Here is a 288,358-nt window from a genome sequence, read left to right as displayed (position 1 = left end):
TGACTATGGTAAATGACGTCATTTTTTTTTTTTAGAAATGAGTCTAGGCGAATTGTGAATAACTTCTCAAGAATTTTGGAAAACTGTGGTAATAGTGAAATTGGTCTATAGTTATTATAACTTGATTTGTCGGCTGATTTGAATATCGGTATTACTTTTGCTATTTTCATTGCATCTGGAAATATTCCTTGTTCAAATGATTTATTGCATATTGTCAGAAAATTATTTTTGATGGTAGGCATAATTTGTTTTACGAGGTTCATATTGATTCCTGTGCAATCGAATGATTTCTTGTTCTGCATTGATTTTACTGTGTTCATAAGTTCGTTTTCCGTGACGGGTTTTAAAAACATAGTGTTATTTATTCGGTGTTTCAAAAAGGTCTCATAAGTTTGGTGTGTTGTCTTTATTTGTTTCGCGAGGTTAGGTCCTACACGGGAGAAAAATTCATTAAATTCGTTTGCCACTTCTTTTTTAGTTTTTCCGTTTTTAATAATGTCTATAAATTCATCGGTGTTATTATTTTTGGGTCTAGTTAAGTTGTTTATTACTTCCCATGTCTTTTTTGATTTACCTTTATAATTTTCAAGCAGTGTGTCATAGTATTTTTTTTTCGCAGTTGCGTAAAATTGTTGTCAGTTTGTTTTTGTACACTTTGTATTTGTTTTCGTCTGTCAAGGACTTAATAGATTTATTGTAAAGTTGGTTTTTCTTTCGACACGCGTTCTTAAGACAGTTTGTAAACCATGGTTTTGAGTTTACGTTACATGGTTTTATTTCTACTTCTCTCTCTGGGCAGCATTTGTTTACATTACTCATGATAATGTTTACAAATTCGTTATATGATAGATTGGCATTTTCTGACTCGTAAACCTGATCCCAATTTTCTTCTTTTAAGCATTGATTCAATTTTGCAATACTTTTTTCGTCTATTTTACGTTTTAGTACAATTCTGGGTTTTGTTATGCAGTGGATTTCTTTTGGATTGATAGTGAATACCGGTAGATGGTCACTTATATCACTTATTAAGATACCACTATGAATCTCGGAGTTTACAATATTGGTGAAAATGTTATCTATCATTGTTTCACTTGTATTTGTTATTCGGGTCGGTTTATTTATCAAAGGATATATACCTAAAGAGAAAATCATATCTGTAAAGTGTCTTGTTTGTTCGTGAGTCTCATACTTAAGTAAATCTATGTTGAAGTTACCACAGAGATATAAGTTTTTATTTCTAAATGGAGTTATGATTTCTTCAATCATATTTGTGAACTCATTGATGTTTGTGCCTGGCTTTCTGTAAATACTTGTTATGACGGTATTTTCTTTTCTTTTCTTTTTTTACTGAAAATCTCAACAGCTACGCAATCAAATAGGTTTTCATGCGAATTAGTGGACTGATTTATTAGTTTGCATGAAATTTATTTTTCTATGAAGATAGAGACTCCGCCGCCTTTTTGGATCTGTCTATTAACACTGTAGGGAGTATAGTCTTGTAGGAAGTTTACTAGACATCCTGGGTCAATCCATGTTTCGCTTATCACTATAACGTCAAAGCTTTTATTGAGTAAATTGAGATAACAGTCAATTTTCTGATAATTAGCGTTTAGGCTCCTTGCATTAATGTGAATTAGTGTGAAACCATCGATATCACGAAATACTGTGTCAAATTGTGTATCACTACAGTATAGTAATCGCTGTCTTTTGTTAGTTTTGTGTAGAAATTTAATTCGGGGTCAATTTGGGTATTATTGTGATTAAATATCGAAAATTCCTTTTCTGATATTTTGTCTATTTTTTATACTTCTTAATGGCGGTATATACATCTGTGTTTTTTTATGCGAGATTTGGCGCGGAAAACAAAAAATTAATTTCTGTGTTTGAGATGGCATGATAGGGAAATGTTTTTGAGCAGTCTGTGCAGAACCAGTTTTTGAAAATATTGGGGTTATTATTGGCAGTATTTACGGGTATATTTGCACACATGAAATGATGTAAATGTTTGCATAATGTACATTTGAGGTGATTGGTAGGGACAAGGGTATGGCATGAAGAACAGGGTTTTTTTGTGTTTGTTTTAGTTTTTGAGTTAGTTGTAGTGTTCATGGTTATGTTTGTGTTAGAAGATTAAGGAATGTGAACTATTGAAATTCAGCTAATTGTTCAAGATTGCTTACTTGATGTACTTTTTCATCCTTGCACTTGATATACACCTTGCAGTCTCTTGTCCATGTCGAGATAATCTTCCCTTGTTTCCTCATGTCGCGTGCTGTTTTGGCAATCTCTCCGGTTCGTTTTGCCAGGTGTTCATTCACGTAGATGCCCGTCCCCTTCAATTTCTGGCGTTTTTCAGCACGTTCACCTTCGACTTTCTTGATACGAATCTCACAATCACATTTTGGGTACCGTCCTGTTTTCTTTTTCCCAGTGTATGGCAAGCTGATATCTCTGTGTCTCTGATCTGTATTCCCTTGTTACTTGATTTTCTACAATGTTCTGTCCACTGTTATCCACACTATAGTCGGAATCACCTTTCACAGCTTCCGAATACGTTTTCGCAATCTTTAAACCACTGATGATGATATCTTCTCTCCTCGTGTACTGCTCTAGGTCTTCCACTCTAGCTTGGAGATTAACTACAGTCGATTTGAGATCTTGTATCTCCTGCCTTTGTTGTTTAACTATCGCTTTTAGCTCGCTTAGGAACTGCTGGTCTTCTTTCCTTGCTTACAACAGGAACTGTTTGTCCTCTTCTCTTGCTTTCACAAGACTCTCCACCATATCTTCAAGTTTCTTGGAGCTGTTGCTGTTTCTGGTATGTGCCATGTTGTATTACTTTCTCGTAGGGAGCGCTGAGCGGAGGGTGTGAACAGCACGAGAGTCAGAGTCACTGAGAGTCACTTATATATATATATATATATATATATATATATATATATATATATATATATATATATATATATATATATATAAGAAATTTAAAATTTCGGATTATACCTCCCCCCCCCAAAAAAAAAAAAAAAAAAAATCCTTACTGCAATGTGATCAGTAGTCAGGCAAGCTGTGGGTCACATATACGCAGTATATATGTTAATGAACAGCAAAATTTTCTTTAGAAACTAATTGGCCGAAACGTCCACCCTTGCCAAAATATTTGGCCGAAACGTTCGTTCACCAATTTCAATATTATCCTAAAATAAAGTCTATTATGAGTGCATAACCCTTATTAGATTTCAGATACATTTTCACTTCTAAGAAAACATGGCTTACTTTGCAAGGGAATTTCAGTCTGTCAGGTATATAATGTGTTAAGATAAACACATTTTTACCTTCTATTTTATGTGAAAGGAAATGATAAATGCTATTCCAGAGTTTGCTACTCTTGACCTGAGGTCAACCGATCATCCTTGTACTTGGAAGACCACCTCCAATAGGGAGACCTGACCTCAAGATATTCATTTTCACATTCCTCACTGATATACTGAACGGATAACTTGTCTTCGGACAACTGGTCCTCAAGACTGCAAACTTGGACTAGTCCACAAAAATGTGGACAACTCGTTCACGCAATTGATTCACCATCACACATACACCTCATTTTAACAGCACATCAATCAACTTGGTATACGTCATACCAGGCGTGTAATACAATGTACCCTAGAGTCTCTAATCCTCCTATTCTTATCTTATTTATCATTTATATATGGTTATATTAAATCACTAATTGATAATAAAATAATAATAACTGAAGTTTTAAGCTGATCATCCTATTTTAACTTGAAAACAAGTTCTTGGGAAGACTAATCGCCAGAAGACAAATTAGTGGAGGATTAATTGTCCAGAAGACTAAATGTCCGATGGGGGGATATCACGCGAATGTAGGACAAAAGGTCCCCGGACAAAATGTCCTGAAATCTGCACCCCCGGGACAAAATGTCCCCAATATTTAGGACAAAATGTCCCCATTTTTTTTTCAACAAATATTGTTTTTTATCAACTGTTTATACATTTTGGGTCATAGTTAATTGTGGTTTTATAACAACCCTTAAATTCAGGAGAATCTCTATATATAAACACAAAGTACAATAACATTTGATATTTTATTAAATATCTTATACACGACCCAACCCATCAATCTATGAGCCAATTGTGTAAGCAAGCGTTTCAGAAATGTCAATTGTATTTAGCTAGATACAATGTCAATTGTATTTAACCTAGACGTTGGGCTGGCCACCACGCAGGAACTCTGGGATGGTCTTCCTGCCCTCCTTGTAGTCGGTCACCAGATTATAGAGGCGAACCTTGAGCTCGATGTAGCACCGCTTCGACCGCTTGTTCTGACGGACACCACGGTCATCCTGGAGGAGGACTGCATCAACGGCGGCTGCCTCCGCCTGGAGGCACTCAATGAGCTTCCAGACGGTTGGATTCGCGTGACCAACTAGGCTGGAGAACTTGTTATTCCAGCCCTCGCAGATGTTGTTGGTGCGTGGCTCGTTGGCTAGCGTAGCGTGATGCTGGTTCCACCGGTCAGCAGGGAACATGGGTGGACTGCGGCGAAGGCGGATAGGCTTGATGACTCCAGGGGTGGTGGTGTCTCTGCGCTGGTGACGGAGCTGCCCGGAGACGTAAGTGGCGTCAAAGTACTCCACTAAGTCAGCAGCATCGTCGGGCATGGTGGACCGGAGAAGAGCCATGCCAGCCTTGACGTCCTCGGGGGGTAGGAACGCCAGGGCATCCAGCTGGCCACAGAAGAGGCGGAACTCGGGGTCCTCTTCATACAGGTTCTTGAGGCCCAGGCCCTGGATCTGCCTCCAGATGGTTTGGCTCAGGTGGTAAAAGCAGAACCGGACCTGGATCTGCTCTCCGAACACCACCCGAAGGGCCAGCTCCACAGGCCTCTCGAAGTCCACCACGACGCTGGCGGGGTCGCAGCCGTGCTTCTCCAAGACACGAAAAACCTGCTCGTAGCTGATCTGTGTCTTGCGCTGGAGCAAGGCAAAGGCCAGTGGAAGGTAGCCCTCACCGACGCGACCCTGGATGACGTAGAGCTGGGTGAAGAGTCTAGGAGCGACGGAGAAGGTGCCATCCATGCACCACTCATCAGAGGCGATGAGCTTTATTGAACTTATATTGTATGCCTAAAAAACAAAAACAAAAAACAAAAAATCAAGTTAAAAACCAAAAATTCACCAAAAACATATAAAGGAATAAAGTAAAACACATCTGACAAATTTTTAGAAAAAAAAAAAATGAGGACATTTTGACCACCCACCTAGGCCGTTGGGGACATTTTGTCCCAGGGGTACAGATTTCAGGACATTTTGTCCGGGGACCTTTTGTCCGGGCGCCATATCACGCAGCTTTCTGTGCAGTTACATTACATTTTATTTAAAGTGGTTTGATTTGTGTGTCACCAAGGTACGTTGAGTTTTGCAATCATTTTGTTATTATGTGGTCCCACGATTGATCATTGATAAGTGTCTCTTGCCCTGGTTGTTCATGCACCTAAAACAGTTACTTTGATGTGCAGAAATGTATTTGATTTATGTCACATTAATCGATATATTTTTCTTTGAAAACTCTTCCTCCCAATTTTACTAGTTTCCTTGTCCATCTGTAATTGATTAAATATTTTCCACACCTCCGATCCCACATCTTCACGTATCAATGACTAGTATATATAACAGAATTACCACCTATCAAGACGGGTATCAGGATTATAAACTCAAACAGTATTACTTACTATGAGGAAGCACCTAAGAATATTTATCGAATATATTCGCCCAGTTTATCATACCGTCTACCCAGTAGTGGGATTCAAATTTTTCGTCAGCCGGTTCTAATTTGCAACCACTAATTTGCAACCACTTCTTAGCCACATTTTCTTTATATTATTGTTATCAATTAAATATTCTAACTAGAAATATGGAAAACTAACAATATTATATTTAAAATGCATCTCTGGCTGCCAAACGTAAAAAATATTCAAATATTTACATACGAAAAACCTGAAAAATTGTCAGGTGGAAAAAAAAATGGGGTATAGACCTGGGTGCCAACCTATAGTTAGTCTCATGATCAAAAAATTCGATTTGGGCAACCTAGTGCAGGTGTATTTATTTTTTTACGGACGCATGTTTGTGTGGGGGTAGTGTGTGCATGTGTAGGCTATGTATGTGCTTACACGTGTGCATATGTGTACATGTACATGAGTATGTGTGTGCATGTGTGCAATGCATTTGTGTTATTTATAAACAAACATGTTTGTGTGGGTAGGCCTAAGGAGTGTGTATGAGAGTGCGTGTATGTATGTATGTCCATAATTATAATAAAATGTAGTTTAATAACACAAATATGCAGAGAAACCAAGCACTATATACATGAAAAAAACTGGTAACCACTTGTGTAAATAAACTATGCAATAAATCACTAACGAAAGTTACGAAACATACCGTCCCGGTACTTATCGGATGAGATGCAGAAGACCACTGACCAGCTGAGCAACTAGTCGGTTCGCCAGTTAGCCGGTTCGCCGAACTGACAAATTTGCGTGAGCTGGTTCTAGCGAATAGGTAAGAACCGGCTGAATCCCACTACTGCGTCTACCACATGTTTAAAAGTGTATCAGGTGTGGCTAAGGTTTTTTTTTTTTTTTTTTTTTTTTTTTTTTTTAAATTGTTTTTATTGTATTGAGTTCCAGCGGCCTTCGCCGATTAAGGGACTGCCTTTTAATTAAAATGTGTCTTGTAGCTTGCCTGGGTTAATGATTAGGGCATGATGATGTAGGTGGGTGTAGCATGGATTCTATTGAGACGGGTTTCTTAGAGGCAGGGGTGTTTTGTGGAAGAGTTACAACAGGGACCCTACTGGGGAGGAACAGGTGAGTTTTGCTGCAAGGGCCAGGTGTCCCTGTCCGACTTCCGTATTGCTACCTGCCCGGAGACGGTACAGGGCTGTAGTTGGATCTCCCAGGAGGTCCCTGAGGTGCTGGAAGTGGTGCCCCAGGGTGGGGCAGATGAAGAGGCAGTGGTTGAAAGAGACTAGCTCCTTGCCGCATGTGCATGCTGTATCCGTGTGTTGGGTTCGCCAGTGGTTTACCCAGATTCTGGATGCCATGTCCAAGGTATGTGGAGGCAGTGCAGGTATAATTTTGTGGGTGGGTTCAGTGCCGGTTGTGGTGGGTCATCCTCGGCTAGCTGCAATATTCACATACTCCTCTCTCCATAGTTTCCATGCAGCGGCGTCGATTTTCTTATAGGCATCACCAGTCGAGGGTGGGACGAGCATGGCGCTATCCTCATGACCTAATGCACCCCATTTAGCCGCGTTGTCGGCTTTCTCGTTTCCCTCGAGTCCTACGTGGATGGGTACCCATTGGAAAAGGAGGCTAGTGCCGAGTTTCACTATTTCGGTCGAGAGTCGAAGGATTTCTTCACTAAGCTCTGGTCTGGAGGCGAAGTAGCCACCCAGAAGCACTTCTAGGCTCAAGCGAGAGTCCGTCAGGATTGTGACCCTTGGAGGTGGGTGGGGGAGGTTGAAGATTTCCCGGAGGGCTTCTCGTATGGCGAGTTGCTGGGCTGTAAGGATGGTGGTGGGCGTTATTTTCCTGGCGATGGTCTTTCCTGTGGGTTCCAGGTAGACACCTGCACCTGTACGGCCGTCTTCCATAACCGATCCATCGGTGTATATCCGGAAATCTTCTGCGAATTCCTTCGCTAGGAGTCCCTTGGTGTGAGCGATCAGCAGGTGTGGGTTTTTTTTTTCCCTAGTCCTCGTATGTCCGTCTTTACCTCTGGCTGGAGGAGGTCCCAGAGGGAAAGGGGTCTACTTGGCACTGGGCGATGAAGCGACGATCGCTAGGTTGAAGTCCAGCTCGGAGACACAGGTCTTTAACAGAACCTGGCAGGCCCTGGGTGGGCTCGCCGTGCGGTGCCGAGATCCATCCTTCACAGAGTTCCTCGTCCGTGGAATTGGGTACCCTTGCTGAACCGAAGAGGTACCGGCAGGCATCCCTCCTGATCCGGGCCCAGAGAGGTAGCATGCCAGCTTCGTTGTATACTTGTTCGTGTGGTGCTGACTTCGGAAGCCCGAGTGCCACACGTAGGGCTTGACATTCTACCCTTACCATGCAGAGCAGCTTCTGTCTGGGTAGGTCGTGTAGTACTGGGGCCGAGAAGAGGAGCCTTGTGCGAACGAGGCTTTGGACGATGGGAATAAGAGTTTCCCGGTGTTGCCCCCAGGGTTCCTTTCAGATCGCTCGAACTAGGCTTAAAGCTCCATGAGTATTGAGGGTGGCTTGCTGGATGTGGAGAGTCCATTGGCCGTTTCTCTGGAACGTTACTCCTAAGTAGCGGACGGATTTCTCTGGTTCAACTGACCTACCGCATATATTTATCCGGTTCCAGCCCGGATATGTGCCGCTGTTGTAACCTGCCAGGTGCACTGGCATGTAGAGTCTTCTTTGCCGAGAGTGTGAACCCTAGGCTGTCGAATTGGGCCACCACGATGTCTACTTGATTTTGAAACCTTCGGAGTTCCGCCTTGTGCCGAGCCGAGTTCCTGGACTTCCCCCAGAGGGCTATATCGTCTGCGTGTGCGGTGGCGACCGTATCATCCCGTACTCCTTTGCCCACGTCCGCTAGGAGGAGTGTGAATAGAAGGGGGGACACGACTGAGCCTTGGGGGACACCTATGTCGATCTGCGTCCTTCTACTGAAGACACCCTCTCTCCTCACCTCGATAGACCGGATGAAGGTGTACATAGCTGGAGACACGCCTATGGCCTTCATTTTGAAGGGGAGCTTCGCGTGCCAGACCGTGTCGAAAGCCTTGGCTATAAAAAAAAAAAAAAAAAAAAAGTGTGTAGGATCCTCTTTTGTCTCTGGGCTCTTCTGATATGCTCAGAGAGTCGCACGACGTGATACACAACGCTTCTTCCTTTCCTAAATCCCGCCTGGAGTTTGGGGAGGGCTCCCTTGGAATCCACGTGGTTTTTTAGTCTGGTAAGGAGGATCCTCTCGTAGACCTTACCTATATGTGAGGTAAGGGCTACTGGCCTGTGGTTTTCGATCTTGGTGCTGGCTTTGTCTCTTTTGGGGATAAGGATTACGACAGCGTGCCTCCATGCCGTGGGGGCAGTACCTTCTTTCCAGCACTTCTTGAAGAGGGCGAGGAGGGCTTCTTGCATGCAGGGAGGGAGGTTCCTCAGGAGTGGATATGTAACCTGGTCGGCGCCTGGGGACTTCATGTTTCCGCTAAATGCCCTCAGGGTCCACCGTAGTTCGTGTAGGGTGAAATCGGTGTCCTTGCCCTTAGGGGTGGAGAGGTCTATGTGGGCTTCCTTTTCCATGCGGTCCCTTCTCTGGTTTTTGGGGAGACTTCTTGTTGAGCTGGCTCTGGCGAAGTGTTTTAAGAAACCCTCCGCCTTTTCTTCTGGTGTGCGTAATATCCCTGCGTCAGGATCAGTGAGGTTCCTGCTGGGGGGGTTGTAACGCATTTTAAGTGTTTTAAGTTTATTCCAAGCAGCCGTAAGGTCCATCCTGTCCTCCTCACTCTTTCTCCAGATGTCCAGCTTTGCTCCGGCAATGGTCCTCTTGCACTCTGCGTTGGCTTTCTTCATGGAGACGAAGGCATCTTTTGTCCTTTCTTTCAGGTACCGATGGTAGGTCCTTCTCTTTTCTTGCACGGCTTTTAGGCATGCATCCGTCCACCATGGGTGGCCCATTCTTCCGTTTCCTGGTTTGACCAGGGGGATGGAGTGTCGTGCTGCTGCGAGGATCGTGGTGGTGAAAGCTTAATTTATCCCGTCGATGGAGTTATCCTCGTCGTGGTGGTAGGACGTGCTGTTTAGGAAGGCCTGGTATGCGTTCCAATCCGCTCTTTTGAGGTCGAGCTTGCCCTGCGTCTGGGGAAGGTGAAGGATGGGGGAGAGGTGGAGGGTGATGGCTATGGGGAGGTGGTCTGAGGACATGGGGTCATCGAGGGTAGACCAGTCTGCTGTACCAGCGATGTTGGAAGAGACGAAGGAGAGGTCAGTGGCTGACTTGCTGTGTCCTGCAATGTCCGGTATTCTGGTGTGGCTACCGTCGTTTAGTAGGACCACGTCGGCATCAGCGATTTGGGAGGTTATGTTGGGAGGAGGTGTGGGCGTAATTTTCGTCCCAGAGGGCGTCCCAAGCCATGCGAAAAGGCCGGGTCTTCACGGGGTTGTAAATGTTGAGGACGTGCAAGGTCCTGTCTCCTTCAACAGAAATGGAGGTGACCGTCCTATATCCTTCGTCGAGGTCGAAGCCCGGCAGGTGTCCCTCTTGAGCAGCTGAACCTCGGGAGATGTATGTGGCCACACGCGCCATACCTGCTTCATTCGTCGTGTAGAAGAGGGGGTAGTGGTACCCAGGCAGGGGCGGAAGTTTTCCTGGCTTCTTGAGGAGGGATTGAAGTGCAACTACTTCGTAGCGGTACTCGCTGAGATGCTGCACGAGGAGGTCCCAGACGGTGCCAATGGCCCTGCAGTTCCATTGCATTAGTCTAAGCACTGCCATGATGGGTGAATTCGGCAATGGAATGCAGGATCACGAAGATTCCTTCAAGTAGGCGTGCTGCTTGGGGATTCGAGCGAGACAAGTCCTTTTGTAGAGCCTTAACTGTCGTGGATATGCACCCGATGGAGTTTTGAAGGGTCTGCCGGGTTGTTGGTGGTGGGGTTGGTGATCTCCAGGTTGGGGGGGGGGGGCTGCTAGGTGCTGCTACTTCTTCCTCATTTGACTGTTCCATGCCTGGGGTCGTTTCCATGGTTTCAGTGGTGGGGGTGATCTTACGGCCTTTCTTCTTCTTTCTTCGTTTTTCTTGAGTTCTTCTTCGTTGGTTGTGGGGGGGGGGGGTGAGGCGCTGGTAGAGGGCATTCCTTTGGCATTGTGGTTTGGTAGGATCGTGAGTAGGCGGGGAGTTTGGTGCGGTCTCGCTGGGGGGCACTTCGTCTGGGCGTGACGTCTTTTTCCCTGGGGTCTTCCGAATCCTTGAGAGGGTGTCGAAGTCTCTGTCCCTGGACTTTTCCCCTTTGAGGTTGCTGTTCCATCGTTTCCTGGCAATAGACAGGGCTTCTGAGAACGGGATGAAGTTTTCGTTCTTCACCTCGTGCGCTACTCTTCTTATGAAGAATTCCGGACAGTCGGGGTATGCGGCGGAGTGGTTTCCGCAGCAGTTGATGCAGAAAAGCCTCTGCTCCTGGCAGCCCAAGGTAGGGTGATATTTCCCGCATCGGGCACATCTGGGGGTCTTGCGCCGGCATTCTCCTTTTGAATGTCCCAGTAGTTGGCACTTGGTGCGCCTTATGACTGGGGCGATGTATGCGACCACTTGGTGGAGTGTACATCCCAACTTGACGGCTGAAGGGAGGGAGGCCATAAGGAAGGCCACGCGTACAGACCCGGTCGGGGTGCCGTCTCGGGTTGTCAATCTTTTGATTGAGTCAACCCGGAGGTCTTGGGCCTCCAGGTCTATTTTGAGGAGCCGCTCGGCGTGTTCTTCGAGGGGAACACCCTTGATAACTCCTACCACAACTGTCTTCGGGATCCTTGTCAGGATCCGTAGAGGTTTGTTGCGGTCGGCCGGAGGGCGTTTGTCGGATGGCTTCAACTGGTCCCATTGCGTTCTTGATCATTTGTGCCTGTCTCCAGGAGCCCGGTTTTGCAAAGCGGGTGGGGTCATCGGCTGGTTTGACGATGACTGGGAAGCGAGAGGGGCCAATCTCTGGGCGTGGCCTCGTTTGGCGTTTCCTCCTATTGAAAACTACCATCCCTGTTGGCTCGGGAGGGGAGGCTGCTGCTGCAGCGTATGATTTTCGTGGTGGCGGTGTTTTCTCCTCTACGGCGGCGCTGGTAGCATCCGCGGCTGATGGGGAGGTGGCGGGCTGGTTGGCTATCGGGCCTTCTTGTTGCGGGCAGGGTTCCGTCGGCGAAGAGGGGTCTTCGTTCATCTCCTGCGGGAAATCCCACAGGGTTTGGGCGCATAAGACAGGGGCAGCGCCCCAAAGGCGCTTATGGCGATGGAGAGTCTTAGGAATGTCGTCTTCATCTTCGCTGGAAGAGAAGATGCTCCTTGAGCCGGTGGGTTCTTCCATGGCGTACTGGTCAAGTTCACCAGGAGAGCGACCTTGACTTGTCAGTAGTCGAGGTCGGAATGTTGATTGTTTAGAAGCGGCCCGAAGTCGTAAATATATTGCGTGGGCAATCCCCCCGTGGTGCACAATTATCCCTAATTGCACTGGGTTAGGTCAGGCCAATAATTCAACGTCAGGTCACGCTGACAATTACGTAAAAGTTGAGTCTACAAGGTTATCTTACATAGAGCATAATCAGAAAGGAATAATCAGATGTTCTACGGGGTGAAGACGGTAAATATTCTGGACAACGTATCGTTATTCCTCCAACATACGTTGGGGGCCCAAGATACATGAAACAGCGTCAACTGAACGCACTCGCGTTCGTCACTAACTATGGTTCTCCTGACTTTTTCATAACTTTTACCATGAATCCTGCCTGGGAAGAACTGAGCGAAGCCGCACAACAGACGGGTTCCCATACTACTTCGAAAAATAGGGGCGATAGATCTGATTTAGTCAGCAGAATCTTCAAGTTGAAAGTCGACGAACTCATGGATGATTTGACCAACAAGAACATTTTTGGACGCGTAAAAGCTCACCTTTACAGCACCGAATGGCAGAAAAGAGGTCTCCCTCACGTTCACATTCTTTTGTGGATGGAACATCGTGTTGACGCAGAATTAGTGGGAAGAATCATCTCAGCCGAAATACAAGACAAAGAAAAAGAGCCAAGGTTATTCGAAACTGTTACAACATGCATGATCCATGGTCCTTGCAAGGGTTTCGACGAGTCCAAGCATGTTGTCAAGGAAAATCAGTAAACGGAAAGGATTTGTGTGGAAAAGGCTTCCCTAAACCTTGCAGGGACAATCTTCTCTTTGGAAACAACGGGTACCCTCTTTACAAAAGAAGAGCCGTAGGGGAAGGCGGACATTCTTTTACCAAGAAAATTAAAGGAGAGGAAGTAACAATAGATAATTCGTGGGTTGTCCCTTATAATCCGTATCTGTGCCTTAAATACAACGCTCACATCAACGTTGAATGTTCAAATTCCATCAAAACTATCGCATACGTTACCAAGTACGTTAACAAAGGTTGCGACCGTATTCTGTTCACGAAATCAGGAGAAAACGATCAAATCGTCAACGAGGTAAAAAACTACCAAGAGGCGCGTTACGTTAACGCGAATGAAGCTACTTGGAAGATATTCAAGTTCCCTATTCACAAAAGTCACCCTCCTGTCGTTTCACTAGATTTACACCTTGAAGGGGAAAATGAAGTGTTCTACAACAAAGATGCATCAAAGGAAACCATCAATAATAAGGTCTCTAAAGACACCCAACTAACGTCCTTTTTCAAATTATGTTCCCAAAACGAATTCGTTGCCAGTCTCTTTTACCATGAAGTACCAAACTTTTTCTTCTACGAAAAGAATAAGGGAAAATGAACGGAACGAAAGACCAGAACTTCTTTAGGAAGGATCCGGGCTGTAACAAGTAAAACTGTTGAACTCTTCTATATGCGTCTACTTCTAACACATAAAAGAGGTCATACATCTTTTACAGACCTTAGAACAGGTCAAGGGGTAACACATCCAACCTTTCGGGAAGCCGTAAAAGCTATGGGTCTCTTAAACGATGAAGAAACGTGGAAACAGACAATCATGGAGATTATTAATCACACAAACGACAGAAAACAGCTAAGATCAACGTATGCAAGTATGCTGGTGTTTTCTGACCTAGAGGATCAGTCAAATATCTGGGAAGAAACTAAATATCTGTTTGGGAGTGATTTCCTCTATTTCAGAGGATTAACAGAGTACAATGACGAAATTTATCTGGACGCCATAGACGATATACAAGAAAACGTTTTGAACTGTGGAGGTGGGAGAATAGTTCAATACGGTTTACCGCCTTCAAGAGACGGAGAAAAGACAACAAATGTCATCCGTAGAGAGAAATCGTACAACAAAGTTAGGCTAGCAGAAGTTGAAGGTAAAAAGGTTCTCCTAAACGAGAAACAGCGGTTCTGATACGAAACCGTGATGGCACGCGTAGAAGGGGCCAGAAAAGACTGTAACAATGGCTTTTTCCTAGACGCTCCTGGGGGTACAGGAAAATCTTTCGTGCTAAACATTATACTGGACACAGTTCGTTCAACGGGAAAGATAGCCTTGGCAGTCGCGTCCTCGGGTATCGCTGCAACAGTTTTACATGGAGGTAGAACGGTTCACAACATGTTCAAGATTCCACTAATGGAATACAATGAAGTACGTTCATGTGGTATCAAGAACTCTGAGATGGCACGGTTATTAAGGATGACATCAGTTATAGTGTGGGATGAAGCTGTAATGGTCAACAGGAATACGATTGCAGCCTTAGATATTACGTTGAGAGATATACTGGAAGTCAACAGATTCATGGGAGGAATAGTTTTCGTTTGTGCTGGAGACTTTAGACAGATTATCCCCGTTATCAGAGGAGGTGGTAAAAATGACGAACTCGAATACTGTATAAAGTCCAGTTACTTTTGGGATGATTTGATTAAGTTGGAACTAACAGAAAACGTGAGACTCAAAGCTAACGACCATGAAAACAGGAAATTCGCTAAAAAAAAAAAATGTTAGATTTGGGGGCCGGAGAAAGCGGGGACATTAAATTTCCTCCTAGATTCGGTGTGATTGTCAAGAATCGGGAAGAGTTGGTGGAGAAGGTTTACGACAACTTAAAGGATAACTTTTTGAACGTTTCTTATTTCGAGGAAAGAGCTATTATTTCACCTACCAATGATGACGTTGACTGTATTAATTCGATGGTATACGATAAGTCGGACAAACCAGAGAAGGTTTATAGGAGTGAAGATACTTCAGTTGATAACGAAATGGACGTTCAGACATCCGTCTACAATTCTATGACGAGTCCTTCCCTTCCTCTTCACGAGTTAAGGTTAAAGATAGGTAGTATCATTATGGTTATCCGAAACATTTGTCCACCCAAGTTATGTAACGGGACCCGGGTTATGGTGACTAATTTACAGAAGAACATTATTGTAGGCAAGATTCTGGGAGGAACTTATAGGGGAGAACAAGTTTTGCTTCCAAGAGTAACGTTAGAGTCAACAGATACTGCCGTGCTTTTCAAAAGGAAACAATTTCCCGTCCAACTGTGTTACGCTATGACAATAAACAAGTCTCAGGGACAAACTTTTAACCGTTGTGGTCTTCTACTTGATTCAGCACAGTGCTTCGCGCACGACCAACTTTACGTGGCGTGCTCCCGGGTTACCAGTTCGAACTCTTTATTCGTGTTTACAGGATTGAGAAAAGAGGGAGGCGAGTATGTAAATAAACCTGCGCGTAACTGTGTGTATAAAGAACTTTTCGTTGGGAAAAACTTTCAGAGTTCGATCAACGTACCAGAACTGTTAACTGTTTCCGATAACGAGGACCTAAAAATAGCTGAAGAGGAACCACAGAAAGGAATCTCTGTTATTCCAAAGACTGCCTATTCGATCACCGAAAAAGAAGCGGTAGCCATGATTATGCCTTTCGATTCTGAAGATGAGAACAGTGGAGACGAATCAGAAATTTTGTCCCTCAAGGAAGAAGTAAGGGAAATACGAGCTGAGCTTGAAAGGATCAGGTCAGGAAAAAGATACAGTGATGACGACGATGACGAAGTTGAAAGTACTCCTCCACGGAAAAACCTATAAAAAACATAAAATGTAATGATAATGTTAAGGATGAATAAGAATTAACATTATTTTCTCTTTTATTTGATACCAAAACATACCATTGAATAAACACTGGGCGGAGCCCAAAGGGGGGGGGGCGAGCAGCGCCGCAGGCCAAGCACCCACGGCGTAGCCGTGGACGGCGAAGCCGGGTGCTTGTCTAAGTCTAAATAAAAATATTCTTCTAAAAAAAAAAACGCTGTGGAAGTCGGGGACAGGTGGTATTACGGTGACACTTTGTCCTAAAAATATTCTTGAAAAAGCGCTTGGGTAAGTCGGGGTCAAGTGGTATTCTTCTTCTTCTTCGCGTTCTTCTTCTTCATCTTCTTCGCGTTCTTCTTCTTCATCTTCTTCGCGTTCTTCTTCTTCGCGTTCTTCTTCTTGTTCTTCGCATTATTCTTCGCGTTCTTCTTCTTCGCGTTCTTCTTCTTGTTCTTCGCATTATTCTTCGCGTTCTTCTTCTTCGCGTTCTTCTTCTCATTCTACTTCGTGTTCTTCTTCCTCGCGTTCTTCTTCGTGCTGGGAATCCCGTGATGGGGTTCAGCCCCGAGGCCGAGGCCGAAGGGAAAAACGAGGGATTAGGGCGCGGAAAGCTGCGGCCGTAGGCCGCTGTTTGCGCAGCCAAGCACCCTCGGGGAGGGCGAAGCCCGCGGCTTGTATTCTTCTTTAAAAAAAAAAAAAAAAAAAAAAAACGCTGTGGAAGTCGGGGACAGGTGGTATTACGGTGACACTTTGTCCTAAAAATATTCTTGAAAAAGCGCTTGGGTAAGTCGGGGTCAGGTGGTATTCTTCTTCATCCTCGCGTTCTTCTTCGCGTTCTTCTTCGCATTATTCTTCGCGTTCTTCTTCGCATTCTACTTCGTGTTCTTCTTCGCGTTCTTCTTCCTCGCGGTTTTTTGCGTTCTTCTTCGTGCTGGGGATCCCGTGTTGGGGTTCCGCCCCGAGGCCGAGGCCGAAGGGGAAAACGAGGGATTAGGGCGCGGAAAGCTGCGGCCGTAGGCCGCTGTTTGCGCAGCCAAGCACCCGGGGAATTCGGGGAGGGCGAAGCCCGCGGCTTGTATTCTTCTTAAAAAAAAAAAAAAAAAAAAAATAAACTGTGGAAGTCGGGGACAGGTGGTATTACGGTGACACTTTGTCCTAAAAATATTCTTGAAAAAGCGCTTGGGTAAGTCGGGGTCAGGTGGTATTCTTCTTCTTCCTCGCGTTTTTCTTCGCGTTCTTCTTCGCATTCTTCTTCGCGTTCTTCTTCGCATTCTTCTTCGCATTCTACTTCGAGTTCTTCCTCGCGTTCTTCTTCGTGCTAGGAATCCCGTGTTGGGTTCCGCCCCGAGGCTGAGGCCGAAGGGGAAAACGAGGGATTAGAGCGCGGAAAGCTGCGGCCGTAGGCCGCTGTTTGCGCAGCCAAGCCTCCGGCGAACCCGGGGAGGGCGAAGCCCGCGCCTTGTAGTCTATATAAAATATACATTTTTTCACTGTAGTGTGCATTTATAGGTATCCGGATGTTGGACGGAACTGTGACGGACCGGATCGAAGGCTCCTCCCTAATCTACGCCAAAAATCTGGTGGACGTAGTGAGCTGTTCATGGGGACCCTCCGACAATGGCATGAGGGTCGAAGGTCCAGGCACGCTAGCTACTCAGGCCATCTTTAAAGGAATCAAAGAAGTATGTACAAACAACCCCTGTATTTTTTTCATGAAAGTAGCATTTGCCGACAAAACTGACGAGTTAAACGCCATGTGAGGACGGAGCCTTTATTTGTACGACGTTTCGCTTATTACAGCTTTTTCAAGTATATATATATATATATATACATACATACATGCAAAGAAATCACAAAACACCCGTGATGAACTATTTTTGCAGAAACCACCAGGAAATTGAAAAAAAAAAAAAAACAGATACTAAACGTTTTCGTCTATTAAGACATTTCAATACAGAAAGAAACAATATCTACATAAGAAGACAGGATATTCGGAAAGGTCCCATGTTACAAATTATCACACACAATCTTGTCAATGATAAAATTGTTCAATTTGAATAAACCCAAACTCAAGTTCATATTATTTCCAAAATTTCTTTTTATGAAACTAAATTCAATAATTCTTCTTTCTACAATATTATTACAATAAGTAATTACTTTAGAATTTCCCCAGTCATTATTATGACCATGATCCCTTTGGTGGACAAATAATCCACTTGACAATTGCCCCGTTCTAATACTATATTCATGTCGGCCTATGTAAATAGAATCACAGTTTTTACATGGTATGCTATAAATACAACCTTCTTTACTTCTTGAAGAATTTTTAATTAACAGGCTCTTAATGTTATTATTGTTTTTAAATACTACCTGAATACCAAATTTGGTATCCAGGTATCCCTCAGGGAGAGAGAGAGAGAGAGAGAGAGAGAGAGAGAGAGAGAGAGAGAGAGAGAGAGAGAGAGAGTGAGTGACAGAGAGAGAGTGTGAGTGGGTGAGTGACAGAGAGAGTGATAGAGAGAGAGAGTGACAGAAGAGAGAGAGAGTGACAGAAGAGAGAGAGAGAGAGAGAGAGAGAGAGTGAGTGACAGAGAGAGAGAGAGAGAGAGAGAGAGAGAGAGAGAGAGAGAGAGAGAGAGAGAGAGAGAGAGAGAGATAAAGTACATTTAGGGTTGGAGGCTTGATGATGTAGGCTCTTTGAGAGAATGATATGGAGAGGGGAAAATTAGTTTACTGCTCCTTCTCACATCCTATTTCTCTTCCCTTACCATACTACTCCATCCTGGCTATGCTGCTGGTCAGGGTCGCAACGGCAAGGGCATAATCTATGTGTGGGCGTCTGGAAATGGAGGAGAAAATGATGATTGCAGCTGCGACGGCTACGCCTCTTCCATATACACATTGAGCATAGGAAGTGCGTCTGAGTCCCGCGCCGTGCCCTGGTACGGCGAGAGCTGCCCCTCAACCTTTGCCACGGCCTATTCCTCCGGCGCCTACACCGACCAGAAAATCGTAAGTCCTTCTCACAGTGATCTACTCTTAACCCACCGATAGTTCCCACCGTTGTGTCCGGACATAATCCCTCCTGGACACAATCCCCCCCCGGACAATATCCCTCCTGGACAGAATTCCCCAAAGACAGTATCCCCCCTGGACAGAATCCCTCCTAGAGTATATTGTTACGGGCTGCTGGTATTTGAAGAGACGTTACGTATAACGTCTAAGTGCTTAAGAACCAGCGCACTTCTAGAAGCCACTGTAGGACTGAACTATCTGGTCAGGGCCTAGATAATTCGTAAGACTAGAAGTAAAGGTAACAAAGAAGATTCCAGGAAAGGAATATTAAACTAGCGATAAAACTAGTAAACGAAATTATTAATGGAAAATATTTACAGGCAATCAACACAAAAGAGAATGGGCAGTAGGGTCAATGGGACCGTTACACGATTATGGAAATTATCGTTCAAATAAGAAACACAAGATAAGTATGCAATATGGTACTATCTAAGTACAAAGAGATCAGGAACATGCATCATAATAAGTAATAAGTACAAATATAAGTAAAGTAATGCAATGTATATCAGACACGTAATGTAGGCAAAAAGGGTGATCACTTCACACCAATCGTCTCATGAATCTAAACCTTCTAGTTTTTATCAAGAGATCAATATGTGGGAATATGACAAGGAGACAGCGAGTTCCACCGCTTATATACCATTGGACCGGAAGCCGGATACTTCCGGTTAAGGGTGCGGGTGAGTGAAGGGGGGGGAGGAGGGTAAGTTAACACGTCAACATGGGTAGTTTTAGGACCCTCGACTCGCTTGAACAATCTATTTATTTAGTAACTGTCAAATCTGTGCGCTCCGAACTATTCAGGATTTCGCTTGTCTGTTTGTTCTACAAGAGTGCGCACCTCTCTCCGCACGTAGACAAGATTACATATAGTGGACGGGCGTTACTGCTTAACATTGTTACAATACATACATAGACAAGAAATATGAACATAGTTATGTAATACAAAGGAACACAATTCTATAACATAATTACACATATGACGTAATATCTAATATTACGTTACACCTCCACCGTTTGGGAAAGCTTTTCACTTTCTGTTGAAAAGCTATGTTCTAGAAAGGACGTCGGCTAAAACATTAAAGACGCCTTTTATATGATGAATTGTTAGATTAAAGGGTTGGAGAAATAAACTCCAACGTGTAAGTCTCGGATTCTTGTTTTTCATAGTCTGTAGGAACTTCAAGGGGTTGTGATCCGAATATACTTGAATGGTAGTTGAGGAACCCAGGTAGACTTCGAAGTGGATAAGGGCCTGGACCAAAGCGAGCGTCTCCTTCTCAATTGTTGAGTAGTTCTTCTGCGCAGGGGACAGCTTCTTGCTGTAGTAGGCGATAGCGTGAAGAACTTCATTGTGTTCTTGCAAGAGGGCGGCACCGATACCGGTGTCGCTGGCTTCGACTTGCAGAAGAAAGGGTCGTTGGAAGTCGGGTGCCCTTAGAACTGGTGCGTTAGTGAGAAGGGACTTCAGGTTTTTGAAGGCCGTCTCACAGGTAGGCGTCCACACGAAGTCGTGGTCTTTTCTCAACAGGTCAGTCAATGGTTCTGCTACATCTTGTTTCTCAGATAAATGAAGATTTTGTAGTATCTGGGAGTTTTCCAAGGGAATCTCAGGAGGATTAGGCAGGTTATCAGGAGGCTCTTCCGATTTTATTGTGGTAGAGCTGCAAATTGGAATTGGATCTCTGGAATGATAAGGTTTTAAGGTATTTATGTGACAGAGACGGGAACTCTTTCTTCTGTCTGGAGTTTTGATTATGTAGTTGAGATCACTGGCTCTGGACAAGACTTCATAGGGTCCTTTGTATTTAGCCTGCAATGGATCTCCTGGTATGGGAAGATAAAGTAACACTTGATCTCCTGGAGAGAAAGTTCTAAGTTTAGAATTTTTATCATACCGACCTTTCATTACTTGTTGAGCATTCGTCAAGTTCTCTCTTGCCAACTTCCAAGCTTCTAACAACTTCTCGGTGACCTGGGACACGTATTTCAAAGAAGGAACTGGCGGTTCTTCTTTCATCCATTGTTCATGAAGTATCTTTAGGGGACCACGGACTTCATGACCGAAGACTAATTCTGACGGGCTGAATCCAAGGCTTTCTTGAATTGTTGTTCGGGTGGCGAACAACAAAAAGGGGAGTCCGTCTTCCCAATTTCGAGTGTTCTCAGCACAGAAGATTCTTAACATTGTCTTGAGCGTTTGGTGAAAGCGCTCTAGAGCACCTTGTGATTGAGGATGATAGGCGGAGGAAGTTACATGATTTATACCTAGTGTTACAAGAGTTTCTCTAAACTTGTTGGAAAGAAAATTACTTCCTTGATCACTTTGAATGTTCTTAGGAAATCCTACCATAGTGAAATATTTCAACATTTCTCTGATTATATTTTGAGCTTTAACATTTTTCAAAGGAATGGCTTCTGGAAAACGAGTGCTCATACACATGATTGTGAGAATGTACTGATTTCCTTTACTTGAAGGAGGTAAAGGTCCTACACAGTCAATAAGAACTTTTTTAAATGGCTCTTCCATTACAGGAATGGGATGGAGTGGAGCTTCTACAATTTTCTGGTTGGGCTTACCTACAAGTTGACATGTATGACATGTTTTACAATATTGGGCAACATCTTTGACAACCGTGGGCCAATGGAAATGTTGGGTTATGTTGAACAAGGTCTTTCTTACCCCTAAGTGACCTGCTAAGGGAGTATCATGAGCCAATCGTAGAACATTATTCCTGAAACCAAGAGGGAGGACTATTTGATTCCTTACTTGCCATGGCTGGTCAGCGGTTGCGGTGGATGCTCTCCATTTTCGCATTAGGACTCCGTTTTCTATATAGAAACCTCGTGACATATTTTCAACTTCTTCTGGAGATGAAACAATCTCGTACAAATTTTTAAGAGAATGATCTGACTTCTGTTCTTTGATTAATTCTGCTCTAGATAGAGAAACTGGTGAAGAAGAAGATGGGTCAGTTTGGGAGAATAGGGATTCTAAATTATAAGTCTCCTCTTCAGATTTCTTGTACTGAGATCTGGTTACAGCACAAGCGGGAAACAACTGTAAGTTATCTGAAGGTTCTACTGAGGTCTTAGGGTTATTTGTTATTAAGGGAGAAATGACTTTGCTTCCAGCGATGTCATTGGCCAACAATAAGGATATTCCTACTATGGGAAGAGAGTCTACTACTGCTACTTTAACCATTCCGGTTGTTAAATCAGACCGCAAGAAAACATTATGTAATGGACATTTTATAATTCCTCCAACTCCTTCTATCAATATATCATAACCTGTATATGACTCACCCAGATTCTGCAAGACAGAATTTAAAATCAGACTTTGCTTTGCTCCTGTGTCTCGGAGTATGGAAATAGGATATTGTTGTGAACTACTACTATGAGATATAGTTCCTGAAGATACAAATGGTTTGAAACAAGGATCATGATCTGATGAGGGGGGTTCTACATTACTTGACAATACCGGCTTCTTTGGTAGTGTATCCTGAATAGAGGATTTTGAATCATCTGATTTTATATTACTTACAAGAGTTGGTGTCTTATTGGAGAATGAGGGTGTCAGTCTCTTTCTGCAATTAGAAATGTGATGGCCAACCTGTTTACAATATGAACAAGTTACAGGGGGATTAGTCTTAAACCTTTCCATTCTTTGCCAAGGTTGGTTTGGAGGATATTGATTGAAATCAGACCTGTAACTGAAATGTGATGGGCTAGACTGATTTTCAAAGCGTTTCTTTGGGGACCAAGGATCAGAGTATTTTGTTGAATCTGGAATATGTGACTTTGACTTTTGGGATTCCATTTGTCTTGACTTAGGTTTATGATTTAGTGTGAACTCATCAGCCAATACAGCAGCTTTAGTTAAAGTTTCGGGAACATGATCATCTATAAAAATCCTAAGATCTGTCTCTAAGGTATTCTTAAACTGCTCCAATAAAATCAACTGTTTAAGTCTATCTAAGGTGTCCGTTTCACTAGCCAAACACCACCTATTGAATAACCTCTCTTGTTGAGCCGCATATTCTACGTATGTTAACTGAGGTGTCTTCCTATAATTACGGAATTTCTGTCTATAGGCCTCTGGTATTAGTTCATAAGCTTTTAAAATACAAGCTTTCATATTATCATACTCGCTTTCTGCTTCTGAAAGAGAAGTATAAATTTGCTGAGCCTTACCCTTAAATTGCGTTTGAATGATTAATGGCCAATTTTCTTTAGGGATTTGTAACTGTTGCGCCAATTTTTCCCACTGAAGAAAAAATTTCTGGCTCTCCTTCTGAAAATTTGGGTAAAAGTTTTACATACTTGGAAATATCTATATGACCTTCCTGAACTACGGGTTGTCTATCAACAATCCTAGCTTCTACTTCTGTCTTCTTTAATTCTAACTCTACTTGTTTCACTTTAGCTTCCTCTTCTCTAGCTTTAAATTCTGCCAATTTGATTTTAGTTTCCTCTTCTCTAGCTTTAAATTCTGCCTCAATTTGCATTTGTTTCAGTTTTGTTTCCTCCTCTTTAGCTACTTGTTTCACCTTAGCTTCCTCTTCTCTAGCTCTAAATTCTGCCTCAATTTGCATTTGTTTCAGTTTAGTTTCCTCCTCTTTAGCTACTTGTTTCACCTTAGCTTCCTCTTCTCTAGCTCTAAATTCTGCCTCAATTTGCATTTGTTTCAGTTTAGTTTCCTCCTCTTTAGCTTTAAGTTCTGCCTCAATTTTCATTTGTTTCAGTTTAGCTTCCTCCTCAATTTCTACTCTCCTGACCTTTAATTCAATCTCCTTAATCTTAAGTTCGGTTAGTCGTGCCTCTATTTCTAACCTATTTGAAGGAATTTGTATAGCTGTAATCTCTTCTGGAGATAAGATCTCATCTTCGATCAGATTTTCAACGAGTTCCTGAAGTATTTTTTTCTTTCGCAAACTTGTATCAATGTCTACTCCAAAGTGCTTGCCTATTTCTATCAAAGTGTCTTTAGTTTGTTTCTTTAAGAAACTTACCTTGGGATTTTGAACGAATTCTTGAACTATATCATCCATCTCTATAAGAATGTGTTAAATACCTGATCCAATATCCTGGCAGGGTCGCCACTTTGTTACGGGCTGCTGGTATTTGAAGAGACGTTACGTATAACGTCTAAGTGCTTAAGAACCAGCGCACTTCTAGAAGCCACTGTAGGACTGAACTATCTGGTCAGGGCCTAGATAATTCGTAAGACTAGAAGTAAAGGTAACAAAGAAGATTCCAGGAAAGGAATATTAAACTAGCGATAAAACTAGTAAACGAAATTATTAATGGAAAATATTTACAGGCAATCAACACAAAAGAGAATGGGCAGTAGGGTCAATGGGACCGTTACACGATTATGGAAATTATCGTTCAAATAAGAAACACAAGATAAGTATGCAATATGGTACTATCTAAGTACAAAGAGATCAGGAACATGCATCAGAATAAGTAATAAGTACAAATATAAGTAAAGTAATGCAATGTATATCAGACACGTAATGTAGGCAAAAAGGGTGATCACTTCACACCAATCGTCTCATGAATCTAAACCTTCTAGTTTTTATCAAGAGATCAATATGTGGGAATATGACAAGGAGTCAGCGAGTTCCACCGCTTATATACCATTGGACCGGAAGCCGGATACTTCCGGTTAAGGGTGCGGGTGAGTGAAGGGGGGGGAGGAGGGTAAGTTAACACGTCAACATGGGTAGTTTTAGGACCCTCGACTCGCTTGAACAATCTATTTATTTAGTAACTGTCAAGTCTGAGCGCTCCGAACTATTCAGGATTTCGCTTGTCTGTTTGTTCTACAAGAGTGCGCACCTCTCTCCGCACGTAGACAAGATTACATATAGTGGACGGGCGTTACTGCTTAACATTGTTACAATACATACATAGACAAGAAATATGAACATAGTTATGTAATACAAAGGAACACAATTCTATAACATAATTACACATATTTTGATATATTAATGTATTTATATATTGTTGATATATCAATGTATTTTAATATATATTCTCATATAATATTTGACTGTATATGTTTATTTATGTATTTTAATATATATAATATTTTCATATATGTAAGGTGTAGTAGTGAGGCAAAAAAAGATTCATAAATGATTTATTCAAACAAGTATATAAATTAGCACATAGCATACAACTCAGAAGCGAATGCTGTGTCCTATGGCACGGAGGAAATCTGGGATGGTCTTTTTTCTATCGTTGTAATCTTGGCAAAGCTTACGCAGTCTTTCCTGACTCTGCTTAGCTCCACGGCGGATGCGTTTCTTGGGAGGCTGGCCACGGTCTGCCTTGTATAGTGCTGTTTCAACATCTGCAGCCACTTTCTGAATATTGTCTATAAAGCGGAAGATGGTTGGATGCTTATGGCCTACAAGGTGGGTGAAGCCATTGTTCCATGCTTCAGAGGTGTTGTTGGTCCTGGATCCATCAGCAAGGGTGATAGCATGAACATTCCACATTGATGCAGGGTACATAGGTGGAATTGGGCGGAGGCGGAATGGTGGAACAGAGCCATCAGCAGCAGCAACAGGAGGTTGAGTCTTGCGGAAGGTGCCAGTGACGTAGGTAGCATCAAAGTAGTCCACAAGTGGCTCCAGGCCATCAGGAGTGTTGTCTTTGATATATTCCATGCCAAGGGGGGCATCATCTTCAGGCAGGTAGGCGAGGCCATCCAACATCCCAGCAAACAACTTGATTTCTTCTGAAAAACGATAGAGCTAATCGAGGCCAAGATCTTGAACCTTACGCCAGGTGCACTGTGTCAGATGGTAGAAACACAGATGGGTTGTTATGTGATGACCAAAGACAGCTCTGGTAGCATTGATGGCAGCAAGCTCAAAGTCAGTGATGGTAGTTGTTGGAGCAGGCTGGTATCCAAGGACTGTGCAGCGGTCGATGACAACTGTGAGGACATCTATGTAGGTCCATTCACACTTGTCTGACAGGAGGGCATAGATGCAGCTGACAGCAGAGTCACCAAGCTGGTCATGGATAACATAGAGTTGCTTGAAACCAGGTGGTGAGGTGTTGAAGGTACCATCCATGTACCAGACATCTGCTGCAGAGAGATGGCGGAGGGCTGAGTCAGATGCAAATACTATGATGCGGTTGGGGAAGGAGTTGTTGTCATGGATCAGAAACTGCTGAGGGTTGGGGCCAATGGTGCGGGCAAAGTCACCATCCACAACCAGGTCCTTCACTGATCCAGGGGCAGGGGGAAACATCTTGGAACGCTGTCATTATCACCAAGTGCCGCACGTACCCCCACAGGAAGGATGGAAGTGGTGTCAGCAAGGATCTGTGATGGGGTGACTCTGGAGTTGGAGGCCTGAACTTTTAAGTTGGAGCGGATCTTGGTAGCAACTGTGAGCTCTGATGATGCTGGATGGCTGTGAGGAGTGTAGAGATATTCAAATCTGTGACAATTGCACCTTTGCATGTTTAAGCAATACGCTGAGAACATTACCAGCGAAAAGTAGACTTAGTACTCTTTTTATTAGTGTACATTTGACCTTCAAACAATAGTTGTTTTACCACCTTTGTCACTAGTAATAACTTCCATGGTTGCAGATAACTGTATGACTACAGATTAGCAGCACTCCGCTTATATACCATCACGTGCAAAGCAATTAACATCTTAGCTTACCTTACCGAGGTGCCATGTCTCTAAGGTCGGCGACCATGGAACTCCTTCTTTCCCGATCTTGAGCCAATATCGTTAGGTCTTGAACTTTCAAGAATAGCCAATAAACACCATAAAGTCTTTAATGACTAATCTTGACTTCAGGATTACAACAGGTAACAAATAATTGAATTTTATGACCAATCAATTACATATTCATTTATAGTTTCCAAATAATTTTGATACAATAATGTGGGGGATTTTGTCCAGCCTGCTCACTTTTGTGAAGGGATTCTGTCCAGGAGAGATATTGTCCGGAGGTATTTTGTCCGGGGGGATTGTGTCCGGGAGGGATTATGTCCCGGATCCGTATGTATATATGCAATAAAAACACTAGGAACGTGTGTTCACAAATGCGTAAGTAACCACTAGGAAGAGTAAACTAACGAAGCAGAGCGCTTTCGTATAATTACATCTTCAGTGCAGATACAAAGAAGGAATTATAAAATGAAGAAACAAGGTATAGAATATATGACTGAGTGAGACATGGTGAAGAGGACATTCGGAGAGATAGTGGAAGAAATACACGTGACGTTTGAACCGTCCTGGTAACCAACAAGTATGGGACGGAAGGCGCCCAAAATACCTCCACCCAAAATACCTCCGGCCCAAATCCCACACCCAAAATACCTTCACCCAGAATACCTCCAAAAATGACCAAAATACCTCCATGCATATTGTGCTGTTTGTACTGCTTAGAAGGTTATAATCTGAAATTATCAAGTTTATGGGAATAATTATAATTTGCGGAATGAAGATTTAGATAAATTATAGCAATGGTCTGAAATTGGCTAATGAAATTTAACACAAGTAAATGCAAGGTAATGCACATAGGTAACAATAACAGTAAGTACGATTACAAGATATTTGGAAATTCGTTAACAAAAGTTAGTGGAAAAGATCTCTGCGTAATTATCAGTAACGATCTCAAATCATCCATGCAAATGATAAGTGTTATGATGAGGACATTTGGGAATGATATTGTAAACAATATGTAGAGTATAGAATCCTATAGAAAGTATCATTAGAGGACTTTTTCATTCAGGATTATGGTAGTATGGTAGATCAAAGAAATAATCAATTCTATATAGAAATTGTTAATCAAAGGAATCAGACAAAACAATTGATCAAAGGAATTATTAATTCTCTATAGAAAATTTTAATGAAAGGAATCAGACAAAACAATACAACGACTTCAGTTCACATGTTCACCCATAGGCAATTGTTTAATAAATTGGATACAATGGTCCTTAAAATCAGAAGGTAAATCAAATAATGTATTTTACCCAATATCAGTACCTGGTCGCCATCTGTAATGGCATATAGTAATTGGCAAATAGTAATTGGAGTCAGAGGTATCTTATTTCATTTTATTTATTTGTTTATTCTATTTTATTTTTGAAAATCGGCTTAATTACTATATGCCATTACAGATGGCGACCAGGTACTGATATAGGGTAAAATACATTATATAGGGTAAAATACAATATTTTATTTGAACATGTGAACTGAATATCGTTTCATTGTTTTGTCTGATTCCTTTGATTAAAATTTTCTATATAGAATTAATTATTCCTTTGATCAATTGTTTTGTCTGCTTCCTTTGATTAACAATTTCTATACAGAATTGATTATTCCTTTGATCTACCATACTACCATAATCCTGAATGAAAAAGTCCTCTAATGATACTTTCTAAAGGATTCTATACTCTACGTATTGTTTACAATATCATTCCCAAATGTCCTTATAACACTTATCATTTGCATGGAGGTATTATGGGTAGTTTCGGAGGTATTTTGGGTGTGGGATTTTGGCTGGAGGTATTTTGGGCGGAGGTATTATGTCATGGATCCGTATGGGACAACTGCTCATAATTTATATTACAATTTAAATAAAAAAAATTAAATTGTAATATAAATTATGAGCTGTTGTCCCATATTTGTTGGTTACCAGGACGGTTCAAACGTCACGTGTATTTCTTCCACTACCTCTCCGAATCCCTCTTGACCATGTCTCTCATATATTCTGTACCTTGTTTCTTCATTTTATAATTCCTTCTTTGTATCTGCACTGAAGATGTAATTATACAAAAGCGCTCTGCTTCGTTAATTTACTTTTCCTAGTGGTTACTTACTCATATGTATGTATTCACACACACACACACACACACACACACGCTCATGGCGCTGTGGTTAGAGCTCTGGCCTGCCACTACGGAGGTCCGGGTTCGATCCTTGCCCGGGGCTGAAATAATATCAGTATCGCAGCGCTGAGGGGTGTTACTCCAACTCTCGTGGGCGGGGAGTTGGGTGTGTGTGTGTGTGCAAGGTCATAGCATTACCCATAGATCGGACCTACGAGCTCTGAGCTCTCTTCCAGGAGGGAAATAGCTGTCGATCACGAGTCCAACACGTGATCCAAATACCAAGTGAATACCAAGTGAATACACACACACACACACACACACACATATATATATATATATTTATATATATATATATGTATATATATATATGTATATATATATATATATATATGTATATGTATATATATACATATATATATACATATGTATATATAATGAATACATTCATGTATATATGTATATATATGTATATATATATATATATATATGAATACATTCATGTATGTACGTATATATATATATATATATATATATATATATATATATATATATATATATATATATGAGAGAAATGCGTTAATGGCAGCGACATCAAACCGATAATTTTTATGACAGTTGCATGCAGGGTTCGAACCCGCTATACTCGGCTCTCCGTAAATTACCTGTATGGCGCCCTAGACCCCTATTATAGTCTCTGTGGTGTAGTGGTCTAGGGCGCCCGAGACCCCTATTATAGTCTCTGTGGTGTAGTGGTCTAGGGCGCCATATAGTTAATTTACGGAGAGCCGAGTATAGTGGGTTCGAACCCTGCATGCAACTGTCATAAAATTATATATATATATATATATATATATATGTGTGTGTGTGTGTGTGTGTGTGTGTATGAATATATATGTATGTGTATATATATATATACATATATATATATGTATATATATGTGTATATATATATATATATATACTGTATATGTAAGACATAATATTGAAACTCAAAATGTGTCAAAAAGAAATAATCACGAGTTTCTTAAAACCATGTACTTTAATGCTCGTAGTATTAGGAAAAAAATTCAAGAAATACAGGCGTATGTCAAAAGCGAAAATCTCGATATGATAGGAATAACTGAGACATGGTTAAATGGTACAGAGTTCGAAGCTGAATTTAATATTGTGGGATTTAAACACTTTCATCAGGATAGAAACCACAAGAAAGGTGGGGGTGTTCTGTTGTACGTTAAAAACAATGTTCATGCTTGTGTTTTAGAGAAAGTGAAACAGGATGCATATGATAGTTTGTGGGTTGAGTTAACCCAAACAAATGGACAAAAAATGAATATAGGTGTAATATATAGGCCAAAGACATTATCATTAGCAGACGACAAACTGTTATTTCAAGAACTGTCTAGTTTCTGCAACCGGGATTTATTGATAATGGGTGATTTCAATTTTACTGACATTGATTGGATGACCCTTGAACATGGCCATATAGGTAGTCGCTTGATTGATTTTCTTGGTGACAATTACTTAGTTCAGCATGTAAAAGAGCCCACAAGATATGGAAACTTACTCGATCTATTGATCACTAGCCGCGAAAGCATGGTAACTGATGTAGAAGTCGGTGAATCTGTTGCAAATAGCGATCACAACTTAGTTAGGTTCAAACTCCTAAACAATTTTAGAATAGATACTTGTGTTTCTAAAATACCCGATTTCAGTAAAGCTCAGTTCATAGGACTACGTCAGGAGCTTCAGCTTACAGACTGGGAGGCAAAATTAAATGAAAGACCTGTAGATCATATGTGGGAAATATTTCAAAATACGCTCACTAAGATGATTCAAACTTACATTCCTTTTAAGGACAGACGTCTCAAATCAGGCTCGCCCAAAGTGGCTCGACAAAGAAACTGAAAAAAGTATTGCTAAAAAGAGACAGGCTTATAAGAAATATAAGTACTCGGGTGCATCTAATGACTATGAAAGTTATGTATCAATACAGAGAGATTTAAAAAAGACAATAAGAAAAAGAAAACGACAATACGAAATGAATATCGCTGATAAATCCAAAGAGAATCCCAAAGAATTCTATAGTTTACATTAGAGATAAAAAGGTTGTTACGAATCACATTGGTCCACTATTATCTGCTGACGGTCAACTTCAATATTCAAATGAAGGAATGTGTAATATCTTAAACAATTTTAGCTCGGTATTCGTAAACGAAACACCTCAAGGTGAATTCCAAACTGATACCTGTGAAAAGTCTAGGGTAAACTTACTCACTACGGTAAATATAACAAAATAAAAAAATAAAAGGTGTATAGATAAACTCAAAGTTAATAAAACACCAGGGCCTGACGGTTGGCATCCAAGAATCTTAAAGGAAATTAAAAATGAGATTGTTGTTCCATTAGAAATTATTTTCAAGAAATCCATTATATCCGGAGATGTCCCATTTGAATGGAAGCTAGCTAACGTTACTCCGATATTCAAAAAAGGTGACAAAAAGAAGCCAAATAACTATAGGCCTATAAGTTTGACTTCAATCGTAGGAAAAATAATGGAAACTATCATCAGAGATGCTATCGAACATCATTTAGAAAGTAACCGTTTGATAAATGATAGCCAGCATGGTTTCAGAAGGAAACGTTCTTGCGTGACTAACTTACTCGAATTCTACAACACAGTTATATCGAATTATGACAAAAGAAACAATATAGATTTAATATATCTAGACTTTGCAAAAGCTTTTGATACCGTCCCACACGAAAGACTACTTACTAAATTAGCTTTACACGGAATAAGTGGTAGCCTATTAAGTTGGACTAGTAATTGGTTGAATGGTCGGAAACAAAGAGTTGTTTTAAATGGAAAAACTTCTAGATGGGAAAATGTTACAAATGGAGTTTCTCAGGGTTCCGTTCTTGGGCCACTTCTATTCATAGTATATATAAATGATATAGACCATGGACTAAGATCTACTGTTTCCAAATTTGCTGATGATACAAAATTGTGCGGAATAGCAAATGATCACTTAAACCAATTAGATATTCAAGAAGATTTAGATAAGTTACAGCAATGGTCTGAAAAGTGGCTAATGAAATTTAACACAAGTAAATGCAAGGTAATGCACATAGGTAAAAACAACAATAAGTACGATTACAAGTTATTTGGAAATTAGTTAACAAAAGTGGATAGTGAAAAAGATCTCAGCGTAATTATCAGTAACAACCTCAAATCATCCAAGCAGTGTATTTCAGCCTCTGAGAAAGCAAATAAGATTCTAGGACTGATTGCGCGATCTTTTGATTTCAAAAGTCCATCACTCATTAACAAGCTATATAAATCGTTAGTTCGTCCACATTTGGAATATGCTGTTTCTGTATGGTCACCGAATCTCAATAAAGACATTGACAGACTGGAAAAAGTACAACGGCGAGCCACAAAACTGATTCCAAATATCAAAAAGTAAATCATACGAAAATTGACTTGAACATATGAATCTGTTTTCCCTAAAAAAGCGTAGACTCAGAGGTGACTTGATACAGGTCTTTAAGATTCTAAAGGGAATTGATAACATCAAAAGTGACAAAATTTTCACATTGAATGAGAATCAGACAAGAAACAATGGTCTCAAACTGTCCGGAAATAGATTCAATTTGGAAGTAGGTAGAAACAACTTTGCCAACCGTGTAGTTAATGAATGGAATAAGCTTCCTGCACAGATAGTGCAATGTAGTTCAGTTCGAAGCTTTAAGAATCATTTAGATAAACACCTAAGCAAGATGCTGTAATGATTATAATTTATTTGATATTATATGTTTTTGTTTTGTTATCATGTGTCTGTCTGATTTTGATTTATTATTAGTTATATGTCAATTTATTATTATTTAATATTTACCTGTTTGTTTATTATTTAACTATACCTATGCATTTATTTATGTATTTTATTTTTTATTTACATTATTATAGTTTTTATTTATTGTTTTATTGTTATGATTTTTTTTCGCATCCGACCTAGATATGGACCAAAGGGTCTCCTGTCGGCATGCTCCGCCTTTGTAATCCTTTGTAATATATATATACATATATATATACATTATATATATAATATATATATATATATATATATATGTACATATATATATATGTATGTATATACAAATATATATATATACATATATATGTATATCTATATATGTATATATGTATATATGTATATATATACACATATATACATATATATACATATATATATATATATATATATATGTATTTATGTATATATATATATATATGCAATAAAAACACTAGGAGCGTGTGTTCACAAATGCGTAAGTAACCACTAGGAAAAGTAAACTAACGAAGCAGAGCGCTTTCGTATTATTACATATTCAGTGCAGTGTAGTTTTTAACAATAAGAACACTGTAAGACAATTGCTCATCAATAATTCTGTCAATAGTGATAAAGGGTGTGTGTACAAAATACCTTGTAAATCATGTAATCAGTTTTATGTTGGTCAGACTGCTAAAACACTCATAACACGAATCAATCAACATAAGAAATACGTTAGAGAGGGAAACCAATCTAGCGGTATATTCACCCAACATAAACCATTTTAACCACCCAGTTGACTGGGATAACGCTAAAGTCATCACATACAACAACAACATAACAGAAAGAAATTTGAATGAATGCAGTTTGATCAAATCTAGTAAGGGGATAAATGTTAATCTTCATCAATGTTTGTACAAATTAGATAGTTATATTTCTCATGAAATTTCAAAATTATTTAAATTATAATATAAATTATGAGCAGTTGTCCCATACTTGTTGGTTACCAGGACGGTTCAAACGTCCGTCACGTGTACTCTTCCACTACCTCTCCGAATGCCCTCTTCACTATGTCATATATTCTGTACCCTGTTTCTTCATTTTATAATTCCTTCTTTGTAGCTGCACTGAAGATGTAATTATACGAAAGCGCTCTGCTTCGTTAATTTACTTTTCCTAGTGATTACTTACGCATATATATATATATATATATATATGTATATATGTATATATGTATATATATATATATATATGAGAGAGTGATAGGTGGGGAAGGGTAAACGAAGATGGGTTAAGAATACATTTATTGTTCTTACGTTTCGGTTATTATAACCTTCCTCAGAGAACTTGTTACAGAAATATATATATATATATATATATATATATATATATATATATACATACATACATACACACACACGAGCGTAGCTCCCCTTGTCGTAAGATACAACTAGGTAAAAATACACGAACACACGACTCGCATGGCGCAGTGATAGCGTCCGCGACCGCCACTACGGTGGTCCGAGTTCGAATCCCGCCCAGGGCTGAAGTAATTTCAGTATCGCTGCTGTGCGAGTCACTGCTAGTGAACTAGTGGACTTGCTAGGACAGACCACTCGCTCGCGCGGGATCGGTAGTTGAAGGAGGGGAAGCGATGTCTGTATGAAAATGAAAAGATAGTAGTTATGTATAAAAGAGGGCTTCTGCCACCGGGCGATTAGGGGTATTTATTTCGTGGGGTCGTGGCTTTGGAGGTGTGGGCAAGAGACTTGGGTTTGGGGGGCTGGGCCAACAAACATCGACTGTACTTAGCCCTTGTCAGACCTATTCTGTGCCAGTCCCCCGGATTGAGCCAGCTGACTTGACCCACTAACAACTATGACCATCAGAAGGTTCAGAATGCTGCAGTCATGTTCATCACGGGATCACGATGGAGCGACTTCAAAACCACTGAATCCTTACACCGAGTTTCCAACATCCGTCCACCCAACCAATACAAACACAAAGTTCACATGAGACACCTAGAAAGACTGCGCGCCAAACACAAACACCTGATACAACACATCACACCTAAACCACACTGCACAGACTATCTGTCAGCTGCGCCTCTCTCTCGGGCGGTGTACACGAAAAATCGTGTACAGCAGCGCATTTTTACATTGTATCCTCTTGGCAGCTTTGAGTGGTCGTGACCAGACGTGCCGCGATGTACTGGGTTCTGTCTGACTAAGTACTACGGACGTGAGCCCGTCTGTATCCAGCGGCAAGCTGTAAAGGTAGTAGATTCTCAGTAGACGTGCTATGGCTGGCCGGGTTTAGTCCTCGCTGGTTATAATTTAGTTTTATTTATTTGTACACATGTTCATATGCATTTTTAATGTATATGCACACCTCAGCTGAATATATATACTAATACCTGTTCTCCTCCTGCCGTCAAAATGGCTCCTCTACTTCAGGAAGTTTGTTTCGTCGGCAGGAATCAGGATATGCCTTGCCCAGTATTTATCCAGTTGAATGTGTACCCATGTAGAGGAAACAACCCTCTATGCGTAGCATACACACACAATCATATTGCAAACAAAATCACGACTAAACGCACAAACATCTACGTAAGCTTTTTCTCCTACTAAAATTAATTCCATTTCTAACTTTCTCTCCTACTGCATCTTCTCATTTTAGTTTACCCACCACTAAAAGTCTTTCCAATTTTTCTGTCTGTCCCTACGACTAAGCCTCCTACTCCATTTCCAACTTTGTTGGTTGAAGTTATTGTTGAATAAATATACCTAAAACAACATCACAGTTACAGATATTGATTTCAGCCTCCAATTCCAAGCCCATCCCTCCTGAACCATGACTTTACGCAATAAATATCCCTAAGAATAGCCCAGTGGCAATAACCCTCTTTCATACACAACTATCTTTTCATTTTCATAGTTACATCTCTTCCCCTCCTACAATTATCGATCCCGCGCGAGTGGTAGTTTTTTCTCGGCAGTCCATAGTCCATAATACTGAAGAGGACTGTAGCTTACAGGCCTGCAACCAAAAAATTGTTTCCCATTTGATAGGTGAATTTTATATTTTAATACACGCTGATTTCAAAATTACGACTAAAATTACTGTATCACATCAATTCTTTTCACTACTTAATGTTATATTTGCATATTTCAGCCTGTTATTTTTGCTAGAAATTCTTTTTTCGTTTTCAGTATGTAAAATGGCTTCTAGAGGTTGCTTTATAAGTCCGAATAGCTACTGTTATATCTGTGGATAATTTGTTGTAAAGAAGCAACAGAGAAATATTACGGATTTCATCAAGGAAGCATACTATGCAAACTTTAGAGTGAAGCTGGGTGACCAAGATACGGACTGGGCTCCTCATATAGTTTGTTCAATGTGTGTGGAAGAACTGAAGCAGTGGACAAAGGGTGAGAAGAAGGCCATGCGCTTAGGTGTTCCAATGATATGGCGGGAGCAGAAAAACCAGTAATGATTGCTATTTCTGCACATACAAAGTCCAAGGGTATAGCTCGAAGACAAGGAAAAATATTACCTATCCGAATCTTCTATCAGCATTGCGACCTATTCCTTATGGTCCAGGTGTGCCAGTCCCATCACCTCCAAATAGTCTAGAGTCTAGACTATTTGGAGGTGATGTACAACTAAGTTCAAGCTCCGAAACTCACAGCGATAATGCATGAAATTTCTGCCTTGGAGATGAGAGCAATGAACCTCAATTGTTTGGTCTGAGTGAACTAAATGATCTGGTGAGGGATCTAGGACTGGCAAAGGAATCAGCAGAGCTTTTAGGCTCAAGACATCTAAGAAACTGTTAGCTCATGGTACATCATCGTGAGAAAGCGTTTGCCCCTTATTTTGACCAGGAAAATGACTTAGTGTAATGCATTGATCCGAAAGGACTCGTAGAAAAGCTCGGTATATGTTATAACCATGAAGGATGGAGAATCGTTACTGATTCACCGAAAAGAAATCTTAAAGCAATTCTTGCAGGACACTCGGTGATCATGAAAGAGTCCCATGAAAATTTGGTGGTTCTTTTAGACAGGATCAATTACAAAGATCACAATTGGATGATCTGTGGTGATTTGAAGATTGTATGTATGTTGCTGGGGCAGCAAGCAGGGTACACGAAATTCCCATGCTTTTTTGTGTGAGTGGGACAGTAGAGAGAGGAATCTGCATTGAACTCAGGAACGTTGGCCTAGTAGGGATTCACTCACACCAGGGACAAAGAATATCTTGCGAGAGAGTTTAGTGGACCCTAAAAATGTTCTACTGCCACCACTGCATATTAAACTGGGACTTATGAAACAAGAGCCCAGACTACAAGGATATCGTAGGAAGAATCCTGGGAAAGTTCAAGGCTTTGGGATGCAACACGAGTCTCAAAGTTCATTTTCTACATGCGCATCTTGACCATTTCCCAGAAAATTTAGGAGATGTGAGTGAAGAACAGGGGCAAAGGTTCCACCAGGACATAAAGGAGATGGAAAGAAGGTAGCAAGAAAGATGGAATGTTAGTATGTTAGAGGACAACTGCTGGATGTTGCACCAGGAGACTTCACAAAATGCCTACAAATGTAAAGGTTACAGACGTAGTTTTCATAATTGTAAACAACAGTTAAGAGTGCATTTTAATCAGTTAGATTTATACCTCTTTCATTCAATCTTCTCTAAACAAAGGATCAGGCAAACTCTGTTATTTCATTTAGTCCTTTAATATATAATAAGCTCTACAAATTTGTGCCTAAACCTTGCGTAGTAGGTAAAACTGTGATGATATTTCGATTCAGCACCTAGTTGTATTTACCTAGTTGTATTTTGTGGGAAGAGAGCCATGCTCGTAGTGACCCGCTGTTGTATCTTTCCGCATCCACTTTTTTCTTAAAGTGTTCATAGTGACGCTGCGTATTTTGGTCTCATCAGTGTAACTAGCATTTTCTTTTCCATTTCTTCATCCATGTGTGTATGTGTGTGTGTGTGTGTGTGTGTGTGTGTGTGTGTGTGTGTGTGTGTGTGTGTGTGTGTGTGTGTGTGTGTGTGTGTGTGTATTCACCTTGGTCGCCTTGGTCCTTGGATCACGTGTTGGACTCGTGATCGACAGCTATTTCCTTCCCAAAAGAGAGCTCAGAGCTCGTATTACTGATCTATGGGTCATGCTATGACCTTACACGCACACACACACACACCCAACTCCCCGCCCACGAGAGTTGGAGTAACGACTCGAAGCGCAGTGATACTGAAATTATTTCAGCCCTGGGCAGGATTCAAACCCGGACCGCCGTAGTGACAGTCGGGAACTCTACCAACCGCGCCACCTAGTGTGTGTGTGTATTTACCTAGTTGTATCTTACTGGAAGGGGAGCTATGCTTGTGGTGTCCCGTCTTCTTATCTCGTTTTATCTAGACTGTTTTTAAATTCGTGTATCATTTTTACACACACCACATTTTTATCTAACGCGTTCCAAACATCTTTTGCCCTGTCGGGAAAGCTGTTCTTCTTAAGGTCTCTTCTATAACTGTCTTTCTTGATTTTCTTTCCGTGTCCTCTTGTATCTCTACTATCCCATTTTAATCCTCTCCATTAATAGTTTCTATGCCTTTCATGATTCTATGAATATTTATCAAGTCTCCTCTCTTCTTTGCTCTAATGTCTGTAGCTCAAATTTTGTTAGTCTCTCCTCATATGATAGTTCTGAGAGTGTTGGTGCCAATTTCGTAATTGCTCTTTGTATTCTTTCAAGTTTTATACTAAATAAAAACAATAATTCTCCGGTTTGCGAGTTTTTCTCGAGACCCGGCAAAACGGTCGCACCGGACCCTGGGTAGGTGTAAGGGTTTATTCAGTTCGTTTCACGTTTTCAACTGGAACTGATCTGATTCACGTTGTTCATTTATCAATATTATGAGTTTTTTCGGATATTGTTATCGTACAAGTACAGTGACGAAGCTTTTGAAAAACTCGAGTTGTTTGACGGAGAAATTTTGCGAGAGAGTACGTGTGAGTTCGAAAAACATCACTTTGCGGGTTATAAGAATTTTACAAAACATGGGGGGAAATCGGATCATGGGGATTACCAAAGGTATCATTTGGAATAAGAAGAAGAACTCGAAGAAGAATTCGAAGAAGAAGAAAAACTCGAAGAAGAACTCGAAGAAGAACTCGAAGAAGAAGAAGAACTCGAAGAAGAGCTCGAAGAAGAAGAAGAACTCGAAGAAGAACTCGAAAAAGAAGAACTCGAAGAAAAAATCAAAGAAGAAGAACTCGAAGAAGAAGAAGAACTCGAAGAAGAAGAAGAAGAACTCGAAGAAGAAGAAGAAGAACTCGAAGAAGAAGAAGAACTCGAAGAAGAAGAAGAAGAACTCGAAAAACTCGAAGAAGAAGAAGAAGAAGAAGAAGAACTCGAAGAAGAAGAAGAACTCGAAGAAGAAGAAGAACTCGAAGAAGAAGAACTCGAAGAAGAACTCGAGGAAGAACTCGAAGAAGAAGAAGAAGAAGAAGAAGAAGAACTCGAAGAAGAAGAAGAAGAACTCGAAAAAGAAGAAGAAGAAGAACTCGAAAAAGAAGAAGAAGAAGAAGAAGTAGAAGAAGAAGAAGAAGAAGAAGAAGAAGAGCGAGCAGCGCCGCAGGCCAAGTCCCCCGGCGTAGCCGGACCGGCGCAGCCGGGGGCTTGTTGTTAAAAAAAAAATAAAAAAATTACATGGTGACCACGTCGTCGCTGCATACTCCGATCTTGGTCTTATCAAAGTGACTAGTATATTTTTCACCATTTCTTCGTCCAGGAATGTAAATGCCACTTTGATTGTTCTTATTAGATTATAAGTTTCTCCAAAAATCTTGTTTGTATGTTTCTCAGGGGACATATTATTCATAATAATGACTCCCAGTTCTCATTTTCTACTTTTTTAATTTCCTCCTTTCCCAATTTATATGATCCCACTATTCTTGTTTTGCTTCTTCCAAATTACATTATACTACACTTCTTAATATTGAATTCCATCTCCCACTTCCTACTCCATTCTCATACTTTATTGAGATCACTTTGCAGCGACTCACAATCTTCTACAGTGTTCACTTTTTTCAACAATTTTGCATCGTCCGCAAAAAAGCTCATATAACTTTCAATTCCTTTATCCATATCATTAATATATATAGCAAACGTTATTGGGGCCAGAACTGTTCCTTGTGGAACCCCACTAATCACTTCATCCTAATTAGAGTGTTTGTCTCTTATCACCACTCTTATTTTTCTTTCATGCCAAAAGTCTTCCATCCACTTCAGCAGTTTGCCCTGTATTCCTCCTTTAGTTTCTAATTTCTTAAGCAACTTCTTATGTGGCACCTTATCAAAAGCTTTTTTTCAGGTCTAGAAATGAACAATCAGCCCATCCATCTCTTTTGTGTATTGCATCTATTAGCTTTGAATAGAAACACATTAAGTTTGTGACGTATGATCGTCCTTGTCTAAATCCAAATTGCCTTGGATTTAGTACGGTTTTTTGTTTTTTTCCAAATGCTTTACCCCATCTAAATTTGAAAATTCTTTCACAAATTTTAGCTATCGTACTTGTAAGAGAGACCGGTCTATAGTTGGTAGGGTCTTCCTTGTTTCCCCCTTTATATATTGGTACTATATTTGCTCTTTTCCATCTGGTCCATGCGATTTTCTGACATCGAGATTACTCAAGTGATTCATTATTTCTTTCCTTGTTACTTCTATCTCTTTCATAGGGGGGACTTTCTCCTCCCACTCGACATCTCTAAATTGTATGTTCTCCCTCGTAAACACCTATTTAAAATGCTTGTTCATAATTTCTGCCATTACTATTTACTCCGTGTATTCAACTCCTTGTCGTAGTTTCTCTAATTCTTGTTGTTTACAAATATGTAAAATAGTTTTTGGTAGATCTTTACATTTTTCTATGACATCTTTTTCGTATTTTCTCTTTTCTTCTCTGCACACTTGTACATATTCATTTCTACAACTAGTATGTATTTTCCATTTCTCAGGTCTTTTGTCTTTTTCCATTTATTCAAGCTTTATCCCTTTTGTCTTTTAACTCCCTACATCTTTTGTTGTACCAGCACTTTACATATCCTTTTTCTTGTTTTTGTCTTGGAACATACTTTTCCACTCCTTCTTTATAAATTTTTGTCAAAATATTCCATTTCTCTTCTACTGTTGTTTCCTCCTTGTGTATCCTTTCCCAGTCTGCTTTTTGAAAGAATTCTCTTATTTTATCAAAATTTGTTTTTCCATACATCAATCTTCCCTTTCTATATTGTTCGTTTTTTTCTATGTATTTTCCTAATTTAGTTCCAGTTCAACCAATATGTGGTCACTTTTACTTATTGGTGTCTTATATTCAATCTTGTCCACTATTCCAGGTACTGATGTGATGATTAGGTCCAGTCTCGATGGGTCTTCCTCATTTCTATACCTAGTATTCTCTTGTATCCATTGGGCCATTGTATGTTCTACAATCATATCAAGTAGTACATTTCTTTTTCATGAAAGTAGCACTACATTTCCCCATAGGTCGTCTCCACCCTTCACTATCATCTCTTCCCAGCATATTTCTCTACAAATAAAGTCACCCATTATAACTATTCTTCCTCCATCTTCCATTATCTTATTTAGTGTTATCCTTGTTTCTTCTAACATATTTTTGTGTTCTCTCTCTTCCCATGAAGCCGTTTTAGGAGGCATATAATTTACTACAAACTTCCTGCTCTTCCCATCCCTGTCCTCCATTTCCATCATAATCATCTCTACTGTATTCTTTCCATATGTGACATTCCTCACATTTATATCTTTCTTGGTCAGGAACACAACTGTACCCCCTTGTTTTAACTCTTTTTTTCTAATCCAATAATTATATGCACCATGTCCTACACTGTTGGGTGGCAGTGGACCTTTCAATTTTGCCTCTACAATTCAATTATGTCCAGTTATTTTTCCTTCAGATAATCATTCGATTCGTTAAGCCTGTTATTAAGACATCTACTGTATATTTGTGTAAGACACTTTTAATTTTCTGTTACTTCCATCGTGTTTTCTGCTTCCCTTCCGTTTTTCTTTGCTATAAACCATTTCCTCATTTTCATATTCATTACTCTCAAATAGAATTTCTCTTTTTCTGACTGTTCTGTTCTCGTTTTTTTTTCCTTAGCTTCTAGTTTTTTGTTTTCTCATCCTCTCTTTCCTCTTTATTAATTTCTCTTTTTATCCATACCTGTTTATACTGATCACTTTTTGCTAGTTTCCCTGTTTTTGCTAAGATATTCTCTGCTGTCATTTGTGACCTGAATTTAACCTTAATTGGTCTGGTCTTATCTGTATTGTATTTCCCTATTCTATATACTTCTTCAATTTCTTTCCATGTTTCTTGTTCATCCTCTTGAACTACTTCTAATATCTTGTTTACCTTTTCCTTCTCTTTTACTCGTGTAGTCCTATTTGGATTATGCTTCTCTTCCATCCCTAATATAATTATACATTTCTTTTTATCCGCTAAGTCTCTATATTCTCCTTCTCCCACATCACTTTAATAACTGTGTCTTTAGTTTGTTCTTTCATCTGTTGGTTTACTATTCCTCTAAATTCAATTTTGTTGTTCTCTTGGACTTTCCTCCAACCTTGTACCTCTTTTGCTATGGACTTTTTATTCTCTTTATTATTATTCTTTAATTCCTCATTCTCATCTTTTACTTCTTTTAACTGTCTTTTTAATTCTTCTATTTCTTTATTTAGGTTTTGATTCTCCTTCTTTAGATCTTCCAATTTATCAACTCTTTGTGTAATCCGTGTAAATTGGCTGAACCTAACCTCCCACTGTTCGTTTATTTTCTCTAATTTTTCCTCTAGACTTGCTAATCGGGGGAGGTTGTCACCCCCTCCCTCATTAAATCCATGGAAATAACTATTTCCACTTTATATTGTGTTGTTCTTATCTATACTTCTAATTTTAACGCCTTTACAGATATTTTCGAATTCACCTGCACGTCTGCAACCCTTTTGTTGACATTCCTTCTGACTTCCGGGGCCCGTTCGTGCCCTTCCTCATTTCCTTCCATTTTCCACAGTAATCCCTCCATTTCTCCTTTTCTTCACCTTCCCACTACACCACGAGCTTTCCCCTTCCCTACTAATTCGAAGTTTTCCTGAAGTTCCAAAACTCGCTGTCACTTCGACTCGTGTGTGTGTGTGTGTATATATATATATATATATATATATATATATATATATATATATATATATATATATATATGTATGTATGTATGTATAGTGAGGTGGCAATTGAAACGTTAAGCCATCAAAAATATGGAAAGGAACACAACGCCTGCAGATAACACCAACAATGACAGAATATTCATTTCAGTTCCTAACACTAAATTTGCACAAATAGTAATTTCCTAAAAAAAAAAAAAAAAAAAAAAAAAAAAAAAAAAAAACAACAACAGCTACATCACCGGGAAAGAAAATTGGCGAGCTTACCAAGAAAACAGAAAACTTACAAGAAAATAAAAGCGTTGTATATAAAAAAATTTGTGCAGGTTGTGAGAAGGCTTACATCGGTGAGACAGGACGCGGCCTGGACAAAAGATTACACAAGAGGATTTAGGGTAGAGCCAATAGGGCTGCGGCATAGGGCCCCGCGCCAACTCCATCACAATAGTATTTTTTTTTTATTTTTTATTTTTTTTTTTGTATCGTTATAAAAAAAAAAAAAAAAAAAAAAAAAAGTAATCAACTGACTGACTAGGCGCCGAGTGACACTGTGACTGACAGCACGTTTCATGAAAATTGGGACGATATTTTAATGGAGGATGAACCTGACAGGGCCCCGCAACATGTAAATCCGGCCCAGGATGGGAGAGACGACAGAACATCAACTGCGCTTGTGGCTCACATCAATGAAGATCATCTGCCGATCTAGAGGGAAGCACACATATTACATAGGAAACCTGAAAAAAGGAAGGAAAGCTTTGGAGGCTCCATACATTGCCACCGAAAACACTACAAATTCTCGCGGGCACAAACGTCCATACAGTTGGTGGTTGGCGAGTGTGGAAAAATGAGCCTGGGGTGAGGTCACACAGGGTTGTCAGATCACAATGAAAGCTGTTGATGGATTTTGATTCTTCTCCTATTTTCAGTCCACTGAGGAAGGCCCAAGAGGTCGAACCGTCTGGTTTTGAATAAAACTCTATATTGTAGCTTCGTTTTATTTTGCCACCTCACCTCCGTATTTGTCAGTATATATATATATATATATATATATATATATATATATATATATTGTTACGGGCTGGCTGGTTTGTGAAGATACGTTACGTATAACGGATAAGTTCTTAAGAACCAGCTCACTTCTAGAAGCCACTGTAGGACTGAACTATCTGGTCAGGGCCTAGATAATTCGTAAGACTAGAAGTAAAGGTAACAAAGAAGATTCCAGGAAAGGAATATTAAACTAGCGATAAAACTAGTAAACGAAATTATTAATATGGAAAATATTTACAGGCAATCAACACAAAAGAGAATGGGCAGTAGGGTCAATGGGACCGTTACATGATTATAAGAATATGGAAATTATCGTTCAAATAAGAAACATAAGATAAGTATACAATATGGTACTATCTAAGTACAAAGAGATCAGGAACATGCATCAGAATAAGTAATAAGTACAAATATAAGTAAAGTAATGCAATGTATATCAGACACGTAATGTAGGCAAAAAGGGTGATCACTTCACACCAATCGTCTCATGAATCTAAACCTTCTAGTTTTTATCAAGAGATCAATATGTGGGAAAATGACGACGAGTGAGCGATTTCCACCGCTTATATACCATTGGACCGGAAGCGGGATACTTCCGGGTGAGTGTGCGAGTGAGTGAAAGGGGGGGAGGAGGGTAAGTTAACACACATCAACATGGGTAGTTTTAGGACCCTCGACTCGCTTGAACAATCTATTTATTTAGTAACTGTCAAATCTGTGCGCTCCGAACTATTCAGGATTTCGCTTGTCTGTTTGTTCTACAAGAGTGCGCACCTTTCTCCGCACGTAGGCAAGATTACATATAGTGGACGGGCGTTACTGCTTAACATTGTTACAATACATACATAGACAAGAAATATGAACATAGTTATGTAATACAAAGGAACACAATTCTATAACATAATTACACATATGACGTAATATCTAATATTACGTTACAATATATATATATATATATATATATATATATATATACACGTACATTGTATTGCAGGTGAGCACAGACATCGGAGGAACATGCACCACCGACTTCACGGGCACCTCCGCTGCTGCCCCGCTTGCGGCAGGAATCGTTGCTCTTTCCCTCGAGGCCAAGTAGGTAGTCCAAGTCCTCGTATGATGTTTGATTATGAGTATGTGTTCATTACATATTTCTCTTGAGAATGAACTGTTTACAGCTCACCCACCCATTTATTTATGTCAGTAACTCACATAGGAACTCAGAAATAGATATACAGCATTTGAGAACGGGATCTAAACTAATAAAAAAAAAAGTGTGTTCCATTCGTTCCCTCTTTCATTTTTGTTTAATCTCACTGCTTTGCATTTTTTTTTTTTTTTTTTTTTTTTTTTTTTTTTTACGGTAATATTGAATGATATTTACCTTCCTCCATTTGCATGGATAGTAGTTCCCACGACTGTGAAAATCTCTTAAGTCAATCAAAGAATTACAAAGGAGGAGCATGCCGACAGGAGACCTTTTGGTCCATAACTAGGTCGAATGCGGAAAAGATATAATAATGATAAATAGATAAAAGAAAAATAAATGAAATTATAATAATATAAATGATAAATAAAAAATAAATGCATAGGTAGTTAAATAATAAACAAACAGGTAGATAGTAATAATAAATTGACAGATAATTAATAATAAATGAAAACCAAGCAAATGATAATAAACAAACAAAAAATAACAAACAAATAATCAAATAATATAAAACATATGGCAGTCATAAAAACATAAGAACGGAGGAGACTAAAAGAGACCATAAGGCCTACACTAGGCAGCTCTATATCTATTACCACCTACCATTCCCATCCATAAATTTATCTTCTCTTCTCTTAAAACAACCAATAGTTTCAGAGCTCACTACTACATGGTTTCTAATTCTATTCCTTTGATTAATCACTCTATTGGTAAACCAGTTCTTGCCTATTTCCTTCTTAAATCTAAATTTGTCAAATTCAAATCGATTACAACGAGTTCTGTCTTGATATGATGATTTTGTTTGCATCATCCTTGTTGAAGCCCTTGACCCATTTGAATACTTCTATTAGATCACCCCACACACTTCGTCTTTCCAGAGAGTGTAAGTTAAGGTACCTAAGCCTGACTTCGTAAAGTACAATTCTGACTCTACTGGGTCCATGTCCTCTCCCATGAATAGGATTCCTTCATTTCATATACTTGTCCAGATATTTCCTCGTGGATGTTCACGTTTAATTTTCTTTTCTGTACAGAACTCACATGTTGAATGTTTATGCATGACACGTTTTATGATGTTGGCCATCAATGATCATAATGCCTGAATTATTGGTAGACTTTGCCGATGATGAGACTTATGGATGCTCTAGTAAAGGGGTGGCTAACCCTTGGCTCGCGTGCAAATCCTGGCACGCTAACGATTATTTTCCGGCACGCGAAAGATGCAGGTATGAATAAACCTCTCCAGAACAGGACATAAGAATGGAGGAGACTGCAAGAGATCATAAGGACTACACCAGGCAGTTCCGTGCCTCTTACAGCCTGTTATCCCTATCCAAAATACTATCTGATCTCTGAAAACAATCAATTGTTTCAGAGCTGGCTACATGGCTACTAAGTCTATTCCATTCGTTAAACACTATGTTGGTAAACCAGTTCTTTCCCGTTTCCTTCTTAAACCCAAATATGTCTTCATGGCCTCTGTGATCCCCGTCTTCCTATTGTATGGATGTGAAATGTAGACTCCTTCAGCACAGCCTCAGAGAAGGGTCGTGTTTCAAATCAGGACGTACTCAATGATGCAGACATGAAACAAACAAACCTATCACTGAGCGTCAGCTGAGACACTGTGGTCACGTTTCGTCTCCTAGACGTTCACCCTGCCCACGGGGCCATCCCTGAATTTGCCCAGGGTGGGCGAGGCCCAGAGGGCATCCATATAGGTCGTGGTAGTGTCAAAGAGATTGTATCTACCCGGATATTGATAAGATGGATTGGTAATCTGCCTGGGAGCTTGGTAGGAATAATTCTTAAAGCTTGTGAGAGCCCCCATCACACATTCAAAATTCTTGTCAAATGTTGTGAATTTGAAAAGCCAGAAGACGACTTCGCTTACAGCATTCTAGACTTCCCTAAGGGCAATTCACCATTATGTATAATATTCATATAGGTTTAAATTCTTTTAGTTTGACATTTAGCTTCTCAGTACAAGACACAAAGGTGATTTGACATTTGGAAATTCAAAAAATAAAATATTGTAACCTAAGTCGTTTCTACTCAAACAACTCACTTGCCCAAAAATTCTTTTGAGTGCAGCAGCAATGTGACCTGGCGGGACGTTCAACATGCAGTGGTGTGGACGAGCCTGGCAGGTCCTCTTCTCCACAACTCCGGCTGGACCAAAAACGGTCGCGGGCTTCTCGTGAATCCTCACTTCGGGTTTGGACTGCTGAGCGCCAAAAATCTCGTCAGTGCTCTCAAGGATTGGGTCAATGTGCCCGACCAACATATCTGTCGCCTCAAACCAATAAACAGGTAAACTGCATAAACGGTTACGAAAATAGCTGTTATCTAGCATTTTTGCTCCGATTATCATTATTGTTGCTGTCCTGTTGATTATTACCTTGTAATGTCTAGCTCTTGATATGTGGCACTGTAATCGTGGTTTGTATACCACAATACATCTCTGTTGAACAATGTTGTATTGAAACATTATGAAAATAAAGCAAGTAGAACATGGTACAAGTAGAATATGGTAGAATATTAGTCAAAGTTTGAAATTCAACTGTGCACAAACATGTGGAGCTTTCAACAGTTATTTAAAGGTCAATTGAGAGGGTTTTGGATTTCTTTATATTTTGTTATTTCATGTATGAAAATATAACTTAGAAAAAGCTAGAACACTAAAAAGCACATTTCTAGTCTTGATTTTTATTCAAAAAGCATGATCTTAAAAGTGACTCATAGTAGATAAGCTCTTCAGTGTCGTAGTTACATTTTCCACCGCTAGGGCACTGATGACGTAACAGCCATTGTTTACATTCTTTGGGATAATATATTGCTCACTGCACCTCTCCATATTTGTCAATTTTCTGCTTTTTACATGAATGTTAATTGAAATGAAGGGCAACAAGTAGTAGTCTGAAAGTGGAAAATTTATAATGATAATTTTCAATCACCATGCATGCATTTTACCATTCTCAATATGAATTCAGCCCCCTTGTGCCTGAATTACCGTAGTGAAATTACATAAAGAGATGTTTGAAGTTACATATGTATTTGCCTTCCTTTCATTACTTCATAAAAAAGTGCTGGGACTTCAGAGTGTAGAATGGGTGTTCTCTACATTTGAATTGGTGGTGAAGAGAAACTCAGGCCGAGTTCTTGGTTTTAATCAGTTCTGTTCTGTTCTTGGTCTAACTACTACATGCATGGCAAGCCCTCAGGAAAGCTCGGAGGGTTGTCAAAAACATATACATATACAAAATATTTACAAGGGTTGCCAATAAGGAATATTGAGAAGTTGGGTCGCTTCGGTCGGTAGCGTCGTCGACCGATGCAGGTGGCTGATCCCAGAGACACAGCTGGGATAGAGGTTTGACTTGAGACGCCAAGAATCTCTTGTTGCCAAAAGGGTGTAGTCAATAAACGTCAGTTAGCTTGGTCCAGAAGTCCCTGGGAAGATTCGCAGCTTCCGTCGAAACCACATCTTGTAGCATATTGTGCGTGCGCGCACGTGCACGCCAGTATCGAAGGGAGACCCAGCTACGAAGATGCGCAAGTCATCGGAGTGTTGCAAATATTGACTATAACATGGCTTGGTTCGATACTATCACTGACCCCAGTGATATTGGTGCTACAGAGATAGAAGAGAGAATAACACAAGGCAAACCAGGCCTGATTGCAGGATCTGGGCATGAAGACATATTCACAAAATGGTGTAACAATGGTGGTAACTAAAATATTCATGAATATAAGGAAATGTGAACAATAGTATGAACATGCAGAAAGTAGATACTGTTTTTCCATTCCCCTAGGCAAGAATATACATTCTATGAACCTGTTGCTCGATTCCTAAGATTATAGTGGGGAAGGGGATTTGGAGGTTTTGGTTGAGAGGATTGTTGATGGTACTCTATTGCAGGAATACTATGGTTCTGTGATTGCAAGACGGTCTTCGCAAAATTGTGCAAACTGAGTTCTTTGACTTTGTTCTTTGACTGATGTCCAAAGATACGATAGGTTCCAGAGAGTTTGGGGGAGAGCGTCGAAGTGGGGGTGTGGTTAGAAATGTAAACAATGTAAACATTTATGTTATTTGCAGGGCGTCTTGTCCTGAGTTTTGCCGATTTTGACATGCGGGAGGAGTTAGTGCATTTTTTTTTTCGCTTGGAAGGCATGTCTACAGCTGGTAGTGAAGTGGAAGAGTTAGAGTCGTGGGAATGTGTGTGTGTGTGTCGGTGCCATCTAAGTTAAGCGCTGGTGCATCCTCGTGTGACGAAGCAGAATTAGTTTGAGCAGTTGTGCTAGAATTAATTGGTGTAAATCAGATTTTGCCTGCTTGTCCACGTTGATGTGATTGATTTTAGGGGAATTTGCTGATGGCAATGCAGGGAAGAAGTGATTAGCATAAATGATGCCATGTTGAACGGGGTAAATGATGGTATTATATTGCTTCATCAATGTTAAGCCTATTAGGATATCAGCAGGAAAATGGACGTCAGCTACGTAGGTGGTAACTGGAATGGCTAGGCACTCATCTTTGAAACTAATGTCTAGAGAAAATTTACCAATGATTGGGAAAGGTACACCATCTACATGGCAAAGGTTGACATCGGGGGGGGGGTCCAAAATGGTGAAACATTTTGTTTCAGTGCGGAATCTGTGGAAACTGTGTAGTGTCATGATGTTAACTGGGGAAATACTTTCACTTTGGTATTACTAGACTTAGCACTGAAAGTTAAGGAATCTGAAGACATGTCTGGGATATCCAGGGTGTGTGCCGGTAAGGTTGCAAGTGGAATATCTTTGTATGGAGTGACTGTCCTAGGCGTGCACCGAGTCTTTGTATCCTGTGGTCACAAGGGAGATGTGTTGTGTGAATGCCTTGCAGGAGATGTGTTACGTGACTCTCTAGCAGGAAATGTGGTACGTGAATGTCTAGTAGGAAGGTTATCTGGGGATTCTTGTCTATGGTGTTTTTGTGCAAATAAGACACAGCAATGATCAGTCGTGTGAAAGCAAATGCCATGATGCTCGCAGTATCGGTTCGGTTGTGACGAGTATCTGTGATAACACGTGTTAACGGGATGTCCTGGTTTGTGACAGTGCATATAAAAAAAACAGTCTTGTTCTTGAAGGAGAGCGTTGTCGAGAGTGATGTCGCGTTCATGATGTATGTCGTGCTCTCGTGTGATGTGAGGGGATCGTGTGACCTGTGCTATCGTATGTGTTGGTGCTATGGGTACTGACTAACTTTGTATCTGCATGATAGCTTGTTCTGTGTCAGAGAATTTCCGTGAGAATTCACCTCATGTGATTCCTGGTGTGAATGTAATGGTGCTGGCTTTTTGGAGTGTGTCTGGGTGTAGTTGTGAGAGCAGTCGAAATAATGCAATGAGGGAGACTATGTTATCTAATGAAATTGTGTTGTTTGAGACCCAGTCTGAGTTTTTGAGACTCTGAGTTTGCTCTTAAATGCTGAATCTATTTTGACTGCCTTTTCTTTAGTGGTGTGTGGGCCATGATCATACGTTTTTGCAAGAGATTATAGGGGGGAAAGTGTTCCAAGTGGCTCAAAAGCCACAAATGACCTTTTAAAATGTTCTACAAATGTATCAAATGAATGAGTTTCCTCAAACAAGTCAGACTGAATGACGTCACCAGCTAATGTGTTATTCTTGTCAATTTTGGATGTTAGAATGGATATCTTTGTTTTGTCGTCTGTGACATTCCTACGTAGTATTTCTGAGTTAACTTCAGTGAGGAAGGTGTGTACAGGAATGTTCCTACCGTTAAAAAGTGGTAAACTTCTCTCGTCCTGAATTACTGTAATGAGATTTTGAGTTGTCATGGTGTTGTGAGTAGTTGAATTGTCTGAAGAGTTGGAAGTAGAAGGGGAGGCATGGTTGGTGGAGACGTAGCTTGGCTTCGTGTATAGGGTCGGTATGTCGAGTCAGAGAGGGCTTTGGACACATTATATTGAGAAAAATATGTGTGGAGACTGTGTTGGAGTATGGTGGTGACGGGGCTACAGTGGGGGAAGGGTGAGAAGAGATGGAAGGATTCATTGCTGTAAACAGGGGAATCAATTAGTAGGTGGTTGTTGGAAAGGGAAGTTAAAATATATGCAATCAAGATGGTACTGGATTATACGAGGACGAGATAAAGGTGAGAGATTCTTGCACGGTTTAGATGCGGTGAATGGTGGAGCGTTAGTTCGGAGATGTCGCAATGATCTCTGGCTTCGTAATGATGATTGGGCGAAGCTTGATGCGATGTCAGGAAGAGAAGATGGTCCGACTCGTGCAGTCCAACGTCTTTGTGTTGTCGTGGTGGAGGCGGCGGGCGTTCCTCTGGTGAAGATTTTCCTTTAGGGCTGAAGAATGCGTCTGTATGTTGACGTGGTGAAGCGGCGGGCGTGGTGGAGAATGTCTCTGGTGGAGATTTTCCGTCGGGGCTGAAGAATACGTCTGTATGTTGACGTGGTGGAGCGGCGGGCGTGGATGTGGTGGTGAAGAAATCAGCTGAGAGGTATCAGCGTAGAACTAGGGCTTCGTTTCTTGGTTGCAGGCAGTGCAGCTACGAGGGATTACCTCATATGTAAGATGCTTCAGCGAAGATTGAAGCTGTCGCTGAATTGTTTGCTTTGTAGTGCCGTGGGTTGTGGGCGATGGAGCTAAGAGCGTCAGTGCTTTTGGCTCGTAAGTGGAATGCTGGAAAATGCTTCGAAGTAATTAGTGTTGCAGAGCTACTTTGATGTCCACGGCTGTAGAGTTAGTGTCACTTTGCAATCCCAACACTGCCACCACAATGTAGAATGGGCGTTCTCTACATTTGAATTGGTGGTGAAGAGAAACATAGGCCGAGTTCTTGGTTTTAATCGGTTCTGTTCTGTTCTGTTCTTGGTCTAACTACTACATACATGGCAAGCCCTCAGGAAAGCTCGGAAGGTTGTCAAAAATATATACATATGCAAAATATTTACAAGGGTTGCCAATGAGGAATGTTGAGAAGTTGGGTTGCTTCGGTCAGTAGTGCCGTCAACCGATGCAGATGGCTGATCCCAGAGACACAGCTCAAGATAGAGGTTTGACCTGAGATGCCAAGAATCCTTTATTGTCAAAAGGGTGTAGTCAAGAAACGTCGGTTAGCTTCCGTCGAAACCACATCTTGTAGCATATTATGCGTGCGCGCACGTGCACGCCAGTATCGAAGGGAGACTCAACTACGAAGATGATCAGCTACGAAGATGCACAAGTCATCGGAGTGTTACAAATGTTGACTATAACAGGAGCAAAGAAGCACACAACCTTGTGATACGATTCCAGTGCTGATGTTTGTGGACAAGGCGAAAGGTGACCGATATCCTTGAGAAGTGCTTTCTGTGTTATAATGAGCTTAAGCCCTTTGTGTGCTTTTGAACCTGAAAGCAAGATAATAAGCCTATTGTTGTGTGGTGCACGATTGCAAAGCAGATTATATCATGAAACAAGTGAAAAAATATATATATATGCTCTCTTGGTAGTAGCTACTATTCCTCATTATTTTCATAATTTTCTTTTTTCGTTTTTATTTATGGTTTCCATTACCTTTAGTGCGATAGGGAGGGTTTACTTGTCAGTCACGGACGAGGGCCCGTAGAGGATAGGTCCGGAGGGAGGACCTCTTCAAATGTCGTGGGCTGAGAGCGAAGAGCCACAGGAGGGAAGGTCCAGGGTGAGGGCCTTCAAGTGCCGTGGGCTGAGTGCGAAGGGCCACTTGAAGCTTGGAGATGTAGTCCCCGAGGCGACTTGTTGGAGAGAACTGCTTGTGTCCGAGGCGACTTGCTGGAGAGAACTACTTGGCTGTGCCCGAGGCGACTTGCTGGAGAGAACTACTTGGTTGTGCCCGAGGCGACTTGCTGGAGAGAACTGGATTTGGATCTAGACTAGTTAGGACAGACCACCCGTTCGCGCGGGATCGGTTTTTGTGGGAGGGGAAGAGTGTCTGTAAAAAAATGAAAATATAGTAGTGTATAGAAGACGGCTATTGCCAATAAGCGCTTTTTCGTGGACGATTAAGGCGCGGTTGATGGTGGTGGCTCGGGAGAAACGGGCAGGGAACTTGGACGCCTGGGATTAAAATCACCAAAAGTTGAGAAAATGGTAGGAGGCGTAGTAGTAAAGGTTAAAAAACGGAAAAATCTTTAGTGGGAGGTAAACTGAAATGAGATGTAGTATAAGAGAAAATTAGAAAGGAAGCGAATTTTAGTAGAAGAAAGTACGTGTAGATGTTTGTGCGTGGGGCATGGTTATGTTCGTTAGAGGTGTGTGTATATATCTTATGAGAAGTGACTAGAATTCACTCTCCACGTGTGGCGTTGCTGATTAAACCCAGCTAGGTAGCGCGTTCCCGATTAACCCCAGGTGAGGCTTGAGCGTTCCTGATTGACCCCAGGTGAGGCTTGAGCGTTAAATGGGTGGTGTCTACGACAGAACGTCGAAAGACAGAATGTCGAATGGTCAAAATGTCGACACGACGTATGGTCGAATGCGACATAATGTCGAAATATGCATTTCACTGATTATTCGGTCATGTGTGCCTTTTATATTAGTGGCACTTGATTAATCATGACTAAAAGAGGTTGTTTGAAGTTGGATATTGTTTTAAAGAAAATCTTACTCGCCAATAAAGACCGATATTTCCCAAATTACTCGACCCATCTTGGAAGGCTCTTGAGATGTCGGAAGAGGGGACAAAAGCCAAAGCAGTGAGCTGTTTAAGTCTCTGCAAAACCACTGTCGTTCACGTACATTTCACGCAAACCCATATCCACACTACCTTTCTCCAGTGCGCTTGAGCAAAGTGAAAGAAGAAACAGGCTTCGACCTTCTGCAGAAACAGGATATCCTTTGCAGCTTCCATCGCAGCACGTTCAAAGTCACTTCTGTAAACATTGACCCTGAGATACAGACCGCGTTGTGATGCAGCTTCTTGGATCGCTGAGAAGATACGACAATAAGCGTCTTTGGTTTTCTTTGTTGTCAACACGAAAAGGAGATGCAGGATTTGCCCCATCACTGGTGCATGCAGGGTGTAGAGTTGATAAAACAATCCCGGGGAGACGTCAAAAGTGCCATCACCGTACCATACCGAAGAATTCGATAAATTTCTCAGGTTGTTGTTTGAACAAAGCACTATGGTCCGATCACTGTTGCCAAAACTGATATCAGCCATAATCCAAGGGTTCCTCCCTTGTTTTGTCTTGATGTGAGGATCAGGTAGGGTAAGGTCTGGAAAGCCCGGCTGGCTTTTACGACGCTGCCTCTGAATTAGCCTTTTGATGCTCGACTCCTCCGGAAGATATCCACGAACCTCTTCTGGAAGATGGCGGCTGGAGAGTTCTTGGCATATCATTTGCGACGTCCCTTCCAAAGTTTCTTTGGCGATGCGCCTAATCCTGGACATCGATTGCTGGACCTTAACCCTTGCAGGATTCAGTCCATGTATATTGTGAGCTTTTGTGGTTACTATCACATCATCAACAGTTACAGCTTTTCCTGAACAGACATGGTCCTCGCAGCGCCAGTATATTTTTTCCTTAACACATTTGTTTTTGGTGTAAAGAAAACCTTCGTATGAAAGATTTTTTCCTCCTTTATAGCAACGAAGAATTCTGCCATGTTTTCTTTGTTTTGTATTCGAATGAATATAGTTAAAGAAATTATTTTGAAATTAGAATATTCACTTTATGGACAGACAAGAAAGTTTTTTCCTCCTTTTTGCATTCGAATGAATGTAGTTCAAGAAATTATTTTGAAATTAGAATATTTCCTTTATGGACAGACAAGATTTTTTTTTTTTCCTACTTTTTGTATTCGAATGAATGTACTTCAAGAATTGATTTTGAAATTAGAATATTCACTTTATGTACAGTCAAGAAAGTTAATTAGGGATAGCACCAAGTTTTTGGTGGATATTTCAGTTATTACTGTTGAGCGTGAACACAGGCTTGCATTTTTCGGTACATAATCACGTCGATATCTGAAATTTCGACATTTTGTCGCAGTTGAGCGTGAACACAGGCTTGCATTTTTCGGTGATTTTATGTACACAATCACGTCGATATCTGAAATTTCGACATTTTGTCGCAGTCGATATTATGTCGTTTCGGCATTCTGTCGTTTCGACGTTCTGTCTTTCGACATTGTGTTGTACACCGAAATGGGCGATATCTGAAGCGTAGTCAAACGAGTGGATCCGATGGCAGTGCGAAGAGGGGGCAGTCGGGCGAGTGTTGTTTTATCTTTATCCTTCCAAGCACAATTCTGAAAGCAGAGAATTACGTGACTTCGGAATTATGTGTAATTGTCAGAAATATAAACCCGCTCGCCAGCGTCAGCGAAGAGGGCAGGCGTGTACTGGCCGGTCGACAGGAGAGGCCCGGCACATTCTCCTCCATAAGACTATAAGATGCTAGGAACGTGCATTTTAGTGTTCTAACTTATTCTAAGTTATATTTTCAGGGATCCCCCCATTTACTCTTTGGACATTTAGTCTCTGGACAATTAGTCCTCCACTACTTAGTCTTCTGACAATTAGTCTTCCTTTGAAAAATAAATGTGGACATTTAGTCTTCCCAGTAACTTGTCTTCAAATTGATAGAGGATATTCAGCTTAAAACTTCAGTTACTATTATCTTATTATCAATTAGTGATTTAATATAACCATATATAAATGATAAATAAGATAAGAATAGGAGAATTAGAGGCTCCAGGGTACCTTATATTTCACGCCTGGTATGACGTATAAGTTGATTGATGTGCTGCTAAAATGAGGTGTATGTGTGATGGTGAATCAGTTGCGTGAACGAGTTGTCCTAATTTCTGTGGACGAGTTTGCCAAGTTGGCAGTTTTGCGGCCCAGTTGTCCGAAGACGAGTTATCCGTTCAGTATATCAGTGAGGAATGTGAAAATAAATAGCTTAAGGTCAGGTCTCCCTATTGGAGGTGGTCTTCCAAGTACAAGGATGATCGGTTGACCTCAGGTCAAGAGTAACAAACTCTGGAATAACATTAATCATTTCCTTCTACATAGAATACAAGGTAAAAAAAAATGTGTATATCTTAACACATTATATATCTGGCGGACTGAAATTCCCTTGCAAAGCAAAACCATCTTTTCTTAGAAGTGAAAATGTATCTCAAATCCAATAAGGGTTATGCGCTCATAATAGATTTTATTTTAAGACAATTTTGAAATTACCTTGTGAAGTCACAATATCTTGAAATAAGACAGAAAATTCTCTTTTGTAACCAAAGACGTTGAAACAAGACATCACTTAAAAGGGGGTACATATGCATGGAACCGAAACGTCCGTGTTCGACAATTTTATGAGGCCTAAACATCCGCATACCTTGGGCAACTTCTTTGGGCCACGGAGGTGACCCGACCCTGGACGTTTCGGCCTCATGAAATTGTCAACACCGGACGTTTCGGCCCCATTCATATACCGCTCATAAGTCATGTCTTATATCAACTTATTTGGCACCAAAAGGAAATTTTTATGACATTTATTCATAAATGAATAAATAAATAAATAAATAAAAGTAAAGAAAAGTGTAAATGATATATTAACCAAAGTAGTTATGTTGATACTTCAAAAATAAATAAATAAAGAATAATTATTGGCATTTTGGTATTCTAAATTTAAAGTAGACGTGGAATAATTTCTAACTTATGTGATTTTAAAGAACATCAGAAGACTAAATGTCCAATTTTAGAAGACTAGTTATCAGAAGACTAACTAGTGGAAGACTATTTGTCAGAAGACTAAATGTCCTACATCCATATTTTCATACATGAAATAACAAAATACAAAACAAATCCGAAACCTTCTTAGTTGACCTTTAAATTCACTTCGGTGTTCTTATTCATCCTTAACTGCATATTTTACTTTTATGAAGCATTTGTTAAAAAAACATAAGATGGTACAAAAATGTTTTTATATTTTTGTTTATAGCGTGTCTTTATCGGCTGAAAGAAACCTGCACAGCGAAGCTATAGCGATAATCCCATACCACACTCCTGGTCATATGGCCACTTCCCGAAGATTGAGTGTGGTTGGAATTTTCCACCAGAATCATCAGAAATTTAAAATTCCCGGCTATGTGCAGGCATGCGCATTGTCGACCCCACCTCCCCCTCCCTACCCCTCCCTTCTTAGCCGGCTCGCCTGAGTCGTCATTTCTAGCGCGGAAACGGACTGAGCGGTATACCCGCTGCCGGCCTTTGGTTTTTTGCCGGTGAGTCTGTTTCCTGCTTTTAATCAACTGATAGTTTCAGCGCTTTCTGCATGGTTGCCGGTTTGTCCCATTCTTCGACCACCCTATTAGTGAACCAGTTGTTGCCTTTTTAAATCTATTTGGTCCGGTTTGTGCCCATTGCTGCGAGTCTGGTGGTGCGGAGGGGGGCTCGTCTGGCCTCTCGGCGGCCCCATACCTCCTACGATCAATGGCCCTCTAACGCCTCACGGCTTGCATCGTCAGGCCCTAGGCGTAGACTTTGACCTTATACGCTCGCAATTCGTCCTGTCTCCGAGTCGTCCCTGGTAAACAACCCTGGTCCTCTCGGAGGACAGGGGGACGTGTCTTATGGTACGGAGGGTGGCGCCCCCGAGGGTCATCAGGCCTCTCGGCAGCCCCATACCTCCGACCATCAATGGTCCTCTAATGCCTCACGGCTTGCATCGTCAGGCCCTAGGCGTAGACTTTGACCTTATACGCTCGCAATCCGTCCCCGTCTCCGAGTCGTCCCTGGTAAACAACCCGGGTCCTCTCGGAGGACATGGGGACGTGTCTTATGGTACGGAGGGTGGTGCCCCCGAGGGTCATCAGGCCTCTCGGCAGCCCCAGGTCCAGACCCAGGCCGAGACCCAGGCCGAGGCCAAGGACAAGGCCAGGGCACAGGCCGAAGCCGAGGCCCCAGACCCAGGCCGAAGCCGAGGCCCCAGACCCAGGCCGAGGCCCAGGCCCAGGCCCAGGCCCGGGCCCAGACCGAAGCCCAGGATCAAGCACAGGCCCATGCTCAGGCCCAGGCCGAAGCCCAGGCCGAAGCCGGAGCCCAGGCCGAGGCTGAAGCCCAGGCTCAGGCCCAGGCCCAGGCCCAGGCCAATGCCCAGTCCCAGGCCAAAGCCAAGACTCAGGGCGTGGCCCTCTAACACCTTTCGGCTTGCCTTTTCGGGCGGGCCCGTGAGCCCACCTTCCTCCCAGAGCCGCTCACGTAGACCCAACAGGAAGTCCCGCTCGAGAAAGAGTTCTATCTCTCCCAAGAGGCCTAGGACGCTCAGCTCGTCCACACCCTCCACATCCCGGTCACGGCACCACCCTCCTTCCGTCCCTGATAGGCCCCGTCTTCGACTCTGCCCTATCTCGCTATCCGGCCTTTCAGGCCGCGCAGACCAGAGCATCCCACCCACCCTCAAGAGCAGCCTTCTAACGAGCCTCCGACTCCGGCCCCCCCTCCCACACTCCCTCCTGGTCCTTCCCTCCGCCCCTCCGCGCCGGCGGTGAGTATAGGACTGAAAGGCCCCTCTCATGATGAACCCCCCCACCCCCAATCAGACGACAGTCGGGTTGGGGGACGGGGTGGAGGACCACCTCTGTTCATCTTTACCTTATCCTCCTACCACGACGGACTCTTACGAGATCCGCCCCTTCTCATGGTATGACCTTACATACATCCCCCTTGTGTAGCGGCGAGGGATTTTATTCAGCAAAGAGGGGGTCTCGCCTGGTGGAAACGCTCAGTACGGGGTCCTCTCATCACCTGAATTACATCATTTGACGTCTCGATCTGGACTCCGCCCTACTAGGCTGTCCAGGCACACAGGAAATGACACCTCGATATATCACAATGTGATCCTGTGACGTCAGTGATCCTTTGAAGTCACTATATGATTCTTGGATGTCAAAATGTGTTTCTGTGACATCACGATGTGATCCTATGACGCCGTGATGTGATCCTGTGACGTCCCGTGATGCTGTGACATCACAATGTGATCCTGTGACGTCGTGATGTAACCCTGTGGCATCACGATGTGACCATGTGACATCACTAATTCTGTATCATTACTGTATGGTCCAGTGGAATTACAATGAAAACATATGACGTCACGATAGGGATCCTGTGACGTCATTTTGTTGGTGTTGTCACGATATGATTACATGATGCCACGATGTGATAATAGTTCACGATGTGATCAGGTAACGTCAATATGCGATAAAGTGATGTCACGGTGTGATAAGATGATGTCATTATGTGATAAAATGACTTCACGATGTAGTCCTATGACGTCAGTTTGTGTCCCTGTGACGTCACGAGGCGATCCTATGACGCCATGATTAAATCCGGTGACGTCACAGTATAATCACATGATGTCACTAGGTATTAAACATATGGAAGTCAGCTTGTGGGTGATGAGACGTCACAAACTGCCATAGCACACTATTGGATGAGGACGCTCGCCACGGGCTTCGAGGACTTCCCGCGGGAAGACTTGGTGTGAGTTGGATACATACCGAGGGTCCAGGCCCGTCTTAGCGGGAGACGCTCAGGGAACGTCTTCACCCAGGACGAAGCCTCTTGACTAACGCCCACGGACGAGGTCGCTCGGAAACGACCTCGGTCTCGCATGTATGTTGTTATACGTTCTACAATCGATTTTGTGACTTCACTACACCCTCCGGGGATCAGGATCCACCTTGCCCTACTAATTTGATTCTCTTTACCATACCAAAAAAGGCCCAGGAAAAACGAGACTGGCTATGAACCTGAGCACACTGAACAAATTCTTGAAAGCCCTGCGATTCAATATGGTGTCGGTGGCTCAGGTCCGGTCAGCATTCGGGGGGGGGGGGGTGCCTCAACTTCGCGACCCCGGCCCTTCCACTGAGCCGCTTGGGGCCCCGACGGCTGGTACGGGAGGTCGACAGGAGCATACTGCTCCTCCCGCGCGACCTTCCCGGGCCGGTACCCTCAGCACTCCACAGCTTGTTGCGTCCCTGGCTTCGGTCGGGGGCCCTACGCCGGTCAGTCCCATAGTCCCCGCCCCCACCTCGAATGGCAGGAGCGGCGGACGCCTCGGACATGGGGTGGGGCTTCCAGTCGAGCTGGAGACATCAAGCTTGCCGGGGATGGTCGAAAGGTACAAGGTCACTACACATCAACCTTCGGGAGCTGATAGTGGTGAAAGAATGACTCGAGCGACACCCCGAATTCTCCTGCATGAGTGTTCGCTTGGACATAGACAATGTGACGGCAGTATAGTGCGTGCAGAGGCAAGGTACGGCCCGACCAGGTCCACTCCTAGCCCTGTCGGAAGACATCTTCGCCGAGGCATCACGCAGGGCCATATCACTCTCGGCGAAGTATGTTCCGGGCCGGGAGACCTCCGTGGTGTGGCAACTACGCCCACAAGTGTTCGAGTCGCTCTCCCTCCGCTACGGCACCCCAGAGGTGGACCTGTTTGCCGCCCCAAACACGACCCAGCTCCCCCTCTACCTCACCTGCATCCAAAGGACACGCACAGGAGGCCCAGACGCCTTCACGGAGGACTGGAACAGCTGGAAGTACGTATTCATTTTCCTCCTCCAGCGACACCGGTCCTCCTGAAGGTGATGCAAACCCTCAGGTCCTTCAAGGGTCAGGTCCTCCTGATAGCTCCCTACTGGCCAACCCAGCCGTGGTTCGGGGAGCTAATGAGATGGGGCCCTTCTCCCCTTCTACTGGGGTCAGCCTGCCTAGCCAACAGCCTTACCGCACCTCTCCAAGCGTCACTCCAACTTGATACTTGGAGTTTCTACGGGGAGCTCTCAGCCAACTCTTCTCTACAGAGGCAGCAGACAAGATGCTCAGAGCTCACCTTCCGTCCTCAGTGCGGCAGTGTGGGTCCTGCGGACGGAGATTTCGGAACTGCCTTCGGAGACACACGATGGGGACCATCTCCGCCAGCACGGTTCTGGACTTCCTGACTTGGCTGGCTGACTCCACCAACAGGGCACCGGCGACTATCTTGCCTCACTATACAGCCCTTACTGATCCGCTACGCTTTGGCATGAACATCCGAGTGCCACAGAGGGCGCGAACCCTCCTAATGAAGGGGATCAGCGCCTCGAGAGAGCCGAGACATCAACCGGTCCTGGCCTGGTCCTTGCATCGTCTTCTGCAGTACCTGGCGTTCGAAAAGGCCATTATGGAGGAAGAACAATTCCCTCAACGTGTCGTCTTTCTGCTCGCCTTGACTACGGACTACAGGGCTTCACAGCTGGCGGCAATCACCCGCCACCCGTCCTTCTCCAAACTGGAGGAGGACAGCTCGGCCCTAACCCTCTCTCCATCACCAACATTCCTGGCCAGGAACGGCCGAGCGGACGACATGATTGGCCCTCTCAGAATATAATCCTTCCGGGAGGGAGGACGCCCACAACCGCTGCGCCCGGTCCGTGCGTTCGAAGACTACGTGGAGCACACGGAAGAGATTTCTGAGGATCATCTCTTCTACAACTCGAAATTTAGGATTCCCCTAACCCCGAGGTCCCGGGCGCACCTGCTTTGCCGCATTTTGGAGAGAGCCGACCCGGGCCATGCCCCGCACGCCCACAGCATCAGGGACTTCGTGGCATCGCTGGCGTTTCTCCGCACCCACTCTGGAGCGGGTGCGGGACCTAGGGGCAGGACATCGACGACTCCCGTGGGGACAAGGTGTCTCTACCACTCGGTCGCCCCTGTCCCATGTGTCGCCATGGGAATGGCTCCAACCCTCTCATCTTAAAAAAAGAAATAAAGAAAAAAAAAGGGGGTAGAGGGGACAAAGGGCGACCGAGGAGTGGGGAGGGGCCCAGGAACCGCTGAACAGGATACGATTTTCGTATAATTTACGCATTGTGTGAACAGTGCAATGTTGTGCATGTCACATTCTTCGGTGTGGGTACTTGACGTTTCTTTTCTCCCCTCTACTGAGTGATAAAATGAATAAGTCTCCCATAGGAAAGACACATGTAATAACGGTTTGAATCAGGCTTCACCTCTCCTCCCACCTGTCCTCGTCTCATGCATAGCTTCGCTGTGCAGGTTTGTTTCAGCCGATAATATTTCTTTGTCGCGGCTCGTGCCGTTTAAATTGTTTTTATCGGCTTAAGAAACCTGCACAGATTTAGGGTCCCTCCCTCCTCCCACAGGGGAAGCCTTCATTTCTCATTGAAGTGACGACTCAGGCGAGCCGGCTAAGAAGGGAGGGGGAGGGGGGTCGACAATGAGTATGCCTGCACAGAGCCGGGAATTTTAAATTTCTGATGATTCTGGCGGAAAATTCCAACCACACTCAACCTTCGGGAAGTGGCTATATGACCAGGAGTGTGGTATGGGATTATCGCTATAGCTTCGCTGTGTAGGTTTCTTAAGCCGATAAAAAGAATTTAAGCGGCACGAGCTGCGACAAAGAAATATTGGTGTCGATTTGCTTGAACAGTGAAGTCAGGCGTTCTTATAATAAATATACAAAATAAATCTAAATTTTACACTGATATCCAAGCTTTGTTCATTACCATTTAGAGGAGCAGTTTAATACACCGTAGGAGTCTGGCAAAACTTCGTAATTCAGGAACAAGTATGTGTTTATGTGAATGAAAAAAGGGCACGTTTTTGAAAGGATTGAATTGAATGCAGTCTAGGATAAAAAGATCGTGCGATTATACTATTGTAAACTTTCTGTCTCATGTGTTAAGACATCATTTAGTTCAGAGTAGCGGTTATAACTAATGGGAGAAAAGATCTGAATGGGATTTCATTGCATCATAACCCTCTTCAAATTGGGGTTTGTAATTGAATAAAAGTGACCGGTGTTAAAAAATGAATAAGAAAATGTAAATAGATAAATAAATAAATAAATAAATGTATAGATAAATGAATTAAAAAGATAGATACATGCATAAATGAATAGATAAATAAATAAGTAAATGAATAACATTTGAAATGAATGAATAAATGAATTGATAAATTGATAATACATTAATATACAAATAAGTAAATAAATAAATGAAATTGATTAAGTCCGACACCCTGTCGAAAAGTTCGAATACATTATTTTCTTTTCCAGTTAAGTGACGGGATACTTTTTATGACAATTTGCAGTTCTGCCACGGTGACACGGTGGGACAAATTCAGACTATGATGTGGTTTTACTTTTTATTTTTTCGTGTCTTCCTCCGTAACAGTCCTGAGATGAGTCTTCAATCGAACCAGATGGTGGAATTACACTTTGATGGCAAATCCTGCACAGGCAAAGAAGAAGTGCGGTTTCTGGAGCACGTCCAGGTGGTCGCCACCCTCAACTACACGCACAGAGGAGCCTTGAGTCTTCAGTTACTAAGTCCACAAGGTGCGCAAGTATCCTACTTGTGAAAATATATATCTATACTTGTGCAGCAGCACTAGAATCTACATGTGCACATTGCTAAGTCTCATGCAAACAAAGACAATGAAGTAGCAATGTTGTTCTGTCGTCTCGAATGGAACAGAGCCCGGATACATACAATACTCGTACAAAACACTTAAACCGTATGATATCTTTCCCTGAAATTTCTCTTTAGTACTTTATTACTGCATAGTATATATTTATTGATAGAAAACTGCATAATACAATATCCAGGGTAGAAACTGAAGGTACTCTGGCTGTAGTGCTGAAGTACTGAAGAGGAATTAAATATATGATCATTCTGCAACTGCGAGAGTAAATTTTTACAAAGGCGGAGCATGCCGACAGGAGACCTTTTGGTCCATATCTAGGTCGAATGCGAAAAAATCATAATAATAATAGAATAATAAATAAAAACTATAATAATGTAAATAACAAATAAAATAAATAAATAAATGCATAGGTATAGTTAAATAATAAACAAACAGGTAAATATTAAATAATAATAAATTGACATATAACTAATAATAAATCAAAATCAGACAGACAAATGATAAAACAAAAACAAATGATATAAAATAAATTATAATCATTACAGCATCTTGCTTAGGTGTTTATCTAAATGATTCTTAAAGCTTCGAACTGAACTACATTGCACTACCTGTGCAGGAAGTTTATTCCATTCATTAACTACACGGTTGGCAAAGTTGTTTCTACCTACTTCCAAATTGAATCTATTTCCGGACAGTTTGAGACCATTGTTTCTTGTCTGATTCTCATTCAATGTGAAAATGTTGTCACTTTTGATGTTGTCAATTCCCTTTAAAACCTTAAAGACCTGTATTAAGTCACCTCTGAGTCTACGCTTTTTTAGGGAAAACAGATTCATATGTTTTAGTCGATTTTCGTATGATTTATTTTTGATATTTGGAATCAGTTTTGTGGCTCGCTGTTGTACTTTTTCCAGTCTGTCAATGTCTTTAATGAGATTCGGTGACCATACGGAAACAGCATATTCCAAATGTGGACGAACTAACGATTGATATAGCTTGTTAATGAGTGATGGACTTTTGAAATCAAAAGATCGCGCAATCAGTCCTAGAATCTTATTTGCTTTCTCAGAGGCTGAAATACACTGCTTGGATGATTTGAGGTTGTTACTGATAATTACGCTGAGATCTTTTTCACTATCCACTTTTGTTAACGAATTTCCAAATAACTTGTAATCGTACTTACTGTTATTTTTACCTATGTGCATTACCTTGTATTTACTTGTGTTAAATTTCATTAGCCACTTTTCAGACCATTGCTGTAATTTATCTAAATCTTCTTGAATATCTAATTGGTTTGAGTGATCATTTGTCACTCCGCACAGTTTTGTATCATCAGCAAATTTGGAAACAGTAGAACTTAGTCCATGGTCTATATCATTTATATATACTATTGAATAGAAGTGGCCCAAGAACGGAACCCTGAGGAACTCCACTAATAAAAAAATTCCATCTAGAAGTTTTTCCATTTAAAACAACTCTCTGTTTTCGACCATTCAACCAATTACTAGTCCAACCTAATAGGCTACCACTTATTCCGTGTAAAGCTAATTTAGTAAGTAGTCTTTCGTGTGTGCCGGTATCAAAAGCTTTTGCAAAGTCTAGATATATTAAATCTATATTGTTTCTTTTGTCATAATTCGAGATAACTGTGTTGTAGAATTCGAGTAAGTTAGTCACGCAAGAACGTTTCCTTCTGAAACCATGCTGGCTATCATTTATCAAACGGTTACTTTCTAAATGATGTTCGATAGCATCTCTGATGATAGTTTCCATTATTTTTCCTACGATTGAAGTCAAACTTATAGGCCTATAGTTATTTGGTTTCTTTTTGTCACCTTTTTTGAATATGGGAGTAACGTTAGCTAGCTTCCATTCTCTTGGGACATCTCCGGATATAATGGATTTCTTGAAAATAATTTCTAATGGAACAACAATCTCATTTTTCATTTCCTTTAAGATTCTTGGATGGCAACCGTCAGGCCCTGATGTTTTATTAACTTTGAGTTTCTCTATACACCTTTTAATTTTTTCTTTTGTTATATTTACCGTAGTGAGTAAGTTTACCCTAGACTTTTCACAGGTTTCAGTTTGGAGTTCACTTTGAGGTGTTTCGTTTACGAATACCGAGCTAAAATAATTGTTTAAGATATTACACATTCCTTCATTTGAATATTCAAGTTGACCGTCAGCAGATAATAGTGGACCAATGTGATTTCTAACAACCTTTTTATCTCTAATGTAACTATAGAATTCTTTGGGATTCTCTTTGGATTTATCAGCGTTGTTCATTTCGTATTGTCGTTTTCTTTTTCTTATTGTCTTTTTTAAATCTCTCTGTATTGATACATAACTTTCATAGTCATTAGATGCACCCGAGCACTTATATTTCTTATAAGCCTGTCTCTTCTTAGCAATACTTTTCTCAGTTTCTTTGTCGAGCCACTTTGGGCGAGCCTGATATGGGGGACGTCTGTCCTTAAAAGGAATGTAAGTTTGAATTATCTTAGTGAATGTATTTTGAAATATTTCCCACATCTGATCTACAGGTCTTTCATTTAATTTTGCCTCCCAATCTGTAAGCTGAAGCTCCTGACGTAGTCCTATGAACTGAGCTTTACTGAAATCGGGTATTTTAGAAACACAAGTATCTATTCTAAAATTGTTTAGGAGTTTGAACCTAACTAAGTTGTGATCGCTATTTGCAACAGATTCACCGACTTCTACATCAGTTACCATGCTTTCGCGGCTAGTGATCAATAGATCGAGTAAGTTTCCATATCTTGTGGGCTCTTTTACATGCTGAACTAAGTAATTGTCACCAAGAAAATCAATCAAGCGACTACCTATATGGCCATGTTCAAGGGTCATCCAATCAATGTCAGTAAAATTGAAATCACCCATTATCAATAAATCCCGGTTGCAGAAACTAGACAGTTCTTGAAATAACAGTTTGTCGTCTGCTAATGATAATGTCTTTGGCCTATATATTACACCTATATTCATTTTTTGTGTATCCTGACCCAAAATGACAATCAACAACAACGATGACGACCACACACTGTTCAAAATAACTTGATGGAGACTTTCTAATCCTTAATTCATGTGTAATTGGGAATGAGGGATTCAATTTTTCGACCCTTGCATCTCTCTTCTTCAGTGACTCGAAATACAAAATCTCCGTATGTAATTTCCCAGGGGAAAAAAAATCAGATGTCTTGGCTGACGCCAGATGATTTTGTTCAGCTTGGGAAAACCTGTGGTTCTCAGTGGAATATATCGGTTGAATTGCATGGAACTAAGGCGATCACCAGATATAAGGGACTGGGATTATAACATGTGTACACGAAAACCCTCAACTGTATTTATACCTTCTTTCAGCACTTAACGTCCTCTTTCTTCAAGGTAGATGACCCAACTAACTCCCTGTATACGTATAATACCACACACCTCCAATGCGCCATACATTACAATCATATACTCGAACTTAACGCAGTCTTGTCCATGCATGCCGTTCCCCGCTGCTGCAGGCACGACGACACAGCTACTTCGGGAGCGACTTTTTGACAACTCTAATGAAGGCTTCAACTCGTGGCCCTTCACTAGCGTCCATACGTGGGGAGAGGACCCCCGTGGCAACTGGAAACTAACCGTCAACGTCAAGGTTGGTCGAGCTCAGGAAGGACAACATCTGACATAAAGTTTATCAATAATATTGATTCATTCCTCATCACATATAAAAATGTTAGCTCTCTTAGGATGAAGACACCTCGATCAAGTAAGTGTGGGGCGAAGTCAGTTTTACGAACCAAAAGTCATACCGCACAGTGATTGTTAGTAATATCATTCCTGTTCTGCAACTTAGAAGGTAGGGAGGTACTTAGAGTGCACCGTTTAAATGAGAACGAAAAGGAGAAGGAGTATAAGAAGAAGCTGAGAGAGGAGTGGGAGGGAGTGAAGGATAGAGTAAAACTAGGAGTGGAGGAGGAATGGGGATGGTTCAAAGAGGGAGACATAAGGTGTGCAAAGATGGTGTGTGGAACAAGGAGGATGGGAGGAAATAGAAGGAAAGGAAGTGAATGGTGGGATGAGGAAGCAAAGAAGGGTGTAGAAGAGAAGCAAGTTTTCATAGATTGGTTACAAATTAGGACGAGGGAGTCATATGAGAGGTACAAATTAAAGAGAAGAGAAGTAAAGCATAAGATAAAGGAGGCAGAGCAGATGTGAAATGGGGTAAGAGTATGATATTAGATTTTGAAAGTAATAGAAATTTTTTTGAAGGAAATTAAGAAAGGAAGAGGAGGCGAATCAAATAGAAAAGAAAAAGTAAAAGGTGCAGATGGAGAAATGATAATGGAAGAGAAGGGTAAATTTCTAGAACTGCACATCTACGCGATATAGCAATAGAAAATTAAATAATAATCTTGCAACTTATAATGCATCAATATAATATACGTTATTCTCCGCGGAAATCAAGAAAAGAAAAATTTGTTAAAAGCTGTAAACTAACAAACGTAGCCGCTTCGGTTGCTTGAGACGCCATCTTTGTTATCTTTGTTTTGGTAGAGGCTGAGACAAAAGAAATTAAAATATGATCATTTCGCCTATTCTAACCTAACCTGCACTTAGTAATGCAGTACCTATAATTCTAGAGGTCATCAGGGTTGTCGACGTCGTCTCCGTGTTGTGTTTATCGACAACCAAGGAAGAAAGAACTTGAAGATAAATGTGGGTAATCTAATCTCTTTTAATCACCGAATAAGATGAGTATATGGCGAGCCTGAAATCTGGAGCTCGAGGTCCCCTATCGATGCAAGGAGAGAGAAGGTCTTGGAGCTGAAGGAGAGTTTTTGCTGCGATGGTTGGTGAGGCTGTTTTCCCTTCGTTTTTTTTTCGGTAGATAAGGTTTATTTACACACGGGGCTTTCTCCATTCGAAGGTCCGTAAGTGTTGAGCCGCTCTGTGATCAGCTACTCCGACCAGGATATGGGCGAGCCGTTCTATGTTTTCGGTGATGTTGTAAACTATCTCGGCTCCAGTCTTCCAAGTTTCGGGGGCCATGGAGTTGAAATGTCTGCCTCTTCTCAGGGCGATGGTGTGAGCGCACTCTAGTAGGTAGTGAAGGAGAGGTTCTGAAGTGTTTATCCCGCAGTGGTCGCATTCCCTGTCCTCTCGCTCGATGATTTCCCAGCAGCACTTGTACCCCAACCTGAGCCTGTGGATGATCACGATGAGTCTTCTGTCGGCGATCTTGGTGGCGGGATGAGGGCACAGTTTGGTGGCCCTCTCGTACCACTTTGCGCTTGCTGATGCTGAGTTTATCGATCTTCTGTGGTTGGCTACCTTCGCTCGTTGTAGGTGGTCCCTGGCCCAGCATTTGATTAATGTGGTTGATGGTTGGACTTGGATGTCTATGTGAGGACGGTAGCGTGTTGTCTTGGCCAGCTCATCTGCTCGTTCGTTGCCGTGGACCCCTATGTGGCTGGGTATCCAGTTGATGATGGCTGGACGATTTTGTCTGTTGTGTAGCTGCAGGAGGTAGAGTATTGTTGTGATAATGTTTACGTTGGTGGGTATGTCCTTCTTCTGGAGTACTTGTGTAAAGTTGGCTTTTGTACTCCAGTGCTTTTTGTATTGCTTCTAGCTCAGTCTGTAGAGTCGAGCAGTGGCCTGATGTACGCCAGGTGGCGGTGTATGTTGCGGAGTATACCCCTGCTCTTGTTATGCCGTTCTCCGGGTCCACAGTGCCGTCAGTGTAGCAGACAAAAACAACCCTGGGCCTCCGTTGCCTCGATCGCTGTTCGTGCGGCATCTCTCAGTTTCCCTGGTAGGCAGTGGTCCTTTGCGTGTGGTAGTTGTGTGTGGTTGAAGGTGGTTGATGGGGATATCCACGGGGCTGGAGTTCGGTACTTCAGGCATGCCCTGTCTGGCTTCAGAGCCCGTAGGTGCCCTTCCATGCCTGTCGTGAGGATTTGGTCTCCCAGGTGTCCGATGTACGTATTTGGTCGTGGTAGGTCCGGGTGCGTGTCCAGGTGAGCCTTGAATTTGGTCTTGAGATGGGAGTCCCTGTCGCCTAGCAGGGCCTTGGCTACCGCGGTGCAGTTCCGGGTCTGAATCCTGGCCATCAGTGGTGGTATGCCGGATTCTATCTGCAGGTTGCTTCTTCTGGTCCACATGGGAGTACCTAGGATGAGGCGAAGGGCGTTATTCTGTGCTACTTCAAGTGATTCTTCCTGCTGTGCTGTTAGATGTGAGAGGACAGGTGCTCTATATTCAATTATGGGTCGGATGCAATACTTGTAGTAGTGTTCCAGTACCAGGCGGCTGGCACCCGCATCAAGTGATTACATATATTTCATCGGAGCTGTCTTCATTTTTGTCATTTGCTTCAGCTTCTGGATTTGAAGAGAGGATGACAAGGTTTTCTGCACAGTGACTCCAAGATAGGCGAAGTCGTCCACCCACTCTAGATCTTTCAAGTGTATGGAGATTGGCCTTGGGTTTACCATTTTAATAGCCATGGCTTTTGTCTTCGTTACGTTTATCTTGAAGCCTAGGCGTGTGCAGCTCTCTTGTATAGTGTTGATGGCCTTTTGGTCATTGGTGCGGTAGTTGGGTCCCTTGCTAACGATGGCGATATCGTCAGCATATAGAAGATCACAACGTTCCGTGGTCGTGGGAGGGAGGCTATGTTTTCCATGTGAACGTTAAACAGGTAGGGACTCAAGATGCCTCCTTGAGGGGTGCCGTATTCCAGGTCTTTGTAGCTAGACACGGAGCCCTGGAAACGGACTCTAGCCCGTCTGTTTTGGCAGTATGCCTGTACCCATGCCAGAAGGTTGCCTGCGATTCCCTTCTCGACGAGAGAGGTTCAGCATCGCTGAGAGGTTGACCAATTCGAAGGCTTTTTCTAAGTCCAGGAAGACGATGATTGCCTTTTTCCTGTTGATGAAGCTGAGGAAGTTCATTATGCACTCCGTGGTTCCCACCATACCTCGATAGGCATACAACTGAGGATGGAGTGGCCCTACTTTCCATTTCAGCCTGTTGAACACCATTTTCTCGACGGTCTTCTCTATACAGCTAAGTAGGGAGATGGGTCTGTAGCTGTTGGCCTCCTTGGACTTGGGGATAGAAGCTATATCTTGGGAATTCCAGTTCCTAGATCTCGCGTGTTCCACTAGGGTGCGGTTTGCCAAGAGTAGAATGGCCCTCCATCCGGTGTCGCCAGCGCTCTTGATCATCGAGTAGTTTATTTCGTCTGCCCCCGGTGAGGTGTCTTTCCCTCGGTGTCTTGCTGCTCGGAGCTCTTGTAAAGTGAAAGGTTCGTCCATGTCTGCAGGTGTGTTTATTGCTGTGGAGATTTGTTCTTGTCGCTGTTGTTCCAGTTCTTCTTGCTTCGTCCTGGTTGCGCACGGAAGTTGCGTAGGAGATGTCCTTTGGGCAAAGCCGATTGCCAGGCGGTCCACTTCCTGTTTCGGATCCGGGTGGATGATCCTGCTGGTCCTGTTTTTTCCCGAGACTCTGTGTAGCCATCTCCATAGCTCCCTGGTGGTTGTATGACTGTTGAGCTGGGAACACCATTCTAGCCATTTTCTCTGTCTTATTTCTTGCAATTCCTCGTGCATGTGTCGTAAGACTTCTTGGAGTTGCCTCCTGTTGTCTGTGTTGGGCCTCCTCTTGTGAATTTTCCTGAGGCGGTTGACTCTGTGTTTTAGGGTCTTGACTCTGGGACAGTAGTACCACGTATCCTTGCACTCCCTGCTGGGCTTCTTCTTCCGTGGCATTGCAGCGTCTGCCGCGGCGTGAAAGGTAGTCACAAGGTCCCTTTCTTGGTCGTCGATGTCCAGTGGGGGGGGGGGTGTAGTCTTCAAACCACTCTGTCAGGCTTTGTGCAAATTTACCCCAATATGCGAAGGCAGAGTTCCAGCCTTTTGGTGGGCTAGGGAGCAGCTGAAGTCGGGGAACTTTGATCTTCGTTACTGTGGCGTAATGGTCACTGGTCAGGACTGGGTGGACCATCCACTGTGCAAGGCCTCGAAGTTTCGCGGGAAGGAAGGTGAGATCAAGCCGCCCTCCCCTTATGTGGGTTGGTGCTCCGCTGTTGAGGAGGCAGACGTCCTGAAACTCGCTGAGAAGGTGCGCGACGTGGTGACCGTTGGCGTTGGTTGTTGAAGGAGAGGAGAGTATGGGGTGGTGAGCGTTTATATCTCCCCCAAATACGATGTTACGGCTGTCGCAATTTCCAAACAGTTGTGAGAGATCGATGTTCTCCGTAGGCCGGGAGTACAGATTGTAACATTGGAGGGTGACCCCGGCAAGTCGTATTTGGTCCGCAAGCACCTCTGTGGCTTCCCCACACTCTAGGTAGTCCTTGATTTGAACATTAGGAGTATTATTTTTCACCAGAGTGGCAAGTCCCCTCCCTGTGCTCCCGATATTTTTCCTGTAGCATGTGTATCCTGGGACTCGGAAGGTGTGATGGTCTTGTAGTAGGGTTTCCTGCAGTAGGACTACGTCTATCTGGTCTTCTTGGTTCGTGACAAGAAGAGATGCCTTTTTCGGCCGGATGCCCCCTGCATTCCACTGGAGTATGCTCAGTATTCCATCAATGGGTCTGGGAGGGTTGATCTCGGGCCTCGATGATCTTGTTGAGGTGTTAGTTGGCTGTGTTGCTGCTGCGCCGTGAGTTCTGCCTGAGGGTTCCGTGTCGCTGCTGGATGTTGGTGCAGAGGTGGAAATTCGTCCAAGTCCTGGTCTGTCTTCTTGGATTCCTTCATTGCTGCTCGGTGTGTGGTATGGTCTCTGTCTGTTGCTGGTGAAGTTTCGCGTGGCGGCAGATTGTTCTTCATGACCTGGGTGACAATGGTTTCCGTCACATGTTTGTCCAGGGAAGCATTTAGTGCTGCAGCTAGTTGTGTTGCCAGGTCCTTCAGAAGATTCTTGAGAGTTGATACTTCCAGGGCAAATGTGTGTTTTTCTTGTGTCTGTGGATTTTGGTTTCTCTGAGGTACTCCTTTCGGATCTTTGTGGGAGCTGGACCGGTTCCGGATCTGTCGCTGTCGTGTATCCTTCTGGTTGGTGCGCTCTTCCTTCTTCAATGATTCCGTGGGTAGTCGGTGCTGTGGTTCTCTGGTCTGCTGTGATGGAGTTTGTGGTTCCCTGGTCTGCTGTGATGGAGGGTGTGGTTTTCTGGTCTGCTGAAAATGAGGCTGTTGGTCCCTGTTTGGAGTCCGTGTGGTCTGTATCTGGGAGTAGTAGATTTGTTCTTTGTTGGTCTCCCATCTTCTGTTTCTTCTTGAGGCTGGTGGTGGGGGTAGTGTTTGGGTAGTTGGGGTCTTCTCCGACTGCTTTGCTTGCGGTCGGGCATGTATCTTCTCTAGCCTTGCAGGGCATCTTGGGTTCCATGCGTGGTGGATTTGTTTGCAATTTGGGCAACATGGTTTTACCGGCTGGTTTTGTTTCAACTTGGAAATACATTGTTCCGTTTCGTGTTGCTTGCTGCAAACGGCGCATGTCTTCTTGAATCTGCAGCGTGCCGGATGATGGCCAAACCTCTGGCACACATAACAGCGTAGGGGCTCTGGGTACCATGTCCTGACGGTGTAGGATCCCCATGTTCCCAGTGTCACTCTGTTCGGGTTGGGTCCTAGAAAGGTGATAAGTATGGAGGTGGTGGGCTTCTTCTGTCTGTCCAAGGCCCTCTCTGCAGCTTAGACGTTCGATAGTTCTAGTATCGGTTCTAGGCAGAGTTCGAGGGGATATCCCCTTATGATCCCCTTGTTTGGTTTCTGGGCAGGATCTAGCTCCTGAAGGGCAGGAGACCGCCGAAGTGTGTCCAATGCTACGTCGTCCAGAGGCATGATTGTCCATTGGCCTTCCAAGTTTGGCCAGGCTTTCATGGCCAGGTTCGGGTGTCTCTTCTCCAATGTTCTGATTATTTGATATGGGGTTTCCTTTTGTGACATTAATTTGAACTTGGGCCTGACCTTGGGGCTGTGCTTGTTCCGGGTCCGATCGTCGCTGATGTCGAAGCTTCCATTACGTTGGTGGGGTCCGCATTTAAAGGGGTTTTTACTTTGGATTTCTTCGCTTTGCCAGCTTCTGTCCATCCTGAGTCTGATGAAGGGATTTTCTGGGGAGGTTTCTGGTCGTATACGTTTCCCTTCTTGTGGCTCCTCCTGGTCTTCTTCATCCGAGTTGTCAAAGATGCTTCTCTTCTTAAAGGTGTCCGAAGCCATAGCCTGAAGTGCTCAGTGTACGGAGACAAAAGAGAGCTGTCGGCTACGGAGACAAGAGAGAGACTGTCCATATACTTACCTGGCGCAGGAGATACCATGATCACTTTGGTTGGCAAGAAGCTGTCCTTTCAAACCCTGTGGTGAGATCACGGACGGGTCCCATTGCAACATCTATCCTTCTGATTAGCCGCCATCCCTTTGCCTGTGATCTGTGCAAAAGACATGTGAGCCTTGGCGAGTGGATACGCCTCCGCTCGCGTTGGTGACGTCATCAGTCTGGGTTGGACCGACCAGGGAAGCAGACATCTTCGGTGTGTCTGGCGTCGGCGGTTGAGACAACGTCACCAGATCCGACCTCCGAATCCATCTAAACAAAGATGGTATCTAAAGGAGTTGAGGCGACTTCGTTTGTTTCTGTATAGGTTTTAGCAACGTATTCTGATATTTATTTCAGCAAAGATTTTTTTTTTTACATTGGTGTATTATAATTTACAAAATTCATATTTAATTTTCTAATGCTATACCACGTCGGTGTGCACTTCTAAAAAATCAGCTTTTGAATATAAACATCATTATCAAGGACTAGCAATGATATGTTGCTTAATGTTTTTCACATATATATTTATTTTTGCCCTACATTGGCTTTGCTTGGTGTTTCGTCCCAGTTGGGTAGGTGGTCATGATCGTCATGTACCAATAATGAATTGGAGGTTCGGTGTTACTGTACTATTTTCTTTTTTCTAAAGGCTATAAAACACATACTGAAAACATATTTTACTTATCCATCACTTAAATGTTTTCGACACGTTCACAGAAAACCAAACTGAGTGAGACAATGGGACGAATAGGAGATGTTTTCCTGGTGCTCTATGGAACCAAGGAGGCTCCTGCCCACATGCTTAATAGCAGGTAATACATCATATACCAATCTATTTCTCCTTCCTTTCCTTTCTCACTTTCTTTCATATTATCTTGTATGTGTGCGTATTTACTTAATTTACCTAGTTGCAGTATACTGTACAGAAAAGGAGCAACACTCATAGAGCCCTGTTTCTTACTTTCCATTTTATCATACTTAGCTTAAAGTCCATGTATGGTTCCAACTTTATATCTCTTTCCATATATATATATATATATATATATATGTGTGTGTGTGTGTGTGTGTGTGTGTGTGTGTGTGTGTGTGTGTGTGTGTGTGTGTGTGTGTGTGTGCGTGTGTGTGTGTGTGTGTGTGTGTGTGTGTGTGTGTGTGTGTGCGTGTGTGTGTGTGTGCGTGTGTGTGTGTGTGTGTGTGCGTGTGTATACATATATATATATATATATATATATATATATATATATATATATATATATATATATATATATCAGGGGGATTTTTTTTTTTTCAGAGCCATTTTTCATTTTTTTCTTTTTCTTTTTTCACCAGAGCCATTTTTTTAATTACCAGAGCCATTTTTGATACTTCCAAAGCCATGTTTTTGCAGGTTCGATTTCCTTCAAACTATTGGAAGGCTAACTCATTACTCATGTCAGAGCGAGTTTGCATATGTACAGTGTACGTATGCATGCGGTGATGTGGTATTGGGTATGGTGCATTGTACATGTAGTCAGCGCGTTGATTGGGCAGCTAGCTGCATGCAACCAATGAACTTCCCTGCATACAGGTACCATGCAATTCAAAACTAGCGACATTATGTAGCACGATAGTCGTGTAGAGTCTAATCAACATGTACTAGTATACGCGCGCATGCAGCTGATACGAAGCTAGGCTAGGTAAGCCATTGAACTCTAGCAGCGATACAACGTACTCATATGTACGTACATCAACAAATTAAAGTTGATTGATGCGTTGCGTTTATGATATCGATTGATAATGCAATGATTGATCACGGGTAAGTTGTGTTTGCTCTGATCCTTTCATCAATGGTGATGACATTCAGGGATTGCCAAATGATGGATAATGCATGAAAAACGTTGAATCTTGCCGCGGGAGCGATTTTTTTGTGGGGGATCGCTCCCGCTATTGGATTTGTGAGAGCGACATTGGAACTTTCCCGAGCGAAATCGGTCGTCGCACCCATGTATTTTTTCGCTGACATATATATATATATATATATATATATATATATATATATATATATATATATATATATATATGTATATGTATATATATATCTATATATATACACATATATACAGTGATACCTTGAGATACGATCGCCCTAACATACGAAAATTTTGAGATACGATGTGGTGATGCACGATAATTTGAAATGCCAACGGTAGGTGGGAGACTGTTCGCTCAGCTCCCGACGATTCCTGATGTTTCAGTTGGTGTGTTGTCTTTTCGTTTATATCTTCGCTGTTTGTTCGTCGTGTTTATGCCTGTTTTGTGTATTATCATTTTTATTTTTGTGTATAACCATGGGTCCCAAAGGTAATGACAAGGATAGTGAAAAGAAAATCTCGATGGAGGTAAAATATTAAATAATTGCAAAACATGAGCGTGGTGTGTGGGTGAGTAACATAGCTAAAGAATATGGGCGCAGTGCATTAACAATATCCACGATCATTAAGCAGAAATATGCAATAAAGAAGGTGCAGCCTTCTAAAGGCGTCACCATTATTTCGAAGCTTAGAACAGGCCTACATAATGAGATGGAGCTTACTTACTTACTCCGCTGGATCTTGAACCTCAGGTAGATTCTGGTCCACCAACAGTAATCCTCTCCATGCCCTTCAGTCCTGTGCTGCTTCCATCTAGGTTTGCTTTATTTAGAGATGGAGCGCCTACTTTTAATATGGATTAAGGAGAAGGAATTGGCTGGTGACGCTGTTACGGAAACAATAATTTCAGAAAAGGCTATTACTATCTTCCAAGACCATGATGTAGCTAGGAAGGAGGGAGAACCATCGGAAGGTACTGTTGGTGAGGAATTTAGAGGCAGTTGTGGATGGTTTGAAAAAAAAAAAACAACGAACTGGCATTCACTCTGTAATTAGGCATGTAGAAGCATCCAGTGCAGATGGTAAGGTAGCTGAAGACTTCATAAAGATTTTGAATCTATTGAAGCTCAAGGATACATACGGCAGCAAGTTTTCAACTGCGATGAAACCGGGCTGTTTTGGAAAAAAAAAATTCCTAGGCGCACATTTATTACCGCAGAACAAAGCCTACCCGGCCACAAGCCTATGAAAGATGGGCTTACTCTTGCCCTTTACGCTAACGCTAGCGGCGACTGTAAAGTTAAGCCGTTAATTGTGTACCACTCTGAAAACCTCAGGGCCTAAGCTCATAAAGTTTTGAAAGACAAATTACAAGTTATATGGCGAGCAAATACTCGTAGTAAGGCATAGGTGACCCGTCAGTTTTTTATAGAGTGGATGAACTTAGTTTTTGGCCCGGCTGTCAAGAAATAATTAACGGAGAATGGTCTCCCACTTAAGTGTCTCCTCTTGGATAATGCTCCTGGTCATCTTCCAGGCCTTAAGGATGACATCTTAGATGAATTAAAATTCATAAACCTTGTGTATCTGCCCGCAAATACAACGTCTATCCTCCAGCCCATGTACAAAAAGTCACCTCTAATCTTAAGAAATTTTTCACAAATCAGCTCTCCAAACGTTGCTTCGAAGTTAGCGAAAACAACAACCTAACATTACATGAATTTTGGAAAGACCATTACAACATCATAGATCTTTCCTGGCAAAGGGGTTACCAGAAGAACCTTGAACTCGACCTGGTAACCTATGGCCTGGTGTTGGGGCAGAGCAAGACTTTGAGAGATTTGAACAACCACAAGAACCACCTGTTGAGGAGGAGATCGTGTCCATTGGTCGTTCCATGGGGCTGGAGGTAGACGAGGCAGACATTGCTGGTCTTGTTGAGGAGCATACTGAAGAGCTCACGACGGAGGAGCTGAAGGAGTTACAGGAGATGACCCACTCAGAGGTGATGCTGGAACTCAGCAATGAGGAGGAGGTCGAGCAGGAGGAGGTGCTAACTTCACGCAAATTTCGTGATATCCTTGCCAAGTGGCAAGAAGTGTCTGATTTTGTAGAGAAAAAGCACCCTGAGAAATTGTCTACAGGGAGAGCAAGTGCCTTATATAATAATACATGCCTTTCACACTTTTGCAACATATTAAAAAATGGCAGAAACATACCACACTTGATTGTTTTCTCTTAAAGTGACCACGCAGTAAAGGTAATGAAGGTGAGGCCAAAAGGTCCAGATGTGAAAGTGAAAGCGATGATAAAAAAATAAATTGGAAAAAAGAGTAACCAAAAAAATTAATTGAAAAATAAAAATAGTTTAGCATTGTTTTTAATCATATAAAAAAGGAAAATCTTAGTTATTTTCATTTAATTTGTATTAATATGTGTGCGTTTATAATGTTTAATTGTGTGTTCACCATTACCCACTGTACGTGTGTGTGCATCGTGCGCTAGCTCTCGTTGCCCTCTCTCCTTCCCTCCTCCTCCTGGCTCACACCTCCATTCGCCACTATCACCTGTCTCTGTGGTATGATATGATAAATAACATTTATCATTGTTATTTATTATTTTATCATTGTGTGTGTTATTATTCATGTATTTGTCTGTAAAATGTGCTTGCTTTGTGTGATTTAAGTTTGTTTTGGGGTAATTTCGTATCGTTGGAATGGATTAATTCTATTTCCATTAATTTATTGTTTTGAGATACGATTTTTTGGCATACGACGGCGGTCACAGAACGAATTAATTTCTATCTCAAGGTATCACTGTATATATATATATATATATATAATATATATATATATATATATATATATATATATTTACCTATTGATCTTAGCAAGTTGTAGTGTGTGTGTGTGTGTGTGTGTGTGTGTGTGTGTGTGTGTGTGTGTGTGTGTGTGTGTGTGTGTGTGTGTGTGTGTGTGTGTGTGTGTGTGTTTGTGTGTAATAAAACCAATTGGAAAATAAAATGAAAGGTGACCGAACGTTTTCGTCTATTTCAAACGTTCGGTCACCTTTCATATTATTTCCGAATGGTTTTATTACACATTTTGTGAGTCACGTGTTTTTGTGGTTTATTTGCATATATACACACACACACACACATATATATATATATATATATATATATATATATATATATATATATATATATATATATATATATATATTATATTTCGGGCGCAGATTCTCACTAATACACACTGTGTTAAACACGACAGCATTTTGACACTGATTAATTTTCTTACTGAGATTTTCAATTTTTCTCACAGTAGATCTCATTTCAGGGGGGTAGGCAAATACAAGCCTTCCATAGTCTTCCATATTTAATTGATATTTCGACTTCAGGGAGTCATCTTCAGTATATACATACACTGTATGTTTGTGTGTATCTATATATAAGACTGAAGCAATTCTAAACAGTGAGTTTTACATGATTTTTCAACAGTCTAACGGCAATATGCTTAAAAACATGAACATTTCGGTCATTGACATTTTAGATTCCAATGAAAGTGGGAAGTGGCGTTCCATAGGTGTCAGTATTTGAACTATTATTGTTTCATATTCATATGAATGACCTGGATATAAATTTGCACTCATGTATCTCTAGATTTGCTGGTGACACGAAGATATATAAAGAAGTAACTAATTACAAGGATGCAATTTCTATGCAGAAAGAGATGAACTATGTACTTAGAGTGAATAGTGGCAGATGAAGTTCAATAATGAGAAATGCACAGAAGTACATATGGGTTATAAGATACCTACTTTTCAATTACAGTATAAAAAGTAACTGGTAAATTGAATTAGACTGAAAAAAATTTAGGGGTAATAGTTGATAAAAAAAATAAAACAATCTAAGCAATGCAATGATGCAGTAAGAAAATAAGATATTAGGATTTATATACTATAGTAGTGATTAAAAAACTAAAAGAGTGATACTAAAATGTTATACAGCATCGATCAAATACTGTGTCCAAGCAAACACAGACTTACTGGAACGTGTGCAAAGAAGAGCAACTAAAATAATTCCTAGTATTGCTCATTTACTCTAAGACATGTAATAATATTCTTATTTAACCTCTAAAACTCCATTGCTCTGAGGATCTTCTGGATCTTAAATAACTTACATAATTCTTCCAAGATTTTGTTATTAAATTCAGTTCCATTATCTGAAACTAAGATTTTAGGTGTCGTGAAATTACAGATTATCTTATCATAGATTACTGAAGCAATTGTTTCAGCTTTCTTATTTGGAATGGGTTGTTAGATATAAAATCTTGAAAAATAATCAATGGCAACAAATACATATTTATGTCCATTCTTAGACATAGGTAACTCCAATGTATCTATGTGAACTCTTTCCCAAGGTTTCTGCTGAATGGGATATGACAATATAGGAGCAGATTTTGGTGTATTTCCTTTCACATTAGCACATTCAAAAAAAAAATTCTATGTAATCATATTTCTTCATACCTGGCCAAAAGTATTTAAGTTGTGCTTGTCTATAAGTTTTATCCTTTCCTGGATATGAACTACAATCATTATTGTGAAGTAACTTCAATACTTCTTTTACAAGAGTTTGTGGTATTACCAACTGATTCACTGGGCCTCTAGAAATATCTTTTCCACTTACAACTGATTTTGTATACAAAAGTCCATTAGTCAAATGAAATTTCTCTATCTTATACCCTTTGGTAGTTTTGGAGGATTTCCTCTTGGGTTCATCAAATACTGGGCTAATGAGTCACATGTCTTATCCCTCTGTTTTCTTATTAGCTCACCTATACCACAAACATAATTTATCAACCCCGTCGTTGGTTGGCTAATGTTTCTAGAAGGTGCATCTGCTGCAACATTCATTCTACCCGGAATATATTCAAACTTAACCTCATAGCACTGAAGTATAGCAAACAATTTTGCTAGTCTGCCCCTAAGATTCTTATACTTAGATAAGTTTTGAATAGCTGTATGATCAGTCCAGACTGTGATTGGATATCCCAGCATCATATCTCTAAAACTTTCTAATAAATATATCACTACTAAAGTTTCTCTTTCTGTTATAGAGTAGTTTCTCTCTGCACAATTACAAAGTCCAGATGTGTAAGCTATTGGTTTCAAAGTTCCATTTCTCTCTTGCATCAGTATGCCTCCTAACCCTATGTCAGATGCATCAGTACAAAGAATGAACTCTTTATCATAGTCTGGAAATATGAGAACTGAAGAACTCGTAAGTTTATCTTTCAATTTGTCAAAAGCTTGCTGTTGTGCAGGTCCCCACATGAACTTTGAGGCTTTCCTCAACAAAGAACTTGATGGATTAGCTATGTCTGCATATCCTTGGATAAATTTTCTATAATATCCTGTCAATCCCAAGATACTTCTAACTTTATCTATATTGTTTGGAACTGGAAAATTCTTTACTCCTTCAACCTTTGAATTTACTGTACTAGGTCTATGCCTGTCTATCTTATGTTTCAAATGAATAACACTGCAAAAACTTACAATTTTCAAGTTTCACTTTCAATCCTTCTTCAACTAGTTTTGAGAATATCAAATCTAATTTCTTAAAATGCTCAGCCGCCGTTTGGAAAAATATTAAAATATCATCTAGAAATGTACTGGCATTGTTTTCTAACAACCCATCTAGAACTGTATTCATTAATCTTATGTAAGTTAATGGACTATTACATAACCCAAATGGTATTCCTTTGAACTCATAGTGTCCCGTTGGGGTAGAAAATGCTGTGAATTCTCGTGAGTCTTCATGCAACTCTATTAAAAAAAAAAAAAAAAAAAAAAACAGAGTTGTTATCTGTAGTGCTAAAATATCTATTCTCAGTTCCCAAACTTCTAAGAATGTCCCCTATCACTGGTAATGATAATCGGTCACTTATGGTATCCTTATTCAATTCCCTATAATCAATAACTGGACGAATGTTACCATCTGATTTTGGCACCAGAATCAAAAGGAAGCTCCACTCACTTTTACTATGTTCAGTAATATCCTGCGTTAACATTTCAGTGATCAGTTTATCTATAATGGCTAGTTTAGAATGTGGTACTCTGTAGGGTAGTATATAGATAGGTTGAGTCCCTGGTTTTAATTTAATCTGATATTTTAAAACAATCGTTTTGCCTAAGGCGTCCCCCGGCAAAACAATTGCTTTATTATGCTTCACAAGCAAAGCAACTAAGTTTTCGTCCAAATCATGGCAACTAGTAGGTTCTAGATTATTCTTACATTTCTTCCCCAACTCTGTTTCTTCCTGAACTGAACAGATTGATGAAATTGGTAATTTCACCTCCTCAGTACTCTCATTTAAAATCTTAATGGGTTTTGTAAACACCTAAAGACATCCTATTTGTGTACTTTTTCTTAAGACCATGTCTTTATTCAAAGTATTAATCACTAATATTTCTACCATGTTCTTATTTGACTTATAGATCCCTGAGTCCAATTTCAAACCTTTTAATCCAATTGATTCTGGGATGGTTAAATTTCAGAGTCTACAGAACTCCCTTCAACTGCACTTCCACCCTGTTAATTGCTCTGAAGTGTAATAATGTCGATTTTATCACGCCACCATCCACAATTTGCAAGGCTTCATTTGTAGTTGTTGAATTAGTAATTTCTGGGATTTCTTGAACATCTGTGTTGGGTTCACTGCATGTGACTTTACTTTCTGTTGGTCTGGACCGCTCTCCCTCGTTATCTAAAATATAATTGTTATCTTTCCTATCTATTTCTAGGGATTCTTTGATTCCTGTCACTTTCTGTTGGTCTGGACCGCTCTCCCTCGTCATCTAAAATATAATTGTTATCTTTCCTATCTATTTCTAGGGATTCTTTGATTCCTGTCACTGGCTTTAAGTCTGGTTGATTTAAAAATGGGATTAACTGTGATTTCACTAAGATCCCTAACTCAGCAGGACATATGACCATGTTCTCTTTTCTCATAGTTGCAAATCCTATCAGTAAATCTCCTGGGAAAACAGATTCTTCTACAACTATCACTGGAATGTGCAAATGTTCATTTTTATATAAGATGACTTCTAATTCAACCTTACCTAATGTTTTTAACTGATTTCCAGTTACTCCTTGCAATGAGTAATGGATTGGTTCCAAGATTTTCACTCCTGGTTTCAATTGGTTTAAAACTCTACTAGTTATAACATTAACTACAGATCCTGTATCAATAAATATTTGAATAGGTTTATTGAACACTCTACCAGCAATGAGAGGTCCTACAGAAGTCCTTCCAATTGTTATAGTCAGTTTACAACTATCTATGATGTTGGAGTTTTCTTCCGCCCTTCTATTACTCATATCCCTACACAATACTGTCTAGGTGTATATATATGAGGATTTCTATAATATTGTTTTATTCTGTGTCTGAGGGTTTACCTCTTGTTTCGGGATGCATACGAAAATTTCTACATTCATGTGTTCTATGTCCTATCCCTTTATGATACATGCAGAAAGGTTGGTTTCTACAATGATATTCATCATAACCCTCATGTTTGCAATTTCTACAAATAGTTCCATAATAACAGTCTTGTGCTTTATGCCCTCAAGTATTACAATTGTAACATTCTATTCTAGCATCCCTTGAAGTGCTTCTAACTCTGAGTTCAGATCCTCTGTTTCTATAATCACTTCTAGAGTTCCTAGTTTCTTTCTGTTGTTCAACTGTCATCACCTATGGCCTAATTGCTTTAGATTCACTATACCCTTGAAAAAGATAATCTACCTCCCCTAAATTCATAGTTCCCTTGAGAGTCTTTATACAGCTTTTCTGCCATTAATTCGTCAAAACTTTTTATTAGCTATGCAAATGTGATTAATTTGATACCCTGAGAAATTTTCATTTTATTACTAGATCTTTCTATCCGATCTGAATCTTTTAATATAGAATTCATGTCCTTAGACCATCTGTCTAGTTTTGCTAAATATTCTATGTCTGGTTCATTTGTTTTTACTTTCTTTATCATTCTAACCAAAGACCTGATAGGATCTTGATTACACTTTGACATAAAATGTTTGAATGCCTTTTTATAAGCTTCATTTTGGTTTACATCTTCCATTTGCTGGAAATTTATTATAAGCATAGCTCTACCCTTCTCAGTATCTACATTTTTTTTCTATTTTCCTTTTTTCATCTGTTATATCTTTGCTTACAATCAATGTATCAACCAAACTAAGAAACCTATTAACTCCCAAGGTGTTTTCATCGCCTGTGAATTTGGGATTATTTACATTTGAGGTATAAACCTCATGTCTTAATACATTAGTGTTAGTGGTCATACCTTCAGTGTTTTTAAAGTCGATTTGACTTGACGCCTCCACGTACGTCAACCTCGTCATCCCTCGTCAGTCCTTGTTCACTGCCTTGTATTGGTTGTACACTCCTTAATTCGCTGTAGTAGTTGTAGCTCGTCCCCTCGTTCCTCGTAGCTCGCTGTACCTCTTTCACTTGTAGTAGTTGATCGTGGTGTTGTAGACCCTTCGTTCCTTGTCTTGTCGTCACTTGGAATCATCATAAGCGTGGTTGTGGTTGCGGTCGTGGTTGTGGTTGTGGTCCGCGTGGTTGTGGTTATGCACTGTAGATTGGTGTACCCTTACACCCGTAGACTTATCTTGCACTCAGTCTTGTAGTTTGCTACACTCACCAGTCTTGTAGTCTCTTCGGAGCCTTTTCTATTCACTCGGTTCGTCCTGTAGCTGTCTTCACTTTCTTATCCCCACCGCTGCCACCACTTTCGACCCCCATCACTTTTTGTTCCTGTCTCTCCGTAATTACTGGTTTAATTCAGGTTAACTGTTCTCTTCTATGGTATATTTCTTCATTCACTTTCCTTTTACCATATCTTGCTTTAGAAAGTAATGTTTCTTGATGGGGTGAATTAAACGGAGGTATATATATATATATATATATATATGTGTGTGTGTGTGTGTGTGTGTGTGTGTGTGTGTGTGTGTGTGTGTGTGTGTGTGTGTGTGTGTGTGTGTGTGTGTGTGTGTGTATTTTTCTTTCTTTTCTTTTCTTGAATATTATACACCAAGGGACTCCCGCCTGGGATCCTCAGTCCACTCACTAAGTCACTTCTGCTCCGACGTCACTACCTTATCCATCCAATGATCTTTAATGTAAGTGCCTCCCCTAAGGGCATGACTTTTCTTCCATGTACCAATATTTTTTTCTCCTCCTCCACCCTTCTCCAATCGTCTTAAGAAATACTGCTTACACAAGCGATATTATTCAACGCCTTCGCTGCTTGTGTTTTATAAAAATCCAACACATAAAATAAATTCTCGTCACCTACCCCTCTATATACCTACTTATCTACCTTTATCTACCATCCTCTTACATTTACATTATAAAGACAGACTGAAAGAACTAAATCTATATCCTTTAACGTTTAGGAGATTGTGTATGTGGTGACCTTGTAGTAGTTTTAGTTCGGAACAACGGCAGGACAAATAAAAATCAACACAAAATATCTAATCTCTTTCTTTTGGTAATTAGCCACAAGGTGCGACACTAGAAGTGTCACATGAGAAATATAGGTGAAGCTCGGACTAAGGCCACAGCTTAGTGGAACTTATGGTTGTAGCTGTACGTGGAGCCTAACGTCAGCGAGGCGGTAGCAGATGATGACGGCGAGGCTCGATGGGACAGCTAGAAGACTGGACGAGGAGATGTAGTTTGTGCGCTGGTCGGTCTGATCGGTACTGTTCTGTCCATCTCGGCGAAACGCCGACCTTTTAAAGGAGGCTGGCGGGAACGTGAGGAGCTTTCCAAGTTCCTGATTGGCTGACCGCTGGCTGGCAGGGACACCCTTGCGAACTACGCTTGCCAACTACAGGAACTTGGAAAGGCTAGCTCCGAAGATTTCTTTGATTAGTGTGTGACGGGTCGTAGGATGTATCACGTCACTACACCACTCCCCCCGCTCTTCAAAAGCGGGCGTCGAGGAGGATAGGGAGCGACGCGCGCGACGTATTTGAACCTGTCTGGCCTTCGGATCAATCGCCCCGAACGAGTGGTCATGCCGTCAGGGGGAATGTCTGGCGAGGAGGGCCTTGATGGAGGGGGGCTCGAGTGCAGGGTGGTGTTGTCGAGGTCGGAGGCCTGGCGATGGGAGGTCGGTTGAGTATGGAGCTGTGGAGACATAAGGTTGGGTGAGAATTGTTGCATTGCATGGTAGAGCGGGGGCGTGGGGTGGGGAGGATCTTGGGGGGTGCCGGGAACAGTTGTAGAAGGGTGTGGTTGTGGGATAGGAGAAGGATAAGGGTTCGCCGTCGCGTACGCGTGATCTGTGTGAGTTTGGGGGGCTGCTGCAGGTGCTGTGGTAGTGGGGAGTTAGGGGCAGGAGGGGAGTATTGGTTTGGAGGGGAGAGTTTTTCGGGGGGTGGGGAATGACTTGGTTCGGTGGTGAGGATGGGGTTAGGACCATGTTGTAAGAGGTATTGTAGTGGCCCTGGAGTTTTGGTAGGGGGAGTGGTGGGGAGGTGGGCCGGCTTGAGCCTGTTGATGGAGACGCGATCCAGTTTGGCATCTCGGTTGATCAGGAAGTGTATTGTTGATCTGGTGAGAACTCGGAAGGGGCCATCGTATGGGCGTTGAAGAGGAGTTCGTTTGGAGTCTCGCCTGAGGAAGACGTAGTCACTTGTAGACAGGGCCGGGGGAAGGTGCTCCGGTTGAGGTTGTGGTGGGCGAGGGGGGGTTGGACGGGTGTTGGCGAATGTCTCCTTGATAAGTTGGAGGAGAGCGTGACGGTCAGGATCGCCGACGGCAGGCATGGCAATTTCCCCAGGGAGGCGAAGGTTCTCAGCGTAAAGTAGCTGAGATGGGGAAATGTCGTTGTCGACCTTTGGTGTGACGCGGATCGTGAGAAGCACCAGGGGAAGGGCGTCGACCCAGTCGCATGAAGGTTGTGCCTTAAGCGACTCCTTCAGTTGGCGGTGGAACCGTTCCACGAGTCCATTGGCTTGGGGGTGGTAAGCGGTAGTCCGGTTGCGTTTGGTGCCAAGGAACCTGAGGAGGCTAGACCATAGGTCAGATTCGAACTGAGGGCCCCTATCGGTGACAATGATGTAAGGTGCGCTGAATCTGGATATCCAACCGGAGAGGAAAGCACGGGCGGTCGTCTCGGCGGATATATCCGGAAGGGGGATCGCTTCTGACCACCTGGTGTACCTGTCGATACACGTAAGGAGGTAACGCATGCCATGAGAAGGCGGAAGGGGGCCCACAATGTCCACATGGACTGACTGGAAACGTGCCGTGGGTGTAGGAAAACGCTGGAGTTGTGCGTGGACGTGGCGCGTAACCTTAGCCGTCTGGCAGGGGAGGCAGGTCCGGGTCCATTGTCTGACATCCTTGTTGATGCCTGGCCAGACGACTCGATCCGTGATGAGGCGTTGTGTCGCGCAGATGCCCGGATAATTGTGGTCATGGAAGGAGGAGAAGACGTCCTTACGGTGGTAGGCGGGGATGTACGGGCGGGGTTTGCCTGTGGAGACGTCACACCACAATGGTACGGGGTTGTTAGGAAGCTGTCTTAGCTGTAAGGATGAGGTGTCGTGCATACGTAGGAGGCGGAGTTCACTGTCGTTATTCTGAGATGCGGCGATGCGTGAGTAGTCTATGCTGTGGTCAGGGAGGATGCTGGAGGTGATTCTAGACAAGGCGTCGGCCACCTGGTTATCCTCTCCCTTGATATACTCAATTCGAGTATCAAATTGGGAGAGGAATGACAGCTGCCGAGAGACTTTTGGGGAGTGATGGTCGGAGACCCTGTCAAGGGCATGGGCGAGTGGCTTGTGGTCTGTAAGGATGACGAAAGGCCGGCCTTCAAGGAAGTAAAGGAAGTGCTTGACGGCCGAGACTATGGCTAGCAGTTCCCTGTCAAAGGCGCTGTAGCAAATTTGAGGAGGGTCCAGAGGTTTGGAGAAAAAGGCGATAGGCTGGAGCTGGCCGTTGATCTTCTGTTGGAGGACGGCGCCAATTGCTGAGGAGGAGGCATCGGTGGTAAGGAATGTAGAGGCGTGAGCTACTGGGTAGGACAAGCGGGCGGCCTCAGCGATTGCCGCCTTGACTTGCCCGAATGCTTGGGTCGCTTCGGAAGACCACTTCACAGGTTTGACCGACCTCTTGGAATGGTTCTTGGTGAGGTCGTTCAAGGGAGCGAGTTTTGCAGCTGCGTCGGGGACGAATCTATGGTAATAACTGACGATTCCTAGGAATCGTCGGAGCATTTTGATGGATGTTGGCTGTGGGAAGCCTTTTATGGTGTCGATTTTTTGAGGGAGAGGATACAGGCCTGCCGTTGAGATACGGTGTCCGAGGAAGTCGAGAGATGAAACTCCGAGGAGACACTTGGACGGGTGTACCCGGAGGCCATAATCTTGGAGGCGGCGGAAGAGGAGGCGGAGTTGTTGGCGGTGCTGGTCGTAAGTATCGGAGGCTACGAGGATGTCGTCGATGTAAACGGTGATGAAGTCGAAGTCTCTCAGGGCATGGTCTATGAACCTCTGGAACGTCTGGGCGGAATTCCGGAGGCCAAAGGCCATCATCTTCCATTCGAAGAGGCCAAACGGAGTGGCTATGGCTGTCTTCTGGACGTCTTCCGGCGCTACAGGGATGTGATGAAACGCCCTGACCAGGTCGATCTTAGAGAAAACCTGTTTCCCGTGAAGCTTGAAGTGGAAGTCCTGAGCGTGAGGGATGGGGTAGCGGTCGGGCTTTGTGATGCGGTTAAGTTGACGGTAGTCACCGCAAGCCCGCCATTGCTTGGGCGGTGGGAGTGGCTTGGGAACCATGTGGAGTGGTGATGCCCAAGCACTCTCCGATGGTTGGATGATGTCCTGGTTTAGGAGTTCTTGGAACCCCTGTTTGGCAGCGGCCAACTTTTCTGGGGAAAGTCGTCGAGGCTTACTGTATACTGGCGGTCCAGATGTCTGGACGTGGTGCATGATGTGAGGGGTGGTGGTGGTGTTGGTCTTGTCTGGCGATGTTAGCTAGGGAAACTCCTGCAGGATGCGTGCATAATCGCCATCGGGCTGGAGTGACGATATCTAGTGGGAAGTTGCGTTAGTGGTGGTTCCTGGTATGCTTGTTGTGCCGTGGTACAAGCAGTTATCCTTGGCGCTAACTACCATATTGTAGTGCTGGAGGAAGTCGTAGCCAAGAATGGGTTGCTGTACCGCTGCTATGACGAATGCCCAAGGGAACTTGACATCGTGGAGTTCCAGGACGCTGTGGTGGCTGCCGTACGTTGCGATGGGCGTACCGTTGGCTGCAAGCAGGTCGTAGGATGGCCAACGTGTACCGTGGTTGGGTTCTTCCGTCGGGGGTATGATGTTGACGGCTGAACCTGTGTCTACCAGGAAGGATAGGCTAGAACGGCGATCATGCACTGAGAGGAGGGTGTGGGTATGGTTAGCGAGGGTAGGGGTGGTTACCGACCCCCGCGTTTGGCGTTTCCCTGCGACCAACTGCATGGTTGTGTCCATCTGAGCGCCTTGGCTCCGAAGCGGGTATGGTACCAGCAGGAGGTAGTATCCTGTCGTGGAGCGGGGCTACGTGGTGGTTGATGGCTTCCCTTCTCGGCTAAAAACTGGTTGAGCAAAGTCTTCATGTCGGCCACTTCCTGTCGTAGCTGCTGCACACTTTGGTCACTGGCACTATATGACACGGGAATGTTTTCACTCACAGCACTATTGTCACTAATACCTGGGTCGTCACTACACTGAACACTTTGCACTGGTTTGTCACTGGGGTGGAAGCTGCTGGCTGACCGGACTTGTACCGAGATATGACGTTGGAACAATCTATCTGCTATTTCGCAGTATTGTTTGTCGTCCTTATCGCCGGCTAGAGCTTCCAGGTGTAAGTGGAGGGCATCCGGCATCTTGGAGAGGTGCATGGAGCGGAGGAGTTCCTTGGGCAAAGACACCTTTGCCCGGGTGTTGAGGGCGGCCATACGGGTGTATAATTGTGACGGGGTGATGTCGCCGAGTTCACTATGCTGGATATCTCGGTAGAGCTGGTCATCGGGCTTGGTGTAAAGCTTTCGTAAGGAAGTCTTGAGGGCGGAACACTTGCCTTCTTGCGGAGGAGAGGAGACGACGTTACGGACAAGGGCGATGACGTCCGTTGGTAGAGCGGCAATGTACGCGCCGAAGGCTTGGAGGTCCGGCACGTTACCTTGAGTGGCTAAATAGGCCTCTGTGTGAACTAGCCAGCTCTCCAAGTCACGGGAGAAACTGGGAAGTTTCACTTGTATGTTTTCCATAATCCTGGTTGTCCTTCACCGGGGTCACCACTTTGTAGTAGTTTTAGTTCGGAACAACGGCAGGACAAATAAAAATCAACACAAAATATCTAATCTCTTTCTTTTGGTAATTAGCCACAAGGTGCGACACTAGAAGTGTCACATGAGAAATATAGGTGAAGCTCGGACTAAGGCCACAGCTTAGTGGAGCTTATGGTTGTAGCTGTACGTGGAGCCTAACGTCAGCGAGGCGGTAGCAGATGATGACGGCGAGGCTCGATGGGACAGCTAGAAGACTGGACGAGGAGATGTAGTTTGTGCGCTGGTCGGTCTGGTCGGTACTGTTCTACCCATCTCGGCGAAACGCCGACCTTTTAAAGGAGGCTGGCGGGAACGTGAGGAGCTTTCCAAGTTCCTGATTGGCTGACCGCTGGCCGGCAGGGACACCCTTGCGAACTACGCTTGCCAACTACAGGAACTTGGAAAGGCTAGCTCCGAAGGTTTCTTTGATTAGTGTGTGACGGGTCGTAGGATGCATCACGTCACTACAACCTTATCTATGTTTTTAGAATACTTAAAGGGATAGATGATATAATTATTTGTCATATGCTTGTCTGAATATTTTTGAAACTATACGTGTTTGATAAAACTACATTATCAGGTCATCTATTCCACCAGTTTAACACTGTTACTATGAAATGTTGCCTTATTTCAAGCCATGCTCTAGATTAATTTTGTAGTTATGACCCCTTGTTATATTATTTTCTAATCCTAAAAAGAAAAATCTCAAAAGTTGAGTTTATATCTTTAATCTTTATTTTCACATTCTATTTTGATAACTAGCTATAATGGCCTGGCATTTTTATATGGTATTAACAAATAACTCCTTATTTTTAGTTAGACATCTCAAAATTGCTCATACCAAGCATGTATGGTCCAATTGGATCTTGATGTGAAGGATACTCTTATGTTTTTATTTTTATTCTTTACACATCTGTACATGAATAAAACAAATATAATAAAACAAAATTAGATAAACAAATGCTTATCAACTCCCTCTGAATGAACCCATTCACTGATATAACAATATGAACAAAATATATTGGCGTTAGTCACAATAGAATCTGTAAAGGCGTCATAAATAGATATTGGTCCTGTCATTTTAAGTTTATGTAGCTTTGAATTATTTTCTGCATCACACTATCCCATACACAAAGTACACTACATTCAGACACATCTATAGCATCCCTATTTTTCTCTTTATCTTTGATTCTGCCCTTTCCTTTATTTCAGAATTCAAAACTTCCATGAGGAGTAATGGAAAATTCTTACTTGGACTCCAGAGACTAAGACATACAATTATCTCACCACCCTGCCACTCACATGCAATAAAGGTCATTGCAATGAGAAGACATCTAACCAAACAGAGCATTGTACACCTTCGATTGAAGCATTGAATTACCGTTATGAAAATAAGTATTCCTTGTACATTGAGATAGAATTTGGACGAGGCATAATGAGTCATCAAAGACTAATTGTAAAGAAACTACAAAACAAATTCAACAGAGTTCATGAGCAAAACCACCGATGTATAAACATTTTCCTGTTATTTTACTTTGTTTTTATTGTCGATTGTTTGGAATTTGTGAGAGTTTAGCAATGTGCATATATGCCTACTTTTCAGCAATATCGCTATCTGGTGTGTCCAAAGCACTAGTAACCTGTGGGTTGAGTTGGAATTTGAGGGTTGTTCCATAAAAAAAAAATCATTAACCCAATATACTCTTATTACCTTTGATCATCATACTATTCTTTTCTATATTTGTTTTGTGAAGTGTTGCAGTCATGGGATGTGGATCATTACCATACTGGTATTGAAAATTGCATGTTGTGTTGTCTGGATTGGGATGTCTGCCAGGATTCTTAGATCAGTTCTTGATTTCAGTTCAAATGAAAGGACTTCTCCTTGGGGGCCACATTTTATGGGGATTCTATCTTTATCTTCTAAGTCATAATCAATACTATGGGGTATTTTGCTACTACTATCTTGTTGGTGGTGGGTTTCAGGACCAAGAATTTTGGGTAGTCCAAGTCAGTGTCCACTTCATTTCCATATGGGTCAAATTGGTAGCTGGTAGAGTTAGGTAAGTTCATAAATACAAAATTGATTTTTGAGATGAGGGTTCCAGTCACTGATTTTGGTGTTTGCTCTTGTTAACATTAATGACAGCAAGTATCTTCATCTGTGGGAAGGGTGGACAGTTGCTGCAGTGTTACCAATATAGAATGATCTGGAGTTTATAGGTTGGAGGTAGGGTTCTTCCCTCTCTTCACAGAGATGTGTTGAGTTGTAGAGGATTGCTGCTCCCTCCTTGAGAACTCACTCATGGTTTGGATTGTTGTAAAGATAGCTGTGTTAGTTAATGCGAGAGTGTCAGTGTAAGAATTTGAGCTGAGATACGAGTATGCAAATTGAAGATTTTCCAGTTGCTTGATGTCTATGGATATAAAAGTGACAGTTCCTGCAGAGTTAAAAGGTCCTAGAGTATGACTACACTTGAGGGACCTTAAATATGACTATAAGGTCTGTCAATCTGTTTTGTCCTTTCTTAGCCTAGCTTCTTCCTGAGTGCAGTGAGAGAGACAAAGGGGAATCAATCCTCCCTATTTACCTTCTTGCACATACTCCCTTTCACATTATTTGTTCAATTTCTGGCCAGTGGCACCTGTTACCAGCTGGGCTCCACCAACTTCCTTTGGTTTTCTGGTGCAGGTGTCTGGCAGATTTGGAGGTTCATAATTTCCTGCATAGATAGGGAGCAATGAAAAGGGCACCCATGAAACAATAGGGTCAATTGAGACCTGATCCATCAGTCCCAAAGAAGGGAAGGTTAATGGTTGAAAGAGAAGGTATGAATGGTTCATCAAGGGCTGTTAAGACGAGGGTTCATTCATCAACACCTAACCTTCTTTTGTTAGGTTATCTAATCTTATGTTGTGCAGATGTGGGTATAAGAAAAGCCTTCACTGGTGTGGGGCTCTAGTTACCATAGGGTCTGAGGGTCACCATCAGACCATGGCCAGCATACTCCAAGCCTCCACTGCATGAAGGCTTTCCATGTAGGGAGGAAAGGGGCTTGTAAATATTGAACATGGATCTCTATTCCATGAGAAAGTTAGCCAGAGACCTCCTCCAGAACTATAATAATAGAATTCACAATTGACCATCGGTGTACACTATATGACTGGAACCTTAGAAATGTATATTGTAAATATCCAGTGGTAGTGTTCAAGGTACAGGGTGGAAAAAGGGGAAATATTAATAACCATTTACTAATTCATTTACAGAATGACTACTAATAATTCAGGGAATCAACCAAAACCAAAAACAGAATCAAGAGTTCATATAGTCTTCATGAAATAGCAACACTGCATTAATATCCTGTTCAAATCAACATATGATGAATTGTAACCCATAGTTGAAGAGTAAAGACTAACATATATATTCTTATAGTTTGCATTTACAGTATAATTCATTCCTCCATTTCATACATGCCTGAGCAAGGTATATCATTTACCTAGTTGTATTTTACGGGAAGAGAGCTATGCTCGTAGAGCCCGCTTTTGTATCTTTCCGCGTCCAGTTTGTTCTTAAAATCTTGTATATTTTAGCACAGACTGTTTCCTCATTCAGTTTGTTCCAGATATCTATCACTGTGTGGGAAGCTATTCTTTTTCAGAAGTCTTCTGTAACTGTCCTTCTTAAGTTTCTTCTCGTGTCTTCTTGTTTTTTGTTTTTTTTCTATCCCACTTTAGTAAGCCGTCTCTATCAAGAATTTCCATCCCTTTCATAATTCTGTAGATGGTTAGCAAATCACCTCTTTCTCTTCCTTGTTGGGTTGGTAGATTTAGTTTATCCAATCTTTGTTCGTATGTCAAATTAGAGAATGTTGGTGTCATCTTTGTCGTTGCTCTTTGAATTCTTTCTAGTTTCTTTATGTTTTTTATAACTAGGTGTACATAGTGCCGCAGTGTATTCCAATTTTGGTCTTATCAGTGTAACTAATATTTTCTTTTTATCATTTCACCATCCATGTAGTCAAAGGCTACATTCATTGATCTTGATAAGTTAAAAGTTTCTCCGACTAATTTGTTGACATGTTTGTCTGGTGTCATGTCATTAGAGATAGTTACTCCTAGATCCCTTTCCGAGTTAACTTTTATAACTTCCTTTGTACCAATTTTATATTGACCCGTGTAGGATGTACGATAGTTTAGGCAGCCGAGCGCTGCTGATATGCACCTGTATCCAATCATGTAAGGCAGTTTACGCCTAGAGATCTATGGTGTTTGATTAACTCCAAACATGGCGCAGTGATCACAGGTAGAGACGTACGCCCTATAACCTCCAGGAAGCCCTTGCCACGCCGCCACTCCACCTACACGCCTTCCCAATCACCCAGGGCCACCACCACTCACGGGCTCAGACAGTCAGCGGAAGCTATTCAGTCCTTGGCTTCGCTGTTTGCCGGCAGCCATGGCTCGTCAGCCACCAGGGTCCCACCCTCCGCAGCTCCGGAGAAATGTGAAATGGAACTGGAGCCGGCGTCTTTCAGGACCTGGAGGAGATCCATGGAGTGCTGGTTATCCCTCTGCATATTCAACCCGCACGACGCAGTGGCCCATGTGAGGCTACACTGCACTCCGGCTTTGCAACGCACCCTGGATGCGAAATACACGGTACAAGAATGGAACTCCCTCACCTTGGACGCGGCTCTGGATGCAATTAAGCAAATAGTCTTACGCGAGTGCAATCAGGCAGTGCTTTGGTCTGATTTCTTTAATGCATTACAGGAATCCAATGAGAGTGTTAACGATTATATCACAAAATGTTCACAAAAGGCTACAAACTGTGAGTTCAAATGCCCCCAGTGCAACCACTCCCTAGCAGAGTACATGCTATTGCCTAAATTGATTGTGGGGCTTAGGGATGAGGCGCTCCAACGCCACGTTCACCATCAATGTAACGATATCACGTGTGTCGAGACATTAAGAACGAGGTGCTGTTTATTCGAAGCAGCGCAGAGCCGCAGACAAATGCAGCAAAGCTGTGCTGGTGGGAGCCAGCTCGTACGGCTGGCAGCGACATAAGCGGCGAGTGTTCAGACCTGCAAGACGGATTGGCAGCAGCCGCGGGCAGACACCCGGAAATCCCCCACAGGCCCGCACATGTACAAATTGCGGCACGCCACGCACCTGAACGTGCACTCTGCCCCGCAAGAACTGCACGATATGACGGGTGCCGGAACCGTGGCCACTTTAAAAAGTGCTGCAGGAGCTCCCCCCGAGCCCAGCCCAAGAGTGATATCGCCGAAGTGTCGGGGGCTATCAGGTGTGCCGGCGCCCCACCTTCCCACCAACCCACAGTGTCAGTTATCGTCACCTATGGGTCCACACCTCAGGCGTTCACTGTAGACGCGGTGGCGGACACGGGCCCAAATCTGTGAAGTAGGGCCGGCGCTCCTGTCAGGGGTGGTTGCTACCTGCAAATCTACAAGCATGTGCCAACCTGCGAAACGTGGCTGACCTCCCATTGAAGTGGATGGGCACCGCAAAGTGCAGCATCGCCCTAGAGGCAAGACATCTATTTTGTGCAATCAGCCAAGGATCTCTCCCTATCTCTTGATGCCTGTAAGGGGTTATATCTGGTACCCGGGAGCTTCCCACACGTTTCCCCCGTAGCGGCACATGGCCAGCCCACACCAGAGACGAGACCACTCACCCAGCCACCACCTAGACCATCCACAGTACCTTTCTTTCCACCCGCTCGAGAAGAACGCAGCCAGGCTCGAGGATACCACCAGGTGGAGCTCCACCCGGACAGCTGCAAACTCACTACGTTCATCACGCCATGGGGTAGGTACAGGTATCGCTGCACATCTATGGGCCACTGCTCTGCTGAGGATACATACACGAAGCGGTTCGACGACGTCATAAAAAGGATAATAAGGAAGCACAAATAGGTGGATGACACCCTGTTGTACGACAGCAGCATCGAGGACGCATTTTGGTACGTCTACGACTTCCTGGAAACCTGCGCGACTAAGAGCATCACACTAAAACCGGATAAATTCCAATTCGCCAGGAGAGAGGCGGACTTCGTAGGGTTCAGGCTCAGCTGGGAGGAGTACAAGCCCACGGAAGATCGGCTGGCAGCCATCAGAAACTTCCCTATGCCGCCCCAGCCCACGATCACCGACATCAGAGATTGGTACGGATTCGTAAATCAGCTGACACCATTCCTCGCCACTGCTCCCGTCATGAACGTATTCCGGAAGCTCCTGAAGAAACTATCCGGCAAGTACGTCTACTGGGATGAGCAACTCCGTACCAAATTCCACCAGGCCCAGGACATCATCTGCTAACTCTCCAGGGACGGCCTGGAATAGTACGATAAGTCCCGCCCCACGGCACCCATCACCGACTGGAGCAATACTGCGGATGCTCATCCGCCAACACGCCCTTCTGCTGCAAAGGGGGCTGGCGCCTCGCGCTGTGTAGCAGCCGCCATCTCACCCCCACCGAGTCGGGCTACGCTGCGGTGGAGGGAGAGGCCCTCGCCGTTGCGTGGTGCCTGCAGAAAGCGAGTCGCTGTTCCTCCTTGGGTGCCCCAACCTCATCATCGTCACAGACCACCGCCCCCTGACTAAGCTACTGGGGGATCGGGCCCTGGCGGACATAGCAAACCCTCGCCTCCTTAGGCTCAAGGAGAGGACCCTACACTTCAAGTTCCAAGTTCCAGCAGGACCGATCTCGACCTTGACGAGGACCTAGCTGCAACAGTAGCTGCCGCAGTCTCGCGTGCAATCACGCAAGAAGGATTCGTGGTGGACGAAGAGTGCGTCAGAGAGGCCGCTGCCGCAGACCCAGTCTACCAGATGCTACTAGCAAAGTTCTCCGCTGGCGACTGGCACCCTAATAAATCACAAGAAGTGGCTTACCTTCGCCCCTTCTATGGGGTTAGGGAGAGGCTGCCCGTCGCGACAGATGTCGTGACACACACGTTCGACCAAGGATGCATCTGCCTCGTCATCCCCGAAGCTCTCCGCCAACGAGTAGCAGCTAACCTGCACGCGGGTCACCAGGGCGTTTACTCCATGCTCCACAGGGCCAGGTAGGCGGTCTACTAGCCAGGGATAGAGGACAACCTCCAGCATCACTTGCGGTCTTGTGAGGAGTGCGAGGCCCACTCCCCTTCCTTACCGGCTGAAACACTCATCGTAACCCCTCCCCCTGAATACCCGTTCCAATGCACAGTGGCAGACATGTTCCAGCACCAGGGCCACATATAAATGGCGTACGCGGACAGGCTGACAGGCTGGCTGGAACTGACCCACTTTCCCAATGGCACTTCATCCAATCGAATCAAGACGCAACTGCGGAGGTACTTCACCCGCTGGGGAGCCCCACAACAAATATTGACAGACGGTGGAACGAATCTGGCCAGTGAAGAAATGACAGAGTTCTTCAAGAAATGGGGCGTCTCGGTAAGACTTCCGTCCGCCCATTATCCCCAATCCAATGGCAGGACAGAGGCCGCGGTCAAGGTCGCAAAGCATCTCATCATGGCCAACACCGACGGCGGAAGCAGCCTCGACACATTACAGCTTCACTGGCCCTACTCCAGTACCTAAACACACCACTTCGGGGAATCAACAAGTCGCCCGCGCAGCTAGGTTTGAGGAGACAATTACGTTACGGGGTGTCCACTGCCGGCCGACACCTCCTAGTCACTCAACATTGGGGCAGGGTACTTCGCCAGCGGGAGAAACAGATGGTCGACAACGGAGAAATCCAGGTCAACAAGATCCCAGCAAAAACCCTGCCACCCCTCCTCCCCGGTGCCCGCGTGCGAGTGCAGAACCAGGCTTCAAATGTCTGAGACAGGACCGGCACTGTTGTCGAGGCACTCCCACATCGGCAGTATACCGTCAGGCTGGACGGCAGTGGTCGGGTATCCAGAAGGAATCGTCGCCACAAGAGACCCATGATCACGACACCCAAGGGGCAATCTCCATCACCACCGACATCACACAGCACACTTTTTCCCGCCGCCCCAGGGCCAACGCCCAAGTCGTCCACACAGGCAATGATGTGACCATTACTCTGGAGTTCATTATACTGGGGTCGCGAACCCATGTCACGGGCACATTGTATACCTTTGTTTAAGATTACTTTTGTAAAAAAAAAAAAAAAAATCATGTTATGTTCATGCTGTTCCATATATACTGTATTAAAGTATTAGTTAACCCATGAGAATCATCATGGTTTATCTCGGAGGGGGATGTATATACAAATGGCAAACGTTATCGGAGCCAGTACAGAGCCTTGTAGGACTCCACTTATCATATCTTCCCAATTTGAGTTCTTGTCTCTAAGTACCACCCTCATTTTTCTCCTGTTCAAGAAATCTTTCATCCATTCCAATAACTTTCCTTGTATTCCACCTATTATTTCAATTTTCTTAGTAGCTTTTTATGTAGTGCTTTGTCAAAAGCCATTTGTAAGTCCAGGAAAGCACAATCTGCCCATCTGTGTCCTTGTATTATTTTTATTAATCTTGAGTGAAAGCATATTAAGTTTGTGGTACATGATCTTCCACTTCTAAAACCAAATTGTTTAGGATTTAGTATTTCTCTTCCATGTGTCTAATCAATTTATTCCTAATAACTTTTTCGCATATTTTTGCTGCTGTGCTTGTAAGGGGTACCGGTCTATAGTTTGTTGGATTTTCCTTGTCTCCTGTGTGCACAGAGGTGTGATTATATAAGTACACTACAGAAATACTTGTGGTTATATTTACCTATCACAGCCTTTACCAACAATCTTATCAATTCTCAAATAATGAGATAGTCACATATGCCAACCAAATATCAATACTCAATAGTTTGTATGCATATATTTGATACTACCATTGATCTACATTTCCTGATATGTAGAACATTGTTCAATGCCTATGTAAATCAATACCTTGCAAACAACTAATAACAATCTTTCTTGCCATCCTAGGAATTAAATGCCAATTATTTGTTCGCTATCTTGTCTCATGAATAAATGAACCAATTCAAACAAATGCTTCTGTTAAAGAATATAATTGTGTTTTTGTTAGTATCAATGTCCAAGGATAATAATATGTATGTGCTATTAATTTACTTAATGTAAGAGGGGATAAGCTTGAGAAATTTTTTTCCCAACGTATATAGGTGACACTTCCTAAGGTTTTTAGTCACGAGAGGGCCTCGTTTTTACTCTTAAGTGAATATAAATGTCGCCCCCTTTAGTCATGGAATTCCAGAGTAAAACTGTAATAGATCAATTGCACATTGTCACGGACTAGCTTCTATGTTTGAGTTGATGTATCAAATCTCGGCCGTGATTCGAACAGTTCCTCAATCCAGTAGCTAGTATGATAATTTTGCCTTTTAGAAGGGTTTTCTCACTTCACTAGGACAATGAAAGGGTGAGGTGAAAAATTAACTATTTAATTCACATGATATGAAAATACACAATTTATCTTATCCTGGTGTATATGGGATATGCGTGGGGCACAAGCGAGGGAATCAGAGAGAGCCAATGCCCGCATCTCTTAGATTTATACCAAGACTGCACATCACAGTGCCAAGCTTTTATAAATGTAAACCTAACCTACTTCTATTTGCCTGCCTTCACACAATCTATTCATTTCTTTATTTTTGTTTGAAGAAAACTTACAATTTATCACTTTCAAGTTATCTAACAAAAAAGGAGAACATCTTATAAAATAGTGCGGACTCTACTTCTTTGTGTCATCATTCATGTCGACCTCCAACCTCAGACAGAGGTTTGCCCGAGTTGTGTACTCTTCTGCCGCCGGTGTGTAAGTCTGAGACACTTGCATAATCTTACCCTCTTACCATCCGCCTGGTAGGATTATCTCCTGTCAGCCAGTGGTCCTCGTTTCCTAATTTCTCTCCATCTTTCTCTATCTCTGTAGACTTCATTTTGCAGTATCTCTGTAAGGTCTTCTCCTCGAATCGCCAAAGCTTCCTTAACTCCTTCCATCCATCTTTTTCTAGGCCTGCCCACCGGTCTTCTACTTTCCGGCCGCATATGAAGTGCAACCCTGAGCAGTCTCCCATCCTCCATCCTCTGCACATGTCCATACCATCTCAGGCGATTTTCTTCTATATGTTCTAGTATATTCTTTACATTCAATTCTGCTCTTATGTCCATGTTTCTCAATCCGTCCAGTCAAGACACTCTTTTGATTTTCCTCAGAACTTTCATTTCTGCAGCAACGATTTTACTCTGTTTTGCTTGTCATTGTCCATGTTTCTGATCCATAAAGCAAAATTGGTCTTAATACTGTTGCGGTCTCTGAACAACACCGAAAGCATACCAAAGTTCTTATTAAATTTATTAATTCTGTTATTTATTTCGATTTCCTGATTATTCTGTTCATTAACTTTCACCCCAAGATATTCAAATTCGCTTGTTTCAACTGGGCCTCTCCTATTCTTATTTCTATGTTCCTCTCATTCCTCGTGATGCTCATGCCTTCCGTTTTATTAATGTTAATTTTCATACCATTATCATTCATAACTTTATTCCATCTTCCTGTCATCTCTTGTAGTTCCTCTTCGCTGCTGCATATCACGGCAACATCATCTGCATATGCCAGCGTTATCGTGTTGTTGCCATGGTTTATATCTTTCATACATCTGTCCATGAAAATTATGAACAGCAGTGGGGAAATCACTCCTTGTCTTACCCCTGTCCTGACCTGGAACCATGGTGTATCCCCATCCCTTAGCTTCACTTTATTTTCACATTTCCTATATATACTCTTAATTGCCCTTTTCAGGTTTGCTGGAACATCGTATTCTTGATGCTCCATTGCTCTCCAGATTTCTTCCCTAGGTACCTTATCAAATGCTTTCTCCATATCTATGAAGATAGCAAACTTGTCGATGTTCTACTCCCTGTTCTTTTCCAAAACCATTTTCAATGTAAAAATCATATCCACTGTGCTTCTTTGTGGTCTAAAACCATGCTGCCATTCCCCAAATCTTTCCTCTACAGCCATTCTCAGTCTTCTCTCTATGACTTTCTCATATACTTTGCCCACATGCGATAGCAACGATATGCCTTGGTAATTATTGCAATCCGTGCGGTCATCTTTTTTGAAAATTGGGCATACGGCCGCTTTACTCCAGTCATCTGGCATTTCGGCATTTTTCCACGCGACATTCATAATTCTGGTCAACCAGTTCGCACCCAACTCACCCATTGCTTTAATGAATTCTATATGTATCTCATCCTCACCACATGCTTTTCCATTTTTCATTCTTTGGATAGCCGCCTGAACCTCCGCAACTGTAATTTCATCATTTCACCTTCTAAGAACTCCATCTGATTTTCTTCCTGCATTTCCATATTTTCTTGTCCAGCATTGAGTAGGTTCTCAAAATAATTTTTCCATCTTTCTGTAATTTGATATGTTTCCACCAACATCACTCCATTTTCATCCTTTACTGATATGGAAACTTACTCGATCTTTTGATCACTAGCCGTGAAAGCATGGAACTGATGTAGAAGTCGGTGAATCTGTTGCAAATAGCGATCACAACTTAGTTAGATTCAAACTCCTAAACAATTTTAGAATAGATACTTGTGTTTCTAAAATACCCGATTTCAGTAAAGCTCAGTTCATAGGACTACGTCAGGAGCTTCAGTTTACAGATTGGGAGGCAAAATTAAACGAAAGACCTGTAGATCATATGTGGGAAATATTTCAAAATACGCTCACTAAGATGATTCAAACTTACATTCCTTTTAAGGACAGACGTCCCCCAAATCGGGCTCGCCCAAAGTGGCATCTAATGACTATGAAAGTTATGTATCAATACAGAGAGATTTAAAAAAGACAATAAGAAAAAGAAAACGACAATACGAAATGAACATCGCTGATAAATCCAAAGAGAATCCCAAAGAATTCTATAGTTACATTAGAGATAAAAAGGTTGTTAGGAATCACATTGGTCCACTATTATCTGCTGACGGTCAACTTGAATATTCAAATGAAGGAATGTGTAATATCTTAAACAATTATTTTAGCTCGGTATTCGTAAACGAAACACCTCAAAGTGAACTCCAAACTGATACCTGTGAAAAGTCTAGGGTAAACTTACTCACTACGGTAAATATAAAAAAATAAAAAAATAAAAGGTGTATAGACAAACTCAAAGTTAATAAAACACCAGGGCCTGACGGTTGGCATCCAAGAATCTTAAAGGAAATGAAAAATGAGATTGTTCCATTAGAAATTATTTTCAAGAAATCCATCATATCCGGAGAAGTCCCAAGAGAATGGAAGCTAGCTAACGTTACTCCCATATTCAAAAAAGGTGACAAAAATAAACCAGATAACTATAGGCATATAAGTTTGACGTCAATCGTAGGAAAAATAATGGAAACTATCATCAGAGATGCTATCGAACATCATTTAGAAAGTAACCGTTTGATAAATTATAGCCAACATGGTTTCAGACGGAAACGTTCTTGCGTGACTAACTTACTCGAATTCTACAACACAGTTATCTCGAATTATGACAAAAGAAACAATATAGATTTAATATATCTATACTTTGCAAAAGCTTTTCATACCGTCCCACACGAAAGAATACTTACTAAATTAGCTTTGCATGGAATAAGTGGTAGCCTATTAGGTTGGACTAGTAATTGGTTGAATGGTCGAAAACAGAGGGTTGTTTTAAATTGAAAAACTTCTGGATGGAAAAGTGTTGCAAGTGGAGTTCCTCAGGGTTCCGTTCTTGGGCCACTTCTATTCCTAGTATATATAGATGATATAGACCATGGACTAAAATCTACTGTTTCCAAATTTGCTGATGATACAAAACTGTGCGGAGTGGCAAATGATCACTCAAACCAATTAGATATTCAAGAAGAATTAGATAAATTACAGCAATGGTCTGAAAAGTGGCTAATGAAATTTAACACAAGTAAATGCAAGGTAATGCACATAGGTAAAAATAACAGTAAGTACGATTACAAGATATTTGGAAATTCGTTAACAAAAGTGGATAGTGAAAAAGATCTCGGCGTAATTATCAGTAACGACCTCAAATCATCCAAGCAGTGTGTTTCAGCCTCTGAGAAAGCAAATAAGATTCTAGGACTGATTGCGCGATCTTTTGATTTCAAAAGTCCATCACTCATTAACAAGCTATATAAATCGTTAGTTCGTCCACATTTGGAATATGCTGTTTCCGTATGGTCACCGAATCTCATTAAAGACATTGACAGACTGGAAAAAGTACAACGGCGAGCCACAAAACTGATTCCAAATATCAAAAATAAATCATACGAAAATCGACTAAAAACATGAATCTGTTTTCCCTAAAAAAGCGTAGACTCAGAGGTGACTTGATACAGGTCTTCAAGATTTTAAAGGGAATTGACAACATCAAAAGTGACAAAATTTTCACATTGAATTAGAATCAGACAAGAAACAATGGTCTTAAACTGTCCGGAAATAGATTCAATTTGGAAGTAGGTAGAAACAACTTTGCCAACCGTGTAGTTAATGAATGGAATAAACTTCCTGCGCAGCTAGTGCAATGTAGTTCAGTTCGAAGCTTTAAGAAACATTTAGATAAATACCTAAGTAAGATGCTGTAATGATTATAATTTATCTTATATTATTTGTTTTTGTTTTGTTATCATTTGTCTGTCTGATTTTCATTTATTATTAGTTATATGTCAGTTTACTATTATTTACTATTTACCCGTTTGTTTATTATTTAACTATACCTATTAATTTATTTATGTATTTTATTTGTTATTTACATTATTATAGTTTTTATTTATTATTTTATTATTAATATGATTTTTTTTTCGCATCCGACCTAGATATGGATCAAAAGGTCTCCTGTCGGCATGCTCCGCCTTTGTAATCCTTTGTAATCCTTTGTACTGCATAGGCACCTTCGTTTTTCTTTTTTCTATGGTTTCTTGCCATATTGTAGAGCAGGTTTCTTGTTCCTTCCATATCCTCTCTCAAATCATTACCAATTTTCTGCCAGACTTCTGCTTTTGATTCCTTTTTAACTCTATTACACTTATTCCATGCTTCTACATAGTTTTCTCTGTTTTCAGCTGTTCTGTACTTCATCCATTTTCTGAATTAAAAAAAAAAAAAATCCTTAACTGCATCCGCCATCTCCTCTGTCCACCAGGGCGTTCTTTTTTCTTTGTTTTTCCCACATACTTCATTTCAACCACCTCCTCTGCCACTTCCTTAACTACTGTTTTCATCTGCTCCCATTCCTCATTTATATTTTCTCCTGTTTGCAGGTTTCACCTTTCCTCTGATTTTTTCTTTAAATCTTTCTTTTCGGGATTCTTTAAGTGCTCCACCTTGAATCTCCTCCTTATTTTCCCTGGCACAACTCTCCACTTTCTCGCGTTTATTTTTGCAACCACCAATCTATGATCTGAGTCTAGTGACACTGATGGTATAGCTTTAACATCACGAAAGACCTTTTTATTATTTGTAATGACAAGGTCAATTTGGGATTTGTCATTATAGCTTTGTAGGTTGTCGTTCCATCGATACCAAGTCCATTGGTGACTTGGTCTATGTTTATAGAAAGTGTTCATAATTGACAGATTATTCATAGTACGAAAGTCAATTACTCTTTCACCCTCACAATTTCGATTCCCTATTCCATGCTCTCCTATTATATTTTCCACACCTCCACGATCACTTCCAACATGACCATTCACATCTCCAATGACTACCATGTTTTCTGCATTACCTCTTTGATCGTATACTTCTTGTTGTTTCACATAGAATTCTTCCTTTTCTTCTGCTGTTCTTCCCTGCTGAGGAGCATAAACTTGTACAAATGTTATTCTAATGTCTTTTAATTTCACAGTCACTTTAATTATTCTTTCATTTACAAAAACAATATCCTCAACACAGTCCGCAATCCTTGGTGTCATTATTATCGCCACTCCATGCATTCTTTCATTTGGCATTCCGCTCCATATCAGTTGATAGTTGTCATGTATTGTTTTTCTGCCATTTCCCTCTCTCCTTGTTTCACACATTCCTAAAATATCTATTTTCCTATCTTTCATGATGGCAATAATCTCTTCTTCTTTATCTTTCAAAGTGCAGACGTTTATTGTTCCAATTCCAAGTTTCTTATCCTTTTTTGATCGCCGGGCCGTCAACTGCTTAATCCATAGGGTCCGAGGCTCACTTTGCGTGTCTTGAGCAGTTAAATGAGTCTTAGTGGGTTGCTAGCCTTATCCTAAGCCTTTCGGGATCACTAATTAGTAACTTCCATATGACTATCGCCCTCCATACGGATTACAGGGTATTCTAGACAAACCCCGGGCAGTCATTTTGGTCGCTCGAGCCGCTGCACCTCTTCAAGGTTACATGATCCCTTGTCCTGGTAGGTTTAGACTTCAGAACCGCATAATAAAAAGTCTAATTCATGTTTAAATCTTATTATTTAATTTATGATAACATACAAATTGGTTAAATTTAACATCAATAGGCATTTCCATTAAGGATGTTGAGTTGATATGGCTCATGCTAAAATGTGGCTTATGGAGCCATATTCACACCCCTTTGTGTCAGTGATACATCATTGAATATGGCATATTCCCCTTCCCCAGAAAAAAAAAAATGCTCAAGCCTGTGAAGCAAGGCTTGAAAACTTGACAAGGCGTCAGCCACTACATTTTGTTTTCCTGGGATGTGTTGAACACTTAAATCATATCCTTGGAGTGCTAATCCCCACCTGGCCAGTCTATTATTCTTTGTTTTCCCACTTATGACATATTTCAAGGGGTTATGATCACTCAGGATGATAACTTTTTTGTCAAGAAAATTTTTGAATTTCTTCAAAGCTAATGTGAAGCTGAGGGTCTCCTCAATGGTAAAATACTGCCTTTGATAATCCTTGAGGATTTGAGACACGAATGAGATGGGCCTCATGACACCATCCTTCTGAGCAAGAATGACATCTAATGCTACATGACTGGCATCACAAAAGATATAAAAAGACTTACTATAATCGGGAACTATCAAGACAGGATGATCCGATAGGAGCTGTTTACACTCTTCAGTGGCTGCATCATTGCCCTCACCCCACCTGAAACGATTATAGAGATCATGTGGATTAAAGGAGCAGCTGCCTCTACAAGGTTTGGACAGTACCTCCGAAAGAAGCATGCTCATGAATCTTCTGATGCCTCACTTTGTCTTTGGGACCTGGAATACCATGATGTCCTTCACTCTGGCTTCTAACGGTGTGATGCAAACTTGGTCAACCTGATGTCCTACATAGTCAATGGTGCTCCTCCCAAAGACACTTTCTTGATGTTTACAGTAAGCTGGGCTTGTTTTAGTCTGTCAAGTAAACCCTTCAACCAGTGCATGTAATCACTCCATGTGTCATAGAACACAACTATGTCATCTGAGTATGCTCTAACACCAATCCCTCGACTAGTCAATTTTCAAGGTGCTGAAAGGACGCTTCACTATTTTTCATATCAAATAGGGTCACTTCATATTCAAAGTGCCCATGTAGGGTAACAAAAACAGATATCTCAGTAGCTCTGCTTGTAAGAGGGATCTGATTATATCCCTTCATTAAGCCTAACCTTGACAGAAACTTTGCAGCCGCCACTTCTTCGATGAGGTCGTCTATTTTGCGTTCACCTTTCTGTAACCATCACGTAGTCTCCACTCACCTCTGGGCTTAGGTATCAGCACAGCTAGCGAAACACAAGGACTAGTACTAGGTTCCAATAATCCTTGATCCATAAGCTACTTTACTTCCTTATCTATGATCCCCTTTATCAGGGGTGACAATCTGTAATGGTAGGGCGTGAGGAAAAAATCTTGGCATTCTGGCAGAGGAGTGCTCGGACTTCTTCACGCATCTCTCCCGCTAGTGATAACAGAGATCCCTCTAATGCCTCACTTATGTCTGACCTGTCTAAATCATAAAATAAGTTTAGATCTCCAATATCTGAAAGTTCCCATCAGGTTGTCCTGTCCCAATCATACCAACGGCTTCCTTCTCCACAATCCCATCGAAGTTCTTCAGAAGATTTATATGTGTTTGTTGCACACCTGATCTTCTCATCGGGTTTTGGATCAGGAGGTATTTATTGCTACTCTTTCTCTACAACACCTTCAATGGTCCTTCATATTTTGGATTCAATGAGGTTTTTTTGAGGAGACAACACAAGTACATAATCCCCAATATTTAGCTCCCTTCTAATTGCCTTCCTATCATAATAATCCTTGTAAGAACCTTGAGACTTTTTAAGATTACAAAGGATTACAAAAGTGGAGCATGACGACAGGAGACCTTTTGGTCCATATCTAGGTCGGATGCGAAAAAATCATAATAATAAATTAATGAATAAAAACTATGATAATGTAAATAACAAATAAAATACATAAATAAATGCATAGGTATAGTTAGATAATAAACAAACAGGTAAATAGTAAATAATAATGAATTGACGTGTAACTAATGATATATGAAAATCAAAACAGACAAATGATAACAAAACAAAAACAAATAATATGAAATAAATTATAATCATTACAGCATCTTACTTAGGTATTTATCTAAATAATTCTTAAAGCTTCGAACTGAACTACATTGCACTACCTGTGCAGGAAGTTTATTCCATTCATTAACTACACGGTTGGCAAAGTTGTTTCTACCTACTTCCAAATTGAATCTATTTCCGGACAGTTTGAGACCATTGTTTCTTGTCTGATTCTCATTCAATGTGAAAATTTTGTCACTTTTGATGTTGTCAATTCCCTTTAAAATTTTAAAGACCTGTATCAAGTCACCTCTGAGTCTACGCTTTTTTTAGGGAAAACAGATTCATGTTTTTAGTCGATTTTCGTATGATTTATTTTTGATATTTGGAATCAGTTTTGTGGCTCGCCGTTGTACTTTTTCCAGTCTGTCAATGTCTTTAATGAGATTCGGTGACCATACGGAAACAGCATATTCCAAATGTGGACGAACTAACGATTTATATAGCTTGTTAATGAGTGATGGACTTTTGAAATCAAAAGATCGCGCAATCAGTCCTAGAAATTTATTTGTTTTCTCAGAGGCTGAAATACACTGCTTGGATGATTTGAGATCGTTACTGATAATTACGCTGAGACCTTTTTCACTATCCACTTTTGTTAACGAATTTCCAAATAACTTGTAATCGTACTTACTATTATTTTTACCTATGTGCATTACCTTGCATTTACTTGTGTTAAATTTCATTAGCCACTTTTCAGACCATTGCTGTAATTTATCTCAATCTTCTTGAATATCTAATTGATTTAAGTGATCATTTGCCACTCCGCACAGTTTTGTATCATCAGCAAATTTGGAAACAGTAGATTTTAGTCCATGGTCTATATCATCTATATATACTAGGAATAGAAGTGGCCCAAGAACGGAACCCTGAGGAACTCCACTTGTAACATTTTTCCATCTAGAAGTTTTTCCATTTAAAACAACTCTCTGTTTTCGACCATTCAACCAATTACTAGTCCAACTTTATAGGGTACCTCTTATTCCGTGTGAAGCTAATTTAGTAGTAGTCTTTCGTGTGGGACGGTATCAAAATCTTTTGCAAAGTCTAGATACATTAAATCTATATTTTTCTTTTGTCATAATTCGAGATAACTGTGTTGTAGAATTCGAGTAAGTTACGCAAGAATGTTTCCGTCTGAAACCATGCTGGCTATCATTTATCAAACGGTTACTTTCTAAATAATGTTCGATAGCATCTCTGATGATAGTTTCCATTATTTTTCCTACGATTGAAGTCAAACTTATATGCCTATAGTTATTTGGTTTCTTTTTGTCACCTTTTTTGAATATGGGAGTAACGTTAGCTAGCTTCCATTCTCTTGGGACATCTCCGGATATGATGGATTTCTTGAAAATAATTTCTAATGGAACAACAATCACATTTTTCATTTCCTTTAAAATTCTTGGATGCCAAACGTCAGGCCCTGGTGTTTTATCAACTTTGAGTTTGTCTATACACCTTTTATTTTTTTATTTTGTTATATTTACCGTAGTGAGTAAGTTTACCCTAGACTTTTCACAGGTATCAGTTTGGAGTTCACTTTGAGGTGTTTCGTTTACGAATACCGAGCTAAAATAATTGTTTGAAATATTACACATTCCTTCATTTGAATATTCAAGTTGACCGTCAGCAGATAATAGTGGACCAATGTGATTCCTAACAATCTTTTTATCTCTAATATAACTATAGAATTCTTTGGGATTCCCTTTGGATTTATCAGCGATGTTCATTTCGCATTGTCGTTTTCTTTTTTTATTGTCTTTTTTAAATCTCTCTGTATTGATGCATAACTCTCATAGTCATTAGATGCACCCGAGCACTTATATTTCTTATAAGCCTGTCTCTTTTTAGCAATACTTTTTTCAGTTTCTTTGTCGAGCCACTTTGGGCGAGCCTAATATGGGGGACGTCTGTCCTTAAAAGGATTTATTTTTGCCATCTGCCTAATCTTCCTCAACTTCTTGAAGTTAGTACCAACTAGGTTTGTGTAAGGGGTAATTCCTTCTGAACTCATCGATAACACCAATTCATATTGGGATGCAAGGGTTTTTTGCGGAGTTCTTCTGAACATCAAGTAAAAAGTAGAAAATCCTAGACTCTCATGCACAGTTATTCTAGTGGCATATAACAGCAAGTCTATGCCTTCATCCCTATCCTTCTCAAACTCTAACACAAATGCTCTGATCTTGCGATTTAAATTTCCGTGGAACCTCTCAAGACTTCCTTGACTTTGGGAGTGATATGCTGATGCGATCACATGCTTTATATTGAAGCCTTACAAGGCCCCTTTGAATATCCCACTTAAAAAGTTAGTGCCTCTGTCTCTCTGTACTTCCTGAGGCATACCTAGCTTACTAAATTAAGACATTAAGGCCTTGGTGATTGCCCTGGCCTTTATGTTCAAAAGAGGTATTGCTTCAGCATACCGTGTGGATTGGCAAATTATGGTAACAAGAAAGAAATTCCCTGACTTAGTTTTTGGGATAGGTTCTTCATGGTCAATCACTGCTCAACTGAAAGGTTCCTCAATGACAGGAACTTGGCACATGGCTACTTTCTTTGGTGTCGTTAGGCTTCCCAGTCACTTGACGCACGACACATTGCCTAACCACCCCTTTCTTGACAGCTTCTGACAACTGACAACCGAGGCTAGAAGAAATGCTTCAAGATTAATTGTCTAGTCTTGGTGATTCCAAGATGTGTGCACAATCTTCTCCCTGATCTTCCGTGGAACTAAGATTTGGGTAACAACATCACCTCCTATCTTTTCTGGTGCCTTATATTTTCTCATAAGTACACCATCTTCCATGACGAACTTGGTCTCACCTTCCTCTTCTTCCTGCTCCTTCTCCTCAGCTGCTTGGTGCACCTTCATTTATAGTCGTCAGTCGAGGTGAATGTTTTTTTTTTCTTTCTTCTATGACTATTTTCTGTTAATCTTTATATACTGTACTCTACAAAGTTCTTGCAAGGAATCCCACTTTCAGACAAACTTATGACTACTTTTCTTCTGTAACCTTTTCGGTACCTTTTTCTACAGTGTACTCACAAGGAATCCCTTAAAGAATAATTTGGTCCTAGATCAGTTCTGCAGTGACGTCATGGATTCTTTAGTCCAATGATCTTTAATTTTATATCTAAGAACCTCCCCTAAGGGCGTAATCTTACAATCATGAACCAATTGAATGTTCTCCTCCACCCTTTCTCCAATCCGATCTGCCATTACAACTACACATGCAATACTGCTTACCCAATCAATCTTGAATTCATATTTTGTATACATCAGCAAAACATAAAGTAATAAAATCGGGTCCCCAATCCCTTATTCAAAAACATAATGGTGAGAGCGAAGCTAAAATTTTCTCACCTTTGTCTGAACTATTATTTACAAAACAGCCAACGCAATAGAAATGTAACCCTCTCCAATCTACCCCTCTTTCTACCTCATTTGTGTACTTATATCTACGAGCTTCTTGCAGGGCTCGGCAGCTACCACTTGGTCATTCCGATCAACCATTTTCTATTACCCTCTTACAGGGCTTTGGCATATAATTAATATTAAGCGAGTTAGCATGCCATACAAGGAACTATGAAAACTATATCTGCATAAACTGGCTAAACAAAGTTAAAAGAAATATCCTTCAATGGATGTTGTCATCAACTTAATGGTAACCCAAAATATGTTATACATAACAAAGAAATAAGTAACCCCTCCAAAATGTACATATGTCTGTAACACCAAATATATATTGACCTTTAAAACACACAAAAATAAAACATATCAACTATAAATTTGTTGCAATAAATTGATTTACAAAACTCAATAAAACAAAGGTCTGAAGATGCCATAATTTACCAATAACAAAATCAGGAAAAGTGTCAAATAGTATTTAATGTCTTCCTCCTTCTGATTGTGAAATTTGATTAAGAGCAGCAACAATTAAAATAAGACATTATTAGAAGAGTTGTTTGTGTTAGATCTCAATGGAGGATGTTTTCACATTTTCAAAGATGGTGAGTTGTGTATCTATGAGGTATGTTACAAAGATTATATGCACAGTATTAAAGATGTTAGCAATAGTAAAATGTGTCCATGCACAATATTACAATTGTTGTATACTTATCAAAAACTGAGATATTTCATTCAACTGACTTCAACTTAGGAAATAAATTTCTGGGTATGTTTAACAAATAACTTAATTTTTGTCTAGGACACATTCTAGTGAAGCTACATAAGAATTTTTTATGCTCCACAGAACACATAAGAGAAATATCTTTCAATATGTATTGGCGTTGTTCTTATACATTGGCAAGGCTCCAAGTCTTCATGACTGACAAAGGCTCCAGGTCTTCATGATTGACAAAGGCTTCAGGTAGTACATCTGTCTGACACACCAAAGGTCCCAAGTATCTCGGGTCTCCCATCTCATGCATGCACCATAAATATCGACAATATTAACCTATCTGTAAAAGATATTTGGATTAATTCTTAACTCATAAATGATACTATATACATATTCCTGATATGCAAAACTACTAACATATGCCTTAATAACTTTTATATCCTGTGTTTCTTCTCCCTCATCATTATCAAGTTCTTAGTTGTTGTTTTTTTAATCATCTTCATGTCGAATTGACATTTTCCTAGTTTCTAAGTGTAAAATTTTGCATTTATTTCCACCTGTTAAATCAATTATTCCATATGGACCTGTATTTACCTAGTTGTAATATACGGGAAGGGAACTATGCTCGTGGTGCCCGTCTTTGTATCTCTCCGCATCAAGTTTTATCTTAAAATCTTGTATAGTGTTTGCACATACTGTTTCGTTGTCTAATTTGTTCCAAGTATTTATTGCTCTGTGTGGGAAGCTGTTCCTTTTCAAGTTTTTCCAATAATTGTCCTTTTTCATTTTTTTTTTCCGTGTCCTCTCGTTTTACCGTTGTTCCACACTAAGTCGTTCCTGTCTAAAACTTCCATTCCTTTCATTATTCTGTAGTCAGCGAATCTCCCCTTTCTCTTCTTTGTTACAAAGTTGGTAGATTCAATTTGAACAGTCTTTGCTCATATGTTAGTTCGGCGAGAGTCGGTGCTAGTTTGGTTGTCGTTCTTTGTATTCTTTCTAGTTTCTCAATATTATTTTTGGTACTGGGTGTCCAAAATGATGCTGCGTATTCAGATTTTGGTCTTATTAGTGTAGTTAGTATTTTCTTTATAATTTCTTCATCCAAATAAGCAAATACTACTTTGATTGACCTCAATAAATTGTAGGTTTCTCCGAATATTTTATTTATATGCTTATCTGGTTTCATGTCCTTTCCAATCATCACTCCAAGATCTTTTTCAGAGTTTGCTTTTTTTTTTTTTCTTTTTTTTTCTTCCCCAATTCTGTAATCTTTTGATATTCTGTTTTTACTCTTTCCAAATTCCATAATACTGCATTTCTTTATATTAAATTTTACTTCCCATTTTTGAGTCCAATTCCAGATCGTGTCCAGATCTTGTTGCAATGAGCTGCATTCCTCTTCCGTTTTTACCTTCTTTATTAATTTTGCATCATTTGCAAAGAAATTCATATAGCACTCCACACCTTCATTCATGTCATTAATGTATACGGCGAACATGATCGGGGCCAGTACTGATCCTTACGGGACACCGCTTTTTACTTCTTCCCAGTTGGAGAATTTTTCTCTAATTACACCTCTCATATTCCTCCTAGTCAGGAAGTCTTTCATCTATTCCAATAATTTTCCTCTGGTGCCACCTTTTGACTCTATCTTCTTTATAAGTTTCCTATGTGGTACCTTATCGAATACCTTTTGCAGGTCCAGAAAAGCACAGTCCGCCCACCCATCTCTTTCTTGTATTATGTCTATCAATCTTGAGTAGAAGCAGATAAAATTTGTTGTACATAATCTCCCTTGTCTGAACCCAAATTGATTTGGATTCAGTATAGATTTTTCTTCCAGGTACTTAACCCATCTGTTTTTGACAACTCTTTCACAAATTTTTGCCATTGTGCTTGTTAGTGAGACCGGTCTGTGGTTAGATGGATCTTCCTTATCACCTCCTTTATAGATTGGTACGATGTTTGCCTTCTTCCAGTCCAATGGCACTTTTCCTTCTTTAAGTGAGAATTTAATTATATGATATATATTGTCAGTTAATTCTTCCATACATTCTTTCAGTATCCAGTTTGCAATTCCGTCTGGGCCATGTGATTTTCTGACAACAAGGGTTTTAATTTGGTCGCTGATTTCTTTTTGTGTTACGATTATTTGTTTCATTGCTGGGGTTAATTCTTTCTCTTTTTCTACACAGTTAGGCGAATTTTCTATTGTGAATACTGATCTGAAGTGGTTGTTCATAATTTCAGCCATTTCCAGTTCTTCTTTATATTCCTTTTTGTCTTGGCGCAGCTTTTCTATTTTTTTTTTTTTTTCAGTTTTCCATTTACATACTTATAAAATAGTTTGGGCTCTTCCTTACATTTATCTATTATCTTTTTTCGTAGTTTCTCTTTTCATCTCTGGGTATTTTTACATATTCGTTTCTTAGTTTGATGTACGTTTGCCATTTGCTTGGTTTATTATCTCTTTTCAATTTTTTCCCAAGCTTTGTCTCTTTTGTCCCTAGCTTCACTACATCTTTTGTTGTACCAGCTTTTTGTGTATGTTTTTTCTATTTTTTTTTTTTTTTTTTTTGTGGTACATGTTTATTCACTCCTTCATTATAAATTTCTTTTAGTATGTTCCATTTTTTTTCTATCCCTGTATCTTCGTTATGGAATTTTTCTCAGTTTGCATTGCGAAAGAATGTTTTAAGTTTCTCAAAGTTTGTTCTGTTATACTTTGGTCTTCCTATTCTATGTTTATCGTTTTTGCTTTGATCCATTTGTTCTTTCAATTCCATTTTTATTAGTACGTGGTCACTTTTTCCTATTGGAGTTTTGTAATAAATTTTTCGACAATCTCAGGTTCTGTCGTAAGTATTAAGTCTAATTTTGAGGGTTCTTCATTTCCTCTATATCTAGTATTTTCTCTAATCCACTGGGTCATTGTGTATTCAATGGTCAAGTCAAGGAAGACATTGCCCCAGTGTTCCTCTTCCCCCTTCACTGTCATTTCTTCCCAACATATTTCTTTTGAATTAAAAGTCACCCATAATTACTGTATTTCCTCCGTCTTTCAGTATTTCAATTAATTCATCTTTTGTATCTTCTAGTAACTCGGAATGATCCCTTTCTATCCAGGCTTGTATTTTGGGGGCACATATTCCACTGCAAATTTTCTTTTCTTCATTTGTTTGCCTTCGACTTGTATCATAATTGATTATACATTATCTTTTCCTTCAGTTATTTTTGTTACATTTAAATCTTTCTTGGTCAAAATTAGAACTCCTCCGCCCTGTTTGTTCTTTCTATTCTTTGTCCAACAGTTGTATAAACCTTGTCCCACAGTGTAGGGTGTTAGGGTATACTTTAATTTAGTTTCCACTATTCCCATTATGTCTGGTTCTTCTAAGACTAGATAATCGTTTAATTCGTTCATTCCTGAGATTATTCCATCTATATTAGTATAAGCTATTTTTAGTTTCTTTTCTCCTCTTCTTTTTCTGTTTTCTTTGTTTCCATTTTCCCTATATATCTTTTTCTCAGCCTCATATCTATCACTCTCCAAAAAAACAAATTTTTTCCCCTTTTCAGTTCTTTTCGTTCGCCTCGTTCCTAAGTTCTTTTTCTTTCTCTTTTTCTTCCTCACTCATTTCTTTTTTTATCCATATATTTTTGTACTGTTCGCTATTTGCTAATCTTACTGTTCTAGATAATATTTCTTCTGCACTTGTTTGCGATCTAAGTTTAACTTTTAGTGGTCTATACTGTTTTTCTTTGGAGTACCTGCCCATTCTATGGGTTTCCTCTATTTCCCGGTCCCAGCTTAACTCATCTGTTTCTAATTTTTTTTTTTTTTTTTTTAGTATTTCTTTGGCAATCTCTTTTTCTTCCTTTTCCCTCTGATATCTTGGTACATCGTGTACCTTGGTGTTAGTTTGTCATGGATTGTATTCAATTTGACCATGACCAAATCTCCTATTTGTAATTCTATTTTATGTGCTATTTTGTGTTGTTCCTTTTCATATTTTGTATTTACCTAATTGTATGTTACGGGAAGGGGAGCTACGCTCGTGATGTCCCGTCTTTGTATCTCGCAGTGCCTAATTTGATCTTAAATTCGTGTTGGGTATTTGCACACACTATTGTTTCGTCCAATTTGTTCCAGACATCCACCACTCTGTGTGGAAAGTTGTTCTTTTCAAGGTCTTCTGTAACTGTCCTTTTTTGAGCTTTCTTTCATGTCCCCTTGTATCTCTCTTATCCCAATTTAGTAAGTCTTCTCTACCAAGACCTTCCATGCCTCTCATGATTCTGTAGATGGTCAACAAGTCACCTCTTTCTTTTGCTCCTGTGTCGGTAATTCCAGTTTTGACAATCTCTCCTCGTATGACAGTTTTGAAAATGTTGGGCCATTTTCGTAGTTGCTCATTGGATTCTTTAAATTTTCCTTATATTCTTTTTAGTGCTGAGTGACCATAGTGTTGCTGCATACTCCAGTCTTGGCCTTATCAGTGTGAGTAGTATTTTCTTAACCATTTCTTCGTCCAAGTAGGTAAAAGCCAACTTTATTGATTTTAGCAAATTGTGGGTTTCCCTACCAATTTTGTTTATCTGTTTATCAGGGGACATATCCTTTGTGATAATTATCCCTAGGTCTTTTTCAGATTCCACTTTGTACCGATTTTATATTGTCCTGATATATATATATATATATATATATATATATATATATATATATATATAATATATATATATATATATATATATATATATATATATATATACTTTTTCCAAATTCCATTATGCTATAATTTCTTAATGTTAAACTATATTTCCTTTCCCACTTGTGAATCCATTCCCAAACCCTGTTCAGATATATCTGCAGCAACTCACAATCCATTTCAGTAATCACTTTCCTCAGCAATTTTGTGTCATCTGCAAAGAATCTCATGTAAAACTCCACACCTTCATCCATGTCATTTACATAAATAGCAAACATTATCGAAGCCAATACTGATCCCTGTGGAACTCCACTAATCACCTCTTCCCAAGTAGAACTCTTATCTCTGAGTATTACTCTCATTTTTATTCCATGCAAGAAATCCCCCATCCATTTCAGTAGTTTACCTTACATCCCTCCTATGGTTTCCAGTTTTCTTAATATTTTTTGTTTGGTACTTTATCAAAAGCTTTTTGTAAGTCTAGGAAAGCACAGTCAGCCAATCTGTCCCTTTTTTGTATTATATCTATTAGTCTTGAGTAGAAACAGATCAAATTTGTAGCACATGATCTTCCCTGTCTAAATCTGAATTGTCTCAGATTTAGTATATTGTTCTCCTCCAGATGTTTAGACCATATGTCTTGATAACTTTTTCACAAATGTTGGCTACCATGCTTGTATGGGAGACTGGTCTGTAATTTGTTGGGCCTTCCTTGTTTCCCTTTTTATATATTGGGACAATATTTGCATTTCTCCAGTTTTCTGGTAGTCTTCCTTCTTTGAGTGAGCAGCTTGTTATATTATATATTTTGTCTATTAGTTTGTCTTTACATTCTTTTAGTATCCAGTTTGCAATTTCATCCTGGCCGTGTGATTTTCTGACATCGAGGTTCATCATTTGATCCATTATTTCTTTTCGCGTTACTATTATTTCGACCATGGGGATCTCGCTTCACTCCCTTCATCCTAATGCTGTATATTTTCTCTAGTGAACACTGATTTAAAGTGTTTGCTCATGACTTTAGCTATGTCTATATCTTCTGTATATTCCATATTCCCTTGGTGCAATTTCACTATTATTATTTTTTTTTAACCCTTCACATATCAATAGGAAAGTTTTGGTTGGTCCTTACATTTTTCTATTATGTCTTTTACATAGTTTCTTTTTTCCTCCCTGCATACTCGTACATATTCATTCCTTTCATTGATATATATTTGCCATTTTCATTTTTTTTTTCTTTTCCAAGCTTTATCTCTTCTATCTTTTGCTTCACTGCGCCTTCTGTTACACCAGCACTTACCGTATTTTAGGGCTTGCAAGACGCTGCATCTTGGAAGACGCGCGCTAATATTTGAAAGAAATTTCTAAAAAAAAAAAAAAAAAAAAAAAAGTCACTCATACAAGAACACATTCACCATATACCCGACCACTGAACACAAATACATAAGAAGCAAGGACGACACGTATTGTTTACTTTACAAAATCACTTGTCCGATTTTGTTTGTATGGCTATAATACTACATACATACATATACCAAGGCTTTTTCCCCCTTCCAAGGGAGGTAGCCAAAAAGGGAAAGGCATAAAAACACTCCCACCCATTTCATCCCTAAATACACTCCACACCCCTCCCACCCTTCCTCTCATCTGAGCACCTCCTGGATGACGGGTCATCCCTGCACCCTGCCCACCGCCCTGGGTCAGAAGCAGTGTCGCAAGACACAGTACATCCACAGCAAGGCCGCTTCATTTAATCGGCGACCCCCCCTCTCCGTCCCCCTTTGCATATAAGGCGAGGACGGGGAGAAATCCCTTCGGGCTGCGTCAAAATTTACTCACACATACTACCCCACCCCCCACCCCCCCCCGCCCATTCCTCCTCATGCAGTCACAACGTCATCCATATACAACCATTCTCCACTCACCTCTGTCTTCCGTCCTCTCCCTTCCTTCCTCAACAGACATTCCCCTCTTCCCCAAAGCCCCCTTCACCCCATCCATCCACCTCATCCTAGGACGTCCCCTCATGTTCACTCCCTCCACATCTGCCTTCCATACCTCTTTTACTAGTCTTTCTTCACTCATTCTTTCCATGTGTCCAAACCATCCTAATATTCTTTCATCGACCCTATCTCCCAGCTCCTTTTTCACCCCTGTTCTCCTCCTCACCTCCTCATTTCTCACTCTATCCAGCCTAGTAACCCCCACCATACTTCTCAGACACCTCATCTCAAACACATTCAGACTCCTTCTCTCTTCTTCTCTTATGTTCCACGTTTCTACCCCATACAGTGCTGTTGGCACAATCACTCCTTCATACAGTCTCCTCTTCGCATCCATTCCCAAATGTCTATTCCTCATTACACTCTTTAAACCACCAAGGCATTTACTCGCTTCTCTCAATCTACATTCTACCTCCACCTTCACTCCACCTTTTCCTGCTACACTTGCACCCAAGTATCTAAAACTATCCACTTCCTCCAGTCGCTCTCCCTTAATGTTCACTTCCAGTCTACTGCCACTTTCACCCCTTATACATCTCATCACCTTACTTTTACCCACATTTATCTTTAGCTTTCTTCTATCACATACTCTCCCAAACTCTGCCACCAGCTTCCTCAATCCCTCCTCTGACCCTGCCACAAGCGCAGTGTCGTCCGCAAACAACAGCTGGCTCACCTCCCACTTTTCTCCATTTTCTTTAACCATCTCCAATCCCTGACTCACTACCCTAGCATTCACCTCTCGCACCACCCCATCCATGTATAAGTTGAACAGCCAGGGCGACATAACGCATCCTTGACGAAGTCCCACCTTTACTTCAAACCACTCACTCTCTCCATTTCTAATCCTAACACATGCTCTACTACTCTCATAAAAACTCTTGACAGCTCCCAAAAGCTTTCCTCCTATCCCATAAATATGCATAACCTCCCACAGTGCCTTTCTGTCTACCCTATCATAAGCCTTTTCCAGATCCATAAAAGCCCAAAAAACATCCTTCCCCTTTCCTATAGCTTTCTCACATATCTGTCTTACCACAAAGATCTGATCTACACAACCTCTACCCGTCCTAAATCCACACTGTTCCTCACCAATTACTCCTTCTGTTCCTCTCCTAATCCTCTCAATTAAGATCCTCCCATAAGCCTTCCCTACTACACTCAACAGGCTAATCCCTCTGAAATTACTACATTCACACTTGTCCCCTTTTCCCTTGTAAAGAGGAACTATACAGGCACTACTCCAGTCCTCCGGTACTCTACCCTCTCTCCAGCAAACATTAAATAACCTCACCAACCAGTCCACCATCACTGAACCTCCCTTTTTCAGACATTCTGCATGACATCCATCCAGACCAGGTGCCTTACCTGCTTTCATCATCTTTACAACTGCCTTCACCTCATCCTTCCTTATTTCTCCTCCATTTTCCTCACTCATCACTCTCATTTTCTTCGCATTTCCCACTGCAGCTATCTTTCCTTCCCTATCCTCCTTCACATTCAGCAACTCCCTAAAATATTCTGCCCATCTTCCCCTCACTGCCATCTCTTCCATTATCAACTCTCCATCTGTACCTTTTACCTTTCCTTCCCTACTTGATTCGCCTCCTCTTCCTCTCTTAATTTCTTTCCAAAACATCTTTTTATTACTTTCAAAATTTTCTGTCATACTCCTACCCCATTTCACATCTGCTCTCCTCTTTGCCTCCTTTACCTTTTGCTTTACTTCTCTTTTCTTTGTACGTCTCATATGACTCCCCTGTCCTCTTTTGTAACCAATCTGTGAATGCTCGCTTCTTCTCTTCTACAACCTTCTTTGTTTCCTCATCCCACCATTCACTACCCTTTCTTCTATTTCCCCCTAAAAAGCAAAGGAAAGGCATAAGGGGTGCTGGAGGGCTATAATACTAGTTGAGGATTAGTAAATATACTATATAGTTTTCATTGTCCAAGGGTGGTTTTATTTTCATTAAAAAATATACATATATATCCATGTAGAAATATAAAACTCCACTGCCGAATCATTTTTTCGGTAGGTGGTGGTCCAAAGTGTCTTTCTGCTGCTCTGTTACCATGTCCTTTGGCATATCGTTCAACTTGTAGCTTGTATGAGATAGAATAACTAAACCGTTTCGATGAACTAGCCATGGGTGATAATTTCCAGGACAAAAAAGCTTGTGACACGTGTGATAGCCTGGTGGTAAATGATAAAGGCACCTGGCATGAGCGTGCGTTCGTGTGTATGTGTTGCTATGAGACGAGGGAGCGGCCCGTTTTCTCCACAAGCCGAGTAGGCTCCAGGAAGGATTATGGTATTGGAAATACTTGTAACAGCTAAGTACTGAGCTTACATCATATAAAAGGCTGAATTAAATAGTACTTCAGCTAACATCATAATGTAATGACTCAACAAACACCTATCCAGGTCGCTATCGGTCAAGTGTCCAAGCTCACTTGAGCCTTACAATACAACATTCGTCTTGGAAGACATACTAGTATTTTTCAGGTTATTTTTTAGGGAAAAAAAGTCGTCCTGTTAGCCGTACAATACGGTAATATACACCTATTTCTGTTTTTGTCTTGGTGTCTACTCTTTCATGTGTTCCCTAACTCTTTGGTGTATAGCTTGAAATGTATATATCCTATTTGAGATGCCAAAGGATTTTTTCCCCTTACAAGGGAGGTAGACAAAAACAAAGGCATAAAAACCACTTCCACCCATTCCATCCCTAACATACTCCACTCACCTCCACCCTCTTATCTTGGCACCTCTTGAATGATGGGTCATCCCTGCATCTCGCCCACTGCCCTAAGTCAGAAGCACTGTCGCAAGACAGCACATCAACAGCAAGGCCGCTTCATTAAATCGGCGACCCCCCTCCCCGTCCCCTCATGCAGAAAAGGAGAAGACGGGGAGAAATCCCTTTGGGCTGCGTCAATTTATTTCTCATACATACTCCTTCACCCCTATTCTCACCCACTCCACTTCATGCATCACAGCATCATCCATACACAACCATTCTCCATTCACCCTTACCTTCTGTCTTCTCCCGTCCTTCCTCAACAGACATTCCCCTCTTTCTCAATGCTCCTTTTACCCCATCCTAGCCATCTCATCCTAGGTCGCCCCCTCATGTTCACTCCTTCCACCTCTGCTTTCCACACCTCATTTACTAGTCTTTCTTTACTCATTCTTTCCATGTGTCCAAACCATCCTAATACTCTTTCATCAACCCTATCTCCCAACTCCCTTTCCTTCCCCGTTCTCCTCCTCACCTCCTCATTTCTCACTCTTTCTAGCCTAGTAACCCTATCATACTTCTCAGGCATTTCATCTCAAACACATTCAAACTCCTTCTCTCTTCCGCTCTTATGTTCCATTTTTCTGCCCCATACAGTGCTGTCGGCACAATCACTCTTTCATACAATCTTCTCTTAGCATCCATTCCCAAATATCTATTTCTCATTACACTTTTTAATCCTTCAAGGCATTTACTCACTTCTCTCAATCTACATTCTACCTCCACCCCCACTCCTCCTTTTCCTGCCACATTCGCACCCTCAACAAACATTCCCCTCTTTCCCAATGCTTCTTTTACCCCATCCATCTATCTCATCCTAGGTCGCCCCCTCATGTTCACTCCTTCCACACCTCTTTTACTAGTCTTTCTTTACTCATTCTTTCCATGTGTCCAAACCATCCCAATTCTCTTTCATCAACCCTATCTCTCAACTCCCTTTCCTTTCCTGTTCTCCTCCTCACCTCATTTCTCACACTATCCAGCCTAGTAACCCCTCTCCTACTTCTCAGTCATTTCATCTCAAAAGCATTCAAACTCCTTCTCTTCCTCTCTTATGTTCCATGTTTCTGCCCCATACAGTGCTGTTGGCACAATCACTCCTTCATACAATCTCCTCTTAGCATCCATTCCCAAATGTCTATTTCTCATTACACTTTTTAATCCTTCAAGGCACTTAATCGCTTCTCTCAATCTACATTCTACCTCCACCTCCATTCCTTTTCCTGCTACATTCGCACCCAAGTTTCTAAAACTATCCACTTCTTCCAGTCTCTCTCCCTTAATACTCACTTCCAGTCTGCTGCCACTTTCTCCCCTTGTACATCTCATCACCTTACATTTACCCACATTTATCTTCAACTTCCTTCTTTTGCACACCTTCCCAGACTCTTTTCTTTGTACCCCTCATATGATTCCCTCATCCTATTTTGTAACCAATCTGTGAAAGATCACTTTTTCTCTTCAACCCTTTTTGCTTCCTCATCCCACCACTCACTACCCTTCCCTCTAATTCCTCACATCCTCCTTGTTCCACACACCATCTCTGCACATCTTGTGACTCCCTTCTTGATCCATCCCCATTCCTCCTTCACTCCTAGCTTTACTCCCTTCCACTCCTCTCTCAGCTTCCTCTTATACTTCTTTCTCATTTAAACAGTTCACTCTAAGCACCTCCCTACCATTTGTCCTTTTCCTCTTTCTCCATCTATCCTCCACTATCAACTTACCCTCCACGAAAAAGGACCTGATATTCCCCCACTCTCTCCCTTTAGAACATGTACATCGTTAACTCTTCCTACCATACTCCTGGTTACCACTATAGTCCATTAATGCTCTATCTACCACCCTTCCATCCACCACCCTCTCCCATGTGTACTTATGCTTGATTTTCTTCCCAAAAACTATATTTGCTATCATCAACTCTCTAGACACATCTCCACCATCAACTCTCCACTACGATTTTTTCCTGGAACTCCAGAATTCCCAATCACTCCGTCTGTTGATTCATTTCCTGTGGTGCCGTCGATTGATTAGGATGTGTTTAACCAAGAGCACCTCCAATGGGAGTGATCAGAGATACCCACATAAGAACGATTTGGGAAATAAAAATCAAGGTATACGCTGCCACCACCCAATCGTCTATATGGATATATCTGACCATAAATGGAAACTGCTCCTTGTTATTCACGTCTGACTCCGTCCCCTTTCCTCAGGTCGTTCGGGGTTGGTCCTGGGTAGCGAAAAGGCCTATGCCCAAGTGGGGGTAGTAAAAGAATATAAGCCACCAATAATGTGGGGCCACCAATAATGTGGGGGTAGTAAAAGAAAATAAGCGAAGGTCTGCTATGTGTTAATTATTACACTGAAGCAAAAATATAGTAAGGAAATACAAAAGTATATTGTGGTTTTCTCCAACTAGACAATCTATTGATCCTTACAATATGAAAAATATATGGGTATGCGAGACATTTAATAACAGTTTTTTCTTTCTTATGGGCATCATAAGTAAGGTCACAGGCACGTGGAAAAACGTAGTTATTTACGCTCCAACCTTCCGGTCACTGTATAAGTCTACTTATAATATTGTGTCTACCTTCAAGCACTGTGTCTACCTTCAACCCCGTATTCTTATTAGAGAACGATCACAGACAGAATTGTACTCTAAGTATTACACTCTCATAGCTAATGTATATACGCAAAGTGTTTGTGAAGTACACTCCCTTAAACCCCTTTTTCCATATCTGTTATCGGAATCATTTTTGGCATCAGATTCAAAACTTAATAATAATGATAACTATATCTGCACTATATCATTTAACTCACATATTGACATTTGTTTTCATTAATCTTACAGAACGTGTTCATACCTGTTATCGGAATCATTTTTGGCATCAGATTAAAATTTTAGCTGCGCACAAAGAGAACGAGACGGCTATGTGTCATTCCTACCCTAGCATTAAGGTCTCTTAATACCACTACATTGACATTTCTCCCTAATCTCTCTATGCACTCATTTAAATCTATCCAAAAAGCCTCCCTTTCCTCTACACTCTTCTCACTACCAGGCCCATATGCACTTACAAAAACCCATATCTCCCCAGTTTCACCTTCATCCACATTAACCTTGAAGAAACCTCCTTCCACTCCACTACACACTTACTTATCTCTTCACTTACTAGTATAGCCACCCCTTCTCTCCCTCATCCTCTCTTCACTCCTGAGAACCTCCCAAACTCATATTCACCCCTCCCTCTCAACTAGTTTCACTCAATGCCAATGCATTCATCTTCTCACAAACATAGTACCTATCTCTTCCCTTTTACTCTCATCTGTACTACATCCATGCACATTAAAAGACCCAAACCTTAGGGTACTGGTTGGAAAACTCCTAGACCCTCTTATGCCTTTACTTTTTTTAGGAATGTCCCCTTTGGGGCTACAGGGAGAAGGATGCCTAGTCCTATTCTTCATCCCTTTTTTGTCGTCTCTTACGACTCAAGTGGAAAGACTTGGTGGTAGTATTCTTTCCCCTCCAACACAGGGGAAATTTGAGATGTAATAATCTATATTATACACAAGTTTTTGTTCTGCAATTTTGATTTCATATGGGAGAATTTTGTCTTCCCCAAAAATAATAAAATGAAGTGTTTCTCCTGAGGCCGTATTAATTTGGTTGTTTAGGGTACATTTAACACAAAGAATCCAACCATCTCAAGTTATACTATGTGGGCTTATCAAACCTCTAAGACATGTAATAGTTTTCTTATTTCACCTCTCTACAACTCTATTGCTCTGAGGATGATTCACCAGAATGTTTACTTTATGTATCTTGAATAACCTACATAATTCTTCCAATATTTTATTAAATTCAGTACCATTGTCCGATGTGAACTACAATCACTATCATGAAGTAATTCTAATACCCCTTGTACAAGAGTTTGTGGAATTCACTGGGCCCCTAGAAATATCTTTCCCACTTACAACTGTTTTTCTATACAAAAGTCCATTGTTCAAATGAAATTCCTCTATCTTATAACCTTTTGGTAGTTTTGGAGGATTACTTCTTGGGTTCATCAAATTCTGGGCTACTTTTTCCCAAGTCTTATCTTTTCTTTGTTCCCTTATTATCATTTCCTCATTTGTTACTAGTTCATCTATACTACAGATGAAAGTGATCAACCCTGATGTTAGTTGGCTAACATTTCTAGATAGTGCATCTGCTGCAACATTCTTTCTACTTGGAACATATTCAAACACAGAAGTGTAGTAAACCACCTGGCTAATCTGCCCCTATGATTCTTATGCTTAAATAAGTTCTGAATAGCTGTATGATCAGTCCATACTTTGAATATTCCAGTATCATATCTCTAAAACTTTCTAGTGAGTATATCACTGTTAAGGTTTCTCTTTCTGTTATAGAGTAGTTCCTCTCTGTACTATTACAGAGTCTTGATGTGTAAGCTATCGGTTTCAAAGTTCCATTTCTCTCTTGCATCAGCTTGCCTCCTAACCCTATGTCAGACACATCAGTACAAAGAATGAACTCCTTATCATAATTAGGATGTATGAGAACTGGAGAACTAGTAAGTTTATCTTTCACTAGTAAGTTTATCTTTCACTAGTAAGTTTATCTTCTCACTACCAAGCCAGTATGGGCCTGGTAGTGAGAAGAGTGTAGAAGAATGGGAGGCTTTTTTGGATAGATTTAAATGAGTGCATAGAGGGATGAGGGAGGAACATCAATGTAGTAGTATTGGGAGACCTTAATGCTAGGGTAGGAAATAAACCGATAGACGGAGTGGTTGGGAAATGTGGAGTTCCAGGAAAGAATCATAGTGGAGAGCTGATGGTGGAGATTTGTCTAGAGAGTTGATGGTAGCAAATACAGTGTTTTGAAAGAAAGTCAAGCATAAGTACACATGGGAGAGGGTGGTGGATGGAAGGGTGGTAGATAGTGTTAATGGACTATGTAGTGGTAGATAGGAGTATAATAGGAAGAGTTAAGGATGTACATGTTCTAAGGGGAGAGAGTAGGGGAATATCAGATCATATTTTGGTGGAAGGTAAGTTGAGAGTACAGGATAGGTGGAGAAAGAGGAAAAGGACAAAAGGTAAGGAGGTGCTTAGAGTGAACTGCTTAAATGAGAAGGAAAAGGAGAAGGAGTACAAGAAGAAGCTGAGAGAGGAGTGGGAGGGAGTGAATGATAGAGTAGAACTAGGAGTGGAGGAGGAATGGGGATGGTTCAAGGAGGGAGTCACAAGGTGTGCAAAGATGGTGTGTGGAACAAGGACAGGAGGAAATAGAAGGAGGGGTAGTGAGTGGAGGGATGAGGAAACAAAGAAACAAATTAAATTAGTGGTACATGATCTTACTTGTCTGAATCCAAATTGCCTCAGGTTCAGTATATTATTCTCCTCCAGATATTTTGTCCATCTATCTTTGATGATTTTCTCACATATTTTAACTATTGTACTTGTTAGGGACACCAGTCTATAATTTGTTGGGTCTTCCTTACAGTGGCCGCGAAAAGTTTGGGCGCAAAATTATAGGCGCCCCAACTTTCCCCTAAACTCAAAACATGCGAAAAATACAACTTTCCACCCAAACTTTTCGCTATTTTTCAATGCTAGCGTTTGTACCCGTATTTAGCCGAGACAATACACACTATTTGGCAACTCTGTTTAGGCGCACTCGATGTCACATGGAGTCACTTTCTAAACATCTCTCACGGAGAGTAGTCTTTTTTTTGCGGTGGTCTCTGTTTTTGTGCCTTGATATCTCCGTAATGGGAAGTGGTAAAGAGCTGGAAAGAGACACAGTTGTTACAATCATAACCCTCTATAAGGAGGGTTATAAGTGTAAAGATATTGCTACTCGTGTGGGAATTGGAGTGCGTCAAGTGCAAAAGTGGACCAAGAAATTTCAAGACGAAGGAAGTGACATCATTCCTACTCAAAAGCATCGCTCTGCTCGGCCAAGGAAGATATCAAATCGTACTTCTACGGTTCTAACTGCCTCCTACAGTTATTAGGAGGCAGTTAGAACCGTAGAAGTACGATTTGATATCTTCCTTGGCCGAGCAGAGCGATGCTTTTGAGTAGGAACGATGTCACTTCCTTCGTCTTGAAATTTCTTGGTCCACTTTTGCACTTGACGCACTCCAATTCCCACACGAGTAGCAATATCTTTACACTTATAACCCTCCTTATAGAGGGTTATGATTGTAACAACTGTGTCTCTTTCCAGCTCTTTACCACTTCCCATTACGGAGATATCAAGGCACAAAAACAGAGACCACCGCAAAAAAAAGACTACTCTCCGTGAGAGATGTTTAGAAAGTGACTCCATGTGACATCGAGTGCGCCTAAACAGAGTTGCCAAATAGTGTGTATTGTCTCGGCTAAATACGGGTACAAACGCTAGCATTGAAAAATAGCGAAAAGTTTGGGTGGAAAGTTGTATTTTTCGCATGTTTTGAGTTTAGGGGAAAGTTGGGGCGCCTATAATTTTGCGCCCAAACTTTTCGCGGCCACTGTATTTCCCCCTTTATATATTGGCATTTTCACAGTCTCCTGGGAGTTTTCCTTCTTTGAGTGAGCATTCAATTATTTTGTATATTTTTCCTGTTAGTTCATCTATACATTCCTTCAGTATCCAGTTTGCAACTCCGTCCGGGCCATGTGATTTGTTAACGCCAAGCTTTAATATTTGATTCCTTATTTCATTCTGAGTAATATTTAATTTCTTCAATGGAGGAAATCTTACTTCAATTCTTTGATCACAGTTTTGTAGATTTTTTTCCTCTTTGGTGAATGCAGATTTGAAATGTTTGTTCATAAATCTGCTATTTCTATATCTTCTGTGTATTCTCTGTTACCTTGACATAATTGAAGTATTTACTGTTTATTTTTTAGCTTGTTGTTTACATATCTATAAAATAATTTGGGTTGATCTTTACATTTGTCTATTATGTCCTTTTCATAATTTTTCTTTTCTTCTCTACATATTTTTACATATTCATTTCTTAGTTTGGTGTATATTTTCCATTTCTCAGTTGTTGTTTTCCTTTTTCCACCTTTTCCAAGTTTTATCTCTTCTGTATTTTGCCTCACTGCACTTTTTATAACACCAGGATTTTATATATGCCCTTTCCTGTTTTTGTCTAGGTACATACTTATCCACTCCTTGATTATAGATTTCCTTCCAAATTATCCATTTCTCTTCCACCTTTGTTTCTTCATTATTAAATTTTTCCCAATTTGCTTCTCGAAAGAAATTTCTAAGTTTCTCAAAATCTGTTTCGTTATACATTAGTTTTCCTTTTCTGTGTTTTTCATTTATTTCTATATTTGTTTCTTCATTTAATTCTAGTTCTATTAGTGATCACTTTTTCCAATTGGTGTCTTGTATTAGATTTTATCCACAATTTTGGGTTCTAATGTGAATATCAAATCCAACCTTGAGGGTTCATTGTTATTTCTATATTTGGGTTATCCTTGGGATAGTGATGGCAGCTGTGACATATACTTAATAGAGAGGCAACCTAAAATTTTTGATGAAAAATGGAGTTACACCAGAAGCAGAAAGTCTCTTTGGGTTCCTGGTAGAGGTCTTCTACCTTAGATATGTTATATTCATGTCTGTATGGTGTCAGTGCTGAGCAGTCTGTAAATGGGGCAAGCATTCTCAAATGTATTGGAAGCTTTATAGTGTGTTTGATAAGCACTGCTCAAGCAAGATAGAGGAAAGTGAAAGGATACAGAAATTTTGCTTATTGCAGTTGATGGGTGAACTGTATATTATGAAACATTGAGTGTGATTACAATATTTTGGCTTTAATCAACACAAGATACAGTATAACCATCAATAAAAGTGATGAACATGCAGTGAATTGAAAAAAGTGCATGAACACATTTGACTAGGTTAATACCCTAAGCATACAAGCATCATGATAGTCTATTATATATTTGCATAGAATTTTTTTTTATAAGAATAACTATATACTCCTTATAAAGATCGTTAAAAAAAAGAAAGGAAAGAAAATAATGATAATAATATATATATACATATATATATATACACACACATATAGTGCAATTCCTTTTCTTACAAATATATGAGTACTCCATGAATTTATAATAAAATACAATTATTTGTTACATCAAGCTTCACTAGGTGGAAACTCCACAGTGCCAGCCAACAGCTCTAGGCCTTCCCACAGACCCCTCTGGGGATTGGATTGCTATCTGTGTTTTATTAGATTATTGGATTGCTATCTGTGTTTTATTAGTGTGGAACTGTTTCTATTTCAAACTGACAGTAGTTAGGGGGAGGGGAGCAGTCACTGGGTGTCAGCTTTTCATGCTTGAAAAAATGTAAGAAATACAGTTGAAATTGAAAGACATCTTGGGTCCAGTCCCGAGACTGAGTGTCAGCTCCTCAGAGCTGCACTTCTGATGGAGGTGAGGGGGTTGATGTAGGACCACCACAAGCAAGTAACCATCATTGATCCCAGTGGAAGTACAAAAAACTTTTTGGTCCATGAAACCAGCCATTAATGGGAAAAATATAAGGGCCATCACAAAGAAATGGTAAACTCACGTATCTGAATCCAACTCAATTTATCATATGTATGCTAACCACAATGACTGTATTTCACTTCTATGTAATTAAGTGGTGGGAGTAAACCAGCTTCAGCTGTAGGGTACTCCTATTGAGGTGCTGTCCCTAGCTGCAGTGCTTCTAACCTTAGCAGTGGGTAAGGGACAGGGATGACCTTTCATCCACAAGGAGCTAAAATAGAAGTGACAACAAATGGGTTTGATGGTTAAAGGGCAGGTGTATGAATCTGTTTTCCCTAAAAAAACGTAAACTAAAAGGTGACATGATACAGGTCTTTAAGATTCTAAAGGGAATTGACATCAAAAGTGACAAAAATTTCACCCTGAATGAGAATCAGACAAGAAACAATGGTCTCAAACTGTCCAGAAATAGATTTAATTTGGAAGTGGGTAGAAACAACTTTGCCAACCATGTAGTTTATGAATGGAATAAACTTCCTGCAGAGGCAGTGCAATGTAGTTCAGTTCAAAGCTTTAAGAATCATTTAGATAAACACCTAAGCAAGATGCTCTAATGACTATCATTTATTTCATATTATTTGTTTATTTGTTTTGTTATCATTTGTCTGTTTTGTTTATTATTATTTGCTTGATTCTCTTTTATCATTATTTACGTCAATTCATTATTATTTACTATTTACCTATTTGTTTATTATTTAACTATACCTATGCATTTATGTATTTTATTTACATTATTATATTATTTATTCATTTATTTATCATTATTATTTTTTTGTGCATCCAACCTGGATATGGACCAAAAGGTCTCCTGTCAGCATGCTCTGCCTTTGTAATCCTTTAACCCAGCCACTCCATTCATATGAGGAAAGGGATTTTTGGTATGTGTATACTGTATGTAACAATCATCCTTATCCTCCTCTACACCACTTTGGTCAAAGTCAAAGCAGCAAGAGACAGTGCTTCTACAGCAGGGCCTGATACCTGGCATAATTCATCTATCTATATACCCAGGGCTCTTCTCCCTTTTAAGAGAGGTAGCCAGCCAAGCCATGCACCCACTCTCATTGTTTCCCTCTCATCTTAGCTCCTTATGGATGAAGGGTCATCCCTGTCTCATGTCCACTGGCTGGGTCAAAAGCAATGCAGCAAGACATCTTAATGCATAGTTTGCAGCATAATTCAGTTTTTGAAAATCATCAGATTGGTTTATGCATGCATTTATCTTTGTTTTTGACAGCACATCAAAGTAAATATTTTCTTTCCCTACACATAAAGCATGGTAACATTCTAATAAAAGGAATTGCATGTACAGCACATAAGCTGTGAACACAAAACCATAGATATATTAAGAAACTGCAAAACAATATAATGTATCCATAATCATACATACAAATATACACACACATACACCAAGAACTTTTTCCCATCCATTTCATCTCCACATATTCCACTCCCATTCACCACCCCACTCTCCCTCTTTTCTTGGCTCCTCCTGGATAATGGATCATCCCTGCATCTTGCCCACTGCTCTGGGTAAGACACAGCACATCCACGGCAAGGCCACTTCATTTAATCAAGGGAAGGAAATATTATGCATACAGGATTAGAAATGGATAGAGAACCTAGGTATAGAAATATGAGAAATAGAAATATTAATGACATTTTGGATGATTTAATAGAACTCAAATGGGAGTACAAAACAATGTACAAAGAAGTATCTATGCTAAGGAAAACCAATCAGGAAGGATGATAGGGAGATAGATGACTTAAAAAAGGAATTAAATCAATTAAAGGCAGAAAATGAAAGGTTAAAAAGTGAAGAAGAAACAAAAAAAAAAAAAAAAAAAAAATGGAGAGTGGACCTGAGGCTGAGAATATGGTAAAAGGAAAAAGGAAACAAAAAAGACAGAAAAAGATGAGAAAGGAAATTAAAAATAGCTTATACCAATATAGACAGAATAACTTCAGGAATGAATAAATTAAATGATTACCTGGCCTTAGAAAAACCAGACATAATGGGAATAGTGGAAACTAAATTAAAATGTACTCCACCACCCAACACTGTGGGACAAGGTTTATACAACTGCTGGACAAAGAACAGAAAGGATAAACAGGGTGGCGGAGTATTAACTTTGACTAATAAAGATTTAAAAGTAACAAAAAATAACTGAAGGAAAAATAATGTAGAATCAATTATGATACAAGTTTAAAGCAAACATATAAAGAGCAGAAAATTTGTAGTGGTGTATGTGCCCCCCAAAACACAGTCCTGGACAGAAAGTGATCATTCCAAAATATTAGAAGATACAAAATACAAATCAACTAATATACTGAAGGACAGAAGAAATACAGTAATTATGGGTGACTTTAATTCAAAAGAAATATGTTGGGAGGAAATGACAGTGAAGGGTGGAGAGGAACTCTGGGGCAACGTCCTGCTCGACATGACCACTGAATACACAATGACTTAGTGGATAAAGGAAAATACCAGATACAGAGGTAGTGAAGAACCATCAAAGCTGGATTTAATACTTACAACAGAGCCTGAAATTGTCGATAAAATTTATTACAAAACTCCGATAGGAAAGAGTGACCATGTACTAATAGAATTTGAGTTAAATGAGCAAATGGATCAAAGCAGAAATTATAAACATACAATAGGAAGACTTATGTACAACAAAACAAATTTTGAGAAACTCAAAAAAATTCTTTCGCAATGCAAACTGGGAAAAATTCCTAAATGAAGAAACAGGGATGGAAGAGAAATGGAACATACTAAAAGAAATTTACAATGAGGGAGTAAATATATATGTACCACAAAAAAAATGGAATAAAAAGCTGGTACAACACAAGGTGTAGATGCAAAGGATAAAAAAGAGACAAGGCTTGGAAGAAATGGTAGAGACAAGAAAACAAGCAAATGGCAAATGTACATCAAACTAAGAAATGAGTATGTAAAAATATGCAGAGATAAAAAGAGAAACTATAAAAAAAAAAATAATAATAATAATAATAATAGAAAAATGCATGGAAGAACCCAAACTATTTTACAGGTATGTAAATGGCAAACTGAAGAACAAACAAGAAATAGAAAAACTGCGCCAAGGTAAACATGAATATACAGAAGAACTGGAAATGGCTGAAATTATGAACAACCATTTCAAATCAGTATTCACAATAGAAAACTCACCTAACTGTGAGGAAACAGACCACACAAGAAACTAATGAGAAAAATAGAATCAATAGGTGGCATCAGAGAAAAATTATTGGAATGGATGGAAGATCTCCTGACTGGGAGAAAAATGAGGGTAGTAATTAGAGACAAACACTCGAATTGGGAAGAAATATAAGTGGTGTACTGCAAGGTTCGGTACTGGCTCCAATTGTGTTTGCCACATATATAAATGACATGGATTAAGGAATAGAGTGCTATATGAATTTTTTCACAGATTACACAAAAATACTAAAGAATGTAAGAAAAGAGGAGGATTGTGAATCATTACAGTTACACCTGGACAAAATTTGGAAATGGACCAAAATACGGGAAGTGAACTTCAATATCAAGAAATGTAGTATAATGGAGTCTGGAAAAAGTAAAAAATAAATATCAAGAAATTATAAAATTGGTGAAGAAGTCAAAAAAGTGAACTTAGAGTAATAATCAGCAAGGACATGACACCAGATAAACATATCAATAAAATAGTCGGAGAAACCTTCAACCTATTAAGGTCATTGAAAGTGGCATTTGACTACTTGCATGAGGAAATTATTAAAAAAATATTAGTTACCCTAATAAGACCAAAACTGGAGTATGCAGGAACACTATGGACACCCAGTACTAAAAAAGAATATAAAGAAATTAGAAACATGGAACATGAAAGAGGAAGAGAGAAGGAGTTTGAATGTGTTTGAGATGAAATGTCTGAGAAGTATGATAGGGGTTACTAGGCTAGATAGAGTGAGAAATGAGGAGGTGAGGAGGAGAACAGGGGTGGAAAGGGAGCTGGGAGATAGGGTTGATGAAAGGGTATTAGGATGGTTTGGACACATGGAAAGAATGAGTGAAGAAAGATTAGTAAAAGAAGTGTGGAAGGCGGAGGTGGAAGGAGTGAAATGAGGGGGCGTCCTAGGATGAGATGGATGGATGGGGTGAAAGGGGCTTTACAAAAGAGAGGAATGTCTGTGGAGGAAGGATGGGAGAGGACAGAAGATAGGGGTGAATGGAGAAGGGTTGTGTATAGATGAGGCTGTGATGCATGAGGGGGAGTGGGTGGGGGATGGGGGGTGAAGAAGTATGTATGAAAAAAATTTGACGCAGCCCCAAGGGATTTCTCCCCGTCTTCTCCTTTTCTGTATGAGGGGACGGAGAGGGTGGGTCGCCAAATTTATGAAGTGGCCTTGCTGTGGATGTGCTGTGTCTTGCGACACTGCTTCTGACCCAGGGCAGTAGACAGGATGCAGGGATGACCCGTCATCCAGGAGGTGCCAAGATAGGAGGGAGGGAGGAGGGTGGAGGGGAGTGGAACATATGGGAAATGAAATGGGTGGGAGTGATTTCTATGCCTTTTTCTTTTTGGCTACCTCCCGTGTAAGGGTATATGCATGTATGTAGAAAAAATACAAAGAGCAACAACAAAGTTGGCACCAACTCTCTCCAAATTAACATACAAACAAGGATTGTCCAAATTGGAATTTCCAACTCTGGAACAAAGAGAAAGAGGAGATCTGTTGACTATTTATAGAATCATGAAAGGAATGGAAATCCTAAATAGGATTTACTAAAATGGGACAATAAAAAAAAAAAAGAGGACATGAAAAGAAACTAAAAAAAGATAACTATAGAAGAGATCTGGAAAAAAAAAGCTTCCCACACAGAGTCCTGGATACCTGGAATAATTTAGATGAAGAAACAGTGTGTGCAAACACTATTCAAGATCTTGAGAAAAAACTTGGTGCTGAAAGATACAAAGACAGGTCACCATGAGCATGGTTCCTTTCCTGTATAATACAACTAGGTAAATACACACACACACCAAGGGCTTTTTCACCCTTGCAAGGGAGGTAGCCAAAATCCCACATACTCTACTCCCATTCACCACCCCTCCCACCATCTTTTCTTGGGTCCTCAAGAATGATGGGTCATCCCTGCATCTTGTCCATTGCCATAGGTTAGAAAGAATGCAACAAGACACAGCACATCCAGAGCAAGGCCACTTCATTTGGGCTGCATCAGAATATTCACACATACTCCCTAACCCCCAAACCCCCCACCCACTCCTTTCCATGAACCACAGCATCATCCATAAACAACTATTCTCATAATCATAGGAGGGATTAAAGCTTTAATTATGAAAAACTGTTCATAGATTATAAAATATATACTGGTATAAAGAGTCACAGCTTATTTTCTTTTATGTGAAGGTCCTACAAGTCCTTTAGTTGTTTGAAGAAGATAGATTCAGTCTTGTGAATCTGCAGAGTTGTCAGATTGGCTGTCTGCGATGACAAAAGCAACATTGACAGCATTTCCATCAAACTTGACATCTTCACACTCCTTCAGTAGACTGTTGAATAAAAACACAAGTGACACTTAATTCCATATTTGAAAAAGAAGAACAAGAAGAAGAAACTGATTAGTACAAGGCAGAGACTTGGAATGTAAAGGAGGTAGAAAGAAGACATTTAAATGTGTTTGAGGTGAAGTGCTTCAGAAGTATGGTGGGGATTATGAGGATGGATGGAGTGAGAAACGAGGAAGTGAGACAGAGAGCGGGGGAAAAAGGGAGCTGGCAGATAGAGTTGATCATGAATACTGGAATGGTTTGGGCATATGGAAAGAATGTATGGAGAATGACTGGCAAAAAGAGTGTGGAAGGCAGATGTGGATGGAGTGAACTTGAGGGGAAGACTGAGAATGAGATGTATGGTGAAGGGAGCCCTGGGTAAAAAGGGAAAGTCCATTCAGCAAAAAAGGGTGACAGTAAGAGATAGATGCGAGTGGAGCATGGATGTGAATGGATGATAAATTGATGCAGCCCAAATATATTTCTCCTTGTCTCCTCTATTCATTTGTGAAAGGATAAAGAGGGAGGGTCAATATATAAATGAAGCAGTGAGGGTAAACCAGCTTCAGTTATCAGGCCCTGCTATGGAGGTGTTGTGTCTTGCTGCACTGGTTCTGACCTAGGCAGCAGGCAAGGGGCAGTTTCATGAGGAACTAAGATAAGAAGGAAAACAAATTGGTTTTTGATGGGTGGGTGGATGTATGACTTGCTGGCGACCTCCTTTATAAGGGAGAAGAAGCTTTTTGGTATATAGACAAATATATTTTGTTTTAACTGCAGTATGAATGAAACATTTGGGGGGAGTGGAGAGTGGTTGTGTGTGGATGATATTTTGATGTAGCACAAAGGGGTATTTCTCCCTCTTCTCTAATTTCCACATGAGGGGATGGGGGGGGGGTTGCTGTGTAAGTGAAGCAGCCTTGCTGTGTCTTGCTGCATTACTTCTGACCCAGGTAGTGGGTCAGAAGTAATGCTCCACAAGGAGCTAAGATAAGAAGGAAACAAGGGTAGTGGACAGGAGTGGAGTGAGTGGGAGAGGGTGCATGCCTTTCACTTGGCTACCTCCCTTATAAGGGGGAAGAAATTCTTAGTATACAGATAAATAAAAGAAACACAGTTTATCAAAACTAACCACCCCTTCCAAAATATCATTATTAACACACACACAAATCCACACTATAAACAAAAATATCCCATACCATTTGAGAAGCTCTTGATCTGGAATGGTACTGAAATTAGAGGTATCTGCATCTTGATTCTGCATGAAACATATTGCATGTTTAGAGTTTACAGAGAAACTACACAACTCTAATTTTATCTGAGTGTATTCTTCCACAGTAAGGGCACTTGAACAGCTCAAGATGTTTGTTTGTGAAAGCTTTGCTTGACTCTTGCCCCTTGCATCGAATCCACACTTGCACAGTTTGATTGTACATCCCGTTATTTCAGCTTGACTGTCACCAAGTAGCACAATGCCACCTTTACCTCCTGAAAAAAAGGGGGGGAAAATAAATAATGATAATAATACATGTGTATAACAAGGGCTTTTTCCCCTTTACAAGGGAGGAAGTCAAAGTCAAAATGCATAATTCCATTCCCACCCACTTCATCCCCACCCATTCCACTACCATTCACCACCCTTCCTTTTTTTTTTCTTGGTTCCTGCATTTCACCCATTGCCCTGGGTCAGAAGCACTGCAGCAAGATGCAGCACATCCACAGCAAGGCTGCTTCATTTAATCGATGACCCCCCTCCCTCTCTGTTCCCTCATGCAGAAAAAGAGAAGACATAGAGAAATCCTCCAAGCTGCATCAAAATAGCATTCACAGATACCCAGTCCCTAACCCCCCATCCCCCATCCACCCCTTCCATGCATCACAGCATTACCCATACACAACCATTCTCCACTCACTCCTATCTTCTGTCTTCTCCCTTACTTCCTCAATGGACATCCCCCTCTTTTCCAGTAATTAAAATAAGTGAATAAAAAAACACAATAACAGCATTAATATGAAATGAATCAGTTGAGACCAATGACAGGTACCTGCATGTGGCACTCCAACAAGATAGACAACAAAGCTGACCCTTTTCAAAACCTGTTAACCCCCTTACCTCCATCAACAGGTGCACCCCTAAAGGGCTGACACTCATTTTCCGGACTGCGCCCAAGATAAAATAAAATTCAACTGTATTTCATACACTTTTTCACAAATGGTGAACTATCATCTGGCAACTGGTCCCCTCCTACCACAACAGTGAAGTTTCTTCATAGAGAGATCTATGGGAGGTTCTGAGTACCATTGCCAGCCACTGTGAGGCTGTGGGTCTTCTTAGTAAAAATCAATGCAATAATTGATTAATAAAGATTAATCAGTCCCAGTATCTACAGGGTGTGTATGGTAACTGTTTCATTGTTTCAGGGACATGGTGTGGAAAGACATGGGCAACCACACCACTCAAAACAAAAGTAACTGATCAGTATATGTCGAGACTGTCCCAACAACACCTTGCATCCATGGAGAGTTTTACATTTCCTCATCTATGGAAAAGGCAAGTGGTACTTATGTTAATTTCTGCTGGACACAATAGCAGCAAGATCTCAGAACTGCTAAAAGTGACCGAACAGTTTGTCAGGACCATCAGGAGGGAGTTGATTTCTTCTGACTACCATTATGAAGGTATTGCTGAGAGGAAACATCATTCTCAATGATCAGACACCATTAGGGATGCTGAATTTGTCACTCAATTGCAAGCCATGGTTGATGAAGACCCCAGCCGGTCCATGAGGTCCATTACCAGAGCTGCATGTGTCTGAGGGCACCATAAGGAAGTGTTTGCATGAAGATGATACAAGTCATACAAGATGTGTAAGGGTTAACCACTCTCCGCAAAGTTGCAGGAGAACCTCTTCAAGAAGAACAAGATGCTCAACAAACTGAAGCACCCTCTAGTTCTTTTCAGATGAGAAGAACTTCTGCCAGGACCAGACCCACAACTCTCAAACTAACAGGTGGTTGACTGTCTGTCCCAAGGATGTGTCAAGTCACGAAAACCAAGTTTCTGCAACTATCATGGTGTTTGGGGTAGTCTGCAGCAAGGGCCAAGTCATGCCCCCATTCTTCTTTTCCCAGGGGCTCAGGGTGAGCACTGAAGTGTACATTGACATCTTACAAACCCATGTGAAGCTGTGGATTGAGGAAATAGCTGCTGGTAGACCCTATGTGTGGCAACAGGACTTGGCACCATGCCACACCTCTAGAAAATCTTAGAAATGGCTCTGACAATTTCTTTGACACTGTTGCCCCTGATGTGTGGCCCTCTAACTCACCTGACCTACCCTATGGACTATTGTATGGGGTGCAGTTGAACAAGAAACTGCACCCCATGCAAGAGTAAAGATGATCTGATCAGTTGGATCAAGGTTATCTTTGCCAATCTCTCTGAGGAGGTCATGAAGAAGGCCTGTGCCAGGTTTCAAGGGCATGTTAAGGATGTCATTGATGCCAACAGGATGAAAATCCAACCTTGAATGCAACACAATCACATGCTAAGAAATGTTTCTTCTGTGGAGGGGCTTTTCACCCTAGGAGATTGTGCAAGGCAAGGGATGCAGAGTGCACCAAGTGTGGGAGGATGGGACACTTCACTTGGGTATGTCAGTCATCATCAAAGCCTGGACAATGAAGTAGTAAGCTGAAAATGTCGTCCACACCCATTATTGTATTAGTGACTACAAAACTTAGGAACATCTCTCAAGTAGTTGCAAAGATTCTTCTAGATAACAAGGTGTCAGTGGAAGTGCTGATTGACACTGGGAGTTCACAGAACTTTATTTGACCTGAAGTTGTGCAGTCAGCTGGCCTGAGAGTGCTGCCTGCTTCTGGAACAGTTTCCCTGGCCTCTGCTCTACAGACTACTGAGATATGTGGACGCTCTTGGGTCAGTCTAACTGTAAACGACAAGTACGAGAATGTACAGCTGTATGTCATGGATGACTTGGGTTCGCCTGTTCTGCTGGGCCACGATTTTGGATCTATGCAGTTTAGCAGTTGCCGTAGTCAATCCTCCAACTGTGTTTGGGAATTTGCTATCCGAGTGTTGACCTATACAAATCAGATCACATTGCTACAATGAAAATTGTAAATTCATCAAAGATGAGGCAGAGCGTCTCCTACAGAAAGGGGTGACTGTTCCTAGCCAAAGCCCCTGGCGAGCCCACGTTGTGGTTGTGAAGAGTGGAAACAAAAGGAGATTGGCCATGGATTACTCCCAAACAATCAATTGTTTCATAAATCTGAATGCCTACCCCATGCCAACAATATCTGAGATGGTAGAGAAAATTTCAAAATATAGCTACTTTAGCTCTATTGACCTCAAGTCAGCCTATCACCAGATACCTCTGAAGCCTGAAGAGAGGATGTATACTGCCTTTGGGGTGGATGGACAACTTTCTGAATTTACACTCCTATCTGATCTGCTTCTACTTGAGATTGATAGATATAATATAAGAGAGATAGTTGGGCAGACTGTGCCTTTCTGGACCTACATAAGGCATTTGATAAGGTACCACACAAGAAACTAATAAGGAATATAGAGTCAATAGGTGGGATCAGAGGAAAATTATTGGAATGGATGAAAGACTTCCTGACTGGGAGGAAAATGAGAATAGTAATTAGAGATAAATTCTCAAACTGGGAAGAAATGATAAGTGGTGTAATGCAGGGATCAGTACTGGCCCAAATCATGTTTGCCATATACATAAATGACATGAAAAAAGGAGTAGAGTGTTGTATGAATTTCTTTGCAGACGACACAAAAATACTAAAGAAAGTAAGAACGGAGGAGGACTGCAACTCATTACAACAAGACTTGGACAAGATTTGGACTCAAAAGTGGGAAGTGAAATTCAATATAAAAAATGTAGTATAATGGAATTTGGAAAAAGTAAAAACAGAATATCGAGAGATTATAAAATTGGTGCAGAAGAGGTAAAAAAAGTAAACTCGGAAAAAGACCTTAGAGTGATGCTCAGCAAAGACATGACACCGGACAAACATAGTAATAAAATAGTCAGAGAAACCTACTATTTATTGATGTCAATAAAAGTGGCATTTGTCTAATTGGATGAGGAAATGATGAATTTTTTTAAACTACACTAATAAGACCAAAACTTAGTACATACCAACACTATGGACACCCTGTACCAAAAAGAATATAAAGAAATTAGAAAAGAATACTGCCACCAAGTATTTCCACTTGGATCGTAAGGTGAGAAAAAAGGGACGGGGATTGGGACCAGGCATCCTTCTCCCTGTAGCCCCAAAGGGGACATTCCTAAAAAAAGTAAAGGCATAAGAGGGTTTAGGAGTTTTCCAACCAGCACCCTAAGGTTTGGGTCTTTTAATGTGCATGGATGTGGTATAGATGAAAGTAAAAGGGAAGAGATAGGTAGTATGTTTGTGAGAAGAAAGATGGATGTGTTGGCTTTGAGTGAATCTAAGTTGAGAGGGAAGGGCGAGTGTGAATTTAGGAGTGTAATTGGGAGGTTATCAGGAGTGAAGAGAGGGCAAGGGAGAGAAGGGGTGGCTATACTAGTAAGTGAAGAGAAAGATAAACGTGTAGTGGGGTGGAAGGTGGTTTCCTTGAGAATAATGTGGATGAAGGTGAAATTGGGAAAGGAGATGTGGGTTTTTGTAAGTGCATATGAGCCTGGTAGTGAGAAGAGTGTAGAGGAAAGGGAGGCTTTTTGGATAGATTTAAATGAGTGCATAGAGGGATTAGGGAGGAACGTCAATGTAGTAGTACTGGGAGACCTTAATGCTAGAGTAGGAAATGAACCAATTGACAGAGTGGTTGGGAAATGTGGAGTTCCAGGAAAGAATCGTAGTGGAGAGTTGATGGTGGAGATGTGTCTAGAGAGTTGATGATGGCAAATACAGTGTTTTGGAAGAAAGTCAAGCATAAGTACACATAGGAGAGGTTGGTGGATGGCAGGGTGGTTGAATATTAATGGACTATGTAGTGGTAGATAGGAGTATAATGAGAAGAGTTAACGCCTTCCATACGGTGCCACATACGTAGGCGTCATGAGGAGCAAGTGGATACGCGAGGCTGCCATATCGGCGTCTTGATTATATTTATTGTAGTTGCCCCTCCGTAATGACATACTCTCTAAACTGTCTGTAATCACATTTTCTATGGTTATCAAAATTCACGGGTGAAAGAGAGAACGATCGATATAAGCGGTGACTATATTTTATGATGCGAGTATTATTATGACACGTCGTACGGCTGGCATCGGCTGCTGCCCGCGAGATTTAAGGCCCATACTGAAGAGGTTAAGGATGTACATGTGCTAAGGGGAGAGGGTGGGGGAATATCAGATCATTTTTTGGAAGGTAAGTTGAAAGGGAGGATAGATGAGGAAAGAGAAAAAGGACAAAAGGTGGGGAGGTGCTTGGAGTGAACTCTTTAAATGAAAAGGAGTACAAGAAGAAGTTCAAGGAGGAGTGGGAGGGAGTGAAGGATAGAGTAGAGCTAGGAGTGGAGGAGGAATGGGGATGATTCAAGGAGGGAGTCACAGTGTGTAAAGATGGTGTGTGGAACAAAAAGGACAGGAGGAAATAGAAGGAAGGGTAGTGAATGGTGGGATGAGGAAACAAAGAAGGTTGTAGAAGAGAAGAAGCGAGCTTTCACAGATTGGTTACAAAATAGGATGAGGGAGTCATATGAGAGGTACAAAGAAAAGAGAAGTAAAGCAAAAGGTAAAGGACATAAAGAGGAGAGCAGATGTAAAATGGGGTAAGAGTATGACAGAAAATTTTGAAAGTAATAAAAAGATGTTTTGGAAAGAAATTAAGAGAGGAAGAGGAGGTGAATCAAGTAGAGAAGAAAAGGTAAAAGGTGCAGATGGAGTGATGATAATGGAAGAGAAGGCAGTGAGGGGAAGATGGGCATAGTATTTTAGGGAGTTGCTAAATGTGAAGGAGGATAGGGAGGGAAAGATAGTTGCAGTGGGAAGTGCTAAGAAAATGACCGTGATGAGTGAGGAGAATGGAGGAGAAATATAGAAGGATGAAGTGAAAGCAGCTGTTAAGATGATGAGAGCAGGTAAGGCACCTGGTCTGGATGGATGCCATGCAGAATGTCTAAAAAAAAAAGGAAGTACAGTGATGGTGGACTGGCTGGTGAGGTTATTCAATGTTTGCTGGAGAGAGGGTAGAGTGCCGGAGGACTAGAGGAGTGCCTGTATAGTTCCACTTTACAAGGGAAAAGGGGACAAGTGTGAGTGTAGTAGTTTCAGAGGGATTAGCTTGATAAGTGTAGTTAAGAAGGTCATATGGGAGGATCTTGATTGAAAGGATTAGGAGAGGAACAGAGGGAGTAATTGGTGAGGAACAGTGTGGATTTAGGACAGTTAGAGGTTGTTTAGATCAGATTTTTGTGGTAAGACAGATATATGAGAAAGCTATAGGAAAAGGCAAGGATGTTTTTGGGCTTTTATGGATCTGGAAAAAGCTTATGACAGGGTAGACAGGAGGGCACTGTGGGAGGTTCTGCAGATATATGGGATAGGAGGAAAGCTTGTAGTAGCTGTCAAGAGTTTTTACGAGAGTAGTAGAGCATGTGTCAGAATTAGAAATGGAGAGAGTGAGTGGTTCAAGGTAAAGGTGGGACTTCGTCAAGGATGGGTTATGTCGCCCTGGCTGTTCAACTTATACATGGATGGGGTAGTGCGAGAGGTAAATGCAAGGGTGGTGGGACAGTGATTGGAGATATTTAAAGAAAACGGAGAAAAGTGGGTGGTGAGCCACCTGTTGTTTGCAGATGACACTGCGCTTGTAGCAGGATCAGAGGAGGGATTGAGGAAGTTGGTGACAGAGTTTAGGAGTGTGTGAAAGAAGAAAGTTGAAGATACATGTGGGTAAAAGTGAGGTGATGATATGTACAAGGGGTGACAGTGGCAGCAGACTGGAAGTGAGCATTAAGGGAGAGCGACTGGAGGAAGTGGATAGTTTTAGATACTTGGGTGCAAATGTGGCAGGAAAAGGTGGTGTGAAGGCGTAGGTAGAATGTAGATTGAGAGAAGTGAGTAAATGCCTTGGTGGATTAAAAACTGTAATAAGGAATATATATTTGGGAATGGAGGCTAAGAGGAGACTGTATGAAGGAGTGATTGTGCCAACAGCATTGTATGAGGCAGAAACATTGAACATAAGAGAGGAAGAGAGGGGTTTCAGTGTGTTTGAGATGAGATGTCTGAGAAGTATGATGGGGGTTACTAGGCTGGATAGTGAGAAATGAGGAGGTGAGGAGAACAGGGGTGGTAAGGGAGTTGGGAGATGGGGTTGATGAAACAGTATTAGGATGGTTTGGACACATGGAAAGAATAAGTGAAGAAAGACTAGTAAAAGAGGTATGGAAGGCAGATGTGGAGGGAGTGAATATGAGGGGGCGTCCTAGGATGAGATGGATGGATGGGGTGAAGGGGGCTTTGGGGAAGAGGGGAATGTCTGTTGAGGAAGGATGGGAGAGGACAGAAGACAGGGGTGAATGGAGAATAGTTGTATATGGATGATGTTGTGATGCATGAGGTGGAATGGGGGGTGAGGTAGTGTGAGAAAAAATTTGATGCAGCCTGAAGGGATTTCTCCCTGTCTTCTCCTTTTCTGCATGGGGGGGACAGAGAGGGGGGTTACCGATTTAATGAAGCAGCCTTGCTATGGATGTGCTGTGTCTTGCGACACTGCTTCTGACCCAGGGCAGTGGACAAGGTGCAGGGATGACCCAGGAGGTGCCAAGATAAGAGGGAGGGTGGAGGGGAGTGGAGTGTATTTAGGGATGGAATGGGTGGGAATGGATTTTATGCCTTTTTCTTTTTGGCTACCTCCCTTGTAAGGGGGAAAAAGCCTTGGTATATGTATGTACAAAGACTAACAACAAAACCGGCACCAACTCTTTCCAAAATGACATATGAACAAAGACTGTCCAAATTAGTTACCAACTCTGGAACAAAGAAGGGAAAGAGGAGACCTACTATCTATAGAATAATGAAAGGAATGGAAATCTTAGATAAGAATGATTTATTGAAATGGGACAATGGAAAAACAAGAGGACATGAGAAGAAACTAAAAAAAGATAATTACTGAAGAGATCTGGGAGGAAAAAAAAAAAAAAAAAAAAAAAAAACCACACACACAGAATGATAGATACCTGGAACAAATTAGACAAAGAAACAGTGTGTGCAAATACTATTCAAGATTTTAAGAGAAAACTTGATGCTGAAAGATACAAAGATGGGTCACCACATGCATAGCTCCTAGGTACATACATACATATACCAAGGCTTTTTTCCCCCTTTCAAGGGAGGTAGCCAAAAAGGGAAAGGCATAAAAACACTCCCACCCATTTCATCCCTAATACACTCCACACCCCTCCCACCCTCCCTCTCATCTGAGCACCTCCTGGATGACGGGTCATCCCTGCACCTTGCCCACCGCCCTGGGTCAGAAGCAGTGTCGCAAGACACAGCACATCCACAGCAAGGCCACTTCATTTAATCGGCGACCCCTCCTCTCCGTCCCCCCTTGCATATAAGGAGAGGACGGGGAGAAATCCCTTCGGGCTGCGTCAAAATTTACTCACACATACTACCCCACCCCCCCTCCCATTTCTCCTCATGCAATCACATCATCCATATACAACCATTCTCCACTCACCTCTGTCTTCCGTCCTCTCCCTTCCTTCCTCAACAGACATTCCCCTCTTCCCCAAAGCCCCCTTCACCCCATCCATCCACCTCATCCTAGGACATCCCCTCATGTTCACTCCCTCCACATCTGCCTTCCATACCTCTTTTACTAGTCTTTCTTCACTCATTCTTTCCATGTGTCCAAACCATCCCTATATTCTTTCATCAACCCTATCTCCCAGCTCCTTTTTCACTCCTGTTCTCCTCCTCACCTCCTCATTTCTCACTCTATCCAGCCTAGTAACCCCCACCATACTTCTCAGACACCTCATCTCAAACACATTCAAACTCCTTCTCTCTTCTTCTCTTATGTTCCACGTTTCTGCCCCATACAGTGCTGTTGGCACAATCACTCCTTCATACAGTCTCCTCTTCGCATCCATTCCTAAATGTCTATTCCTCATTACACTCTTTAATCCACCAAGGCATCTACAACTAGGTAAATATGATAGTGACAACATGCACAATTTGGTGCTCCTGGGAAATACGTTTTTTACATAACATTGCAACAGTGCTTCAATCATATGCCTAGTGTGATATAAATGGGAGGGAGAGTGTGGATACCCGGATTGGTTAATCACAATGTAAAAAGTGTGAAATTAAAGTAAAATGGAGGAAATTGTTGACAGGTCAGAAGATTCCCAAGATCTATTTGTTACAATCAAGTAAACAGATACACAGTTGGCTACTGGAGCAGGAACAAAACAGAATATAAATCTTGATTTTAGATTACCAAGAGGTATCAAAAGATTATTTGACAATGGCAATGAAGGTAATTTTTTGGGGTTCAGTGGGTATAAAAGAAGAGTTTTTAGTAGAATTATAGACATAGAGAGTGATATGAGAAATATGAACGATGCATGGAAGCATACATACATACATATACCAAGGCTTTTTCCCCCTTACAAGGGAGGTAGCCAAAAAGGAAAAGGCATAAAATCATTTCCACCCATCCCACCCCTGAATACACTCCACACCCCTCCACCCTCCCTTATCTTAGCACCTCATGGAAGCAGGAGAGAATAAAAAAAAGACCTATAGAAGACCAATAGACTTAAACAATGAAGTGGCTAACTTCAAGAAAGTGAACAATGAAATGAAAGAAGAGATTAGTGTACTAAAAGAATTGGCCGAGCTGAAAGGTGAAAATGAAAAGTTAAAAAATAATGAAAACACAAATAATGAGACCACATGGAAAGAGGCAGATGAAAAGATTAAAGCAATGACTATGGAAGTAGGAAAAAGCATATGAGAAAATGAATTACAACAATTTAGAAATGATTGGAAAAAAGACAAGAAGATCAGGTAATTTTTCAAGAAATAGTTCATCAACACAAGCAGAATAAGGCTGAAGATGCAGTTATCAAGGTAATTAAACAAAAAGAAAACTTAAGATACAGTAGATAAAAAAACATATATATATATATATATATATGAGTTAATGGTCTAAAGGAAAAACAATACCGGAATTGGTTCCGGAGAGAAAAAGAGGACAAACAATTGGCGAAAAAATGTTCTAAAAGTAGTACAGGAAGACGACCAAGAAATGGACAAGGAAATAGAGGAAGTGCATAGAATGGGTAAATATGCGGAAGGAAAAAGTCAACCAATAAAGATTAAATTAACCCCTTCAATACGGGCCACACCGCACGTCTGGCAGCTAATGCTGCCAGACGTGCGATGTTGCGTCATAATACTCGCATTATAAAAAATAAAGTCACTGCTCTATTGCTCGTTCTCTTTCAACCATGATTTTTGATAACCATAGAAAATATGATGAAGCCAGTTTACAGAGTATGGGGGTCATGCAGGTACGACTACAATAAATATAATCAAGACGCCAACGTCGGCATCCTCGTGTACCCACTTGCTCCTCATGACGCCTTCGTAGGCGTCACCGTATGGAAGGGGTTAAGGTCACAAGTGGCAGTGGAAGAACTCTTAACAAGAACAGGAAAATTTGCAAGAATCAATTATTATAAAAATATATGGATAAAAAGAGACATGAATGACAAGTAAAGAGAAAGAATTAGGGCATTAAAAAAATGAAGTTAAAGAAAAAACGAGAAGAGAATGGAGACCGAGACAATGCAGTTCTATTGGAGAGCGTTAGATATGAGACTGATAAAATGGCATACTCAAGAAAGAAGAAGGAAAGAAAAAAAAAAAATAATAAAAAAAAATAAGAGAATGACATGGAGGGTGCAGAAAATTAAAATTAGTATATACCAATATAAATGGATTGATTTCAGGATTGAACAAATTTAACGATTACCTATCAGAAGCTAAACCAGACATAATGGGAATTGTAGAGACAAAATCAAGACGTCCACTAGTACCAGGGTAGGACATGGATTATATAATTACTGACTTAGAAATAGAGACCCAAACCTTAGGGTGCTGGTCCAAAAACTCCCAGACCCTCTTATGCCTTCTCTTTTTTGTTTAGGAATGTCCCCTGTGGGGCTACAAGGAGAAGGATGCCTAGTCCCAATCCCTGTCCCTTTCTTCTCGCCTCTTATGATCCAAATGGGAATATTTGGTGGCAGTATTCTTTTCCCCCACCACAGAAAAAGAATACTCAGAGAAATGGTACAGGACAGCAACAAGGGGTTGGGGGACAGCATAATGGAGGGACAGTCGTAGTATAAAAGTGTCATCATTTCTCTATGAACAGAGTTTTCCTCTATCATAGACAAAATGATGTGTGGCTCTGGTCCGTAGGGGCGCCCCATATAGACCCTAAAGAATCAACTGCATGCTACTTTGCCACAATAACAAGCAGCCAATACCCCAGACATTATGAGAGGAAGAGGAGGCAAATTAAGTAGAGAAGAAAAGGTAAAAGGTGCAGATGGAGAGATGATAATGGAAGAGAAGGCAGTAAGGGGAAGATGGGCAGAATATTTTAGGGAGTTGCTAAATGTGAAGGAGGATAGGGAGGGAAAGATAGCTGCAGTGGGAAGTGCTAAGAAAATGACCGTGATGAGTGAGGAGAATTGAGGAGAAATAAGGAAGGATGAGGTGAAGGCAGTTGTTAAGATGATGAAAGCAGGTAAGGCACCTGGTCTGGATGGATGCCATGCAGAATGTCTGAAAAAGGGAGGTACAGTGATGGTGGACTGGCTGGTGAGGTTATTTAATGTTTGCTGGAGAGAGGGTAGAGTGCCGGAGGACTGGAGTAGTGCCTGTATAGTTCCTCTTTACAAGGGAAAAGGGGACAAGTGTGAATGTAGTAGTTTCAGAGGGATTAGCTTGTTAAGTGTAGTTGGGAAGGCTTATGGGAGGATCTTGATTGAGAGGATTAGGAGAGGAACAGAAGGAGTAATTGGTGAGGAACAGTGTGGATTTAGGGCAGGTAGAGGTTGTGTAGATCAGATTTTTGTGGTAAGACAGATATGTGAGAAAGCTATAGGAAAGGGGAAGGATGTTTTTTGGGGTTTTATGGATCTGGAAAAGGCTTATGATAGGGTAGACAGAAAGGCACTATGGGAGGTTATGCAGATATACGGGATAGGAGGAAAGCTTGTAGTAGCTGTCAAGAGTTTTTATGAGAGTAGTAGAGCTTGTGTCAGGATTGGAAATGGAGAGAGTGAGTGGTTCGAGGTAAAGGTGGGACTTCGTCAAGGATGGGTTATGTCACCCTGGCTGTTCAACTTATACATGGATGGGGGTGGTGCGAGAGGTAAATGCAAGGGTAGTGGGTCAGGGACTGGAGATGGTTAAAGAAAATGGAGAAAAGTGGGAGGTGAGCCACCTGTTGTTTGCAGACGACACTGCGCTTGTGGCAGGATCGGAGGAGGGATTGAAGAAGTTGGTGGCAGAGTTTGGGAGAGTATGTGATAGAAGAAAGCTAAAGATAAATGTGGGTAAAAGTAAGGTGATGAGATGTACAAGGGGTGAAAGTGGCAGTAGACTGGAAGTGAGCATTAAGGGAGAGCGACTGGAGGAAGTGGATAGTTTTAGATACTTGGGTGCAAATGTGGAAGGAAAAGGTGGAGTGAAGGTGGAGGTAGAATGTAGATTGAGAGAAGCAAGTAAATGCCTTGGTGGATTAAGGAGTATAATGAGGAATAGACATTTGGGAATGGATGCGAAGAGGAGACTGTATGAAGGAGTGATTGTGCCAACAGCACTGTATGGGGCAGAAACATGGAACATAAGAGAAGAAGAGAGAAGGAGTTTGAATGTGGTTCAGATGAGGTGTCTGAGAAGTATGATGGGGGTTACTAGGCTAGATAGAGCGAGAAATGAGGAGGTGAGGAGGAGAACAGGGATGGAAAAGGAGCTGGGAGATAGGGTTGATGAAAGAATATTAGGATGGTTTGGACACATGGAAAGAATGAGTGAAGAAAGACTAGTAAAAGAGGTATGGAAGGCAGATGTGGAGGGAGTGAACATGAGGGGACGTCCTAGGATGAGGTGGATGGATGGGGTGAAGGGGGCTTTGGGGAAGAGGGGAATGTCTATTGAGGAAGGACGGGAGAGGACAGAAGACAGGGGTGAAGGGAGAATGGTTGTATATGGATGATGCTGTGATTGCATGAGGTGAAATGGGCGGGGGGGATGGGGGGGGGGGTGAGGTAGTATGTGTGAGCAAAATTTTGACGCAGCCCGAAGGGATTTCTCCCCGATTTAATGAAGCGGCCTTGCTGTGGATGTGCTGTGTCTTGCGACACTGCTTCTGACCCAGGGCAGTGGACAAGGTGCAGGGATGACCCGTCATCCAGGAGGTGCTCAGATAAGAGGGAGGGTGGAAGGGTGCGGAGTGTATTCAGGGATGGAATGGGTGGAAATTATTTTATGCCTTTCCCTTTTTGGCTACCTCCCTTGTAAGGGGGAAAAAGCCTTGGTATATGTATGTAGAAATAGAGAGGAGAAACAAGGTGGAGGAGTCATGTTCCTGGTTAAGGAAAAACTTAAATGTGACAAAAGTGAACAGGGTAGAGATGATCATAATAACAGAAAATTTGCAGTGATTTATGTGCTCCCAAAAACAGAGTCTTGGAGAGAGAAAGATTACTTCAAAATGTTAGATATGAAATCTTCATTAAACAAGATGCTGATGGATGGAAGTAATGCAATACTCATGGATGATTTTAATTGCAAAGAGAGATGTTGAGAAGAGATGACTGTGAAAGGTGGAGAGGATCATTAGGGAAATTTATTACTCGACATTACCATGGAACATACAATGACACAATTTGTAAACAAAAAACACTAGATTTAGAAATAATGAAGAACCATCAAGACTAGATTTAATATTTACATCAGAACCTGAAATAGTAGACAAAATTGAATACAAGACACCAATAGCAAAGAGTGACCACATACTACTCGAGTTAGATTTAGAGGAGGATATATAAAAATATGTGAGAAATACAGAAATGGCACACTGTATGGTAAAACAGACTTTGAGAAACTAAAGAATCTTTTTTTGAAGCGAGCTGGGAAAAATTCTACAAAGAAACACAAATGGAAGAAAAATGGATGATTCTGATGAAGATCTATACAGGAGTGGAGAAATGTGTACCAAAGCAAAAACAGGAAAGAATGTACATTAAGTGCTGGTTTAATAGAAGGTGCAGTGAAGCAAAAGATAGAAGAGACAAAGCTCGGAAGAGATGGAGAAAAGACAGTAAACCTAAAAAGTGGCAATCATATGTTAATCAAAGGAATGAATATGTAAAAATATGCAGGGAAGAAAAATGTAACTATGAGAAAGACATACTAGAAAAGCGTAAGGATCAGCCAAAACTATTCTATAGATATGTAAATGGGAAACTTAAAAACAAACAGGAAATAGTGAAACTACACCGAGGGAACACAGAATACACAGAAAATGCTGCAATGGCAGAAGTTATGTGTAAACACTTCAAGTCTGTTTTCACTAGAGAAAAAATACAACAATGAGTTGAAGGGAGAGAATTACCCCCCCCCCCCCCAATAAAGGAAATAATAACACGGAAGGAAACAATGGATCAAACAAACCTTGGTCAGAAAATCACACAGCCTGGATGGAATAGCAAATTGGATATTAAAAGAATATAAAGAAGAACTAGCAGGCAAAATATACAATATAATAAGTTGTTTGCTTAAAGAAGGAAAAATGCCACAAGACTGGAAAAATGCTATTATCGTACCAATTTATAAAGGAGAAAATAAGAAAGACCAAATAAATTACAGACTGGTTTCCCTTACAAGCACAATAGCTAAAATCTGTGAAAAGGCTGTAAAAAGTAGATGGATAAAACATCTGGAGGATAACAATATACTGAATCTGAGACAATTCAGATTTAGAAAGGGAAAACTGTGAAACATTAATTTGATCTGCTTGTACTCAAGACAGATGTAATACAAGAAAGGGATAGATGGGCCAATTGTGCTTTCCTAGATCTATAAAAAGCTTTTGATAAAGTCCCTCCCAAAAAACAATTAAGAAAACTGGAAACCATAGGAGGAATACAAAGTAAACTGTAGGATATGTTGGGCAGCCGGGCCGGCAGCATGCCCACTGCGGGGGTCAGCTGACTCGGCTGACTCGGGTCTGCATTCGCCAGTTGGCGCCAAGCTTCAATAAAGACAAGAAGCCACTTGGCCTATTACTCATACCTGCTACATGGCGCAGTGATTTTAGGACCTACGACCGTGCACTATGACTGGCAGACCTCGTTACACATCCCAGACCCCACGGTCTAGCCGTCGGCCGACACAGACGCCTTCGTACCTGGCGCAAGCCCAGCAGTTGCTCCTGGCGCAGACGGAGGCAATCGCAGCGTTGCAACTCCAAGTGGCCACGTTACCCAGACATGGACCTTCAGCGCCTCGGACCTCAGCCCCTGAGAAGTGCGACCTGGGAACATCCACTGCGGCTTATCGGTCCTGGAGACGCTCTATGGAATGCTGGCTGGGGCTCAGCCACTTCCCACCGGCCGAGGCGGTGCTGCATATCCGCCTCCAGTGTACACCAGCATTACAGCGCTCCTTGGACTCCAAATACACCATGGATCAGTGGACGGCCCTTTCTACTGAAGAGGCTCTGGATGCTATCAGTCGTGTAGCTCTCCAGACAACCAACCAAGCAGCAGATTGGTGCAAGTTCTTCGCCACGACTCAAGGGCCTAGTGAGTCAATCTGTGAGTACTTTACACGCTCTACCCAATGTGCTGCAGACTGTGAGTTTAAGTGCCCCCACTGTGCAGGCAATCTGTCTGAGTACATGCTACTCCGGAAGCTAGTGTGTGTGGCTGGCCCAGATTTGCTGACAGCACTTGGTGTTAAGCCAGCCTCGCTTACGCGCCGAGGGAACCTGCGGGACGTGGCGAACCTGAGCCTGCAGCCTTCAGGCTCGTTCCCTTGTCGGGTGCAGTACGGCAGCAAGGCAACAGTGCAAGAGGTCTTCGTCATGAAGACGGCCACCCGATGCTACCTCTCTCTGCAGACATGCAGGGATCTCGGATTAGTACCCACGGACTTCCCGCACCACACCACTGTCGCAGGTGCGACAGTCTCCGATGTTGGCAACACTGCAACAGACAGCACACCGCCACGCCCAACTTCGCTCCCATTTCCCCCGCTGGAGGAAAATGTGCCCCGTCTGGAGGAGTGGCTTCTCTGTCACTTCTCAGGATCCACGTTTGACACGAACAGAAGCCCTCTGCGAGTGATGGCGGGTGAACCACACGTCATCCACTTGCTTCCGGAGGCTAAGCCATACACCTGCCACACACCAGCTTCGGTGCCGAGGCACTGGGAAGCGGAAGTCAAGAGACAACTGGACGAGGATGTCAGGATGGGGGTTCTGGAGCCAGTACCGGTAGGTGAAGCTACGGAGTGGTGCGCAAGGATGGTGGTCGTAGCCAAAAAGTCCGGCCAGCCAAGGCGCACAATCGACTTCCAGAAACTGAACGCTGCGTGCAGAAGAGAAACGCACCACACGTCTACACCTTTTGACATGGTATCCGGCATCCCGCGGCACAGCTTCAAGACCACTGCAGATGCGCACTGGGGCTTCCATCAAGTTGAGCTGCATGAGGAAAGCAGAAGACTCACAACCTTCATAACACCGTGGGGCCGCTACAGATACCGTAGAACCCCCATGGGCCACTGTGCTGCACCCGATGCATATACCAGGAGGTTCGATGATGCTATCGTGGGGATTCCAAGGAAAATAAAGTGTGTGGACGACACGTTAATGTTTGATGCCAGTGTGGAGGACGCCTTCTGGCATGTGTATGACTTTTTGGAGACCTGTGCCGCGAAAGGAGTGACCCTCAAGCCTGAAAAGTTTACCTTCTGCAGGAGGGAGGTGGATTTTGTGGGGTTCCATGTGGGCTGGGAAGAATACCACCCCACTGAGGAGAGGCTGGCTGCCATCAGACACTTTAACATGCCCGCAGAACCATCACTGACAGACATCCGCTCCTGGCATGGGTTCGTGAATCAGCTAGCACCCTTCCTTGCCACTGCCCCAGTCATGGAACCATTTCGCGAGTTGCTGAAAAAACCCCAAGGCAAGAAAGTGTATTGGGACGAGAACCTGCGAAAGAAATTCCAGCATGCTCAAGAGGTGGTCTGCAGCCTCGCTAAGGAGGGCCTCACATTTTATGATAAGAACAGACCCACTATTGTGATCACTGATTGGAGTAAGGTGGGCATAGGATTTGTGGTGCTGCAACAATATTGCCGTTGCTCGATGCAAGAAAGTCCGTACTGCTGCAAGAGTGGGTGGCGTCTCGCACTTTGTGGCAGCCGTCACCTCACACCTACTGAGGCTGGCTACGCACCGGTGGAGGACGAAGCATTAGCGGTCGCATGGTGTCTCCGCAAGGCCCGCCTCTTCCTGCTCGGGTGTCCAAACCTACTTATCATCACTGACCACCGCCCACTTGTCAAGCTCTTGGGTGACAGAGAGCTAAAGGACATCGTAAACCCAAGGTTGTTTGCTCTGAAGGAAAAAACGCTTCAGTTTAGATTCCAGATAAAGTACATCCCCGGAAAACGCAACTCCGCCGCGGACTTCCTGTCACGCTACCCAACATTGTGTGCAACACCAGACGTCATGGATGAGGAACAGGCTTGTTACATAGAAATGGCAGTGGCGTCTGCGACTGTTGCCGCACTTGCAGACGGAAATTGCGTTGTGCTTGACAATACAGCGGTGGTGAAGGCAGCTGCAGAGGACCCAGAGTACCAGCTGCTTCTGGCCAGAGTGACGGCGGGCGACTGGCATCCGCACCGTGCCCAAGAATTATCCTGTCTCCGTCAGTATTATGGAGTAAGAGACAGGCTGGCTATGTCACAAGGGCTGGTGACATATACATATGACCAGGGGCATGTCCGCCTTGTCATCCCAGTCTATCCGCCGGCACGTGACTGCTAATCTCCATGCTGGCCACCAGGGACTAGACGGGATGCTACGCAGGGCGAGGCAGTCAGTGTATTGGCCTGGCATGGAGGGCGACCTACAGCGCCATCGGGACGCCTGTGTTACCTGCAACGCTCACGCCCCATCTCTGGCAGCCGAGCCCCTCACTTTTACGCCCCCTCCTGAGTACCCGTTTCAGCACACGGTAGCAGACTTATGCCAACTTGATGGGCATGTATACATGGCTTACGCAGACAGGCTTACGGGGTGGCTTGAGCTGGCACACTTCCCTAACGGGGCTACTTCAGGCAAGCTGTCATCAGTATTCCGCCAGTACTTTCAGAGGTGGGGGGCACCAGAATCAGTCTCAACGGATGGCAGAACGAATCTCACCAGCGAAGAGATGTACGAATTCTTCAGGAGGTGGGGGGTGGAGCGGCGAGTCGCGTCCGCTCACTTCCCTCAGTCTAACGGCCGGGCTGAAGCAGCAGTGAAGTCTGCTAAGAGACTGCTGCGTGACAACACAGGCCCCGGGGGCGGCCTTGACGTGGACAAGGCGTCGGTGGCGCTGCTACAATATCTGAACACACACCCCTGCGTGGTGTAGACAAATCCCCGGCGCAGTTGGCTATGGGCAGGCAGTTGCGGGATGGTGTCCCAGTACACAGGCAGCATTACAAAGTGGATGTACTTTGGCAGCAGGCTTTGCGCGCAAGGGAACTCGAGGCAGCAAAACAGCAGGAAAATTGGATCGTAAAGCAAGGAACACCCAAGACCCTCCCTCCTCTGGTACCCGGCACCAAAGTGTGGGTGCAAAATCAGGCTACCAAAGTCTGGGATAAGCGAGGTGTGGTCACGGAGGTATGCCCATTCCGGAAGTACTCGGTGAAGATGGATGGCAGTGGACGTGTCACGTCACGCAACCGCAAGCATCTCCGCCCCGTCAGATGCCCCGTTACATCTACAACACCGACCCCCGCAAATCCCCTGCCGTCCTCGCCGCTGGTAGAGGCACCTGCTCCGCACCCTCAGCAACCACAGCCTGTGAACCGCCCTAAGAGATGTGTGAAACAGCCTTTGTGGCTGTCAGATTATGTAGTGGACTAGTGTTGATGTGAACTGTTCATGTGTAACTTGCTAAGTGTTGTGCAGTCATATATACTGTGTGAGAGGTGTATTCATTTTTGCCCCTCAGGCGTGTTGTAATTAAGCAATTTCTTTTGTTGTTTTGTTTCTTCCAGTGTACAATACGTTTCATAGTTATGTTTCTTGTACTACATGTACGTAGTACAACTTCTTTTGTTGTTTTGTTTCTTCCAGTGTACAACACGTTTCATATTTGTTTCTTGTACTACATGTACGTAGTACATTAACAGCTTGGGAGGGGGATGTAGGATATGTTGGGCAGCCGGGCCGGCAGCATGCCCACTGCGGGGGTCAGCTGACTCGGCTGACTCGGGTCTGCATTCGCCAGTTGGCGCCAAGCTTCAATAAAGACAAGAAGCCACTTGGCCTATTACTCATACCTGCTACATAAACTATTGAAATGGATGGAGGACTTTTTGCATGGAAGAAAAATGAGGGTAGTGCTCAGAGATAAGTCTTCTATTTTGGAAGAGGTAATTAGTGGAGTCTCAAGAGGATCAGTGCTGGCTCCAATAATGTTTGCCATTTATATAAATGACATGGATGAGGGAGTGGAATGTTACATGAGTTTCTTTGCAGATGATGCAAAACTGTTAAGAGTACTGAAATGGACTGCGACTTATTACAGAGAAATCTGAACAGGGTCTGGGAATGGAATCAGAAGTGGGAAGTGGAATTCAATATAAAAAATGTAGCATAATGGAGTTTGGGGAAAGTAAAAAAAAAAGAAAAAACACCTGGGAGTGATCATCACAAAAGATATGTCCCCTGACAAACATATAGACAAAATTGTTGGTGAAACCTACAACTTATTAAGATCAATAGAAATGGCTTTTACCTACTTGGATGAAGAAATGGTAAAGAAAATACTAGTCACATTGATAAGGCCTAAATTGGAGCATGCAGCAACACTATTGTCACCCAGTACAAAAAAAGAATATAAGGAAGATTAAGAGAATCCAGAGAGCAACTACAAAGATGGGTCTTCCTTGTTTCCTCCCTTATAAATTGGTACAATGTTTGCCTTCTTCCAGTCCTGTGGCACTTTTCCTTCTTTAAGTGAGAATCTAATTATATTGTATATTTTGTCTGTTAATTCTTCCATGCATTCTTTCAGTATCCAATTTGCAATTCTGTCTGGACCATGTGATTTTCTGACGTCAAGGGTTTTGATTTGGTCACTGATTTCCTTTCATGTTACAATTATTTCTTTCATTGAGGGGGATCTCTATTTCCTCACAGTTTGGTGAGTTTTCTATTGTATTTACCTAGTTGTATTATAAGGGAAGGGAGCTATGCTCATGGTGACTCGTCTTTGTATCTCTCAACATCAAGTTTTTTCTTAAAATCTTGAATAGTGTTTGCACACACTGTTTCTTTGTCCAATTTGTTCCTAGTATCTATCACTCTGTGTGGGAAGCAATTTTTTTTTTTTTTCAGATCTCTTCAGTAATTATATATTTTTTTTATTTTTATTATTATTTTTTGTGTCCTCTTGTTTTTCTGTTGTCCCATTTCAATAAGTAATTCTTATCTAAGATTTCCATTTCCTTCATAATTCTATAGATTAGGTCTCCTTTTTCCCTTCCTTGTTCCAAAGTTGGTAATTCTAATTTGGACAGTCTTTGTTCATATGTCATTTTGGAAAGAGTTGGTGCCAGCTTTGTTGTCACTCTTTGTATTCTTTCTAACTTCTTTATATTCTTTTTGGTACTGGGTGTCCATAGTGTTGCTGCATACTCAAATTTTGGTCTTATTAGTGTAGTTAATTTTTTTATTATAATTTCCTCGTCCAAATGGGCAAATGCCACTTTTATTGACCTCAATAAATTGTAGGTTTCTCCGACTATTTTATTAATATACTTATCTATCAAGTCTTTGCTGATCATCACTCCAAGGTCTTTTTCCGAGTTTACTTTTTTGACCTCTTCTGCACCAATTCTATAATCTCTCAATATTCTGTTTTTGCTTTTTCCAAATTCCATTATACAGACGCTCCTCTACTTACGTTCATTCGTTTTACGTTTTTTCGATTTTACGTTTGAACTGACTAAAAAAAAAAATTGTAAAAAAAAAAAAAAAAAAAAAAAAAATTGAGTGAATTTTTTAGTTTAGCACGCTCTCCGTAGTTCAAACGATACTTACGCATGATGCTGTGTCCATTGTTTACATGGCACAAACGACAGACTGAACGTGCCTTGCCTCCTCCTCCACCATCTCAATTTATGTTGCTTGAATTTAATTTATTTGAAATTAATGTTATTATTTTACAATGTTATGTGTATAATTAATGATTTAGGGGTGTTTTATAAGATACGGTAATAGAATTTATGAATGTATAGTACAGTAACAACTTACGTTCATTTTCAACTTACGTTCGGCCGTTCGGAACGTAACTAAAACGTAAGTTAAGGAGCGTCTGTACTACATTTCTTGATATTGAATTTCACTTCCCACTTTTGAGTCCATTTCCAGATCTTGTCCAAGTCTTGTTGTAATGAGTTGCGATCTTCCTCCGTTCTTACTTTCTTTAGTATTTTTGCGCTGTCTGCAAAGAAATTCATATAACACTACTCCCTCATCCATGTCATTTATGTATATAGCAAACATGATTGGGGCCAGTACTGATCCCTGTGGGACACCACTTATCATTTCTTCCCAATTTGAGAATTTATCTCTAATTACTACTCTCATTTTCCTCCCAGTCAGGAAGTCTTTCATCCATTCCAATAATTTTCCTCTGATGCCACCTATTGATTCTATCTTCCTTATTATTTTATCGTGTGGTGCCTTATCAAAAGCTTTTTTGTAGGTCCAGAAAGGCACAGTCTGCCCAACCACCTCTCTTGTATTATGTCTATTAATCTTGAGTAGAAGCAGATCAAGTTTGTTGTACATGATCTTCCTTGTCTGAATCCAAATTGATTTGGATTCAGCATAGTTTTTTCTTCCAAATGTTTAACCCACCTATTTTTGACAACCTTTTTGCAAATTTTTGCTACTGTGCTTGTCAGGGGGACCGGTCTGTAATTTGATGGGTCTTCCTTGTTTCCTCCCTTATAGATTAGTACAATGTTTGCCTTCTTCCAGTCCTGTGGCACTTTTCCTTTTTTAAGTGAGAATTTAATTATACTGTATATTTTGTCTGTTAATTCTTCCATGCATTCTTTCAGTATCCATTTTGCAATTCCGTCTAAACCATGTGATTTTCTGACGTCAAGGGTTCTCATTTGGTCACTGACTTCCTTTTGTGTTACAATTATTTCTTTCATTGAGGGGGACATCTATTTCCTCACAGTTAGGTGAGTTTTCTATTGTGAATACTGATTTGAAATGGTTGTTCATAATTTTAGCCATTTCCAGTTCTTCTGTATATTCATGTTTACCTTGGCACAGCTTTTCTATTTCTTGTTTGTTCTTCAGTTTGCCATTTACATACCTGTAAAATAGTTTGGGTTCTTCCTTGCATTTTTCTATTATTTTTTTCTCCATAGTTTCTCTTTTCATCTCTGCATATTTTTACATACTCATTTCTTAGTTTTAAGTACAATTGCCATTTGCTTGTTTTCTTGTCTGTTTTCCATTTCTTCCAAGCTTTGTCTCTTTTATCCTTAGCCTCACTACACCTTTTATTGTACCAGCTTTTTATGTATGTTCTTTCCATTTTTTGTTGTGGTACGTATTTATTTACTCCCTCATTGTAAATTTCTTTTAGTATGTTCCATTTCTCTTCCATCCCCGTTTCTTCATTTAGGAATTTTTCCCAGTACGCATTTCGAATGAATTTTTTGTTTCTCAACATTTGTTTTGTTGCACATTAGTCTTCCTATTCTATGTTTATCATTTCTGCTTTGATCCATTTGCTCTTTCAACTCAAATTCTACTATTACATGGTCACTCTTTCCTATCGGAGTTTTGTAATAAATTTTAACGACAATTTCAGGCTCTGTCGTATTAAGTCCAGCCTTGATGGTTCTTCACTACCTCTGTATCTGGTATTTTCCCTTATCCATTGAGTCATTGTGTATCCAATGGTCATGTCAAGCAGGACATTGCCCCATAGTTCCTCTCCACCCTTCACTGTCATTTCCTCCCAACATATTTCTTTTGAATTAAAGTCACCCATAATTACTGTATTTCCTCTGTCCTTCAGTATATTAGTTGATTTGTATTTTGTGTCTTCTAATATTTTGGAATGATCACTTTCTGTCCAGGACTTTGTTTCATGAATACCTACACGTGTGTGCGTGTGGACACTAGACATCTAAAGGATTAACTTCCTTTCTAATGTAAAGATAATCCTTTGAAGGTTGTCAATTTATTACTCAATATTTTGGGAGCAGCTGTCCTCCCTCTTCTTTCCTAAACTCACACTTCTCAGAGAAACCTGGAGAAGAACAGTGTGGGTCTAAAAAAAAAAGGGTACAGAGTTCAAATATGCATAAAAAAAAACATGTGAAAAGTTTTTGGCAAAGGGTAAGGATGTCTTTATGCTTTCATGAATTTGGAAAAGACAGGATTGACAGAGGTGTTATGGGGTATGTTGCAATGTATGGGATAAAGAGAAGTCTGTTAAAGGCGATCAAAAGTTTTAACATTAGTAGTAGAGCTTGTGAGAAGGTAGGGAATAGAGTGAGTGAGTTATTTGAGGTGAAGGTAGGGTTGTACCAGGGTTGTTTAGTCACCATGGTTGCTGAACATATATAGAGATGTGGTGGTGTGGGAGGCAAACATGAGGGTGTGGGCAGGGTGCTGGAGCTGGCAAGTGAGAACAGAAGGAAATGTTGTTTGCAGATGAAACTGTACTTGTAGCTAAGTTGGATGATAAACTGAGGCAGTTGGTAGTGGAATTTGGGAGGGTAATAGTAAATTGGGCAAAAATAAGGTTATGAGATGTACTGTACATAGGATGAAGGTAACAGTGAGTTGGAGGCAAGTTTAAATGAAGTGAGGCTAGAGGAAGTGGTTAGTTTTAAGTATCTAGGGTCACATGTAACAGGAAATGAGTGGGGATGGAGGTGAATTATAAAGGACGGGAAGCAAGCAAATGTCTTGGAGGAATGAAAACTGTAGAAATAGGTATCTATGGATAAACACAAAGAGAAGTCTGTACAAGGGAGTGATTGTACCCTTGTCTCTATATGAAGCAGAGACTTGGATTTTAAGGAGATATAAAAGTGGGGCTGGAAAGAAAGTTGGCAGATAGGGTTGATGAAAATATTGAGATGATTTGGCCATATGGAAGGAACGAGTAAGGTAGACCTACAAAGAATTAAGTTAAAGGGGAAAACAAATGGATGCTGGATGGGTGTGGATGCATGCCTTGACCAGTCGCCTTCCTTATAAGAGGGAAAGGGCCTTTATTATATATTAATCTAAACTAATCAGCCTTTACCCACAGAGTGAGGTGACTAGACTTGAGAGAGGAATTCACCTTTTCATTACCATAATACAATTATCTTTCACTTATATTTTCTTACCTTCTAAAAGGCAGTTCTTGAGTTGTACACTTCCTTGGTGAAGAATGAGACCCACTTGATCTTGAGTTGGGCGCAGAGTCAAGTTATAAAAATAAAACTCTTTGCCAATCAAGTCCAACATGACATCACCATTCTCAATACTGCCCATCAGCACTACATCTTCTCCCATGCCAATAAATGTACCTCCTTGAGACATATTACCAAGATTTTGGAGTTTGTGTGTTCCTGACATAAGGACCACAACATCATCCTTGCAGGAGGCATCAATAGCATGCTGAAGTGTGGGGAAGCCCTGTACCTGAGCTCCTTCTGGTACCTGTATGAATAATACAACACATGGTTATGAAAGGATGAGTTTGAAACAAAAGTTTGACTCATTCATTATTTATCAAAATCTAAGGGCAAAAGATTTATTCTTGTCTGCTCTGTAATCTATGGAGTAGATGAGTGGGGAGAACTCCTGCATAATGAAGCAGTGGAAGGTAAACCAGTTTTAGCTGTTGCAGCCTGATGTGGAAGTGTTGTCTTGCTGCATTGCCTCTGATCTAAGCTGTGGGTGGGGGGCAGGACTAACCCTTTATTCACAAACAGCTAAGATAAAAGGGACAATAAATGGGTGCTGGATGACTGTGGGATGAGTGAAAGGTCATTGTATGCCTTGGCTGGACCACCCCCTTTGTGGGGGAAAGGGTATTTCCACTATTTACACCTCCTTTCAATTCACAAGTAGCCCCATAAGGACCAATATGTCTGTTGCTGTTTGCATATCCTTTTGTATTTGTATGATAATGATGAATATTAGAGCAGGCTATTATTCCACTTATACAAACCAAATGGCCTTTTAAGGGACTGTAGGGCGCGAAAACACGAAAAATTCTGGAAAATCAACGAATTTTAGGTAAACATTTCAAAAGATTCTCTATGATGGTGGTAACACTGGCCAAATATTACAGCTCAATTCCGTTTCATTTCTTATATATAAAATAAAATAGATAAATTTTTGGCAACCTCTGGCAACCCCATTGCATGAAAAAACATTCTGTATATTGAAATAAAGTCAAAATTTTGATACCCAGTTCTGTTTTGTTTACTATAATTAATATATATAGAGATATCTGGCAACTTGCCCAACACTAATCGTCAATCACCACAAGGATCTCAGTATCTCTTCAAAGCTAAAGGAGAAAGGATGTCGCCCTGTCACGTATCTGTTAGCCTACCAGTCATGCATGCGATCGTATTATCTTTTTTTCTACCAACAGGTATTCAAAAGATTCTCTATGATGGCTGTAACACTTCGACCAAATATTACAGCTCAATTCCGTTTCTGTTCTTATATATAAAATGAAATAGATAAATTATTGGCGACATCTGGCAACCCCATTGCATGAAAAAACATTCTGTATATTGAAATAAAGTCAAATTTTCGATAGCCAGTTCAGTTTTGTTTAAAGTTTTAAATGGAAATGTAAAAAAATAGACAATGTCACGAGTGAGTACGCGGCTGGAGGATTTTAAATGCCGGTGCGCTCCTTTAAACTTTAAATGCCTCTCCTGAAAAGTTTATGTTTTTTATATTTAAATAGCCATATCTCTGTTTCTTTTTGTCCGATTTCATTCATTCTTTTGAATTTGTAAAGAGAAAGAGTAATTCTTTAATTTGATTAGAAAAAAACAAAGGAAAGTGTAACTTAATTTTTTTGTTTAATTTATCATAGCAGATTTTCACTGGAGTTTCTACTATTCAAAATAAAAAAAATCATAAAAAAAAAAATAAAAGAGAGTAGGAAAAAATCTAGCTTAATGAAGCTGTTTCCAAGACTCTAATCTTTCATTTCCTACATAGTAGGCTGATTACCTATGCCTATGGATACTTAAATGATTACAGATACTATCATAAAAAAAGAAAGAAAAAAATTAACTACACGTAATATATACATGTTACTAAAACAATTTAGTATGCAATAATACTCTTTCCGATAGAGTAAGTATACATAAGTTCACCAAAGAAATTGAACAACTTTTATGACACGTTCACCTATAAGCACTTCCCACAGTCCCTTAACTCTTATATGGGGGGGTAACCAAATCAAAGCATAATCCATCCCACACACATTTATCACCCTTCTTATCTTTACACCTAATGACTGAAGGGTCATCTCTGTCCCTGACTACACTGCTCAGGTCCAAGGGAATGTTGTGAAGTGGAGCACCACAGCAGGGCCTGATGGATGGAGCAAGTTTACCTCCACCACTTCAATATATGGTAACTCCCCCTTTAACTGTTGTACTTTTAACAAAAGCTCCACCCTCACATAAAACTCCAGAATATCTCTAGGCTGAACATATGGCCACAGCTAGTTTCCTAAAAGCTGCATGGCTCCTACAAAAGAACCAAGGTAGACTGTCTGAATTCTGCCTTCTCTTCCACCTTCAGACCCTCACTCTATGGCAATCTCTTCCTCCAGTCTTCCATTTTTATGTATATCTGTTGTCAGATATCTATAATTTTCTCCCTGCTACATTTTCCTCCTCAGTGTAACTGTATATTAACCTTGTGGATACCACTATTACCTTTGATACATTATCTTTTTCTCCAACAAACTCTACCAAATTCAGACATTAACCTCATAAGACTTTTTGCTAATGGAACAATGTATCTACACATACTACACTGTTTACCATCCATTCTTGCCTATTTTCCAGCCTAACTCCTGTATTCATAACTTGCATTCATTCCTATCATAAAAAAAGAGCTTCCCACAAAGAAACAGTGTGTGCAAACACTATTCAAGATTTTAAGAAAACACTTGATGCTGAAAAATACAAAGATGTAGATTAAAGTGCTGGATAGTGGATGGTTGATAATGCTGGATAAAGTGGATGCTTGCTGGCTGAGCAGGTCTGGGTCTTGCTACTTGTGGTGAAGGTTGAAGTGATGGCAATTCATACCTTGCCACCATCAAGTTGAACTAAGGGCATGGCTCATTAAATTCTACACCACAAAGTCCTCTGTAAGGGGCACCTTCTTAGCATCTTGATTGCGGGGGGAGTTTGTGAAAAACCAAATCAATCAATAATTAAAGTCTATACCTGTGGAATGTTCTGGAGGAACTCTGGCAGTCTGGAAGATATTAACAACATATCTTCAACCTTTACACAGTCCATAACTACTTTCACTTTCCCCTTGGCCCCTCCTTCTGGCTTCATTAATGGCTCATGTGCTGAAAGATACCTGTGTGACAAATGAAAATATGAGAAATTGAGATAAAGATCCTGTCAGTGTGCATACATGGGCGGGGGTAATCTGGTAATTATGGGGGATTTCAATTGCAAAGAAATTTGTTGGGAGAACATGACAGTAAGAGGAGATGACTTGTAGGGTAATATACTACTGGACATGACCATGGAATATACAATGACTCAGTGGGTCAGTGAAAACAGCAGATACAGAAATAACGAAGAGCCATCGAAACTAGACTTAATATTTACAACAGAACCTGAAATTGTGGATAAAATCCAATACAAGACCCCAATAGGAAAAAGTGACCATATACTCATTGAGACTGAACTAAAGGAAGAAATATACATGGAAAGAAATGAAAAGCATAGGAAAGGAAGATTGATGTACAACAAAACCAACTTAGCAAAATTAAAGAAATTCTTCCAGAATGCAAACTGGGAAAAATTTTATATGGAAGAGACAAAAGTGGAAGAGAAATGGGATATCTTGATGGATAATTACAATGAAGGGGTGAATAGGCATGTACCAAAACAGAAGCTAGAGTGTGTGCATTAAATGCTGTTTCAACAAAAGATGCAATGAGGCAAAAGACAGATTGGACAGAGATTGGAAAAGATGGAGAAAAGATAAAAAACCTGGAAAATAGCAAATTTATAAACTATAGAAATGAATATGTTAAAGTGAGAAGAGAGGAAAAAAAGGAACCATGAAAAGGATATTATAGATAAATGCAAAGAGCAACCCAAGCTATTCTATCTATACGTGAATGGTAAACTTAAAAAAAAAACAGGAAATGGTGAAACTATGCCAAGGGAATATAGAATACACAGAAGAATTAGAAATGGCCGAAGTCATGAATAATCACTTCAAATCTGTCTTCTGATTGCCGGTTTTGATACATCGCCTCCGACTGGTTATTTTGAATTGTTTAACAATATTGTGTATTTCCATATATTTTCTTGTAGTAAGCATTCCTGTGATTTTCTTTTGAGATTTTGTGATAAATTTTTGTATAAATTTCATATATTCATAGCCAGGCGTGTTGTCTTGGCTACCATGTTTTCCTCCCTGACATCATTTCTTGATGGTCATGTGTTCTTTCGTTGTTTGTAAGAAAACTGGTGTTATTGTTTACTTTTTTTTTTTTTTTTTTAAGGTATTTCCTGTGTATTGGACATTGTTTTATGACCGTCAGCCTAGATGAATTCATCTTTCCTGTAAAGGGGCACGTGTTTCTGTAAAGCGGTTGCAATATTTAATGTACGGATAATTTTTTCTGTTTTTCTTGTTAATATTGTTATGCAGTGGTACCAAAATTCCAAGATCTTGTTTAGCGATGTCTACTAAACATAAGCTGCCCTCCTTTATTAATACCCAAACATCACCTCAGACAATGGCTCATACTTTCACACTGTTACATCAGGATCCTTCTGTTATTAAATTTTCTGGTGATGATCCCCATTATAAAGCCATTGATTTTCTTCGCCAGTGTGAAGATTGTATTGTCAATACTAATGTTTCTACGGGGTCGGAGAAAATTTCTTTCGTAAGGTCACAGCTTGTGCCTAATTCTCTGGCTTCAGAGGTGTTATCTGCTTCGTGTCTCGACCCCAAGTCTTTAGGGTATAATTACGACCTCTTTCGGTCTAATTTCCTTTTTTTTTCTGATACCCCTGTAGGCAATTCTTTTCAATGGTGTTTTAATCTGGCTGATGTTCTTACATCCAAATTGGGCACTCTTGACTATAGGCGTGCTCAGGCCCAGGCCAGCAAAATTGTGGTTGAAGCCTTAGATTCTCTCGCCCATTCAGAGTGGGTTGATCATGGCACTATCTCTTTGGATAGGTTCCGCCTTATTTTGGAGTTTCTTTTATACATTCTCTTAGTGCCCTTTGAAAGGAGAGCTGCCTCTTCTCTCAGCTATAAGACAGATGAGACTCTACTGTCTTTTGCAACAAAGCTTTCATGTAAACTTAGGGAAGTGCCTTCTGGTTCCTTGTGTATTAGCAGTACTCAGCAACAAGCCAATGTTCCTAGTTCTCCTCCACCCCCACAGTCTTCAGTTCCTACTCGCAGCTCCCCTTCCTCTACATTTACCCCTCCTGTACTCACATGTACCTATTGTAACAAGTCAGGTCATTCGAGTGATTTTTGTTTTCATTGTAAGTGTCAAGTACACAAGTCAAGAAAGTCCCCTGTCTGTAGGAATGTACTGGATGTTTCTTCTAATGTGACACATGACCTCTCTACAGTAGAGCCGCAGGATAAGCTTAGCTACTGTCATATCTATGGTCGTTGTAAACACTCGACTGATCAGTGTTTCAAGATTCTGCAGCTTCAAGCTGAGACATCTTCTTAGCCTTGACAATCTCTGTCCCATTTTCAAAAGCACTCGTTTCACAACCCAAAGGTTTGACCAGTACTGTGAGGTCACAGATCATCCCCTTGGTGGCTGCTGAGTCATCTCAGTTACTCACCTCTAATTTCTTACAGAGAATACAAAATCTTTCAGTTACTGTAGATACTGGTGCAGAATGTAGTCTCATAAGTGGAAAAGCTTATGCTCCCTGGGATTTGTACAATCTCCCTTTATCTCCTTTTTGTAATAGTTTGCATTCTGTACAATGTGCCCCTTGCCTATTCTTGGGTCTGTTCACATTCCCTTAAGGTTTTCCTCACATGCTACAGTTTTCCATGTCACTTTTGTTCTTGTCTTTGGTCTTGCCCTTATGTGTGATTGCCTCTTGGGCATCGATGCTCTTTAGCACATGGCATTGATACATCTCCTAGTCGCCACATAGTGACTTTCTGTAATTTTGTTATTCCTGCAACAGATAGGCCAGTTTCCATTTGTGACTACCCTCCTGTGCATGAACAGGTGGTTCAGTTGCCTTCAAAGGGACCTCCTCACTTTAGCTCTTCTATTCTTTCTTGTGCTGCTGCTGTTGTTGTAGGAAAGCATTGTATTTGACCTTCAAGTGCAGTTCCAGTACACATTTCAGGTGCTCCAATTGGGTCTGATGATTTATCTCAGCCTGACTCTGTTCATGTTCATTGCCTTGCTTTGGAAGGGACTCTCTCCACTATTCACGAAGATCATGTTACCACACCTATGGTAACCAACATCACGGGTGCTCCTATCTCTTTCTCCTAGCAGTCACTTAGGCTCCTTTGAAATAGTTGATGTTGATACTTTCAAGGATTCATTTCCTATCATTGCAGCTTCTGTGCTACAGTCTCCGCAAGTGACACGGCTCACTTGGCCTCCAAATTTGCAACGTTTGTAGGTGAGATTGATTTTCCTAATGAGACACCTCATCTCATTGAACTGTTAGTGACCCACCATCAGGCTTTGGCTTTGCCAGGTGATCCATTAGGACTTACAGATTGTGTGGTTCATAGAATTGATCTTCAACCAGGTGCTCAGCCTGTTTACATTCCCTCTTATAGGTTACCTCACTCTCATCAGGTTGTTACACAGTCCTTGGTTGACGACATGTTATGTGAAGGCATTGTACAAGAGTTTCACTCAGAGTGGAACTCACCCCTCCTCCTGGTGCCTTAGAAGGATGGATCTTTTCGTCCTGTTATTGATTATAGGCAAGTTAATGAGGTAACTGTTCCTGACCATTACCCTTTGCCTGTACTAAGTGACCTTCTTCAGTCCATTGGCACTGGTAATACGGTCACGAGTCTTACAGGGGTAACTACATGTGTTGGCTACAGAACACTACACACCTTAGACTTGAAAGTGGGTTTTTGGCAGATACCCCTGGAGAAGCCTTGTAAGGTCACGGCCTTTTCTACTCCCAATGGACATTATGAATGGCTTTATTGCTCCATGGGGTTGTGGAATGCTCCCTTGACTTGCCAGCACTTGATTAACTCCATTTTTCATGGTCTAATAGGCAATGGACTTCTTGTTTACCTGGATGGTTTAATCTTAGTTCCAAGGATGTGGAGAGCCACTTCACTAAGTTGTCCATGGTCTTGCAACGGTTTGCTGATGCTGGATTGAAACTCAATTTGCCCAAGTGTTCTTTTCTTAAGTCTAGCATACAATTCCTAAGTCATGTTGTTGACAAACATGGTATTCAAACTACTGATGATAAGGTCAAAGCGGTTAGGGACTTCCCTATACCTAAGTCAGTTGAGCATGTACCTTCCTTGGTCTGGCAGGGTACTATTGTGCTGTGGATGTGCTGTGGATGTGCTGTGTCTTGCGACACTGCTTCTGACCCACGGCAGTGGACAAGGTGCAGGGATGACCCGTCATCCAGGAGGTGCTAAGATGAGAGGGAGGATGGAAGGGTGTGGAGTGTATTCAGGGATGGAATGGGTGGGAATGATTTTATGCCTTTTCCTTTTTGGCTACCTCCCTTGTAAGGGGGAAAAAGCCTTGGTATATCTATGTATTAGGAATTTTACTTCAATTGCTTCCCCACAAACACATCTCCTCAAGTAGGATACTTCCTTCTAATGGCATGATGTTCCTCAGGAAAGTTTTGATTCTTTGAAACTTGCACTTCCTGAAGCCCCTGTGTTGGCATTCCCAGACTATAGCCTTCCCTTTACTATTTGTACAGATACTTCTGGTACAGGTATTGAAGCTGTACTTATGCAGCAATATGACAGATGTAGACCACATGTTCTTGCATATGCTAGTCACATTCTTAACAAGCCTGAGTCTTGTTACTCTGTTACTCATTTGAAGGCCTTGGCAGTGGTGTGGGCTTTAAAGCATTTTCATATAATTTTTGGATATCCTATTACAGTCTACATGGACCACACTGCTGTCACTCAGCTTTTCCAAGGCAGGAACCTTTCAGGTCGCCTACCCAGATGGTTTCTCACGATTGAGGAATTTAACCTAACCCTTAAGCATATTCCAGGGCATGCAAACAATGTTGCTGATGCACTTTCATGTAATATCCCTGTTGCTGCTGTTACAGTAATTGACAAATTCTCTCTGAAGTATCTAGCCAAAGCTCAGTGTGAGGACCCTGTTTGGTCTGCTGTTATTTATGCTTTGGAGTATGGTGATGACACCACTTTACCAGAGTTACCTGTTCCCCTGTCCCAATTTTCCTTGCAGGACAAGATTTTCATTTGTAATGTGGAAGTGTTTGATCAGGATATGGCACAACTAGTGATCCCTGACTCCCTAGTTCGTGTTGTTCTGTCCCTTGCTCATGATGCCCCTCAGGCTGGTCACCCAAGTCATTACAAAACTCTGGCTATGGCACATAAGAAATATTATTAGCCAAAAATGTGACTAGACATTACCTCTCATGTAGCCCAGTGTAGCTCTTGTGCCAAGGACAAAGGTTCTATGCACACTGCTCCCATATTAGAGTATCCTACTCCTCGCCCTTTTCAGACTATGGCTATAGACCTTTTACAACTGCCTCGTAGTACTCAAGGTTCCATGTATGTCCTCATGTGTGTAGACCACTTTAGTCATTTTGTAATATTGGCTCCCTTATGTAGCAAGTCTGCTCCAGTAGTAGCCCATGCTTTAATTTCTCATGTCTTTTGCCCATACACTAAGCCTTCAGTGTTCCTTAGTGACAATGGGTCAGGATTTAGGAATGAGGTTTTAGTGAGCATTTGTGAGCGTTACAGCATCCTGCAAACATTTGTGGCTGCTTACCATCCTTCATCCAATGGTCTTGTGGAGAGGACAGATAAGATTCTAGATGTACTCGGGCATGTTGCTAGTAGCCTCCATGAATCTTGGGAGGATTGGCTTCCCCATGTCAGTGCTTGTATTAACAGCACCATTAATGTCTCTACGGATAAGACCCCTCATTATATTAGCTATGGAATGGAAAAACGACTCCCTTATGATGTGCTTGATAGTCCTACTTGTCCCCTCTACAATATGGAAGACTATAGTCAACTTCAATGTCATACTTTACATTCTATTTATAGTTCTGTAAGAGATCAACTTGATGTCTTGGATCCAAAGCCAAGATGTTGAAAAACCAGTATCTGTGGGCTAAGCCTGTTAACATCTGCATTGGTGATCATGTATATAAAAGCATGCCTGACCACCAATCTAAGCTCAACTGTAGATTTGCAGGCCTCTTTTTGGTGACTGAACAGTTACATCCTAATAAGTTCAGGGTCTTTGATCCTTCGCAGGGACTGAGTGAAGTGTTACACATGGATAGGCTTAAAGTTACAAGAGTGCCTATCCCTGCATTTACCCAGCCTCCCCCAAGGCCCCCTGTTCAACTATGCCTTGTGTATCTGTCCCTTATAATTATAATCTCTGGTCAAGGGGTCCTTTGTCTGCTTAAACTGTATTTGTATTTAACTAGTTTTACCTAGTTGTATTTTGCGGGAGAAGAGCTATGCTCGTAGGGACCCGCAGTTGTATCTTTCCACATCCAGTTCTTTCTTAAAGTCGTGTATAGTTTTAGCACTCACTGTTTTCTCTTTCAATTTATTCCATGAATCTATCACTATGTGGAAAGCTATTCTTTTTCAGATCTCTTCTGTAACTCCTTAAGTTTCTTTTTATGTCCCCTTGTATTCCTTCTGTCCCATTTAAGTAGATCATCCCTGTCAAGGATTTCCATACCTTTCATAATTCAATATGTGGATATCAAATTACCTCTTTCTCTTCTTTGCTCCAGAGTTAATAAGTTTAGTTTGTCCAATCTTTGTTCATATGTCAACATGCTGAGTGTTGGTGCCATCTTTGTTAATGCTCTTTGAATTCTTTCTAGTTTCTTTGTTTTTTTTTAATGTTGTATAATCCTTGTCCCACCATACTTGATTGTATAAGACCTTTCAGTTTTGTCTCTGCAATTTCCATTATGTCAGGTTTCTCTATTGATAGATCATTCATTTAATTCTGATATCATACCGTCCATATTTGTATATGCCACTTTTAATTTTTTCTTCTCTTCTCTTTTTTGGTTTAAGTTTCCATTTTTCTGATGTACCATTTTCTCAGTCTCAGATTTAGCCCTCTTCAAAAAAACTTGTTTTTTAGCGTCTCCGTTCTTTTCTCGATTTTTTCCTTAGCCTCACTTCTCAGTTCCCTATCTTTCTCTAATTCCTCGGCATTCATTTCCTTTTTTATCCATACATTTTTGTATTTTTCACTGTTTGCTAGTTTTGCCACTTTTGATAGTACTTCTGCTATCATTTGTGTTCTTAGTTTGATTTTCATTGGTCTGTGATTCTTTTCTTTTGAGTATGTACCCATCCTGTGTACGTCATCAATTTCTGTATCTAAACTTTGTCCTTAGAGACAGGCTAAGGAATGATGACATAAGGGAAGAGTTGGACGTGGAACCGATACTACATTTTATCAAAAGAGCTCAGTTAAGATGGTATGGGCATGTCATGCGAAGAGAGGAAAATAGAGGACCGTTGAAATACTACAAATGGAATCCAGCTGGTAAGAGACCTGTCGGAAGGCCAAGGAAGTGATGGAAAGATGGAATACGTGAAGCAGTGGCTGCCCGAGGGGAGACGCTAGACCACGTTGAGGAGACGGAGTTGTTTGCAGACAGAGGAGAGTGGAGAGCATTCATGAGACACCATGACTGACAGGGGAAACCCTACCTGGTGTATGGTGAGAAAGGAAAGGAATTTTTGTCCTTCTTCTTGGACCGCTTTTAGAATCTCCTTAGCAATTTCTTTCTCTTCCTTTTCCCTTCAGTATTTGTTTACATTGTGTTTTTCATTTATACCATAAACCACAATGCATTTATTTTTGTCTACTGTGTCTCTCACCCAATTTTCCTTCTCTTTGATTACCTTGATCGTTTCCTTTGCATTCTCTTTTACCTGCTGCTGTACTATTTCTGAGAATGATAGTTTTTGACTTTCGCATTCCTTTTTCCACTGGTTTTTTATTTCATTTAGGCCAGTCTCTTTGATTGATTCTTTCATTTTTTCCATTACTGCTTTCAATTGTTCTTTTACCTCTTTTTTCAGTTCACCATTTGCAATCTTAACCTTGTTTTCCTTTCTTTCCTTTTCTCTTTTTATTGCACTTAGTTAACTTTTTAGTTCATTTAATTCCCTTAGTATCTCATCTGTTGTACGTAGGTTGGTTACTTCTAGTTGCAAAGCTTTGTGGTCTAATCTTAAATCGATCACTTCGTCCGCTAAGTTGTTAATTTCTCTGTTTCGTATTACTCTGCTAATCCTAAAATCTCTCTGTGTCCAAGGTTTTCTCCATTGTTTCCCCTTGCCTCATAAACCCAGAGAAATACTCATCACTTACGTCCTTGCTGGTCACTTTGGGAGTGTTGTTCAAGCATGGTTTTTTTCCTGCGTATTACCTCCCACGGGGACTCAATCCTGGATTCATCTAGTCCTCTTTTAGTTGGTTCATTGATTCTTCCTTCTTTATTACTTTCCATTTTGTATTAAACTATTCACTCAAGAACTGGATCGGATACAAACCCACATTTATCTTCAACTTCCTTCTTTCACACACCTTCTCAAACTCTGTCACTAACTTCCTTAATCCCTCCTCTGATCCTGCTACAAGTGCAGTGTCATCAGCAAACAACAACTGGCTTATTTCCCACTTTTCTCCATTTTCTTTAACCATCTCCAAACTCTGACCCACTACCACCCCATCCATGTAAAGATTGAACAGCCAGGGTGACATAACACATCCCTGAAGAAGTCCCACCTTTACCTCAAACCATTCACTCTCTCCATTTCAAATCCTAACACAAGCTCTACTACTCTCATAAAACTCTTGACTGCTCTTAACAGCTTTCCTCCTATCCCATATACCTGCAATACCTCCCACAGTGCCTTCCTGTCTACCTTGTCGTAAGCCTTTTCCAGATCCATAAAATCCCAACAAAAATCTGATCTACACAACCCCTGCCTGTCCTAAATCCACACTGTTCCTCACTAATTACTCCCTCTCTTCCTCTCCTAATCCTCTCAATGAAGACCCTCCCATAAGACCTTCCCAACTACACTCAAAAAGCTGATCCCTCTGAAACTACTACACTCACACTTGTCCCCCTTTCCCTTGTAAAGCAGAACTATACAGGCACTCCTCCAGTCTTCTGGCACTCTACCCTCTCTTAAACAAATATTAATAACCTCACCAGCCAGTCCACCATCACTGTACCTCCTTTTTTCAGACATTCTGCATGGCATCCATCCTGACCAGGTGCCCTACCTGCTCTCATCATCTTAACAACTGCTTTCACTTCATCTCTCCCTATTTCTCCTCCATTTTCCTTACTCATCACTCTCATTTTCTTAGCACTTCCCACTGCAACTACCTTTCCCTCCCTATCCTCCTTCACATTCAGCAGCTCCCTAAAATACTCTCCCCACCTTCCTCTCACTGCCTTCTCTTCCATTATCATCTCTCCATCTGCACCTTTTACCTTTTCTTCTCTACTTGATTCCCCTCCTCTTTCTCTTTTAATTTCTTTTGAAAACACCATTTTATATCTTTAGAAAATTTCTGTCATACTCTTACCCCATTTCACATCTGCTCTCCTCTTTGCTTCCTTTATCTTATGCTTGACCTCCCTTCTCTTTACTTTGTACCTTTCATACGATTCCCTCATCCTGATTTGTAGCCAATCTATGAAAGGCTGCTTCTTCTCTTCTACACCCTCCTTTGCTTCCTCATCCTACCATTCACTACCCTTCCTTCTATTTCCCCCCACCCTCCTTGTTCCACACACCATCTTAGCACACCTTATGACTCCCTCCTTGAACTATTCCCATTCCTTCCTCCTTATACTACTCCTCCTTTTCTTTCTCATTTAAGCAGTTCACTCTAAGTACCTCCCTACCTTCTGTCCTTTTCCTCTTTCTCCACCTATTCTCCACTCTCAATTTACCTTCCACCAAAAAATGATCTGATATTCTCCCACTCTCTCCCCTTAGAACATGTACATCCTTAACTCTTCCTACCATACTCCTGGGCACCACTATGTAGTCCATTAACACTCTATCTACCACCCTTCCATCCACCACCCTCTCCCATGTGTATTTATGCTTGACTTTCTTCCTAAACACTGTATTTGCTATCATCAACTCTCTTTCTAAACACATCTCCACCATCAATTCTCCACTACGATTTTTAACCCCTTCCATACGGTGCCGCACACGTAGGCGTCATGGGGAGCGAGTGTATTCGCGAGGCTGCCATATCGGCGTCTTGATTATATTTATTGTAGTCGCCCCTCCATAATGACATTCTTTCTAATTCTTTTGTAATCGCATTTTCTATGGTTATCAAAATTCACGGGTGAAGAGAGAACGATCGATATAAGCGGTGACTATATTTTATGATGCGAGTATTATTACGACACGTTGTACGGCTGGCATTGGCTGCTGCCACTGAGATCTAAGTCCATGACGCCTACGTGTGCGGCACCGTATGGAAGGGGTTAACTGGAACTCCATACGTCCCAATTACTCCATGTATTGGTTCATTTCCTACCCTAGCATTAAGGTCTCCCAATACAACTGCACTGATATTTCTCCTTAATCCCTCTATGGACTCATTTTAATCTACCTAAAAAGCCTCCCTTTCCTTTGTGCTCTTCTCACTACCAGGCCCATACACACTTACAAAAACCCACATCTCCCTTTCCAGCTTCTTCATCCACATTAACCTTGAAGAAACCTCCTTCCACTCCACTACATGCTTACCTATCTCTTCCCTTACTAGTATAGCCATTCCTTCTCTCCCTCGTCCTCTCTTTACTCATGAGAACCTCCCAACTACACTCCCAAACTTACACTCGCCCATTCCTTTCAATTTAGTTTCACTCAAAGCCAACACACCCATCTTTCTTCCCACAAACATACTGCCCATCTCTTCCCTTTTACACTCATCTGTACCATGTCCATGCACATTAAAAGACCCAAACCTTAGGGTATTGGTTGGAAAACTCCTAGACCCTCTTATGTCTTTACTTTTTTTTTTTTTTTTTTTTTAGGAATGTCCCCTGTGGGACTACAGCTAGCAGGATTCCTAGTCCTAACCCCCATCCCATTTTTTGTCACCTTTTACGACTCAAGTGGGAAGACTTGGTGACAGCATTCTATCCCCCACTACAGGGTAGGCAAAAAAAGGAAATGAATATTCAGAGAAATGGTACAGGACAGTAACAAGGGGTTGGGGGACAGCATAACAGAGGGACAGTCGTAGTATAATAAAAGTGTCATCATTTCTCTATGAACAGAGTCTTCCTCTATCACAGACAAAAATTGTGTGGCTCTAGTCCATAGGGGCGCCCCATATAGATCCTAAAGTATCAACTGCATGCTACTTTGCCACAATAACATGTAGCCAATACCCCTGACGGTTTGAGCACATGGAAAGAATGAGTGAAGAAAGACTAGCAAAAAGAGTGTGGAAAGCTGATGTAGATAGGAGGAGGTTGAGGAGAAGATCAAGAATGAGGTGGACGGGAAGGGTTATAAGGGCATTAAATGTAAGAGGAATGGCTGACAAGCAAGGAAGAGAGAGGATAAAGGATAGAAATGAATGGAGAGTGGTTAGAAATGGATAAAGAAATGATAGGCTGAAGGGATGGTATCCTTGTCTACTCTAAATTTCTTAAGTGGATCAGGGGGGTGTCTTGCTGCATTGCCTCTGGCCTGAGCAATGTGATGGGGTGATAGGGATGATCCTTCATTCATGAGGTGCTACAATGGGTGGAACAACAATTGGGTTTTTAGATGGGTGTGGATTAGGTGTAGGGTATGTGTATGCTTTGACACAACCCTCCTTTCAAGAGAAAAGGCTTCTATGATATACATGCATATATGTACTTCTGGTGACTCAAGACTTTCATCAGAACTCTAATAAACATGAGTCTTATTCTTTTACCTTGTCACTGGATCTGCAAGTATTTCAAATCGGTCTTTAAGTTGATTCATCTGCTTGTGTAGCTGTATCAATTCTCTCACAAAATTCTCGCTCACATCCTTTACATCTGATTCAACACCACTTGCTAATTCCACTGTCTGGATCTGTTTACCAATTTCCTTGGCTTTGCGTATTATCTGCCACATCTCAGCACTGACATGTGAAGGAATAGCACCATTTTTGGTATCATAGTACCTGTGAAAAACATGGGGAATAAAGATTACAGCTGTATGTATGGTCTTCCCTCATGACAGACACATTTACACACTATGTATTATATATACAACTCTATTACCATCTTTGGTGAGAAGGGATCTTGCAAACTTGTAGCATGCTTCATGAAACAAGATGGTCAACTTACAAATTAATTCGTTGAGTCAGGGTGTAATTATCATAATTACACTGGTCCTCTAAGGCATCCCAAGGTCGCCATATGTACGAGTAGAAAAACCTGGAATATGGTGAAGCCTTGTTATTATGTAGTTGTTAGGTACCAACAATGGGTACCTGAAAGACAGATGTCAGGGAGAATTATCTTACCAATCCTGTCAACACCCTCACTATCTGCTGGAGTTGCAGCCCAAAGGGGCTGACACTTGTTCACTGTACCTGGCTCAAGATTTCCATCAACTTCAACATTTCTTCAACTTTTTTCACAGAAAAGGAGCAGACAACCAGTGATTACTCCCCTCCTACTATAAGTAGGTAACAAAGAAATTCCAATATTAATACAACAGACAACAGCCCAACATTTCTTCACAGAAAGATCTATGGGAGGGCCCAAGGACTGTTGTCAGCCACCATGGGAATGGGGGTTTATGGTCAGTAAAATTCAAGACAATTATTATTACATTCACATAAAGAAATGGCTCGACCTACTGTGGATGTGCTGTGTCTTGCTGCAATGGGCAGGGGACAGGGGTGACCCTTCATCCATGAGAAGCTAAGATGAAAGGGAAATGGATGAAGGAAAGGAATGGGACGAGTGTGACTTGGCTGGCCCCTCATAAGGGGGAAGAATCCTATTCTTTATAGACAGATTAAGAAGTGGCAGGAGTAAACAGCTCCAGCTGTACCTACTGTGGAAGCACTGTTACTCACTGTGTTGTCTTTAACTCAAGTGGTGTAGTGGGAGATAAGGATGACTTCATCCATGAGGTGGAAATTTAATTATTCAATTACTAAGGTCAGTCAGTCAGTCAGTCTGTTGTCCCAGTTCTATCTTACAGAGGATTCATGGCTCACAGACAATGACTACTGGACAGGGCCATAAGTTATTCAGGTAAGAAATACTGTATTGTTGTCTAGGGATTTTTAGTATAGGGCATTTTAGATGAAGTGCTTTACTGCCCCACTTCAGATGCGCACATAGACATCAAAGACCTGATAGATACATACCAAGAGGTTTTTCCCTTTTACAAGGGAGGTAAGCCAGTCAAAAGGCATAATTCCACTCCCATCCATTTCATCCCCACCCATTCCACTCCCATTCACCATCCCTTTCTCCCTCTCTCTTTTCTTGGCTCCTGGATGACAGGTCATCCCTGCATCTCACCCACTGCTCTGGGTCAGAAGCAATGCAACAAAACTCAGCACATCCAGAGCAAGGCCACTTCATTTAACTGGCGACCCCCCTATCTGTCTCCTTATGCAGAAAATGAAAAGACAGGGAAAAATTTCTTCAGGCTGTGTCAAAATAACATTCACACATGACCACTCCCTAACCCCCTCATCCCCTACCAACTCTCTTCCATGCATCACAGCATCATCCATCCAAAGACTTGATAGAGAAGGCAAATTCTATCTACATACCAAGGGTTTTTCCCCCCTTATAAGGAAGGTAGCCAAATCAAAAGGAAGCTCATGGTTTGGAAAAGCGAGGACAGGTGCCATGATTAAAGCTCTCTTTAAGTCATTAAAGGGTTTCTCTTAGTCAGGTGTCCAATTGAAGGGAGTGTCCTTCTTAAATAGCTTAGTTAATGGTGCTACTATACCAGTGTAACCTTGAATATATCATCTGTAAAAACCTGATAGACCAAAGAATGAATATATGTGGCCAACAGAAATAGGGCATGGAAAATCAATGACTGCCTTGACCTTGTCCTGTGAGGTTAAACTTCCTTGTGAGTTAATGACATGCCCTAAGAAGCATATTTCTTTCTGAAAGAAGGAGCACTTCTTAAGCTTCAGTTTTAGGCCTGGCTTTGCTAGTCATGAGAAAAAATGTTAAGAGTGTGTAAGTGTCCACTAATCAATTTTGAAGTGATCACATCATAGAAGTATATAAACACAGAATGGCCTATGAGACCTGCAAGGACTGTGTAAGTTGTGTGAACATTGAAGAAGCTGAAACGAGACCCATGGCTACTAGTTCAAAGTGAGTGTACTGTGGGGGTGCTGAAGGCTGTCAGGGGTCAAGACCCTGGAGCAAGGGGGATCTGGAAATATCTTGACATAAGGTCCAATGTTGTGAACACTATGTTGTTTTCCATGATGGAGTGTAAGCAATATTGCAATACAGGGATTGGGTGTCTATCTGGTATAGTTAAATTCCCTGAAGTTTACTACTGGGCGGAAGGAACCATCATGTTTAAGGACAACAAAGAGAGGGAAATTCCATTCAGTGATTGATGATTCAATGATGTCCTGATCAATCATTCCTGGATAAGATTATCTACAATCATGCATTTACTGTGCGGCATTCTGTATGCAGGACTGTAACACAGTTTGGAGTTCTCACAAAAGGGTATGTGATGTTGAATGAGGTTAGTAACTCCAAGGGGTTCACCTGGAGTGGCAAGAGTTTGCCTGAACTTGTTGTAAACTCCAAGTCTGCTTATGCACCAGGAAAGTCTATGGGGTTGAAATGTGATGGATAAATGGGTTCTTGTGCTGTGGACATGTCAGAAGTCATGGTACAAATCTGAGAAGTATGGAATTCATCATCCATGACTTTGATGCGCAAGGGATATACTTCAAAATTGCAAATTTCTGTATCTACTGTGAGATAGAGTGGTGCACTAGTGTCATTGGCAATCAAAATGCAAGTGTGACCTTTCTCTGATGTTGAGTTGATGGCTGATAGGAGAGAAATGCCATTGACATGGCAAGTCTCTTGCATAAAGAGTACTTCAGTGTCTGGGGCTTGAAAAACTCTTAGGAATATCTTTGTATATTCATTAGGAAACAGTGTCTTTGGGTTGATGAGCACTGCATGTGTTTGAATGTAGATAACACTTCTGAGACTGGAGTGGATTTTATGTTGAATTCCTCTATGAGGGGAGAGATTTTCCCCCCCAGTTAAATAAATACCAACAGTGTTTAATAAGTGTTTAGTCCTGAGTTTAGCCGATTTGTACGTATGGGAGGAGTTAGTACGTCTGTTACATTTGGAATGCATGTCCACAGATGTCAGTAAAATGGAAGAGGTAGTGCTGGGGAGGGTTTGGAGTGGTCAATTACTGGAAACTCTGTTGTATGGAGGTGGAGGAACAATTAATACTAGTAGCTGGTGCATCCTCATGTGACAGAGTGAAGTGAATTTGAAGTCAGGGAGTACAGGCAACTGACAAGGAGTCATGGTCTACTTATGACTAATTGGTCACGTGAATCTGATTTATGGTATGAGGAATTGCTGATGGCAATGCAGGATGTGAGTTGGGAAAACTTCTTTATTGAAGAAACACAGGTGGAAGAGAAATGGAAGATATCAAAAGAAATCTATAATGGTGTGGATGAATATATATGAAAACAAAAACAAGAAAGGTGTACATCAAGTGCTGGTACAACAAAAAATGTAGTAAGGCAAAAGATAGAAGAGACAAAGCTTGGAGATGGAGGAAAAAAAAAAGTCAAGTACCAAATATATAACAAAGAAATTAATATATAAAAATATGCAGGGAAGAAAAAAAAATATGAAAAAGATATAATAGACAAATGTAAGGATCAACCTAATTTATTCTACAGATATGTAAATGGTAAACTAAAAAATAAACAAGGAAATAATGAAATTATGTCAAAGGAATACAGAATATATAGCAATGGCTGAAATTATGAATAAACATTTCAAATCTTCACTCACAAAAGAAAATATACACAATTGGGATGCAGGAAGGGGAGAAAGATTCCCACCCCCTTCATGAAAGAAATAATTGTGACACAGAAAGAAATAAGGGACCAAATAATAAACCTTGATGTCAGAAAATCACACACCCCAGACGGAATTGCAAACTGGATACTAAAAGAATGTACAGATGAACTAACACACAAAATATATAAGATAATAGATTGCTCACTTAAAGAAGGAAATTTACCGTAAGACTGGAATAATGCCAATATATAAAGGGGGAGATAAGGTAGGCCCAACAAACTATAGACCAGTCTCCCTTACAAGCACAATAGATAAAATTTGTGAAAAAGTCATCAAAAGTAGATGGACTAAACACCTGGAAGAGAACAATATTCATACATATATATACCAAAGGCTTTTTCCCTCTTACAATTTACAAGGGAGGTAGCCAAAAAACATACATACATACATATACCTTACAAGGGAGGTAGCCAAAAAGGAAAAGGCATAAAATCATTCCCACCCATTCCATCCCTAAATACACTCCACACCCCTCCACCCTCCCTCTTATCTTAGCACCTTCTGGATGACGGGTCATCCCTGCACCTTGTCCACTGCCCTGGGTCAGAAGCAGTGTCACAAGACACAGCACATCCACAGCAAGGCCGCTTCATTAAATCGGCGACCCCCCCCTCTACGTCCCCCCATGCATAAAAGGAGAAGACGGGGAGAAATCCCTTTGTGCTGCGTCAAATTTTGCTCACACATATTACCTCCCCCCCTCCCCCCCGCCCATTCCACCTCATGCATCACAACATCATCTATATACAACCATTCTCCATTCACCCCTGTCTTCTGTCTGTCCTCTCCCATCCTTCCTCAACAGACATTCCCCTCTTCCCCAAAGCCCCCTTCACCCCATCCATCCACCTCATCCTAGGACGTCCCCTCATGTTCACTCCCTCCACATCTGCCTTCCATAACTCTTTTACTAGTCCTTCTTCACTCATTCTTTCCATGTGTCCAAACCATCCTAATACTCTTTCATCAACCCTATCTCCCAACTCCCTTTCCACCCCCGTTCTCCTCCTCACCACCTCATTTCTCACTCTATCTAGCCTAGTAACCCCCATCATACTTCTCAGACACCATCATACTTCTCAGCCAAAAAACAAAGGCATAAAAACCATTCCAGCCCTAACACCCTCCCCTCCCCTCCACCCTCCCTCTTCTCTTGGCACCTCCAGGATGACAGGTCATCCCTACATCTTGTCCATTGCCCTGGGTCAGAAGCAGTGTCGCAAGACACAGTACATCCACAGCAAGGCAGCTTCATTAAATTGGTGACCCCCCTCTCTGTCCCCACATGCAGAAAAGGTGATGGGGAGAAATATCTTTAGGTTGTGTCAAATTTTTCTCACAATTACTACCTCAACTCCCATCCATTCATGCATCACAACATCATCCATATACAACCATTCTCCATTCACCCCTGTCTTCTGTACTCTCCTGTCCGAAAGCCCCTTTTACCTCATCCACCCATCTAATCCTAGGTCACCCCCTCATTTTCACTCCTTCCACACCTCTTTCACTAATCTTTCTTCACTCATTCTTTCCATGTGTCCAAACCATCCCAATACTCTTTCATCCACCCTATCTCCCAACTCCCTTACCAACACCATTCTCCTCCTCACCTCCTTATTTCTCACTCTATCCAGCCTAGTAACCCCTATCATACTTAGACACCTCATCTCAAACACATTCAAACTCCTCTCTTCCTCTCTTATGTTCCATGTTTCTGCCCCATACAGTGCTGTTGGCACAATCACTCCTTCATACAACCTCCTCTTAGCATCCATTCCCAAATGTCTATTTCTCATAACATTTTTTAACCCACCAAGGCATTTACTTGCTTCTCTCAATCTACATTCTACCTCCACCTCCACTCCTCCCTTTCCTGCCACATTCACACCCAAGTATCTAAAACTATCCACTTCCACCAGTCTCTCTCCCTTAATGCTCACTTTCACCCCTTGTACATCTCATCACCTTACTTTTACCCACATTTATCTTCAATTTCCTTCTTTCACACACTCTCCAAAACTCTGTCACAAACTTCCTCAGTCCCTCCTCTGATCCTGCTACAAGCGCAATGTCATCCACAAACAACAGATGGCTCACCTCCCACTTTTCTCCATTTTCTCTAACCATCTCCAATCCCTGACCCACCATCCTTGCATTTACCTCTCGCATCACTGCAACCATGTATAAGCTGAACACCCAGGGCAACATAACACATCTCTGACAAAGTCCCACCTTTACCTCAAACCACTCACTCTCTCCATTTCTAATTCCAACACAAGCTCTACTACTCTCGTAAAAACTCTTGACAGCACCTTAAAGCTTTCCTCCTATCCCGTATATCTGCAAAACCTCACACAGTGCCTTCCTGTCTACCCTGTCATAAGCCTTTTCCAGATCCATAAAAGCCAAAAATAACATCCTTACCTTTTCCTATTGCTTTCACACATATTTGTTTTACCACAAAAATCTGATCTACACAACCTCTACCTGTCCTAAATACACACTGTTTATAACCAATTACTCCCTCTCTTCCTCTCCTAATCCTCTCAATCAAGATCCTCACATAAGCCTTCCCAACTACACTTAACAAGCTGATCCCTATGAAACTACTACATTCACACTTGTCCCCCTTTCCCTTGTAAAGTGGAACTATACAGGCACTCCTCCAGTCTTCCACCCTCTCTCAAACATTAAATAACCTCACCAACCAGTCCACCATCACTGTACCTCCTTTTTTCAGACATTCTGCATAGCACCCATCCAGACCAGGTACCTTACCTACTTTTATCATTTTAACAGCTGCCTTCACTTCATCCTTCCTTATTTCTCCTCCATTTTTCCCACTCATCATGGTCCTTTTCTTAACATTTCCCATTACAACTACCTTTCCTTCCCTATCCTCCTTCACATTCAGCAACTCCCTAAAATACTCTGCCCACCTTCCTCTCACTGCCTTCTCTTTCATTATCATCTCTCCATCTGCACCTTTTACCTTTTCTTCTCACTTGATTCGCCTCCTCTTCCTCTCTTAATTTCTTTCCAAAACATCTTTTTATTACTTTCAAAATTTTCTGTCATACTCTTACCCCATTTCACATTTGCTCTTCTCTTTGCCTCCTTTATCTTGTGCTTTACTTCTCTTTTCTTTTCTTTGTACCTCTCATATGACTCCTTTGTCCTATTTTGTAACTAATCTGTGAAAGCTCACTTCTTCTCTTGTACAACCTTCTTTGTTTCCTCATCCCACCACTCACTACCCTTCTTTCTATTTCCTCCCATCCTTCTTGTTCCACACACCATCTTTGCACACCTTATGACTCCCTCCTTGAACCATCCCCATTCCTCCTCCACTCCTTGTTCTACTCTATCCTTCACTCTCTCCCACTCCTCTCTCAGCTTCTTATACTCCTTCTCCTTTTCCTTCTCATTTAAGCAGTTCACTCTAAGTACCTCCCTACCTTTTGTCCTTTTCCTTTTTCTCCATCTATCCTCCACTCTCAACTTACCTTCCACCAAAAAATTATCTGATATTCCCCCACTCTCTCCCCTTAGAACATGTACATCCTTAACTCTTTCTATTATACTCTTATCCACCACTACATAGTCCATTAATGCTCTATCTACCACCCTTCCATCCACGACCCTCTCCCATGTGTACTTATGCTTGACTTTCTTCTGAAACACTGTATTTGCCATCAGCAACTCTCTTTCTAGACAAATCTCCACCATCAACTCTCCACTACGAATCTTTCCTGGAACTCCACATTTCCCAACCACTCTGTCTATTGGTTCATTTCTTACCCTAGCATTAAGGTCTCCCAATACTACTACATACAATCCTCCCTAATCCCTCTATACATTCATCTAAATTAATCCAAAATGCCTCCCTTTCTTCTACACTCTTCTCACTACCAGGCTCATATGCACTTACATACCCACATCTCCTTTCCCAGATTTGCCTTCATCCACATCAACCTTGAAGAAACCTCCTTCCATGCACATTAAAAGACCCAAACCTTAGGGTACTGGTTGGAAAACTCCTAGACCCTCTTTTGACTTTACTATTTTTAGGAATGTCCCCTGTGGGGCTACAGGGAGAAGGATGCCTAGTCCTAATCCCCGTCCCATTTTTCTAGCCTCTTATGATCCGAGTGGGAATACTTGGTGGCAGCATTCTATCCCCCACCACAGGGTAGGCGAAACAAGGAAATGAATATTCAGAGAAATGGTACAGGACAGCAACAAGGGGTTGGGGGACAGCATAACGGAGGGACAGAACAGTATAATAGTGTCATCATTTCTCTGTGAGCAGTCCTTTATCACAGACAAAATGACTTATGGCTCTGGTCCATAGGGGCACCCCATATAGACCCTAAAGTAAGAACTGCATGCTACTTTCCCACAACAACATGCAGCCAATACCCCAGATGGGCAGAACAATATACTAAATCCAACACAATTTAGTTTTAGACAGGGAAAATCATGTGCACACAAATTTGATTTGTTTTTATTCAAGGTTAATAGATATAATGCAAGAAAGGGAAAGATGGGCAGACTGTGCTTTCCTGGACTTACATAAGGCATTTGACAAAGTACCACACAAAAAAACTATTAAGAAAACTCGAAACAACAGGTGTACATGGAAAATTACTGAAACGGATGGAAGATTTCTTGCATGGGAGAAAAATTAGAGTGGTGCTCAGAGATAAAAACTACTTGAGAAGAAATGATAAGTGGAGTCTCGCAGGGTTCAGTAATGGCTCCAATGTTTGCTATATATGTAAATGACATGGATGAAGGTGTAGAATGTTACATGAACTTCTTTGCAGACAACGCAAAACTACTAAAGAGAGTAGGTACGGAAAAAGACTGTGAATCGCTACAGAGAGACCTGGACAAAGTCTGGGAATGGAGTCAAAAGTAGGAAGTGAACTTCAACATTAAGAAATGTAGTATAATGAAATTTGGAAAAAGTAAACAAAGAATATCAGGACAATATAAAATTGGTGCAAAAGAAGTAAAGAAAGTTCTAAAAAGGACCTAGGAGTAATTATCACCAAAGACAAGTCCCCACACAAGCATATAAACAAAATAGTTGGAGAAACTTACAATTTACTAAGATCAATAAAGATGGCTATTAATTACTTGTACGAGGTAATAGTAAAAAATTACTAATCACACTGATAAGACCAAGATTGGAGTAAACTGGAACACTATGGACACTCAGTACAAAAAAGAATACAAGGAAAATAGAAAGAATCCAAAGAACAACGACAAAGATGGCACCAACACTTTCAAAATTGACATATGAGCGAAGATTGTCTAAAATGAACTACCAACCGTGGAACAAAGAATAGAAAGAGGCGATCTATTGGCCATTTACAGAATCATGAAAGGCATGGAAGTCCTTGACTTATTAAAGTGAGATAAAAGAAAAACAAGGGGTCATGAAAAGAAATTCAAAAAGGAGTTATTGAAGAGGTCTGAGGAGGGAGAGAGAGAGAGAGAGAGAAAGTGGTGGAACAAATTGGACAAAACAATAGTGTGTGCAAACACCATACAAGAATTTAAGAACTAGATGTGAGATACAAAGACAGGTCAATACAGCTCCCCTTCCCATATAATACAACTAGTAAATATAAAGTGACCCCATTTGGAATGAAAAATAGTGGAGTATCCTTTTAACACCATGTAAACTGGCTAGTCAAGTGATTGCCAAGTGTTAAAGTATACTTGGATGACACAGTTGTGTTCTCTGACACATGGAGTAATCACACGCACAGGTTAAGGGGTTTACTTGACAGACTAGAACAAGCCCAGCTTACTGTGAACCTAAAGAAGAGTGCCTTTGGGAGGAGCACCATTGACTATCTGGGACATCAGATTGGCCAGAATTGCATCATACCGTTAGAAGCCAGAGTAAAGGACACCATGGAATTCCAGGTCCCAAAGACAAAGTGAGGTATCAGAAGATTTATGGGCATACTTTGATCCTATCTGAGGTATCTGCTCCTTTAACCCACATGCTCTCTTATAATCATTTCAGGTGGGATGAAGGTGCTGATGCAGCCATTAAGGAAATGTAAAAAGCTTCTCTTGGATTGTCCTGTCTTGATAGCTCCAGATTATAATAAAACCAGTTACCTCTTTTGTGATGCCAGTCATGTAGAAGTGGGTGTTATGCTTGCTAAAGAAAAGGATGGTGTCGTGAGGGCCATCTCGTTCATGTCTCAGATCCTCAAGGATTACCAAAGGCAGTATTCTACCATTGAACAGGATGCCCTCAGCCTTGTATTAGCTTTGAAGAAATTCTAGATATTCCTGGACAAAAATCCCATCATCCTGAGTATTTATTTAGCTGTATTTACCAGTTTTATCTTTTGGGGGAGGAGAACAGGGGTGGAAAAGGAGCTGGGAGATAGGGTTGATGAAAGAGTATTAGGATGGTTTGGACACATGGAAAGAATGAGTGAAGAAAGACTAGTAAAATAGGTATGGAAGGCAGATGTGGAGGGAGTGAACATGAGGGGGCATCCTAGGATGAGGTGGATGGATGTGGTGAAGGGGGCTTTGGGGAAGAGGGGAATGTCTGTTGAGGAAGGACGGGAGAGGACAGAAGACAGAAGTGAATGGAGAATGGTTGTATATGGATAATGTTGTGATTGCATGAGGTGGAATGGGCGGGGGGATGGGGGGGTGAGGTAGTATGTGTGAGCAAAATTTGACGCAGCCCGAAAGGATTTCTCACCGTCTTCTCCTTTTATGCAATGAAGTGGCCTTGCTGTGGATGTGCTGTGTCGTGCAACACTGCTTCTGACCCAGGGCAGTGGACAAGGTGCAGGGATGACCCGTCATCCAGGAGGTGCTAAGATAAGAGGGAGGGTGGAGGGGTGTGGAGTGTATTTAGGGATGGAATGGGTGGAAATGATTTTATGCCTTTTCCTTTTTGGCTACCTCCCTTGTAAGGGGGAAAAAGCCTTGGTATATGTATGTATGTACGTATCTTTTGGGAAAGGGAGATGCTTGTGGTGTCCTGTCTCTGTATCTCACTATATCTAATTTGCTCTTAAATTCTTGTATTGTTTTTGCACACACTATTGTTTCATCTAGTATGTTCCATACATCCACCACACTGTGGGGAAAGGTGTTATTTTTCAGGTCTCTTCTATAACTGCCCTTTCTGAGTTTTTTTCCATGTCCTCTTGTGTTTCTCTTATCCCAATTCAGTAAGTCATCTCTATCAAGGGCTTCCACACCTCATAATTCTGTAAATGGTCAACAAGTCACCTCTTTCTCTTCTTTGTTCCAGCTCTACTTCGAGGTCAAAGTTGTCACTCACTCACTCTCTGAGAGTCTGTTTGTAGCAGTCAACCTTGTTCTTCAACTGTGGTGAGCTTTCTTTCAGGTACCACTCTACCTCCCACTTCTGGCAATCAAATCTCGCCCAGAAGTCTTCATCTTCAATCATGCAGGGTGCCGCCTTCTCATCAGGATTGAACTTCACCATGACACTGCCCTCCACGGTCCTCGTTGCCATTCCTATGTCCATTTCTGGCCTCAGACAGGTCCTCCCTCTCCCTTCTGTACTCAAACCACATATGACTCCAATTCTCACTTGTCCAGCAATAAATGTGACTTCTCCAAGCTGAGCAATTGCATCCATTCCTAACACCACGTAAATTCCCTCTATTACTGTTCTAATGACAAGCACTATTAGTTGTATCAGAATGCCCTCTGCCATCATATCAATTTCCTAGTCACCTTTGCACTTTGTCTCCCTTCCGCTGACTGATCAGGGCCATATCTCCCTCTCTGAATTCTTGAACCACATCAGTTGTTACAATCATGGTTGAACAGCCAGAATCTATTAATGCCCTTGCGCATCTTCCTCTCTGCCAGACATCCACAATCAGCATATGGCTGGACAGCATCCTTACATTTACCTGGTGGCTGCTTGCGTACCGGCTGCCCCTCACCCATTTCCCTGGTTGCAGTGTCAAGCCATATGTCCTGCCTGATTGCATTTGTAACAGATGAACTCTGCCTCTTTACAGTCCCTCGTGAAGTGACCTAGTTGCCGACACATGTAACAACAGACCCTAGGCAGCCCCTGTCATCCACTGTAGTGACCTCTGGACTCCTTTATTTTCTCTTCTCCACTGCTGCCAGGTTGGCATCTCGACCCAAGTGCTGGCAGCGGAAGCTCTCTTGTTATGGTTGCCAAAAGCCTATCCTTCTTTGTCCTCATGAGAAGCCTAGTGCGAGCTATCCATACTCGCTGTCATCGCACTATTTATTTCCTGTAGTCCAGCATATATGTGATCTGGAAAACCATTCACAAACACTATCCTCACCAGATGCTCTAAGCCTTCGCCGGTGAATGTAGATAGGCTAGCAAATCTCCTGATTTCGTTGGCAAAAACATCAACCTGTTCGCCTGTTCAGCTCCTCTTCCTCTCTTAATTTCTTTCCAAAACATCTTTTTATTACTTTCAAAATTTTCTGTCATACTCTTACCCCATTTCACATCTGCTCTCCTCTTTGCCGCCTTTACCTTGTGCTTTACTTTTCTTCTCTTTTCTTTGTACCTCTCATATGATTCCCTCATCTTATTTTGTAACCAATCTGTGAAAGCTCACTTCTTTTCTACAACCTTCTTTGCTTCATCATCCCACCACTCACTACCCTTCCTTCTACATCCTCCCATCCCCCTTGTTCCACACACCATCTTTGCACACCTTGTGACTCCCTCCTTGAACCATCCCCATTCCTCCTCCACTCCTAGTTCTGTGCTATCCTTCACTCCCTCCCACTCCTCTCTCAACTTCTTTTTATACTCCTTTTCTTTCTCATTTAAGCAGTTCACTCTAAGTACCTCCCTACCTTCTGTCCCTTTCCTCTTTCTCCATCTATTTTCCACTCTCAACTTACCTTCCACCAGAAAATTATCTGATATTCCCCCACTCTCTCCCATTTGAACATGTACATCCTTAACTCTTCCTACTATACCCGTGATTACCACTATACAGGTAAACGTCGACTTACGATGGCATTAGGTTTCGATAGAGCCATCGTAAGACGATTTCATCGTAAGTCAATCCCCAATTTGTGTATCACTGTTCCGTGGTCACTGTACCTAGCCTACCTGTATATTAACCACCAGAGATACTGAATATAGCCTATTAAACATGTACAGTAGTTTATTTAATTATTTTTATCCTTTTTACCATATTCAAACACTATATGTATTTTCAGTACGGAACTTAAATCTCGCGGGCAGCAGCCAATGCCAGCCGTACGACGTGACGTAATAATACTCGCATCATAAAATATAGTCACCGCTTATATCGATCGTTCTCTCTTTCACCCGCGAATTTTGAAAACCACAGAGAATGGGATTTAGGGCACATTTGAGAGAATGTAAAAACACAGGGGCGACTACAATAAATATAATCAAGACGCCGATATGGCAGCGTCGCGAATCCACTTGCTCCTCATGACGCCTACGTGTGCGGCACCGTATGGAAGGGGTTAAATTATCATATCGTCGTCGTCGTCATTGTAAAGTCGAACAATCGTAAGTCGCGGCCATTGTAAGTCGACGTTTACCTGTATAGTCCATTAATGCTCCATCTACCATCCTTCTATCCACCAACCTCTCCCTTGTGTACTTATGCTTGGCTTTCTTAAACACTGTATTTGCTATCATCAACTCTCTAGATACATTACCATCAACTCTCCACTACAATTTTTTCCTGAAACTCCACACTTTCCAACCACTCCATCTAATGGTTCATTTCCTACCCTAGCATTAAGGTCTCCCAATACCACTACATTGACATTTCTCCCTAATCCCTCTATACACTCATTTAAATCTATCCAAAAAGCCTCCTTTCCTTCTACACTCTTCTCACTACCAGGCTCATATGCACTTATAAAAACCCACATCTCCCTTCCCAGCTTCACCTTCATCAACATTAATCTTGAAGAAACCTCCTTCCACTCCACTACACGTTTACCTATCTCTTCACTTACTAGTATAGCCACCCTTCTCTCTCTCATCCTCTCTTCACTCCTGAGAACCTCCCAACTACACTCCCAAACTCACACTTGTCCCTCCCTTTCAACTTAGTTTCACTCAATGTCAACATCATCTTTCTTCTCGCAAACATACTGCCTGTATCTTCCCTTTTACTCTCATCTGTACTGGTTGGAAAACTCCTAGACCCTCCTATGCCTTTACATTTTTTAGGAATGTCCCCTTTGGGGCTACAGGGAGAAGGATGCCTAATCCTATCTCTATCCCGTCTTTTGTCGCCTTGTATGACTCAAGTGGGAAAACTTGGTGGCAGTATTCTTTTCCCCCACCATAGGGTTAGGCAAAAAAAAGGAAATGAATGTTCAGAGAAATGGTACAAGACAGTAACAAGGGGTGGGGGTGGGGGGCAGCATAACAGAGGGACAGTCACAGTATAATAAAGTATCATCATTTCTCTATGAACAGAGATTTCCTCTATCACAGACAAAATTATATGTGGTTGGTCTTTAGGGGTGCCCCATATAGACCCTAAAGTATCAGGTGCATGCTACTTAACCACAATAATATGCAACCAATACTTCAGACAGGAACAGGTAACAACTCCAATAAAATATTTACTAAGAAATCAAAATCCTTCCAATAGAACACCACAAGAAAATTATAAACATACAGTTTCATGCATTAGTCTTCAAACTCTTCCACCCCTCTCACCATAACATAAAAACACTGCCAACTAAACACAATATAAAACAACCCCAGTAATGCTCTACTCAAACATCTACAATTTACTTCCAGTACCATCCATGTCCATACAAAACCATAAACACGATCAAGAGATTGCAAAACAAGCACTCTACAATATTTCTGAATTCTATACTTCACCAAGCTCTCTCAAACATCACCTTAACTGAGAAATGATGAGAACTAGTGGCATACCTGGATTCAGATCACTACCCTCCATTAAAACAGTAATGACAGGTGGACCAACAACATACTCCAGCTACCCTAGATGCAACCACCAAAAGAAGACACAGAGCACCTCATTCTACACTGCTCTGCTCTCACTATATCCTGACAGCATCATGAAATTTCTTCTCTGGATGATTTATGGATCAAACCAGTGGCCATGACCAGTTACAGGTCTTCTACAAGAGAGATCTGGAGCACTGGGTTGACTGAGTTAGACACGGAATAAACTGGGCTACCAGGCACATCCGACTGACTTAATCCCCTACCCCCCTACCACTACCACCCCAACATATCAGCTGTTACCTGCTGAGTTGGAGAGACAAGACTGCCTTTGTTGGAGTTTGGGTATTTTAAATTGTAAGTTCTGAATGAAATCCGGAACTGACTCTTAAGGTTTTGAACCATGTACCTCTGGTTTCTCAGATTTAACCAAAAATACTGTAATTACTTTACCTAAGTTGCCCAACCAATTCAGCTGTTGTTTCCATGTCCAGTACATGGTTCTCCTGCTCTGCAAGGGGATACAACTGGGTAAGTGGGACGGAGACCTGAAAAAGTGTTCACACAAATTAATATCACTTTGAAAAATAATGATTAATCAATCACTGGGGGCACATACTGTAACAGTAGTCACCAAAAAACTATTAGCAGCAGCAAATCCAATGCATTAGACTATGTAATAACTTTAAATGTATTCTTGTGCAATTACACTGTATATTTACCTACTCCACTTCCTGAGATATGGAGGAGGAAAGAGAAGGGAAAAGGGAACCAGTGAGTGGAAACGATCTAAGATAAATATTAAAGCATATACACACATATACATATACCAAAGGCTTTTTCCCCCTTATAAGGGAGGTAGCCAAAAAACAAAGGCATAAAAAAAACATTCCCACCCATTCCATCCCTAATACACTCCCCTCCCCTCCACCCTCCCTCTTATCTTGGCACCTCCTGGATGACAGGTCATCCCTGCATCTTGTCCACTGCCCTGGGTCAGAAGTAGTGTCGCAAGACACAGCACATCCACAGCAAGGCCGCTTCATTAAATCGGTGACCTGCCCTCTCCGTCCCCCCATGCAGAAAAGGAGTAGACAGGGAGAAATCCCTTTGGGCTGCGTCAAATTGTTTTCACACATACTACCTCACCCCCCATCCCCTACCCATTCCACCTCATGCATCACAACACCATCCATATACAGTAAAAGCCCTCGTATCCAGCCTTCTTGTATCCGGCACTTCAAATAACCAGCATTTTTTCACGAAATTTGAAAAATTATGATATAGACGAAAAAAAAAAAAAAAAATCTAAATTTCCCACGCGTGATTGTAGTTGCTCTTGCCGCCACTAGGGCTTCTCAGTCCCATTCACTTCTCCTGCCACGTGTTAGCCACCTCCGTGCACATGTTAGCCAATTCTATTTTATCATGCCCAAGGTTGAGAAGAGGAAATGTGTGGTGCTTTCACTTAAGCAAAAGGTAGACATATGCAGAAGATTCGAGAAAAGCAAAAATAGAAAAAGACTAACAGTAGAATACGGCATTGGGTCGTCTACCATTTACGATATCAAGGCCCAATTCAAGAAGCTAAGAGAGTTTGCGAAGTTGAGTGACACACCTGAAGCTACAGAAAACTGCCACATTCTACAACATAAACATGTGGAAATGCTGGACAAAGTGTTGTACGAGTGATTTTGTCCTAAAATGTCTGAAGGTGCAGCTATATCAGGCCCAATTCAAGAAGCTAAGAGAGTTTGCGAAGTTGAGTGACACACCTGAAGCTACAGAAAATTGCCACATTCTACAACATAAACGTGTGGAAATGCTAGACAAAGTGTTGTACGAGTGGTTTTGTCTTAAAATGTCTGAAGGTGCAGCTATATCAGGCCCAATGCTGCAAGAAAAAGCCAAAGATTTTCCTGAAAAGATGTCAATTGGAGAATCGTGCCAGTTCTCAGATGGATGGCTTCAAAGATTCAAGAATCGCCATGGAATAGGTCGTCTTGATGTGTTTGGGGAAGCAAAACCTGCTGATTTACCTTTTGCAAAGGAGTTTATAGACAGGTGTGTTAATTAACCTATGCCTTCATGGTAAAGATTCGCATCTCATATCTCAATTTTTCTCTTGCATACACAGATGCGTAGCGCATTTATATATATTTATTTTTTAACTTTTTTTCCCTCCTTTCTGTCATAGGTTTGCAAAATTGGTTGCCGAGGATGATCTGAAACCAGAACAGATCTACAACGCTGACGAGACCGTCCTCTTCTACCGCTGTCTACCGACATCTACACTAGCCAGTGAAGCAGAGGAAACCACCAAAAGATTCAAACAAAGCAAGGATAGACTGACGGTGTTACTGTGTACAAACATAGCAGGGACCCGTAAAGTCAAATTGTGTCGTTGGAAAATACCGGAAGCCACGTTGTTTTAAAAATCTAACATACTTGCCAGTGGATTATCGCCCACAAAATAATGCATGGATGGACTCAGAAACATTCATGAATTGTCTCAAGCATGTGTTTGTCCCACCAGTGAGAGAAAATTTGAAAAAGAAAAGACTTCTAGAGGACAGCAAATTTATTCTCCTACTCGACAACAGTAAAGCACATCCATCAGCTGAGGAACTCAGCAATGGAAACATTTCTGTTGTGTATTTACTGCTGAACATAATGAGTGTGATCCAGCCCATGGATCAAGGAGTGATTCAAAACTTTAAAATGAATTATCGGAAAAGTTTTATGTGTAAACTAGTTTATTTTGAGGACGGTAGCATTTCTGAATTCCAACGTGGGTTTAATGTTAAAGACACTATTTTTATGGCTTTGCTAGTTTAGGAGGATGAAAAGCATTGGAGAAAATTATATCTGAAAATAATGTTTGAAGATCAGGAAGGGGCTGAGGATTTTGAGGGTTTCCATCGGCAAGAAAGAAGTCGGTGGTGAAAGAATTGAAAGAGATGGGTTGTTGCACTAAACTTTGCATTAGTGATGAAGCGATACAAGCGTGGATGGATATGGACAGTGACCAAGCAGTAACATTCTCACTTAGTGATGATGAAATCTTACAATCAGTTCCCAATAAAAGAACGACAGAGGCAGATAGTGAAGAAGACGATCCTGAGCTGAATGTATCGTGGAAGGATGCAGCGAAGGGTTAGCAGTGTTTGTGAAATTTGCAGAACAGTGCACAGAGGGAAAAATTCTAAGCAGAGACATCAAAGATTTTATGAAAGTTGGTACAAAAAGTTTAGTGAAAGAAAACTCGAGTGTAGAGGTGAATGCACTCTCTCAGTCACCAACACTGAACGTGACCATTCACAATTTTGTAGTACAATTATCAGATGACGAATTAGACAACTGATGATGCTGTGATGATTATAACTGATGTATATTGATTGGATTTACTCTATACTGATTGAATTTACAATATATAAATATGTGGATGTGTTTATTATTAAAGTGAATTAAGATCTATTAATAAGTAAATGAACAATATAAATAAATGTATTTTTAAATATCCCTTCCCGTAACCGGCATTTTCATGTATCCGGTACATCTTCGGTCCCATTGGTGCCGGATAAAAGGGCTTTTACTGTACGACCATTTTCCATTCACTCCTGTCTTCTGTCCTCTCCCATCCTTCCTCAACAGACATTCCCCTCTTCCCCAAAGCCCCTTTTACCCCATCCATCCATCTCATCCTAGGTCGCCCCTCATGTTCACTCCCTCCACATCTGCCTTCCATACCTCTTTTACTAGTCTTTCTTCACTCATTCTTTCCATATGTCCAAACCATCCTAATATACTTTCATCCACCCTATCTCCCAACTCCCTATCCATCCCCGTTCTCCTCCTCACCTCCTCATTTCTCACTCTATCCAGCCTAGTAACCCCTATCATACTTCTTGGACATCTCATCTCAAACACATTCAAACTCCTCCTTTCTTATATTCCATGTTTCTGCCCCATACAGTGCTGTCGGCACAATCACTCCTTCATACAATCTCCTCTTAGCATCCATTCCCAAATGTCTATTTCTCATTACACTTTTTAATCCACCAAGACATTTACTCGCTTCTCTCAATCTATATTCTACCTCCACATCCACCCCTCCCTTCCCAGCTACATTCGCATCCAAGTATCTAAAACTATCCACTTCCTCCAGTCTCTCTCCCTTAATGTTCACTTCCAGTCTGCTGCCACTTTCACCCCTTGTACATCTCATCACTTTACTTTTACATACATACATATACCAAGTATTTTCCCCATTACAAGGGAGGTAGCCAAAAAGAAAAAGACAAAACTATTCCCACCCATTCACTCCCTAAATACACTCCACCCCCCTCCACCCTCCCTCTTAGCACCTCCTGTATGACAGGTCATCCCTGCACCTTGTCCACTGCCCTGGGTCAGAGGCAGTGGTGCAAGACATAGCACATCCACAGCAAGGCCGCTTCATTAAGTCGGCGACCCCCCCCTCTTCATCCCCCCGTCCTTACATTTACCCACATTTATCTTCAATTTCCATCTTTCACACACTCTCCCAAACTCTGTTACCAACTTCCTCAATCCCTCCTCTGATCCTGCCACAAGCGCAGTGTTGTCTACAAACAACAGCTGGCTCACCTCCCACTTTTCTCCATTTTCTTTAACCATCTCCAATCCCTGACCCACCATCCTTGCATTTACCTCTTGCATCACCCCATCCATGTATAAGTTGAACAGCCAGGGCAACATAACACATCTCTGACAAAGTCCCACCTTTACCTCAAACCACTCACTCTCTCCATTTCTAATCCAGACACACATTCTACTACTCTCATAAAAACTCTTGACAGCTCCTAAAAGCTTTCCTCCTATCCCATATATCTGCAAAACCTCCCACAGTGCCTTCCTGTCTCCCCTGTCAATAGCCTTTTCCAGATCCATAAAAGCCAAAAAACATCCTTACCTTTTCTTATAGCTTTCTCACATATCTGTCTTACCATAAAAATCTGATCTACACAACCTCTACACTGTTCCTCACCAATTACTCCCTCTGTTCCTCTCCTAATCCTCTCAATCAAGATCCTCACATAAGCCTTCCCAACTACACTTAACCCCTTCCATACGGTGACGCCTATGTAGGCGTCATGAGGAGCAAGTGGGTATGCGAGGCTGCCATATCGGTGTCTTAATTATATTCATTGTAGTTGTACCTGCGTGACCCCCATACTCTGTAAACTGGCTTCATCATATTTACTATGGTTATCAAAATTCACGGGTGAAAGAGAGAATGATCGATACAGCGGTAACTTTATTTTTTATAATGCGAGTATTATGATGCAACATCGTACGTCTGGCAGCTAATGCTGCCCACGAGATTTTGGCCCGGCATGAAGTGGTTCTGAGCACCTCAGATAAGAGGGAGGGTGGAGGGGCGTGGAGTGTATTCAGGGATGGAATGGGTGGGAATGATTTTATGCCTTTCCCTTTTTGGCTACCTCCCTTGTAAGGGGGAAAAAGTCTTGGTATATGTAATAATAATAATAATAATAATAGAAGGTTTATTTCAATCGCAGTAGTACACTGACATTAATACATTGCAAAAGCTGATTAAGAATATAGGACTTAGAGTATATACACTGTACAGGTTCACATAGAGTTGATAATGTGCACAATGGATGGGATGGCACTGTTTTTGTAGCGTTCAGTCCTTGTATGTATGTATGTATGTATGAAGTGGTTAACAAGCTAATCCCTCTGATACTACTACTCAAACTTTTTCCCCCTTTCCCTTGTAAAGTGGAACTATACAGGTACTCCTCCAGTCCTCCGGTACTCTACCCTCTCTCAAACAAACATTAAATAACCTCACCAACCAGTTCACCATCACTGTACCTCCTTTTTTTTTTTTTTTTTTTTTAGAAATTCTGCATGGCATCCATCCAGACCAGGTGCCTCACCTACTCTTATCATCTTAACAGCTACCTTCACTTCATCCTTCCTTGTTTCTCCTCCATTTTCCTCACTCATCATGGTCATTTTCTTAGCACTTCCCACTGCAACTATCTTTTCCTCCCTATCCTCCTTCACATTTAGCAACTCCCTAAAATATTCTGCCCATCTTCCCCTTACTGCCTTCTCTTCCATTATCATCTCTCCATCTGCACCTTTTACCTTTTCTTCTCTACTTGATTCGCCTCCTCTTCTTCTCTTAATTTCTTTCCAAAACATCTTTTTATTACTTTCAAAATTTTCTGTCATACTCTTACCCCATTTCACAGCTGCTCTCCTCTTTGCTTCCTTTATCTTGTGCTTTACTTCTCTTCTCTTTTCTTTGTACCTTTCATATGACTCCCTTGTCCTATTTTGTAACCAATCTGTTAAAGTTCGCTTCTTCTCCTCTACAACCTTCTTTGTTTCCTCATCCCACCACTCACTACCCTTCCTTCTATTTCCTCCCATCCTTCTTGTTCCACACACTGTCTTTACACATCTTGTGACTCCCTCCTTGAACCATCCCCATTCATCCTCCACTCCTAGTTCTACTCTATCCTTCATTCCCTCCCACTCCTCTCTCAGCTTCTTCTTGTACTCCTTCTCCTTTTCCTTCTCATTTAAGCAGTTCACTCTAAGCACCTCCCTACCTTTTGTCCCTTTCCTCTTTCTCCATCTATCCTCCACTCTCAACTTACCTTCCACCAGAAAATTATTTGATATTCCCCCAATCTCTTCCCTTAGAACATGTACATCCTTAACTCTTCCTATTATTGTCCTATCTACCACTACATAGTCCATTAACGCTATATCTACTACGCTTTCATCCACCACCCTCTCCCATGTGTACTTATGCTTGACTTTCTTCCTAAACACTGTACTTGCTATCATTAACTCTCTTTCTAGACACATCTCCACCATTAACTCTCCACTATGATTCTTTCCTGGAACTCCACATTTCCCAACCACTCCATCTATTGGTTCATTTCCTACCCTAGCATTAAGGTCTCCCAAAACTACTAAACTGATGTTCCTCCCTAATCCCTCTACATACTCGTTTAAGACTATCCAAAACATCTCCCTTCTACACTCTTCTCACTACCAGGCCTATATGCACTTACAAAAACCCACATCTCCTTTCCCAGTTTCACCTTCATCCACATTAATCTTGAAGAAACCTCCTTCCACTCCACTACACGTTTACCTATCTCTTCACTTGCTAGTATAGCCACCCCTTCTCTCCCTATCTTCATTCCTGAGAACCTCCCAACTACACTCCCAAACTCACACTTGCCCTTCCTTCTCAACTTAGTTTCACTTAAAGCCAACACATCCATTTTTCTTCTCACATACTACCTATCTCTTCCCTTTTACTCTCATCTGTTCCACATCCACACACATTAAAAGACCCAAACCTTAGGGTACTGGTTGGAAAACTCCTAGACCCTCCTATGCCTTTACTTTTTTTTAAGGATTGTTCCCTGTGGGGATACAGGGAGAAGGATGCCTAGTCCCAATCCCTATCCTGTTTTTCTCGCCTCCTATGATCCAAGTGGGAATACTTGGTGGCAGCATTCTATCCCCCTCCACAGAGTAGGCAAAACAAAGAAATGAATATTCAGAGAAATGGTACAGGACAGCAACAAGGGGTTGATGGACAGCATAACGGAGGGACAGTAGCAGTATATTAAAAGTGTCTGTTTCTCTGTGAGCAGAGTCCTTCTCTATCACAGACAAAATGATGTGTGGCTTGGTCCATAGGGGCACCCCATATAGACCCTAAAGTATCAACTGCATGCTACTTTGCCACAACAACATGCAGCCAATACCCCAAACTTGATTTTATTCAGTTTAATGTCATGAACTTCCCCTCTCGGAGAGGACTAGGACAGTGCCACTTGATGGAGTACATTTTGAAGGAGGGAATTTAAAGTAGTATGCCCTTACTACAGACTCACTTTCTGCCAATGCAGGACTCAATCCACCTCCACTCTGACCCCATGCCCAAGTAGTAACTCTAAAAAAAATTCAGCCAACAAGCATCCCTATCAATTTATCAAAGGCTATTTTCACCCTTATAGGAGAGGTAGCCAGGTCAAAAGGAACTACTCCCACTCATTCCACTCCCATCCAATATCCTTCCCTCCCTCTCATCCTAGTTCCTCATGGATGAAGGGTCATCCCTGTCTCACACCTACTGCCTTGGGTCTGAAGTAATGCAGCAAGACACAGTACATCCATAGCAAGGCCACTTTACTTAATCGGTGACCCCTCTCCATTCCCTAATAAAGAAAAAGAAAAGACGGAGAAATCCCTTTGAGCTACATCAAAATATCATTCACAAATAACCACTCCCCATCTCCTGCCCCCTCCTTTCCTTGCATCACAGTATCATCTATACACAGTCATTTTTCATTAACTCCTATCTCCTGTGTACCGTATTTTCCGGCTTAAAATGCGCATCGGGTTATAATGCGCACCCATGCACTTCGTTATCTCAGTACACAGATAGCGCGCACCGACGTATAACGCGCATGCCCGATCGCATTTGTCTATAACGCAGTTTTACCTCGGTATTTATATCATGTGAACGAGGTTACATGGAGAAGTATTTTTCATTGGCTAGAGCCACCGATGGGAAATCTGTTGATTTGTCACTAAATTAAGTGTCTAAATAGGCATCAATCAGGACACAACTAAGAAAAAGTCGGAACTACATGTACCGGTATTACTTTGTAGCTTAAATAGTTTGTAGGAAATATGATCTAAAAAAGTGTATTGAAAGTAAAATATACAGAAAAATTTCGGGATTTTTACAGAAAATGTTCATTTTATATCTTGAGGAAATAATTCGTCTTTACCATTTTTTATTTAATACTGAAACAAACTACAGACTGTTTCGTTTTAGCTTTGAACCTGCAATGACAGTGGTAAAATAGGACAGTCTCTCATCGAGGTGACGTTTAGTTAATATAACTCCCGAAAGAGGGTGTTGTAGTCAGGTGTTTGACACGAGTTTATGAACGGCCGCAACGGAATTTGTACCATACCTAAAGTGAAGCAACAAAGCCAACATAAAAATTCAAACTAGGATGCTGTGAACATGGGCAAATATCATGAATATTGATCATGTTTCATGGTGTTTAGGCCTATTTAAACATGAAATATAAGATTCGATAGATACCTACCTATACCAAATATTTATATACGGTAGCCCATGCTGGCGTATTCTTTCATGTCACCATGGCTGTTCTTGTTCTCACAGAACGTCACGGAGAAGTGTGCCTCCTGACTTTGTGACGGCCAACATCGTCATGTTGTTGTGAAAAAAATTACACACACGGCCGCAGAATTTTTTATCGTAGGCCGTAGATAATGCGCACCACCGGATAACGCGCACCCCCCCATTTTTAGGCCCTTCCAACGGAAAAAAGTCGCGCACTATACGCCGGAAAATACGGTAAATGTCTGCTGTCTACTCAACTCACCAGCTCACGCATGACTGTCCGCTGGCCATGCCACGCAGCCACACATAACTTCGTGACATCACGGCCAACACACAAGCCGGCAACCCAGCTCATACATGCAATGATACACACTAACACTCGTCCTGTTTTATTCTTTCTTGTGTACTTCATCTTGAATATGTGACAATGAAGTGATGATGCAGGTACATACCATATGGGTACATACACATTCCCCATAAACCCAAATGATCCACATACAAATATGTGAAGATACATGTACACGTCAATGCTGTTAACACCCTAATCCTGGCTGACTGCAGCACAAAGTCACTCAGTTGACACCCCTTCTTTGTGAGGCAATGAGCAAGTTGTCGTGATGTTTCCACCCAGGTCACCTCTGTGATTTCTCCATGTTCCAGCATATCCCGCAATACTGCAAGGTCAATCCTCAACCTCTTATCCTCCACACTTCTGCATGAGTAAAGAGCATCCACCAGGCTCTTGTTGTCGACAAAACACCGAATCTTGAGAGCTGAACACCCAGAAATTTCAGAAAGGATCCTCACCAAATATACTGAAGACTCAGCACACTCTAAAAGTGCCATGGCTTCAGCTGAGAGTGTGGACTCAACGACTCTTCTAATTTTTCTTGTCTGCCAGAAAATGGGACATCTCTTCTAATTGCCATCTCGTAGAAATATCACAAAGCCACCCTGTGACCCACTGTCCATCAAATTTGTGAATGAAGCATCCGAAAAGCACTCAAGGTAACAGTCTTCAACCTTCTCCATCTTAGGCACGAACAACCTTATGTTATCCGTTTTCACTATGCTAATCACTTTGTTGAGTCGTAGTAGGTCCACTACAATAGCCTTGCAACATGCAATGCTCAGTTCACACACATCAAATGCTATATCAGGCCAGGTATGTGTGGCAATCCAATTCAATTGTCCCATGATAGCCCTGTACTCCGATTGTTCCGATTCTGACATAGGCTCGCTGTCTGATTATTGTCACGGGTGTCAAGGTCAATGCACACTGCCACTGGTCTAATGTTATCTTGGTGTGGAATGACATTCAAACCTACATATTTGAAGGCCTTGGACTCTGAGCTGCCAATCAGAAATACCTGGGTCAATCAATCAATTACTTGCTTCTTAAAATCCTGTGTCCCTGCCCAAAGGAAATCATCAACGTGGACACATATAATGCCTGTGACCTCACCATTACATATCTAGGAAAATAATTCTGGATCCAGTGATGACACCACCAATCCGAGGCTCAACAATTGACTCCTTACTCGCAGATACCAATGTCTACCAGCATCACACAGGCCGTAAACAGTTTTCTTCAATCTCCATAAACTGCCATCAGCAAATTCCTGTGGAGGCTGCAAGTGTTCCACCCTCTCAATACACCCTGCAAATAGGCAGCCTTCACATCTAAAGTCTGACATACCCAGCCGTTTGTCACAGCGAGTGCCAGAGTCAACCACACCACTTCTTTGGAGCATGTAGGAGAATCCTTCTGAAGTTCGCATGTGTCCTCTTCAAAACCTCTTGCGACCAAACGAGCCTTAACCACTGATTGTCCTTCTTTATATTTTTCCTTCACAACCCACCGGACAGACAATGCCTTCTGACTTACATCATCCACTCGCTCATACACATCATGATCCTACCAATTCTTGATTTCTTTGTTCTTGACAGCCAAAACCTCTTCCGAAGTGAACATAACCATTATCTCCACATCATCGGCAATGATCTCCCATTCACTGAAGTCCTTATTGAGATCTGCCTAAGATATACTTCCATCTGAGTCCCACTTGAAGTTATAACAGTTCTGTTATTTGCCAGTGGCTTTTCCCGCATGGCTCACCACTCGTCCGGCCATCAACTCACCACTTTCGGAATGTACACCTTGTATCCACTGACCAACCAAAAGTCTTGCAGGTTGGTTTGGAGCAACTATCTCACCAACCTGAATTATCACTCACTTCACAATTGTCTGACTCACCATCATTTTCCAATTCAACATCTTGCATCTTGCCACCACTTTCCGATTCTGATTCTACATCTTGTAGACACTCTCCCGGTGTTGGTTCAGATTCCTCTCATGCATCTTCAGATTCATGGGGAGCTTCACTTATAGGACTCTGGTGTGGAAGAGCCAGCCTACACTCATGAACACATACATAGACTCCTCCATGCCTCACTAAAATTTGTTTCCCATCTCTGCCTATCACAATGCCAGGGCCATGCCACCTAAGGCTGTCATTCCTTTTGTAGAAGACCTCATCACCATTTTGGACATCAAGTTGGTCGTTTGAACCTATGTTGTGTCGTAAAGCCCTAGCTAGACCTTCTCCTGCTTCGGACTTCATATATTCCTGTCTTGCTAAATGTAGGGCATTCAAGTTAGTTCTCACAATGTTTGACGCTGAAGTAGGTTCCAATGCTGGAAGGTCATTATCATAAACATTGGGTAGACCAGAGTTGAATCCAGAATCTAGCTGATTGGGGGAGAAACCAGTGTGGTTAGAAAGAGCATTTCTTGCCGATACTGCCCAAGCCAAAGCAATCTCTGAGCCGCATTCACCATCAGCCATGATTTTACCCACTATGTTGCCAATCGCTGCATTTTGTCTTTCACATACTCCATTACTCCAGGGACTTTCTGCTGATGTTGCTTTTATCTTGATATTGAATGCTTTCCCTAATGCTCTCATATCTTCAGTATTGAATTCACAGCCATTGTCAGTGAGAATTTTTCCAGGTGCTCCAAATAAAACAATCCATACGTACATACATATACCAAGGCTTTTTCCCCCTTACAAGGGAGGAAGCCAAAAAGGAAAAGGCATATAATCATTCCCACCCATTCCATCCCTAAATACACTCCACACCCCTCCACCCTCCCTCTTATCTTAGCACCTCCTGGATGACGGGTCATCCCTGCACCTTGTCCACTGCCCTGGGTCAGAAACAGTGTCGCAAGACACAGCACATCCACGGCAAGGCCGCTTCATTAAATCGGCGACCACCCCTCTCCGTCCCCCCCATTGCATAAAAGGAGAAGACGAGGAGAAATCCCTTCGGGCTGCGTCAAATTTTGCTCACACTTAATACCTTACCCCCCATTACACGGCCCATTCCACCTCATGCATCACAACATCATCCATATACTGTACAACCATTCTCCATTCACCCCTGTCTTCTGTCCTCTCCTGTCCTTCCTCAACAGACATTCCCCACTTCCCCAAAGCCCCCTTCACCACATCCATCCATCTCATCCTAGGACGTCCCCTCATGTTCACTCCCTCCACATCTGCCTTCCATACCTCTTTTACTAGTCTTTCTTCACTCATTCTTTCCATGTGTCCAAACCATCCTAATACTCTTTCATCAACCCTATCTCCCAACTCCCTTTCCACTCCTGTTCTCCTCCTCATTTCTCACTCTATCTAGCCTAGTAACCCCCATCATATTTCTCAGACACCTCATCTGAAACACATTCAAACTCCTTCTCTCTTCCTCTCTTATGTTCCATGTTTGTGCCCCATACAGTGCTGTTGGCACAATCACTCCTTCATACAGTCTCCTCTTAGCATCCATTCCCAAATGTCTATTCCTCATTACACTCTTTAATCCACCAAGGCATTTACTCGCTTCTCTCAATCTACATTCTACCTCCACCTTCACTCCACTTTTTCCTGCCACATTTGCACCCAAGTATCTAAAACTATCCACTTACTCCAGTCGCTCTCCCTTAATGCTCATTTCCAGTCTACTGCCACTTTCACCTCTTGTACATCTCATCACCTTACTTTTACCCACATTTATCTTTAGCTTTCTTCTATCACATACTCTCCCAAACTCTGTTACCAACTTCCTTAATCCCTCCTCTGATCCTGCCACAAGCGCAGTGTTGTCGGCAAACAACAGCTGGCTCACCTCCCACTTTTCTCCATTTTCTTTAACCATCTCCAGTCCCTGACCCACTACTCTTGCATTTACCTCTCGCACTACCCCATCCATGTATAAGTTGAACAGCCAGGGTGACATAACGCATCCTTGACGAAGTCCCACCTTGAACCACTTATTCTCTCCATTTCTAATCCTGACACAAGCTCTACTACTCTCATAAAAACTCTTGACAGCTACTACAAGCTTTCCTCCTATCCCGTATATCTGCATAACCTCCCACAGTGCCTTTCTGTCTACCCTATCATAAGCCTTTTCCAGATCCATAAAAGCCCACAAAACATCCTTCCCCTTTCCTATAGCTTTCTCACATATCTGTCTTACCACAAAGATCTGATCTACACAACCTCTACCCGTCCTAAATCCACACTGTTCCTCACCAATTACTCCCTCTATTCCTATCCTAATCCTCTCAATCAAGATCCTCCCATAAGCCTTCCCAACTACACTTAACAAGCTAATTCCTCTGAAACTACTACATTCACACTTGTCCCCTTTTCCTTTGTAAAGAGAAATTATACAGGCACTCCTCCAGTCCTCCGGCACTCTACCCTCTTTCCAGCAAACTTTAAATAACCTCATCAGCCAGTCCACCATCACTCTACCTACTTTTTTTAGACTTTCTGCATGGCATCCATCCAGACCAGGTGCCTTACTTGCTCTCATCATCTTAACCCCTTCCATACGGTGCCGCATACGTAGGCGGCATGAGGAGCAAGTGGATACGCGAGGCTGCCATATCGGCGTCTTGATTATATTTATTGTAGTTGCCCCTGCGTAATGACATACTCTCTAAACTGTCTTTAATCACATTTTCTATGGTTATCAAAATTCACGGGTGAAAGAGAGAACGATCAATATAAGCGGTGACTATATTTTAAGATGCGAGTATTATTACGACACGTCATACGGCTGGCAGCGGCTGCTGCCCGCGAGATTTAAGGCCCGTACTGAAGAGGTTATCAACTGCCTTCACTTCATCCTTCCTTATTTCTCCTCCATTTTCCTCACTCATCATGGTCATTTTCTTAGCATTTCCCACTGCAGCTATCTTTCCTTCCCTATCCTCCTTCACATTTAGCAACTCCCTAAAATATTCTGCCCATCTTCCCCTTACTGCCTTCTCTTCCATTATCATCTCTCCATCTGCACCTTTTACCTTTTCTTCTCTACTTAATTCAACTCCTCTTCCTCTTATTTTCTTTCCAAAACATCTTTTTATTACTTTCAAATTTTTCTGTCATGCCCTTACCCCATTTCACATGTGCTCTCCTCTTTGCCTCCTTTACCTTTTGCTTTACTTCTCTTTTCTTTTCTTTGTACCTCTCATATGACTCCCTCGTCCTATTTTGTAACCAATCTGTGAAAGCTCGCTTCTTCTCTTCTACAACCTTCTTTGTTTCCTCATCCCACCATTCACTACCCTTCCTTCTATTTCCTCCTGTCCTTCTTGTTCCACACACCATCCTTGCACACTTTGTGACTCTCTCCTTGAACCATCCCCATTCCTCCTCCACACCTAGCACTACTCCATCCTTCACTCCCTCCCACTCCTCCTTCAGCTTCTTTTTGTAATCCTTCTCCTTTTCCTTTTCATTCAAAGAGTTCACTCTAAGAATCTCCCTAACTTTTGTCCCTTTTCTCTTTCTCCATCTATCCTCCACTCTCAACTTACCTTCCACCAAAAAATGATCTGATATTCTCCCACCCTCTCCCCTTAGTACATGTACATCCTTAACTCTTCCTATCATAATCCTATTTACCACTACATAATCCATTAACGCTCTATCTACCAACCCTTCCATCCACCACCCTCTTCCATGTGTACTTATGCTTGGCTTTCTTCCGAAACACTGTATTTGCTATCATCAACTCTCTTTCTAGACACATTTCCACCATCAACTCTCCACTACGATTCTTTCCTGGAACTCCACATTTCCCAACCACTCCATCAATTGGACCATTTCCTACCCTAGCATTAAGGTCTCCCAGTAATAATACATTGACATTTCTCCCTAAATCCTCTATGCACTCATTTAAATCTATCCAAAAGGCCTCCCTTTCTTCTACACTCTTCTCACTGCCAGGCCCATATGCACTTACAAAGACCCACATCTCCTTTCCCAGTTTCAGCTTCATCCACATTATTCTTGAGGAAACCTCCTTCCACTCCACTACACGTTTACCTATCTCTTCACTTACTAGAATAGCCACCCCTTCCCTCCCTCGCCCTCTCTTCACTCCTGATAACCTTCCACTTACACTCCCAAACTTACACTCACCTTTCCCTTTCAACTTAGTTTCACTCAAAGCCAACACATCCATCTTTCTTCTCACAAACATACTACCTATCTCTTCCCTTTTACTCTCATCTGTACCACATCCACGCACATTAAAAGACCCAAACCTTAGGGTGCTGGTCGGAAAACTCCCCAGACCCTCTTATGCCTTTACTTTTTTTTTAGGAATGTATCAATCCCCGTCCCTTTCTTCTCGCCTCTTACGATCCAAGTGGGAATACTTGGTGGCATTATGCTTTTCCCCCACCACAGAAAAAGAATACATACATACATATACCAAGGCTTTTTCCCCCTTCCAAGGGAGGTAGCCAAAAAGGGAAAGGCATAAAAACACTCCCACCCATTTCATCCCTAAATACCCTCCACACCCCTCCCACCCTTCCTCTCATCTGAGCACCTCCTGGATGACGGGTCATCCCTGCACCCTGCCCACCGCCCTGGGTCAGAAGCAGTGTCGCAAGACACAGTACATCCACAGCAAGGCCGCTTCATTTAATCGGCGACCCCCCCTCTCCGTCCCCCTTTGCATATAAGGCGAGGACGGGGAGAAATCCCTTCGGGCTGCGTCAAAATTTACTCACTGCATGAGGAGGAATGGGCGGGGGGGGCCCATTCCTCCTCATGCAGTCACAACATCATCCATATACAACCATTCTCCACTCACCTCTGTCTTCCGTCCTCTCCCTTCCTTCCTCAACAGACATTCCCCTCTTCCCCAAAGCCCCCTTCACCCCATCCATCCACCTCATCCTAGGACGTCCCCTCATGTTCACTCCCTCCACATCTGCCTTCCATACCTCTTTTACTAGTCTTTCTTCACTCATTCTTTCCATGTGTCCAAACCATCCTAATATTCTTTCATCAACCCTATCTCCCAAATCCTTTTTTACCCCTGTTCTCCTCCTCACCTCCTCATTTCTCACTCTATCCAGCCTAGTAACCCCCACCATACTTCTCAGACACCTCATCTCAAACACATTCAAACTCCTTCTCTCTTCTTCTCTTATGTTCCACGTTTCTGCCCCATACAGAGTTTGAATGTGTTTGAGATGAGGTGTCTGAGAAGTATGGTGGGGGTTACTAGGCTGGATAGAGTGAGAAATGAGGAGGTGAGGAGGAGAACAGGGGTAAAAAAGGATTTGGGAGATAGGGTTGATGAAAGAATATTAGGATGGTTTGGACACATGGAAAGAATGAGTGAAGAAAGACTAGTAAAAGAGGTATGGAAGGCAGATGTGGAGGGAGTGAACATGAGGGGACGTCCTAGGATGAGGTGGATGGATGGGGTGAAGGGGGCTTTGGGGAAGAGGGGAATGTCTGTTGAGGAAGGAAGGGAGAGGACGGAAGACAGAGGTGAGTGGAGAATGGTTGTATATGGATGATGTTGTGACTGCATGAGGAGGAATGGGCGGGGGGGTGGGGGGGGTAGTATGTGTGAGTAAATTTTGACGCAGCCCGAAGGGATTTCTCCCCGTCCTCGCCTTATATGCAAAGGGGGACGGAGAGGGGGGGTCGCCGATTAAATGAAGCGGCCTTGCTGTGGATGTACTGTGTCTTGCGACACTGCTTCTGACCCAGGGCGGTGGGCAGGGTGCAGGGATGACCCGTCATCCAGGAGGTGCTCAGATGAGAGGAAGGGTGGGAGGGGTGTGGAGGGTATTTAGGGATGAAATGGGTGGGAGTGTTTTTATGCCTTTCCCTTTTTGGCTACCTCCCTTGGAAGGGGGAAAAAGCCTTGGTATATGTATGTATGTATGTATGTATGTTGTGTTACTGTTGGATAGTGTAATGCTGTTGAGTGTTTTGTACAATTTGCTGGTGTTTGTTTTGTGATCAAGCGTATTGATAAACTTTTGCCAATTTTGTGTTTTTTGTTTGTGTATTTTATTGGCAATCACAGTGTTTAGTGTTTGTATTTAGTCTGCTATGTTTTGAGGGATAGGTGTGGGGGTATTGTGTTTAAGCGTGTCTCGTTATCTGATGAGGCCTTGGATTTCTGGTGTGAAGTTGGGGTTGTGTGATTTTCTGTTGCCTCTAGGGATGTATCTCTTGTCTGCGTTTTGTATGATTGTATTAAAAGTGTGCACAGCATTGTTTATGTTTGTGATTGGTGTACTGTTAAGTGTTTCAAAATGTTGTTCTGTCTCTTCAGTAAAAGCTTCCCAGTTAGCTCTCTTGTAATTGGTGTATGTGTGTCTGTGGCCAACTGGGGTGCATCTTGTTTTGGCGGTGATGATGATTGGAAGGCGGTCAGAACCAAGGGTTCCGACCAATCTCCATGATGTTGTTGGGGTTAGGCAGGGGGAGCAGAAGGTGATATCAAGAGAGGAGGGAGTGTAGAAGGCTTGGTGTGGGATATGTGTATGATTATGTGTGTTGTTCATGATAGTCAATGAGTCAAACTGAGTCTGTATATCAAGCCCTCTGTCTGGGTCAGGGTTGTTGACATACCAGGCAGACGACTTGCATTTGAAGTCACCACCCATGATCAGGTTGGGGATTGAGGCTAGTTGGCTAAATTGAGGCTTGAAGGTGTTTGGAACTGTGGGGGATGATTGGGGGGGGAATGTACATGTTAACTATTGTCAGTGTTGATTTGTTGCCTGTGCGGATTCGAATGGATTGGATTTCTGTAGTGCTACCTGTGGTAGGGAGGAGAATTTTGGTTGTGGCACTGTGTCCACAAAACAGATGGAGTGGTGGATCAGGGTGATGAGTCCACCGCCATTGCCGTCGGTCCGGTCTTGTCTGATGGTGGTGTAATTATGAAATGATGGTGTTTTGTGTGAGTGTCTTAGTTTTGTTTCTTGTATAATTGCAATGTGTATGTTGTGTTGTTTAAGAAAGTGTTCGAGTTCATGTTTTTTCGTGTTAATACCGTCAATGTTGTGTTGTAATATGTTGATGTTGTATGTTGCCGTTTGGGGTTCAGGTTGGGGTGTTAATGGGGAAGGTATAGGATCTGGGTTAGAGGGGGGGGAAAGGAGATATTGGGGACAAAGGAAGGGAAGTACTGATTGGGGATAAGGGCAAAGGGAAATTGGGAGTGGGTCAGGGTGCTGGCTGTGGTTGGGGAGGTGGGAGCGGGGTTACTAGAGGGCAAGTAACATGTCCAAGTGTTTGTGTATTGGTTTGTGTCAGCAAGTGTTGTACAAGTGAGGTGGGCCCAGTTTTTGCACATATTGCACTGAACTGAGCCCTTTCCCTGTCTGCTCGAAGTAATGGGTTTAGAGCATGTTGGGCATGTGTATTTTGTGGTGGGCCCAGGATTGCTCTCTACATCTCTGGCTAAAAGTAGAAGAGGGGTGATCGCCGGAAAATCACCCCTTGGTGCAGAAAAAAACGTAACATTGCATGTTGAGAAAAAGAATTGTGGTACTCCCCAAGGCAGTCGTAGCTCCTCTTGGGGATCGGTGCCACCTGCGTAGAGCTGGTGGCCAGGGCTGGTTGCCGCCGTTTGGCCCCCAACTCTTGGGGTTGGGGGGTGGTCCCACGACGTAGACGCTGCGGCTCCAGGACCATAGAACAGGGTAGTGTGACACGCTTAATGGAAGGAACTGTAGCACCATCAGCAAAGGTGAATGTGGATGTTGATCTCTCCTCCACAATCTTATCATGTTCATAAGCACTGAGTCCACTCAAGAAATTCTCAAGCCATTTGTTTCCACACACTGTGGTTGAACATCCTGAATCCAACACTGCACAATATTTAGCCTCTTCAACTAGAGTCTGTAGTTTTCCTCATCGGTCAGTATTACCTGCATAACCCATAAATAATGACAGGTGAACCATCTCTTCTTTATCTTCTCTCATCGCCACTGGTATTCTTATTCTCATAAGAATCTGGACAATATCTGGCCCAATGGATTTTAGAACCACATATTGCACACCTCAACACTCTGCTGTCACGACCCACAGGATTCTGTCTCCTTACTGAAGAACTGTATCTACCGCCGTCACTCCTCCCACGGTCATGGTCAACCATACCACCTCTCATTCCTCTACCTCGCACTCCACTGCTCGTATACATCATTTCTTTATTTTTCTCTTCTTCTTGGCTGATAAATTCGGGCTCACTCTTCACAGTCTTTACATCACTTATTGAACTTGACACAGTCGAATTTACTCTACTTATTCCTCCGCCAAAAATACAACACAAAGCATACTTCATGTTTTCATAATTCACATCCGTAACTGTAGACATAGCCAATTGGCACTCATTATCATTTAAGTCACATGAAGATAATAATATGAATGCTTTCACTGGACCTGGTAGTATCATTCCTTGTTCCATAAATCTAAAATATACATGCTCAAATTTAGACACAAAATCTCGAATGTTCATGTCAAGGTTCTCCGAAGGTTATAGAGTTCATAAAAAGACACCAAATTGCTGCTGCTCTGCATCTGCCAGGAACAATTCATCAAGCTTCTTTAACAACACCTCCACGCCATTGTCTTTCTTTAAATCAGTAGTGCGAATTTCAGACAAGGCCTTAAATGCTTTCCCCAACAATGACAAGTGAATTGCAAGCACTTGTTTGTTGTTTTTTTTGTTTTTTGGCAACTCCATTAATTCACACCAGATACTTATATCTTTCTTCCAATTTTTGTAAACCTCTCCATTCTCTAGTTTAGGTGGCCACTTTGTCGAACACGCCATCACTGAAGCCACATAAAACTACATTCTGCTACTAGTGTAAATGTCTGCTATGTCTACTCAACTCACCAGCTCACGAATGACTGCCCGCTGGCCACGCCCCGCAGCCACACATAACTTCGTGACGTCACGGTCAACACACAAGCCGGCAACCCAGCTCATACATGCAATGATACACACCATCCTGCCCCTCCCTTCCTTGCTCAACAGACATTCCCCTCTTGCTCAATGGCCCTCTCACCCCATCCATCCATCTCATCCTCAGTCATCCCCTCAAGTTCACTCACTCCACCTCTGCCTTACACTTCTTTTACTAATCTTTCTTCACTCATTCTTTCCATATGTCGAAACCATCACAATACTCTTTCAGCAGCCTTATCTACCATCTCCTTTTCTGCCCAGGTCTCCTCCTCACCTCCTCATTTCTCGCTCTATCCAACCTTGTAACCCAGGGATCAGTGCCACCTGCATAAGAACTGGTGGCAGGAGTGTGCTGTGGCTGTCGCCCCCAACTCTTGGGGTTTGGGGGTGGTCCCACGACACAGACACTACCACAACACCCTACAGACCAAACACAACAAAACCCTGAAGACAATTATAGGCTGCACAAATACAACAACTAATGACTATTTATACCATGAAACAAGTCCTGAAAGTAAAAGGTCACTTTGACACGAGGGGCACACAAACGCTTGCCATAGGCTCCACAAACACAACACACCCAGTACACTACATATCAGAATCACACACACCAAAAAACATCAAAACAACACCCAAATACCTATATCATACTCAAATATTCTCTTCTCTTCCTCCACAACCACCAGAGGCATATCCATAATCATATCATTCACTGCTCCATCAACAAACTGAAAGACAATACATTGCTGCATGCCAGACCATCTGATGTCCATCCTTCTGAATCCTCTCTCACCCCAAAAGGATAGAGTCCACCAGGCCAGACTGCGGTGCAGCCAACATCAAGCCCTTCTAAACCACCAAAAAAGGCTGGATGGCCACATCGCAGGTAAATGTCCAAGATGCAATATTTCACTCCATATTATGTGGGGATGGAATGGGTGGGAGTGGATTTTATGCCTTTGTTTTCTGGCTACCTCCCTTGTAAGGGGGAAAAAGCCTTTGGTATATGTATGTACTATACAACACATTATGGAAGACTGCATTATACACAATCACGAATGCTAACAACATAATATACACTCTATAAAGGATTTATGGGAAAACCCTGTTCCAGCTGTGTCGTTCCTCATGGAGATGGGACAGCTTGACCAGTCTAGGGAATGACAACAACAATCCTGTAACCCCAAATAAGCTAAATATATCCTAAATAAATTCAATAATAATTGTTTATCTGCTATAATTATGCAGCTGGTATACTATATACAAAACTGTAAACACATACCTCTTTATCAATGTGAGACTCCATGTCAGCTTTCTCACTTTCAGTAAAAGATGAATCAAAAAATTCTTTTATTACAACGTCTGCCATGAGTGACTCTCTGCTCACATTTGCAACCTGTCATTTAGACAGAGTCTGACATTAGTTCTTTTGCTACACAGAGTACAAGTTTCCCTTGGCTATATATCCCCTAACAACAGTTTAAAACAAACATGGAAGACATAACAGTGAAAAGGTTGAAGACCCATGGGCAAAGTATGGCTACACACATATACATATATACATATGAGAAACAGAAAAAGAAGACTAATGTACAACAAAACAGATTTTGAGAAACTCAGAAAATTCTTTAAAAATGTAATGTGGGAAAACTTCTTAAATGAAGAAACAAAGATGGAAGCGAAATGGAACATATCATAAAATTTATAAAGAGGGAAGAGACAAATTTGTACCTAAGCAGAAGTAAGAAAGGATGTACATTAAGTGCTGGTACAACAACAAAAATGTAGTGAGGCTAAAGATAAAAGAGACAAACCTTGAAAAAGATGGGAAAAAAAATTAGTAAGTGGCAAATATATATCAAACTAAGAAATGAATATGTAAAAATATGCAGGGAAGAAAAGAGAAACTATGAAAAAGCCAAGCTCCGTGACCTCAGCTTGAGAACTCATCTTCTGCAGAGACACCAGCTAGTGAATACCTCATTAAGTTTATTACTGCTTGTGAAGTTTATATTTTCGAATAGTGACAAGTGATTATGTTGTGTTTTTGTAATTGGATATGTATAGCACTATATAGTTACAGGTATAAGATAAAGTGTAGTGTTATAGTAATTTAGAATCAAAACAGTAGTCTGTTACTGTACTCCAAAGGTAGGAATAATAGTATAAGGTAAGTAGAGTAAGCTTTGTGTATTTTGTTTATTTAGTGACCACTTTTGTTTCTTTTGTTTTTTTATATTTTCTCTTTGGCATTTGTATTGCCGAAGAAGGAGCGAAATGGCTTGTAAAGGTTGTGCTAACCTGGAGGACCATCTCAGGTTGTGCTAACCTGGAGGACCATCTCAGGATGTGTGAGGAGTAGATTTGTCTTCTCAGGAATGCACTCTGTGAGAAGGATGAATCCTCCCCACAACCCAAAGAGTGTACCACATCTTCAATTTCTGCCACTGCCGTGAGCAAGTGACGTTCTGTGGGGTCCCGTTTGTTGAGCCCACGTTCAGTAAGTGGGTACCCTGCAGAGCAACTGCTGGCTTTAGCCAATCGTTTTGCTCTATTGGAGGATAAGGTAGCTGAAAATCAGGAGTTCTTTTTTTTGGGGGACTCCATGGTGTGAGGCTATGATGACATCCTGCAACGGAAAACTAAACGACGTTGGCCCACTATTATCTGCTGATGGTCAACTTGAATATTCAAATGAAGGAAGGTGTGATATTTTAAACAACTATTTTAGCTCAGTATTCGTAAACAAAACACTTAAAGTGAACTCCAAACTGAAACCTATGAAAAATCTAGGGTAAATATAACAAAAGAAAAAATTAAAAGGTGTATAGAGAAACTCAAAGTTAATACACCAGGGCCTGACAGTTGGCATCCAAGAATATTAAAGGAAATGAAAAATGAGATTGTTGTTCCATTAGAAATTATTTTCAAGAAATCCATCATATCTGAAGATGTCCCAAGAGAATGGAAGCTAGCTAATGTTACTCCCATATTCAAAAAAGGTGACAAAAAGAAACCAAATAATTACAGGCCTATAAGCTTGACTTCAATTGTAGGAAAAATGATGGAAACTATCATCAGAGATGCTATCGAACATCATTTAGAAGGTAACTGTTTAATAAATGATAGCCAACATGGATTCATATGGAAACATTCAAGCATGACTGACTAACTCAAATTCCACAACACAATCACCTCGAATTATGACAAAAGAAACAATATAGATTTAATATATTTAGACTTTGCAAAAGTTTTTGATACTGTCCCCCACAAAAAGCTACTTACTAAATTAGCTTCACACAGAATAAGTGGTAGCCTAATAAGTTGAACTACATACATATACCAAGGCTCTTTCCCCCTCTCAAGGGAGGTAGCCAAAAAGGGAAAGGCACAAAAACACTCCCACCCATTTCATCCCTAAATACACTCCACACCCCTCCCACCCTCCCTCTCATCTGAGCACCTCCTGGATGAACTAGAAATTGGTTAAACGATTGAAAACAAGAGTTGTTTTAAATGGCAAAACTTCTAAATGGAAAAATGTTATGAGTGGAGTTCCTCAGGGTTCCGTACTTGGGCCACTTCTATTCATACATACATATACAAAAGGCTTTTTCCCCCCTTACACGGGGGGGTAGTAAAAAAGAAAAAGGCATAGAAATCACTCCCACCCATTTCATTTCCCATATATTCCACTCCCCTCCACTCTCCTCCCTCCCTCCTATCTGAGCACCTCCTAGATGACGGGTCATCCCTGCATCCTGTCCACTGCCCTGGGTCAGAGGCAGTGTCGCAAGACACAGCACATCCACAGCAAGGCCGCTTCATAGATTCAGTGACCCCCCCTCTCCGTCCCCTCATGCAAAAATGGAGAAGACGGGGAGAAATCCCTTCAGGCTGCGTCAAATTTTTTCTCATACATGCTTCCTCACCCCCCATCCCCCACCCACTCCCCCTCATGCATCACAGCCTCATCTATACACAACCCTTCTCCATTCACACCTATCTTCTGTCCTCTCCCGTCCTTCCTCTATAGACATTCCTCTCTTTTGTAAAGCCCCTTTCACCCCATCCATCCATCTCATCCTAGGATGCCCCCTCGTATTCACTCCTTCCACCTCCGCCTTCCCCACTTCTTTTACTAATTTTTCTTCACTCATTCTTTCCATGTGTCCAAACCATCCTAATATTCTTTCATCAACCCTATCTCCCAGCTCCTTTTCCACCCCTGTTCTCCTCCTCACCTCCTCATTTCTCACTCTATCTAGCCTAGTAACCCCTATCATACTTCTCAGACATTTAATCTCAAGCACATTCAAACCCCTTCTCTCTTCCTCTCTCATGTTCCATGTTTCTGCCCCATACATTGCTGTTGGCACAATCACTCCTTCATATAACCTCCTCTTAACTTCCATTCCCAGATGTCGATTTCTCATTACACTTTTTAATCCACCAAGGCATTTACTCACTTCTCTCAATCTACATTCTACCTCCACACTCCACTCCCCCCTTTCCTGTCACATTCTCACCCAAGTATCTGAAACTATCCACTTCCTCCAGTTTCTCACCCTTAACCCCTTCTATACGGTGCCGCACACGTAGGCGTCATGAGGAGCAAGTGGATTAGCGACGTTGACATATCGGCGTCTTGATTATATTTATTGTAGTCGCCCCTGTGTTTTTACATTCTCCCAAATGTGCCCTGAATCCCATTCTCTGTGGATTTCAAAATTCGCGGGTGAAAGAGAGAACGATCGATATAAGCGGTGACTATATTTTATGATGCGAGTATTATTACGACACGTCGTACGGCTGGCATTGGCTGCTGCCCGCGAGATTTAAGTCCCGTAGTGAAGTGGTTAATGCTCACTTCCAGCCTACTGTCACTCTCTCCCCTTGTACATCTCATCACCTTACCTTTGCCTACATTTATCTTCAGCTTCTTTCTTTCACACACCTTCTCAAATTTCACTAACTTCCTCAATCCTTCCTCTGATCCTGCTACATGCACAGTGTCATCGGCAAACAACAACTGGCTCACCTCCCACTTTTCTCCATTTTCATTAATCATCTCCAACCCCTGACCCACTACCCTTGCATTCACCTCTCGCACCACCCCATCCATGTAAAGATTGAACACCCAGGGCGACATAACACACCCCTGATGAAGTCCCACCTTTACCTCAAACCATTCACTCTCTCCATTTCTAATCCTAACGCAAGCTCTACTACTCTCATAAAACTCTTGACTGCTCTTAACAGCTTTCCTCCTATCCCATATATCTGCAGTACCTCCCACAGTCCCTTCCTCTCTACCCTGTCGTAAGCCTTTTCCAGATCCATAAAAGCCAAAAAAACATTCTTACCTTTTCCTATAGCTTTCTCACATATCTGTCTTACCACAAAGATCTGATCTACACATCACCTACCTGTCCTAAAACCACACTGTTCCTCACCAATTACTCCCTCTCTTCCTCTCCTAATCCTCTCAATCAAGACCCTCCCATAAGCCTTCCCAACTACACTCAACAAGCTGATCCCTCTGTAACTACTACACTCACACTTGTCCCCCTTTCCTTTGTAAAGCGGAACTATACAGGCACTCCTCCAGTCTTCTGGCACTCTACCCTCTCTTAAACAAACATTAAATAACCTCACCAGCCAGTCCACCATAACTGTACCTCCTTTCTTCAGATATTCTGCATGGCATCCATCCAGATCAGGTGCCTTACCTGCTCTCATCATCTTAACAGCTGCTTTCACTTCATCCTTCCCTATTTCTCCTCCATTTTCCTTACTCATCACTCTCATTTTCTTAGCGCTTCCCATTGCAACTACCTTTCCCTCCCTATCCTCCTTCACATTTAGCAGCTCCCTAAAATACTCTCCCCACCTTCCTCTCACTGCCTTCTCTTCCATTATCATCTCTCCATCTGCACCTTTTACCTTTTCTTCTCTACTTGATTCGTCTCCTCTTCCTTTTTAAACTTCCTTCCAAAACATCTTTTTATTACTTTCAAAATTTTCTGTCATACTCTTTACCCATTTCACATCTGCTCTCCTCTTTGCTTCCTTTATCTTATGCTTAACTTCCTTTCTCTTTACTTTGTACCTCTCATACGATTCCCTCGTCCTAATTTTTAGCCAATCTATGAATGCCTGCTTCTTCTCTTCTACACCCTTCTTTGCTTCCTCATCCCGCCACTCACTACCCTTCTTTCTATTTCCTCCCACCCTCCTTGTTCCAAACACCATCTTTGCACACCTTATGACTCCCTCCTTGAACCATTCCCATTCCTCCTCCACTCCTAGTTCTACTCTATCCTTTACTCTCTCCCACTCCTCTCTCAACTTCTTATACTCATTCTCCTTTTTTTCTTCATTTAAGCAGTTCATTCTAAGTAACTCCCTACCTACTGCCCTTTTCCTCTTTCTCCACCTATTCTCCACTCTCAATTTACCTTCCACCAAAAAATGATCTGATATTCCCCCACTCTCTCCCCTTAGAACATGTACATCCTTAACTCTTCCTACCATACTCCTGGTCACCATTATATAGTCCATTAACGCTCTATCTACCACCCTTCCGTCCACCACCCTCTCCCATGTGTATTTATGCTTGACTTTCTTCCTAAACACTGTATTTGCTATCATCAACTCTCTTTCAAGACACATCTCCACCATCAATTCTCCACTACCATTTTTGCCTCGAACTCCATACTTTCCAATCATTCTGTCAATTGGTTCATTTCCTACCCTAGCATTTAGGTCTCCCAATACAACTACATTGACATTTCTCCCTAATCCCTCTATGCACTCATTTATATCTACCCAGAATGCCTCCCTTTCCTCTACGTTCTTCTCACTACCAGGCCCATACGCACTTACAAAAACCCACATCTCCTTTCCCAGCTTCACCTTCATCCACATCCACCTTGATGACACCTCCTTCCACTCCACTACCCGCTTACTTATCTCTTCACTTACTAGTATAGCCACCCCTTCTCTCCCTCATCCCCTCTTCACTCCTGAGTACCTCCCAGCTACATGCCCAAACTCACCCTGTGGTGGGGGAAAAGAATACTGCTACCAAGTATTTCCACTTGAGTTGTAAAAGGCGACAAAAAAGGGACGGGGGATGAGATTAGGAGTCCTACTACCTGTAGCCCCAAAAGAAAGAAAAGGCATAAGAGGGTTCGGAAGCTTTCCAACCAGTATCCTAAGGTTTGGGTCTTTTAATGTGCGTGGATGTGGTACAGATGAGAGTAAAAGGGAATAGGCAGTATGTTTGTGAGAAGAGAGATGGATGTACTGGCTTTGAGTGAAACTAAAATGAAAGGAAAGGGCAACTTCTATTCATAGTATATATAAATGATATAGACCACGGACTAAAATCTATTGTCTCCAAATTTGCTGATGATACAAAACTGTGCGGTATGGCAAATGATCATATAAATCAATTAGATATTCAAGATTTAAATAAATTACAGCAATGGTCTGAAAAGTGGCTAATGAAATTTAACACAAGTAAATGCATGGTTATGCACATGGGTAAAAATAACAGTAAATATGATTACAAGTTATTTGGGAATCCGTTAACAAAAGTGGATAGTGAAAAGGATCTCTGCATAATTACAAGTAATGATCTCAAATCATCTAAGCAGTGTATTTCAGCCTCTGAGAAAGCAAATAGAATTCTAGGACTGATTGCACAATAATTTAACTTCAAAAGTCCATCTCTCATTCACAAGCTATATAAATTTTTAGTTCGTCCACATTTGGAATATGCTATTTCTGTATGGTCACCGAATCTCATTAACCTCTTCAGTACGGGCCAAAATCTCGCGGGCAGCATTAGCTGCCAGACGTACGATGCGTCGTAATAATACTCTCATCATAAAATATAGTCACCGCTTATATCGATCGTTCTCTCTTTCACCCGTGAATTTTGATAACCATAGAAAATGTGATGAAGACAGTTTAGAGAGTATGTCATTACACAGGGGCAACTACAATAAATATAATCAAGACGCCGATATGGCAGCCTCGTGTATCCACTTGCTCCTCATGCCGCCTACGTATGCGGCACCGTATGGAAGGGGTTAAAGATATTGACAGATTGGAAAAAGTACAATGGCGAGACACAAACCTGATTCCAAATATAACAAATAAATCATACAAAAATCAATTATAACATATGAATCTGTTTTCCCTAAAAAGAGTAGACTCAGAGGTGACTTGATACAGGTTTTTAAGATTCTAGAGGGAATTGACATCAAAAGTGACAAAATTTTCACACTAAATGAGAATCCAACAAGAAATAATGGTCTCAAACTATTAGGAAATAGATTTAATTTTAAGTGGTTAGAAACAACTTCGCCAATCATGTGGTTAATGAATGGAATAGACTTCCTGCAGAGGCAGTGCAATGTAGTTCAGTTCGAAGCTTTAAGATTCATTTAGATAAACACCTAAGCAAGATATTGTAATGACTGTCATTTACTTTTTATTATTTGTTTATTTGTTTGCTATTATTTGTCTGTTTATTATTATTTGCTGAGGAGAAGAACAGGGGTAGAACGGGGGTGGAAAAGGAGTTGGGAGATAGGGTTGATGAAAGAGTATTAGGATGGTTTGGGCACATGGAAAGAATGAGTGAAGAAAGACTAGTAAAAGAGGTATGGAAGGCAGATGTGGAGGGAGTGAACATGAGGGGACATCCTAGGATGAGGTGGATGGATGGGGTAAAGGGGGCTTTGGGGAAGAGGGGAATGTCTGTTGAGGAAGGACGGGAGAGGACAGAAGACAGGGGTGAATGGAGAAGGGTTGTATATGGATGATGTTGTGATGCATGAGGTGGTGAGGTAGTATGTGTGAGCAAAATTTGACGCAGCCCGAAGAGATTTCTCCCTGTCTTCTCCTTTTATGCATGGGGGGACAGAGAGGAGGGGTTGCCGATTTAATGAAGCGGCCTTGCTGTGGATGTGCTGTGTCTTGAGACACTGCTTCTGACCCAGGGCAGTGGACAAGGTGCAGGGATGACCCGTCATCCAGGAGGTGCTAAGATAAGAGGGAGGGTGGAGGGGTGTGGAGTGTATTCAGGGATGAAATGGGTGGGAATGATTTTATGCCTTTTCCTTTTTGGCTACCTCCCTTGTAAGGGGGAAAAAGCCTTGGTATATGTATGTATGTATGTATTATTATTTGCTTGATTTTCATTTATTATTAGTTATCTAATTAGTTATTAAATCAAATTAGTTATTAGTTATCTAATTAGTTATTAAAGAGTGTAATGAGGAATAGACATTTGGGAATGGATGCTAACAGGAGACTGTATGAAGGAGTGATTGTGCCAACAGCACTGTATGGGGCAGAAACATGGAACATAAGAGAAGAAGAGAGAAGGAGTTTGAATGTGTTTGAGATGAGGTGTCTGAGCAGTATGATGGGGGTTACTAGGCTAGATAGAGTGAGAAATGAGGAGGTGAGGAGGAGAACAGGAGTGGAAAGGGAGTTGGGAGATAGGATTGATGAAAGAGCATTAGGATGGTTTGGACACATGGAAAGAATGAGTGAAGAAAGACTAGTAAAAGAGGTATGGAAGGCAGATGTGGAGGGAGTGAACATGAGGGGACGTCCTAGGATGAGGTAGATGGATGGGGTGAAGGGGGCTTTGGGGAAGAGGGGAATGTCTGTTGAGGAAGGACGGGAGAGGACAGAAGACAGGGGTGAATGGAGAATGGTTGTATATGGATGATGTTGTGATGCATGAGGTAGAATGGGCTGGGGGGTGAGGTATTATGTGTGAGCAAAATTTGACGCAGCCCAAAGGGATTTCTCCCCGTCTTCTTTTATGCAATGGGGGGGACGGAGAGGGGGGGTCGCCGATTTAATGAAGCGGCCTTGCTGTGGATGTGCTGTGTCTTGCGACACTGCTTCTGACCCAGGGCAGTGGACAAGGTGCAGGGATGACCCATCATCAAGGAGGTGCTAAGATAAGAGGGAAGAGGGAGGGTGGAGGGGTGTGGAGTGTATGTAGGGATGAAATGGGTGGGAATGATTTTATGCCTTTTCCTTTTTGGCTACCTCCCTTGTAAGGGGGAAAAAGCCTTGGTATATGTATGTATGTATATGTAGGTAAAGGTGGGACTTCGTCAAGGATGCGTTATGTCGCCCTGGCTGTTCAACTTATACATGGATGGGGTGGTGCGAGAGGTAAATGCAAGGGTAGTGGGCAAGGGATTGGAGATGGTTAAAGAAAATGGAGAAAAGTGGGAGGTGAGCCAGTTGTTGTTTGCCGACGACACTGTGCTTGTAGCAGGATCGGAGGAGGGATTGAGGAAGTTGGTGGCAGAGTTTGGGAGAGTATGTGATAGAAGAAAGCTAAAGATAAATGTGGTTAAAAGTAAGGTGATGAGATGTACAAGAGGTGAAAGTGGCAGTAGACTGGAAGTGAGCATTAAGGGAGAGCGACTGGAGGAAGTGGACAGTTTTAGATACTTGGGTGCAAATGTGGAAGGAAAAGGTGGAGTGAAGGTGAAGGTAGAATGTAGATTGAGAGAAGCGAGTAAATGCCTTGGTGGATTAAAGAGTGTTATGAGGAATAGACATTTGGGAATGGATGCTAAGAGGAGACTGTATGAAGGAGTGATTGTGCCAACAGCACTGTAAGGGGCAGAAACATGTAACATAAGAGAAGAAGAGAGAAGGAGTTTGAATGTGTTTGAGATGAGGTGTCTGAGAAGTATGATAGAGTGAGAAATGAAGAGGTGAGGAGGAGAACAGGGGTGGAAAAGGAGCTGGGAGATAGGGTTGATGAAAGAATATTAGGATGGTTTGGACACATGGAAAGAATGAGTGAAGAAAGACTAGTAGAAGAGGTATGGAAGGCAGATGTGGAGGGAGTGAACATGAAGGGACGTCCTAGGATGAGGTGGATGGATGGGGTGAAGGGGGCTTTGGGGAAGTAGGGAATGTCTGTTGAGGAAGGACGGGAGAGGACAGAAGACAGGGGTAAATGGAGAAGGGTTGTATATGGATGATGTTATGATTGCATGAGATGGAATGGGCAGGGGGGTGGGGGTGAGATAGTATGTGTGAGCAAAATTTGATGCAGCCCAAAAGGATTTCTCCCCGTCCTCTCCTTTTATGGAATGGGGGGATGGAGAGAAGGGTCGCCGATTTAATGAAGCGGCCTTGCTGTGGATGTGCTGTGTCTTGCGACACTGCTTCTGACCCAGGGCAGTGGACAAGGTGCAGGGATGACCCGTCATCCAGGAGGTGCTCAGATGGGAGGGAGGGTGGAGAGGTGTGGAGTGGGTGATGATTTTATGCCTTTCCCTTTTTGGCTACCTCCCTTGTAAGGGGGAAAAAGCCTTGGTATATGTATGTATGTATTAGTTATCTGTCAATCTATTATTATTTACTATTTACCTGTTTGTTTATTATTTAATGATACCTATGCATTTACTTATTTATCATTATTCATATTATTATAATTGTTATTTATCTATTTTCATTTGTTTGTCATTATAATTTTTTTTTTTCTGTCGGCATGCTCCACCTTTGTAATCCTTTGACATAATAGAAAAATGCAAGGATCATCCTAAACTATTCTATAGGTATGTGAATGGTAAACTAAAAGATAAACAAGAAATAATGAAACTGCATTAAGGGAATGATGAATATATATGTAGAAATGGCTGAAATTATGAACAAACATTTTAAATCTGTATTCACAATTGAGAGTACACAAAACTGGGAGGAAGGACAAAGAGAAAGATCCCCCCAATGAAAGACAGTGAAGGAGATAAGGGACCAAATAATAAACCTTGATGTCAGAAAATCACACAGTCTGGATGGAATTGCAAATTGGATATTAAAAGAATGTATAGATGAACTAACAGACAAAATATATATGATAAATGATTACTCACTCAAAGAAGGAAAGGTACCACAAGATTGGAAAAATGCAAACATTGTACCAATATATAAAGGGGGACAAGGAGAATGCATACATACATATACCAAGGCTTTTTCCCCCTTACAAGGGAGGTAGCCAAAAAGGGAAAGGCATAAAAACACTCCCACCCATTTCATCCCTAAATACACTCCACACCCCTCCCACCCTTCCTCTCATCTGAGCACCTCCTGGATGACGGGTCATCCCTGCACCCTGCCCACCGCCCTGGGTCAGAAGCAGTGTCGCAAGACACAGTACATCCACAGCAAGGCCGCTTCATTTAATCGGCGACCCCCCCCCCTCCGTCCCCCTTTGCATATAAGGCGAGGACGGGGAGAAATCCCTTCGGGCTGCGTCAAAATTTACTCACACATACTACCCCACCCCCCACCCCCTGCCCATTCCTCCTCATGCAGTCACAACATCATCCATATACAACCATTCTCCACTCACCTCTGTCTTCCGTCCTCTCCCTTCCTTCCTCAACAGACATTCCCCTCTTCCCCAAAGCCCCCTTCACCCCATCCATCCACATCCTAGGACGTCCCCTCATGTTCACTCCCTCCACATCTGCCTTCCATACCTCTTTTACTAGTCTTTCTTCACTCATTCTTTCCATGTGTCCAAACCATCCTAATATTCTTTCATCAACCCTATCTCCCAAATCCTTTTTCACCCCTGTTCTCCTCCTCACCTCCTCATTTCTCAAGGAGAATGCAACTATCAATAACAATCTCAAGTCATCTAAGCAGTGTATTTCAGCCTCTGAGAAAGCAAATAAGATTCTAGGACTGATTGCGTGATCCTTTGACATTGTTAGTTCATCCACATTTGGAATACAGTGGTACCTCTATTTATGTGATTAATCCATTCTGTATGCCTCCTCGTAAATAGAAATTCGCATAAATGGAAATGCTATTTCCCATTGAAATCTATGTTAATTCAATTAATCCGTTCCCAACCTCGAAAAAGTCTACTTTTTCCCTCTGATATGATGAAGCCTGTCACCAAACAGACATAAATAGGTATGATCATGATGTTCCTGCAACATTAATGCCAAAAAATCAATGTTAAAGACCACTTACAAGGTAAAAAATATCATGAAAAAAGCAATCTTTTGTATCTACCAATAGTAAGGCCGGCAGCTGGAGTAGGGGAATGGGAGTGAGGAGGTGGTGGAGTGGTGGGGGCTTACTGACCCCCCTCTGAAGGAAAAGGTGCTCCTTCAGCTGGAGCGTCACCCTCATTAGGGTGCTGTCGTTTGGCATGAGGCTGGAAGAACTCTGTGATGATTGCTTGCCAGCGTCGTGTGTGCAGAAGTTCTATTTTTTGTCCAATGGTTGTATAGACCTTGCCCCACAGCATTTGATGGTAGTGGACCTTTTAATTTGGTCTCCAAAATTCCCATTATGTCTGGTTTCTCTATTAACAGATGGTTGTTTAATTTGTTTAGTTCAGAAATCATACCATCTATGTTTGTATATGTTATTTTTAATTTTTTCTTTTCTTCTCTTCTCTGGTTTATGTTTCCTTTTTTCTGATGGACCATTTTCTCAGCCTCAGGTCCAGTACTCTATAAAAACAAAACTTATTCTTTTCAGTCTCAGTTCTTCTCTCGTTTTTTTCATTTGCTTCATTTCTAAGTGCCTTTCTTTATTTCCTCATCACTCATTTCCTTTTTTATCCATACATTTTTATAATTTTCACTATCTGCTAGCTTTGTTGCTTTTGATAGTACCGCTTCAGCTATCATTTGAGTCCTTAGTTTGATTTTTAGTGGCCTAGTGTTTTTCTCTAGATTATTGTCCCATCCTATGCACCTCCTCGATATCTTTGTACAATTCTTGTCCCTCTTCTTGAACCACTTTCAGAATTTTCTTTGCAATTTCTTTCTCTGGTATTTGTACACATGTTTTTCTTTAGCCACTTCACTACGGGCCAAAATCTCACAGGCAGCATTAGCTGCCAGACATACGATGTTTCGTCATAATACTCGCATCATAAAAAATAGTCATCGCTTATATCGATCGTTCTCTTTCACCCGTGAATTTTGATAACCATAGAAAATGTGATGAAGACAGTTTAGAGAGTATGTCATTATGCAGGGGCAACTACAATAAATATAATCAAGAGGCTGATATGGCAGCCTCGCGTATCCACTTGCTCTTCATGCCACCTACGTAGGCGGCACCGTATGGAAGGGGTTAATAACATAAACTACAATGCAATTTTTTTTTTTATCCACTGTGTCTCTTCCCCAGTTTTCCTTTTCTTTAATTACTTTTTTTTTTCTTGTTTTCACTGATTTTTTTTTTTCTAGGAGTTCCGTTTCCTAAATTGATTCTCCCACTTTTTTGGTCACCATTGACCTCTTTTTTTCAGTTCCTCATTTTTGTTTTTGTCTTCATTGTTCTTTTTTTTATTATCACTTCTAATCATAGTTAACTTTTTAGGTCATTAAGCTCTCTGTTCATTTCTTCATTAGCTTTTCATAGATTGGTCATTTCTCTGTGCATTGCTCTATAATCTATTCTTAAGTTTATTAGTTCCTCCATCAAGTTGTTCGTGTCTCAATTTCTTAGTATACTGCTATACAGTTTCTCTTTCTACATCTAAACCTTTACCTATACCTAATATTAATATTGCTTTTTCTCTTTGAAACCCTGAAAAAACATTATTTTCCCTCCTTTTGAGTTGATTTTGGGGTGTTGTTTAAACAAGTCCTCTTTGGTATCACTCAAAGTGTCGATTCGACTCTGCTTATGTCCAATCCTCTCTTTGTTGGTTCATTATTCCTTTTTTCTCCTTTTCCTTCCTCCATTTTATACATTAATACACTTTATAAAACTAGATACTTTTACAGCATAGCGGTCACTCGAAAGCCATAACTTCTTTTCCATAAGTACATAGGCGTTTCCTTGATCCTAGAGAAAAAGTTCCTTCTATTTACTCCGATGACGTGTGTGTGTATTTACCTAGTTGTATCTTACAGGGAGGGGAGCTACACTCATGGTGTCTTGTCTCTGTATCTTGCCATATCTAACTTGCTCTTAAATTCTTCTATTGTTTTTGCCCACACTATTGTTTTGTCCATAATTCACCACTGTGTGGGAAAAGCTGTTCTTTTTCAGGCCTCTTCTATAACTGTCCTTTTTGAGCTTCCTTCCATGTCCTCTTGTGTTTCTCTTATCCCAATTTAGTAAGTCTTCTTTATCAAGAATTTCTATACCTCTCATAATTCTGTAGATGGTCAACAAGTCACCTCTTTATCTGCTTTGTTCCTGAGTCAGTAATTCTAGTTTTGACAATCTGTCTTCATATGACAGTTTTGATAGTATTGGGGCCATCTTTGTAGTTGTTCTCTGGATTCTCTCAATTTTCCTTATATTCTTTTTAGTATTGGGTGACCATAGTGTCACTGTGTACTCCAATTTTGGCTTTGTCAGTGTTTCTAGTACTTTTTTTACCATTTCTTCATCCAAACAAATAAAAGCCACTTTTATTTATCTTAGTATGTTATAGGTTTCGCCCACAATTTTGTTCATCTGTTTGTCAGGGGACATATCCTTTGTGATGATTACCCCCAGATCTTTTTCAGATCCCACTTTCTTTACTTCTTTTGCATCAATTCTATATTGTCCTGATTTTCTTTTTCTAAATTTCATTATGCTACATTTCTAAATGTTGAAGTCCACTTCCCACTTCTGACTCCATTCCCAAACCCTGTTCACATCTCTCTGCAGGGAGTCACAGTCCATTTCAGTACTCTCTTTAATAGTTTTGTGTCATCTAAAAAGCTCATGTAACATTCCACACCCTTATCCATGTTATTCACATAACTATCAAACATTATTGGTGCCAATACTGATCCTTGTGGAACTCCACTAATCACCTCTTCCCAAGTAGAACTCTTATCTCTGTGCACTACCCTCATTTTACTTCCATGCAAAAAGTCCTCCATGCATTTCAGTAGTTTACTTTGTATCCTTCCTATGGTTTCCAGTTTTCTTTATAGTTTTTTGTGTGGGACTTTATCAAAAGCTATTTGTGGATCTACAAAAGCACAATCAGCCCATCCATCCCTTTCCTTTATTTCTAGTAGTCTTGAGTAAAAACAGATCAAATCTGTGGCACATGATCTTCCCTGTCTAAATCCGAATTGTCTTGGATTTAGTATACTGTTCTCCTCCAGATGTTTTATCCATTTACTTTTTAAATCTTTCACAAATTTTGGCTACCATGCTTGTAAGGGACACTAGTTTGTAATTTGTTGGGTCTTCCTCATTTCCTCCTTTATAAATTGGTACAATATCAGCATTTTTCCAGTCTTCTGACATTTCTCCTTGTTTGAGTGAGCAACTTATGTTATATATTTTGTCTATTAGTTCTTTACATTCTTTTAATATCCAGTTTGCTATTCCATCCAGGCTGTGCAATTTCCTGACATCAAGAGTTAAAGATGTACATGTGCTAAGGGGAGAGGGTGGGGGAATATCAGATCATTTTTTGGTGGAAGGTAAGTTGAGAGTGGAGGATAGATGGAGAAAGAGGAAAGGGACAAAAGGTAGGGAGGTGCTTAGAGTGAACTCTTTAAATAATAAGGAAAAAGAGAAGGAGTACAAGAAGAAGCTGAAGGAGAAGTGGGAAGGAGTGAAGGATAGAGTAGAGCTAGGTGTGGAGGAGGAATGGGGATGGTTCAAGGAGGGAGTCACAAAGTGTGCAAAGATGGTGTGTGGAACAAGAAGGATGGGAGGAAATAGAAGAAAGGGTAGTGAGTGGTGGGATGAGGAAACAAAGAAGGTTGTAGAAGAGAAGAAGCAAGCTTTCACAGATTGGTTACAATATAGGACGAGGGAGTCATATGAAAGGTACAAAGAAAAGAAAAGAGAAGTAAAGCAAAAGGTAAAGGAGGCAAAGAGGAGAGCAGATGTGAAATGGGGTAAGAGTATGACAGAAAATTTTGAAAGTAATAAAAAGATGTTTTGGAAAGAAATTAAGAGAGGAAGAGGAGGCGAATCAAGTAGAGAAGAAAAGGTAAAAGGTGCAGATGGAGAGATGATAATGGAAGAGAAGGCAGTAAGGGGAAGATGGGCAGAATATTTTAGGGAGTTGCTAAATGTGAAGGAGGATAGAGAGGGAAAGATAGCTGCAGTGGGAAATGCGAAGAAAATAACCGTGATGAGTGAGGAAAACGGAGGAGAAATAAGGAAGGATGAAGTGAAGGCAGTTGTTAAGATGATGAAAGCAGGTAAGGCACCTGGTCTGGATGGATGCCATGCAGAATGTCTAAAAAAAGGAGGTACTGTGATGGTGGACTGGCTGGTGAGGTTATTTAATGTTTGCTAGAGAGAGAGTAGAGTGCCGGAGGACTGGAGGAGTGCCTGTATAGTTCCACTTTACAAGGGAAAAGGGGACAAGTGTGAATGTAGTAGTTTCAGAGGGATTAGCTTGTTAAGTGTAGTTGGGAAGGCTTATGGGAGGATCTTGATTGAGAGGATTAGGAGAGGAACAGAAGGAGTAATTGGTGAGGAACAGTGTGGATTTAGGATGGGTAGAGGTTGTGTAGATCAGATTTTTGTGGTAAGACACATATGTGAGAAAGCTATAGGAAAGGGGAAGGATGTTTTTTGGGCTTTTGTGGAACTGGAAAAGGCTTAGGACAGGGTAGACAGAAAGGCACTGTGGGAGGTTTTGCGGATATACGGGATAGGAGGAAAGCTTCTAGGAGCTGTCAAGAGTTCTTATGAGAGTAGTAGAGCTTGTGTCAGGATTAGAAATAGAGAGAATGAGTGGTTCAAGGTAAAGGTGGGACTTCGTCAAGGATGCGTTATGTCGCCCTGGCTGTTCAACTTATACATGGATGGGGTAGTGTGAGAGATAAATGCAAGGGTAGTGGGTCAGGGATTGGAGATGGTTAAAGAAAATGGAGAAAAGTGGGAGGTGAGCCAGCTGTTGTATGCCGACGACACTGCGCTTGTGGCAGGATCGGAGGAGGGATTGAGGAAGTTGGTGACAGAGTTTGGGAGAGTGTGTGATAGAAGCTGAAGATAAATGTGGGTAAAAGTAAGGTGATGAGATGTACAAGAGGTGAAAGTGGCAGTAGTCTGGAAGTGAGCATTAAGGGAGAGCGACTGGAGGAAGTGAATAGTTTTAGATACTTGGGTGCAAATGTGGCAGGAAAAGGTGGAGTGAAGGTGGAGGTAGAATGTAGATTGAGAGAAGCAAGTAAATGCTTTGGTGGATTAAAAAATTGTAATGAGGAATAGACATTTGGGAATGGATGCTAACAGGAGACTGTATGAAGGAGTGATTGTGCCAACAGCACTGTATGGGGCAGAAACATGGAACATGAGAGAGGAAGGGAGGAATTTGAATGTGTTTCAGATGAGATGTCTGAGAAGTATGATGGGGGTTACTAGGCTGGATAGAGTGAGAAATGAGGAGGTGAGGAGGAGAACGGGGGTGGAAAGGGAGTTGGGAGATAGGGTTGATGAAAGAATATTAGGATGGTTTGGACACATGGAAAGAATGAGTGAAGAAAGACTAGTAGAAGAGGTATGGAAGGCAGATGTGGAGGGAGTGAACATGAAGGGACGTCCTAGGATGAGGTGGATGGATGTGGTGAAGGGGGCTTTGGGGAAGAGGGGAATGTCTGTTGAGGAAGGACGGAAGAGGACAGAAGACAGGGGTGAATGGAGAATGGTTGTATATGGATGATGTTGTGATGCATGAGGTGGAATGGGAGGTGAGGTAGTATGTGTGAGCAAATTTTGATGCAGCCCAAAGGGATTCCTCCCCGTCTTCTCCTTTATGCATGGGGGGACGGAGAGGGGGGGGGTTGCTGATTTAATGAAGCGGCCTTGCTGTGGATGTGCTGTGTCTTGCGACACTGCTTCTGACCCAGGGCAGTGGACAAGGTGTAGGGATGACCTGTCATCCAGGAGGTGCTAAGATGAGAGGGAGGGTGGAGGGGTGTGAGGGTGGAGGGGTGGAGAATGCCGACATGAGACCTTTTGATCCATATATAGGTCGGATGCGAAAAAAAAATCATAATAATAAAACAATAAATAAAAACTATAATAATGTAAATAACAAATGAAATAGATAAACAAATGCATAGGTATAGTTAAATAATAAACAAACAGGTAAATAGTAAATAATGATAAACTGACATATAACTAATAATAAATGAAAATCAGACAGACATATGATAACAAATCAAAAACAAATAATATAAGATAAATTATAATCATTACAACATCTTACTTAGGTATTTATCTGAAAATCAGACAGACATATGATAACAAAACAAAAACAAATATAAGATAAATTATAATCATTACAGCATCTTACTTAGGTATTTATCTAAATGATTCTTAAAGCTTTGAACTGAACTACATTGCACTACCTGTGCAGGAAGTTTATTCCATTCATTAACTACACGGTTGGCAAAGTTGTTTCTACCTACTTCCAAACTGAATCTATTTCCGGACAGTTTGAGACCATTGTTTCTTGTCGGATTCTCATTCAATGTGAAAATTTTGTCACTTTTGATGTTGTCAATTCCCTTTAAAATCTTAAAGACCTGTATCAAGTCACCTCTGAGTCTACGCTTTTTTAGGGAAAACAGATTCATGTGTTTTAGTCGATTTTCGTATGATTTATTTTTGATATTTGGAATCAGTTTTGTGGCTCGCCGTTGTACTTTTTCCAGTCTGTCAATGTCTTTAATGAGATTCGGTGACCATACGGAAACAGCATATTCCAAATGTGGACGAACTAACGATTTATATAGCTTGTTAATGAGTGATGGACTTTTGAAATCAAAAGATCGCGCAATCAGTCCCAGAATCTTATTTGCTTTCTCAGAGGCTGAAATACACTGCTTGGATGATTTGAGGTCGTTACAGATAATTACGCCGAGATCTTTTTCACTATCCACTTTTGTTAACGAATTTCCAAATATCTTGTAATCGTACTTACTGTTATTCTTACCTATGTGCATTACCTTGCATTTACTTGTGTTAAATTTCATTAGCCACTTTTCAGACCATTGCTGTAATTTATCTAAATCTTCTTGAATATCTAATTGGTTTGAGTGATCATTTGCCACTCCGCACAAAGGATTACAAAGGATTACAAAGGCGGAGCATGCCGACAGGAGACCTTTTGATCCATATCTAGCACAGTTTTGTATCATCAGCAAATTTGGAAACAGTAGATTTTAGTCCATGGTCTATATCATTTATATATACTATGAATAGAAGTGGCCCAAGAACGGAACCCTGAGGAACTCCACTTGTAACACTTTTCCATCCAGAAGTTTTTACATTTAAAACAACTCTCTGTTTTCAATCATTCAACCAATTACTAGTCCAACCTAATAGGCTACCACTTATTCCATACAAACCTAATTTAGTAAGTAGTCTTTCGTGTGGGACGGTATCAAAAGCTTTTGCAAAGTCTAGATATATTAAATCTATATTGTTTCTTTTGTCATAATTCGAGATAACTGTGTTGTAGAATTCGAGTAAGTTAGTCACGCAAGAATGTTTCCGTCTGAAACCATGCTGGCTATCATTTATCAAACTGTTACTTTCTAAATGATGTTCGATAGCATCTCTGATGATAGTTACCATTATTTTTCCTACGATTGAAGTCAAACTTATAGGCCTATAGTTATTTGGTTTCTTTTTGTCACCTTTTTTGAATATGGAAGTAACGTTAGCTAGCTTCCATTCTCTTGGGACATCTCTGGATATGATGGATTTCTTGAAAATAATTTCTAATGGAACAATAATCTCATTTTTCATTTCCTTTAAGATTCTTGGATGCCAACCGTCAGGCCCTGGTGTTTTATTAACTTTGAGTTTGTCTATACACCTTTTAATTTTTATTTTTATTTTTATTTACCGTAGTAAGTTTACCCCAGACTTTTCACAGGTTTCAGTTTGGAATTCACTTTGGGGTGTTTCGTTTACGAATACCGAGCTAAAATAATTGTTTAAGATATTACACATTCCTTCATTTGAATATTCAAGTTGACCGTCAGCAGATAATTGTGGACCAATGTGATTCCTAACAACCTTTTTATCTCTAGTGTAACTATATTTAGGGATGGAATGGGTGGGAATGATTTTATGCCTTTTCCTTTTTGGCTACCTCCCTTGTAAGGGGGAAAAAGCTTTGGTATGTGTAAGATTAATTATTTGATCCATCATTTCTTTCCATGTTCCATGGGGAAGGATTTCATTTGTCTCCCTTTATCCCAATGTTGTACTTTTTCTCTAGTGAAAACAGACTTGAAGAGTTTACTTATGACTTCAGCCATTTCTGTATCTTCTGTGTAGTTTCATGTGTGTGTATTTACCTAAAGTTTCCCTAGTGTGTGTGTGTGGTATAGGGGAAAGGCCCTTGAGGGCAGTCAAAAGTTTTTACAGGAGTAGAAGAGCTTCTGATACAGTAGAGAATGGAGAGAGCAAGTGGCTTGAGGTGAAGGTGGGACTGTTCTAGGGTGGTGTAATGTCACCGCAGTTGTTCAACATGTACATGGATGGGGTAAATGTGAGAATGATGGGCGAGGTTTTGGAGATATTGAATAAGAATGAAAGGATGTAGGAGGTGAACCAGCTGTTGTTTGTGGATGGCACTGCACTTGTGGCTGGGTCAGGGTCTGAGGCAGCTAGTGATGGAGCCTGAGATGGTGAGAGGAAAAAACTGAAAGTAAATATGAGATATACAAGGGGAGATGGTGGTAGTGAGTTAGAGGGAAGACTTGAAGGTGAAAGGCTGGAGAAAGTGAAGAGCTTCAACCACTCCTCCCATCTCAGCACATTACTTTGGTCAAAGGAAATGCAGCAACACAGGGCCTAACAGCCAGAGCTGGTTTATTCCCATAAGTTCATAATTTGGCAATACTGTCTTCATCGATTCAAAATAACTGGTTAACTTTACAATTCTCCAAATATATATACTTTACAAAAAGGAGAATGTATTGTATTCCACCAAGGTAGTTATGTAGTTGAAGAATTATGGATAATCTCTGGAGTTACATACATACCAAAGGTCCTTTCCTTCATTAGGAGGAAAGGACCTTTGGTGGCCAAATCAAACCACACACACACTACATTTACATCAAAAATTCAATCCCCCTTCCATCTCAGCACCTCATAGATGAAAAATCATCTTTGTCCCCTGCCACACTGTTTGGGTCAAAGGTAATGTTGCAAGAGACAATAGGAGTAAGAATACTGAAAAGAATTAAAAGATATCTTGGAAAAAAGTGAAAAGAGGGCAGGGAGGCAAGTTTGATTGATAGGAGAGGATAACCAGATAGACAACTGTTAAACTGTTAATGGAAGCAAAAGTTGTGAGAGGAAGATGGGAAGTATATTTCAAGTAGTTGAATTTAGGTTAGGTTCAGATTGCTTTCACTGTGGTGGTGGATGATGTCAGGAAGGTGACAGTGATGGGAGAGTATTGTTAAAGTTACATCATAAGAGGAGATACAAGTAGTATTGAAGGAGATAAAAGCTGGAAAAGCACCTGGTTTATATGAAACATCTGACAAACATTAAAATAGTTGTAGTGGAATGATATTGCTTAAAATGTATCTAAGGTTAGGAAGTGTACTGGATTTGAGGATTTACATGTGAATTCCATTATACAAGAGGAAAGAGGACAAGTATGAACCAGTAATTTCTAAAGAATTAGTCTGCTGGGTGTGGTTGTCATTTATAAAACAAAAGGTTGCAAGAAAGAATAATTTGTAAGATGCATGACAGTTAAATGTATGAAATAGCCATTCCCTCTTATAAGTGGGGTGGCAAAGTCAAAGTATACAACCACATCATAAGCAAGTGAGGCCCATTCAACCACCCTTACCATCTCTTATCCCCTTATAATTATCTTGTAATCACTGGCATAATTATACATTTGTTTGGAATAATTTCACTAAAGACTTACATAAACAAGCACATTAAAGGCTCTTCCAACCCCTAAGGAATCTTGTGCAGAATGGATTGAAGCCTTCCAGATAGCCTCCCATCCTGCAGGCTCTATGTTTTGCTCTATGTACTCAATATATTTTTCTTCCAAACTGTCAACAGAAACACCTGCAAATAATTACAACATTCAAAATATGCTAACTGATATACTGAAAGAAAGAGGAAATACAGTAATTATGGGTGATTTCAATTCAAATGAAATATGTTGTGAAGAAATGACAGTGAGAGGTGGAGAGGACATATGGGGCAGCATGCTACTCGATATGACCATTGAATACACAATGAATCAATGGATAAAGGAAAATACCAGCTACAGAAACAATGAGGAACCTTCAAGACTGGATTTAGTACTTACAGCGGAACCTGAAATTGTATACAGAATAGATTACAAAACACCATTAGGAAAGAGCAACCATGTACTAATAGAATTCAAACTAAAAGAGCAAATAGACCTAAAAAGAAATGAGAAACATAGAAATGGCAAGACCAATGTATAACAAAACAAAGTTTGAGAAACTTAAAAAATTCTTTCGCAATGCAAACTGGGAAAAATTCCTAAATGAAGAAACAAGGATAGAAGAGAAATGGAATATACTAAAAGAAATTTATAATGAGGGTGTGATAAAATATGTTCCACAACAAAAAATGTAGTGAAGCCAAGGATAAAAGAGACAAAGCCTGGAGAAAAAAAAAAGAGCAAATGGCAAACATAAATCAAACTAAGAAATGATTATGTAAAAATATGCAAAGAAGAAAAGAGAAATTATGAAAAGGAAATAATAGAAAAATACAAGGAATAACCAAAAATAGTTTATAGATATGTGTATGGTAAACTAAAAAACAAACAATAGAAAAACTGCACCAGGGAAGTCATGAATACACAGAAGAACAAGAGATTGCAGAAGTTATAAGTAACCACTTCAAATCAGTATTCACAATTGAGAACACACCTAACTGTGAGGGAATAAAGAGACAGAAATACCCCCAAATGAAGGAAATAACTGTAACAAAAAAGGAAATCAGTGACCAAATAAAAAACCTTGACGTTAGAAAATCGCATGGTCCAGATGGAATTGCAAATTGGATACTGAGGGAATGCGTAGAGGAATTAACAGATGAAATATACACTATAATTAAATGCTCGTTCAAAGAAGGATAAGTACCACAAGACTGGAAAAATGCAAACATTGTATCAATATATAAAGGAGGAAACAAGGAAAATCCAACTAACTACAGACCGGTCTCCCTAACAAGCACAGTAGCTAAAATATGTGAAAAAGTTATCAAAAGTAGATAGGTTAAACATCTGGAAGAAAAATCTATACTAAACCCGAGCCAATTTGGATTTAGACAGGGAAGATCATATACAACAAACCTAATCTGCTTCTATTCAAGACTAATAGATATAATAGATGAGAGAGATGGATGGGCAGACTGTGCCTATCTAGATCTACAAAAGGCATTTGACAAAGTACCATACAAGAAATTAATGGGAAAGGTAGAATCAATAGGTGGCATTGCAAGTAATTTATCAGAATGGATGAAAGATTTCCTGACTGGGAGAAAAATGAGGGTAGTAATTAGAGCCAAATACTCGAAATGGGAAGAAATGATAAGTGGTATTCCACAAGGGTCAGTGCTGGCTCCAATCATGTTTGCCATATACATAAACGACATGGACGAAGGAGTTGAATGTTATATGAATTTCTTCGCAGATGACGCAAAAATATTAAAGAAAGTATCAACAGAGGAGGACTGTGACTCATTACAATCAGACCTGGACAAAATCTGGAAATGGACTCAAAAGTGGGAAGTGAACTTCAATATCAATAAGTGTAGCATAATGGGGTTTGAACAAAGCTGAAACAGAGTTTCAAAAAATTACAAAATTGGTGAAGAAGAAATAAAAAGAGTGCACTCAGAAAGGAACCTTGGAGTGATAATCAGCAAAGGCATGACACTGGATAGACATATAAACAAAATAGTTGGTGAAACCTACAACCTACTAAGGTCAATGAAAGTGGTATTTGAATACTTGGATGAAGAAATGATTAAAAAAATATTACCGTATTTTTCGGACCATAAGGCACGGGAAAAACCCTTAAAATCGGGTGGTGCGCCTTATTGTGCGGTGCGCCTTATGTGTGGCTTCAGTGCAAAAAAATGCCTCAGATAGTGACGTACTATTTTGACACGTTTCGTAGCTAGCCTGCCGATGGCGACAGTGCATGATAGGCCTAGCAAAAGTTATAACCAAGTTATAACCAAGATGCATGTATCTTGAGAAGAAAATTGCGAAAACTTCGACAGTTTTCGGGTCCATGCCACAGCATTCATTCACACTATCATGGCTATGACATGATAGCGTCCACAACACAGACAGCCATTTTGCATTGGTATAGTCTCGCTCCACTCAGACTGTAGTCATTTGGGTATTTTTTTAGTTTCGATCATGGGCGCAATATGCTACATAAAATTAATTATTAATTTTGTAAATTAAAATGTATTAACGTAATATGCAATTTTGTGGGCAGAAATGAAAATAAAAAATACCTTGCTACAAGCAAATATGCTAATGAACGAAGTCGGTAGCATAGGATCGGGACGCCAACGTCTCTCACGACAACGACAACGAGGACGAGCCGGATGACATTTAATTTGCAGGTAATGATTTATTAAACACAGGTTAGGTTAGGTTAGACGAATTTATCACCCTTTCATATCTTCGACGTCGGCATCTATCATAACAAACATGGCGTACCATTCATCCGACACGACTTCGTTACTTACGAAATCTGTTTCAGCACATTTTTTGTTTTTATTTCCGCTCACAAAATTGCATATTACATTGATACATTATAATTTACAAAATTAATAATTAATTTTTATTGCTATATTGCGCCCATGGTCGAAACTAAAAATTTACCTTCATTTGTAATCTTGTGTTTTTAAGTGAATAGAGAATTCCAGGAATAAAACTGCTAATGTTGGTTCTATTCCCCACAATTCGCGTAACGTGTTTGCTGTTTTTTAGGAGTATTGGCAGGGCAGACAGTCCATGGAGGTGGTCTGATTTCACTGACCAAAATAAAAATATATATCATTTATTTTTGTAATTTTGCTAAATCCCAACCGATTTTTCTCATTCAACAACGAAAATGTTGTTCTGAATATACTCACATATGCATGATTATCCGATGACGAGACCAGGTGCGCCTTATGGTCAGGTGCCCCTTATGTAAGGACAGGGAATAGCAAATTACGGGTGTGCCTTATGGTACGAAGCGCCTTATGGTCCGAAAAATACGGTAGTCACATTGATTAGACCAAAACTGGAATATGCAGCGACATTATGGACACCCAGTACTAAAAAGAATATAAGGACACTAGAAAGAATACAGAGAGCAACAACAAAGTTGGCACCAGCTCTTTCCAAATTAACATACAAACAACATGCATACATACACATACCAAGGCTTTTTCCCCCTTACAAGGAAGGTAGCCAAAAAGGAAAAGGCATAAAATCATTCCCATCCCTGAATACACTCCACACCCCTCCACCCTCCCTCTCATCTTAGTACCTCCCAGATGATGGGTCATCCCTGCACCTTGTCCACTACCCTGGGTCAGAAGCAGTGCTGCAAGACACAGCACATCCACAGCAAGGCCGCTTCATTAAATCGGCGACCCCCCTCTCCGTCCCCCCATACAAACAAAGATTATTGAAATTAGAACTACCAACACTAGAGCAAAGAAGAGAAAAAGGTGATCTGCTGACTATATTTAGAATCATGAAAGGAATGGAAATCCTTGACAGAAAAGATTTACTAAAAAATGACAATGGAAAAACAAGAGGTCATGAAAAGAAACTCAAAAAGGACAAGTACAGAAGAGATTGGAAAAAGAATAGCTTCCCACACAGAGTGCTGGATATACGGAATAACTTAGATAAAGAAACAGTGTGCAAATACTATTCAAGATTTTAAGAAAAAACTTGATGCTCCCTTCCCGTATAATACAACTAGGTAAATACAGGAAGGGCACATTATTATTGTATTTGTCACCATATGATTTCTACCTTACTTTGGTTCAAAAGAAGTTTTTCCTATTAAATTATGTGTACAATGAATAATGGCTAACTGGTTACAGTAAAAGAGAGAGAGAGAGAGAGAGAGAGAGAGAGAGAGAGAGAGAGAGAGAGAGAGAGAGAGGAAAGAGAGAGAGAGGAAAGAGAGAGAGGAAAGAGAGAGAGAGAGGAAAGAGTGAGAGAGGAAAGAGAGAGAGAGGAAAGAGAGAGAGAGAGGAAAGAGAGAGGAAAGAGAGAGGAAAGAGAGGAAAGAGAGAGGAAAGAGAGAGGAAAGAGAGAGGAAAGAGAGAGAGAGAGAGAGAGAGAGAGAGAGAGAGAGAGAGAGAGAGAGAGAGAGAGAGAGAGAGAGAGAGAGAGAGAGAGAGAGAGAGAGAGAGAGGAGAGAGAATGAGACAGACACAGAAAGCATAGGAAATGAAGAGAGGGAGGGAGGGGGGACAGAGAAAGAGAAATAGAAAAAGAATAAAGATAACAACAATTAAAAACAAAATTACCTTCCAAAATGGATGTGAGTTCTGCTATATGATCCTCAGGAAGCCATGACACTTTGTAGACTTCTATCACACTGTTGTCTCTGGATACTTCTGTTAATGTTTCATCCATGTTTGGTCTGAAAATATATCTTCACTAAAATATGACCCTTACTCTTGCTTGTCCTACCATGGATGTTTATTTAGAAATGTATAAGAATGCATCAATGGAATTAAGCATCCAATACACTGCTTTGGAGGCTTATAAAGAAATGTATATAAATGTACAGTATTAATAAAATACATATTACTTTGGGCTACTTATCTATCACTTTTCATATGAAGTTATATTTACTACTGTATTGTCTATAATAGAACAATAATTACAGTAGAACTCTGCTTATCAGTATTCTAAACTGTGGCACACTCAAAACAATGGCAAAAGTTTGACCAACCAAGGAGATGGTAAAAAAGAATAACTTAAAATGTCAAAAAATGTACTGCCACATATGTTTAAATTGCCCACACCGCCAGGTAGTGCTGGCTGTTAAACTGTTTTTGCATATAGCAGGGTTGCCAGTTTGGCATTTTAAATGACAAATAACCCAAATCTGGCTTTTTTTTTTTTTTTTTTTTTTTTTTTTGGTCTGGCATTCAAAATTTGAATTTGGCAAATTCTAAAATTTTGGCATTTCTTTTAATACAGTTTGGTCGCAAATAGCGCGGTTATTTGGTGGACCACAACGGTGTTAATACAAATCTCACTATTTGAACAATTGGTTATATGGTAAAAATGAATTTGGTGGATGGATGGCTTTGAATTTTGAGGTTAAACTTTTTATATACGAGGCATGTTTTTTAAGTACCGTTTTGAAATAAAAATGAAACAAGTAGACTTTTCATAGTTTTATTTTTACATGAAAACCTGTACTGTAATCTACTTTTCAACATAATTACAGAATCATCTGACCATGTTAAAGTTTGTTTGTGAGAATTTGAAATGCCTCCTCTGATTGAGAATGCCACTGACTGAAATATGTGGCGATTCATTTTCTTACTGCTAAAGGCGTGAAAGCGGCTGAAATTCATTGTCAGATCCAGTGAAGTGTATGGAGAAAACATTATGAGTGATGGGATAGTGTGGAAATGGGTGACAGCTTTTAAAGATGGCTGTACAAATGTGCATGATGAGGAACGAAGGGGACGACCTTCACTCATTACTGATGGTTTGGTGCACATTTGTACGGCCATCTTTAAAACCTCTCACCCATTTCTGCACCCTCCCATCACTCATAATGTTTTCTCCATACACTTCACTGATCTGATGATGAATTTTAGCCACTTTCACACCTTTAGCAGTAAGAAAACAAATCACCGCACATATTTCACAGTTGGAGGCATTCTCAATCGGAGGAAGCATTTCAAATACTCACAAACACACGGTCAGTTGATTCTGTACTTTTATTGAAAAGTAGATTACAGTACAGGCTTTCATGTAAAAATAAAATTATTACAAAAAGTCTACTTGTTTAATTTTTATTTCAAAACGGTACTTACTTAAAAAACACACCTCGTATATGTAAGTTTTGTCTTCATTTAATTTTCATATATTATCATTTATTCATACAAAAACAAATCAATGTATTTTCCTTAGCTTAATTCTATAGGGAAGCATTTTTTGCTTTGGTTTGGCATAATTTGGTATTTTTCTAAAATTTTCTGTCATTTATAGCTTTTTAAAACCTGGTAACCCTGGTGCATAGCCATTCAGTTACGAGCCTACACCCACCCATGCAATAACAGGTGTTTTGTGCTGCTTATTTCATCCTTCCTGCCACTATCAGTGGACTGTGTGAACATTTATCTTGCAATATGGAGGGCAAAGGCCAAGGCATTGTTAGGGCAAAGGATAGACATAAAAGAAAACTATTAACACTGAATCAGAAATACAAAATTTGTAAACATCTAGAAAAAAAACGAGTCAAGGCAGTCTGATGGAAAAATCTGGCTGTTCTTCATCAACAATTTATGACATAAAAGCCCAAAGTGAGAAGTTGAAAGAATTCTTTGTGACAACTGAGGATGTGAAAGGGATGGAGAATACAAACTCTTCGAAAACCAGCCCTGGAAGAGTTGGATGAGGCAGTATTCGAGTGGTTTAAAAGTGAACGGGCTAGGGGTGCATATCTGTCAGGGCTGTTGGTGGTTGAGAAAGCCAAGGAGTTTTATGAAGAGTTAGGGATAGAGGCAACACGTGTATTTTCACAAGGTTGGAAAAAGTAAAAAAAGGATATCAGGACAATATAAAATTGGTGAAAAGGATGTAAAGAAAGTGGTATTTAAAAAAGACCTAGGAGTAATCATCACAAAGGGCATGTCCCCTTATAAACAGATAAACAAAATTGTTGGAGAAACCTACAACTTGCTGAGGTCAATAAAATTGGCATTTACTTACTTGAACAAAGAAATGGTGAAGAAAATACTTGTCATACTGACAAGACCAAGACTGGATTACACAGCAACACTATGGTCACCCAGTACCAAAAGGAATATAAGGAAAATTGAAAGAATCCAAAGAGCAACTACAAAGATGGCCCCCACACTTTCAGAACTGTCAAAACTAGAGTTACCAATCCTGGAACAAAGAAGAGAAAGAGGAGACTTGTTCCCCATCTATAGAATCATGAGAGGTACGGAAGTCCTTGATTGAGAACTTACTAAAATGGGATACAAGAAATACAAGAGGACATGGAAAGAAACTAAAAAAGGACAGTTATAGAAAAGGTAGGAAAAAGAACAGTTTTCCCCATAAAGTGGTGGATGTATGGAACAAACTGGACAAAACCATAGTGTATGCAAAAACCATACACAAATTTAAGAACAATTTAGCTACTGCAAGATACAGTCTCCCTTTCCTGTATCATACAACTAGGTAAATACATGGCTAGACCTGACACTCCTATGACAGTGCAACCCTGCTTGACCCGACCTAACCTAATCCAGTGCAATTATGTAATTACGCACCACTACCCACACTGTATATATATCGGCTCCTGGCCACATGTACAATCAGTTCAGTTTTACCTTACAAATAAAGGAGACGAACTCACCAAAACCTCTTTCTCTTCTCACAGTAGCATCATTACACTAGTGACCCTACAGTGACGACCATGGACTTGTCTTCTGTTGCATGTATCAAGATGCTGTCTATTGCCTGCCTTCTATCCACAGCCAATGGAACCAGCAGGAGGATCAACATGCTCTGTCAGATGTGGCTCCTGCACCTCCTAGCGCCCATCCAATCTGCCCTTGGCAGCCTCAAGGATGAAATCATCACCACAGCAGCAGTGCCAGCCTACAAGCACCAACAACAATGACACTGGACCATCATGGTCTGATGCACTGCAGACCTCCCTCTCACCTTTGGGAGTTGTCATAATTCCTGAAGCTCTGTCCTGACAGATGTCAGGACACCTCTCCTTGGTGCTGACTTTCCCATTTATTACAGGTTACTGGTCAACATTTCAAACAGCCACCTGGTCTATGCAACAGCTCCTGTCTCAACTACCCTCCAAACTGCACCACCATTGATGCTAGACATCTCATGCCCAACACTCACCGAAGCAATCTGGGGTAACCTCATTATGTCTCCAGCAGAGATGGCTCATCTTGACTCCACTGCAAACTGCATCGCAATTAACCATGGCTACCGCCATTGATGCTAGACATTCCTACACCCAATGTTCATCAAGCCATCTGGGGCAACCTAAACATGTCTCCAGCTGAGATGGCCGGTGGCCACCCCTTGCATGTGGAATGCCCTCCTAAGCCAAGGCCATTTTAAGAGGGGAGTATTGCACAAACTGGGACAACCACATGGCATAGAGCACAGAGATAAGAGTTATAATTGGAAAGGGGTGATTAGTGGAGTTCCACAAGGATCAGTATTGGCTCCAATAATACATACATACATACATATACCAAGGCTATTTCCCCCTTTCAAGGTAGGTAGCCAAAAAGGGAAAGGCATAAAAACACTCCCACCCATTTCATCCCTAAATACACTCCACACCCCTCCCACCCTCCCTCTCATCTGAGCACCTCCTGGATGACGGGTCATCCCTGCACCTTGCCCACTGCCCTGGGTCAGAAGCAGTGTCGCAAGACACAGCACATCCACAGCAAGGCCGCTTCATTTAATCGGCGACCCCCCCTCTCCGTCCCCCCTTGCATATAAGGAGAGGACGGGGAGAAATCCCTTTGGGCTGCGTCAAAATTTACTCACACATACTACCCCACCCCCACCCCCCCGCCCATTCCTCCTCATGCAATCACAACATCATCCATATACAACCATTCTCCATTCACCTCTGTCTTCCGTCCTCTCCCTTCCTTCCTCAACAGACATTCCCCTCTTCCCCAAAGCCCCCTTCACCCCATCCATCCACCTCATCCTAGGACGTCCCCTCATGTTCACTCTCTCCACATCTGCCTTCCATACCTCTTCTACTAGTCTTTCTTCACTCATTCTTTCCATGTGTCCAAACCATCCTAATATTCTTTCATCAACCCTATCTCCCAGCTCCTTTTTCACCCCTGTTCTCCTCCTCACCTCCTCATTTCTCACTCTATCCAGCCTAGTAACCCCCACCATACTTCTCAGACACCTCATCTCAAACACATTCAAACTCCTTCTCTCTTCTTCTCTTTTGTTCCACGTTTCTGCCCCATACAGTGCTGTTGGCACAATCACTCCTTCATACAGTCTCCTCTTCGCATCCATTCCTAAATGTCTATTCCTCATTACACTCTTTAATCCACCAAGGCATTTACTTGCTTCTCTCAATCTACATTCTACCTCCACCTTCACTCCACCTTTTCCTGCTACACTTGCACCCAAGTATCTAAAACTATCCACTTCCTCCAGTCGCTCTCCCTTAATGTTCACTTCCAGTCTACTGCCACTTTCACCCCTTGTACATCTCATCACCTTACTTTTACCCACATTTATCTTTAGCTTTCTTCTATCACATACTCTCCCAAACTCTGTCACCAACTTCCTCAATCCCTCCTCCGATCCTGCCACAAGCGCAGTGTCGTCCGCAAACAACAGCTGGCTCACCTCCCACTTTTCTCCATTTTCTTTAACCATCTCCAATCCCTGACCCACTACCCTAGCATTCACCTCTCGCACCACCCCATCCATGTATAAGTTGAACAGCCAGGGTGACATAACGCATCCTTGATGAAGTCCCACCTTTACTTCAAACCACTCACTCTCTCCATTTCTAATCCTGACACAAGCTCTACTACTCTCATAAAAACTCTTGACAGCTACTACAAGCTTTCCTCCTATCCCATAAATCTGCATAACCTCCCACAGTGCCTTTCTGTCTACCCTATCATAAGCCTTTTCCAGATCCATAAAAGCCAAAAAAACATCCTTCCCCTTTCCTATAGCTTTCTCACATATCTGTCTTACCACAAAGATCTGATCTACACAACCTCTACCTGTCCTAAATCCACACTGTTCCTCACCAATTACTCCTGTTCCTCTCCTAATCCTCTCAATCAAGATCCTCCCATAAGCCTTCCCTACTACACTTAACAAGCTAATCCCTCTGAAACTACTACATTCACACTTGTCCCCTTTTCCCTTGTAAAGAGGAACTATACAGGCACTTCTCCAGTCCTCCGGTACTCTACCCTCTCTCCAGCAAACATTGAATAACCTCACCAACCAGTCCACCATCACTGAACCTCCCTTTTTCAGACATTCTGCATGGCATCCATCCAGACCAGGTGCCTTACCTGCTTTCATCATCTTTACAACTGCCTTCACCTCATCCTTCCTTATTTCTCCTCCATTCTCCTCACTCATCACTCTCATTTTCTTCGCATTTCCCACTGCAGCTATCTTTCCTTCCCTATCCTCCTTCACATTTAGCAACTCCCTAAAATATTCTGCCCATCTTCCCCTTACTGCCTTCTCTTCCATTATCATCTCTCCATCTGCACCTTTTACCATTTCTTCCCTACTTGATTTGCCTCCTCTTCCTCTCTTAATTTCTTTCCAAAACATCTTTTTATTACTTTCAAAATTTTCTGTCATACTCTTACCCCATTTCACATCTGCTCTCCTCTTTGCCTCCTTTACCTTTTGCTTTACTTCTCTTTTCTTTTCTTTGTACGTCTCATATGACTCCCCCGTCCTCTTTAGTAACCAATCTGTGAATGCTCGCTTCTTCTCTTCTACAACCTTCTTTGTTTCCTCATCCCACCATTCACTACCCTTTCTTCTATTTCCCACTGTTCTTCTTGTTCCACACACCATCTTTGCACACTTTAAGACTCCCTCCTTGAACCATCCCCATTCCTCCTCCACACCCATCACTGCTCCATCCTTTACTCCCTCCCACTCCTCCTTCAGCTTCTTTTCGTACTCCTTCTCCTTTTCCTTTTCATTCAAGGAGTTCACTCTAAGAACCTCCCTACCTTTTGTCCCTTTCCTCTTTCTCCATTTATCCTCCACTCTCAGCTTACCTTCCACCAAAAAATGATCTGATATTCCCCCACCCTCTCCCCTTAGCACATGTACATCCTTAACTCTTCCTATCATAATCCTATTTACCACTACATAATCCATTAGCGCTCTATCTACCACCCTTCCCTCCACCACCCTCTCCCATGTGTACTTATGCTTGACTTTCTTCCGAAACACTGTATTTGCTATCATCAACTCTCTTTCTAGACACATTTCCACCATCAACTCTCCACTACGATTCTTTCCTGGAACTCCACACTTCCCAACCACTCCATCGATTGGACCATTTCCCACCCTAGCATTAAGGTCTCCCAGTACTATTACATTGACATTTCTTCCTAAACCCTCTATGCACTCATTTAAATCTATCCAAAAGGCCTCCCTTTCTTCCACGCTCTTCTCACTGCCAGGCCCATATGCACTTACAAAGACCCACATCTCCTTTCCCAGTTTCACCTTCATCCACATTATCCTTGAGGAAACCTCCTTCCACTCCACTACCTGTTTACCTATCTCCTCACTTACTAGAATAGCCACCCCTTCCCTCCCTCGCCCTCTCTTCACTCCTGATAACCTCCCACTTACACTCCCAAACTTACACTCACCCTTCCCTTTCAACTTAGTTTCACTCAAACCCAACACATCCATCTTTCTTCTCACAAACATCCTACCTATCTCTTCCCTTTTACACTCATCTGTACCACATCCACGCACATTAAAAGACCCAAACCTTAGGGTGCTGGTCCGAGGCCCTCCAGCACCCTTTATGCCTTCACTTTTGTTTTTAGGATACAGTCGTACCTCGGTACTCGACCATAATCCGTTCTGAGGTGGTGGTCGAGCACCGATTTGTTCGAACACCGAAACCAATTTTCCCCTTATCACTGTCTTTCTTTGGACCCATTATTAAGGGCTAGAGCAACACGAAAAAGTTTAAATCTGGGAAGAAATACTCGAACAAACTGCGTACGTCTTACTCCGCTGGCGGTCTGAGTCGAACTGACGCTTACCCGCTGTTCGAGCTAGTCGAGTACCGAAAATCTGTTCGAGGTCCGATGCATTTTCTACTCGAATTTTTTGGTCGAGCACCGATTTGGTCGAGTATAGAGGCGGTCGAGTACCGAGGTACGACTGTATATGCCCCGTGGGGCTACAGGGAGAAGGATGCCTAGTCCCACTAATAATGTTTGCTATTTATGTAAACGACATGGAAGATGTGAAATGTTATGTGAGCTTCTTTGCAGATGCCACAAAACTGTTGAAAAAAGTGAGTACTGAAACGGATTGTGATTCACTGCAGAGATTTGAACAGGGTTTGGGAATGGAGTCAGAAGTAGGAAGTGGACTTCAACATTAAAAAATGTAGCATAATGGAATCTGAAAAAAAATATATATACATACATATCAGGACAATATAAAATTGGTGAAAAGGAAGTAAAGAAATTAGGATCTGAAAAAGACCAGGTAGTAATCATCACAAAGGGCATGTCCCCTGATAAACAGATAAGCAAAATTGTTGGAGAAACCTATAAATTGCTAAGATCAATAAAAGTGGCTTTTACTTGGATGAAGAAATGGTCAGGAAAATACTAGTAGCACTGATAAAGCCAAAACTGGAGTACACAGCAACAGTATGGTCACCCAGTACCAAAAAGAGTATAAGGAAAATTGAGAGAATCCAGAGAGCAACTACAAAGATGGCCCCAACACTATCAAAACTGTCATATTAAGAGAGAATTTTCAAAACTAGAATTGCAGATTCAGGAACAAAGGAGAGAAATAGGTGACTTGTTGACCATCTACAGAATCATGAGAGGTATGGAAGTCCTTGATAGAGAAAACTTACTAAATTTGGATAAGAGAAATACAAGGGGTCATGAAAAGAAACTCAAGAAGGACATTTATAGAAGAGGCATAAAAAAAAAAAGTTTCCACACAGAGCGGTGGATGTCTAGAATAAACTGGATAAAAAAATAGTGTGTGCAAAAACTATACACAAACTTAAAAGCAAATTAGACATGGCAATATACAGAGACAGGACACCTTGAGCATAGCTCCCCTTCCTGTAAGATACAACTAGGTAAATACACGTGGTCAGCCCACATGGCTAGACTCAATGCTCCTATGACAGTGCAACCCTGCTTGACCAGACCTTAGTCCAGTGCAATTTTGTAATTATGCACCACACTGTATATATATTGGCTGCTGGCCGCATATAAAATCAGTTTAGTTTTACCTTACAAATAAAGAAGACGAACTCTCCAAAACATCTTCCTCTTCTCACAGTAGCACTGCTACACTACCATTCTATGGTCACTGCCTATGTTGACTTTATGACCATAACATTACTAACACTTTTGCTCTCATCTCCTAATATGAAGTCTACTTTGTTATTTGTTATTCCATTTGGACTTCTCAAGGTCCATTTATGACCTACACACTTTTGGAGGAAAGTGTTCATTATCCTCATGTTGAGTTCTCTCCAAAATTGACTAACATCTCGCCTCTGCCATTTCTTTCACCTACTTCAAACTTCTCAATGCACAACTCATCTCCCATCTTCCTCACTTTAGCATTAAAGTCGCCTATTATCAACATTACTCTTACTCCACTGGTCTTCAGCCCACTTGGTGATCCATAACCGCTTTTGAAACATCTCGCCATGTATTTCTATCCTGTGCCACCTCCTTCCATTCTCTTGATTCTACTCTGCATATATGCACATCTTCACTAACACATCTCCAGTCTTTTCTAGGTCGTCCAAGTGGTCATCTTCCACGCACTGCACTATTGAGCACTTTCTCTGGCCATCTATCTTCTTGCATCCTTGTAACATGTTCTGCCCATTTCAATCTTTTTAATTTTATTACATTTTCAATATGGGGTTGTTTTGTTTGTTCTCATATTTCCGTTATGTCTTATTCTCCATTCTTGCCATTGGTTGTCATACATGGGTCCTAAAATTCTCCATAAAATCTTATTTTCAAGAACTTCAAACTTCTCCATAGCTTTTGTAAGGGCCCATGTTTTGCAGTTGTACAATATGACTGGTCTCATACTTACTTTTTTCTTGATCCATTACCTGACTTAAATCATCATAGCATTCAATTTCATCATCTGAACCCTGTGAAGTTGGTGCATAAACCTGAACTACTTTTAGAGTGTACCTTTTACACAGTCTGATCACAATCCAAGCTACTCTGTCTGATAAACTACTGAACTTGTTTATGTTACCAGCAACCTCTTGGTTTATCAAGAATCCTACTCCACAAGATCTTTCTTTGTCCTTGCCTCTATAGTAGAACAGATGGTGACCATCTTGTAATTGTATCAGCTTTTCTTTCACTCTTCGGACTTCACTTAGTCCTATGATGTCCCAATTGATGTTGTTTAGTTCTTCCAATAGACTCTCCAGCCAGTGGTCTTCCGAGAGGATTCTTACAATGTAAGTATAGACCTTCATTTCCTTCATGTTGTTTAATGTCCAAGACTTGGATCTGCTTGGACAGCGCTTACTCACATTTGGTGGCACACTGCTTATAAGCACACAAGGCAATGTGGTTGGACCTTTAGGAGATGATCCAACAGGAATGCCTGGTTTTGCAATTTATTGGGCTATGAAAGGATTTTGGTAGTAATCTCATCTCCCTGCTAACTGGTTTGTGGTGAGATATTTCTCTGGTGTCACATTATTCATTATATTTGGTGAAGCCCTATATATCTATAGGGTGCCCAATGGTCCATGCCATCATTATGGCAGTACCCCCATGTATCTATGAGGAATTTCCCTGCTTGCCCTCAGGGATGTGCCAGTTAGCAGTGGGTCCTGTGACTGTGTGCAAGAACTGCTCCTTGTCTCATCTTTCTTAAAAAAAACCTGTTCGATATGGGTGACCCTGCAGAGATTTCCTCTCTATCGACATAGCTTTTGTAATCATCAAGGTGTTAACTCTTGGATGATATTACCTGGGGGCGATTCCAGTGACAGTGGCACTAACACAGAGGATATTGATTACCAGCAGCCTCATCCTGGATATTCTTACCATGAAGATACCGTGACTTTGACATTCCTCAGGAGAGTCATGGAATGTGATGCTACTTCCCTAGTTTCTGCCACCTTGAAAACTGGTGGGGCTGATCTGGACAAGTTAATCATTTCTAGATCAACAACACACAACAGAATGTTGTCCAGGTACACCATCAGCCAGAGCTACATGATGGAGTTCAGTGAGGACCCTCCCCCAGCTTGCTGCTCTACACAGGGATGGGAAGATGCTCAGACATCATAGGAAGTGAACCTGGGACCACCTCAGAGACTTTACCTGTGCTCGTGTCTGGACCACCTGCCTATCCTGAAGGGAAGTTACTGGGAGTATCTGTTATTGACAGTTCAACAAGCACAGCTCAAGCTGAGGCATCAATGGACTTGTTGGAGACATGGGGGCTTACAGGTGTTACAACTGCCCTTGTTTTTGACACTACATCCAGTAACAGTGGAGTACGCAAGGGAGCTGCCAAACTGCTTGAGGAAAAGCTGACTATGAAGGTGTTTTACCTGGCATGCTGACACCACATCCTGGAAGTGCTAGTTGGAACAGTCTGGGAAAAGCTGTTTGGCAAGAGTCTAGAGAATTCCTGGTTCAGACACTTTGAGGATGTGTGGGGGAAACTGACAACAGGCACCCCTAAAACCCTGATGATCAGAAGGAAATGGCTCAGGGAAAAGATGAGGAACTGTGAAGAAATACTTCATGACATCCTCACATCTGAGAAGCCACTGAGAGCTGACTACAAGGAAATGGCTGAGCTCACAGTGATTTTTCTTGGAGGCACACCTCCTCATGGGATTCACTGGAGTCAACCAGGGGCCATTCACCAGGCCAGATGGATGGCCAGGAACTTGTATTCCATAAAGATGCTGATGTTTTGTGACCAGCTTGAGTATAATGAAGAGACTGTTGCAAAGCTGGAAGGATTCAATATCTTCCTGGCACTGTTCTACACACCAATGTGGATGATGTCAACATCTGCTGCAGATACTCCTGTGAATGATCTTCAGTTCATCCAGGGCATGTTGAGGTACAAGAGATCAGACCCAGAGGTTGCTGAAGCAGTTCTTCAGAACATGGTAAACCACAAGTGGTGCTTGACACAGGAGGCCATGCTATTAGCGCTCTTCAGCAGCAGACTGACAAGCAGAAACAGGGTATTGCTGCTCAGCTGCATGCCACTCAGAAGCCAGACAGCTTCTGAAGGGAAAAACCTGTATTTCAGAAGGTGACAGCCAAGACCACACTAGTAGATTTCATTGGTCCAGAATCCCATCTTTTGTTAGACATCCCCAGTATTGGACCACACTGGCTCCTGGCTTGGGTTGAATAATGGCCAGAGGAGGAGATGAGTGATTTTGCAAATGTCATCACAACAGATTTCAAGCAGAGGGAATATCTCCTCCATGCTATGGAATACAACAGATGGCACTTCGAAAGGTTCAAGAAGCAAACACTTAACAAATTACTGTGTAACATCATTTTGATACATATAATCATGATTATTTTGGTAGTTTCCACTTTGTATATGTCAAATGTATGGAATTTTATTTTTCTGTAAATACTATATATAACATGCCATTTTTTGTACAACATTAATCAGATTGTACACATTCAAAAGAGCATTAAAAATGCTTTAATTTAATTACTATTTTGTTGCTCTTACTCCATGCAAAAACCATGTTTCCAGGTTAGTAAAAAACTAAAGATTTTCAACAATTTCATACCGTATGTATTAAAAATTATAGGAAAAATTTATCAATTCTAACAGTTGATATAGAGATCCTGGTCATTCATTTGGTACCTAATTTGTTGCTATATCTTGGACAGCTAAAAAATTATACCACATAATATGCTTAGAAATGCCTCAAAACTGGCCTTTCTGGTAAGATAGCAAAAAAATTCAGTCTCCATATGGCAATGCTTCCATATATCCTAGATAAAAATTAATGTAATTTTTTGCTTTTTCAGGTCAAAAAAGCATGGGAAAAAGTATAGTAATGTATGAAAATATGAAAAAGTTGTTTTTTGAACATGTCTAATCTACTGCCACCATTAGTCTTCTGTCTGGTACTTTTTTGTTGAAATCTTCCAATACCAGGTCTAATAAATCTAGAATACAAAATCAATGAGCTCACTGTAATTTCTCAAGGTTTCTGAAGCCTTTGATTACATAAAGTTAAGATATTTCAGGTTAGAATAAAATAGGGGATAGGTATTGCTAAATATTTACTGAGATTTACAAAAATGGGTGAATTCTTACTTTCTTACAAGTAAGACATCCAACTACCATAGTTTACTACAAAGACATAAATTGTAGGGGGGGGGGGCAAAGTCTAACTGTCACTTCCCCGTAGTGCCCCCTGGGTAACGCTAATGACAGCAGTGAAGCTATGACAGGCCTAGCAAGCTAGTAGTGGATGGAAACCTGGTCGAGAACCACATGATCAGCCTTGGAATGAACGGAACTTACGGCATTGACCTGGGAACAGAAATGACTCACAAGATAGAAAACCACGAATCAGTATGAAGCTAGCTACCCTCAATATCAGAACTTTGAGATAAAGAAGAAGAACTTGTTGAATTAATGCATGAGAGACATTGGGATATACAGTCGTACCTCGGTACTCGACCATAATCCGTTCTGAGGTGGTGGTCGAGCACCGATTTGTTCGAACACCGAAACCAATTTTCCCCTTATCACTGTCTTTCTTTGGACCCATTATTAAGGGCTAGAGCAACACGAAAAAGTTTAAATCTGGGAAGAAATACTCGAACAAACTGCGTACATCTTACTCCGCTGGCGGTCTGAGTCGAACTGACGCTTACCCGCTGTTCGAGCTAGTCGAGTACCGAAAATCTGTTCGAGGTCCGATGCATTTTCTACTCGAATTTTTTGGTCGAGCACCGATTTGGTCGAGTACCGAGGTACGACTGTAATTGGTCTGGCAGAAACCCGCACAAAAAATACATGGAAAAAAAACACTACATGAAAACTTTGTGTTGATTTATAGTGGAACAGAAGAAGGAAAATACAGTGCCTGTTTTATGGTGACTCCTAATTTAGGAGATTGAATCATGGACATTAAATATGTCAGTAACAGAATAATAGGAATTACATTAAAGCTGAAATATAAAAAATTAGATGATACATGTTTATGTCCTGCAACAAGGAAGAAGTGCTGATGAGAAGGAAGAATTATATGAATCACTACAAGCCATAATAGATTCACACCCTTAGAAGGAAAATCTAATAGTGTTGGGTGACCTGAATGGACATGTAGGTGTAAATGGGCATGGCATAGAAGATATAATCGGTGCTTTTGGAATTGGTGATTCAAACCCAGATGGAGAAAGGATTGCTGAGTACTGCATTAGAAACCAGATGGCAATAATGAACATCTTTTTTAATCATAGGCCAGAAAACAAATGGACCTGGTGCTGCTGGAATGCAGAAGGAGAAGAATATAGTCAAAAATCCATGATTGATCTTGTATTGACAAGTCGTAAGAGTTTGGTGCACGATGTCAAGGCAATTCCATCCTTGTCGTTGGATTCTGACCATCATGTATGTAAAATTAATCATCAGCCTCCTCCCATTCTTAAAAGACCCTATAAACAAAGAATCAAAGTTGAAAGACTGCAAGAAGAAGCAGTTAAGAGAGACCTAGAAGCAAGACTAAGTAATATTCAATTACCTGAAAGAGAAACTACCTTGGAAACGATGTGGCAAAAAGAAGGGAATTTATTAAAGATCACAAAGGAAGTAGTTGGTGTCAAGTGGATAGGAAGTACTAAGAAGAAAAGGTCTGCATACTGGACAGGGGAGGTCAGAGAAGCCGTAGCTAATAAAAATAGAGCTTTCAGGCATTGGCTGAAAGTATGTACTGAAGAGAATCAGCAAGGATATGTAAATTTAAGGAACACAACCAAAACAATTCAAAATAGGGCTAGAGATAATGTTTGGAGGAATATAGGTGAGGACTTGCAAAATGACGTTGGAGGAACAAGAAAGCTACTTTTTCTATGGCCAAGTCTTATAGGAAAAGGGGTAACGAACAGCAGTTCTCTGTTAAGAATACTACAGGAGAATTACTAACAGAACCAGAGAGGGTGGATGAAAGATGGGAGGAATATTTCATAAAACTCTTGAATGCCCCAGAAAATGGAGGAACAGCACAAGAAGAGGAAGAAGAAGTAGACTTTGATGAGCAATTGACGGGAGACATGATAGATAGGATTACAGTATCAGATGTTAAAGATGCTCTATTGAAAACACGTAACAACGAAGCTACTGGATATGATGGTATACCCTGCGAGATATTTAAGTTTGGATGGATGGCAGCAATTAATATACTCACTAGACTATTCAATGTAGCATGGGATGCTGGAGAAATACCACACAACTAGAGTAAAGCTGTGATACACCCTGTCTTCAAAAAAGGTGACAAAACAAATTGCTCAATCTACAGAAGTATAGCTCTGCTTTCACACATAGGAAAAAATTATGAAAGAATTCTTGAGACGAAATTACAAAGTATAGTGGAAGATGTACTGCATGAAGCCCAGCATGGATTTAGACCAGGACATGGGACGACAGATTTAGTTTTTGCCCTAAAAATTATCTTGGAAAAATCCTGGGAATGGGACATCAAGAAGTATGTGGCTTCATTAGATCTAGAAAAAGCATTCGATAGAGTACCCAGGCAGATGTTATGGAAGGTGTCACGTCACATCGGGTCCATACCCGTGATGTGACATATTCATTCCTTGAGCATGACTACACTGTGTTGTGCAACCCCTCACTGTGACCTATAACACGGACCAAATATGGAGCGGCGTAGGTCCGACGGTTGTGAAGACGGCGTCCCCTCTCTCAACCACCATAGCCCTATGGGGGTGAGAATGAACAATGGACTCCTTGTGTACAGCAGTGCTACGTGGTGATTAATGTGTGCGAAAGTGTTAGGCCTGTATCGAAGGGGCCCGGTGGAACAATGACTCCTTGTCCGCTAGGACTGTTGACCTAGAACGCGCGCGAAAGCGCTCGTAGGCAAGCGGCAAAGTGGTACGAAACCGACGCCACCCGCCAGCTGAGGTTAAGGGGCGCAATAATCAAGAAGAAGAAGACGAATTAGCACCTCCCCTCCTTTTCTACCTCATTGACTTGTAGATTAAGGTATAAGCTAGGGAATTAAAATAAAGGAAGTAATGAATGTGTGGAGTTGGGTAGATAGGGATAGGAAAATGTATATTAAGATAAGTTGGCACTTGGGCAGTGGCACCTGTGTTGTGCGGCTGGAGTATAAATCGGGGGTGCAGGCACCCACGCCGCTCTCCGCATCCGCCCTCTGCACATTACGGTACTTTGTAAGTAAGAGATATTCTCACTAGTTGTGTTATTAAATATTCTAGTGATTTTGTATATCTTCTTTCTTTATCCTGGCGTAGTGGATGTATCTATAAGAGGCCATTCTTCTCTGAGACTCTGGATTGCAGGAACTACTCAAAGTCTAATTTAGATTTTGATGTAACAACTCAAAAACAGAGCCTAGGGTATGACATAAATGGGGGCCTCATGACTGGGATACACTCCGCCACCAGATAGAGGAATTAGTGTATGCAAAAGCACTGAGAAATTGTTTTCAAGTAAAAACGCAAGCCGCCAAGCGATCTAAACCGTGATCGATCTTAAAAATGCAAGCAGATTGGCTTCATTGTTTACATATCAGCAACGCGTTACCTGTGGTAGTGGTCTTTTTTTTTTTTTTCGTTTTTTCTCACGATGTCTCACCCAAACACCCCAGCAAGTTCTAGGAGTAGCCCTAGTTTTGAAGGATTCCCACAGGTGAGAGAGGGGGAAAGTGACATAGAAAGCAGGAGTGATATAGAATTCGAACAAAGTAGGAGTGAGAGGTACTTCGAACCGGGGGAAGATGAAAATGACAGCATTAGGTATTATTATAACGCAAGGAGCAGTTTTAGTGAGGGTGAAGTAGAAGGGAACATACGTAGGATGCAAGAGACAGAAATTCATTATTATGGGGAAATTCCCCAAATCAGAAATTATGACATAGAAGATAGAAAAAGTGAGGTTAGATTAGGGGGTAGACCAGTCAGTAGGGAAAGGGAATATACCTACAGACAAAGGCCGGACACACCACAAGAAATAGGCAGACACTATTGTAGAGAGGAAGGTGGGGAGACCCCAAAAATGGGAAGATGTAGTATGGAGTCAGATAAGATTGGTTATGAACGGTTCCCACAGGAGAGGGGAAACTACTACGACATGATAGACGACATGGACAGATTTAGGATAGGTAGGGATCCCAGAGTAGAATCAGGCAATGAATATTATCCTAGGAGAGGACTGGAGACACGGGGGGACACGAGTGGGTGTGGAACAGGACATCACACTCACCAACAAGCGGGGATCTGTAGTGGAGGAAATGACATCGACAGGATCATTAAAGCTTCTCACATTATACCTAAATTTAATGAAGAAGACCCAGATTTGTTTTTCTTGTCTTTGAAGGCCTGGCTAAACAATTAGGATGGAGAAGAGACATTTGGCCAGTCATGATAAGGTCAAGCCTCCCCCCAAGGGCATTAGCAGTGTATAATATGTTTGACGGGGAGGGAGTCTATAATTATAGTCAGATTAAAGATGAAAAATTAAAGGTATATGAGGTTACCCCTGAATACTTCAAGAAGAAGTTTAGGGAAGAGGAAAAGGATGTCAGTAGGGGCTACATCGCCATGGCCAGGAAACTAAGGGGCGATCTCGCGAAATGGATGCGCGCTGAAAATGCGGTCAGTGCTAAGGAGGTATTAGAAGTATTTGTCAAAGAACAATTCATAAACATGCTAAGCAATGAAGCCAGACTGCATGTCACCATGCAGAAATGTGATACCTTAATGGATGCGGCCAGGCTTGCTGAGAATTTCTCGTTGCGGGTTAACGAGAGTCAGGGTAAAAAAAGAAGTACCACTCAACAATACAGAGGGGTGGCTGCGGTTCCGAGCCAAAGGTATGCTAGACCTCAGGTAGGAGATAATTGGAGGAAGACACAAAGATGTCCCAGGTGTGGAAGGTACGGGCACAGGTTACAGGAATGCTTTGCTAGGTTGACTGAGTAAACCTATAGGCAAGATATGGGAGAGAAGCAGTCAAAACAAGGGATTTTGTGTGTACAGGAAAAGGGAAAAGGGTGCCCCCCTCACGAGGAGCTGGATCAAGGGATGGAGAGTTGCTCCACGGGGAAAGACAGCGAGGATACACAAGACTGGAAACCAGGGCAGAGTGGTGAAAGGACCGAAGGGAAGGTAGCATATAACCCCGAAGGAAAGGGCAAGGTAGACGAGACAAGAAGGGAAGTAAGCCCGGAGTGGTTGCTCTACGTGAAGGATGCTAACATAGGGATAGAAGGGAGTGAAAAGAAGATTGCTGTGAAGGCTCTGCGGGTAACAGGGGCAGCCCGCACTATCATAAGGCCAAACTTGATACCGGATCTAGAAGGGGAGAGCATAGGTCAGTTCTCTATGGTACTAGCAGGAGGAGTGACAAGGTCATCACCCTTAGGATGTCATTGGAACTAGAAGGTCAGACAGCAGATGTAGAGGTAGGAGTAGCAGAAATCCCCGTAAAGGGAATAGATGTACTACTAGGAAATGACATAGGCGAATCGGTCCCTATTAGACTCAAGACTGTAGATAAACCCCTACCCAAACTGACGCACACACAGAATGACGGAGCTGATATGGCAGATCCTGTGGCCCTCATCACCAGGAGCCAATCCAAGAAGGCGCGAGAGGAGGAGAAACGTGGGGAAAGGGACCTAGACCCCCTGCTCGACCCTATCCATGAGGACGCATCCTCAGAAGAATCCCAACACAAGGGAGGAGAAGAAGTAAGAGTGAGAACGAATGAGGGAGGAGCGGAAGGCCAGGGAGAGGACCCCTTGGCCGAGGAAGTTATCCACGGGATGGCCATGGGCAAGGAAGAACTCATCCGACTCCAACAGGAAGATCCTGGGTTAGAAGAAATACGCCGAGCTGTGGAAAAGGAGGAGAAAAATGGCGGGAAAGAATTCATCACTGAAAATGGCGTGATCCTGAGAAGACACAGGACTCCCGATAAGGTAGGAGGGGATACTATTTCCCAGATTGTAGTACCGCGGGTGATGAGAGGGAAGATAGTTAAGATCGCACATGAACTTACATGCGCCCATCTCGGGATCTCAAAAACTAAACAGGCCATATCGGCGCACTTCTTCTGGCCTCGGATGTCGGAGGATATCAAGGAACTGATCAACCGATGTGTGGTGTGCCAAGTAACGGGGAAACCCAATGATACTCCGAAAAGGGTTCCTATGTGCCAAGTACCAGTCATTGAGGAACCTTTCTCTAAGGTGGTTGTCGATTGTGTAGGTCCCCTCCCAAAGACCAAGTCGGGGAAGCAATATATCCTTACTGTTATGTGCCAGGCTACTCGATACGCTGAGGTGATCCCTTTGTCAAACATTAAGACCAAGACAATAACGAAGGCCCTAATGTCTTATTTTAGTAAAATGGGTATGCCTCGGGAGGTACAAAGTGATAAGAGGCACAAATTTTCTATGTGGGATTTTCAAGGGAGCTCTGGAGAACTTCGATATAAAGCATGTAGTCGCTTCAGCGTACCATCCCCAAAGTCAGGGGAGCCTTGAAACATATGATCCAAGCCTTCATTTTGGAATTTGAGAAGGACTGGGACGAAGGTATAGACCTATTATTGTATGCATCCAGAATAACCACTAATGAGGGACTAGGGTTTTCCCCTTTCTACTTGATGTTTGGTAGGGCCCCGAGGGAGCCCCTCGCTGCCCTGTATGAACAACTTTTGTCTAGGATTTCAGAGGGCGATGTCAAGTACACTAATTTGGTGGGTGCAAATTTTGAGAACCTGAGGAAAATTAGGCAAATAGCCAAAAGGAACCTTGAAAATGCTCAGGGGAATCACAAGGAATCCTATGATAGGAAATCTGATAAGAGGGAATTCAAGGCAGGGGATTATGTACTTGTACTGTCCCCTCAAAGATCATCATTGCATCCAAAATATGAGGGACCATTCAAGGTACTTGAAAGGAAAGGGGGCCACGATTGTGTCTTAATAAACCCAATGAGAAAGTCTGGGGTCCAACAAGTACATATTAACCCCCTTAAAGAGTTCAGGGGAATAGTAGAAGAGGGTGCAATTGGGATAATTGAGACAGGACGAGATGACGGGAGCCTGGATTCAGACATTGATAATCTAAATCTGTTTTATGATTTGGACAGATCAAACACTAGTGAGGCGGAGATGAAGTCCTTATCCTCACTGGAGGGAGAAATGAGGGAAGAGGTCAGAGCGCTGCTAAGCGAGAATGCCAATGTGTTCTCCTCATACCTCACCATTACCCAAGCGATACACCACGACGTAGTCCTAGAAGATGGAGTGAAGCCTGTGAGACAAGCCCCGTATAGACTGTCGCCCCAGAAGAAGCGAATCATGGAGGAGGAAGTCAAGCAACTCATGGAACAAGGGTTGGTGGAACCAAGCACGAGCCCCTGGGCTTCGGCTGCTGTGTTGGTACCGAAACCCGGAGGTGAGTGGAGATTGTGTGTTGATTATCGCCAGCTGAATGCTGTGACCAAGGCAGACCCCTACCCTCTTCCACAAATTGATGACCTCATTGAGGAGGTTGCAGCAGCTAGGTTTCTGTCCAAGCTGGATCTAATGAAGGGGTATCACCAGATCCCCCTTACTAGTAGAGCATCGGAGGTCTCCGCATTTGTTACTCCACAAGGGCACTTTCAATATAAAGTAACCCCCTTTGGAATGAAAAACAGCGGAGCATCCTTCCAACGTCTGGTAAATTGGATAGTTGAGGGGTTACCCGGTGTCAAGGCATACTCAGATGACATAGTGGTTTTCTCTGACAGTTAGGATGATCACCTTCACAGGCTAAAGGAATTGCTTGGCAGGTTGGCCCAAGCTCATCTCACCGTAAATTTGAAGAAGAGCTCTTTTGGAAGGAGCACTATTGAATACCTAGGTCATCAAGTTGGCCAAAACTGCATCTCACCAGTAGAAGCTAAAGTGAAGGACATTGCAGAGTTCCAGGTCCCAAAGACGAAGAAGGGGATCCGAAGATTCTTGGGGATGGTGAACTTCTATAGGAGGTATTGTCCAAACCTCGCTGATGTGGCCGCTCCCTTGACCCGCATGCTCTCTTGTAATCCTTTCAGGTGGAATGAAGGCGCAAATGCAGCTATTGATGAGTGCAAGAGGCTTCTCTCAGCTCATCCCATCTTGGTAGCTCCTGACTATAGTAAGACCTTTTATATTTTCTGTGATGCCAGTCAAGTGGCTGTAGGTGCCATGTTGGCTCAGGAAAGGGATGGTTCCATGCGACCTATTTCATTTATGTCTCAAGTCCTCAAGGATTATCAGACTAGGTATTCCACAATTGAGAAGGAGGCCCTCAGTCTCATGTTAGCGCTTAAGAAATTCCATGTGTTTTTAGATGGTAAGGTAATAGTTCTTAGTGATCATAATCCTTTTAAGTACATTATAGAAGGGAAGACTAAGAGTGATAGGTTGGCTCGGTGGGCACTAGCACTCCAGGGTCACGACTTAAATCTTAAACATATTCCAGGAAAGAGTAACGTGGTCGCTGATGCCCTATCACGTCCAGACACAAAATGTTCAACCCTTGTTCCGCAGGTTTGAACATTTTTATCTGGTGAAGGGGGATGTATGTCACGTCACATCGGGTCCATACCCGTGATGTGACATATTCATTCCTTGAGCATGACTACACTGTGTTGTGCAACCCCTCGCTGTGACCTATAACACGGACCAAATATGGAGCGGCGTAGGTCCGACGGTTGTGAAGACGGCGTCCCCTCTCTCAACCACCATAGCCCTATGGGGGTGAGAATGAACAATGGACTCCTTGTGTACAGCAGTGCTACGCGGTGATTAATGTGTGCGAAAGTGTTGGGCCTGTATCGAAGGGGCCCAGTGGAACAATGACTCCTTGTCCGCTAGGACCGTTGACCTAGAATGTACGCGAAAGCGCTTGTAGGCAAGCGGCAGAGTGGTACGAAACCGACGCCACCCGCCAGCTGAGGTTAAGGGGCGCATTAATCAAGAAGAAGAAGATGAATTAGCGCCTCCCCTCCTTTTCTACCTCATTGACTTGTAGATTAAGGTATAAGCTAGGGAATTATTGTGAACCCTCTTCATGCATAAATAAAGGAAGTAATGAATGTGTGGAGTTGGGTAGATAGGGATAGGAAAATGTATATAAAGATAAGTTGGCACTTGGGCAGTGGCACCTGTGTTGTGCGGCTGGAGTATAAATCGGGGGTGCAGGCACCCACGCCGCTCTCCGCATCCGCCCTCTGCACATTACGGTACTTTGTAAGTAAGAGATATTCTCACTAGTTGTGTTATTAAATATTCTAGTGATTTTGTATATCTTCTTTCTTTATCCTGACGTAGTGGACGTATCTATAAGAGGCCATTCTTCTCCGAGACTCTGAATTGCAGGAACTACTCAAAGTCTAATTTAGATTTTGATGTAACAACTCAAAAACAGAGCTTAGGGCATGACAGAAGGCAATGAGGAAAGCGGAATATCAGATTCCCTCAAAGCTAGAAAGAGCAATTAAAAGCTTGTATGTCAGCAACAAAACATTAGTAAGACCAGTTGCAAAGGAAGAAAAGTGGTTTGATGTAACATCTGGTGTGAGGCAGGGTAGCATAACATCACCACTTCTATTTATACTGTTGATGGATCAAGTCATAAAAGTAGTGGAGCAAAGAAGTGGAGACAGGGGGAACTATGCCACTTTTATCTATGCTGATGACGTGGGATTGCTGGAAGAAGATTTGCAGCAGTTTGCAAACATGATTAACCTCTGGAATAATGTACGTATTAATTAAAAGAACATGGCCTAAAAATAAACCTTGGGAAAACAGAGTTAATGTTAGCTGGGAGAGAACAGGAGATTGACATACAAATAGATGTGAAACTGAAGCAAGTAACTGAAGTAAAGTATCTGGGGGTTACATTTGATGAAGAAGTTAGAAATGAGAAGACCATAGAAGATCGTATTGCCAGCTACAGCAAAAATGTTAACCTTCTCTATCCCCTACTTAAAGACTGGCATGTACCACGAAAGGTAAAGATAATAATATGCAAAACCATCTTGAGACCTATACTGACTTATGGGTGCGAGCCTTGGACTCTCACAACTAAAACTAGAAATTATATTCAAGCTGCAGAAATGAGAGTATTGCGCATCATCAAGGGTGTTACTAGAAGAGATAGAAGGAGAAATGAAGACATCCGGAAGGAACTAAATATCGACAGCATCTTAGTCTTTGTGGAAAGAGTACAGCTACAATGGTATGGACATGTCATGGGAATGGAGGATAATAGGACACCAAAGCGATGGCTGAACTGGCGTCCCAGGGGTAGATGACCACAGAAAAGATGGTGTGACAACATCAATGAAGCACTTAGGAAGAATAGAGGATTCTCCCTGCAACAAGTACTACAAGAGAGACGGTATGATGACCACAACGACTGAAGGAGGCTGACGCAGACTGACAGGTCTATATAGGCGGATGGTGAGAAAGGTTTAACATAAATTGTGGCCAGAAACTGTGCATCTAGGGATGCTGTAGCTCCAAGACTACAAGTATTAGGTTAAGATTCCCCAATATTCTTTGCAAGATCTACTCACCTTCCATTCTAATGTCACAACCTTCATTACAATTTTTTTCTTCACATTTTGCTATAATTATTGGGACTATCATTTTTAGTTTGTGGCAATCTTTTGTTAATAAGTTTAATGGAAGAAGCAACCTTAATGAAAAATTAAAATTCTTGCATACATACTAGTAAAACAGTACACTAAAATGACCCTAACAGGTTTTGTTCTAACTAGAGAAACAATTTTACGTGTATCTTCTGAGCTCATGCAAGACAATCTTCTTAGGTAGAGTAAAATATGGTAAGAGGTAATGAATTAGCCCAACCATAGTCAGGGACAAGCAATACCTGAATCTGGGGGGGAGAGGGGGGGGGGGGAGGAGGAGGAGGAGGAGGAGGAGGAGGAGGAGGAGGAGGAGGAGGAGGAGGAGGAGGAGGAGGAGGAGAAAAAGAAGAAGAAAAAGAAGAAGAAGAAAAAAAATCAGCTTAACCCCTTCGATACGATGACGCCTACGTAGGCGTCATGAGGAGCAAGTGGGTACGCATGGATGCCGATGTCAGTGTCTTGATTATATTTATTGTAGTTGTACCTGCGTGACCTCTGCGTGTACTCTGTAAATTGGCTTCATCATATTTTCTATGGTTATCAAAATTCACGGGTGAAAGAGAACGAGCAATACAGCGGTGACTTTATTTTTTATAATGCGAGTATTATGACGCAACATCGCACGTCTGGCAGCTAATGCTGCCCGCGAGATTTTGGACCAGAGTGAAGGGGTTATTCTCCCTTGATGTGATTATTGTATTCTAAGCTTGTTAGCATTATGCTCCTTATAGATTCAGATAAATGCGTAGTTAGAATTCTGTATGTGTACATGTGTGTCAGCGTGAATGTTCGAGAACTCACAAATTGCCATTTGTACCTATTAAGTAATAATCAATTTATTTGTAATGCGAAAGTTGAATGAATGGGATATAGATCATTATTACTATCAAATTAAGTTGTTGTGTAACTGAAAGGTGTATGAATGTAAATTTCTGTGCGCGAGTGAATAATCGTAATAATTGTAGAAAATAAATCTTTAACAACTGTTTTGGGGCATGCTACCCAAGCATCTAGTCATGCACGCAGTAGTCATGAGCGAGCTGCGAGAGAATTGAGATCAACAAAGTTTTGTGAGAGTAAAGTGAAAGACGTAGATTGTACATTCCACATACAATTACAGTCGTACCTCGGTACTCGACCGCCTCTATACTCGACCAAATCGGTGCTCGACCAAAAAATTCGAGTAGAAAATGCATCGGACCTCGAACAGATTTTCGGTACTCGACTAGCTCGAACAGCGGGTAAGCGTCAGTTCGACTCAGACCGCCAGCGGAGTAAGACGTACGCAGTTTGTTCGAGTATTTCTTCCCAGATTTAAACTTTTTCGTGTTGCTCTAGCCCTTAATAATGGGTCCAAAGAAAGACAGTGATAAGGGGAAAATTGGTTTCGGTGTTCGAACAAATCGGTGCTCGACCACCACCTCAGAACGGATTATGGTCGAGTACCGAGGTACGACTGTATATTAGAAACTACCTACCGTGTTTTACTCCACCCTTATTTATTGACCATTCAATATGATGAAACATTTAGGTAACTGGAACTTGAAAACAACTTAAGAGGCCCTAAAAAACATTTCTGTTCAAGAAGTGTCGATACCTTAAAGTTCATTCTGTCATTCCAGCTGAGATGGATCTCCACTGAGGCCAGCCAGCTTTCTGCCCCTCCATGGTCCAGCGTAGTAGGCTGTTGGAGTTGGAGCTTGAGTATCTTGGTATGGGTGATTGGCCTGAAATCTTGACCAACCATGCATCCAAGTGGTGTTTGAAGATGTGTGGTGATGTTCTTGAGTTTTGTCAGGATGCAATTGTAGGTGAAACTGTGGTGTGTCAAGGTCCTAATTTTTTTTAGATGTTCCAGGGGTGGTCCTGACATAGTACAACCTTCCTCTTGGGTCTTTTCTGTGATGTTGGCATTAGGGATCTTGTTTTCTAAAATCCTCTATGTATAAATAATGATGTACCTTTCCACCACTGGAAAGATTACAGATGTAGTTTTACAAGTCTTTCCCAGTAGCAAAGGTGTTGTGTCCCTTGGATCTTGCTTGTGAAGGATTGATATGAGCATTCCAGCTCGGTTATTCCTGAAATTTTTATTTGGAGACCAGAGTTGGCAGCAGTATTCAAGATGGTGTAACACTAATAATTTCCATAGAGTTATCATGCACTCTTCACTTCTTGTGTGGAAAGTCCTTAGGATCCAGCCTGATGGCTGCCTTGCTTTCCCTGTTATCTTTTTGATGTGGTGTGAAAAAGAGGTATCTTTGCTAATGTTCACCTCCAGGTCTTGTACCACCTCCTTAGCCTCAATATATTTTTGGCCACAAATGTATCTTGTCAATTGTGTAAGGTTATCTAATTTCCTGTACCATATAAGCTCAAACTTCCCCCTGTTGAAGGCCACACTGTTTGTCTCCACCCATTTCAGGATCCTATCCAAGTCTTGTTTTAGTAACTGCACATCTTGTTGCAAACCGACTTTCTTGGATATCCTAGTGTCATCTGAGAAAGATGTAGCAGTGCCCAGGGTGCTCCAAGTCCTTGTCTATGTCCCCAATTATGATCAGGAAGAACAGGGGACCCAGCACTGAGCCCTGAGGGATTCCATTCATGACATTCGTGGCATCTGACTCCCTCTACAAATATTTGTTGTTCTCTGTTTACTACATATCCTGAGAGCTTTGATTTTGCAGAGGAGAATTCCATGGTCCACTTTATCAAAAGCTTTGACAGTAAAGATAATTGACATCAGTGTTTTCTCTGTCTTGAGTGATACAACAGTTTCATTAGTGGTTGCAGCTATGGCCCTGTCCAAAAACCTAAACAAAATCCACCCATCCTAGACATAGATATAGACATAAAAAAAAAAAATAAAAAAAAATAAATAAATAAAAAGTAAATTATATAATACCCCGAGGTAACATACACTTTCCTTAGTAGAAATCAATAACAAAATACCTTACTAAAGGCAATACACTACTGAATGAAGCCACAAGTGCTTCCAGACGTCATGTTTGTTTTGATTGATGCAGATGTCGAAGAAATTAAAGTATGATAAATTGTTCTATTCTAATCTAACCTGCATTTAATAATGTGGTACCTGTAATACTAAGGTCATCAGGGTTGTCATCATCATCAAAGTGGTGACAGCCTGTTTTGGCATCCAATCGAACTGGGGGTGTAGAGGATTTTCTTTGCTTCAAGAAAAGTATGAATTGATATTTTGATTTACAAGACTAATATTTAATATATTATTTTAATGTATCGCTTAGGTGTGCACAAGGTAGCCAATGCCATTGTCAAACTGACATTGACAGGACTAGAACCTATCATTACAGCTACATTTGGTAGTGTATTTGCTTTTAGATTTTTCTTTATTGATTTCCACCAAGACATATTACCTTACCTTACGTTACCTTACGTTGATACTGGACGCAGGTCGCTAGACCTATATGTCCAGATAGGTGACCTTCGATTGGCCAGATGCAGAAATTACATCTTGGTCATCCTCTGGTAGGTCTTCGCCGGGTGTGCCAGTAAATGTAATACTTTTTTCGGTAAAATTTTACTTTCGACCATTGTAGGAATATAGCAATACAAAATTAAATAGTAATTTTGTAAATTAAAATGTATGAACGAAATATGCAATTTTGTGTGCGGAAATGAAAATAAAAAAGTTGCTAAAACAGATTTCTTAAGTAACGAAGTCGTGTACGACGAATGGTACGCCATGTTTGTTATGGTAGATGCCGACGTCGGAGAAATGAAAGGACGATAAATTTGTCTAAACTAAACTAAACTAACCTAACCTAACCTGTGTTTAATAAATCATTACCTGCAAATTAGATATCATCCGGCTAGTCCTCATCGTCGTCGTCGTCGTGAGAGACGTTGGCGGGCTTTTCAACCACTCAGCTTTTGTATGGCTATATTCCTCCAATGGTCGAAAGTAACATTTTACCGGTTAGGTTAGGTTAGGTTAGGTTAGTTTACTTTACTTTAGTTTAGACAAATTTATCGTCCTTTCATTTCTCCGACGTCGGAATCTACCATAACAAACATGGCGTACCATTCGTAGTACACGACTTCGTTACTTAAGAAATCTGTTTTAGCAAATTTTTTATTTTCATTTCCGCACACAAAATTGCATATTACGTTCATACATTTTAATTTACAAAATTACTATTTATTTTTGTATTGCTATATTCCAACAATAGTCGAAAGTAAAATTTTACCCTTTTTTCATAGTCATATTTTATTGCCTGTCTCTCCCAGTGCTTATCAAGTTTCGTTTCAAATTCTCTTATAGATTTTGCCTTTATGACACTATTGGGGAGGCTGTTCCAAGCATCCACTACCCTCACTTGGAAAGCACCTTGTCGCAGTCTAGTCCAGCTCCTTGGTTTGAAGATCTTTAAGATGTTGCCCCGAATTGGTCCTTTTCTCACTTGGAAATTTATGTTAACAGCAGGGTCATAGTACTGATTTAAAATTTTGTAGACCTCCACCATATCTCCACGTAATCTTCGATATACTAAAGTTGGAAGGTCCAGCTTCCTTAGTCTTTCCTCATAATTAAGGTTTTGTAGGTGTGGCACCATCTTGGAGGCTCTACGTTGAACATTTTCTATTGTCCTAATATCTTTTTTCTTATAAGGTGACCAGACGGACTGAGCATATTCCAAGTGAGGTCGAACAATTGCCTTAAAAAGAGTGCGAAATGTTGGTATATCAAGGTATACAAAAGATTGCCTAATCATTCCCATGATCTGGTTGGCTTTGTTCACTTTTTCCTGTATGTGGTCACCAAAGGATAAACTCTCATCAGTAAGCAAGCCTAGGTCTTTCTCCTTGACACTTCTCTGAACCACTGTTTCATTTTCCTCACCACGTAGCATATAATATACTGTGTCTTTTGTTTGCCTACGCCCTCCACTTACTTTCATGTGTTTGCACTTCTGGGGGTGGAATGGCATTAACCATGTTCTTGACCATTCTTGCAGGGAGTCCAAGTCTTCTTGTAATTTATGTCTGTCTTCTTCATTTTTAATTTCTCGGAAAATTTTAGTGTCATCTGCGAATAAGAACAGGTCCAACTGTACACAGCTAGGTAAATCATTGATATATATGACAAAAAGCACTGATATATTGCATAGGTGTGCACTACCTTAATAATACCATCTTAGGTTAGGTGTTGGCGAACGATAGATCAGTTTATAATAAAAATTGGCATTATAATCATACAATAAAACTTGACTATTCCAGGTGTTAAACATGGTAAAATGAATAATCAACAATCTATTGTATCACCAAATGTTCAAATTACTTTTGTTAGAATACTATAGTTACTAGTCTAGTTAGACTAGTATAAGGATTGATGATTCATTTTGCTGTATAATGGGAGGGGTGAGGTTGCAATCCAGAAGGTGAAAAGGGGAAGCCCTCTTTTACTTTTGATCCTTGTGGAATGTGGAAGAGTGTAAAACGAACACCAAGCTTGAGGATTAAAGATAAAACGTATATACAATACGTCAATACAAATACCAGCTTTGCTCTTGATACTGCAGCAAAAGCATAATAATAATAATTCCCATAAAAAAATCGTTGGCTACTTGACCGTTAACCCCCATCTCTAGTCACAAGACACAAGAACATTTGTATATAGCCATACTATAAGACATCCTTGGATGTCCATACGGGCAAAACTCCTATGTGAAGGCTGAGGAAAACTGGAGGCGAATACTACGTGTTGGCTTGGGATGATAAATCCACATAAGTCATAACTGAATCAAGCATACATAATAATTGTAATACCTTATACAGTCTGAGTATACGCATTTCCATCCACTTACCCTCGTTAGTTATCTATATATATTATCAAATCACTTGATAGAAACATAATGAAGTTACATAGGGTACGATTTCCCGCTTACATTCTTTATATCTTTAAAAACACACCTGTTACCTGAAATCCTTTGGGCTTTTACACTCAAATTGTTTACCAATTCGCGGCTCCTGCGTGACAGGCTGAGTTTGAATCAAAACAAAAGGGAAACGGGCATATCTTTATGAGATCCATACTTATTCAATTTATAATATAAATATTGCGTCCCGAAATGCCTGGGCAGTGGAAGGAGGAGGGGTGGTTGAGGGGCATGAGAATTCTCATACACCCTGACTAGGGAACAGGCCCATGCAGAGGGGGGGTGCTGGGGTTGCCCGAGCACCTGCCCCTTGGCCCTGTGCCCCAAAAGTGCCCTTCACAAAAATATATAAAAATGAATGAAAAATTATTTCTCACGGGCTTTTTCCATTTTCTTACCATTCAGAAATTATAATGTGGAAATGGTGTTGCACAGAGTTTACACACACACATACACTGAGCTCTCTTTCGGGAGTGAAATAGCTGTTGATCACGAGTCCAACACGTGGTCCAAAGACCAAAGACGAAGGTGAATCACACACACACCCACGGTTGCCAGATTGGGCTACAAGTCGCAAATTGGGCTACTTTTGAAAGCTCGGCGCGACTTAAATTTGAGTTTTGCGACTTGCGACATTTTGCGCTACTTTTGAAGTAAGTTGGACTACTTTTGGGCTACTAATAAGACTGGAAGTTATTATTTCTGCATTCATGAAGACTAATAGAGTAGTGATTATTTCTGCATTCAGGAAGTAATTTTGGCATAATTTGGCATACTTTTGGCGACAGTTGGCATTTTTTTCTCGGTAAAACCAACCAGGCAACCCTAGTCCGATATGAGACCACTACGTAGGATGACAATTAACAGGAACGTATTCAACGTGCTAGATCGCCCCTCTCGATTCTCGGCCCGCAGACGCACAGTACAAAATGTACGTATTCGAATATGAAAATTAACAGGAACGTATTTAACGTGCTAGATCGTCCCGCTCGCATCTCGGCCCGCAGAGGCTCGGTACGAAATGTACGTATTCGCTTAGTCAGCCTATGTGACGGTCGATTGAGGATCATAGTGTCGTGAGCTCCACAGATCTAAAAATGAAGAGGTGGTCAAACTACTCGAAAATGTTTCAGTCTGCCTGGTTAAAGGATCCCCTGTTTGAAAAATGGTTAGCGGAATAGAGAGAGGATGGAAATAAGGCACGTTGTTTGTAGAACGGACATGAGAGCTCACAGAACGGATTAAAAAAAACACAGTGAGTCGTTAAAACACAAACAATGTAGGTGACAAGCAGATGAGCATCAAGACTGTTCTATCAAAGAAGGAAGATAAACTTAGTAAATTTGAAATTCGTCTCTCTGTATATGTAGCATGTCATTCTTCTATTCAGTCATCTGAGTGAACTCTTGAAAGTAGAAATGCCATCAACATCAAGTGCGAGCTCCTGCAATTTATATATATATATATATATATATGTATATATTATATATATATGTATAAATATATATATTATATATATATATATATATATACATACATATATATACTGTATATATATGCATATATATAATGTATATAAATATATACATATATATATACATATATATATATATATATATATATATGTATGTATGTATGTATACTTATATATTGGGCTACTTTACCCAGAAATTTGCGACTTTTAGTCCTGCAGCTCGCGACTTTCGGCAGTTTACGTCTGGCAACCCTGCACACACACACACACACACACACTTCAACGAATGGACGGCTTAGAAGACGTTCTGAAGAGAATTGAAGTCTGTGGATCCCAACGCAAAGAGAAGTGCCTAGTGTTTTTGCAGGGTGGGGGGGAAATTGCTCGTGGAGTAGTGGGAACGTAGGGAAAGAGGTAAAGGGGAGGGATTACTGAGGGAAATGGAAGGAAATGAGGAGGGAGTAGACTTTGCCCAGCCAGACAAGCGGAAGGTAAACAAAAGACTTAGCGAGGATCAAATGTCTAATAAAAATGTAAAGATTAGAAGTATAGAGAGGAGCAATACAGAAGAAAGTGACGAGAATATGTTCCAGGGATTTAAAGAGGGTGGGGGGGACACAACCCCCCCCCCGACTGATAAGACTAGAGGAGAGAGTTGATAAGGTGATCGAGGACTTGGAGCGTAAGTTAGGTAACGTAGACTCCATTTTCCAAAGAATTGAAAGGTTGGAACAACTAGAGAAGGCTAACAGAAACTTAACTGAAGAAATAGAGGACCTAAAAAGACAGTTAGGAAATGTAAAGGAGGAGAATGAGAAATTGAAGAAGAATAGTAATGAAAACAGAGAGAAAATAGCTACAGAAGCTAAAAATTGGAGAATAACTCAAGAAGGGAATAAGGTTTCATTCACTGACATAGTCAAACAGCAATTGAAAGAACATAATGAAGACTCAGTTATTAAAGTGATGAGACAGAAGGAGAATATAGTAAGAGAATTAGCTGACAAAAAGAAATGTATAATTATATTAGGAATGGAAGAGAAACATAACCCAGATAGAACCGCAAGAATCAAGGAGGAAAATGAAAGAGTAAGCAGTTTATTAAAATTAGTCCAGGAAGATGAACCAGAAATTATAAAGGAAATTGAGGAAAAATTCAGACTCGGAAAATATAGTACAGATAAGACCAGACCAATTAAGATTAAATTCAGGTCACAAACAACAGCAGAGAAAATTCTATCCAAGACAGGGAAACTAGCAACAAATGATCAATATAAAAAGGTATGGATAAAAAGAGAAATGAATAAGGAGGAAAGAGAGGCAGAAAAGCAGAAAAGAATTGAAGCTAAGGCAAAAAACGAGGAAAGAACGGAGTCAGAGAAAGAGAGATTCTATTGGAGAGTAGTGAACATGAAAATAAAGCAGTTCGACATACTAAAGAAAAACATAAGGGAAACAGAGAATACAATGGAAGTGGCAGAAAACTAAGAGTGTCTTACACAAATATAGATGGATTGATAACAGGATTGAATGAACTGAATGATTATTTGAAAGAAAAAGAACCGGACATAATGGGAATTGTAGAAACAAAATTAAAAGGCCCACTACCACCCAACAGTGTAGGACATGATACATACAATTATTGGATTAGAAACAGAGAGAAAAAACAAGGGGGTGGAGTTATGTTCCTGACTAAGAAGGATATAAACGTGAAAGGTGTCATATATGGAAAGAATACAGTAGAGATGATTATGATAGAAGTGGAAGACCGTGATAAGAAGAGCAGAAAATTTGTGATCAATTATGTGCCTCCGAAAACAGCCTCATGGGAGGAGAGTGAACATAAAAGTATGTTAGAGGACACAAAGATAGCATTAACTAAAATAATGGAAGACGGAGGAAGAATAGTTATGATGGGCGACTTTAATTGCAAAGAAATCTGCTGGGAAGAAATGACAGTAAAGAGTGGTGATGACTCATGGGGAAATGCTCTACTTGAGATGATTACTGACCATTCAATGACACAATGGATACAAGAGAACACTAGGTATAGAAATGAAGAAGAACCATCGAGGCTAGACTTAATAATTACATCTGAACCTAGAATAGTGGACAAGATTGAATATAAAACACCAATAGGTAAAAGTGACCACATATTGATTGAACTGGAACTTAATGAAGAAAAATATATGAAAAGAAATGAACAATATAGAAAAGGAAGAATGATGTATGAAAAAACAAACTTTGATCAAATAAGAGAATTCTTCCAACAAGAAAACTGGGAAGAAATATACAAAGAAGAAACAACAGTGGAAGAGAAATGGAATATTTTGACAAAAATTTACAAAAAAGGAGTGGAAAAGTATGTCCCAAGACAAAAACAAGAAAAAGAATATGTAAAATGCTGGTACAACAAAAGTTGTAGGGAGTTAAAGGACAAAAGAGACAAAGCCTGGAACAGATGGAAAAAAGACAGAAGACCTGAAAAATGGAAAATATATACTGGTTATAGAAATGAATATGTACAAAAGTGCAGAGAGGAAAAAAGAAAATATGAAAAAGATGTTATAGAAAAGTGTAAAGATCAACCAAAACTATTCTACAGATTTGTAAACAATAAACTGAAAAACAAACAAGACTTAGAGAAATTAAGACAAGGAGGAGTTGAATACACTGAGGAAATGGAAATGGCAGAAATTATGAACAAACATTTTAAATCAGTGTTTACAAGGGAAAATATACAACCTGAAGAGATTGAGTGGAAGGAAAAAGTCCCCCCTATGGAAGAAATAGAAGTAACAAAGAATGAAATATTGACACACTTGGGTAATTTTGATGTCAGAAAATCGCATGGGCCAGATGAAATAGCAAACTGGATTCTGAAAGAATGCAGGAATGAACTGGCAGACAAAATACATAGCATAATAAGCAGTTCCTTAAAAGAAGGAAAAGTTCCAGAAGATTGGAAAAAAGCAAATATAGTACCTATATATAAAGGAGGAAATAAAGAAGAACCTACCAACTATAGACCAGTCTCTCTAACAAGTACAATAGCAAAAATATGTGAAAGAATTATCAAAAGTAGATGGGTAAAATACTTGGAAAAAAACAACGTACTAAATCCAAGGCAATTTGGATTCAGACAAGGACGGTCATGCGTCACCAATTTAATATGTTTCTATTCAAGGCTAATAGATATAATACAAGAAAGAGATGGATGGGCTGATTGTGCATTTCTAGACCTAAAAAAAGCTTTTGACAAAGTACCACATAAGAAGTTGCTTAAGAAATTAGAATATGAAGGAGGAATACAAGGTAAATTGCTAAATTGGATGGAAGACTTTTTGCAAGAAAGAAAAATGAGAGTAGTGATAAGAGATCAGCACTCAAAATGGAATGAAGTAATAAGCGGTGTCCCGCAGGGAACAGTTCTGGCCCCAATAATGTTTGCTATATATATTAATGATATGGATGAAGGAATTGAAAGCTATATGAGCTTCTTTGCAGATGATGCAAAATTACTGAAAAGAGTGAAAACTGAAGAAGATTGTGAATCACTACAGAGAGATCTAAATAAAGTACAAGAATGGAGTAGGAAGTGGGAGATGGAGTTCAATACAAAAAAGTGTAGTATAATGGAATTTGGAAAAAGCAAAAACAGAATAACAGGATCATATAATTTGGGAAAAGAAGGAATAAAAAAAGTAGAAAATGAGAAGGACCTGGGAGTCATTGTTATGAATAATATGTCACCTGAGAAACATATAAATAAGATTTTTGGAGAAACTTATAATTTAATAAGAACAATCAAAGTGGCATTTACATACCTGGATGAAGAAATGGTGAGGAAAATCCTAATCACCCTGATAAGACCAAGATTGGAATATGCAGCAACGATATGGTCACCAAGTACAAAAAAATGTATAAAAAAACTTGAAAGAATACAAAGAGCAATTACAAAACTGGCACCAACACTCTCAAAACTATCATATGAAGAGAGACTACAAAAACTTAAACTACAGACACTAGAGCAAAGAAGAGAGAGAGGAGATTTGATAGCTATTTACAGAATCATGAAAGGCATAGAAATTACTGATAGAGAGAATCTGATAAAATGGGATGACAGAAATACAAGAGGACACGGAAAGAAAATAAAAAAAGACAGCTATAGAAGAGATTTTAAAAAGAACAGCTTTCCTCACAGAGCAATAGACAGTTGGAACAAGTTAGATGAGAAAGTGGTGTGTGCAAAAACAATACATGAATTTAAAAATAGTTTAGATAAAAGGAGATATGAAGACGGGACCCCACGAGCATAGCTCCCCTTCCCGTAAAATACAACTAGGTACAACTAGGTAAATACACACACATTTTATATATATATATATATATATATATATATATATATATATACATATATTAATATATATATATATATATACACTGAATGGTACCCAGCACACAGATATTAATCTTTTTTCAATCACATTAATTTTTTACTTTAATTCCATGCGATCACGATCGAGACTAACAAGGAGCTTGACGGAAGCATATACAGAAACTGATACGTAGTCAAACCAAGGATTCGAACTCAGCTGAGACGTAATAAATGAACAGTGATTTAACCTCTCTTGATAGCGCAATGGTTTAAGTCACTGTTCACTTGTTACGTCTCAGCTGAGTTCGAGTCCGGACCTTAAAACCAGGAAACAGTGCATTAGCGCCAGGAATAAAGCTAACAGGGCATTAGGTTTCATTCCTAGGACGGTAACGAACAGAAGTGTAGAGGTAATTATTAAACTCTATCTAGCCATAGTTACACCCATCCTTGACTGTGCGGAACAGTTTTGGTCTCCGTCCTACAGAATGGACATCAATTCACTAGAATCAGTACAGAGAAGAATGATCAAAATGATACATGGACTCAGAAATTTGCCTTATGAAGAGAGGCTTAGGCACCTGGAAAGAGGCAGACTGCAGGGTGATCTAGTAGAGGTGTTCAAGTGGATCAAAGACTTTAACAAGGGTGATGCAAACAAAGTCATCATATTAAAACAACAGGGCAGGACTCGCAGTAATGGTTATAAACTGGACAAATTTAGATTTAAGAAGGAAATAGGCAAGAATTGGTTCACTAATAGGGTGGTCGACGAATGGAATAAACTTAGTAACCATGTAGTAAGCGCTGAAACTATCAGTTGTTTTAAGAAACGATTAGACAACTTTATGGATGGGGATGACAGGTGGTGATGGATACGGAGCTGCCTAGTGTAGGCCTTATGGTCTTTTGCAGCCTCCTTCATTCTTATGATCTTATGTTCATATATCTATATATATATATATATATATATATATATATATATATATATATACACATATACATATATATATATATATTATATATGTATACATATATATATATATATATATATATACATATATATATATATATATATATATATATATATATATGTGTGTGTATTTACCTAGTTGTATTTACCTAGTTGTATATTACGGGAAGGGGAGCTATGCTCGTGGGGTCCCGTCTTCATTTCTCATTTTATCTAAACAATTTTTAAATTCATGTATTGTTTTTGCACACACCACTTTCTCATCTAACTTGTTCCAACTGTCTATTCCTCTGTGTGGAAAGCTGTTCTTTTTCAAATCTCTTCTATAGCTGTCTTTTTTTATTTTCTTTCCGTGTCCTCTTGTATTTCTGTCATCCCATTTTATCAGATTCTCTCTATCAGTAATTTCTATGCCTTTCATGATTCTGTAAATAGCTATCAAATCTCCTCTCTCTCTTCTTTGCTCTAGTGTCTGTAGTTCAAGTTTTTGTAGTCTCTCTTCATATGATAGTTTTGAGAGTGTTGGTGCCAGTTTTGTAATTGCTCTTTGTATTCTTTCAAGTTTTTTTATACATTTTTTTGTACTTGGTGACCATATTGTTGCTGCATATTCTAATCTTGGTCTTATCAGGGTGATTAGGATTTTCCTCACCATTTCTTCATCCAGGTATGTAAATGCCACTTTGATTGTTCTTATTAAATTATAAGTTTCTCCAAAAATCTTATTTATATGTTTTTCAGGTGACATATTATTCATAACAATGACTCCCAGGTCCTTTTCATTTTCTACTTTTTTTATTCCCTCTTCTCCCAAATTATATGATCCTGTTATTCTGTTTTTGCTTTTTCCAAATTCCATTATACTGCACTTTTTTGTATTGAACTCCATCTCCCACTTCTTACTCCATTCCTGTACTTTATCTAGATCTCTCTGTAGTGATTCACAATCTTCTTCAGTTTTCACTCTTTTCAGTATTTTTGCATCGTCTGCAAAGAAGCTCATATAGCTTTCAATTCCTTCATCCATATCATTAATATATATAGCAAACATTATTGGGGCCAGGACTGTTCCCTGCGGGACACCGCTTATTACTTCATTCCATTTTGAGTGCTGGTTTCTTATCACTACTCTCATTTTTTCTTTCTTGCAAAAAGTCTTCCATCCAATTTAGTAGTTTACCTTGTATTCCTCCTTCAGATTCTAGTTTCTTAAGCAACTTCTTATGTGGTACTTTGTCAAAAGCTTTTTTTAGGTCTAGAAATGCACAATCAGCCCATCCATCTCTTTCTTGTATTATATCTATTAGCCTTGAATAGAAGCATATTAAATTGGTGACGCATGATCGTCCTTGTCTGAATCCAAATTGCCTTGGATTTAGTACGTTGTTTTTTTCCAAGTATTTTACCCATCTATTTTTGATAATTCTTTCACAAATTTTTGCTATTGTACTTGTTAGAGAGACTGGTCTATAGTTGGTAGGTTCTTCTTTATTTCCTCCTTTATATATAGGTACTATATTTGCTTTTTTCCAATCTTCTGGAACTTTTCCTTCTTTCAAGGAACTGCTTATTATGCTATGTATTTTGTCTGCCAGTTCATTCCTGCATTCTTTCAGAATCCAGTTTGCTATTTCATCTGGTCCATGTGATTTTCTGACATCAAGATTACTCAATTGTATCAATATTTCATTCTTTGATACTTCTATTTTTTCTATAGGGGGGACTTTCTCTTTCCATTCAATCTCTTCAGGTTGTATGTTCTCCCTTGTAAACACTGATATCAAATGTTTGTTCATAATTTCCGCCATTTCCTTTTCCTCAGTGTATTCAACTCCCCCTTGTCTTAATTTCTCCAAGTCCTGTTTGTTTTTCAGTTTATTGTTTACAAATCTGTAGAATAGTTTTGGTTGATCTTTACATTTTTCTATGACGTCTTTTTCATATTTTCTCTTTTCCTCTCTGCATGTTTGTACATATTCATTTCTATAACTGGTATATATTTTCCATTTTTCAGGTTTTCTGTCTTTTTTCCATCTGGTCCAGGCTTTGTCTCTTTTGTCTTTTAACTCCCTACAACTTTTGTTGTACCAGCATTTTACATATTCTTTTTCTTGTTTTTGTCTTGGGACATACTTTTCCACTCCTTTTTTGTAAATTTTTGTCAAAATATTCCATTTCTTTTCCACTGATGTTTCTTCTTTGTATATTTCTTCCCAGTTTTCTTGTTGAAAGAATTCTCTTATTTTATCAAAGTTTGTTTTTTCATACATCATTCTTCCTTTTCTATATTGTTCATTTCTTTTCATATATTTTTCTTCATTAAGTTCCAGTTCAATCAATATGTGGTCACTTTTACCTATTGGTGTTTTATATTCAATCTTGTCCACTATTCTAGGTTCAGATGTAATTAATAAGTCTAGTCTCGATGGTTCTTCTTCATTTCTATACCTAGTGTTCTCCTGTATCCATTGTGTCATTGTGTGGTCAATAATCATCTCAAGTAGAGCGTTTCCCCATGAGTCATCTCCACCCTTTACTGTCATTTCTTCCCAGCAGATTTCTTTGCAATTAAAGTCGCCCATCATAACTATTCTTCCTCCATCTTCCATTATTTTATTTAATGTTATCTTTGTGTCCTCTAACATACTTTTATGTTCACTCTCCTCCCATGAGGCTGTTTTTGGAGGCACATAATTTATCACAAATTTTCTGCTCTTCTTATCTCTGTCTTCCACTTCTATCATAATCATCTCTACTGTATTCTTTCCATATATGACACCTTTCACGTTTATATCCTTCTTAGTCAGGAACATAACTCCACCCCCTTCCTTTTTCTCTCTGTTTCTAATCCAATAATTGTATGTATCATGTCCTACACTGTTGGGTGGTAGTGGGCCTTTTAATTTTGTTTCTACAATTCCCATTATGTCCGGTTCTTTTTCTTTCAAATAATCATTCAGCTCATTCAATCCTGTTATTAATCCATCTATATTTGTGTAAGACACTCTTAGTTTTCTGCCACTTCCATTGTGTTCTCTGTTTCCCTTATGTTTTTCTTTTGTATGTCGAACTTCCTTAGTTTCATGTTCACTACTCTCCAATAGAATTTCTCTTTCTCTGACTCCGTTCTGTTCTCGTTTTTTGCCTTAGCTTCCAGTCTTTTCTGCTTTTCTTCCTCTCTTTCCTCTTTATTCATTTCTCTTTTTATCCATATCTTTTTGTATTGTTCACTTGTTGCTAGTTTCCCTGTTTTGGATAAGATATTCTCTGCCGTTGTTTGTGACCTGAATTTAATCTTAATTGGTCTGGTCTTGTCTGTGCTATACTTTCCGAGTCTAAATTTCTCTTCGATTTGTTTCATAATTTCTGGTTCATCTTCCTGAACTGATTCTAGTAATTGGCTTACTTTTTCATTTTCCTCTTTGATTCTTGTGGTTCTATCTGGGTTATGTTTCTCTTCCATTGCTAATATAATTATACATTTCTTTTTGTCAGCTAAGTCTCTTACTATATTCTCCTTCTGTCTCATCACTTTAATAACTGAGTTTTCAGTTTGTTCATTCATTTGCTGTCTGATTATGTCAGTGAATGCAACCTTGCTATTTTCTTGAATTTTTTTCCAACCCTACTTGTTCTCCATATTATTCTCCTTTAAGACTTTATTCTCATCTTTTACTTCTTTTAACTGTTTTTTTAATTCTTCAATTTCCTTAGTTAAGTTTTTGTTCGCCCTCTCTAGTTCTTCCAATTTTTCAATTATTCGTATTATACTGTCAACATTACCGAACCTACGCTCCAAGTCCTCGTTCATCTTATCGACCTTCTCTTCTAGTCTTGTCAGTCGGGGGGGGGGGGGGTTGTGTCCCCCCCACCCTCTTTAAATCCCTTGAAAATATTCTCATCACTTTCTACTATATTGCTCCTATCTATACCTCTAATCTTCACATTCCTATTAGACATGTCGTCATCATCCAGCTCGTCTTGCGGTCGTTTGTCCACCTTTCGGCGGCCCGTCAGGGCCAATTCCTCCACCTCCTCATTACCTTCCATTTCCCCAGCAATCCCTCCCCCTCTCCTCTTTCCTTACTTTCCCACTACCCCACGAGCAATTTCCCCCCACCCTGCAAATACAAAAAGGCACTTCTCTTTGCGTTGGGATCCACAATCTGCACTTTTCTTCAGAACGTTCTTCAAGCCGTCCATTCGTTGAAAGTGTGTGTGTGTGTGTGTGTGTGTGTGTGTGTGTATTTACCTAGTTGTATTTTACGGGAAGGGGAGCTATGCTCGTGGGGTCCCGTCTTCATATCTCATTTTATCTAAACTATTTTTAAATTCATGTATTGTTTTTGCACACACCACTTTCTCATCTAACTTGTTCCAACTGTCTATTACTCTGTGAGGAAAGCTGTTCTTTTTCAAATCTCTTCTATAGCTGTCTTTTTTTATTTTCTTTCCGTGTCCTCTTGTGTTTCTGTCAACCCATTTTATCAGATTTTCTCTATCAGTAATTTCCATGCCTTTCATGATTCTGTAAATAGCTATCAAATCTCCTCTCTCTCTTCTTTGCTCTAGTGTCTGTAGTTCAAGTTTTTCTAGTCTCTCTTCATATGATAGTTTTGAGAGTGTTGGTGCCAATTTTGTAATTGCTCTTTGTATTCTTTCAATTTTTTTTATACATTTTTTTGTACTTGGTGACCATATCGTTGCTGCATATTCCAATCTTGGTCTTATCAGGGTGATTAGGATTTTCTTCACCATTTCTTCATCCAGGTATGTAAATGCAACTTTGATTGTTCTTATTAAATTATAAGTTTCTCCAAAAATCTTATTTATATGTTTCTCAGGTGACATATTATTCATAACAATGACTCCCAGGTCCTTCTCATTTTCTACTTTTTTTATTCCTTCTTTTCCCAAATTATATGATCCTGTTATTCTGTTTTTGCTTTTTCCAAATTCCATTATACTACACTTTTTTGTATTGAACTCCATCTCCCACTTCCTACTCCATTCCTGTACTTTATATAGATCTCTCTGTAGTGATTCACAATCTTCTTCAGTTTTCACTCTTTTTAGTAGTTTTGCATCATCTGCAAAGAAGCTCATATAGCTTTCAATTCCTTCATCCATATCATTAATATATATAGCAAACATTATTGGGGCCAGTACTGTTCCCTGCGGAACACCGCTTATTACTTTATCCCATTTTGAGTGCTGGTTTCTTATCACTACTCTCATTTTTCTTTCTTGCAAAAAGTCTTCCATCCAATTTAGCAGTTTGCCCTGTATTCCTCCTTCAGTTTCTAATTTCTTAAGCAACTTCTTATGTGGTACTTTGTCAAAAGCTTTCTTTAGATCTAAAAATGCACAGTCCGCCCATCCATCTCTTTCTTGTATTATATCTATTAGCCTTGAATAGAAACATATTAAATTGGTGACGCATGATCGTCCTTGTCTGAATCCAAATTGCCTTGGATTTAACACTGTTTTTTTCTAAATATTTTACCCATCTACATTTGATCATTCTTTCAAAACTTTTTGCTATTGTACTTATTAGAGAGACTGGTCTATAGTTGGTAGGTTCTTCTTTATTTCCTCCTTTATATATAGGTACTATATTTGCTTTTTTTCCAATCTTCTGGAACTTTTCCTTCTTTCAAGGAACTGTTTAGTATGCTATGTATTTTGTCTGCCAGTTCATTCCTGCATTCTTTCAGAATCCAGTTTGCTATATCATCTGGTCCATGCGATTTTCTGACATCAAGATTACTCAAGTGTGTCAATATTTCATTCTTTGTTATTTCTATTTCTTCCATAGGGGGGACTTTCTCTTTCCATTCGTTCTCTTCAGGTTGTATGTTCTCCCTTGTAAACACTGATTTAAAATGTTTGTTCATAATTTCCGCCATTTCCATTTCCTCAGTGTATTCAACTCCCCCTTGTCTTACTTTCTCCAAGTCTTGTTTGTTTTTCAGTTTATTGTTTACAAATCTGTAGAATATTTTTGGTTGATCTTTACACTTTTCTATGACATCTTTTTCATATTTTCTCTTTTCCTCTCTGCACGTTTGTACATATTCATTTCTATAACCGGTATATATTTTCCATTTTTCAGGTCTTCTGTCTTTTTTCCATCTGGTCCAGGCTTTGTCTCTTTTGTCTTTTAACTCCCTACAACTTTTGTTGTACCAGCATTTTACATATTCTTTTTCTTGTTTTTGTCTTGGGACATACTTTTCCACTCTTTTTTTTTTTTGTAAATTTTTGTTAAAATATTCCATTTCTCTTCCACTGTTGTTTCTTCTTTGTATATTTCTTCCCATTTTTCTTTTTGAAAGAATTCTCATATTTTATCAAAGTTTGTTTTTTCATACATCATTCTTCCTTTTCTATATTGCTCATTTCTTTTCATATATTTTTCTTCATTAAGTTTCAGTTCAATCAATATGTGGTCACTTTAATTATTGGTGTTTTATATTCAATCTTGTCCACTATTCTAGGTTCAGATGTAATTATTAAGTCTAGCCTCGATGGTTCTTCTTCATTTCTATACCTAGTGTTCTCCTGTATCCATTGTGTCATTGTATGGTCAGTAACCATCTCAAGTAGAGCGTTTCCCCCTGAGCCGTCTCCACCCTTTACTGTCATTTCTTCCCAGCAGATTTCTTTGCAATTAAAGTCGCCCATCATAACTATTCTTCCTCCATCTTCCATTATTTTATTTAATGTTATCTTTGTGTCCTCTAACATACTTTTATGTTCACTCTCCTCCCATGAGGCTGTTTTCGGAGGCACATAGTTGATCACAAATTTTCTGCTCTTCTTATCTCTGTCTTCCACTTCGATCATAATCATCTCTACTGTATTCTTTCCATATATGACACCCTTCACGTTTATATCCTTCTTAGTCAGGAACATAACTCCACCCCCTTCCTTTTTCTCTCTGTTTTTAATCCAATAATTATATGCATCATGTCCTACACTGTTGGGTGGTAGTGGGCCTTTTAATTTTGTTTCTACAATTCCCATTATGTCCGGTTCTTTTTCTTTCAAATAATCATTCAGCTCATTCAATCCTGTTATTAATCCATCTATATTTGTGTAAGACACTCTTAGTTTTCTGTCACTTCCATTGTGTTCTCTGTTTCCCTTTTGTTTTTCTCTTGTATGTCGAACTGCCTTAGTTTTCATATTCACTACTCTCCAATAGAATCTCTCTTTCTCTGACTCCGTTCTGCTCTCGTTTTTTTTTCTTAGCTTCAAGTCTTTTCTGCTTTTCTTCCTCTCTTTCCTCTTTATTCATTTCCCTTTTTATCCATACCTTTTTATATTGTTCACTTGTTGCTAGTTTCCCTGTTTTGGATAAGATATTCTCAGCCGTCGTTAGTGACCTGAATTTAATCTTAAATGGTCTGTTAATATCTGTACTATACTTTCCAAGCCTGAATTTTTCCTCAATTTCCTTCATAATTTCTGGTCCATCTTCCTGAACTAATTTTAGTAAACTGCTTACTTTTTCATTTTCCTCATTGGTTCTTGAGGTTCTATCTGGGTTATGTTTCTCTTCCATTCCTAATATAATTATACATTTCTTTTTGTCAGCTAAGTCTCTTACTATATTCTCCTTCTGTCTCATCACTTTAATAACCGAGTCTTCAATTTGTTCTTTCATTTGCTGTTAAATTATGTCAGTAAATGCTACTTTACTGTTTTCTTTAATCGACTTCCATCCCTCTCTGTTTTCTTTACTATTCCTCTTCAATTCCTCATTCTCCACCTTTACTTCTTTTAACTGTCTTTTCAGGTTTTCTATTTCATCAGTTAAGTTTTTGTTCGCCTTCTCTAGTTCTTCCAATTTTTCAACCCTTTGTACAATGTTGTTAACATGACCGAACCTACGCTCCAAGTCCTCGATCATCTTATCGACCTTCTCTTCTAGTCTTGTCAGTCGGGGGGGGGGGGGTTGTGTCCCCCCCACCCACTTTAAATCCCTGGAAAATATTCTCATCACTTTCTACTGTATTGCTCTTATCTATACTTCTAATCTTTACATTTTTATTAGACATTTCATCGTCACTCAGCTGGTCGGGGGGCCGTTTGTTTACCTTTCGCCTGTCTGCCTGGGCCAAGTCTACTCCTTCCTCATTTCCTTCCATTTCCCCAGCAATCCTTCCCCTTCTCCTCTTTCCCTACTTTCCCACTACCCCACGAGCAATTTCTCCCCACCCTGCAAATATAATAGGCACTTCTCTTTGCTTTGGGATCCACGAAACTTCAATTTTCTTCAGAACGTCTTCTATGCCGTCCGTTCGTTGAAGTGTGTGTGTGTGTGTGTGTGTGTGTGTGTGTGTGTGTGTGTGTGTGTGTGTGTGTGTGTGTGTGTGTGTGTGTGTGTGTGTGTGTGTGTGTGTGTGTGTGTTTATTTATCTATTTACCTAGTTGTATTTACCTAGTTGTATTTTACGGGAAGGGGAGCTATGCTCGTGAGGTCCCGTCTTCATATCTCATTTTATATAAACTATTTTTAAATTCATGTATTGTTTTTGCACACACCACTTTCTCATCTAACTTGTTCCAACTGTCTATTACTCTGTGAGGAAAGCTGTTCTTTTTCAGATCTCTTCTATAGCTGTCTTTCTTGATTTTTTTTTCCGTGTCCTCTTGTATTTCTATCATCCCATTTTATTAGATCCTCTCTATCAGTAATTTCTATGCCTTTCATGATTCTGTAAATAGCTATCAAATCTCCTCTCTCTCTTCTTTGCTCTAGTGTCTGTAGTTCAAGTTTTGCTAGTCTCTCTTCATATGATAGTTTTGAGAGTGTTGGTGCCAATTTTGTAATTGCTCTTTGTATTCTTTCAAGTTTTTATATATATATATATATATATATATATATATATATATATATAGAGATATATATATTATATATATATATATATATATATTTGTACTTGGTGACCACATCGTTGCTGCATATTCCAATCTTGGTCTTATCAGAGTGACTAGAATTTTCTTCACCATTTCTTCATCCAGGTATGTGAATGCCACTTTGATTGTTCTTATTAAATTATAAGTTTCTCCAAAAATCTTATTTATATGTTTTTCAGGTGACATATTATTCATAACAATGACTCCCAGGTCCTTCTCATTCTCTATTTTTATTTTATTTCTTCTTCTCCCAAATTATATGATCCTGTTATTCTGTTTTTTTCCAAATTCCATTATACTACACTTTTGTATTAAACTCCATCTCCCACTTCCTACTCCATTCCCATACTTTATTTAGATCACTCTGTAGTGACTCACAATCTTCTTCCGTGTTCACTTTTTTCAATAGTTTTGCATCATCTGCAAAGAAGCTCATATAACTTTCAATTTCTTCATCCATATCATTAATATATATAGCAAACATTATTGGGGCCAGAACTGTTCCTTGTTGAACACCACTTATTACTTCATCCCATTTTGAGTGCTGGTTTCTTATCACTACTCTCATTTTTCTTTCTTGCAAAAAGTCTTCCATCCATTTAAGCAGTTTGCCCTGTATTCCTCCTGCAGTTTCTAATTTCTTAAGCAACTTCTTATGTGGTACTTTGTCAAAAGCTTTTTTTAGGTCTAGAAATGCACAATCAGCCCATCCATCTCTTTCATGCATTATATCTATTATCCTTGAATAGAAATTTATCAAATTGGTGACGCATGATCGTCCTTGTCTGAATCCAAATTGCCTTGGATTTAGCACGTTTTTTTTTTTTTCTAAATATTTTACCCATCTACTTTTGACAATTCTTTCACAAATTTTTGCTATTGTACTTGTTAGAGAGACTGGTCTATAGTTGGTAGGGTCTTCTTTATTTCCCCCTTTATATATAGGTACTATATTTGCTTTTTTCCAATCTTCTGGAACTTTTCCTTCTTTCAAGGAACTGTTTAGTATGCTATGTATTTTGTCTGCCAGTTCATTCCTGCATTCATTCAGAATCCAGTTTGCTATATCATCTGGTCCATGCGATTTTCTGACATCAAGATTATTCAAGCGTTTCATCATTTCATTCTTTGTTACTTCTATTTCTTTCATAGGAGGGACTTTCTCTTTCCATTCGATCTCTTCAGGTTGTATGCCCTCCCTTGTAAACACTGATTTAAAATGGTTGTTCATAATTTCCACCATTTCTATTTCCTCAGTGTATTCAACTCCTCCTTGTCTTAAAATATCCAAACCTTGTTTGTTTTTCAGTTTGTTGTTTACAAATCTGTAAAATAGCTTTGGTTGATGTTTAAATTTTTCTATGACATCTTTTTCATATTTTGTCTTTTCCTCTTTGCACGTTTGTACATATTCATTGCTATAATAAGTATATATTTTCCATTTTTCAGGTCTTTTGTTTTTCTTCCATTTGGTCCAAGCTTTGCCTCTTTTGTCTTTTAACTCCCTACAATTTTTGTTGTACCAGCACTTTACATATTCTTTTTCTTGTTTTTGTCTTGGGACTTACTTTTCCACTCTTTTTTTTATATAAATTTTTGTCAAAATATTCCATTTCTCTTCCACTGTTGTTTCTTCTTTGTATATTCCTTCCCAGTTTTCTTTTTGAAAGAATTCTCTTGTTTTATCAAAGTTTGTTTTCATACATCATTCTTCCTTTTCTATATTGTTAATTTCTTTTCATGTATTTTTCCTCATTTAGTTCCAGTTCAATCAATATGTGGTCAATTTTACTTATTGGTATTTTATATTCAATCTTGTCCACTATTCTAGGTTCAGATGTAATTATTAAGTCTAGTCTCGACGGTTCTTCTTCATTTCTATACCTAGTGTTCTCCTGTATCCACTGTGTCATTGTATGTTCAATAATCATCTCGAGTAGAACATTTCCCCATGAGGCGTCTCCACCCTTTACGGTCATCTCTTCCCAGCAGACTTCTTTGCAATTAAAGTCGCCCATCATAACTATTCCTCCTCCATCTTCCATTATCTTATTTAATGTTATCTTTGTGTCTTCTAACGTACTTTTATGTTCACTCTCCTCCCACGAGGCTATTTTTGGAGGCACATAACTTATCACGAACTTTCTGCTCTTCTTATCTCTGTCTTCCACTTCGATCATAATCATCTCTACTGTATTCTTTCCATATGTGACACACCTCATGTTTATATCCTTCTTAGTCAGGAACAAAACTCCACCCCCTTGCTTTGTCTCTCTGTTTCTAATCCAATAACTATATGGACCATGTCCTATACTGTGGGGTGGTAGTGGACCTTTTAATTTCGTTTCTACAATTCCCATTATGTCTGGTTCTTTTTCCTTCAGATAATCATTCAGCTCATTCAATCCTGTAATTAATCCATCTATATTTGTGTAAGACACTCTTAGTTTTCTGTCACTTCCGTTGTATTCTCTGTTTCCCTTTTGTTTTCCTCTTGTATGTCGTATTTCTTTACTTTCATATTCACTACTCTCCAACAGAACTTCTCTTTTCCTGACTCTGTTCTCATCTCGTTTTTTTCCTTAGCTTGACGTCTTTTCATTTTTTTCTCCTCTCTTTCCTCTTTATTCATTTCTCTTTTTATCCATACCTTTTTATATTGTTCACCTGCTGCTATTTTCCCTGTTTTTGTTAAGATATTCTCTGCCGTCGTTTGTGACCTGAATTTAATCTTAATTGGTCTGTTCTTATCTGTACTATACTTTTCGAGTCTATACATCTCTTCAATTTGTTTCATGATTTCAGGTTCATCTTCCTGAACTAATTTTAGTAAACTGCTTACTTTTTCTCTTTCCTCATTGATTCTTGAAGTTCTGTCTAGGTTATATTTCTCTTCCATTCCTAATATAATTATACATATCTTTTTATCTGCTAAGTCTCTTGCTATATTCTCCTTCTGTCTCATCACTTTGATAACTGAGTCTTCAATTTGTTCTTTCATTTGCTGCTTAATTATGTCAGTAAATGCAACTTTACTGTTTTTCTGGATTTTTTTTTCCAACCCTGTGCTTCTTTTGCTATGGCCTCTTTGTAGTCTTTATTATTCCTCTTTAATTCTTCATTCTCCTCTTTTACTTCTTTTAACTGTCTTTTTAATTCTTCTATTTCATTAGTTAAATCTTTGTTCGCCTTCTCTAGTTCTTCCATTTTTTCAACTCTGCGCAATTTTGGCTACGTTACCCAACCTGTTTTCCCAATGTTCGGTCATCTTATCAAGTTTCTCCTCTAGTCTTGCCAATCGTGGGAGGTTGCTATCCCCCGCCCCATCCTCTTTAAATCCCTGGAAACTACTATCATCACTTTAATTATACATTTCTTTTTATCTGCTAAGACTCTTGCTATATTCTCCTTCTGTCTCATCACTTTGATAACTGAGTCTTCAATTTGTTCTTTCATTTGCTGCTTAATTATGTCAGTAAATGCAACTTTACTGTTT

At 41.0% G+C, this 288,358-nt stretch overlaps 2 protein-coding genes across 4 annotated transcripts in view; one reads left to right on the top strand and one right to left on the bottom strand.

Annotated features, from left to right (window-relative positions):
* The window catches only part of LOC143027766 (neuroendocrine convertase 1-like), a 159,656-nt gene extending 65,968 nt beyond the window's left edge, over positions 1 to 93,688 (top strand). Inside the window, exons 6-14 of one of the 3 annotated variants that reach the window (XR_012966647.1) lie at positions 17,330 to 17,502; positions 18,623 to 18,832; positions 44,902 to 45,002; positions 47,209 to 47,427; positions 63,366 to 63,529; positions 67,146 to 67,279; positions 74,671 to 74,765; positions 91,434 to 92,284; positions 92,317 to 93,676. Coding sequence is in view for 2 of the 3 variants with exons in the window: in XM_076189294.1 (XP_076045409.1) it covers positions 17,330 to 17,502; positions 18,623 to 18,832; positions 44,902 to 45,002; positions 47,209 to 47,427; positions 63,366 to 63,529; positions 67,146 to 67,279; positions 74,671 to 74,765; positions 91,434 to 91,458 (1,121 nt within the window). In the remaining variant the exon portion in view is untranslated. Of the gene's footprint in view, positions 1 to 17,329; positions 17,503 to 18,622; positions 18,833 to 44,901; positions 45,003 to 47,208; positions 47,428 to 63,365; positions 63,530 to 67,145; positions 67,280 to 74,670; positions 74,766 to 91,433 lie in introns of all 3 variants that reach the window. The other 2 variants (XM_076189294.1, XM_076189293.1) reach the window with 2 other exon arrangements.
* Positions 93,689 to 129,265: 35,577 nt separating this feature from the next.
* Positions 129,266 to 269,346, bottom strand: nesd (SHC binding and spindle associated nessun dorma). The gene is made up of 11 exons (XM_076189292.1): positions 269,144 to 269,346; positions 239,765 to 239,880; positions 235,143 to 235,291; positions 213,498 to 213,611; positions 192,136 to 192,230; positions 176,883 to 176,972; positions 176,483 to 176,716; positions 164,475 to 164,616; positions 161,382 to 161,697; positions 136,836 to 137,124; positions 129,266 to 135,636 (listed from the first exon to the last, which is right to left on the bottom strand). The coding sequence occupies exons 2-11, from the start codon at positions 239,871 to 239,873 to the stop codon at positions 135,531 to 135,533; spliced, it is 1,644 nt and encodes a 547-aa protein (XP_076045407.1). The 5' UTR covers positions 239,874 to 239,880; positions 269,144 to 269,346; the 3' UTR covers positions 129,266 to 135,530.
* Between the last annotated feature and the right edge of the window lie 19,012 nt (positions 269,347 to 288,358).

The sequence above is a fragment of the Oratosquilla oratoria genome, chromosome 8, assembly GCF_046742065.1.
Source record: "Oratosquilla oratoria isolate Oo_2021 chromosome 8, ASM4674206v1, whole genome shotgun sequence".
Lineage (NCBI taxonomy): Eukaryota > Metazoa > Arthropoda > Malacostraca > Stomatopoda > Squillidae > Oratosquilla > Oratosquilla oratoria.
The sequence above is the reverse complement of the archived record's forward strand: the minus strand, read 5'-3'. Positions and strand labels throughout refer to the sequence as shown.

Excerpts from the sequence above, each read along its gene's own strand:
- nesd (XM_076189292.1), bottom strand. The coding sequence starts at position 239,873 with ATGGATGAAACATTAACAGAAGTATCCAGAGACAACAGTGTGATAGAA. Across the intron at positions 192,231-213,497 it reads AGTCTCACATTGATAAAGAG|GTCTCCGTCCCACTTACCCA; the intron begins GTATGTGTTTAC and ends ACACTTTTTCAG. Across the intron at positions 176,973-192,135 it reads GAATTGGTTGGGCAACTTAG|GTTTTTCTACTCGTACATAT; the intron begins GTAAAGTAATTA and ends ACCATATTCCAG.